A 288358-nucleotide genomic window follows, 5' to 3' on the forward strand; every position below is an offset into this window, starting at 1 on the left:
CAGTGCGGTGCTCGCTGTGATTAAGCGATTAAGTGCAATATTGACTAGTGCGGTGCTCAGTGATTCAGTGCAATATTGTAGAGCGAAGTGTTCGCTTGGATTCAGTGCAATATTGGGTAGTGCGGTGCCCGGAGTGATTACGTGCAATATTGGCAAGTGCAGTGTTTGGTGCGATAAAGTGCAATATTGGCGTAGAACAGTGCTCGGTGTGTTAAGTGCTAACGTGTAAGCAGTGTGTTAAGTGCTAAGTGTTCCATCTGTGACAATGGCAGACAAAGCTACCATCGATGATCTGGACGATGTTCAGGCTTTTCTGAACAGAGTGGACTGTCTTGCCAGATTAAAATATCTGAGCAAACCAGAGCTTGTACTAGTGAGCGCCTACCTGGAGATCAAGATCCGTGCCAGTGATTCCCATGTGGAGATCTTGTCCAAGGTTCACCGGCACCTGAAGGCAGAAGAGAAACAGGAAGGCGAGACTCCTAGTACAAGGGAAGGTGAGGAGATAGCTTCCACGGAAAAGGAAGATAAGGGCAGCGACGTTGATAGTGATGCAGGTGAGCTTAATATCAGCTTCCTAACAGTCAAAATGCGTGCCCTAGAGATCAATCGTGAAATAGAATGGAAGAAATTAGAAATGGAACGAGAGAGACAAGATAAAGAAATGGAGATGAAAGAAAAAGAATTGGCGATAAGGCGTTTAGAATTAGAAAGAGAAGAAAGAAGAGAAGAACGAGAAAGAGAGAGAGAAGAACGAGAAAGAGAAGAGAAACGAGAGAGAGAAGAACGAGAAAGAGAGAGAGAAGAATGAGAAAGAGAAGAAAAAGAAAGACAGAGACAACATGAACTAGAGGTATTACGATTAGGTGCTGGACAGAGACAAACTGGAGCAAGCGGTTTCGATCCGGTAAGGAATATCAAGATGGTCCCCAAATTCAATGAGAGGGAAGTCTCGAAGTTCTTTGCAGCCTTCGAGAAAGTTGCTGCCTCTTTGGAGTGGCCAAGGGAGAATTGGGCCATCATGATACAGTCTTGACTGGGAAGGCCCAAATCGCCTACTCTACGTTATCCCTTGACGACTCCGGCGATTACGATATGGTGAAGAAAGTGGTGCTCATGGCGTACCAATTGGTATCTGAGGCATATAGGCAAAAGTTCAGAAACCTGAAGAAGACCTCAGAGCACACTTTCACAGAGTTCGCCACCATCAAGGAGCGACTTTTTCAGGAATGGTGTGCCTCTCGGAAGGTGGAGACCAAGGAAGACCTCGAGCAGCTGATTCTGCTCGAGGACTTCAAGGATTGTTTGTCTGGAGACCTCAAGACGTACTTAGAGGAACAGCAGGTAGAGACCTTGAGTGCAGCAGCCACCATGGCTGAAGAGTACATCCTAACTCATAGGCCGTCTGCTAAGTACGTCCCAAGGAATTACCAGCGCCGGTTCGACAGACCTCATGATGAAGAAGAAAGACCCGTCCCACAAAGTGCTAAGAAGACGCCCCCAAGTAGCCCCCGAAGAACAAGTCCTAGCAGTCCGAAACACCGGAGCCCGAGGAGGAATATGGTGTGCTGGACTTGTGGGCAGAAAGGGCATATAGCTGCTAGGTGCCGAGGCAGAAGAGGTGGCAGCGCACGTAGGGAGGTGATGATGATGAGCTGTGTTACACCACCAGCAGGAAACCAGTCTACGACGACGCAGGAAGGATCAAGTTTGTTGGCCCCTCACACTTCAACCGGGTATGTAACGAGTGATCATACTGGTAGATCAATTGTAGTGCTCAGAGATAGTGGAGCAGCCCAGTCCCTGATCATGAAGAGCTCGTTACCCGAGGGAGTAAGTGTGGATGGGCGACAAAAGGTTGTCCTGGTTGGGTTTCCTAGGACGCAGTATATCGCCCCCTTAGTGTCAGTACATCTCGACTCGCCTTATTTCAGCGGCACATGTGCGTTGGCAGTAGTCGATACCCTCCCTGTGGCTGGGATTGACGTGGTACTAGCCAACGACTTGGTGACAGATTGGAGCATCAATCTTCCCAAGGTTGTGGACGAGTCTACCAGAACAGCAAGGTCGGAGGTGACAACAGGCAATGGTAATGTCCAGGTAAAGACAGACCCGGATTGGAGTGTGTTTAATCCTTCCTCTCACCCGCAGATCGACGATATTCTAGCAGAGACTTCTAATTCTTCTCTCGACGAGGAACATGAGGTTAAGAAGGCAGAGGTACCTGAGCAAGAAGAGAGGCCTTGTGTGCAGGCACCCACGGATACCAACGAGTCTGGAGCGAAGGCGGATGTGTACTTGCGGTATGGCAAGGTACAGCGTGTATTGAACCAGCCAGAGATTCCCCAGACATCAGAGGTATGTGAGGTGTGTTCAAAAGGTATAGTGCCCTCTTCGGTCCAAGCCAGGCTAGTGGAAGTTGCCGGCTATGGACATGACAGGCTCGGGAAACTTATCCCTTGGCTTACCAAATGTTTCCTATCGGTATTTTGTTTGATTCTCCTATGTATTCTATGTGTTCTCAGTAAGGATCAGTGGACGACCCGGAGGATGGTGGCTCCCGTGAACATCGTGAAGAGGTCCCAGGGATTGGAGATTTGTACTGCAAGTGTTGCAGTTGAAGAAGGGACCTGGAAGGTAATGGTAGATACAGGAGGTACGACAGATGATAATATGAGTGACTGTTTCCGACAGGTTGACACCCCCCGCGTGATTGCTGAGCCTCAATACAGCGTTATACGGAACGTTGGTCGACCTGACGGGGGCAGAGCGAATGCCATCTTCGGTGAGCAAGCAGCCCTGTTGGAACTAGGTGTGGGCCTAGTAGAGGAGTGTATAGTAAGTACTGACTTGCCCATTGTCGCTATCACTCTGAATTGTCAGTCCCCTGTATTCCAGGTTCCTGTCTCCCTGAAGGACCATCGGACCGGTACCAGAAATGCCGTCTGTGATCAGCCATCATCGGTGCCATGACACAGGGAAGTGTCGAGTCGCCCCGCATCGTGTCTACACAGATTCTTACTCGAGGGAGGTGAGATGATGCCCCTGCTTGACATCGCAGTGGAGACGTGGAAGACGTGGAAGATTACGCCAGGCAGGACATCGCCTTCAATCTTCGAGTTCCCGTTGTGCCGGAATTGTCCAGTAGTACAGTTCTGTGGACGAGACAGCCTCATCACTCCAGTTCATAATGCATGTGAGTCCATTTGGAGCAGTGTCGCCGTACTAATTTTGTTTGTGTTTCTTTTTATAGAACCCCAAACCAAATTCCTTTTGGTGGGGAGGTGTTACGAACCCGGATCCAGCGTCCGAGCACGGAGTAGTAAACGACCGTGCCATCTCTGGGTCGGATCCCGAAACCCCCCCTCCAAACGCCGACGACACCTGGTGAGGATGCCGTGTATCAGCTACGAGGGCCAGTTTCCAGTCCCGTTCAGCACTCTACACCGCCGCCACTGACCTCTGGTGAGGTGGTGCTCCGACGACAGCGCCATCTATGGACTGGATACGTCAGGTGTTTGTGCCAGAGCCCGTAAGTAAGGTGTTTTAGTGTGTCCCAGTCATTGATGACGTGTCTGTTTACAGAGTCGACCTGGGACCGCTGTGTTGAAGGTTGAGTCAGTCTACCCGAGGCAGCCAGTCTCCATACCTTGAACGTTGCTGCAGCTGTTGTGAAGTCGTCCCCCCCGGAAGAACACTGTGGTGTGTTAGCCTGCCAGTGGAGTGGCAGTAAGAGGATTTACCCGGGACCGACTGTTGGAGACGATCATCCACTGGGGTATTGAGGACAGGAGGGTGATTTGTGATATCACACGAGACTCCTGTCTAGGGTGTACCCCTTATATCGTTCGTGGAGTGGCCGTACCAGCCTTGGTGGCTCAGTACCTGCCAGCAGACCAGCTGGACGTGTGGTTGACGGCCTCCACGACGGTGCCCCCAGTGGACCTGTGTTTTGGCTGACCTGTGGCCAGGGTAGGCTCAACTTCTTTGGATATTTCGTTGTGTGGCCACGAAGAAGCACCAAGGACTCGGCACCGAGAGTTGTGGCACCAGAGTCTTCAGCAGAAGACTATATTGTGTATAATCCCCTTGTATAGTGTTAATACCCCTCCCCCTGTGCACCTTTTGATTTTATATATTTAATTGGTGATGGTGACAAGTATAATCTTAAGTTCTTAGCTTTCTTTCCCTACTCCCTTTTAAGTTACTTGCGTCACGGATCTCATCCCTTGATAGCCAATACTGGCTTGGGAACGGATACATATATCTTCCTCTAACAACATCAGAGTAAGGACCCCGTTGCGTCCCGAGAGGGCCGTAACACCCGCCTCAATTCTTCACAAGGATTTACAGTGTTTTGTCGAATATTTGGCCATTTGAGCATAAAAGTTGTTATTATATATCTCGCAATGGGTCCCAAGAAAGCCAGTGGTAAGGTTCAACCTAAGAAAATAGTTGAGTAGAGGCAGTAGAGGATGTCCCTTCCTCATTAAGAAAATGTGTGAAGTATGGGAAGAACTGCTAAGTTTTGTTGAAAAAACTTAACCAGAAAAGCTGTAGCAGGCCGTTGCATTGACCTTTTAAATAACAATGTGATGTCTTACTACAGTCAAGTGTTAAAATGTAGGGAAAAAGAAGTGTCTTTAGACAGATTCTTTGTAAGACAAGCAAGCAGTGAGCCACAAGCAGGTCCTAGTGGTATGCAGGCAAAGCATGCCAGAGAGTGCACACCAGAGAAGTCCTTACTGCCTAATGTTATAATGGAAGGGGGCTCCCCTTCCAAACAGTTACACCTCTCCTTCTCCCCCTCCTCACCATCTTCCATACACCAACAGTAGTCATCAGCATGGGTAAGTAATAACTTGAACATACTTTTGTAGTGAAGATTTATATGAATTAGGTGTAAAATTTAGTTTGAAGTGAGGTTTTTGGGTAGTCAGGAACGGATTAAAGTCTTAAACCGAGGTACCCCTGAACAATTTCGACTGTTTGTTAACATATCCATACTCAGGGAAAAGTTTTTGACATTTAAAAAAGAAATCCAGAGAATTTATTTCCTATGCACGGGGGGGGGGGGGGTTAGGCGGTAGTGCCGTATTCGGAAGCCGAGCAGCCCAGTGGTTAAGATGTTTCTAAAATGAGACATGGCATTGTCATTCAACAGGTTTATAACACGGTTTGTCAGGGTGATAATTTTCATGAAAATGTTTGCCATTTTGCACACATTCCTTTTATTAGAGAACTAGATTTAGGAATACCAAACTCTGTATCAAGAGCAGACACACTGGCACCACTTTCATATTCAGCTACGAGTTCTTTCTTCATCTGTATCATGATGAAAAATATAACTTTTTTTTTTTTTTTTTTGCTTGGCCCTTATCACTAACCCTCATAGGTGACATGATGACTTATTTACACTAAGAATATCAAACATATCCAAAATATCCCAGAGAAAAGTGTAGTGGGTTGTGTAGTGAACAACAGCTATGGTGAAACTGAAGCATCAGGGATGCATGTTTACTTCTGAATGCTGTGCAAACGAATGAATACCGAACATGAACACTGTGTCTGAATACTGTAACGTGTGAATTGGAAGCAATGCAAATATTGAGGTTCCTCTGTACAAGGAAATTATGTAAATATTATATAATTTGTATTGATAAATACAGTACAGTACTGTAATATTACTTTTTGTTGCAAATACATCTAGCTTAACCAAATATTCTTTTCCACAGGATAACAAGCCAGAGGAATGTTCAGTGTGTTTTAACGATCATGACGACAATCAGCTACGGCCTCGCACACTGCCGTGCGGCCACACATTCTGCTCCCAGTGTATTGACAATGCTATCAAGAATGGTCAGCTGACCTGCCCCAGCTGCCGTGCCGAGCATGCTGCCACAGCTGCTACTCTGTTCCCAATTAATTATGGTATGGAAGCCCTTATCAGAAAACTAAAAGGTATCGAGGTTGCACCAGGGGAAACAGTACCAGCAAAACCCATTAAAACTCCTGCGAGAGGAATCAGCAAGAAGTTACGTTCCCTGGTGCAGGAGCAGAAGAGCATCATCAGCAGCCTCATTACTAGCTGTGAAGAGGTACTGTCCCAGCTGGGGGAGTACCGGGGACAGCTGGGGGACTGGAAGACTCAGCACCTCCAGCTCCAGGACAGACTCTATGCCCTGGTAGAGCAGAACAAGTCAGCAATGAAGCTCTTGGAACTGGAGGATACCAGTGTGGTGGATATGACAACACAAGGAGAGAAAGGGAAGACTCAGCTGCAGGCCATGTTGGGGAGCCTCGATACAGTCAACACCCTACTGGTGGTTGACACAACCATAGGCACAGCTGATGAGTGCAGCATGAAGATAGAAGATTGGCTCCAGAAGTGCCAGGAACTCTTCCCAAATGTCAAGACTGTCCACACCTCAGTGAAGGTACACTGCTGAAGGTCACATTGTTCTCACCCAACTGAGTGTAGTATTGCCTCTATATAAACACTTGATATGGAGACACATCAAGATGAGAGTTGACTTTATATATAGGAAACTTTCTGAGGGAAACCTCGTTGGTTCCCTGGAGCCATCCAGGCTGATATGGATATATTAGCTTTCTTGAATCAGTCAATGTGCATGGAGTTCTTACCTACCGGGGACCACGTGCCAGAACCTGGCCCCCTTAGAGTGGCACGAGGAGCAATGGCCTATAGAAACCCCCATGTGGATGGGAGGATTCTGTCATTGACCAGGTTGGGCACTCAGAAATGTAGGCGCCCCAAAACAAAGCCCTATTCTGGTGAAAATATTGCTATTAAAAGCCGAACGAGTGGACAAACAAAAATTTTCGTGCTCCCCAAACAAAAATTAGCAAATGAGCATGACGTCATCACATTGCCACGCCACCGTCTGCCCAACCCCCCCTCCCCAGGAGGGGGAAGGGGGAGTCCCAAACCCTCACGCCGGCAATCCACCCTTCAGTTCTTGGCTGATGTGATAATGGCGAGGTCTTGTGTCTCTGGCTCCTGAATTTCTCAGTTTCTGTGCCTTGTGGCATGGTCTGTCTCTACGGGTGGTGTGCTAGCCGGGAGTAATATTCTTCAGTACTTGGGCTGCATGCGCCCAGGGTCGCCTTCCCTAGGTGCTCTGTAAGTACAGTACTGCCCTTGGGGCTTGGGCCCACCTTCCACATATCACCTTGGGATCTACCTCCACTGTGTCTTTTACTGCTTGGTACTTGGCTGCCCTTGGAGTCAACTGGGGTTTTTGTTTCCCTTGTTTGCCTCTGGGTAAGAGGTAGTTTTCGTCACTGGTAGCGCAGGGTACTGCACAGCTAGTTATCACCTATTATAGGGGCCGGCTCTGCTCCGCCTGGGTACGTTGTCCTCTTGCAGGGTTTTTCTTTTGTTTTTGTTTTCCTGTCTGGTGGGGTGGGTCTGCCTTTGGTTGGTTGCCCCTATCTATATTTAGGAGATTATATATATATATATATATATATATGCAATTGACGATCACAAAACACTGATCATTTATGCGGAAAATCCACAGAGAAATATGAAATGAGGTGAACGTTTCGGCTTTGTTAAAGCCTTTGTCAACACCAGACTGACTAAGGAGAAGGTAGAAGGGGGAGGATATATAGGCCGACACCTGACCAACCCATCCCTAGGGTTGGTCAGGTGTAATATTACACCTGACCAACCCTAGGGATGGGTTGGTCAGGTGTCGGCCTATATATCCTCCCCCTTCTCCCTTCTCCTTAGTCAGTCTGGTGTTGACAAAGGCTTTAACAAAGCCGAAACGTTTACCTCATTTCATATTTCTCTGTGGATTTTCCGCATATATATATATATATATATATATATATATATATATATATATATATATATATATATATATATATACAGGCACCTCGACTTACGATTGCCCCTACTTACGATAATTTTGAGTTACGATGTAAATTTGATGGAAAAATGCGACTCAACATCCAATGGTGTCGTCGACTTCCGATATTTGTTGGTACACGCGGGTCGACCGAGTGCGTGGTTCCTGGTCACGCAGTCCGACCTGCCTCAGTTTACTACAGCTGCCCGCTTAGTGACAATCGCGCCTATACGAAATTCCGCGTTTGTGGTGAGTTTTTGCATTTTGAACATTAAAGTAATTATTATATATCATGCCATGAGTCCCAGGAAAGTCAGTGGTAAGGCTCAACATATGAAAACCCATGTAAGGATGACCATAGAGTAGAAACAAGAGTACTGAATGTCTCTTCCTCAACAATTAAGAAAATGTGTGCAGCATGGGAAGAATTGCAAACCTTTGCTGAAACGACTCGCCCAAATCAAGCTGCAGTAGGCCGTTGCCTTAACCTATTCAATGACACTGATGCATCATTACAGACAAATGTTAAAACGAAGGGAAAAACAAATGTCTCTTGACAAATTTGTAGTGAGACAAACAAGCACTGAACCACAACCAGGTCCTAGTGGTATGCAGGCAAAACGTCCCAGGGAGAGCACACCAGAAAGGTCCTCACTGCCTGATGTGATAATGGAAGGGGACTCCCCTTCCAAACAGTAACAACTCTCCTCCTGCCCCCTCATCACCATCTTCTATACGCCATCAAAAGCCCTCCATAAAGGTAAGATCAACTTAGGTACTGTATTGTAGTTAGAAAAAAAATTGTATTCAGTATAAAATGTATTTGTATGTTAATTTACGATCCATCTCTGGGAACGGATTAACATCGTAAGTAGAGGCCCCATTGTGTGTGTGTGTGTGTGTATATATATATATATATATATATATATATATATATATATATATATATATATATATATATATATATATATATTAGTATATTTTGGTAGCAGTCTTTCCTGTAGACATATTTTATTAAATATGACCGAAAAAGTAAGATTAATAATTCTAACACGAATTTTCTCAATCTTTCGTACATTATGCTTCACTGTTGGAGGTAAATCAAAAATCACTTCTCCAAAATTCATTTTTATTTCTAGTCTGACGCGACACGGGCGCGTTTCGTAAAACTTATTACATTTTCAAAGACTTCACAAATACACAACTGATTAGAACTTGCGTTTCCCTGATTTTATATCTACATTTGAGTGAGGTGGGAAGGGTGATGTGGCATTACATTTGAGTAAGGTGGGAAGGATGATGTGGCATTAGAGGATATTAATAGGGTATTAAAAGTATCAACACAAGACAGAACACGAAACAATGGATATTGAATAGAAGTGTTTGTAGAAAGCCTATTGGTCCATATTTCTTGATGCTTCTATATTGGAGCGGAGTCTTGAGGTGGGTAGAATATAGTTGTGCAATAATTGGCTGTTGATTGCTGGTGTTGACTTCTTGATGTGTAGTGCCTCGCAAACGTCTAGCCGCCTGCTATCGCTGTATCTATCGATGATTTCTGTGTTGTTTACTAGGATTTCTCTGGCGATGGTTTGGTTATGGGAAGAGATTATATGTTCCTTAATGGAGCCCTGTTGTTTATGCATCGTTAAACGCCTAGAAAGAGATGTTGTTGTCTTGCCTATATACTGGGTTTTTTGGAGCTTACAGTCCCCAAGTGGGCATTTGAAGGCATAGACGACGTTAGTCTCTTTTAAAGCGTTCTGTTTCGTGTCTGGAGAGTTTCTCATGAGTAGGCTGGCCGTTTTTCTGGTTTTATAGTAAATCGTCAGTTGTATCCTCTGATTTTTGTCTGTAGGGATAACGTTTCTATTAACAATATCTTTCAGGACCCTTTCCTCTGTTTTATGAGCTGTGGAAAAGAAGTTCCTGTAAAATAGTCTAATAGGGGGTATAGGTGTTGTGTTAGTTGTCTCTTCGGAGGTTGCATGGCTTTTCACTTTCCTTCTTATGATGTCTTCGATGAAACCATTGGAGAAGCCGTTATTGACTAGAACCTGCCTTACCCTACAGAGTTCTTCGTCGACTTGCTTCCATTCTGAGCTGTGGCTGAGAGCACGGTCGACGTATGCGTTAACAACACTCCTCTTGTACCTGTCAGGGCAGTCGCTGTTGGCATTTAGGCACATTCCTATGTTTGTTTCCTTTGTGTAGACTGCAGTGTGGAAACCTCCGCCCTTTTCCATGACTGTTACATCTAGAAAAGGCAGCTTCCCATCCTTTTCCGTCTCGTAAGTGAAACGCAGCACGGAACTCTGCTCAAATGCCTCCTTCAGCTCCTGCAGATGTCTGACATCAGGTACCTGTGTAAAAATGTCGTCAACATACCTGCAGTATATGGCCGGTTTCAAGTTCATGTCGACTAAGACTTTTTGCTCGATGGTACCCATGTAGAAGTTTGCAAACAGGACACCTAGGGGAGAACCCATAGCGACCCCATCTACTTGCTTATACATGTGCCCATCCGGGCTCAAGAAGGGTGCCTCTTTAGTACAAGCTTGGAGTAGTTTCCTCAGAATACTTTCTGGCATGTCAAGAGGAGTACAGGCTGGATCACGATACACTCTGTCGGCTATCATTCCGATTGTCTCGTCCACAGGTACGTTGGTAAACAGCGATTCTACGTCCAACGAGGCTCTTATCCCTGTGGCCCGTGCGCCCCGCAGTAAGTCCACAAATTCCTTTGGAGACTTCAGGCTGAAGGCGCAAGGAACATAAGGAGTCAGCAGGCCGTTGAGTCGCTTCGCCAATCTGTACGTGGGTGTGGGTATCTGGCTAATGATTGGCCGAAGTGGGTTTCCAGGCTTGTGCGTCTTGACATTTCCATACGCATATCCAGGTTTATATTCCCCAATGATCTTTGGCAGGTGGAGTCCGGATTTCTTGGCGTTCACAGTTTCGATCAGTTTGTTGACCTTTGCTTTTAATTCGGCTGTAGTGTCCTTCGTTACCCTTTGGAACTTAGTTTGGTCAGAGAGTATGATGTTCATTTTCGCCAGATATTCGTCTTTTTTAAGAATGACATATATTGGCGACTTGTCACCTCTCCTGACAACTATCTCCTTGTTCTCACGAAGGCTTTTAGCTGCCGCTCTAAGCTCGGGGGACAGTATGGTGCTTCTGTAGTTGCCTCGATTCTTTCCTCCTTCTGCAATAAGTTCTGCTTGTAAGGTATCTTTGGTAGTGACCTTCTTTTGTGTCTCGAGGTCGAATATGTCGTCCAACAGAATTTCCAACTCCACTTTCCGGGCCATTTCACTCGGTCTGGACATAACATGACAGTTTATGCCCAGATTTAGGAGAGTGACTTGGTCCTCAGTGAGGTTAATTCCTGCAAGGTTCAGGAAGCCATCTCTTGGTCGTGGAATTGCCATAGGTCCTCCATATAATGTTGTTAGTTTCTTGATAATCCTTGTTTCAGTGCTGAGGTGATGTTGGTCTGTGAGGATGTCGAGGTGTTGTTCAATGCGGGTACGGATACTATGGTCGATGTTGCTATTTCTCCACTCGTTTGTAGCATGAAGTAGTTGCGTTTTTTTGTCTTTGATTTCATTCTCTGCCTTGTATATCTGATCACGAATCAGATCCTGGCGATATTTTATCGTGAAGGCTTGATTCCTTGCTGCTTGCTGCGATTCCTTGCTGCTTGCTTGCTGCTTGCTGCTTGATTCCTTGCTGCGAAGGACACTACAGCCGAATTAAAAGCAAAGGTCAACAAACTGATCGAAACTATGAACGCCAAGAAATCCGGACTCCACCTGCCAAAGATCATTGGGGAATATAAACCTGGATATGCGTATGGAAATGTCAAGACGCACAAGCCTGGAAACCCACTTCGGCCAATCATTAGCCAGATACCCACACCCACGTACAGATTGGCGAAGCGACTCAACGGCCTGCTGACTCCTTATGTTCCTTGCGCCTTCAGCCTGAAGTCTCCAAAGGAATTTGTGGACTTACTGCGGGGCGCACGGGCCACAGGGATAAGAGCCTCGTTGGACGTAGAATCGCTGTTTACCAACGTACCTGTGGACGAGACAATCGGAATGATAGCCGACAGAGTGTATCGTGATCCAGCCTGTACTCCTCTTGACATGCCAGAAAGTATTCTGAGGAAACTACTCCAAGCTTGTACTAAAGAGGCACCCTTCTTGAGCCCGGATGGGCACATGTATAAGCAAGTAGATGGGGTCGCTATGGGTTCTCCCCTAGGTGTCCTGTTTGCAAACTTCTACATGGGTACCATCGAGCAAAAAGTCTTAGTCGACATGAACTTGAAACCGGCCATATACTGCAGGTATGTTGACGACATTTTTACACAGGTACCTGATGTCAGACATCTGCAGGAGCTGAAGGAGGCATTTGAGCAGAGTTCCGTGCTGCGTTTCACTTACGAGACGGAAAAGGATGGGAAGCTGCCTTTTCTAGATGTAACAGTCATGGAAAAGGGCGGAGGTTTCCACACTGCAGTCTACACAAAGGAAACAAACATAGGAATGTGCCTAAATGCCAACAGCGACTGCCCTGACAGGTACAAGAGGAGTGTTGTTAACGCATACGTCGACCGTGCTCTCAGCCACAGCTCAGAATGGAAGCAAGTCGACGAAGAACTCTGTAGGGTAAGGCAGGTTCTAGTCAATAACGGCTTCTCCAATGGTTTCATCGAAGACATCATAAGAAGGAAAGTGAAAAGCCATGCAACCTCCGAAGAGACAACTAACACAACACCTATACCCCCTATTAGACTATTTTACAGGAACTTCTTTTCCACAGCTCATAAAACAGAGGAAAGGGTCCTGAAAGATATTGTTAATAGAAACGTTATCCCTACAGACAAAAATCAGAGGATACAACTGACGATTTACTATAAAACCAGAAAAACGGCCAGCCTACTCATGAGAAACTCTCCAGACACGAAACAGAACGCTTTAAAAGAGACTAACGTCGTCTATGCCTTCAAATGCCCACTTGGGGACTGTAAGCTCCAAAAAACCCAGTATATAGGCAAGACAACAACATCTCTTTCTAGGCGTTTAACGATGCATAAACAACAGGGCTCCATTAAGGAACATATAATCTCTTCCCATAACCAAACCATCGCCAGAGAAATCCTAGTAAACAACACAGAAATCATCGATAGATACAGCGATAGCAGGCGGCTAGACGTTTGCGAGGCACTACACATCAAGAAGTCAACACCAGCAATCAACAGCCAATTATTGCACAACTATATTCTACCCACCTCAAGACTCCGCTCCAATATAGAAGCATCAAGAAATATGGACCAATAGGCTTTCTACAAACACTTCTATTCAATATCCATTGTTTCGTGTTCTGTCTTGTGTTGATACTTTTAATACCCTATTAATATCCTCTAATGCCACATCATCCTTCCCACCTTACTCAAATGTAATGCCACATCACCCTTCCCACCTCACTCAAATGTAGATATAAAATCAGGGAAACGCAAGTTCTAATCAGTTGTGTATTTGTGAAGTCTTTGAAAATGTAATAAGTTTTACGAAACGCGCCCGTGTCGCGTCAGACTAGAAATAAAAATGAATTTTGGAGAAGTGATTTTTTATTTACCTCCAACAGTGAAGCATAATGTACGAAAGATTGAGAAAATTCGTGTTAGAATTATTAATCTTACTTTTTCGGTCATATTTAATAAAATATATATATATATATATATATATATATATATATATATATATTGTGACGATAATCTCTTTCAAGAGAGATTGAGCCTGCGCTTCCCTCCAAAGTACGTCCCATCATCAAATAATATAGAAGATATATCCAACAAGTATCTCCAAAACGTTTTGCCCAAAGAGCAAAACGTATCCAGCACACCTGCTCGCCCCCGCCACCGTTAACCGGCAAACTGCTTGTCCATCGCCTGCCGGTCGCTGACCCTCCGCTGATCCTCCATCACCACCCTCCGCCACTAGTTGATATCTGGGCTACAGCGACCCAGAGAAGGCAGAATATCCTAGTGCTCCTTGCAGTTGACACGTCTCATTGGTAGACTAAGCCTTGGCTTACGTGTACTAAGGGAGGTGGCAGCTCGAAGCCAATATTCCGGCACTAATATTTACTTTGCTATTATTCACTTGTCTTAACGTAACTTTTCATTTGCCAGTGATTATTCTTATTATTTTGTTTGTTGACTTGTCTGTTACATATTTATGCTCAATTTTATTCATGTCTTGCTTTTCTAACGTAATTAAAATTTCATTGTTAAATTTACTTGTGTTTTGTGTGTCTTCCCATTACCTTACCACAGACGAAAGTTCCAGCTTTCCTCTTTTTTTTCCTTTATGTGACGAGGCCATACCCCTAGCTTTTGAAACAGCCGAACACCAACGCTTTACCGTCACAATATAACAATATATATATATATATATATATATATATATATATATATATATATATATATATATATATATATATATATTATTAAATATGACCGAAAAAGTAAGATTAATAATTCTAACACGAATTTTCTCAATCTTTCGTACATTACGCTTGACTGTTGGAGGTAAATCAAAAATCAATTCTCCAAAATTCATTTTTATTTCTAGTCTGACGCGACACGGGCGCGTTTCGTAAAACTTATTACATTTTCAAAATGTAATAAGAATATCTATATTCTACCCACCTCAAGACTCCGCTCCAATATAGAAGCATCAAGAAATATGGACCAATAGGCTTTCTACAAACACTTCTATTCAATACCCATTGTTTGTGTTCTGTCTTGTGTTGATACTTTTAATACCCTATTAATATCCCCTCTTGTTCTGTCTTGTGTTAATGCCACATCACCCCTCCGACCTCACTCAAATGTAGATATAAAATCGGAGATACGTAAGTTCTAATCAGTTGTGTATTTGTGAACTAAAGTCTTTGAAAATGTAATAAGTTTTACGAAACGCGCCCGTGTCGCGTCAGACTAGAAATAAAAATGAATTTTGGAGAATTGATTTTTGATTTACCTCCAACAGTGAAGCGTAATGTACGAAAGATTGAGAAAATTCGTGTTAGAATTATTAATCTTACTTTTTCGGTCATATTTAATAATATATGTCTACAGGAAAGACTGCTACCAAAATATACTAATATATATATATATATATATATATATATATATATATATATATATATATATATATATATATATATATATATATATACAACATACTATATTGAAGATACGTCCACCAGTATCGCCAAACGTTTTGCCCAGGAAGCAAAGCGTACCTTGCACCACCAGACACACCGGCTACCGCCCGCCGTCAAACCAGCAAACTACTCATTCACCGCCTGCCTGTTCCTGATTGGCTGGTGTGTCGCCGCACCTGCACTCACGCCACTACCTGAGTCAACCAGCAGCACGCCGTACTCCTCAGAATATCTCTGTGCTCCTTGGAGTTGACATCTCTCTATAGTAGACAAAGCTCTGGCTGTCGTGTACTAAGGGAGGTGGCAGCTTGAAGCCAGTATTCTCAGCACCTGATTTGATTTATATTACTATCACTATTACCTGCACTTTATTGTCTTAGAGTAAATTTTTACTGCCATTAATTATTCATGTTGTTTTGTTTGTTGAATTGTTTTGAATTTTACGTAAGCCAAGAGATTGTCTTTATTCATATCATGTTTTCTAGAGTAATTAAAATTTAATTGTTTATACTTTGTGTTTTGTGTGTCTTCCCATTACCTTACCACAGACAAAAGGGCAAACGATCTTCTTTTTTTTTTGTTATGTGACGAGGCCCTGCCCCCAGCTATTGAAACAGCCGAACACCAACGCTTTACCGTCACAATATATATATATATATATATATATATATATATATATATATATATATATATATATATATATATATATATATATATACAGTGGTACCTCGGAATGCGATTGTCCCTGTATGCGAGATTTTCGGAAGGCGAGGTGTATTTACTCCAAAAATTTGTCTCGGAAGGCGATGGTTACTTCGGGAGTCGAGTTTGAACGCGAGTTTGTTGATACGCGTACAGCCGACCTAGCGCGTGGTCGTTCGGCGATCGTCGCCCCTCTGCCCCGCTGCCCCTCAGTTCACCATTGTCTCGCGCGCAGTGACTACCCCCACATCAATTCTTGTCGTGAATTTTCAGTGTTTTGTTGGATTTTTGGTGATTTGTCTATACAATTTGTTATTATATATCTCACCATGAGTCCCAAGAAAGCCAGTGGTAAGGATAAAGGCCAGAAAGCTCATGTGAGGATGACAATAGAGGAGAAACAAGAGATCATTCGAAAGCATGAGAACGGTACACGTGTTGTTGATCTTTGTAGGCAGTACAACAAAGCCACATCAACAATATGCACTATACTTAAGAAGAAAAATAAGATTATGAGTGCTAATGTGGCAAAAGGAGTAAGAACATTAACGACACAAAGACCACAAATACTTGAAGAAGTGGAAAAGTTGTTATTAATTTGGATACAAGACAAGGAGTTGAGGGGTGATAGTGTTTCGGAGGCCATTATTTCTGAGAAAGCCAGGGTGTTGCACGAAGACCTTCTAAAGAAGACCCCTGCAACGAGTGATGCAGATAAGAAAGAGTTTAAGGCAAGCAGGGGCTGGTTTGAAAAATTTAGAAAGAGAAGTGGTATCCATAGTGTTACAAGGCATGGGGAGGCAGCCAGCTCAGACAAACCAGCCGCTGGACGATTTATTGACGAATTTAAAGAGTTTGCAGAGGCTGAGGGATACCTACCGCAACAAGTGTTTAATTGTGACGAAACAGGACTGTTTTGGAAAAGAATGCCTAAGAGGACATACATTACCAAGGAAGAAAAATCCTTGCCTGGACACAAGCCTATGAAAGATAGGTTTACGCTTGTGCTGTGTTCAAATGCGAGTGGCGATTTAAAAATTAAACCCTTGCTAGTGTATCATTCTGAAAATCCAAGGGTTTTCAAACAGTATAATGTGCAGAAAACCCGTTTGTCTGTGATGTGGAAGTCTAATAAAAAAGCATGGGTGACTAGGCTTGTTTTTTCGGAGTGGGTGAATGAAGTGCTGTGCCCTGCCATAGAAAAATATCTGCAGGAGAAACAATTGCCACTCAGAGCCGTGCTTCTCCTTGACAATGCTCCTGCTCATCCTCCAGGCTTGGAAGATGATTTGATGCCTCAATACAATAAATTCCTCAGTTAAATTCCTTCCTCCTAACACCACTCCTCTAATTCAGCCTATGGACCAGAAAATCATAGCGAATTTTAAGAAACTGTATGAAAGGGCACTTTTCCGGAAATGTTTTGAAGTGACTGAAGCCACAAACCTCACCCTCAAAGAGTTCTGGAGAGAGCATTTTAACATTTTTAGTGCTTTAAAACTCGTTGACAAAGCCTGGCAAGAAGTGACTCAAAGAACCCTGATCTCTGGCTGGAGAAAATTGTGGCCTGAAGGTGTGAGAGAACTAGACTTTGAGGGGTTTGAGCCTATAAATGATGCGCCTATTGTTGAGGAAATTGTTAGTCTAGGCCAGAAAATGGGCTTGGAATTGGATGGTGATGATGTGGAGGAGTTGGTGGAAGAACACAACGAAGAACTGACCACCGAAGAACTCCTAGCCCTTCAACAGGAACAGCAAGCCAACACAGCAGCGAATGATTCTGCAGTGGAGGAGGAGGTGGTGGCAACAGCACCAGCGAATGTCCCTTCTGCAGTAATTAAGAAGGTGTGTCAGATGTGGGAAGAGATTCAAACAACTATTGAACACACTCACCCAGACAAAGCTGTAGTAGGCCGTTGTCTTAATCTTTTCAATGACAATGTGATGCCTTACTACAGAGAGAGCTTGCGAAGAAGGGAAAAGCAAGCTTCCATGGACAAATATTTCGTGAAGAAATCGAGCAGTGAGCCTCAACCAGGACCTAGTGGCACTCAGGTTAAACGTCCCAGGGAGAGCACACCAGAAAGGTCCTCACTGCCTGATGTGATTATGGAAGGGGACTCCCCTTCCAAACAGTAACTCCTCTCCTCCTCCCCCCTCCTCACCATCTTCCATACGCCTACAGCACTCGACAGTAAGGTAAGTAATAACTGGAACATAGTTTTGTAGGTTTATTTAGATGAATTAGGTAAATTAGGTATAAAAATTTAGTTTGATGTGGGGTTTTTGGGGTAGTCAGGAACGGATTAATTCATTTCCCTTTATTTCTTATGGGGAAATTAACTTCGGAATGCGAGTTTTCGGAAGGCGAGGCGTCTCCAGGAACGGATTAAACTCGCATTCTGAGGTATGCCTGTATATATATATATATATATATATATATATATATTAAATATGACCGAAAAAGTAAGATTAATAATTCTAACACGAATTTTCTCAATCTTTCGTACATTTCTTTTCACTGTTGGAGGTAAATAAAAAATCAATTCTCCAAAATTCATTTTTATTTCTAGTCTGACGCGACACGAGCGCGTTTCGTAAAACTTATTACATTTTCAAAGACTTTAGTTTACAAATACACAACTGAATAGAACTTACGCATCTCCGACTTTGTTTATATCTACATTTGAGAGAGGTGGATGGGGTGAGGTGGCATTAATAGGGTATTAATTTCATCAACACAAGACAGAACACGAAACAATGGGTATTGAATAGAAGTGATTGTAGAAAGCCTATTGGTCCATATTTCTTGATGCTTCTATATTGGAGCGGAGTCTTGAGGTGGGTAGAATATAGTTGTGCATTAATTGGCTGTTGATTGCTGGTGTTGACTTCTTGATGTGTTGTGCCTCGCAAACGTCAAGCCGCCTGCTATCGCTGTATCTATCGATGATTTCTGTGTTGTTTACTAGGATTTCTCTGGCGATGGTTTGGTTGTGGGAAGAGATTATATGTTCCTTAATGGAGCCCTGTTGCTTATGCATCATTAAACGCCTAGAAAGAGATGTTGTTGTCTTGCCTATATACTGGGTTTTTTGGAGCTTACAGTCCCCAAGAGGGCATTTGAAGGCATAGACGACGTTAGTCTCTTTTAACCCTTAAACTGCGCATGGCGTATATATACGCCATGAGTAACATGTCCCACCGTGCGCATGGCGTATATATACGCCAAAGGGTGCCAGGCACGATTCAAACGTCCCGCAGTGTAAAGGGGTCACCCATACCGTAGCCAGGGGCGATTGTAAACAGACGCCATTTTGAAAAAAAATCCAGAGCAGGCCTCCTTTGTTTCACAGGCCTTAGTGGCCAGACACCATGGCGAGCGCATCACGACCCAGCGTGCGACCTCGCCCAGCGCTCCGCGCCGCGCAGTCCTTGACCGAAGACGAAATTGCAGATGAATTGTTCAAGGACGTTGATGAGTCTGATATTGACGACTCAGATATAGATGAAGATTATACCCAGCCAGAAGAAATCGAAACAACGGATAGTGAGGGGGAACATGTGGGTGCCACGAGGGTGAGGATGCCTCTCGTGGCTGCTACTCAACACCACTCAACACCACCCCGCGCCCAAGCACGTCGTTCATTTATACCACTGCACGTTTATGATACGATTGACGAGTCTGAAACAAGTGAATCTTTCTCAGGCTTTAGTGATGAAGAGTTGGAGAATAGTGTTACCCCCAGTGCCAGTACAAGTTTCGCCGCATCAGCTGCCCGCCCAGCCAAGCGCCGCCGCATGGGACAATATGGCGACAATGAGGAACAAATTCCCTCATGTTCCACATCTTTTTCCTCATCTACCGTTCCTGCCCCTACTGTTACAATGCGTGCTTCAGCTCCTGGTCCCCGGATTCCTCGCCGTGGTGCAGTTAATGGCTCTCGGAAGGCAGCAGGTTTGTGTGTGTGGAGTGATGGGGAAGATTTTGTTCCACAAATTCCCGACTTTGATAACAGAGATGTGGGAATTACTGATCTTTTCCCTGATACTGGTGACGAAATGTGTGAAATGGACTTCTTTACTGCATATTTCGATGAGCCGCTAATGAAACACATTGTTCACGAAACGAACAGACTTGCGGATGATCTCATCGAAGGTGAGGAAGTTTCAGAATTTTCGCGACTACAGCGTTGGAAAGAGACAACTGTTGATGAGATGTATGTGTTTTTCGCAATTTGCATGTTGATGAAACATTGTGTGAAACACGTAATTTCAGATTATTGGAGCAAAGACAACTCTGTTCCAACACCATTGTTCGGGAAATATATGTCCCGAGACAGATTTCTGTTGATCCTACGGTGCATTCATTTTGCAAATAATGCAGACGAGAGACAGGGTGATAGGCTTTGGAGGGTGAGGCACGTGCTAAATGACCTGATTGGAAAGTTCCGAGATTACTACGTACCAGCTCAGAAGCTGGTTATTGATGAATCCCTGGTGCTTTTCAAAGGACGTGCTGCCTTCAAGCAGTATATTCCCTCAAAACGTCACCGATTTGGACTGAAATTCTTTGTGCTCTGTGACTGTGAATCAGGAATGGTGTTACACATGATACTTTATTCAGCCACAAATATAGATATCCCTGCTAATGACGAACATGGCTTCTCAGGTAGTGTGGTGAAGTCACTGCTTGCACCATATCTGAACAAGGGCCACATATTGTACACAGATAACTATTATACCAGTCCCTTGCTAACGAAATTCTTGCTGGATAATAAGACTGGAGTGTGTGGAACAGTAAAGCCAAAACGAAAGGAAATGCCTGTGTTTGATACTGCTATGCAAGTAGGTGACTGCGAGGTAAGAAAAAGTGGTGCAATGCTTTCAGTGCGGTGGAAAGACAGACGTGAAGTGAACGTGTTGACCACCATTCACCCTGGTACAATGGTAGACAGTGGCAAGGTGAACAGAACAACAAAGCAAATAATATACAAGCCAGATTGTGTGATGGACTACAACATCAACATGCGTTTAGTTGATAAATGTGACATGATGGTGGGTGCTGTAGAGTGTGTACGTAAAACAGTGAAGTGGACAAAGAAAATGATTTTTCACCTTATTGATGTAACAATGCTGAACAGTTACAATGTTTCTTGTGAAGACAGGTAGAAAACCATATTTCCGTTCGTTCAGTTTCCAAGTTGTGAAACAGTTGCTAGGTAAATTTGGCAAGGACACACCTGGTATACAAAGACCCATTTGAGACCCAGTACTGAACCATGCTCCTGCACCCAGGCTCGCTTACAGGGAGGCCTTTCTGATACATCAAATCAAGAAATTACCACCAACTGGAGCTCGTGCAGCAGGCCAGCGTCGGTGTGTTGTGTGTTCCAGTACCAAATTGAGGCCACAGAAACGCAAATTGGTGTTGACATGGTGCGAAGCGTGTGCCGTCCCTCTGTGCCATATCGACTGTTTCGCACAGTATCACAGTCTCCTGGAGTACTAAATGTGTAATTCTTTGGTAAATAAATGTACATATCAAGTTTATTTTTGTGTTTATATTGAAAAAAACCCAAATACATTGAATATTTCCTGTAAATTATACCATTTTGGTGGGAATACTTGTGACACTAATATGTGAGCGCTTAGTGAGTTTATACCATTTTTATTATAATACAACGTCTATTGCTAATAATTGGAACAATACTAGCGAAAAAAATTGGAGTAAAATGACCCAAGAATACTGTAAATAATTCCGCGAAAATAAATTCGCGGCAACTCGGGCCGTGCGAGCGGCCGTGAGTGACAGCTGGCTGACGCAGCACCCTTGAGCGCTCACAATCTGTGACGTCATCGGCCAACTTCTCGGCTCAATTGTGTCATTGGTATGTATAATAGAATTTTTTTATTATTTTTCCCGTGCTCAGGAGACTCAAATTAACATGTTTAGAAGACGAAAAAAAATATTTGAATTTTTTTTTTTCTTGTGCACAGGGGTGTAAATGCCCATATGACCCCTGAGCAGTGTAAGGGTTAAAGCGTTCTGTTTTGTGTCTGGAGAGTTTCTCATGAGTAGGCTGGCCGTTTTTCTGGTTTTATAGTAAATCGTCAGTTGTATCCTCTGATTTTTGTCTGTAGGGATAACGTTTCTATTAACAATATCTTTCAGGACCCTTTCCTCCGTTTTATGAGCTGTGGAAAAGAAGTTCCTGTAAAATAGTCTAATAGGGGGTATAGGTGTTGTGTTAGTTGTCTCTTCAGAGGTTGCATGGCGTTTCACTTTCCTTCTTATGATGTCTTCGACGAAACCATTGGAGAAGCCGTTGTTGACTAGGACCTGCCTTACCCTACAGAGTTCTTCGTCGACTTGCTTCCATTCTGAGCTGTGGCTGAGAGCACGGTCGACATATGCGTTAACAACACTCCTCTTGTACCTGTCTGGGCAGTCGCTGTTGGCATTTAGGCACATTCCTATGTTCGTTTCCTTAGTGTAGACTGCAGTGTGGAAACCTCCGCTCTTTTCCATGACTGTTACATCTAGAAAGGGCAGCTTCCCATCCTTTTCCATCTCGTAAGTGAAACGCAGCACGGAACTCTGCTCAAATGCATCCTTCAGCTCCTGCAGATGTCTGACATCAGGTACCTGTGTACAAATGTCGTCAACATACCTGCAGTATATGGCCGATTTCAAGTTCATGTCGACTAAGACTTTTTGCTCGATGGTACCCATGTAGAAGTTTGCAAACAGGACACCTAGGGGAGAACCCATGGCGACCCCATCTACTTGCTTATACATGTGCCCATCCGGGCTCAAGAAGGGTGCCTCTTTAGTACAAGCTTGGAGTAGTTTCCTCAGAATATTTTCTGGTATGTCAAGAGGAGTACAGGCTGGATTACAACCGAATTAAAAGCAAAGGTCAACAAACTGATCGAAACTGTGAACGCCAAGAAATCCGGACTCCACCTGCCAAAGATCATTGGGGAATATAAACCTGGATATGCGTATGGAAATGTCAAGACACACAAGCCTGAAAACCCACTTCGGCCAATCATTAGCGAGATACCCACACCCTCGTACAGACTGGCGAAGCGACTCAACGGCCTGCTGACTCCTTATGTTCCTTGCGCCTTCAGCCTGAAGTCTCCAAAAGGAATTTGTTGACTTACTGCGGGGCACACGGGCCACAGGGATAAGAGCCTCGTTGGACGTAGAATCGCTGTTTACCAACGTACCTGTGGACGAGACAATCGGGATGATAGCCAACAGTGTATCGTGATCCAGCCTGTACTCCTCTTGACATACCAGAAAATATTCTGAGGAAACTACTCCAAGCTTGTACTAAAGAGGCACCCTTCTTGAGCCCGGATGGGCACATGTATAAGCAAGTAGATGGGGTCGCCATGGGTTCTCCCCTAGGTGTCCTGTTTGCAAACTTCTACATGGGTACCATCGAGCAAAAAGTCTTAGTCGACATAAACTTGAAATCGGCCATATACTGCAGGTATGTTGACGACATTTTTACACAGGTACCTGATGTCAGACATCTGCAGGAGCTGAAGGAGGCATTTGAGCAGAGTTCCGTGCTGCGTTTCACTTACGAGATGGAAAAGGATGGGAAGCTGCCCTTTCTAGATGTAACAGTCATGGAAAAGAGCGGAGGTTTCCACACTGCAGTCTACACTAAGGAAACGAACATAGGAATGTGCCTAAATGCCAACAGCGACTGCCCAGACAGGTACAAGAGGAGTGTTGTTAACGCATATGTCGACTGTGCTCTCAGCCACAGCTCAGAATGGAAGCAAGTCGACGAAGAACTCTGTAGGGTAAGGCAGGTCCTAGTCAACAACGGCTTCTCCAATGGTTTCGTCGAAGACATCATAAGAAGGAAAGTGAAACGCCATGCAACCTCTGAAGAGACAACTAACACAACACCTATACCCCCTATTAGACTATTTTACAGGAACTTGTTTTCCACAGCTCATAAAACGAAGGAAAGGGTCCTGAAAGATATTGTTAATAGAAACGTTATCCCTACAGCCTACAGACAAAAATCAGAGGATACAACTGACGATTTACTATAAAACCAGAAAAACGGCCAGCCTACTCATGAGAAACTCTCCAGACACAAAACAGAACGCTTTAAAAGAGACTAACGTCGTCTATGCCTTCAAATGCCCTCTTGGGGACTGTAAGCTCCAAAAAACCCAGTATATAGGCAAGACAACAACATCTCTTTCTAGGCGTTTAACGATGCATAAGCAACAGGGCTCCATTAAGGAACATATAATCTCTTCCCACAACCAAACCATCGCCAGAGAAATCCTAGTAAACAACACAGAAATCATCGATAGATACAGCGATAGCAGGCGGCTTGACGTTTGCGAGGCACTACACATCAAGAAGTCAACACCAGCAATCAACAGCCAATTAATGCACAACTATATTCTACCCACCTCAAGACTCCGCTCCAATATAGAAGCATCAAGAAATATGGACCAATAGGCTTTCTACAATCACTTCTATTCAATACCCATTGTTTCGTGTTCTGTCTTGTGTTGATGAAATTAATACCCTATTAATGCCACCTCTTGTTCTGTCTTGTGTTGATGAAATTAATACCCTATTAATGCCACCTCACCCCATCCACCTCTCTCAAATGTAGATATAAACAAAGTCGGAGATGCGTAAGTTCTATTCAGTTGTGTATTTGTAAACTAAAGTCTTTGAAAATGTAATAAGTTTTACGAAACGCGCTCGTGTCGCATCAGACTAGAAATAAAAATGAATTTTGGAGAATTGATTTTTGATTTACCTCCAACAGTGAAATGTACGAAAGATTGAGAAAATTCGTGTTAGAATTATTAATCTTACTTTTTCGGTCATATTTAATAATATATGTCTACAGGAAAGACTGCTACCAAAATATACTAATATATATATATATATATATATATATATATATATATATATATATATATATATAATGTCGTACCTAGTAGCCAGAACGCACTTCTCAGCCTATTATGCATGGCCCGATTTGCCTAATAAGCCAAGTTTTCATGAATTAATTCTTTTTCGACTACCTAACCTACCTAACCTAACCTAACCTAACTTTTTCGGCTACCTAACCTAACCTATAAAGATACGTTAGGTTAGGTTAGGTAGGGTTGGTTAGGTTCTGTCATATATCTACGTTAATTTTAACTCCAATAAAAAAAAATTGACCTCATTCATAATGAAATGGGTAGCTTTATCATTTCATAAGAAAAAAAATTGAGAAAATATATTAATTCAGGAAAACTTGGCTTATTAGGCAAATCGGGCCTTGCATAGTAGGCTGAGAAGTGCGTTCTGGCTACTAGGTATGACATATATATATATATATATATATATATATATATATATATATATATATATTGTGACAATAATCTCCTTCAAGAGATTGAGCCTGCTCTTCCCTTCATAATTACGTCGTCACAATTATATAAAAGACTATGGAAGAAATGTCCAACAACGACAACAACACCAGCAAGGCTTGCCAGGGTGAGCAGAAACGTATGCAGCCAGCCACCTGTTCGAACTCCAACCACCAAACTACCCGTTGATCGCTACGGCTCCGCTGATTGGTCGCCGGTCTGGCTGCACCTGCCTCGCCCCCCCCAATACTACCTGATGTCTGGGGTCGCCCCAACATCAGTCCTCAGAATGTTCAGTGCTTTCGTAGCCAGCACTCCTCCCAGCTAGACGTTAGCGTGTACTGAGAGAGGTGGTGGCTTTAAGCCAATATTCCAGCACCTCCCACTTACCTTTGTGTTGCACTTCTTGTTATTTTGCCTTAACGTAACTTTTCATTTTGTCATTTAAGTATTCTTATTATTTTGATTGATTGATTTTATTATACATATTTGTTTGTGCATTATTTTCATGTTTTGATTTATTTAACGTAATTAAAATTTCATTGTTAAAGTTTACTTGTGTTTTGTGTGTCTTCTCCTTACGTTACCACAGACGAAGTTCCAGTTTTTTCTATTTTTTTTTATAACTATGTGACGAGGCCATACCCCTAGCCTTAAACAGCCGAACACCAACGCGTTACCGTCACAAGTTATATGGGTTCGGTTATATGTGACGGTAACGCGTTGGTGTTCGGCTGTTTAAGGCTAGGGGTATGGCCTCGTCACATAGTTATAAAAAAAATAGAAAAAACTGGAACTTCGTCTGTGGTAAGGTAAGGAGAAGACACACAAAACACAAGTAAACTTTAACAATGAAATTTTAATTACGTTAAATAAATCAAAACATGAAAATAATGCACAAACAAATTCTTATAATAAAATCAATCAAAATAATAAGAATAATTAGATGACAAAATGAAAAGTTACGTTAAGGCAAAATAACAAGTGCAATACAAAAGTAAGTGGGAGGTGCTGGAATATTGGCTTAAAGCCACCACCTCTCTCAGTACACGCTAACGTCTAGCTGGGAGGAGTGCTGGCTACGAAAGCACTGAACATTCTGAGGACTGATGTTGGGGCGACCCCAGACATCAGGTAGTATGGGGGGCGAGTGCAGGTGCAGCCAGACCGGCGACCAATCAGCGGAGTCGTAGCGATCAACGGGTAGTTTGGTGGTTGGAGTTCGAACAGGTGGCTGGCTGCATACGTTTTGCTCACCCTGGCAAGCCTTGCTGGTGTTGTTGTCGTTGTTGGACATTTCTTCCACAGTCTTTTTATATAATTGTGACGACGTAATTATGAAGGGAAGAGCAGGCTCAATCTCTTGAAGGAGATTATCGTCACAACTCTCCCCCGAAGCCTGCGGTTCTGGAAGAAGTACGTCGTTATGTGGTGGAGTATTAGATGGAGTTGCTTCTACTTCATAAACTCTGGAGAGATCATGGGCTAAGATGTTGTCAGACTCTTGGTATAGCGTGTCTCCAGGTTGAATTTCTGCAGTTAGCAAGCCCATAGTAGAAGACGTTGAGATGAGAAGTGGGCGTGCTGCAGGAGGTGTAGGGTGGTGTGGTCCGTATTGATGGTGGACCGAGCACTTTTCAGGTGTGGAGTGAAGTGCTGAAGCTTCAGGATGAGGAAGAGTAGCTCCTTGCCAATTGTTCCGTCGTTCCTTGTAGCAGTAGTCGCTGACAGGTGTATTCTTCTTGCCTCGTTGCTGCATCACGACACCACCATCGTCGGTACCATTGGCGTCGACATGGAGGATGTAGGGCTTATCTGACGAGGTGAGAGTGGAATTAGAAGAGGGCATAGGAGCACGAGTATTATCCTGAAAGCATTTGGGAAGATCATTAAGGATTTTGGAATTAGAAAGCGCCGACTCCTTGTCAGTGCTTTCGGGAGAAGAAGCCGGGATGGTCTCACTGTGGATGTAGGGTTCTGTGAAGGTAGAACAATTAATCAAGACAGTGGGAGGAGTACCATTATATTGCTTCAGGAGGTTGACGTGGCACAGCTGGGTCTTCCGCCGCCTATCTGGAGTCTCTATGACGTATGTGTTGTTGCTTCTGCACTCTTTGACGCAGTAGGGTCCTGAAAATCTGTTTTGTAAAGGTGAACCTGGGATAGGGAAATAGGCAAGGACGAAGTCTCCCGGCTTGAATTTTCTTACTTTGCTGGTCTGGTCGTAATGAGTCTTCATTCTCACCTGGGCTTTCAATAGATTATCATGGGCAAAGCGGTGGACTCTCTCTAGAATGTGTTGAAGGTTTTGAAGAAACTGGGGCACATTCTGATGCTCACTGAAGGTGGCATCTCTGAGAGAGTCTTTGAAAGCCTTAAGGGGAGTACGGCACTTACGGCCGTAGAGCATCTCATAAGGAGATACTCCTAGGGACTCATTGGGGAGACTTCTGAAAATACACATTATTAGGTCAATCTGCTTATCCCAATCCTTTGTGGTTTCACTACAAAACTTTTTCAAGAGTGCTTTGATGGTCTGATGACTACGTTCAAGAGAACCCTGTGAAGCAGGATGATAGGGGCTGGACAATACCTGTTTGATGTTGAACTCCTCCAGTGTCCTTTTGAAGAGATCACTGGTGAAGTTGGTGCCACAGTCACTTTGAATCTCCCTGGGAAATCCGTATTGAGTGAAGATCTTCAATAGATGTTTGATAACCGTAGCAGCCGTGATGTTCTTCACTGGAACTGCTATGGGAAATCTGGTGGTAGGTCACAGGATGGTTAGGATGTAGGCGTTACCTGAACTGGTCCGAGGTAAAGGACCAACACAGTCTATTATGAGTCTGTGGAAAGGTTCCGCAGGCACCTGTATGGGAATCAGTGGTGCTCTGGGAATGGAGACGTTCGGTTTGCCTGCCATCTGACATGTATGACACTGTTTTACGTACTGTTTGACGCTATTTACCATACCTGGCCAGTAGTAGTCTTGACGAATCCCATGGTAAGTCTTGTTGAAGCCGTAGTGGGAGAATGCTCCGTGGGCCAGGTGTAGAATAGTGGGCCGCAGGCTGGTGGGAATCACAAGTTGTTCGATGTTGGCCCAATCGTCCTCCTCCTTCAGTTTACTGGGTCTATATCGGCGGTAGAGCAAGTCGTTCTCTAGGAAGAACCCAGGAATACTGTCGGGTTGAGTCTCAGCCTGGAAAAACAATGGTGTTAAAGTAAGATCTTCCCTCTGCAACTTACGGAACTCCAACTTGGTCAGATGCGGGGGTAGTTTCTGAGGGTCTTGAGGGACAGCGGTAGCAGTAGAGTCAGCTGGCTGTGGACGTGCGGCTTGTGCACGGGTGGTCACGAGAACCGGAGGAGAAACTTCATCACTCTCTTGAACCTCTGCTGGAACATACTCAAGAATAGGATTTATTGGCACAGAGTTACACACCTGGGGTTTGTCCATGACGATCAGGTTGGTCGGTTGCAGGTCTTCTGCCAAGTCGTTGCCTAGGAGAAGTTGCACTCCAGGCATGGGAAAAGGCTTTTCCCTGACGGCGACTTGGACTTCCCCGTTCACGTAGGGACAATTCAGGTGGACTCTGGCGAGAGGGTATGGAGTGGTAGCAGTGAGGTCAGTGATGAAGACTGTTTCCCCGGTGTAGACTATGTTGGGCACAGCCGACTTCAAGATGATCAATTGTAGAGCCGCTGTGTCCCTCAAGATCTTCAATTTGAAACGTCCCTCCGGATTTGAACCGTTGGCAGAGACAGTTCCAGTATACAGGTGGTTACTGAAAAGAGAAAGATCATTAACATCAACACCAACATTCATCACAGGCTTACCGGACTTAGGAGGAGTTGGTTTGGGTCGTTGTTGGTCAGTGGTTCCCTTGTATTGAGACTTACCACACTTGTCTATGGTATGTCCATAGAGTCTACAATACTTGCAGTACAGTTGTGAACCAGCTTGATCGGGGCTCACCTTCTCGTAACTGTACCACGACTTCTTACTGGAGGATGGTTCAGGTGTCAGCCGGTGGATGAGGCTGTAAGTGTCAGCCGACTTAGCACACTTCAGGTAGTCGGTTTCTTCTTTATCTGCTAAGTAGAGGCGGACAGGAGGCGGCACACGTCTCAAGAATTCTTCAACAAGCATCAGGTTGACGAGTTCTGTAAAAGTAGAGACATGTGCTGCTTCCAGCCATTTCATGAAATACCTCCGTTTCGTGTTAGCAAACTCGAGGAAGGTAGTGGTACTTGCCTTCAGGTGGTCACGGAATTTCCTTCTATAACTTTCAGTAGAGAGGAGGTAGGCGTCCAACACTGCTTGTTTCAGAGTGTAGTAGTCATTCTCAGACGCCAAAGTACTGAGTGTGACTGCAGCTCTACCTGTAAGATGGACTCTGAGAAGTGTGGCCCATTGGTCGACAGGCCAACTGAGTTGATTAGCAAGGGTTTCAAAGGTGGTAAAGAACACATCAACTTCTGCTTCTACAAAGGATGGCATTAACTTACTTGCATGTGATATATTAAAACTGACGGGAAGATTGGCAGTAGCTTGTTGGCGTTGAGTGAAGTGTGAAGTTTCCAAGGCGATTTCACGTTGACGACACTCTAAAGCCAGAGTCGCTTGTTGTTTGTCATGTTCGCGTTGCATCTCCAACTCGCGTCGTTTGGTTTCAAGCTGTACTCGTTCCCGCTCCTGGAGTGTTTCAAGCTGTACTCGTTCCCGCTCCTGGAGTAGTGCAACCTCACGTTCCTGGAGGGCGAGTCCACGTTCATGTTCTTCTCTCCTCAAAGCAGCTTCGCGTTCTTGTTCTTCCCTCCGTATGGCAGCTGTTCGTTCTTCAATCTTGGCCAGCTCTAGTTTGAGTTTCAGCGTTGCCAAATCAGTTTTATCTGTAATATAGTAAGTTTCAGAGTCTATCTTACCTTGCTCTAAATAGTAATCCAGCAACAGGTTGTGTAGGTCATTTTTGTTGGCTTGGTAGGGAACTTCTAGTTGATACTCATGTGCAAGAGTTTGTAATTCAGTCCTCTTGGCACGACTTAAAGTCCCTATTTCACCTGCTGGATTTGCACGGAAAGTTTGGAGACGAAACATGGTGAAATTAGCAAATAAAGGTACACGAATGTTCAATAATGAAATGTCAGAAACAGGACAACGTGGCAACTGGCACCTATCCTGTGTGATCTTTAACAATTAACGTTAAGTGAAAGATATTAAATGATTAAATTAAATCAAGGGCGCAGGAAATCTTGTACCCGGTACTCATGTAAGAGAATAAGGGCAAGAAAATCCTACTAACAAATGAAACAAAGTTTCGAAAACAAATGAAACAGTTAAATGCTTCAAAAGTAAAATTGGTAGTCCAAGGATGTAGGCATACCTTGCCAAGTCTCTAAAGGACATAAAGCAAGTTTTTCCTACTGAATTTAATATGATACTTACAGAATTAGCGAACTTTTGTGCTCTGAAAAAATAAGCTAATTCCCTACCGTTGTATGTATCATCATCTCTGACTGACGTGTAGGGGTGCGAGGTGTCAACTTGTGACGAGAACTGCTGCTGAGGTCCCAATTCAGCAACTAAAGTTCGAGCTAGAGGAACTATGGCCCTCTTTGTCCTCCTACAGTCAGATTGCAGAAGATTGGGTACTCTTGACCCGGGGCAGACCACAGTACCAGGGTACCAATATGATGATCTGTCAGAATGAGAAATATTCAAGGGACATAGATGGTAAATACGAGTAATAACAAGGAGGGAGAGATGACCAATTAAGAGTATGACTGCGGCCTACAGTCACCACGTAATCCAAAGTTGTCTCACCTTCACTATATGTTACTCTCGTAATGCACAATACACCGCACCTTATAAAAAATGAAATTGAATGAAAAATAGTAAAGCTACGTTAACAAAGTTAAATACGCTTACCATAAATTACCACTTGGCACCAGTACCTGAGTGAAGCTCCTAGGACAGGCCCCCATATAACTTGTGACGGTAACGCGTTGGTGTTCGGCTGTTTAAGGCTAGGGGTATGGCCTCGTCACATAGTTATAAAAAAAATAGAAAAAACTGGAACTTCGTCTGTGGTAAGGTAAGGAGAAGACACACAAAACACAAGTAAACTTTAACAATGAAATTTTAATTACGTTAAATAAATCAAAACATGAAAATAATGCACAAACAAATTCTTATAATAAAATCAATCAAAATAATAAGAATAATTAGATGACAAAATGAAAAGTTACGTTAAGGCAAAATAACAAGTGCAATACAAAAGTAAGTGGGAGGTGCTGGAATATTGGCTTAAAGCCACCACCTCTCTCAGTACACGCTAACGTCTAGCTGGGAGGAGTGCTGGCTACGAAAGCACTGAACATTCTGAGGACTGATGTTGGGGCGACCCCAGACATCAGGTAGTATGGGGGGCGAGTGCAGGTGCAGCCAGACCGGCGACCAATCAGCGGAGTCGTAGCGATCAACGGGTAGTTTGGTGGTTGGAGTTCGAACAGGTGGCTGGCTGCATACGTTTTGCTCACCCTGGCAAGCCTTGCTGGTGTTGTTGTCGTTGTTGGACATTTCTTCCATAGTCTTTTTATATAATTGTGACGACGTAATTATGAAGGGAAGAGCAGGCTCAATCTCTTGAAGGAGATTATCGTCGATCGTGTGACGGTAACGCGTTGGTGTTCGGCTGTCTAAGGCTAGGGGTATGGCCTCGTCACATAGTTATAAAAAAAAAAATAGAAAAACTGGAACTTCGTCTGTGGTAAGGTAAGGAGAAGACACACAAAACACAAGTAAACTTTAACAATGAAATTTTAATTACGTTAAATAAATCAAAACATGAAAATAATGCACAAACAAATTCTTATAATAAAATCAATCAATCAAAATAATAAGAATACTTAAATGACACAATGAAAAGTTACGTTAAGGCAAAATAACAAGAAGTGCAACAAAAGTTAAGTGGGAGGTGCTGGAATATTGGCTTAAAGCCACCACCTCTCTCAGTACACGCTAGAGTCTAGCTGGGAGGAGTGCTGGCTACGAAAGCACTGAACATTCTGAGGACTGATGTTGGGGCGACCCCAGACATCAGGTAGTATGGGGGGCGAGTGCAGGTGCAGCCAGACCGGCGACCAATCAGCGCAGCCGGCAGCGATCAACATGTAGTTTGGTGATTTGGGTCCGAACAGGTGGCTGGCTGCATACGTTTTTGCTCACCCTGGCAAGCCTTGCTGGTGTTGTTGTCATTGTTGGACATTTCTTCCATAGTCTTTTTATATAATTGTGAAGACGTAATTATGGAGGGAAGAGCAGGCTCAATCTCTTGAAGGAGATTATCGTCACAACTCTCCCCCGAAGCCTGCGGTTCTGGAAGAAGTACGTCGTTATGTGGTGGAGTATTAGATGGAGTTGCTTCTACTTCATAAACTCTGGAGAGGGCATCGGCTATGGTGTTGTCAGAACCCTTGATATAGCGGATCTCCAGGTTGAAGTCTTGTAAATACAGAGCCCATCGTAGAAGACGCTGGTTGGTGAATTGGGCTTGATGTAGGAAGCGGAGAGGGTTGTGGTCTGAGAAGATGGTGGTAGACCTGGCGCCTTGTAGGTACGGAGCGAAGTGTTGGAGGTTCAGGACGATGGATAGTAGCTCCTTTTCAATAGTGCTGTAGTTCCTCTGGTGTGGTTTCAGTTTGTAGCTGTAGTAGCTGACAGGTAGAACCTCCTCGCCTCGTTGTTGCATCAGGACACCACCAACGCCGGTACCACTGGCGTCGACATGAAGGACGAAAGGCTTGGTGATATCTGGAGAGGCGAGAATGGGGTTAGAACAGAGGAGGAATTTGAGTTGTTCGAAAGCAACGGTTTGCTGCATGGTCCAATTATACCGTTGCTTGGGACTGGTTAATAGAATTAGAGGTGTGGCGACTGTACTGAAATTCCTCACAAACCTACGGTAGTAAGAGGCAAGACCAAGGAAGCGCAGGAGCTGCTTCCTGGTGGTAGGCTGTGGATACTGTAGGATGGCTTGAGTGTGTGAGTCTAACGGAGCTATGCTGCCACTCCCAATAACATGACCCAGATAACGCACTTTACCTTTCGCGAAAGTGGACTTGCCCAGGTTGATGGTGAGGCCGGCTGTCAGGAGCTTGGAGAACAGACGTCGCAGCTGGAGCAGATGTGCACTCCAGGAGTTGGAGGCTACGACGATATCGTCCAGGTAGGCGTATGTGTTATCCAAGCCCTGGATGACACGGTTGACAGCTCTTTGAAAGGTGGCCGGGGCATTACATAGTCCGAAAGGAAGGCGTTCATATCTGAAAAGTCCAAAAGGAGTGATGAAGGCAGATATCTCTTTAGCGCGCTCCGTTAGACACACTTGATAGTACCCCTTAAGCAAGTCCACTTGGGACAAGTACTGGGCACTACCAATGGCATCAAGGATGTCATCTATCCTTGGCAAGGGGTAAGCATCCTTGACAGTGACAGAGTTCAGTTTACGATAGTCAGTGCACAACCGCACCTTACCTTGGGGTTTGGGCACCAAGATACAGGGTGAGGCCCAGGGGGACTCACAAGGTGTAGCCAGTCCATGATCCAAGAGGTATTGCACCTCAGCACGCATGACTTCCTTCTTGCTCGGGCTGATTCGGTAGAAGGGTTGACGAATCGGCCGGGTGTCGGGGAGCAGTTGGATGTCGTGCTGGGTAACATTACACTCTTGGGGATCATCTCTGAACAACTCTTTATGTTCTCTGAAGATCTTGACGAGAGGTGCACTATGATTATCCTGAAAGTATTTGGGAAGATCATTAAGGATTTCGGAATTAGAAAGCGCGGACTCCTTGTCAGTGCTTTCGGGAGGAGAAGCTGGGAAGGTCTCACTGTGGATGTAGGGTTCTGTGAATGTGGAATAATTAGTCAAGACAGTGGGAGGAGTACCATTATATTGCTTCAGGAGGTTGACGTGGCACAGCTGGGTCTTCCGCCGCCTATCTGGAGTCTCTATCACATAATTATTATTATTCCTGCACTCTTTGACGCAGTAGGGTCCTGAAAATCTGTTTTGTAAAGGTGAACCTGGGATAGGGAAATAAGCAAGGACGAAGTCTCCCGGCTTGAATTTTCTTACTTTGCTGGTCTGGTCGTAATGAGTCTTCATTCTCACCTGGGCTTTCAATAGATTAGCATGGGCAAAGCGGTGGACTCTCTCTAGAATGTGTTGAAGGTTTTGAAGAAACTGGGGCACATTCTGATGCTCACTGAAGGTGGCATCTCTGAGAGAGTCTTTGAAAGCCTTAAGGGGAGTACGGCACTTACGGCCGTAGAGCATCTCATAAGGAGATACTCCTAGGGACTCATTGGGGAGACTTCTGAAAATACACATTATTAGGTCAATCTGCTTATCCCAATCCTTTGAGGTTTCACTACAAAACTTTTTCAAGAGTGCTTTGATGGTCTGATGACTACGTTCAAGAGAACCCTGTGAAGCAGGATGATAGGGGCTGGACAATACCTGTTTGATGTTGAACTCCTCCAGTGTCCTTTTGAAGAGATCACTGGTGAAGTTGGTGCCACAGTCACTTTGAATCTCCCTGGGAAATCCGTATTGAGTGAAGATCTTCAATAGATGTTTGATAACCGTAGCAGCCGTGATGTTCTTCACTGGAACTGCTATGGGAAATCTGGTGGTAGGACACAGGATGGTTAGGATGTAGGCGTTACCTGAACTGGTCCGAGGTAAAGGACCAACACAGTCTATTATGAGTCTGTGGAAAGGTTCCGCAGGCACCTGTATGGGAATCAGTGGTGCTCTGGGAATGGAGACGTTCGGTTTGCCTGCCATCTGACATGTATGACACTGTTTTACGTACTGTTTGACGTTGTTTACCATACCTGGCCAGTAGTAGTCTTGACGAATCCCATGGTAAGTCTTGTTGAAGCCGTAGTGGGAGAATGCTCCGTGGGCCAGGTGTAGAATAGTGGGCCGCAGGCTGGTGGGAATCACAAGTTGTTCGATGTTGGCCCAATCGTCCTCCTCCTTCAGTTTACTGGGTCTATATCTGCGGTAGAGCAAGTCGTTCTCTAGGAAGAACCCAGGAATACTGTCGGGTTGAGTCTCAGCCTGGAAAAACAATGGTGTTAAAGTAAGATCTTCCCTCTGCAACTTACGGAACTCCAACTTGGTCAGATGCGGGGGTAGTTTCTGAGGGTCTTGAGGGACAGCGGTAGCAGTAGAGTCAGCTGGCTGTGGACGTGCGGCTTGTGCACGGGTGGTCACGAGAACCGGAGGAGAAACTTCATCACTCTCTTGAACCTCTGCTGGAACATACTCAAGAATAGGGTTTCTGGGCACAGAGTTACACACCTGGGGTTTGTCCATGACGATCAGGTTGGTCGGTTGCAGGTCTTCTGCCAAGTCGTTGCCTAGGAGAAGTTGCACTCCAGGCATGGGAAAAGGCTTTTCCCTGACGGCGACTTGGACTTCCCCGTTCACGTAGGGACAATCCAGGTGGACTCTGGCGAGAGGGTATGGAGTGGTAGCAGTGAGGTCAGTGATGAAGACTGTTTCCCCGGTGTAGACTATGTTGGGCACAGCCGACTTCAAGATGATCGATTGTAGAGCCGCTGTGTCCCTCAAGATCTTCAATTTGAAACGTCCCTCCGGATTTGAACCGTTGGCAGAGACAGTTCCAGTATACAGGTGGTTACTGAAAAGAGAAAGATCATTAACATCAACACCAACATTCATCACAGGCTTACCGGACTTAGGAGGAGTTGGTTTGGGTCGTTGTTGGTCAGTGGTTCCCTTGTATTGAGACTTACCACACTTGTCTATGGTATGTCCATAGAGTCTACAATACTTGCAGTACAGTTGTGAACCAGCTTGATCGGGGCTCACCTTCTCGTAACTGTACCACGACTTCTTACTGGAGGATGGTTCAGGTGTCAGCCGGTGGATGAGGCTGTAAGTGTCAGCCGACTTAGCACACTTCAGGTAGTCGGTTTCTTCTTTATCTGCTAAGTAGAGGCGGACAGGAGGCGGCACACGTCTCAAGAATTCTTCAACAAGCATCAGGTTGACGAGTTCTGTAAAAGTAGAGACATGTGCTGCTTCCAGCCATTTCATGAAATACCTCCGTTTCGTGTTGGCAAACTCGAGGAAGGTAGTGGTACTTGCCTTCAGGTGGTCACGGAATTTCCTTCTATAACTTTCAGTAGAGAGGAGGTAGGCGTCCAACACTGCTTGTTTCAGAGTGTAGTAGTCATTCTCAGACGCCAAAGTACTGAGTGTGACTGCAGCTCTACCTGTAAGATGGACTCTGAGAAGTGTGGCCCATTGGTCGACAGGCCAACTGAGTTGATTAGCAAGGGTTTCAAAGGTGGTAAAGAACACATCAACTTCTGCTTCTACAAAGGATGGCATTAACTTACTTGCATGTGATATATTAAAACTGACGGGAAGATTGGCAGTAGCTTGCTGGCGTTGAGCGAGGTGTGAAGTTTCCAACGTGTATTCCCGTTGACGACACTCAAGAGCCAGAGTCGCTTGTTGCTTGTCATGTTCGCGTTGTATTTCCAACTCGCGTCGTTTGGTTTCAAGCTGTACTCGTTCCCGCTCCTGGAGTAGTGCAACCTCACGTTCCTGGAGGGCGAGTCCACGTTCGTGTTCTTCTCTCCTCAAGGCAGCTTCACGTTCTCTGAGGGTGATTTCTCGTTCTTGTTCCTCTCTCCTCAAAGCAGCTGCTTCCCTTTGCTGCTCACGTTCAATCTTGGCCAGCTCTAGTTTGAGTTTCAGCGTTGCCAAATCAGTTTTATCTGCAATATAGTAAGTTTCATGAGTTTCAGAGTCTATCTTACCTTGCTCTAAATAGTAATCCAGCAACAGGTTGTGTAGGTCATTTTTGTTGGCTTGGTAGGGAACTTCTAGTTGATACTCATGTGCAAGAGTTTGTAGTTCAGTCCTCTTGGCACGACTTAAAGTCCCTATTTCACCTGCTGGATTTGCACGGAAAGTTTGGAGACGAAACATGGTGAAATTAGCAAATAAAGGTACACGAATGTTCAATAATGAAATGTCAGAAACAGGACAACGTGGCAACTGGTACCTATCCTGTGTGATCTTTAACAATTAACGTTAAGTGAAAGATATTAAATGATTAAATTAAATCAAGGGCGCAGGAAATCTTGTACCCGGTACTCATGTAAGAGAATAAGGGCAAGAAAATCCTACTAACAAATGAAACAAAGTTTCGAAAACAAATGAAACAGTTAAATGCTTCAAAAGTAAAATTGGTAGTCCAAGGATGTAGGCATACCTTGCCAAGTCTCTAAAGGACATAAAGCAAGTTTTTCCCACTGAATTTAATATGATACTTACAGAATTAGCGAACTTTTGTGCTCTGAAAAAATAAGCTAATTCCCTACCGTTGTATGTATCATCATCTCTGACTGACGTGTAGGGGTGCGAGGTGTCAACTGGTGACGAGAACTGCTGCTGAGGTCCCAATTCAGCAACTAAAGTTCGAGCTAGAGGAACTATGGCCCTCTTTGTCCTCCTACAGTCAGATTGCAGAAGATTGGGTACTCTTGACCCGGGGCAGACCACAGTACCAGGGTACCAATATGATGATCTGTCAGAATGAGAAATATTCAAGGGACATAGATGGTAAATACGAGTAATAACAAGGAGGGAGAGATGACCAATTAAGAGTATGACTGCGGCCTACAGTCACCACGTAATCCAAAGTTGTCTCACCTTCACTATATGTTACTCTCGTAATGCACAATATACCGCACCTTATAAAAAATGAAATTGAATGAAAAATAGTAAAGCTACGTTAACAAAGTTAAATACGCTTACCATAAATTACCACTTGGCACCAGTACCTGAGTGAAGCTCCTAGGACAGGCCCCCATATAACTTGTGACGGTAATGCGTTGGTGTTCGGCTGTCTAAGGCTAGGGGTATGGCCTCGTCACATAGTTATAAAAAAAAATAGAAAAACTGGAACTTCGTCTGTGGTAAGGTAAGGAGAAGACACACAAAACACAAGTAAACTTTAACAATGAAATTTTAATTACGTTAAATAAATCAAAACATGAAAATAATGCACAAACAAATTCTTATAATAAAATCAATCAATCAAAATAATAAGAATACTTAAATGACACAATGAAAAGTTACGTTAAGGCAAAATAACAAGAAGTGCAACAAAAGTTAAGTGGGAGGTGCTGGAATATTGGCTTAAAGCCACCACCTCTCTCAGTACACGCTAGAGTCTAGCTGGGAGGAGTGCTGGCTACGAAAGCACTGAACATTCTGAGGACTGATGTTGGGGCGACCCCAGACATCAGGTAGTATGGGGGGCGAGTGCAGGTGCAGCCAGACCGGCGACCAATCAGCGCAGCCGGCAGCGATCAACATGTAGTTTGGTGATTTGGGTCCGAACAGGTGGCTGGCTGCATACGTTTTTGCTCACCCTGGCAAGCCTTGCTGGTGTTGTTGTCGTTGTTGGACATTTCTTCCATAGTCTTTTTATATAATTGTGAAGACGTAATTATGGAGGGAAGAGCAGGCTCAATCTCTTGAAGGAGATTATCGTCACACGATCGTCACACGATTATCGTCTTGTGACGATAATCTCCTTCAAGAGATTGAGCCTGCTCTTCCCTCCATAATTACGTCTTCACAATTATATAAAAAGACTATGGAAGAAATGTCCAACAACGACAACAACACCAGCAAGGCTTGCCAGGGTGAGCAGAAACGTATGCAGCCAGCCACCTGTTCGAACTCCAACCACCAAACTACCCGTTGATCGCTACGGCTCCGCTGATTGGTCGCCGGTCTGGCTGCACCTGCCTCGCCCCCCCCAATACTACCTGATGTCTGGGGTCGCCCCAACATCAGTCCTCAGAATGTTCAGTGCTTTCGTAGCCAGCACTCCTCCCAGCTAGACTCTAGAGTGTACTGAGAGAGGTGGTGGCTTTAAGCCAATATTCCAGCACCTCCCACTTAACTTTTGTATTGCACTTCTTGTTATTTTGCCTTAACGTAACTTTTCATTGTGTCATTTAAGTATTCTTATTATTTTGATTGATTTTATTATAAGAATTTGTTTGTGCATTATTTTCATGTTTTGATTTATTTAACGTCATTAAAATTTCATTGTTAAAGTTTTACTTGTGTTTTGTGTGTCTTCTCCTTACCTTACCACAGACGAAGTTCCAGTTTTTCTATTTTTTTTTATAACTATGTGACGAGGCCATACCCCTAGCCTTAGACAGCCGAACACCAACGCGTTACCGTCACAAGTTATATGGGGGCCTGTCCTAGGAGCTTCTCTCAGGTACTGGTGCCAAGTGGTAATTTATGGTAAGCGTATTTAACTCTGTTAACGTAGCTTTACTATTTTTCATTCAATTTCATTTTTATAAGGTGCGGTGTATTGTGCATTACGAGAGTAACATATAGTGAAGGTGAGACAACTTTGGATTACGTGGTGACTGTAGGCCGCAGTCATACTCTTAATTGGTCATCTCTCCCTCCTTGTTATTACTCATGTTTACCATCTATGTCCCTTGAATATTTCTCATTCTGACAGATCATCATATTGGTACCCTGGTACTGTGGTCTGCCCCGGGTCAAGAGTACCCAATCTTCTGCAATCTGACTGTAGGAGGACAAAGAGGGCCATAGTTCCTCTAGCTCGAACTTTAGTTGCTGAATTGGGACCTCAGCAGCAGTTCTCGTCACAAGTTGACACCTCGCACCCCTACACGTCAGTCAGAGATGATGATACATACAACGGTAGGGAATTAGCTTATTTTTTCAGAGCACAAAAGTTCGCTAATTCTGTAAGTATCATATTAAATTCAGTAGGAAAAACTTGCTTTATGTCCTATAGAGACTTGGCAAGGTATGCCTACATCCTTGGACTACCAATTTTACTTTTGAAGCATTTAACTGTTTCATTTGTTTTCGAAACTCTGTTTCATTTGTTAGTAGGATTTTCTTGCCCTTATTCTCTTACATGAGTACCGGGTACAAGATTTCCTGCGCCCTTGATTTAATTTAATCATTTAATATCTTTCACTTAACGTTAATTGTTAAAGATCACATAGGATAGGTACCAGTTGCCACGTTGTCCTGTTTCTGACATTTCATTATTGAACATTCGTGTACCTTTATTTGCTAATTTCACCATGTTTCGTCTCCAAACTTTCCGTGCAAATCCAGCAGGTGAAATAGGGACTTTAAGTCGTGCCAAGAGGACTGAACTACAAACTCTTGCACATGAGTATCAACTAGAAGTTCCCTACCAAGCCAACAAAAATGACCTACACAACCTGTTGCTGGATTACTATTTAGAGCAAGGTAAGATAGACTCTGAAACTCATGAAACTTACTATATTGCTGATAAAACTGATTTGGCAACGCTGAAACTCAAACTAGAGCTGGCCAAGATTGAACGTGAGCAGCAAAGGGAAGCCCGTGAACAGCAAAGGGAAGCAGCTGACATACGAAGGGAAGAGATCGCCCTCAAGGAACGTGAGTTGGCAATGCTCCGTGAACGTGAACGAGTACAGCTTGAAACACTCCAGGAGCGGGAACGCTTACAGCTTGAAACCAAACAACGCGAGTTGGAAATACAACGCGAACATGACAAGCAACAAGCGACTCTGGCTCTTGAGTGTCGTCAACGGGAATACACGTTGGAAACTTCACACCTCGCTCAACGCCAGCAAGCTACTGCCAATCTTCCCGTCAGTTTTAATATATCACATGCAAGTAAGTTAATGCCATCCTTTGTAGAAGCAGAAGTTGATGTGTTTTTCACCACCTTTGAAACCCTTGCTAATCAACTCAGTTGGCCTGTCGACCAATGGGCCACACTTCTCAGAGTCCATCTTACAGGTAGAGCTGCAGTCACACTCAGTACTTTGGCGTCTGAGAATGACTACCACACTCTGAAACAAGCAGTGTTAGACGCCTACCTCCTCTCTACTGAAAGTTATAGAAGGAAATTCCGTGACCACCTGAAGGCAAGTACCACTACCTTCCTCGAGTTTGCTAACACGAAACGGAGGTATTTCATGAAATGGCTGGAAGCAGCACATGTCTCTACTTTTACAGAACTCGTCAACCTGATGCTTGTTGAAGAATTCTTGAGACGTGTGCCGCCTCCTGTCCGCCTCTACTTAGCAGATAAAGAAGAAACCGACTACCTGAAGTGTGCTAAGTCGGCTGACACTTACAGCCTCATCCACCGGCTGACACCTGAACCATCCTCCAGTAAGAAGACGTGGTACAGTTACGAGAAGGTGAGCCCCGATCAAGCTGGTTCACAACTGTACTGCAAGTATTGTAGACTCTATGGACATACCATAGACAAGTGTGGTAAGTCTCAATACAAGGGAACCACTGACCAACAACGACCCAAACCAACTCCTCCTAAGTCCGGTAAGCCTGTGATGAATGTTGGTGTTGATGTTAATGATCTTTCTCTTTTCAGTAACCACCTGTATACTGGAACTGTCTCTGCCAACGGTTCAAATCCGGAGGGACGTTTCAAATTGAAGATCTTGAGGGACACAGCGGCTCTACAATCGATCATCTTGAAGTCGGCTGTGCCCAACATAGTCTACACCGGGGAAACAGTCTTCATCACTGACCTCACTGCTACCACTCCATACCCTCTCGCCAGAGTCCACCTGGATTGTCCCTACGTGAACGGGGAAGTCCAAGTCGCCGTCAGGGAAAAGCCTTTTCCCATGCCTGGAGTGCAACTTCTCCTAGGCAACGACTTGGCAGAAGACCTGCAACCGACCAACCTGATCGTCATGGACAAACCCCAGGTGTGTAACTCTGTGCCAATAAATCCTATTCTTGAGTATGTTCCAGCAGAGGTTCAAGAGAGTGATGAAGTTTCTCCTCCGGTTCTCGTGACCACCCGTGCACAAGCCGCACGTCCACAGCCAGCTGACTCTATTGCTACCGCTGTCCCTCAAGACCCTCAGAAACTACCCCCGCATCTGACCAAGTTGGAGTTCCGTAAGTTGCAGAGGGAAGATCTTACTTTAACACCATTGTTTTTCCAGGCTGAGACTCAATCCGACAGTATTCCTGGGTTCTTCCTAGAGAACGACTTGCTCTACCGCAGATATAGACCCAGTAAACTGAAGGAGGAGGACGATTGGGCCAACACCGAACAACTTGTGATTCCCACCAGCCTGCGGCCCACTATTCTACACCTGGCCCACGGAGCATTCTCCCACTACGGCTTCAACAAGACTTACCATGGGATTCGTCAAGACTACTACTGGCCAGGTATGGTAAACAACGTCAAACAGTACGTAAAACAGTGTCATACATGTCAGATGGCAGGCAAACCGAACGTCTCCATTCCCAGAGCACCACTGATTCCCATACAGGTGCCTGCGGAACCTTTCCACAGACTCATAATAGACTGTGTTGGTCCTTTACCTCGGACCAGTTCAGGTAACGCCTACATCCTAACCATCCTGTGTCCTACCACCAGATTTCCCATAGCAGTTCCAGTGAAGAACATCACGGCTGCTACGGTTATCAAACATCTATTGAAGATCTTCACTCAATACGGATTTCCCAGGGAGATTCAAAGTGACTGTGGCACCAACTTCACCAGTGATCTCTTCAAAAGGACACTGGAGGAGTTGGTGCCACAGTCACTTTGAATCTCCCTGGGAAATCCGTATTGAGTGAAGATCTTCAATAGATGTTTGATAACCGTAGCAGCCGTGATGTTCTTCACTGGAACTGCTATGGGAAATCTGGTGGTAGGACACAGGATGGTTAGGATGTAGGCGTTACCTGAACTGGTCCGAGGTAAAGGACCAACACAGTCTATTATGAGTCTGTGGAAAGGTTCCGCAGGCACCTGTATGGGAATCAGTGGTGCTCTGGGAATGGAGACGTTCGGTTTGCCTGCCATCTGACATGTATGACACTGTTTTACGTACTGTTTGACGTTGTTTACCATACCTGGCCAGTAGTAGTCTTGACGAATCCCATGGTAAGTCTTGTTGAAGCCGTAGTGGGAGAATGCTCCGTGGGCCAGGTGTAGAATAGTGGGCCGCAGGCTGGTGGGAATCACAAGTTGTTCGGTGTTGGCCCAATCGTCCTCCTCCTTCAGTTTACTGGGTCTATATCTGCGGTAGAGCAAGTCGTTCTCTAGGAAGAACCCAGGAATACTGTCGGATTGAGTCTCAGCCTGGAAAAACAATGGTGTTAAAGTAAGATCTTCCCTCTGCAACTTACGGAACTCCAACTTGGTCAGATGCGGGGGTAGTTTCTGAGGGTCTTGAGGGACAGCGGTAGCAATAGAGTCAGCTGGCTGTGGACGTGCGGCTTGTGCACGGGTGGTCACGAGAACCGGAGGAGAAACTTCATCACTCTCTTGAACCGATACTTGAAAATGATACCGATGAAAATTCGTGTTAGAATTATTAATCTTACTTTTTCGGTCATATTTAATAATATATGTCTACAGGAAAGACTGCTACCAAAATATACTAATATATATATATATATATATATATATATATATATATATATATATATATATATATATATATATATATATATATATATATATATATATATATAACGTCGTACCTAGTAGCCAGAACGCACTTCTCAGCCTATTATGCATGGCCCGATTTGCCTAATAAGCCAAGTTTTCATGAATTAATTCTTTTTCGACTACCTAACCTACCTAACCTAACCTAACCTAACTTTTTCGGCTACCTAACCTAACCTAACCTATAAAGATACGTTAGGTTAGGTTAGGTAGGGTTGGTTAGGTTCTGTCATATATCTACGTTAATTTTAACTCCAATAAAAAAAAATTGACCTCATTCATAATGAAATGGGTAGCTTTATCATTTCATAAGAAAAAAAATTGAGAAAATATATTAATTCAGGAAAACTTGGCTTATTAGGCAAATCGGGCCTTGCATAGTAGGCTGAGAAGTGCGTTCTGGCTACTAGGTACGACATATATATATATATATATATATATATATATATATATATATATATATATATATATATATATATATATATATATATATATACACACACACACATACAAACATATCGGTGTTCTTTGTGGTATCCTGTGCTAGGCCCCTTGTGAGTGTATACGTCCCGGGGGTTCAGCTTTTAGAAGTTTGTTTGGTAGTTTTGGGCGCAGGGATGCAGTACCCTGCCTGGGCTTCCCTTTGCTTTTTATCAAGGCTAAGGGTCCTGGGAAACTCCGCCAGGTCTCCGAGGTTCAATGGATGCGAGCCCTTGAGTCCCCTCTCACTTTGTGAGGTTGATAGTTGCTCTGTCCCCAATCTCAAGGTGACAATCACCAGTTGTGCCTCCACCATGCTGCGTGTAGAGTTGGTGATTTCTCTGACCCGGAGTCATGTGACGTTTGTTGTTTGTATGTTTTCCAGTTCACCCATGCTACTAATTATGATATGAGGGTGCAGGCAGCAGCTGCATTGCATGCTAGGTTTAGGTTGCTGCAATGCGATAGGTTAGTTGCTCCCCCGGATGCCCCGAGAGTGGCCCGTTTTGGTTTTAGTGACCCAGACTTGTGGGTGAGAGTCACTTCGACTTTGGTTCCGTCCGCCCCTCCTTGTCCTTCCCAGTTTTCACCTATAACAGTGGCTGGCTCTCTTTCCTCTGGGTACGATGTCCTCTTGCAAGGTTTTTCTTTTCTTTTTCTTTTTGCCTGGTGGGGGGGGGGTCTGCCTTGGTGTGCCTCCTTTATATTAGGGTTGTTTTTGTTTGGTGTTACCCCCTGCTTCGCCCTCGTGAGTGGACACGTCCCGGGGGCTCAGCATTAGCAGTGCTGACTGGTAGCTTGGGCGCTAGTTAGCAGTACCCTGCCTGGGATTACCCTTAGCAGACTCAGTCTAGGGGCCCTGGGGAAACCCCGCTGGGGCACTCGGGGTCCAATGGATGAGACCCCTGAGTCCGCACGCACTTTGTAAGAGTTTGAGGTTTACTCTGTCCCCTTGTCTCAGGGCGACGCTCATTGTTTTTGCCTCCATCGTGTTGCCTGTTGGGTCGGTGACACATTTGACCCTGAGTCCTGTGAGCTTTGTTGCTTGTTTGTGACTCAGTTCACCCAATCTGATGATGACATTATTTGGGTGCAAGTGGCTCGCGCTACAGGATAGGTTAAGGTTGTTGCAAGGTGCTAGGTTGGTTGCTTCCCCGGATACCCCGAGGCTGTCCCATTTTGCTTATAGGGACCCGGACTTGGGGGTGTTGGTCACATCGGCCTTGGATCAGTCCACGCCCCCTCGTTCTTCCCCTGCTGTGGTTCATTTGCCCCCCCCCCCCCTCATGCTTCTGGTTCCTAAGCGTCTGGGGGCTTCGGGGTTGTGGCAGGGTTTAGAGGTTTCTGAGACTCAGGCTGTTTCGTGGGTTGCCCCTTCTTGGGTGGTTACGGAGGCATTCGAGTCTGTTCCTCCAGCCATAGCTCCAGGGTCTGACCAGTGGGCTCGCTCTCTTCCTGCTATTTCAGCCTCCCCAAGTTTTTCTTGTGAGGCCGAGGCTTTGGAGGACGACTCGCCCCAAGGGCCTGACGTGGAGGAGGTTCCCGGGGGTTGGGGAGGAGCTGATTTGGGGGCCATGGGCCCCGCCTTGGTTTTATGACCCGCCGAGCGGAGTTTACTGGTACAAAAAGTGGTGTTTTCCTTCCCCTCCTTCCTCTGCATACGAGTTGGGATTAGGGTTCAGCTCCTCCCGGGGTTTGGTTCCGTGTCCCTGCGGATCCTTCAGTTCTGTCCTTTCAGAGGTTTTTGACTTCCCGCACCTCGCCTACTGAGGTGCGGGCAGCCATTTTGGCTTACCTCCTGCGCGACCCAGAATATGCCTCTATAAAGGATCCGTCTTCCTTCAGGACTGGTTCTTCACCTCCATACTAAGTTCGTTATGAGGTTCCGGGTTCGTCTTGGCTTGTGGACTGCCCTTTGTTCTCGCTGGATGCTTGGGACTCGTGTTGTGCCCGCAGGCTTGAGTGGCACGAGGCATTGACTGTGGTCCAGGTTTACCTGAGGGGGGGCAATTTTGAGCATCTTAATGAGTGCCTTTTCGCTCCTGCCCTTCTGCAATGTTGGTGCGGTTTAGCTTCATTTGCCGGTTCCTTCCATTCGGCTGCGTTTGTGGCTGAGGACTTGCACGCACGTGGATTGTTGGCTTTGGTCCTTCATTTCTTTTCCCCCTCCTGGAGCTGTCTTCGGATTGGCTTTGCGGAGGATGTAGAGGCGCTTGGGGCCTTTCCTGGTCTGGTGCCTTGGTCTCGGTTGCTCATGCGTCGTCTGCACTTTTGAAGCTGTTTGCACCAATCCTGCGGGATGCGCTGTCACGATTTTTCGCATCTCGCCTGTCAACAGGTGGTGCTCGCTTCCTCCTTGGAATCCGCTTGGGCCCTGGCTCTTAGATTGTTTTCACCCTTGTGTCCTTTGCTGTTTGTGGCCTCTGCAGTCGAGTAGTATAGGCTGGTGGCTTCTTCCAGTTGCTGCCCGATGTCTGATTTGTTGGTTCTCCAGGGTTCTCATATTGGCTCTTCCCAGAGGGGTCATGCCAGGGCTCGCGGTTCCGCTCGTTGGGGTGGGCCACAGTTGCCGGTTTCGGAGCTGGTGCCGCCTTCGGTCCTGGCTGCACTTGGTCGGCGTGGTGCTCGCTCAGCAGGTAGGTCAGGTTCTCGTAAGGGGCATCAGCTCTTTCGCAGTTCACCCCATTGATGGGGCGATGGGGGGGAGGCTTGCTCTGTTTGCTCATGCCTGGTCTCAGATTCGTATGATTTTCGGGTTGTTTCTCACGGCCTGTGGAAGCATTGGGTGGCCCCTCCTTCTTCGGGGGATTGGGGCTGGCAGGGCAGGCCTCTTCTCCTGCGCTCTGTCAGGTTGTCTTGGAGTGGGTGCACTTGGTCGTGGTCGAAACGATCACGTCTCTCAGATGGGTTTCCCGACTGTTTCCAGTTCAGAAACTGGACTGTGTGAAACTGTGGTTCATTCTGGACTTGTACCTTCTCAATCCCTGGGTTTCTTGTCCCTCGTTTCAGATGACCACTCTGTCCCAGGTCCGGCTTCTGTTGGAGTCAGGCGCTTGGATGGTGTCCCTGGACCTCAATGATGCGTATTTGCACATCCCAATTTATCTGGGGTTCTGGGACTGGCTCGGTTTTGTTGTGGGGGGCCAGAGTTACCGCTTTTGTTGTGCAACGTTCGGGTTGACCTGGCACCTCGTGTGTTCACACGCCTTACCTGGGTCATGGTGGCCCGTCTGCATCTGTTAGGTGTTCGGGTTCTGGCCTACCTTGGTGACTGGCTGGTTTGGGCTCCATGTCAGTCCGTGTGTCAGCTCGCCAGGGATTTATTTATTTCCGAGCTCGCCTGGTTCTGGTTCCAGGTGAATTGGAGGAAGTCCCATTTGGTTCCCTCTCAGGTTTGGTCTTGGCTGGGTCTTGTGTGGGGACGCTCTGACTGCTTCCTTCTCTTCCTCTGGCGGATCTGCTTCATCTGCGTTCTAGCCTTTGTCTGTTCCTGAGGGGGGCTCGGGTCACACGGCGGTTACTCGAGGGTTTGTGCGGGGAAGCCTGAACTTTGCCGTGATAGTTTACCCACCAGGACGGGTTTGGCTTCGTTGGCTCTTCTGGTTCCTTCGGGAGCGTCTCTTCCGCCTCTCTTGCGACCACTCAGTTCTGCCTCCTGAGGCTTTGCATCGGTTGCTGTGTTGCCAGCTTCCTCTAAGGGTTTTTCGGGGTACAGTGCCTTGGCTTTTCCCGAGCCCTCACTCGATGTGTTCACAGACATATCATCTCCTGGCTGGGGCTTTGTGACCTGTGCTCACCAAGCTGGCCAAGAATGATGGGGTCTGTCCTTCTGTCGGGCTCACAGCATGGTGCGGGAGTTCGCGGCTGTGTGGATGTCACTTCGGGTCGCTTGTGGGTCGACGATCCGGCTCCATTTGGACTGTTTCCCGGTGGTTCATTGCCTGAACTGCGAGAATTCGATGCGGTCCTTGGCTCTTTGGGGCTGGTCACTTTGGGTGACTCATCTGCTGAGTTCTCAGGGTTTGGCTCTCCTGGCAGTTCACGTTTGGGGGGTCCAATGTCATGGCGGACGGCCTGTCCCGCTTTTTTCCCCTTTCAACGGAGTGGACAGTCGACACAGAGTCATTCAGTTGGCTCTGCCTCCGGTGGTGGACCTCTTCGCGTTGGCGTGGCGCCCTTCCTCGACTGCGAGCCGTCGGCGTTGATGCTTTTCAGCAGGACTGGGCAAGGTGGGGTTACCTGAACCTTTCCCCCCCCCCCCCCGGTTCATCTGTTGCTCCAGGTCCTGGCTCGCTGGGAATCTTACCAGGGTTGAGTTGTCCTGGCTCCTTGGTGGCCTGCCCAGCCTTGGTTTCAGGTGCTGCTTGCTCAGTGTTTGAACCCGAGGATCTTCCTGCAGCTCTGCCTCTTTCAGCAGATTGATCCAACCCGTTATAAAGTTAGTTCGTTCTTCTCCTCGAGTCTTCGCTTCTGGATTTTCTGACTCAAGTCTATCAAAACTTGTATGATGTGCAGGTGGCTTTGTTGTTGGTCTCCCACCTGCGTGCTTCGACTAGGCGGCAGTATGAAGTTTCCTGGCGGTCATTTCGGTTTTTCCTCTCACTGCGTAGGTGTACTTCGGTCTCTGATAGGGTTGTTTTGTCCATCCTTTCGTTGTTGTTTCCAGGATTGTCATCTTGTGCCAAATACTGTCCCCTCATATTGTGCGGCAGTGACGGAGTCGCTCCAACTTGCGTTTGGTATTGATGTTACATCTGCTCCGTTCCGCAAGCTGTCTCGTATGTTGTTTCACCACTGGACTGCTCATGCGCCACCTGAGCCGTCCTGGTCTTTGGAACGGGTGCTCTCTTTTCTCTCTTCTCCTCAGTTTGTTGTGGCCCCTTAAGTTCAGGACTGTTTTTCTAAGGCTCTTATCCTGTAGGCATTGGCCTCTGGGAGGTCGGGTTGGGGAGCTTCATGCTCTCCTCCAGCGCAGGGGTTTCTGCTCTTTTGGTCCTGGTAGTAGGTTTGTTCTGTTGCAGTCGTCTCTTTTTCTGGCGAAGAATGAGTCTGCTGCTTTCCAAAGGGGTCCTTGGGTTGTTGATGCTTGGATGGTCAGGCCGGGGCTGCATCATGTGTTGTGTCTGGTTGCGGCTCTCTACCGTTATTTGCGTGCCAAGGCTGTGGTGGCTGGGGATGTGCTTAGGGTTGACCCAGTTTCCCTTCTTTCCTGTTCCCGGGCTCGGGGCTCCCAGGTCGTCCGCAGGGTTAAGTCTAGCCAGCTTGCAGTCTATCCTCGTGCCCACGACATTCGTAAGTTTGCTGCACTGGCTGCCGTCTTTGGTAACATGTCTTGGGTTGATATTCGGACATAAGGTTGTTTGTGGTCGGACAGGGTTCTGGCTGCTCGCTACCTGGTCAAAGTCCCTGGATCTAGTAGGGCCTGTGCTGCTTTGGGTTGGCGGTTGCAGCCAGTTATCTCAAGTTTCGAATTGAGGAGTGAGGACTGACCGCCGCCCGGGTAAGTCCCTGTTTTTCCTTGTCTTTGGGTAGTTAGCTCCAGGGAGCCGACGGGGCGCCCCACAGAAAACCAGCGTTGAATGTAATGAATACTGGAGTGAACGATATGGAGGAAAATGTAGAATAGAAAAAGTGAAGAACAGAGGTGCCATAGGCACAATCAGAGAATACTATAAACATCAGAGGTCCGCGGTTGTTCAACGTCCTACCACCGAACATCAGAAATATTGCCGGAACAACGGTGGACATCTTCAAGAGAAAACTAGATTGTTTTCTTCGAGGAGTGCCGGACCAACCGGGCTGTGATGGGTATGTGGGCCTGCGGGCCGCTCCAAGCAACAGCCTAGTGGACCAAACTCACAAGTCAAGCCTGGCCTCGGGCCAGGCTTGGGGAGTAGAAGAACTCCCAGAATCCCATCAAGCAGGTATCACCATTTTCTGGGCGAGTCCCAGAGGCTCCCCGGTATCCCTCCCTCCAGTCGGCGGTGTTTTTCGCGAGTTTTGAAATCCAACCTAAGAACTGCAGGTTGGATCGCCGGCGTGAGGGTCTGGGGCTCTCCCTTCCCCCTCCCGGGGAGGGATTACATAGACAGTGGCGCGACAACGTGATGACGTTATGCTCGTTTGCTAATTTTCGTTTGGGGAGTTCTGTCCACTCGTTCAGCTTTTGGTAGCAATATTTTCACCAGAATAAGGGTTTGTTTTAGGGTGCCTACCTTTCTGGGTGCCAGACCCGGTCAATGGCAGACATGGAATGCTCCCACCCACACAGGGGTTTCATTAGGCCAGTGCTCCTCACGCCTGTCTGAGGGGGGCCAGGTTCTTGCTCGTGGTCCCCGATAGGCAAGAACTCCATGCACATTGACTGATGCCAGAAAGCTAATATATCCATATCAGCCTGGATATCTGCGGGAGCCTCCGGGACTCACCCAGAAAATGACGTTTCATTACGTTCAGCGCTGGGTTTTTGCTCTAATACCTGAAACATTGTTATTAATAAAGTCAACTGTCATCTTGGTGTTTCTCTACACTGTGGTCAGTGTTCACTACACCCATGTCAACTGTCATCTTAGTGACAGACTGACTACAGGTGTAGTTTCAGTTTCCTGGTGCTTCATTATAGTCCAGTTACTTTACTCAGAGCCTGATGCTTCATTATAGTCCAGTTACTTTACTCAGAGCCTGATGCTTCATTATAGTCCAGTTACTTTACTCAGAGCCTGATGCTTCATTATAGTCCAGTTACTTTACTCAGAGCCTGATGCTTCATTATAGTCCAGTTACTTTACTCAGAGCCTGATGCTTCATTATAGTCCAGTTACTTTACTCAGAGCCTGATGCTTCATTATAGTCCAGTTACTTTACTCAGAGCCCAATGCTTCATTATAGTCCAGTTACTTTACTCAGAGCCTGATGCTTCATTATAGTCCAGTTACTTTACTCAGAGCCTGATGCTTCATTATAGTCCAGTTACTTTACTCAGAGCCTGATGCAACATTATAGTCCAGTTACTTTACTCAGAGCCTGATGCAACATTATAGTCCAGTTACTTCACTCAGAGCCTGATGCTTCTTTATAGTCCAGTTACTTTACTCAGAGCCTGATGCTTCATTATAGTCCAGTTACTTTACTCACAGCCTGATGCTTCATTATAGTCCAGTTACTTTACTCAGAGCCTGATGCAACATTATAGTCCAGTTACTTTACTCAGAGCCTGATGCAACATTATAGTCCAGTTGCTTCACTCAGAGCCTGATGCTTCATTATAGTCCAGTTACTTTAGTCAGAGCCTGATGCTTCATTATAGTTCAGGTTCCACCATTAATGTTTGTGTTGGTAATGACAGGTGCAGGAGACCATCAGGGAGGCCCTGGAGATGATGACCACAGAGACAGGTGCCACAGCTGACCCTGTACACCTGGGAGACTCAGCCTCCACCATTAATGTTTGTGTTGGTAATGACAGGTGCAGGAGACCATCAGGGAGGCCCTGGAGATGTTGACCACAGAGACAGGTGCCACAGCTGACCCCGTACACCTGGGAGACTCAGCCTCCGCCATTAATGTTTGTGTTGGTAATGACAGGTGCAGGAGACCATCAGGGAGGCCCTGGAGATGACGACCACAGAGACAGGTGCCGCAGCTGACCCCGTACACCTGGGAGACTCAGCCTCCACCATTAATGTTTGTGTTGGTAATGACAGGTGCAGGAGACCATCAGGGCGGCCCTGGAGATGACGACCACAGAGACAGGTGCCGCAGCTGACCCCGTACACCTGGGAGACTCAGCCTCCACCATTAATGTTTGTGTTGGTAATGACAGGTGCAGGAGACCATCAGGGAGGCCCTGGAGATGATGACCACAGAGACAGGTGCCACAGCTGACCCCGTACACCTGGGAGACTCAGCCTCCAGCATCATGAATAAAGTTCAGGAAATCACTGGAGAGATCCCCCAGAAGCAATTAACAGTAAGTTTTTTATTTTCTCTCATAGGTCATATCACAAGATATTGAGTTGGGTTTTGAGGAGAGGAAGCCTGTTCCTAGGTTTATCGAGATTCCCCAAGTTCTACTACTGACTTTCCTTAACATACAATCTAAAATAGTTGTCTAACTCCTGGATAAATATATTCTGGTAAGTGAACCGACATCAGATGAAAGGAAACATGGGAACCATTTCTGTCTTGCGTGATGATTAAGCCTGTGATCCTCCATTGAACCCGGGATCCTGGCCCCCCCCCCCCCTCACAGAGGCGCAGCGAGTGGGTGACACTCCACCAACCTACCGGGAAAGCATCCAGGAGGACAGTGAAAATAAACAGACCACTGCTGGCTTCGAAGAGACTGATGCCTTGAAACTGCCAACAAACTTCTAAACAATGCCAGCAACCACCTGCCAGTAGAGGGAGACTGGAGCTACTGGCCCAGCACCAACCCCCTGCCAGTAGAGGGGGCTGGAGCTACAGGTTCAGCACAAACCCCCTGCCAGTTGAGGGGGCTGGAGCTACAGGTCCAGCACTAACCCCCTGCCAGTAGAGGGGGGCTGCAGCTACAGGTCCAGCACCAACCCCCTGCCAGTAAAGGTGGGCTAGAGCTACAGGTGCAGCACCATCCCCCTGCTAGTAGAGGGGGCTGGAGCTACAGGTCCAGCACCAACCCCCTGCCTGTAGAGGGGGCTGGAACTACAGGTCCAGCACCAATCCCCTGCCAGTAGAGGGGGGCTGGAGCTATAGGTCCAACACCAACCCCCCTGCCAGTAGAGGGGGCCTGGAGCTACAGGTCCAGCACCAACCCCCTGCCTGTAGAGGGGGCTGGAACTACAGGTCCAGCACCAACCCCCTGCCAGTAGAGGGGGGCTGGAGCTACAGGTCCAGAACCAACCCCTTGCCAGTCGAGAGGTGCTGGGGCTACAGTTCCAGCGCCTACCTCCTGCCAGGAGAAGGGGCCTGAATCTACAGGTTCAGCACCAACCCCTCCTGCCAGTAGAGGAGGGGCTGGAGCTACATGTCCAGCAGCAACCCCCTGCCAGTAGAGGGGGGGTTCGAGCTACAGGTTCAGCACCATCCCCCTGCCTGTAGAGGGGGGCTGGAGCTACAGGTCCAGCACCAATACCCTGCCATTAGAGGTGGGGGGGGGTGGCTGGAGCTACAGGTCCAGCACCAACTCCCTGCCTGTAGAGGGGGGCTGGAGCTACAGGTCCAGCACCAACTCCCTGCCTGTAGAGGGGGGCGGGAGCTACAGGTCCAGCACCAATACCCTGCCATTAGAGGTGGGGGGGGGGGGTGGCTGGAGCTACAGGTCCAGCACCATCCCTCTGCCAGTAGAGGGGGGCTGGAGCTACAGGTCCAGCACCAATCCCCTGCCAGCAGACGGGGGGGAGGGGGGGGGGGGGTTGAAGCCACAGGTTCAGCACCAACCCCCTGCCAGTAGAGGGGGGCTGGAGCTATAGGTCCAGCACCAACCCCCTTGCCAGTAGTGGGGCGCTGGAGCTACAGGTCCAGCACCAACCCCCTGCCTGTAGAGGGGGGCTGGAGCTACAGGTCCAGCACCAATACCCTGCCATTAGAGGTGGGGGGGGGTGGCTGGAGCTACAGGTCCAGCACCATCCCTCTGCCAGTAGAGGGGGGCTGAAGCTACAGGTCCAGCACCAATCCCCTGCCAGTAGAGGGGGGGGGGGCTGGAGCTACAGGTCCAGCACCAAACCCCTGTCATTAGATGGGGGCTGGAGCTACATGTCCAGCACCAATTCCCCTGCCAGTAGAGGTAGGCTGGAGCTACAGGTCCAGCACCAACCCCCCTGCCAGGAAAAGGGGCCTGGAGCTATAGGTCCAGCACCAATTCCCCTGCCAGTAGAGGTAGGCTGGAGCTACAGGTCCAGCACCAACCCCCCTGCCAGGAAAAGGGGGCTGGAGCTACAGGTCCAGCACCAACCCCCTTCTAGTAGAGAGGGGCGGGAGCTTCAGGTCCAGCACCAACCCTCAGCCAGGAGAAGGGGGCTAGAGCTACAGGTCCAGCACTAACCCCCTGTCAGTAGAGGTGGGCTGGAGCCACAGGTCCAGAAGCAACCCCCTGCCAGTAGAGGGAGGGGCTAGAGCTACAGGTCCAGCACTAACCCCCTGTCAGTAGAGGGGGGCTGGAGGTACAGGTCCAGAAGCAACCCCCTGCCAGTAGAGGGGGGCTGGAGCTACAGGTCCAGCTCTAATCCCCCTGCCAGTAGAGGGGGGGGGGCTGGAGCAACAGGTCCAACACCAACCCCCTGCCAGTAGAGGGGGGGGCTGGAGCTACAGGTTCAGGACCAAACCCCTGTCAGTAGAGGGGGGCTGGAACTACAGGTCTAGAACCAACCCTCTTGCCAGTAGAGGGGGGGGGCTGGAGCTACAGGTCCAGTACCAACTCCTTGCCAGTAGAGGGGGGTTGGAGCTACAGGTCCAGCACGAACTCCTGGCCACTAGAGGGTGGCTGGAGCTACAGGTCCAGCACCAACCCCCTGCCAGTAGAGTGGGGCTGGAGCTACAGGTGCAGCACCAACCCCCTGCCAGTAGAGGGGGGCTGGAGCTACAGGTGCAGCACCAACCCCCTGCCAGTAGAGTGGGGCTGGAGCTACAGGTCCAGCACCAACCCCCTGCCAGTAGAGGGGGGCTGGAGCTACAGGTTCAGCACCAACCCCCTGACAGTAGAGGGGGGCTGGAGCTACAGGTCCAGCACCAACCCTCTTGCCAGTAGAGGGGGGGGTGGGCTGGAGCTACAGGTCCAGTACCAACTCCTTGCCAGTAGAGGGTGGCTGGAGCTACAGGTCCAGCACCATCATCCCTGCCAGTAGAGGGGGGCTGGAGCTACAGGTCCAGCACCATCCCCCTGCCAGTAGAGGGGGGCTGGAACTACAGGTCGAGCAAAAGCCTCTGCCAGTAGAGGCGGGCTGGAGCTACAGGTCCATCAACACTCCCTGCCAGTAGAGGGGGGCTGGAGCTTCAAGTCCAGCACCAACCCCCTGCCAGTTGAGGGGGGCTTGAGCTACAGGTCTAGTACCATCCCCTTGCCAGTAGAGGGGGGCTGGAGCTACAGGTCCAGGACCAACCCCCCCTGCCAGTAGAGGGGGCCTGGAGCTACAGGTCCAGCACCAACCCCCTGCCAGTAGAGGGGGGATGGAGCTACAGGTCCAGGACCAACCCCCTGCCAGTAGTTTGGGGCTGGAGCTACAGGTCCAGAACCAGCCCCCTGCCAGTAGAGGGGGGCTGGAGCTACAGGTCCAGCACCAACCCCCTGCCAGTAGAGGGGGGCTTGAGCTTCAGGTCCAGCACCAATCCAACGTTGCCAGTAGAGGGGGGGCTGGAGCTACAGGTCCAGTACCAACTCCTTGCCAGTAGAGGGGGGCTGGAGCTACAGGTCCAGGACCAACCCCCCTTCCAGTAGAGGGGGGCTTGAGCTTCAGGTCCAGCACCAATCCCACGTTGCCAGTAGAGGGGGGGCTGGAGCTACAGGTCCAGTACCAACTCCTTGCCAGTAGAGGGGGGCTGGAGCTACAGGTCCAGCACCAACCCCCTGCCAGTAGAGCTGGGCTAGAGCTACAGGTCCAGAATCAACCCCCTGCCAGTAGAGGGGGGCTTGAGCTTCAGGTCCGGCACCAAGTCCCTGCCAGTAGAAGGGGGCTGGAGCTACAGGTCCAGGAGCAATCCCCCTTCCAGTAGAAAGGGGCTGGAGCTACAAGTCCAGCACCAACTCCCTGCCAGTAGAGAGGGAACTGGAGCTACAGGTCCAGCACCATCCCCCCTGCCAGTAGAGAGGGGCGGGCTGGAGCTACAGGTCCAGCACCAACCCCCTTCCAGTAGAGGGGGTCTGGAGCTACAGGTCCAGCACCAACCCCCTTCCAGTAGAGGGGGGCTGGAGCTACAGGTCCAGCACTAACCCCCTGCCAGTAGAAGGTGGGCTGGAGATACAGGTCCAGTACCAACCCCCTGCCAGTAGAGGGGGCTGGAGCTACAGGTCCAGCACCATTTTCCCTGCCAGTAGAGAGGGAGCTGGAGCTACAGGTCCAGCACCAACGCCGTGCCAGTAGAGGGGACTGGAGCTACAGGTCCAGCACCAATCCCTTCTGCCTGTTGAGGGGGGCTGAAGCTACAGGTCCAGTACTATCCCCTTGCCAGTAGAGGGGGACTGGAGCTACAGGTTCAGCACCATTTTCCCTGCCAGTAGAAAGGGGGCTGGAGCTACAGGTCCATCAACAACCCCCTGCCAGTAGAGGGGGGGGATGTTGGAGCTACAGGTTCAGCACCAACACCCCCTGCCAGTAGAGGGGGGGGGGGATGTTGGAGCTACAGGTTCAGCACCAACCCCCCCTGCCAGTAGAGGGGGGCTGGAGCTACAGGTCCAGCACCAACCCCCTGCCAGTAGAGGGGGGCTGGAGCTACAGGTCCAGCACCAACCCCACGTTGCCAGTAGAGGGGGGCTGGAACTACAGGTCCAGAACCAATCCTCTTGCCAGTAGAGGGGGGGGGGGCTGGAGCTACAGGTCCAGTACCAACTCCTTGCTAGTAGAGGGTGGCTGGAGCTACAGGTCCAGCACCATCCGCCCTGCCAGTAGAGAAGGAATGGAGCTACAAGTCCAGCACCAACCCCCCTGCCAGTAGAGGGGGGCTGGAGCTACAAGTCCAGCTCCAGCCTCCCTGCCAGTAGAGGGGGGCTGGAACTACAGGTCCAGCAAAAACCTCTGCCAGTAGAGGGGGGCTGGAGCTGCAGGTCCATCAGCACCCCCTGTCAGGAGAGGCTGGCTGGAGCTACAGGTCCAGCACCAACCCCCTGCCAGTAGAGGGGGGCTGGAGCTACAGGTCCAGCACCAACCCCCCTGCCAGTAGAGAGGGGCGGGCTGGAGCTACAGGTCCGGCACGAACCCCCTTCCAGTAGAGGGGGGCTGGAGCTACAGGTCCAGCACCAACCCCCTGCCAGTAGAGGGGGGCTGGAGCTACAGGTCCAGCACCAACCCCCCTGCCAGTAGAGAGGGGCGGGCTGGAGCTACAGGTCCGGCACGAACCCCCTTCCAGTAGAGGGGGGCTGCAGCTACAGGTCCAGCACCAATCCCACGTTGCCAGTAGAGGGGAGCTGGAACTACAGGTCCAGAACCAATCCTCTTGCCAGTAGAGGGGGGGGGGGGGTGGAGCTACAGGTCCAGTACCAACTCCTTGCCAGTAGAGGGGGGCTGGAGCTACAGGCCCATCAGCACCCCCTGTCAGGAGAGGCTGGCTGGAGCTACAGGTCCAGCACCAACCCCCTGCCAGTAGAGGGGGGCTGGAGCTACAGGTCGAGAACCAACCCCCCTGCCAGTAGAGAGGGGCGGGCTGGAGCTACAGGTCCGGCACGAACCCCCTTCCAGTAGAGGGGGGCTGGAGCTACAGGTCCAGCACCAACCCCCTGCCAGTAGAGGGGGGCTGCAGCTACAGGTCCAGCACCAATCCCACGTTGCCAGTAGAGGGGAGCTGGAACTACAGGTCCAGAACCAATCCTCTTGCCAGTAGAGGGGGGGCTGGAGCTACAGGTCCAGTACCAACTCCTTGCCAGTAGAGGGGGGGGCTGGAGCTACAGGTCCAGCACCAACCCCCTACCAGTAGAGCGGGGCTGTAGTTACAGGTCCAGAATCAACCCCCTGCCAGTAGAGGGCGGCTTGAGCTTCAGGTCCAACACCAAGCCCCTGCCAGTAGATGGGGGCTAGAGCTACAGATCCAGGAGCAATCCCACTTCCAGTAGAAAGGGGCTGGAGCTACAAGTCCAGCACCAACTCCCTGCCAGTAGAGGGGGGCTGGAGCTACAGGTCCAGCACCATTTTCCCTGCCAGTAGAGAGGGAGCTGGAGCTACAGGTCCAGCACCAACGCCGTGCCAGTAGAGGGGGCTGGAGCTACAGGTCCAGCACCAATCCCCTCTGCCTGTTGAGGGGGGCTGAAGCTACAGGTCCAGTACTATCCCCTTGACAGTAGAGGGGGGCTGGAGCTACAGGTCCAGCACCATTTTCCCTGCCAGTAGAGAGGGGGCTGGAGCTACAGGTCCATCAACACCCCCCTACCAGTAAAGGGGGGGGGGGGTTGGAGCTACAGGTTCAGCACCAACCCCCCCTGCCAGTAGAGGGGGGCTGGAGCTACAGGTCCAGCACCAACCCCCTGCCAGTAGAGGGGGGCTGGAGCTACAGGTCCAGCACCAACCCACTGCCAGTAGAGGGGGGCTGGAGCTACAGGTCCAGAACCAATCCTCTTGCCAGTAGAGGGGGGGCTAGAGCTACAGGTCCAGTACCAACTCCTTGCCAGTATAGGGCGGCTGGAGCTACAGGTCCAGTACCAACTCCTTGCCAGTAGAGGGTGGCTGGAGCTACAGGTCCAGCACCATCCGCCCTGCCAGTAGAGGGGGACTGGAGCTACAGGTCCATCAACACACCCCTGCCAGTAGAGAAGGAATGGAGCTACAAGTCCAGCACCATCCGCCCTGCCAGTAGAGGGGGGCTGGAGCTACAGGTTCACCATGAACCCCCCTGCCAGTAGAAGGGGGGCTGGAGCTACAGGTCCAGCACCAATCCCCACTGCCAGTTGAGGGGGGCTTGAGCTACAGGTCTAGTACCATCCCCTTGCCAGAAGAGGGGGGCTGGAGCTACAGGTCCAGCACCAATCCCCCCTGCTAGTTGAGGGGGGCTTGAGCTACAGGTCTAGTACCATCCCCTTGCCAGTAGAGGGGGGCTGGAGCTACAGGTCCAGCACCATCCCCCTTGCCAGTAGATTGGGGCTTGAGCTACAGGTCCATCTCGACCCCCCCTGCCAGTAGAGGGGGACTGGAGCTTCAGGTCCAGCATCAACCCCGTACCAGTAGAGGGGGACTGGAGCTACAGGTCCAGCACCAACCCCCTGACAGTAGAGGGGGCCTAGAAATACAGGTCCAGCACCAACCCCATGCCAGTAGAGGGGGGCTGGAGCTACATGTCCAGGACCAACCCCCCTTCCAGTAGAAAGGAGCTGGAGCTACAGGTCCAGCACCAAGCCCCTGCCAGTAGAAGGGGGCTGGAGCTACAGGTCCAGGAGCAATCCCTCTTCTAGTAGAAAGGGGCTGGAGCTACAAGTCCAGCACCAACTCCCTGCCAGTAGAGAGGGAGCTGGAGCTACAGGTCCGGCACGAACCCCCTTCCAGTAGAGGGGGGTTGGAGCTACAGGTCCAGCACCAACCCCCTGCCAGTAGGGGTGGCTGGAGCTATAAGTCCAGCACCAACTCCCTGCCAGTAGCGAGGGAGCTGGAGCTACAGGTCCGGCACGAACCCCCTTCCAGTAGAGGGGGGCTGCAGCTACAGGTCCAGCACCAATCCCACGTTGCCAGTAGAGGGGAGCTGGAACTACAGGTCTAGAACCAATCCTCTTGCCAGTAGAGGGGGGGGGGGGTGGAGCTACAGGTCCAGTACCAACTCTTTGCCAGTAGAGGGGGGCTGGAGCTACAGGTCCATCAGCACCCCCTGTCAGGAGAGGCTGGCTGGAGCTACAGGTCCAGCACCAACCCCCTGCCAGTAGAGGGGGGCTGGAGCTACAGGTCGAGAACCAACCCCCTGCCAGTAGAGGGGGGCTGGAGCTTCAGGTGCAGCACCAACCGCCTGCCAGTAGAGGGGGGCTGCAGCTACAGGTCCAGCACCAATCCCACGTTGCCAGTAGAGGGGAGCTGGAACTACAGGTCCAGAACCAATCCTCTTGCCAGTAGAGGGGGGGCTGGAGCTACAGGTCCAGTACCAACTCCTTGCCCTTGCCAGTAGAGGGGGGGGGGGGGGCTGGAGCTACAGGTCCAGCACCAACTCCTGGCCACTAGAGGGTGGCTAGAGCTACAGGTCGAGCACCATCCCCCCCTGCCAGTAGAGGGGGGCTGGAACTACAGGTCCAGCAAAAACCTCTGCCAGTAGAAGGGGGCTGGAGCTACAGGTCCAGCACCAACCCCCTGCTAGTAGAGGGGGGGGGGGCTGGAGCTATATTCGTTTGCCTTGTTCGGGTAGAATGTAGACACAGTAGTCGCTTCTGTATATATTTATTGAGTGAGGCAAACAGGTATATAACTATTCAGCCGAGGTCCTTCTACTCTGAGTCTGTGAGGAGTACTGAGGCTGCTGGGAGCATGGCTTGATGCTCCTCTGTCTGGCATGACGTCAGAGGCCTACTTGCCTGTGATTGGTTACATTTCAACTGACATAGAATTTGAGTATATCAGGTGTTATACTCAAATAACCAAGGGGGGCTGGAGCTACAGGTCCAGGACCAACCCCCCTTCCAGTAGAAAGGAGCTGGAGCTACAGGTCCAGCACCAACCCCCTACCAGTAGAGCGGGGCTGTAGTTACAGGTCCAGAATCAACCCCCTGCCAGTAGAGGGCGGCTTGAGCTTCAGGTCCAACACCAAGCCCCTGCCAGTAGATGGGGGCTAGAGCTACAGATCCAGGAGCAATCCCACTTCCAGTAGAAAGGGGCTGGAGCTACAAGTCCAGCACCAACTCCCTGCCAGTAGAGAGGGAACTGGAGCTACATTTCCAGCACCAACCCCCCTGCCAGTAGAGAGGGGGGGGGCTGGAGCTACAGGTCCAGCACCAACCCCCTTCCAGTAGAGGGGGTCTGGAGCTACAGGTCCAACACCATCCCCCCCCCTGCCAGTAGAAGGGGGCTGGAGCTACAGGTCCAGCACTAACCCCCTGCCAGTAGAGGGGGGCTGGAGCTACAGGTCCAGCACCATTTTCCCTGCCAGTAGAGAGGGAGCTGGAGCTACAGGTCCAGCACCAACGCCGTGCCAGTAGAGGGGGCTGGAGCTACAGGTCCAGCACCAATCCCCTCTGCCTGTTGAGGGGGGCTGAAGCTACAGGTCCAGTACTATCCCCTTGACAGTAGAGGGGGGCTGGAGCTACAGGTCCAGCACCATTTTCCCTGCCAGTAGAGAGGGGGCTGGAGCTACAGGTCCATCAACACCCCCCTACCAGTAAAGGGGGGGGGTTGGAGCTACAGGTTCAGCACCAACCCCCCCTGCCAATAGAGGGGGGCTGGAGCTACAGGTCCAGCACCAACCCCCTGCCAGTAGAGGGGGGCTGGAGCTACAGGTCCATCACCAACCCACTGCCAGTAGAGGGGGGCTGGAGCTACAGGTCCAGAACCAATCCTCTTGCCAGTAGAGGGGGGGCTAGAGCTACAGGTCCAGTACCAACTCCTTGCCAGTATAGGGCGGCTGGAGCTACAGGTCCAGTACCAACTCCTTGCCAGTAGAGGGTGGCTGGAGCTACAGGTCCAGCACCATCCGCCCTGCCAGTAGAGGGGGACTGGAGCTACAGGTCCATCAACCCACCCCTGCCAGTAGAGAAGGAATGGAGCTACAAGTCCAGCACCATCCGCCCTGCCAGTAGAGGGGGGCTGGAGCTACAGGTTCACCATCAACCCCCCTGCCAGTAGAAGGGGGGCTGGAGCTACAGGTCCAGCACCAATCCCCACTGCCAGTTGAGGGGGGCTTGAGCTACAGGTCTAGTACCATCCCCTTGCCAGAAGAGGGGGGCTGGAGCTACAGGTCCAGCACCAATCCCCCCTGCCAGTTGAGGGGGGCTTGAGCTACAGGTCTAGTACCATCCCCTTGCCAGTAGAGGGGGGCTGGAGCTACAGGTCCAGCACCATCCCCCTTGCCAGTAGATTGGGGCTTGAGCTACAGGTCCATCTCGACCCCCCCTGCCAGTAGAGGGGGACTGGAGCTACAGGTCCAGCATCAACCCCGTACCAGTAGAGGGGGACTGGAGCTACAGGTCCAGCACCAACCCCCTGACAGTAGAGGGGGGCTGGAGCTACATGTCCAGGACCAACCCCCCTTCCAGTAGAAAGGAGCTGGAGCTACAGGTCCAGCACCAACCCCCTGCCAGTAGAGGGGGGCTGGAGCTACAGGTCCAGAATCAACCCCCTGCCAGTAGAGGGCGGCTTGAGCTTCAGGTCCAGCACCAAGCCCCTGCCAGTAGAAGGGGGCTGGAGCTACAGGTCCAGGAGCAATCCCTCTTCTAGTAGAAAGGGGCTGGAGCTACAAGTCCAGCACCAACTCCCTGCCAGTAGAGAGGGAGCTGGAGCTATAGGTCCGGCACGAACCCCCTTCCAGTAGAGGGGAGGGGCTGGAGCTACAGGTTCACCACCAACCCCTTGCCAGTAGAGGGGCGCTGGAGCTACAGGTCCAGCAACCCCTCCGGAGCCGGTCAGCCGAGTGGTCAGCACGCTGGACTGATCCTGGGTTCGATCCCAGGCGCCGGCGAGAAACAATGTGCAGAGTTTCTTTCCCCCTATGCCCCTGTTACCTAGCAGTAAAATAGGTACCTGGGTGTTAGTCAGCTGTCATGGGCTGCTTCCTGGGGGTGGAGGCCTGGTCGAGGACCGGGCCGCTGGGACACTAAAAAAAAGACCCAAAATCATCTCCAGATAACCTCAAGATAACCCCCTCCTGCCAGTAGAAGGGGGGGCTGGAGCTACAGGTCCAGCACCAACCCCCTGCCAGTAGAGGGAGGCTGGACGTACAGGTCTAGTACCATCCCCTTGCCAGTAGATTGGGGCTTGAGTTACAGGTCCATCTCGACCCCCCCCCCCTGCCAGTTGAGGGCGGGCTGGAGCTACAGGTCCAGCATCAACCCCGTACCAGTAGAGGGGGACTGGAGCTACAAGTCCAGCACCAACCCCCTGCCAGTAGAGGGGGCCTAGAAATACAGGTCCAGCTCCAACCCCTCTTCCAGTAGAAAGGGGCTGGAGCTACAAGTCCAGCACCAACCCCCCTTCCAGTAGAGGGGGCCTGGAGCTACAGGTCCAGCACCAACCCCCTTCCAGTAGAGGGGGCCTGGAGCTACAGGTCCAGCACCAACCCCCTGCCAGTAGAGGGGGGCTGGAGCTACAGGTCCAGGACCAACGCCCCTTCCAGTAGAAAGGAGCTGGAGCTACAGGTCCAGCACCAACCCCGTGCCAGTAGAGCGGGGCTGGAGTTATGGGTCCAGAATCAACCCCCTGCCAGTAGAGGGCGGCTTGAGCTTCAGGTCCATCACCAAGCCCCTGCCAGTAAAAGGGGGCTAGAGCTACAGATCCAGGAGCAATCCCCCTTCCAGTACAATGGGGCTGGAGCTACAGGTCCAGCACCAACCCCCTGCCAGTAGAGGTGGGATGGAGCTACATTGAAATTGAAATTGAAATTGAAATAAGTTTATTGAGGTAAAATACACACAAAGGGATGAGGTAGCTCAAGCTATTCTCACCCCGTTCAGTACAACGTGTTAATATATACATATACACACATCACAAATAAACATATTACCAAACATTCTGAGAGGTAAAAATATACATTTCCTCCCTCACAAGGAGTATGGTATCAGACGTACACACAAATACTTTTATGACCTAGGTATACTGTATAGACAATTTGCAAGACAATGGAGCTACAGGTCCAGTACTAACCCCCTGCCAGTAGAGTGGGGCTGGAGCTACTGGTCCAGCACCAACCCCCTGCCAGTAGAAAGGGGCTGGAGCTACAGGTCCAGTACCAACCCCCTGCCAGTAGAGGGGGGCTGGAGCTACAGGTCCATGACCAACCCCCATTCCAGTAGAGAGGGGCTGGAGCTACAGGTCCAGCACCAACCCCCTGCCAGTAGAGGGGGGCAGGAGCTACAGGTCCAGCACCAACCCCCTGCCAGTAGAGGGGGGCTGGAGCTTCAGGTTCAGCACCAACACCCTGCCAGTAGAGGGGGCCTGGAGCTACAGGTCCAGCACCAACCCCCTTCCAGTAGAGGGGGGGATGGAGCTACAGGTCCAGCACCAACCCCCTGCCAGTCGACGTGGGCTGGAGCTACAGGTCCAGCACCAATCCCCTGCCAGTAGAGGGGGGCTGGAGCAACAGGTCCAGCACTAACCCCCTGCTAGTAGAGGGGGGCTGTAGCTACAGGTCCAGCACCAACCCCCTGCCAGTAGAGGGGGGCTGGAGCTTCAGGTCCAGCACCAACCCCCCTGCCAGTAGAGGGGGAGCTGGAGCTACATGTCCAGGACCAACCCCCCCTTCCAGTAGAAAGGAGCTGGAGCTACAGGTCCAGCACCAACCCCCTGCCAGTAGAGGGGGGCTGGAGCTACAGGTCCAGAATCAACCCCCTGCCAGTAGAGGGGGGCTGGAGCAACAGGTCCAGCACCAACCCCCCTGCCAGTAGAGGGGGGGCTGGAGCTACATGTCCAGGACCAACTCCCCTTCCAGTAGAAAGGAGCTGGAGCTACAGGTCCAGCACCAACCCCCTGCCAGTAGAGGGGGGCTGGAGCTACAGGTCCGGCACGAACCCCCTTCCAGTAGAGGGGAGGGGCTGGAGCTACAGGTCCAGCACCAACCCCCTGGCAGTAGGGTGGGGCTGGAGCTACAGGTCCAGCACCAACTCCCTGCCAGTAGAGGGGGGCTTCAGCTACAGGTTCACCACCAACCCCTTGCCAGTAGAGGGGCGCTGGAGCTAGAGGTCCAGCACCATCCTCCCTGCCAGTAGAGAGGGGGCTGGAGCTACAGGTCCAGCACCAACCCCCTGCCAGTAGAGGGGGTCTGGAGCTACAGGTCCAGCACCTACCCCCCTGTCAGTAGAGGGGGGCTGGATCTACATGTCCAGCATAATGGGGCTGACACTAACCACAGGTGATAATGGGACTGACACTGACCACAGGTGATAATGGGGCTGACACTGTCCACAGGTGATAATGGGGCTGACACTGTCCACAGGTGATAATGGGGGTGACACTGACCACAGGTGATAATGGGGGTGACACTGACTACAGGTGATAATGGGACTGACACTGACCACAGGTGATAATGGGGCTGACACTGTCCACAGGTGATAATGGGGCTGACACTGTCCACAGGTGATAATGGGGCTGACACTGACCACAGGTGATAATGGGGCTGACACTGACCACAGGTGATAATGGGGCTGACACTGTCCACAGGTGATAATGGGGCTGACTCTGACCACAGGTGATAATGGGGCTGACACTGACCACAGGTGATAATGGGGCTGACACTGACCACAGGTGATAATGGGGCTGACACTGACCACAGGTGATAATGGGGCTGACACTGACCACATGTGATAATGAGGCTGACACTGACCACAGGTGATAATGGGGCTGACACTGACCACAGGTGATAATGGGGCTGACACTGTCCACAGGTGATAATGGGGCTGACACTGTCCACAGGTGATAATGGGGCTGACACTGACCACAGGTGATAATGGGGCTGACACTGACCACAGGTGATAATGGGGCTGACACTGTCCACAGGTGATAATGGGGCTGACTCTGACCACAGGTGATAATGGGGCTGACACTGACCACAGGTGATAATGGGGCTGACACTGACCACAGGTGATAATGGGGCTGACACTGACCACAGGTGATAATGGGGCTGACACTGACCACAGGTGATAATGAGGCTGACACTGACCACAGGTGATAATGGGGCTGACACTGACCACAGGTGATAATGGGGCTGACACTGTCCACAGGTTGAGGACCTCCGCAGGATGAGGGAGCCCGTCAAGAGGCTGGTGGAGGCTGGCCGGGTGTTGGCCGTCCAGGAAGACCAAGATGGCCGCCGCTCCGCCAGGATAACTCTACAAGACGGACAGCTGTACCTCCACCCACTCCTGCGTCAGCCCACGCCCGCCCACGCCCACGCCCACACCCTCCAGGTTACTTTATTACACCCACTTTTCTTACTGACATTACTGAGTTATGGTAACTAATATGATAACATTTTGTTATACAGTTATCAGTATGATTTATTTCATTTCCTGCAGGAGAGTGAGGTTGTGGGCGTGCTGGAGCCCTCCTGCACCCTGGCGTTCCTTGACCTCGGGTGGGCGGGGTCAACAAGAGGGCGGGTCACCATCCGGCTGACCCCTGACACTCCGCTGGCCAGACAGTTTGTGTTGTTGTGTACGGGCCAGCGGGGCCACACCTACCGCAACACTAAACTGTTGTGGGTGGAGTGCAAGGGTGAGCCAGGGGAGTGTGTGGCGGGCGGAGACTACGAGAGTAATGATGGTAAGGGAGGAGCCCCACTGCTGCCTGACCTCCAGGGGCAGTACCGGGAGTCAGGCCGGGCAGGAGCTGTGTGGGCCTTGTGGGGGCCGGGGGGTCCCTGGTGTGCCCAGTTCGGCATCGTCACCAGGGACCTCCCGGATGGTGTCCAGTGGCCAGATGTCTTCGGTGATGTGGTGAGCGGCCTGGATGTGGTGAGGGCAGCAGTCAACCACAGTGACATTACGGAGGTGACTGTGGTGGACTGTGGTGTTGTGCTGCCACTCTAGTTAACTGTACCACCACCATCACTACTGTGGTGTTGTGCTGCCACTCTAGTTCACTGTACCACCACTACTGTGGTGTTGTGCTGCCACTCTAGTTCACTGTACCACCACTACTGTGGTGTTGTGCTGCCACTCTAGTTCACTGTACCATCACCATCACTACTGTGGTGTTGTGCTGCCACTCTAGTTCACTGTACCATCACCATCACTACTGTGGTAGTGTGCTGCCACTCTAGTTCACTGTACCATCACTGCTGTGGTGTTGTGCTGCCACTCTAGTTCACTGTACCACCACTACTGTGGTGTTGTGCTGCCACTCTAGTTCACTGTACCATCACCATCACTACTGTGGTGTTGTGCTGCCACTCTAGTTCACTGTACCATCACCATCACTACTGTGGTGTTGTGCTGCCACTCTAGTTCACTGTACCACCACCATCACTACTGTGGTGTTGTGCTGCCACTCTAGTTCACTGTACCATCACTACTGTGGTGTTGTGCTGCCACTCTAGTTCACTGTACCATCACTACTGTGGTGTTGTGCTGCCACTCTAGTTCACTGTACCACCACTACTGTGGTGTTGTGCTGCCACTCTAGTTCACTGTACCATCACCATCACTACTGTGGTGTTGTGCTGCCACTCTAGTTCACTGTACCATCACCATCACTACTGTGGTGTTGTGCTGCCACTCTAGTTCACTGTACCACCACCATCACTACTGTGGTGTTGTGCTGCCACTCTAGTTCACTGTACCATCACCATCACTACTGTGGTGTTGTGCTGCCACTCTAGTTCACTGTACCACCACCATCACTACTGTGGTGTTGTGCTGCCACTCTAGTTCACTGTACCACCACCATCACTACTGTGGTGTTGTGCTGCCACTCTAGTTCACTGTACCACCACCATCACTACTGTGGTGTTGTGCTGCCACTCTAGTTCACTGTACCATCACTACTGTGGTGTTGTGCTGCCACTATAGTTCACTGTACCATCACTACTGTGGTGTTGTGCTGCCACTCTAGTTCACTGTACCATCACTACTGTGGTGTTGTGCTGCCACTCTAGTTCACTGTACCATCACTACTGTGGTGTTGTGCTGCCACTCTAGTTCACTGTACCATCACTACTGTGGTGTTGTGCTGCCACTCGAGTTCACTGTACCACCATCACTACTGTGGTGTTGTGCTGCCACTCTAGTTCACTGTACCACCACCGTCACTACTGTGGTGTTGTGCTGCCACTCTAGTTCACTGTACCACCACCATCACTACTGTGGTGTTGTGCTGCCACTCTAGTTCACTGTACCACCACCATCACTACTGTGGTGTTGTGCTGCCACTCTAGTTCACTGTACCTCCACTATTGTGGTGTTGTGCTGCCACTCTAGTTCACTGTACCACCACTATCACTACTGTGGTGGTGTGCTGCCACTCTAGTTCACTGTACCTCCACTATTGTGGTGTTGTGCTGCCACCCTAGTTCACTGTACCACCACTATCACTACTGTGGTGTTGTGCTGCCACTCTAGTTCACTGTACCACCACCATCACTACTGTGGTGTTGTGCTGCCACTCTAGTTCACTGTACCACCACCATCACTACTGTGGTGTTGTGCTGCCACTCTAGTTCACTGTACCACCACTATTGTGGTGTTGTGCTGCCACTCTAGTTCACTGTACCACTACCATCACCATCACTTCAGCATCACCATGGACTGCGTGTTTTGATGATAATGTAACTTAAGGACAGACCTTTATCACTATACCTGGTTGATACCTGGTTGATGGGGTTCTGGGAGTTCTTCTACTCCCCAAGCCCGGCCCGAGGCCAGGCTTGACTTGTGAGAGTTTGGTCCACCAGGCTGTTGCTTGGAGCGGCCCGCAGGCCCACATACCCACCACAGCCCGGTTGGTCCGGCACTCCTTGGGGGAATAAATCTAGTTTCCTCTTGAAGATGTCCACGGTTGTTCCGGCAATATTTCTTATGCTTGCTGGGAGGACGTTGAACAACCGCGGACCTCTGATGTTTATACAGTGTTCTCTGATTGTGCCTATGGCACCTCTGCTCTTCACTGGTTCTATTCTACATTTTCTTCCATATCGTTTACTCCAGTACGTTGTTATTTTACTGTGTAGATTTGGTACTTGGCCCTCCAGTATCTTCCAGGTGTATATTATTTGATATCTCTCTCGTCTTCTTTCTAGTGAGTACATTTGGAGGGCTTTGAGACGATCCCAATAATTTAGGTGCTTTATTGCATCTATGCGTGCCACATAGATGCATATATCATCATATATCATCATAATACCATCACTATATCATCATAACTTCACTATCTTTGGTATTTAACACTTTGGTATTTATACTTTGGTATTTATACTTTGGTATCATATACTTGACAATGACGGCTGTATCACCATCAATGCTATATCTTCTCAGTACTGTAACCTCCTTACATTCACTGTTATATCACTATCATTGCTACAATACCACTACCGCACCATCACTACTATATCACTACCACTACTATACTACCATCACTTCACTATCACTGCTATTTCACTATCACTCAGGTGTGTTGTGATATTACCATACTGGACCATGGTGTGTTGTGATATTACCATACTGGTCCATGGTGTGTTGTGATATTACCATACTGGACCATGGTGTGTTGTGATATTACCATACTGGACCATGGTGTGTTGTGATATTACCATACTGGACCATGGTGTGTTGTGATATTACCATACTGGACCATGGTGTGTTGTGATATTACCATACTGGTCCATGGTGTGTTGTGATATTACCATTCTGGACCACGGTGTGTTGTGATATTACCATACTGGACCATGGTGTGTTGTGATATTACCATACTGGTCCATGGTGTGTTGTGATATTACCATACTGGACCACGGTGTGTTGTGATATTACCATACTGGACCACGGTGTGTTGTGATATTACCGTACTGGTCCATGGTGTGTTGTGATATTACCATACTGGTCCATGGTGTGTTGTGATATTACCATATGGGTGTGAGGTGGTGTTATGACCACACATACACCAGTATGATCATACTGTAGCTGGTGTATGATGTGCTCAAACTGTATAGTGATATCTTGGCTGATTAGCCTAGTATCACAAATATTAATTGATGTAGTTATTCTGTTTTCGACAACACACTAGTATTTAATGTGTATTGCCAATGTATTCCACATATATCTATTTATATTATATATCTGTATTATATGTCCTTGCCATGTATTTGTGGATATATATTAGAAATCTAGTGAATAGCAGTAGCCTAATGTCATGTAGCTTGAAAAACATCCGTATATGCTTATATTATAGATTGCTACATAATGCTGTATAGGAAATATTATGTAAACTATGATGGAAAATGTATAAATTTAGGTCTCGGATGTATTACTGTCATGTATACTGTGTAATTTCCCTTTCATTATTGTTCATTACATTGTTCTCTAACATTAAATTATATTTTGGCACTGTGAGATGTATACCACATAGACATGGTTTTGATACACATGTATATATATATATATATATATACTCTATATTGTATTCATGTATACTTATGTATAATGGCTGGCTGGCAGACGTCTTGAAATCCTCCCTTAACCCCTCCTCCCCTCTCCCGCCAGTGTTACCATGTCTTTCTTTGTTCACATATTTTTATATCATAGTATAATCTTTAATGTACTGAATTATTGATATGTATTATTATATAAAGTTGTGTATTATAGTCTTTATTTTGTTGATATATGAATTAGAAGTTCTTGATCGAGATATGTCTGTATATGAGCTTGAGATATTTGAAAGAGAGGAGTCAGCTGACTCATAGAGGTGGATACAGTGTCGCTCCCGGCCAGCATGGCTCTGGGCGGTCACTCTTTGATTTTCTCAGTCGAGCGCATGTGTTGCCGCTACGGTCCGGGTTTTGTGACCTTATTTGTGTCATTTGACTGCTGGGATGTTTGTCATGTTGCAGTAATGTATACCATGGATCAATTCTACCATTGTGCATCCTTTATACCAGGTGATAGGTGCTGTTATATGTCTTAGTGAGGTGGGTACCTGAGGATCTTAAGTGATGCCATTGTGCTGTATATGATATTGATTCCTCATACCTCATTTGTTAAAGGTTGTGACACCACCACCACCACCCTGTATTGGTATTAGCAGCATAATAGGCGCTAGTGTCCCACTGCGCCACGATAGAGCCTGGCGTCAGCTAGTGCTGATTGTATGCAGTTTTGAGACCTGTTGATGATCATGCCCAGCTTTGAGAAGCTGGATAAATCATTGAGTGTGAGTTTATAGATTGTATTCATTTTTTTGGTATGTTAATGCCCAGTAAACTGGATTATTTTTTGTTAGCCTTTCACTCCCCTAGACACTTATTGATATTTGGCCAGGCTATGTTTTACATTGATGCTGTAGGTTACTCCCTCTTAACACACACACACACATATATATATATATATATATATATTGTGACGATAATCTCCTTCAAGAGATTGAGCCTGCTCTTCCCTCCATAATTACGTCTTCACAATTATATAAAAAGACTATGGAAGAAAAGTCCAACAACGACAACAACACCAGCAAGGCTTGCCAGGGTGAGCAGAAACGTATGCAGCCAGCCACCTGTTCGAACTCCAACCACCAAACTACCCGTTGATCGCTACGGCTCCGCTGATTGGTCGCCGGTCTGGCTGCACCTGCCTCGCCCCCCCCAATACTACCTGATGTCTGGGGTCGCCCCAACATCAGTCCTCAGAATGTTCAGTGCTTTCGTAGCCAGCACTCCTCCCAGCTAGACTCTAGAGTGTACTGAGAGAGGTGGTGGCTTTAAGCCAATATTCCAGCACCTCCCACTTAACTTTTGTTGCACTTCTTGTTATTTTGCCTTAACGTAACTTTTCATTGTGTCATTTAAGTATTCTTATTATTTGATTGATTGATTTTATTATAAGAATTTGTTTGTGCATTATTTTCATGTTTTGATTTATTTAACGTAATTAAAATTTCATTGTTAAAGTTTACTTGTGTTTTGTGTGTCTTCTCCTTACCTTACCACAGACGAAGTTCCAGTTTTTCTATTTTTTTTTATAACTATGTGACGAGGCCATACCCCTAGCCTTAAACAGCCGAACACCAACGCGTTACCGTCACAAGTTATATGGGGGCCTGTCCTAGGAGCTTCACTCAGGTACTGGTGCCAAGTGGTAATTTATGGTAAGCGTATTTAACTTTGTTAACGTAGCTTTACTATTTTTCATTCAATTTCATTTTTTATAAGGTGCGGTGTATTGTGCATTACGAGAGTAACATATAGTGAAGGTGAGACAACTTTGGATTACGTGGTGACTGTAGGCCTCAGTCATACTCTTAATTGGTCATCTCTCCCTCCATGTTATTACTCGTATTTACCATCTATGTCCCTTGAATATTTCTCATTCTGACAGATCATCATATTGGTACCCTGGTACTGTGGTCTGCCCCGGGTCAAGAGTACCCAATCTTCTGCAATCTGACTGTAGGAGGACAAAGAGGGCCATAGTTCCTCTAGCTCGAACTTTAGTTGCTGAATTGGGACCTCAGCAGCAGTTCTCGTCACCAGTTGACACCTCGCACCCCTACACGTCAGTCAGAGATGATGATACATACAACGGTAGGGAATTAGCTTATTTTTTCAGAGCACAAAAGTTCGCTAATTCTGTAAGTATCATATTAAATTCAGTGGGAAAAACTTGCTTTATGTCCTATAGAGACTTGGCAAGGTATGCCTACATCCTTGGACTACCAATTTTACTTTTGAAGCATTTAACTGTTTCATTTGTTTTCGAAACTTTGTTTCATTTGTTAGTAGGATTTTCTTGCCCTTATTCTCTTACATGAGTACCGGGTACAAGATTTCCTGCGCCCTTGATTTAATTTAATCATTTAATATCTTTCACTTAACGTTAATTGTTAAAGATCACACAGGATAGGTGCCAGTTGCCACGTTGTCCTGTTTCTGACATTTCATTATTGAACATTCGTGTACCTTTATTTGCTAATTTCACCATGTTTCGTCTCCAAGCTTTCCGTGCAAATCCAGCAGGTGAAATAGGGACTTTAAGTCGTGCCAAGAGGACTGAACTACAAACTCTTGCACATGAGTATCAACTAGAAGTTCCCTACCAAGCCAACAAAAATGACCTATACAACCTGTTGCTGGATTACTATTTAGAGCAAGGTAAGATAGACTCTGAAACTCATGAAACTTACTATATTGCAGATAAAACTGATTTGGCAACGCTGAAACTCAAACTAGAGCTGGCCAAGATTGAACGTGAGCAGCAAAGGGAAGCCCTCGAACAACAAGAACGAGCTGCTGCCATACGAAGAGAAGAACAAGAACGCGAAGCTGCTTTGAGGAGGGAAGAACAAGAACGAGAAATCACCCTCAGAGAACGTGAAGCTGCCTTGAGGAGAGACGAACAAGAACGTGAGGTTGCACTACTCCAGGAGCGGGAACGAGTACAGCTTGAAACCAAACGACGCGAGTTGGAGATGCAACGCGAACATGACAAGCAACAAGCGACTCTGGCTCTAGAGTGTCGTCAACGCGAAATCTCCTTGGAAACTTCACACTTCACTCAACGCCAGCAAGCTACTGCCAATCTTCCCGTCAGTTTTAATATATCACATGCAAGTAAGTTAATGCCATCCTTTGTAGAAGCAGAAGTTGATGTTTTTTTCACCACCTTTGAAACCCTTGCTAATCAACTCAGTTGGCCTGTCAACCAATGGGCCACACTTCTCAGAGTCCATCTTACAGGTAGAGCTGCAGTCACACTCAGTACTTTGGCGTCTGAGAATGACTACTACACTCTGAAACAAGCAGTGTTAGACGCCTACCTACTTTCCACCGAAAGTTATAGAAGGAAATTCCGTGACCACCTGAAGGCAAGTACCACTACCTTCCTTGAGTTTGCTAACACGAAACGGAGGTATTTCATGAAATGGCTGGAAGCAGCACATGTCTCTACTTTTACAGAACTCGTCAACCTGATGCTTGTTGAAGAATTCTTGAGACGTGTGCCGCCTCCTGTCCGCCTCTACTTAGCAGATAAAGAAGAAACCGACTACCTGAAGTGTGCTAAGTCGGCTGACACTTACAGCCTCATCCACCGGCTGACACCTGAACCATCCTCCAGTAAGAAGTCGTGGTACAGTTACGAGAAGGTGAGCCCCGATCAAGCTGGTTCACAATTGTACTGCAAGTATTGTAGACTCTATGGACATACCATAGACAAGTGTGGTAAGTCTCAATACAAGGGAACCACTGACCAACAACGACCCAAACCAACTCCTCCTAAGTCCGGTAAGCCTGTGATGAATGTTGGTGTTGATGTTAATGATCTTTCTCTTTTCAGTAACCACCTGTATACTGGAACTGTCTCTGCCAACGGTTCAAATCCGGAGGGACGTTTCAAATTGAAGATCTTGAGGGACACAGCGGCTCTACAATCGATCATCTTGAAGTCGGCTGTGCCCAACATAGTCTACACCGGGGAAACAGTCTTCATCACTGACCTCACTGCTACCACTCCATACCCTCTCGCCAGAGTCCACCTGGATTGTCCCTACGTGAACGGGGAAGTCCAAGTCGCCGTCAGGGAAAAGCCTTTTCCCATGCCTGGAGTGCAACTTCTCCTAGGCAACGACTTGGCAGAAGACCTGCAACCGACCAACCTGATCGTCATGGACAAACCCCAGGTGTGTAACTCTGTGCCAATAAATCCTATTCTTGAGTATGTTCCAGCAGAGGTTCAAGAGAGTGATGAAGTTTCTCCTCCGGTTCTCGTGACCACCCGTGCACAAGCCGCACGTCCACAGCCAGCTGACTCTACTGCTACCGCTGTCCCTCAAGACCCTCAGAAACTACCCCCGCATCTGACCAAGTTGGAGTTCCGTAAGTTGCAGAGGGAAGATCTTACTTTAACACCATTGTTTTTCCAGGCTGAGACTCAACCCGACAGTATTCCTGGGTTCTTCCTAGAGAACGACTTGCTCTACCGCAGATATAGACCCAGTAAACTGAAGGAGGAGGACGATTGGGCCAACATCGAACAACTAGTGATTCCCACCAGCCTGCGGCCCACTATTCTACACCTGGCCCACGGAGCATTCTCCCACTACGGCTTCAACAAGACTTACCATGGGATTCGCCAAGACTACTACTGGCCAGGTATGGTAAATAACGTCAAACAGTACGTAAAACAGTGTCATACATGTCAGATGGCAGGCAAACCGAACATCTCCATTCCCAGAGCACCACTGATTCCCATACAGGTGCCTGCGGAACCTTTCCACAGACTCATAATAGACTGTGTTGGTCCTTTACCTCGGACCAGTTCAGGTAACGCCTACATCCTAACCATCCTGTGTCCTACCACCAGATTTCCCATAGCAGTTCCAGTGAAGAACATCACGGCTGCTACGGTTATCAAACATCTATTGAAGATCTTCACTCAATACGGATTTCCCAGGGAGATTCAAAGTGACTGTGGCACCAACTTCACCAGTGATCTCTTCAAAAGGACACTGGAGGAGTTCAACATCAAACAGGTATTGTCCAGCCCCTATCATCCTGCTTCACAGGGTTCTCTTGAACGTAGTCATCAGACCATCAAAGCACTCTTGAAAAAGTTTTGTAGTGAAACCACAAAGGATTGGGATAAACAGATTGACCTAATAATGTGTATTTTCAGAAGTCTCCCCAATGAGTCCCTAGGAGTATCTCCTTATGAGATGCTCTACGGCCGTAAGTGCCGTACTCCCCTTAAGGCTTTCAAAGACTCTCTCAGAGATGCCACCTTCAGTGAGCATCAGAATGTGCCCCAGTTTCTTCAAAACCTTCAACACATTCTAGAGAGAGTCCACCGCTTTGCCCATGATAATCTATTGAAAGCCCAGGTGAGAATGAAGACTCATTACGACCAGACCAGCAAAGTAAGAAAATTCAAGCCGGGAGACTTCGTCCTTGCCTATTTCCCTATCCCAGGTTCACCTTTACAAAACAAATTTTCAGGACCCTACTGCGTCAAAGAGTGCAGAAACAACAACACATACGTCATAGAGACTCCAGATAGGCGGCGGAAGACCCAGCTGTGCCACGTCAACCTCCTGAAGCAATATAATGGTACTCCTCCCACTGTCTTGACTAACTATTCCACATTCACAGAACCCTACATCCACAGTGAGACCTTCCCAGCTTCTCCTCCCGAAAGCACTGACAAGGAGTCAGCGCTTTCTAATTCCGAAATCCTTAATGATCTTCCCAAATACTTTCAGGATAATCATAGTGCACCTCTCGTCAAGATCTTCAGAGAACATCAAGAGTTGTTCAGAGATGATCCCCAAGAGTGTAATGTTACCCAGCACGACATCCAACTGCTCCCCGACACCCGGCCGATTCGTCAACCCTTCTACCGAATCAGCCCGAGCAAGAAGGAAGTCATGCGTGCTGAGGTGCAGTACCTCTTGGACCATGGACTGGCTACACCTTGTGAGTCCCCCTGGGCCTCACCTTGTATCTTGGTGCCCAAACCCCAAGGTAAGGTGCGGTTGTGCACTGACTATCGAAAACTGAACTCTGTCACTGTCAAGGATGCTTACCCCTTGCCAAGGATAGATGACATCCTTGATGCCATTGGTAGTGCCCAGTACTTGTCCCAAGTGGACTTGCTTAAGGGGTACTATCAAGTGTGTCTAACGGAGCGCGCTAAAGAGATATCTGCCTTCATCACTCCTTTTGGACTTTTCAGATATGAACGCCTTCCTTTCGGACTATGTAATGCCCCGGCCACCTTTCAAAGAGCTGTCAACCGTGTCATCCAGGGCTTGGATAACACATACGCCTACCTGGACGATATCGTCGTAGCCTCCAACTCCTGGAGTGAACATCTGCTCCAGCTGCGACGTCTGTTCTCCAAGCTCCTGACAGCCGGCCTCACCATCAACCTGGGCAAGTCCACTTTCGCGAAAGGTAAAGTGCGTTATCTGGGTCATGTTATTGGGAGTGGCAGCATAGCTCCGTTAGACTCACACACTCAAGCCATCCTACAGTATCCACAGCCTACCACCAGGAAGCAGCTCCTGCGCTTCCTTGGTCTTGCCTCTTACTACCGTAGGTTTGTGAGGAATTTCAGTACAGTCGCCACACCTCTAATTCTATTAACCAGTCCCAAGCAACGGTATAATTGGACCATGCAGCAAACCGTTGCTTTCGAACAACTCAAATTCCTCCTCTGTTCTAACCCCATTCTCGCCTCTCCAGATATCACCAAGCCTTTCGTCCTTCATGTCGACGCCAGTGGTACCGGCGTTGGTGGTGTCCTGATGCAACAACGAGGCGAGGAGGTTCTACCTGTCAGCTACTACAGCTACAAACTGAAACCACACCAGAAGAACTACAGCACTATTGAAAAGGAGCTACTATCCATCGTCCTGAACCTCCAACACTTCGCTCCGTACCTACAAGGCGCCAGGTCTACCACCATCTTCTCAGACCACAACCCTCTCCGCTTCCTACATCAAGCCCAATTCACCAACCAGCGTCTTCTACGATGGGCTCTGTATTTACAAGACTTCAACCTGGAGATCCGCTATATCAAGGGTTCTGACAACACCATAGCCGATGCCCTCTCCAGAGTTTATGAAGTAGAAGCGACTCCATCCATTACTCCACCACATAACGACGTACTTCTTCCAGAACCGCAGGCTTCGGGGGAGAGTTGTGACGATAATCTCCTTCAAGAGATTGAGCCTGCTCTTCCCTCCATAATTACGTCTTCACAATTATATAAAAAGACTATGGAAGAAAAGTCCAACAACGACAACAACACCAGCAAGGCTTGCCAGGGTGAGCAGAAACGTATGCAGCCAGCCACCTGTTCGAACTCCAACCACCAAACTACCCGTTGATCGCTACGGCTCCGCTGATTGGTCGCCGGTCTGGCTGCACCTGCCTCGCCCCCCCCAATACTACCTGATGTCTGGGGTCGCCCCAACATCAGTCCTCAGAATGTTCAGTGCTTTCGTAGCCAGCACTCCTCCCAGCTAGACTCTAGAGTGTACTGAGAGAGGTGGTGGCTTTAAGCCAATATTCCAGCACCTCCCACTTAACTTTTGTTGCACTTCTTGTTATTTTGCCTTAACGTAACTTTTCATTGTGTCATTTAAGTATTCTTATTATTTGATTGATTGATTTTATTATAAGAATTTGTTTGTGCATTATTTTCATGTTTTGATTTATTTAACGTAATTAAAATTTCATTGTTAAAGTTTACTTGTGTTTTGTGTGTCTTCTCCTTACCTTACCACAGACGAAGTTCCAGTTTTTCTATTTTTTTTTATAACTATGTGACGAGGCCATACCCCTAGCCTTAAACAGCCGAACACCAACGCGTTACCGTCACAATATATATATATATATATATATATATATATATATATATATATATATATATATATATATATGTCGTACCTAGTAGCCAGAACGCACTTCTCAGCCTAATATGCAAGGCCCGATTTGCCTAATAAGCCAAGTTTTCATGAATTAATGATTTTTCGACTACCTAACCTAACTTTTTCGGCTACCTAACCTAACCTAACCTATAAAGATAGGTTAGGTTAGGTTAGGTAGGGTTGGTTAGGTTCGGTCATATATCTTCGTTAATTTAAACTCCAATAAAATAAAATTGACCTCATACATAATGAAATGGGTAGATTTATCATTTCATAAGAAAAAAATTAGAGAAAATATATTATTTCAGGAAAACTTGGCTTATTAGGCAAATCGGGCCTTGCATATTAGGCTGAGAAGTGCGTTCTGGCTACTAGGTACGACATATATATAAATATATATATATATATATATATATATATATATATATATATATATATATATATATATATATATATATATATATATATATATATGTCGTACCTAGTAGCCAGAACGCACTTCTCTGCCTACTATGCAAGGCCCGATTTGCCCAATAAGCCAAGTTTTCATGAAATAATTATTTTACGACTACCTAACCTACCTAACCTAACCAAACTTTTTTGGCTACCTAACCTAACCTATAAAGAGAGGTTAGGTTAGGTTAGGTAGGGTTGGTTAGGTTCGGTCATATATCTAAGTTAATTTTAACTCCAATTAAAAAAAATTGACCTCATACGTAATGAAATGGGTAGCTTTATCATTTCATAAGAAAAAAATTTGGGAAAATATCATAATTCAGGAAAACTTGGCTTATTAGGCAAATCAGGCCTTGCATAGTAGGCTGGGAAGTGCGTTTTGGCTACTAGGTACGACATATATATAAATATATATATATATATATATATATATATATATATATATATATATATATATATATACATATATATATATATGTGTGTATATCACGAAAATAAACACGTGATTAATAATGTGACAATGTCAGACCACGGAGGAAAATGAAACAGGAATTTCCTTAAGTACTTTCGTATATTAAATACATCTTCAGAAGGAATAAAAATTAATTTAATAATGGCATTAGTATGCAGCTAATTTGAAAATATCCATGTTCTTTCTGTCAACACCTTCCTTCTGAAGATGTATTTAATATACGAAAGTACTTAAGGGAATTCCTGTTTCATTTTCCTCCGTGGTCTGACATTGTCATATATATATATATATATATATATATATATATATATATATATATATATATATATATATATATATATATATATATATATATATAACTTTTTAGACACTCAACCCACCAGGAGACTCGAACACTGGCCAACAAGGTGGCAGTTGCATGCTGTATCCACTACGCTATACTTCAAAGCCATAAGAGAGGTAGGAATTCTGGGGTATTTAACCAACCAGAACTCCAATCCTCTCCCAGGCGATGAGATAGATCTATCTCATCGCCTGGGAGAGGATTGGAGTTCTGGTTGGTTAAATACCCCAGAATTCCTACCTCTCTTATGGCTTTGAAGTATAGCGTAGTGGATACAGCATGCAACTGCCACCTTGTTGGCCAGTGTTCGAGTCTCCTGGTGGGTTGAGTGTCTAAAAAGTTATAAACTTCAGCTACTGGAATAGGGTAGTCTGTGCATTATATATATATATATATATATATATATATATATATATATATATATATATATATATATATATATATATATATATATATATATTAGTATATTTTGGTAGCAGTCTTTCCTGTAGACATATATTATTAAATATGACCGAAAAAGTAAGATTAATAATTCTAACACGAATTTTCTCAATCTTTCGTACATTACGCTTCACTGTTGGAGGTAAATCAAAAATCACTTCTCCAAAATTCATTTTTATTTCTAGTCTGACGCGACACGGGCGCGTTTCGTAAAACTTATTACATTTTCAAAGACTTCACAAATACACAACTGATTAGAACTTGCGTTTCCCTGATTTTATATCTACATTTGAGTGAGGTTGGAAGGGTGATGTGGCATTAACACAAGACAGAACACTAGGGGATATTAATAGGGTATTAAAAGTATCAACACAAGACAGAACAGAAACAATGGGTATTGAATAGAAGTGTTTGTAGAAAGCCTATTGGTCCATATTGATGCTTCTATATTGGAGCGGAGTCTTGAGGTGGGTAGAATATAGTTGTGCAATAATTGGCTGTTGATTGCTGGTGTTGACTTCTTGATGTGTAGTGCCTCGCAAACGTCAAGCCGCCTGCTATCGCTGTATCTATCGATGATTTCTGTGTTGTTTACTAGGATTTCTCTGGCGATGGTTTGGTTATGGGAAGAGATTATATGTTCCTTAATGGAGCCCTGTTGCTTATGCATCGTTAAACGCCTAGAAAGAGATGTTGTTGTCTTGCCTATATACTGGGTTTTTTGGAGCTTACAGTCCCCAAGTGGGCATTTGAAGGCATAGACGACGTTAGTCTCTTTTAAAGCGTTCTGTTTTGTGTCTGGAGAGTTTCTCATGAGTAGGCTGGCCGTTTTTCTGGTTTTATAGTAAATCGTCAGTTGTATCCTCTGATTTTTGTCTGTAGGGATAACGTTTCTATTAACAATATCTTTCAGGACCCTTTCCTCCGTTTTATGAGCTGTGGAAAAGAAGTTCCTGTAAAATAGTCTAATAGGGGGTATAGGTGTTGTGTTAGTTGTCTCTTCGGAGGTTGCATGGCTTTTCACTTTCCTTCTTATGATGTCTTCGATGAAACCATTGGAGAAGCCGTTATTGACTAGGACCTGCCTTACCCTACAGAGTTCTTCGTCGACTTCGTTAGTATCCGTACCCGCATTGAACAACACCTCGACATCCTCACAGACCAACATCACCTCAGCACTGAAACAAGGATTATCAAGAAACTAACAACATTATATGGAGGACCTATGGCAATTCCACGACCAAGAGATGGCTTCCTGAACCTTGCAGGAATTAACCTCACTGAGGACCAAGTCACTCTCCTAAATCTGGGCATAAACTGTCATGTTATGTCCAGACCGAGTGAAATGGCCCGGAAAGTAGAGTTGGAAATTCTGTTGGACGACATATTCGACCTCGAGACACAAAAGAAGGTCACTACCAAAGATACCTTACAAGCAGAACTTATTGCAGAAGGAGGAAAGAATCGAGGCAACTACAGAAGCACCATACTGTCCCCCGAGCTTAAAGCGGCAGCTAAAAGCCTTCGTGAGAACAAGGAGATAGTTGTCAGGAGAGGTGACAAGTCGCCAATATATGTCATTCTTAAAAAAGACGAATATCTGGCGAAAATGAACATCATACTCTCTGACCAAACTAAGTTCCAAAGGGTAACGAAGGACACTACAGCCGAATTAAAAGCAAAGGTCAACAAACTGATCGAAACTGTGAACGCCAAGAAATCCGGACTCCACCTGCCAAAGATCATTGGGGAATATAAACCTGGATATGCGTATGGAAATGTCAAGACGCACAAGCCTGGAAACCCACTTCGGCCAATCATTAGCCAGATACCCACACCCACGTACAGACTGGCGAAGCGACTCAACGGCCTGCTGACTCCTTATGTTCCTTGCGCCTTCAGCCTGAAGTCTCCAAAGGAATTTGTGGACTTACTGCGGGGCGCACGGGCCACAGGGATAAGAGCCTCGTTGGACGTAGAATCGCTGTTTACCAACGTACCTGTGGACGAGACAATCGGAATGATAGCCGACAGAGTGTATCGTGATCCAGCCTGTACTCCTCTTGACATGCCAGAAAGTATTCTGAGGAAACTACTCCAAGCTTGTACTAAAGAGGCACCCTTCTTGAGCCCGGATGGGCACATGTATAAGCAAGTAGATGGGGTCGCCATGGGTTCTCCCCTAGGTGTCCTGTTTGCAAACTTCTACATGGGTACCATCGAGCAAAAAGTCTTAGTCGACATGAACTTGAAACCGGCCATATACTGCAGGTATGTTGACGACATTTTTACACAGGTACCTGATGTCAGACATCTGCAGGAGCTGAAGGAGGCATTTGAGCAGAGTTCTGTGCTGCGTTTCACTTACGAGACGGAAAAGGATGGGAAGCTGCCTTTTCTAGATGTAACAGTCATGGAAAAGGGCGGAGGTTTCCACACTGCAGTCTACACAAAGGAAACAAACATAGGAATGTGCCTAAATGCCAACAGCGACTGCCCTGACAGGTACAAGAGGAGTGTTGTTAACGCATACGTCGACCGTGCTCTCAGCCACAGCTCAGAATGGAAGCAAGTCGACGAAGAACTCTGTAGGGTAAGGCAGGTCCTAGTCAATAACGGCTTCTCCAATGGTTTCATCGAAGACATCATAAGAAGGAAAGTGAAAAGCCATGCAACCTCCGAAGAGACAACTAACACAACACCTATACCCCCTATTAGACTATTTTACAGGAACTTCTTTTCCACAGCTCATAAAACGGAGGAAAGGGTCCTGAAAGATATTGTTAATAGAAACGTTATCCCTACAGACAAAAATCAGAGGATACAACTGACGATTTACTATAAAACCAGAAAAACGGCCAGCCTACTCATGAGAAACTCTCCAGACACAAAACAGAACGCTTTAAAAGAGACTAACGTCGTCTATGCCTTCAAATGCCCACTTGGGGACTGTAAGCTCCAAAAAACCCAGTATATAGGCAAGACAACAACATCTCTTTTTAGGCGTTTAACGATGCATAAGCAACAGGGCTCCATTAAGGAACATATAATCTCTTCCCATAGCCAAACCATCGCCAGAGAAATCCTAGTAAACAACACAGAAATCATCGATAGATACAGCGATAGCAGGCGGCTTGACGTTTGCGAGGCACTACACATCAAGAAGTCAACACCAGCAATCAACAGCCAATTATTGCACAACTATATTCTACCCACCTCAAGACTCCACTCCAATATAGAAGCATCAAGAAATATGGACCAATAGGCTTTCTACAAACACTTCTATTCAATACCCATTGTTTCTGTTCTGTCTTGTGTTGATACTTTTAATACCCTATTAATATCCCCTAGTGTTCTGTCTTGTGTTAATGCCACATCACCCTTCCCACCTCACTCAAATGTAGATATAAAATCAGGGAAACGCAAGTTCTAATCAGTTGTGTATTTGTGAAGTCTTTGAAAATGTAATAAGTTTTACGAAACGCGCCCGTGTCGCGTCAGACTAGAAATAAAAATGAATTTTGGAGAAGTGATTTTTGATTTACCTCCAACAGTGAAGCGTAATGTACGAAAGATTGAGAAAATTCGTGTTAGAATTATTAATCTTACTTTTTCGGTCATATTTAATAATATATATATATATATATATATATATATATATATATATATATATATATATATATATATATATATATATATATTGGGAGTTCATAACACAATATCATAACAGGTGGGGATTATTTCTTAGATCTTTCTCACCCAACTTGGGAGTGTCAACAAGAATCACTGCTGTCGTTGCTGAGCAGCAATATGAGCCCAGAGGTCCACTTTGGATAGTGGTTGTCCCTGTGAGGCTTTGGGCACCCCCAGCTCCACTGGTTCCTCCCCTCAACTGTGAAGGAAAGAAAGCTCTGCTTCTGGCACTTCACTGATGCCAGTAACACCCAGAGAGTCACCTGGTGAGGCCTCACATCAACCATACGTCCACCAACCATACCAGAGTGAAGAAATGCAATTTATTTATTTATATAATAGTAGGTACATTGGGTTTATAAGAATACATGGCAATGATGTTTTTACATTCTTGTAAAGCCTTGTAAATTAGAACAAAAAGCAACTCAAGAGAAAAAGAACACTCCAGAATATTTCTTCAAGTATGTGAAATCGTAATAAAAATCTCCTCCAGTATTGGACCTATTATTATAAACAAAGGTTCATGCACAGAGGACTACAAAGAAATTAGCGTAAGCCTAAAAAATCAGTACGAGGGCATGTTTAGCAATCCTCACCAATACTAATTTGATTCACATCACACTAACAAACCTGTGTGTTTGGTAGCCCAATGCACACGCCTCAGACAATCAGGCCACAACATGGAAAAGGATTGCAACCTGGAGTTCTGCTGAACACACGAGGGTTTCCTGAGGCTTCCACTGAAGCCTGACCAGGATTTTCACACAATCCCCCCCCCCCCCCCCCCCCGCATACACTTGTCACTGTCATCTAGGAATGTTCTATCTCTGATGCTCCTCTTTTAATACACAGAGTAATGACACTAACATGTGATTACCCCCCATGCACTCTGTCAGAGTGTATGGGGGGGGGGGATTGTGTGAAAATCCTTGTCCAGCTTCAGTAGAAGCCTCAGGAAACCCTCGTGTGTTCAAAAAAACTCCAGATTGTAGTCCTTTTCCATGTCGTGGCCTGATTATCTGGGGTGTGTACGTGGGAATACCCACCACATAGGTTCGAATCCTCATCACGGCTCCTAAGGATTTTCTCACTAATTTGATTATTCCCATCCTGATTTGTATCTATATGTATTCGAGATAGAGTGACGGGCTTTAATTACTCTTGGTTCACTTCCACACCTGCAGAGGTATGAAATAAACTCCTAAGTCAAAAAATAGAACATTTAATACAAATAAATGACGATGGCAAATATTGATATTACCTGAGGCTGGACCCACAACCCCTCAGTGTACTCTTCTTGAACTCTCCTCAACACTCCCGTTACACCATGTTACAAACATGTTGTTAATTATCTTATATCACACGTGACTGTCTCCTCTGTAACTGAGGTGAACCTTTGGCCAAAACTGTACATACAACTAATGTGCTCAATATCTTATCATATCTCAATACACCACATATCTGTAACTCAATACACCACATATCTGTAACTCAATACACCACATATCTGTAACTCAATACACCACATATCTGTAACTCAATACACCACATAGCCTTCACCTCCTGGACTAAACTGTACATACAACTAATGTCCCCATGGGCTCAATAAATTCACCACATAACCTTGACTTCCTGGGCAAAAATAGTTACCAATAAATCAACATATGGTCAAACACTCCACATAATGTACAACAATAAATGGGTACACTAACTTGCACATATATGTCTAATATTGGTAAGTCCCTTGACGAGTGTTCATCAATAACATTCCCTGAGGTAATTAAGATCAGCCATTCTCGACACCAAGACAAAAGAATATTACATGCATGGAAAGGTATGAGCAGTTGGTCATAGGAGACACTGCTAACGACCCGTTGTTGAGTGCCTTAAACACTCCACTGGGATGTTGGGGCAATGTTTACACTGATGCATCTGGCAGCGTGGCGCCTCCCTTGCTGGCTGAGACCCAGTAACAGTCTGGGCTTCACACTCTCCTCCAAATATATCAACCCTACCTCTTGTTTACACACTGCTTTTGTAACTGTGTGCACCTGTGTACTGCTGTGTAACTATGTGCACCTGTGTACTGTTATGTAACTATGTGCACCTGTGTACTGCTGTGTAACTATGTGCACCTGTGTACTGCTGTGTAACTATGTGCACCTGTGTACTGCTGTGGGAGTGGACGGGGGTAGAGGGAAAGACCTGGCTTAAAAAAGGTGAAACATATAGGAGTCAATATCTTCACTAGTTTATAATCACATCTCCACCATTCTAGTTCTCTTCACACAATGGGACTTTCCACCTGCAGAGTTCAGTACGGTCATCCCGTGCAATTGGTGTTTGCCAGAGATGAATTTATAATAATCTGACCCAATTAACACTCCTATATCTTTGATACGGTCAGATTTGTTTTATGAGTCAGCTAATTTGACTCGCTGCTGTTTTAAATGTTTAATTGTGATCCCTAGACCTGGTACATGTAGGTCAGATGGGATTGTGTCCACGACTATAGAGAATACAGGTCTGAGGTAAAGCACCCAAGGGAATGTAGGGTTTGACTACGTTGTAGGGTTTAGGTCCACTGTTGGATAAAACCCCAAGTATATTCAGGGTGACCTGCATCAATGGTTTGAATTCCATTTGTTCTGCCGCCCTCTGTGTGACAAAGGTTTTCTGGGAACCATCATAAAACAGCCTAAGACTAGTAGTTTCCTTTTCCCCTGAGGCAGAGTTAACATGGCTGTTGGTAGGGTTGCAGCAGTGTTGGTTTGGGTCAGCATAGCCCCTGTACTGCCTTCCACTTGACAGTCGTTGTCTACTGCAGTAGTTTTGGGTTTAACGCCGGTGACGATGGAGTTGGTCTCCTACCGTCACTCCTTCACATTCCAGCCCGTTGTTGACGTGAGGAGGCTTGGTGGGCTGCTGTCAGAGTGTGATGCTCCATGGGACAGCATTTCCTCTGTCCTTTAGTAGCCTTATGCTTCTAAATGACATACCCCATTGTCCTTTCGTGAGAGGGGCTTAGTGGGCAGCAGTCAGGGTGTGATACTCCATGGGACAGTCCCCTGCCGTCTTCACTAATCATGCTGGATGCTATTTCCTCTTCCTTATGTTTCGTTTAGCCTTCCCGTCTTCTTTTTTCTAATTGTCATTTCCCGCCGATCTTTTGCATGGCTTCATTATACTTTCAAACATCTTCTGTTTTGACGCCCGGATGTTTGGGGAGGCACACTTTCACCCGTAGAACTGTGGTACCCGACGTTGCGAGGGAGGGGACGCTTTTATTGTCAATCCTCGCCTTCGTTGCTGAACCCGATTTCGACGGACTGACGATTCTTAAGGTGATGATTGCGGGGAGTATACTCATGATGCTCCCCTGGGATGGGGGGGGGGCATCTTGCCGGGTGTTCTATCTTCTATAATAATAATATAATAATAATAATTTTTATTTAGGCAAAGGTACATACATAAAGAGATTTTACAAAGTTTGTTGGCTTTATAGATAGAGCTAGTACATACAATGCCTAAAGCCACTATTACGCAAAGCGTTTCGGGCAGGAAAAAACACTACTGACTAAAGCTTAAAACTAATGGGTAAAAAGAAAAAAATGCGTTGAGTACAAATAAAAATAGAGGTAAAAGAGGGGGGGAACATTGTTGAAAAAAACAGCACAATTACAATTATAAATTATTACAGAAAATTACATTAAAACAGCGTTGATTTGTAAAACAAAAAAAAAAACAAAAAACATACATGGGTTGACAATAGAAGGGTAAGGTAGGTTACATGGAATTTATTAGGTATAGCTTCGTTTTTAACTTAAACTGGTTGAGAGAGGTACTGTCTTTAACATGGTTGGGAAGGTCATTCCACATCCTGGGCCCCTTGATTTGTAGAGCATTTCTGGTTTGATTAAGTCGTACTCTAGGAATATCAAAACTGTATTTATTTCTGGTGTGGTGCTCATGGGTTCTGTTACAACCTTCTATGAAGCTTTTGAGATCAGGATTGGCATTACAATTTAGCGTTTTGTATATGTATAATACACATGAGTGAATGTGCAGTGACTTAATGTCTAACATATTCAGAGATTTGAGTAGGGGTACCGAGTGATGTCTGGGGCCAGAGTTGGATATTGTCCTAATAGCAGCTTTGTGTTGAGTAATTAGAGGACGTAAGTGATTTTGGGTAGTAGAGCCCCAAGCACAAATACCATAGTTGAGATATGGATAGATAAGGGAGTAATAGAGAGTCACCAGGGCAGGGCGTGGTACATAATATCTGATCTTAGAAAGAATGCCCACAGTTTTTGAAACTTTTTTTGATATGTTTAGAATGTGTCCCTGGAAATTCAGCTTGTGGTCAATGAGAATGCCAAGGAATTTGCCATCTAATTTGTTACAAATTTGGGTATTGTTTATTTTGAGATTTATTTGATTAGAGGATTTATTGCCAAACAGAATATAGAAAGTTTTGTCAATGTTAAGGGTGAGTTTGTTGGCAGTTAGCCACAGATGGACTTTATTTAGCTCAGTATTTACTGTGGCATTTAGAGCAAGGGGATCAGGACTGGAGTAAATGAAGGTTGTGTCGTCAGCAAATAGGATTGGTTTGAGGTGTTGGGAGGCATTTGGAAGGTCATTAATGTAGATGAGAAAGAGGAGAGGGCCAAGTATGCTGCCCTGGGGAACACCAATGTTGATGGGTAGGGTGGGCGAAATTGTATTATTCACAGAAACACATTGGAGCCTGTCAGTAAGGTAGGATTTGAGGTATTGTAGGGAGTGTCCTCTGACACCATAATGATGTAATTTAAGAAGAAGGTTTTGGTGGTTGACAGTATCGAAAGCTTTACGCAGGTCCACAAATAACCCAACAGGGAACTCATTTTTATCAAGAGCTGTATGAATCGAGTTAAGCATACTAATAAGTGCATCGTTAGTGCTTTTTTTGGGCCTGAAGCCATATTGGCAAGGGCTAAGTATATTGAGTTTGGCTAGATATGAGTAAAGCTGCTTATAGATTAGTTTTTCAAAAATTTTTGACAAGTTTGGCAGGATTGATATAGGTCTGTAGTTGTTAACATCTGTGAGATCACCACATTTGTGGACAGGCGTTACTCTCGCTTTTTTTAGAATATCTGGAAAGGTTTTGAGTTCAAGTGACTTGTTGAAGAGCAAAGCAATAGCAGGGGCTAAAGATCTGGAGGCTTTTTTGTAGATTAAAGTTGGTATCTCCTCAAGGGCACCAGACTTGGTTTTAAGGGAAAGGATTATCTCATTGACGTCAATGGAATTAATAGGCTTTAGGTACAGAGACTGGGGATAGTTCCCTGTAAGATAGTCCTTAATGTCAGTACTGGAAGATGGAATATCATTAGCAAGGGATGAACCAATGGAAGAGAAGAACCTATTGAACTCAATAGCAGAATCAGAGGCTGAAAGCTGACCATCGTTATTAGACAGGAGAGTCGGTTTGCTATTTAAAGACTTTTTTGATCCCAATATTTGTGAAATTGTTCTCCATGTTTGTTTAATGTTGCTCTTTATTTGGGTAAATTTATCTTCGTAGTATTTAGTTTTGGCTCGTCAAATTATCTTTGATAGCAATAATGAGTAATTCTTTGAGAATTCTTTGGAGACAATCCCTAACCTATACTTTTTCTCAAGGTCATGTTTTTTATTAATAGATTTAAGTATTCCCTTTGTAAGCCAAGGATTGTTAAGCCTTTTGGTTGTGACTTGTTTTGTAAGCATAGGACAGTGGGTATTATAAAGGCTAAGAGTTATTTGAAGAAAAGATTGAACTGCTAGGTTGATGTCCTCTATGTTACCTAACTCGGACTCCCAGTTGACATTATCAGTAGCAGTTATAAAATTGTCTATAGCAGTTTCATTGTGTAGTCTAAAACGTATCTCTCTTGACTCAAGAGGTGGTTTGCTAATGTTAGTTAAGAGAAATGTGGGGTAATGGTCTGTAGTGCTATCGGTGATTATACCTGAAGTAAGCGGAGAGGTTATATTTGTCCAGATGTGATCAAGAATCGTGGCAGTGCTATCAGTGATTCTAGTAGGTCTAGTGATTAAGGGTATGAGGAAGCAGGAATTCATACAGTTGAGGAAGCTAACAGCAGTAGGGTGTTCTGGCTCGCAGAGGTCAATATTAAAGTCCCCTGCAATAATTAGGTGGTTTTTGTTCAGTCTGTTATCAAGTATTAGATTTCTAAGGTTTGAGTTGAATTCGGACACATCAGTGTTAGGAATTCTATAAACTGCACCCACAGACAGGATAGACTCGGCACCCTTGACTCTGAAGCTGGCGAAGATATACTCCCCATAGCAGTCTCTAGTTCTAATTTCTTTTAAGCATGTTAGTTCTTGGTGGTAGTATTTATTTATTTATTTATTTATTTATTTATGCATATACAAGAATGTACATAAGGAATGTGAGGATACAATTATGGTAATTACAGTCTTGTAAAGCCACTAGCACGCGCAGCGTTTCGGGCAGGTCCTTAATCTAAGAAAATTTTAAGGAGGTAAATACTTGCAAAATTTATAGACAAAAAAATGATAACAGATTACATGGAATGAAAAAAAAAAAAAGATGAGAGAAAATTATAGGTACAGTATATTAAAGCACATAGGTAGCTATGATTGATTGCAATGACAGCTTAAAATGGTAGTTGACAACAAATTGGTAGGCACAATACAGCAGAAACAATATAAGATTGATTGCAATGACAGCTTGAATGGTAGTTGACAAAAATTGGTAGTCACAATACAGCATATGGCTAGCACATAAAAGAAGACAGCAATGAACACAATGATAAGGTTGTTTGATATTACATAAAAATTAGGAGATTGGGTACCACTAGGTACAGAGCAAATTTAAAGCTCAGTGTAGGAAACTAAATAGATGAAGTTAGGTACTTTTTGGTTTTGCTTTTAAATAAGGCAAAAGTTTTACAGTTTTTCAATTCACTAGGGAGTGAGTTCCATAGACTAGGTCCCTTAATTTGCATAGAGTGTTTACACAGATTAAGTTTGACCCTGGGGATATCAAAGAGATATTTATTTCTGGTGTGGTGATAATGGGTCCTATTACATCTGTCCAGGGAGAGTTTCAGATCATGGTTTGCATTTAAGAACAGGGTTTTGTAAATGTAGTTGACACAAGAGAATGTGTGGAGGGAGTTAATATTTAGCAAGTTTAGAGATTTAAACAAGGGAGCTGAGTGTTTTCTGAAAGCAGAGTTAGTTATTATTCTGATAGCAGATTTTTGCTGTGTGATGATGGGCTTAAGGTGGTTTGCAGTGGTAGACCCCCATGCACAGATACCATAATTAAGATAGGGGTAGATTAGTGCATAATATAGTGAGAGGAGAGCAGAGTTAGGAACATAATATCTGATTTTGGAGAGTATACCAACTGTCTTAGAGACTTTCTTAGTTATGTGTTGAATGTGGGTGCTGAAGTTGAGTCTCTTGTCTAGGAATAGGCCAAGAAACTTGCCATCATTTTTATTACTGATGTTAATGTTGTCTATCTGTAGCTGAATTGCATTTGATGATTTGCTTCCAAATAAGATGTAGTAAGTCTTTTCGATGTTTAATGTTAGTTTGTTCGTTGACATCCATAAGTGGACTTTTTTTAATTCATTATTCACAACATTATTTAGTGTATGTGGGTTGAGGTTTGAGTAGATAAGGGTAGTATCGTCAGCAAACAATATAGGTTTGAGAATATTAGAGACATTAGGCAGATCGTTTATATATATAAGAAATAGAAGAGGTCCTAAGATGCTGCCCTGTGGCACTCCAACGGTAATTGGTAGAGTGGAAGAAGTTGTATCATTGATGGTTATATATTGGTGTCTGTCACTAAGATAGGATCGGATGTAGTCAAGGGCAAGGCCTCGGATTCCATAATGCTGGAGTTTAAATAAGAGGTAGTTGTGATTAACAGTATCAAAGGCTTTTCTTAGGTCAATGAAGAGTCCAATCGGAAACTCATTTTTGTCAAGGGCTGAGTAGATAATGTCAAGGAGACTAATGATTGCATCATTGGTACTCTTTTGGGACCGGAAGCCAAACTGGCAGGGGCTGAGTATGTCGAATTTTACGAGGTAGGAATAGAGCTGTTTGTAAATAATTTTTTCAAATATTTTTGATAGAATGGGTAGATTTGATATTGGTCTATAATTGTTTATGTCCGCCGGATTGCCTCCTTTATGGACTGGCGTTACTCTTGCTTTTTTGAGGATATCAGGGAAGGTGTGACACTCTATAGATTTGTTGAACAGTAGTGCTATGGGTGGGGCAAGGGCATGGGAGGCTCTCTTGTACACAATGGACGGAATTTCACTGGTGTTCCCTGCCTTGGTTTTTAGAGAGTGTATGATGGACACAACATCTGCCGGGCTGATTGGTGAAAGGAGAAGAGAGTTTGGATAGCTGCCTGAGAGATATGTGTTAATATGTGTCTGAGTCTGTGGGATAAAGAGCAGAAAGAGCAGAAAGCAGAAAGCAGAGCAGAGCAGAGCAGAAAGTAAAGAGCAGTGCCACCACCTCTCTGAAGTTGACGACAGTTGTGGATTGCTGAGTAGTTAGGCATGTTAAAGAGTTGAGTAGTATCATCTTTCAACCATGTTTCAGTAAGTATAATAAAAGAGAAATTGTTGTCAATAGCTTCAATCAAGGCACTAACATCATCGAAGTGTTTGCCTAGGGATCTAACGTTCAAATTGATTACAGAGATATTGTGACTATGAGTTAATACATTGTTTACATCATGTGCTGCAAAATATCTGCAATTTAGATCATTAAAGTGATTATTGTCATAGATAGTGGATAAGAGGTTAAGTTCCGGGTCTATACTTGACTGCATAAAAAAAAGCTGATTGCCGGAAAAACAAGAGAAACAAAAAGAAATAAATGTACACAATACTGTACCAAACAAACACAAAAGGGGCTTACAGGGGTACAATGGAGTATGGCTAGGCTAGGAAACCTAGGTAATGAATGAGATTAAAGAAAAAAACATATAAACATGGACTATACAAAACACAAGATATAGATATACAAAACAAAAATATAAACAAGACTAAGCAATACCAAAAAAATTGAGCAAAAATGAAAAATGAGGTAGATTGCTTACAGGTACTCTCAGGTACAATGTAAGTAACAATAGACAGAAAATATATATCAATATAGAAAAGAATGTCACAATACAATAAGATAACAATTACATGAACAGATGAAAAACAAATCTGCTGTAAAATAGGAAGTAATTATAGCAAAACACAATATACAAGTTTGGCGGAGAGAACAAAAAATCAGTAGAGACTGTCAAGATGAATATAAAAAAAAATTTGACAAATGATAATTGTAAAGTAAAATAATCTTAAAGATAATAAATTTTATTAAGCTTAGTTTTAACTTATAATTAGTATGAACTTAATTAAAAGAACAAAAATGAGATCAATAATTGATTTAAAAAAAATGACATAGATCAATACAAATAAATTTAAAATATAAATGGAATAGGGTAAGATTAGATTTAAGAGTAAAATTTTACAATGAAACTGAGGTAGATGCTTGCATAAGTGCATGGAGACTTGATGGATTATTTAGGAAATTATAGGAATAGGAGAACATCAGGTAAATGGTAAGGCAGAGACAGCACCTTAGACAAAGTTAGATTAAGTTAGGTTAGGCTCAGGCACTGAAAGAGTTAATTTAAGTACTGGCATTGGTCGGGTTCAGGTTTTCAGATATACCACAATCACTTAGGAAGGCCAGGAGTTGTTGGTCACATTTTATTTCATACCTTTTTCCTGTAGCTTCTTTCTTCGCAAAAATCGTACCATTCCTAGTGTAGCACTGCTTGATAAGACCAGGGTGATCCCTGGTCCCAGGGATCCCAGATCCAGGGATCCCAGATCTGGGATCTGGGATCCCAGATCCCAGGGTGACCAGGGTTCTAATTGTGGCTCCATGGTGGGTATGGGGTTTACGAATTTACGAATTATTACGAATTTTAATTCGTAAATTAAATTATTACCTGCTCATTCCTATGCCACTGAATGATCCACTTATAACTTCCCCAGGCTCGTGGGGTGGGCGACCAAGCCCCCGAGGCGGACTGTATTGGAAGATTGGGCTCCTTAGCCCCCGCTACATTGGGCTCAGACCATGCTACTCCTTTGACTCCATCGACTAACCCCCTCTGGTCCCCTCCCACCTCTGTGGTAGGGTTGAGCTCCAGGGTTGAGCACCTAATCACCATTATTTTGGAGGAAGACTAAAATAATCTTTTCTGATCAGGGGGAGAAAGATACTGGCAGTATAGGGCTTTAAAGTTTATTGAAGATTAAATTCTGCAGAACATGTAAATATATATAAAGTAAGAATTAACAGTAACAATTCCAAGTCCGAGGACTAGATTAAACTTAAAAGGTACACCCGTAGTAATTATGAGACCTTAGCCTATAGTGACATGGAAACTAATTCTGCAGAAACCTAAAGCGTAACTGGTACTAGAATTAAGGCCGAGTGCAAATGTGTAGTAATTATACAACACTAGGATATAACAGGCAGGACACAAAGAATAACTAATAAGTGAGAGACCACATAACACATAATGTACCCGACCAAGAGGCCGTATAAAGACCTAATGAATAAGGAGAAGGGGGGTGACTACAAGTAGGGCTTACTAGCACCTAGACTGGGCAAAGTATTAGCTGCGGACAGCGGGACACTTGGGGACCGGCGCTGCACCCCCCTTCCCATATGCAGTGGGGAGACAAGGGGGACAACTGTGCAAAGCATGACGGGGGTACAAAGACAGCCGCTTGCAAAGGGGAGGAGGGTGGGCTTTGCGAGGGCAGCGGCGAGGGCAGGCGGAGTGAGGGCAGAGCCCCTCTGTGCCCCCGTATTTATACGGTCCCAAACTGCCCGCGCAACGCCGCGGGACGCGCTGCGCAAATGTTTCTTTCTCCCCCATCAGAAACATCCCCGTTTTGCGAAGCAGTGGCCATTTTCTGATCAGGGGGAGAAAGATACTGGCAGTATGGGGCTTTAAAGTTTATTGAAGATTAAATTCTGCAGAACATGTAAATATATATAAAGTAAGAATTAACAGTAACAATTCCAAGTCCGAGGACTAGATTTAACTTAAAAGGTACACCCGTAATAATCTTTCCTGCCTCTACTCTACACAGACGCCGTCTTGTAGAATCGGCTCTTATACACAATGTACCCAACATGAACTTTGTTGCTGTGGACTCTTCCCTTTCACAGTATTTTCTGATCAGGGGGAGAAAGATACTGGCAGTATGGGGCTTTAAATTTATTGAAGATTAAATTCTGCAGAACATGTAAATATATAAAGTTTCAAATATATAAAGTAAGTAAATATATAAAGTTTATATTAAACACGGTTTATATTATAGACATATAAACAAAGTTTATATTATATTAAACTTAATATTGAACATGTAAATATATAAAGTTTCAAATATATAAAGTAAGTAAATATATAAAGTTTATATTAAAATATATAAAGTAAATATATAAAGTAAGAATTAACAGTAACAATTCCAAGTCCGAGGACTAGATTTAACTTAAAAGGTACACCCGTAGTAAGTATGAGACCTTAGCCTATAGTGACATGGAAACTAATTCTGCAGAAACCTAAAGGTTAACTGGTACTAGAGTGCAAATGTGTAGTAATTATATAACACTAGGATATAACAGGCAGGACACAAAGAATAACTAATAAGTGAGAGACCACATAACACATAATGTACCCGACCAAGAGGCCGTAAAGACCTAATGAATAAGGAGAAGGGGGGTGACTACAAGTAGGGCTTAGTAGTGAATAAGGAGACAGATTGAGGTAAAAAAAATTTCAGAAACGGTTGGGCACTTCCATGCCGACTTGACCCTGTCGGGCCAGATCGTCCATCCCTCTTGTTTTAGGTGGTTAGGTTAGGGCACAGTCAGCGCGCTCCTGGCTGGCTGGCGGTGGTGGGGTGGTGGTCCCCCCTGGGGTCCCTGGGGGACCACCACCCATGGTATACCTGAGGAACTGGTGCCCTATCCTAACCTGTTTTCTTGCACGATTTGTCTCGAGCTTTTAAGATGAGTCTAGGGCCTCAAGAAGGGGGTCTCTACTTATGAGAGGTACCGAGGATGAATGTTCAATATTTGGAAACCAAAAAATACACTGGTGAAAGGCATATAAACGTTATTGGAGTATTTTAATGGCATGAGCAAAAATGCACGATTTGTCCCGGGGGTGTTACGAGAGTACTACGGTATCAATTTGGGGGCCCTTACTTTTGAATGGATCAGAGGGTGAATGTTCAATAGATTCAAACCAAGAAACGCAGTTGAAAGCGAATATAGAAGTTTTTGGAGTACTTTAATGAGGCTATGACTGAATAGTATAGGGAGCCCTTGGGCACAGCTCCATTTTCTGTAATGGTCAGAGGTGGATAACCCCAGTGGGGGTCAAGCATACAAGGGGGGGGGGGTCAAGATTCCTTACAAAGACCATTTTGGATATATAGGTGTAGTAAGCCTTATCTTGAATTTGCATGATACTGTGGGGTACATTGACATGAAGGGCGAGTCATAGAACAGGATCTGCATGTGAGATGGGTCATATAGGGGTTTTAAAGAAGTTAAGATAGCTTTAAAGAGTCCTGTGTGCTTGATAGTGGGGAAATGTTCAGTCAATAATTCTCGTGTTTTGAATCTGAATGAGGGGTCCTAGTTTGCGTTCTAGTCGTAAAATGAGTTCCTTAGTATATTTGCTTTGGAAAATGAGCTTTCAGTACTCTATATAATTTGAAATGAGGTCAAGAAAGACATGTTTATGTGCGGGAAGAGTCAGGTTGGAAACTGTTTATTTCAGTCATCCCCCCTCGGCATTGCTCCGTTTTCTGTAGCTAAAGTAAAGATTCCATTTTCTGTGGTATTCAGTTGAATACTGGTGAAAAAGGCATACTTGCATTTGTATGGTTCTAACCTGTTTATAGATATATTTTTCGGGCCTCAAATTAGATTTTAATATGAAAAATAGCATCAAATGTATGTCTATCTTCTGTAATAAACGTTACAAGCATTAACAATACCTGTGATATTTCATAGCATACGAAAAGAAGTTTAAATAGTGGGGCCTCAGCCATATTGTGTTGGGGTTTGACACTTCTAACATTAGTTTCACACTCGTAAATATACTATAAAGGAAAGTAGTTGAGTGGTTTAAGCAATTTAATACGTACTGGAAATCTGTTTATATTCTTTATTAAATTTCATTTTTTAACATCATAATAGTTTTCAGCTATTGTGGTGGGGGCCCAATAACTTCATATAGCGCATCAACTTATGTCAGTGCCGTGGTATATCAAGCGCAAAGGTTTTCAGAAAATGTTACACCTCCACCTTTCAAAAAAGTGAAAAGATGAATTCATTTTGGCATTACTGTCATTACTTTGGAAGTTTTTTAATTATAGCACATGCTTAAACAAACTCGCTCGCAAAAACAAACTCATTTTTTTTTTGGTTTAACTTACACAAATAAACCCAGGGCTTTCACATTCGCGCAAAATACTTAGTCCCCCCTAAACTTAAAACAGTTGCACAATCTTACTTAAACACATTGCTAAACTCTTATACACAAACAAAAACTTAATTTTTAACTTACACAAATAAACCCAGGGCTTTCACATTCGCGCAAAAATACTTAGTCCCCCCTAAACTTAAAACAGTTGCACAATCTTACTTAAACACATTGCTAAACTCTTATACACAAACAAAAACTGAATTTTTAACTTACACAAATAAACCCAGGGCTTTCACATTCGCGCAAAATACTTAGTCCCCCCTAAACTTAAAACAGTTGCACAATCTTACTTAAACACATTGCTAAACTCTTATACACAAACAAAAACTCAATTTTTAACTTACACAAATAAACACGGGCTTTGCACATTCACACAAAAAAAATGCTTAGTCCCCCCTAGACTTGAACACTCACAATCTTACGGTGCTTTAATTTCCAAAGCCTTCCAAACCTGCACTGGGTCCTGCCCAGCTGACTGCGGCTGGATGGGAAATTACAATTGAGCCAAAAACAGTTGGTCAGGGCGAGATACGGCCTCATTTTTAGAGACATTTACTATAGCAAAAGCTTGAACATCGAGAACTGAATGCGGGCCTACACGAGAGTTGTTCTTGGCACTCAAATGTTTAGAGATTAAAATAATTCTGATTAAATAAAAGATTCTGCCCGAAACGCTGCGCGTGCTAGTGGCTTTACAAGACTGTAATTACCATATTTGTATCCTCACATTCCTTATGTACATTCTTGTATATGCATAAATAAATAAAATAAAAATACATAGAATCTGCTAGAGCCCACCCAAGTCGCTCACGCGGGCAATAGACATGTGTTTCGCCCAAGTGTATGTATTTAAAACAAAAATACGTCAGATAGAAAGATTTTCGCATTGCCATTATATTTACCTTATAAAGCCGCTTTATAAAAATGATATGCCACTGCGTATTATGATTGTTTTATAATAAATATTGCATAAATACTTACACGATTTCATAAACAAAAAATTATTTTAATGAGCCATGTTAGGAAGGCATCATTCTTTACAATAAATAAAAACTTTTAAACTAACTAAAAAGATAGTTCAAAATATATGTTATTGTTTAAGATTTTCATTCTGTATCAAAAAGTTTGCCAATGTTTTCAAAATTCTGGCCTACAAATTTTTTTTTTAAGGTTTTCCGAGGGAGTAAATATTGCTTCCTCTCTTTCTTCCACGTGTTTCCTCATTTGGACCGGATGCAGAGTTTTCCTCATTTGGACCGGATGCAGAGTAACCTTCGTGCAAGTCCTGACTCATTTCCCCAACGTCCAAACTATTGGACATTGCAATATTTCACTAAATAATGCGGTATTTTAGTTGCCCCCTCTAATTATAGAGATTTTAATCTCTAAACATTTGAGTGTCAAGAACAACTCTCGTGCAGGCCCGCGTTCAGTCCCCGACGTTCAAGCTTTTTTCTATAGTAAATGTCTCTAAAATGAGGCCGTATCTCGTCCTGACCAACTGTTTTTGGCTCAATTGTAACCCATCCAGCAGCAGTCTGCTGGATAGAAGGGCAGTGGGCCTGATAAAAATAAAAAAAAAATAAACATAAATTGTTAGACTAGCTCTTTACATATGCTAGTTGTTTAATTTATTAACTGCTACTAATGCGATGATGATGCAAGAGGAGCCAGTACACATCTATGGATCAACCAATAAAAGCAGCAGACTTCTAGATGTTACTACTGCTCGGCTTAGCCCCCCCCCATAGCAAGATGGGAATAGGGGGGGGGGGCTGCATTAATAAAATGAATTAAAACTAACATTCAATTATATATTCTCAAACTTATGCAAAAAAAAACTTTACAATCACATTTGCAAAACTTGCACAAATTAATTTTGGCAATTTCGTTTACCCATTATTTGTTTGTTTTTCTTGCTTGAGCCAAAAAATGAATTGTTGGGCTCATTACCAGAGTCCATTTCCCACCGTGGTAACCCTTCCCACTACCCGCCCCACATGATGGGATTCATAATAAATGAACTAAACTAGCATTCAATTATATTCTCAACAAACTTATGCAACCCCCATACAATTACATTAGCAAGCTAACACAAATTCATTGAGCAAGTTTAACTATTCGCATACTTTGCGTCATTATATAATGGAATACGAAAAGGAAATTCGCAGAATTCAGAGATAACACCATCAATGGAGTCCAAGAAATACGCTTGTACTTCATTCATAATGATGCGCTGCCAGGAATCTTAGCAAAGTAACCAAAATATTTGCTTACTGTATGTATGTGCAGGATGCACATGACTCTCCGGTTAGGCGGTTGTGGAGTGAGACCAGCAACTGCAGACTTCCCATAGTCGTAAAAATGCCTTGCATAGAGACCGTTGCAAGCCTCTTGTTGAATCACTTAGGGTGCATATATGTGTGTGTGTGTGTACTCACCTAGTTGTGTTTGCGGGGGTTGAGCTCTGGCTCTTTGGTCCCGCCTCTCAACCGTCAATCAACAGGTGTACAGATTCATGAGCCTATCGGGCTCTGTCATATCTACACTTGAAACTGTGTATGGAGTCAGCCTCCACCACATCACTTCCTAATGCATTCCATTTGTCAACCACTCTGACACTAAAAAAGTTCTTTCTAATATCTCTGTGGCTCATTTGGGCACTCAGTTTCCACCTGTGTCCCCTTGTGCGTGTTCCCCTTGTGTTAAATAGACTGTCTTTATCTACCCTATCAATCCCCTTCAGAATCTTGAATGTGGTGATCATGTCCCCCCTAACTCTTCTGTCTTCCAGCGAAGTGAGGTTTAATTCCCGTAGTTTCTCCTCGTAGCTCATACCTCTCAGCTCGGGTACTAGTCTGGTGGCAAACCTTTGAACCTTTTCCAGTTTAGTCTTATCCTTGACTAGATATGGACTCCATGCTGGGGCTGCATACTCCAGGATTGGCCTGACATATGTGGTATACAAAGTTCTGAATGATTCTTTACACAAGTTTCTGAATGCCGTTCGTATGTTGGCCAGCCTGTGTGTGTGTGTGTGTGTGTGTGTGTGTGTGTGTGTGTGTGTGTGTGTGTGTGTGTGTGTGTGTGTGTGTGTGTGTGTGTGTGTGTGTGTGTGTGTCTGTGTGTGTGTGTGTGTGTGTGTGTGTGTGTGTGTGTGTGTGTATGTAACGAGCTTTCAAGAGATTGTCACTTACATAGCTAAACAATATGTAGGGTTCAGTTTCCAAATCAATTATGCGGCTCTCGAACCCTTTTCCCCCGCTACATGCGGGAGATCCCTTTTATTTTCAGCTAAAATATGCATTATATTCAGGGGGGTTCGCCGTGTCATAGCACAACCAAAAGCCCAATATACTCCCCTAAACTTTCCCTATACGTCAACTTTTCCGTTGTACGTCAGGCTGCGAGCAGCCGCGTCCAACAGCCTGGTTGATCAGTCCGGCAACCAGGAGGCCTGGTCGACGACCGGGCCGCGGGGACGCTAAGCCCCGGAAGCACCTCAAGGTAACCTCAAGGTATCCCATCTAAATTAAAAAAAAAATGCATTTCCAATACCCAATACCCAATATATATATATATATATATATATATATATATATATATATATATATATATATATATATATATATGTCGTACCTAGTAGCCAGAACTCACTTCTCAGCCTACTATGCATGGCCCGATTTGCCTAATAAGCCTAGTTTTCATGAATTAATGTTTTTTCGTCAACCTAACCTACCTAACCTAACCTAACCTAACGTTTTCGGCTACCTAACCTAACCTAACCTATAAAGATCGGTTAGGTTAGGTTAGGTAGGGTTGGTTAGGTTCGGTCATATATCTACGTTAATTTTAACTCCAATAAAAAAAAATTAACCTCATACATAATGAAATGGGTAGCTTTATCATTTCATGAGAAAAAAATTAGAGAAAATATATTAATTCAGTAAAACTTGGCTTATTAGGCAAATCGGGCCGCGCATAGTAGGCTGAGAAGTGAGTTCTGGCTACTAGGTACGACATATATATATATATATATATATATATATATATATATATATATGTCGTACCTAGTAGCCAGAACTCACTTCTCAGCCTACTATTCAAGGCCCGATTTGCCTAATAAGCCAAGTTTTCCTGAATTAATATTTTTACTATAATTTTTTTCTTATGAAATGATAAAGCTTCCCTTTTCACTATGTATGAGGTCAATTTATTTTTATTGGAGTTAAAATTAACGTAGATATATGACCGAACCTAACCAACCCTACCTAACCTAACCTAACCTATATTTATAGGTAAGGTTAGGTTAGGTAGCCAAAAAAAGCTAGGTTAGGTTAGGTTAGGTAGGTTAGGTAGACGAAAAAACATTAATTCATGAAAACTTGGCTTATTAGGCAAATCGGGCCTTGAATAGTAGGCTGAGAAGTGCGTTCTGGCTATTAGGTACGACATATATATATATATATATATATATATATATATATATATATATATATATATATATATATATATATACTGTCCCTCCCCCTCCCCCACCCACTCAACCCCCCACCCCACCCCCCAGGAATAGGCCTGATTTGTTCAAGCCAAAGCCCAATTCACCCGAGTTTTCTCTATCTCATCTAAAAATAACGTTCATTTCCAATGCCCATTATCCAGCCACCACATATTCCCCATTCCCAAGACCATTTCATAGTGTTAGTGCTGTGGCCATCTACCTAATTTCATCCCAATTAATGACAATTCCCCATTAAATATTGGCAAAAATATGCCAAATCATATCACAGCCAAAGCCCATTTCACCCAAGTTTTACCTATCCCATATAAATTTAATGTGCATTTTCAATATCTAATATCCAGGTGCCCTATGTCACGCCCTATTCCCAAGACCATTTCATAGCGCAGTGTCCATCCAGCTGTTTCCAAATATCCAGATGTGTTTATATATCTTCAATCCTACGAAACCAGACCTAACCTAACACACAGCTAAGGCCAAATTTATCCCAATTTAATCCAATTTCCACCTAATTTGATCCAATTTATTCAAATTTAATCCAATTCCCGCCAAATTTACCCGAGTTTACCATTTCATAGCACAACCAAAGCCCCAATTTGACCAAGTTTTACCTATCCCAATTAAATTTAATGTGAATCTTCAATATCAGGTCGCCCCCCAATGTCACAGCCAATTCCCAAAGACCATTTCATAGTAATAGTGCAGTGTTCATCCAGCCATTTCCATGTTCCAGATGTGTTTATATATCATCAAACCTACCAAAAGCAGACCTAACCCAATACGGCTAAGGCCAAATTTAACCAAATTTTCCCCAATTTAAGATAATTTCCACCTAATTTGCCACAATTTTATCCAATTTCCACCAAATTTTACCATAGTTCACCTTATCATAGCACAGCCAAAGCCCCAGTTTGTCCAAGTTTCACTCATTCCATATAACTTTTATGTGTATTTCCAGTATCCAATATCCAGTGGTCGATGTCATACTTCATTCCCAGAGATCATTTCATAGTGATAGTGTAGGGTCTGACGAGCCACTTCCAATATACAGATGCGTTTATATACATCAATCCTACCTAAAAACCAGACCCAACCCTAACATGGCTAAGACCAAATTTAACCAAATGTATCACAATTTAAGACAATTTCTACCTAATTTGCCCCAATTTATCCAAATTTAAGACATTTTCTACCAAATTTACCCGATTTTACGTATTATAGCAAGGTCAATGCCCAATTTTCCCCCCAAGTTTCGCCTATTCCATACACTGCAAATTTAAGGCGCATTTTCAATATGCAGTCCAATAATCTCGACTGTTTTCTTTTTTTATTTGTTAGTTATGGATCTTTGTTAAATATTGTATTTTATATTCTTAGAAAAGTATTTGTTTGGATATTAACCCAACCACCCGGTACCCTAACCTGCGTGGATCTTTGCCGAATATTCCTGTCAATGTTGTTTATGGACTCAACAACCCTGAAGCTAACCTGCCTTGACCTGACGTTAATTGTTGCACCTTCTTTTTTTGGGGGGAAAGTGATGTTTTGCATCAACCCAACCGCCCTTGCCCATACCTCTGATACCAAAAATCTTGGTTCCATATATGGTATCTTATTCTTGGGACACAGCCAATCCATCCCAACCTAACCTCTATTAATTATGGGTTTAATGACCATTTTTCTCTACATCAGTTCAAACACAACCCAACCTCATATAAATGGATCTGAACTCCATTTGTACACATGTTCTTAGGAAACATGATAAAATTCGCCATATCTCTATCATTAAATAATAAAATTTTTCCTTAACCTGGCCTATAATCCCCCCCACCCCAATTGGGACAAATTTGTGTTAGATTTGGGTTATATTAAGCTAATGTGAAAATATATTCCTACTTTAATTCTTTAATATCCAAAATTTGCCAGAATTTCGAGGGGGGGGGGATTATAGGCCAGGTTAAGGAAAAATTTTATTATTTAATGATAGAGATATGGCGAATTTTATCATGTTTCCTAAGAACATGTGTACAAATGGAGTTCAGATCCATTTATATGAGGTTGGGTTGTGTTTGAACTGATGTAGAGAAAAATGGTCATTAAACCCATAGTTAATAGAGGTTAGGTTGGGATGGATTGGCTGTGTCCCAAGAATAAGATACCTATATGGAACCAAGATTTTTGGTATCAGAAGTATGGGCAAGGGCGGTTGGGTTGATGCAAAACATCACTTTCCCCCAAAAAAAAGAAGGTGCAACAATTAACGTCAGGTCAAGGCAGGTTAGCTTCAGGGTTGTTGAGTCCATAAACAACATTGACAGGAATATTCGGCAAAGATCCACGCAGGTTAGGGTACCGGGTGGTTGGGTTAATATCCAAACAAATACTTTTCTAAGAATATAAAATACAATATTTAACAAAGATCCATAACTAACAAATAAAAAAAGAAAACAGTCGAGATTATTGGACTGCATATTGAAAATGCGCCTTAAATTTGCAGTGTATGGAATAGGCGAAACTTGGGGGGGAAATTGGGCATTGACCTTGCTATAATACGTAAAATCGGGTAAATTTGGTAGAAAATGTCTTAAATTTGGATAAATTGGGGCAAATTAGGTAGAAATTGTCTTAAATTGTGATACATTTGGTTAAATTTGGTCTTAGCCATGTTAGGGTTGGGTCTGGTTTTTAGGTAGGATTGATGTATATAAACGCATCTGTATATTGGAAGTGGCTCGTCAGACCCTACACTATCACTATGAAATGATCTCTGGGAATGAAGTATGACATCGACCACTGGATATTGGATACTGGAAATACACATAAAAGTTATATGGAATGAGTGAAACTTGGATAAACTGGGGCTTTGGCTGTGCTATGATAAGGTGAACTATGGTAAAATTTGGTGGAAATTGGATAAAATTGTGGCAAATTAGGTGGAAATTATCTTAAATTGGGGAAAATTTGGTTAAATTTGGCCTTAGCCGTATTGGGTTAGGTCTGCTTTTGGTAGGTTTGATGATATATAAACACATCTGGAACATGGAAATGGCTGGATGAACACTGCACTATTACTATGAAATGGTCTTTGGGAATTGGCTGTGACATTGGGGGGCGACCTGATATTGAAGATTCACATTAAATTTAATTGGGATAGGTGAAACTTGGTCAAATTGGGGCTTTGGTTGTGCTATGAAATGGTAAACTCGGGTAAATTTGGCGGGAATTGGATTAAATTTGAATAAATTGGATCAAATTAGGCAGAAATTGGATTAAATTGGGATAAATTTGGCCTTAGCTGTGTGTTAGGTTAGGTCTGGTTTCGTAGGATTGAAGATATATAAACACATCTGGATATTTGGAAACAGCTGGATGGACACTGCGCTATGAAATGGTCTTGGGAATAGGGCGTGACATAGGGCACCTGGATATTAGATATTGAAAATGCACATTAAATTTATATGGGATAGGTAAAACTTGGGTGAAATGGGCTTTGGCTGTGATATGATTTGGCATATTTTTGCCAATATTTAATGGGGAATTGTCATTAATTGGGATGAAATTAGGTAGATGGCCACAGCACTAACACTATGAAATGGTCTTGGGAATGGGGAATATGTGGTGGCTGGATAATGGGCATTGGAAATGAACGTTATTTTTAGATGAGATAGAGAAAACTCGGGTGAATTGGGCTTTGGCTTGAACAAATCAGGCCTATTCCTGGGGGGTGGGGTGGGGGGTTGAGTGGGTGGGGGAGGGGGAGGGACAGTATATATATATATATATATATATATATATATATATATATATATATATATATATATATATATATATATATATATATATATATATATATATATATATATATATATATATATATATATATATATATTGGGTATTGGGTATTGGAAATGCATTTTTTTTTAATTTAGATGGGATACCTTGAGGTTACCTTGAGGTGCTTCCGGGGCTTAGCGTCCCCGCGGCCCGGTCGTCGACCAGGCCTCCTGGTTGCCGGACTGATCAACCAGGCTGTTGGACGCGGCTGCTCGCAGCCTGACGTACAACGGAAAAGTTGACGTATAGGGAAAGTTTAGGGGAGTATATTGGGCTTTTGGTTGTGCTATGACACGGCGAACCCCCCTGAATATAATGCATATTTTAGCTGAAAATAAAAGGGATCTCCCGCATGTAGCGGGGGAAAAGGGTTCGAGAGCCGCATAATTGATTTGGAAACTGAACCCTACATATTGTTTAGCTATGTAAGTGACAATCTCTTGAAAGCTTGTTACATACACACACACACACACACACACACACACACACACACACACACACACACACACACACACACACACACACACACACAGGCTGGCCAACATACGAACGGCATTCAGAAACTTGTGTAAAGAATCATTCAGAACTTTGTATACCACATATGTCAGGCCAATCCTGGAGTATGCAGCCCCAGCATGGAGTCCATATCTAGTCAAGGATAAGACTAAACTGGAAAAGGTTCAAAGGTTTGCCACCAGACTAGTACCCGAGCTGAGAGGTATGAGCTACGAGGAGAGACTACGGGAATTAAACCTCACTTCGCTGGAAGACAGAAGAGTTAGGGGGGACATGATCACCACATTCAAGATTCTGAAGGGGATTGATAGGGTAGATAAAGACAGTCTATTTAACACAAGGGGAACACGCACAAGGGGACACAGGTGGAAACTGAGTGCCCAAATGAGCCACAGAGATATTAGAAAGAACTTTTTTAGTGTCAGAGTGGTTGACAAATGGAATGCATTAGGAAGTGATGTGGTGGAGGCTGACTCCATACACAGTTTCAAGTGTAGATATGACAGAGCCCGATAGGCTCATGAATCTGTACACCTGTTGATTGACGGTTGAGAGGCGGGACCAAAGAGCCAGAGCTCAACCCCCGCAAACACAACTAGGTGAGTACAACTAGGTGAGTACACACACACACACATATATGCACCCTAAGTGATTCAACAAGAGGCTTGCAACGGTCTCTATGCAAGGCATTTTTACGACTATGGGAAGTCTGCAGTTGCTGGTCTCACTCCACAACCGCCTAACCGGAGAGTCATGTGCATCCTGCACATACATTCAGTAAGCAAATATTTTGGTTACTTTGCTACTTTACTACTTAATTCCTGGCAGCGCATCATTATGAATGAAGTACAAGCGTATTTCTTGGACTCCATTGATGGTGTTATCTCTGAATTCTGCGAATTTCCTTTTCATATTCCATTATATAATGACGCAAAGTATGCGAATAGTTAAACTTGCTCAATGAATTTGTGTTAGCTTGCTAATGTAATTGTATGGGGGTTGCATAAGTTTGTTGAGAATATAATTGAATGCTAGTTTAGTTCATTTATTATGAATCCCATCATGTGGGGCGGGTAGTGGGAAGGGTTACCACGGTGGGAAATGGACTCTGGTAATGAACCCAACAATTCATTTTTGGCTCAAGCAAGAAAAACAAACAAATAATGGGTAAACGAAATTGCCAAAATTAATTTGTGCAAGTTTTGCAAATGTGATTGTAAAGTTTTTTTTTGCATAAGCTTGAGAATATATAATTGAATGTTAGTTTTAATTCATTTTATTAATGCAGCCCCCCCCCCCTATTCCCATCTTGCCACGGGGGGGGGGGGGGCTAAGCCGAGCAGTAGTAACATCTAGAAGTCTGCTGCTTTTATTGGTTGATCTATAGATGTGTACTGGCTCCTCTTGCATCATCATCGCATTAGTAGCAGTTAATAAATTAAACAACTAGCATATGTAAAGAGCTAGTCTAACAATTTATGTTTATTTTTTTTTTATTTTTATCAGGCCCACTGCCCTTCTATCCAGCAGACTGCTGCTGGATGGGTTACAATTGAGCCAAAAACAGTTGGTCAGGACGAGATACGGCCTCATTTTAGAGACATTTACTATAGAAAAAAGCTTGAACGTCGGGGACTGAACGCGGGCCTGCACGAGAGTTGTTCTTGACACTCAAATGTTTAGAGATTAAAATCTCTATAATTAGAGGGGGCAACTGAAATACCGCATTATTTAGTGAAATATTGCAATGTCCAACAGTTTGGACGTTGGGGAAATGAGTCAGGATTTGCACAAAGGTTACTCTGCATCTGGTCAAATCTTAAACAATAACATATATTTTGAAGAATAAATCTTCCTCTATGAGATATATCTTTTTAGTTAGTTTAAAAGTTTTCATTTATTGTAAAGATGATGCCTTCCTAACATGGCTCATTAAAATAATTTTTTGTTTATGAAATCGTGTAAGTATTTATGCAATATTTATTATAAAACAATCATAATACGCAGTGGCATATCATTTTTATAAAGAGGCTTTATAAGGTAAATATAATGGCAATGCGAAAATCTTTCTATCTGACGTATTTTTGTTTTAAATACATACACTTGGGCGAAACACATGTCTATTGCCCGCGTGAGCGACTTGGGGTGGGCTCTAGCAGATTCTATGTATTTTTATTTTATTTATTTATGCATATACAAGAATGTACATAAGGAATGTGAGGATACAAATATGGTAATTACAGTCTTGTAAAGCCACTAGCACGCGCAGCGTTTCGGGCAGAATCTTTTATTTAATCAGAATTATTTTAATCTCTAAACATTTGAGTGCCAAGAACAACTCTCGTGTAGGCCCGCATTCAGTTCTCGATGTTCAAGCTTTTGCTATAGTAAATGTCTCTAAAAATGAGGCCGTATCTCGCCCTGACCAACTGTTTTTGGCTCAATTGTAATTTCCCATCCAGCCGCAGTCAGCTGGGCAGGACCCAGTGCAGGTTTGGAAGGCTTTGGAAATTAAAGCACCGTAAGATTGTGAGTGTTCAAGTCTAGGGGGGACTAAGCATTTTTTTTGTGTGAATGTGCAAAGCCCGTGTTTATTTGTGTAAGTTAAAAATTGAGTTTTTGTTTGTGTATAAGAGTTTAGCAATGTGTTTAAGTAAGATTGTGCAACTGTTTTAAGTTTAGGGGGGACTAAGTATTTTGCGCGAATGTGAAAGCCCTGGGTTTATTTGTGTAAGTTAAAAATTCAGTTTTTGTTTGTGTATAAGAGTTTAGCAATGTGTTTAAGTAAGATTGTGCAACTGTTTTAAGTTTAGGGGGGACTAAGTATTTTTGCGCGAATGTGAAAGCCCTGGGTTTATTTGTGTAAGTTAAAAATTAAGTTTTTGTTTGTGTATAAGAGTTTAGCAATGTGTTTAAGTAAGATTGTGCAACTGTTTTAAGTTTAGGGGGGACTAAGTATTTTGCGCGAATGTGAAAGCCCTGGGTTTATTTGTGTAAGTTAAACCAAAAAAAAATGAGTTTGTTTTTGCGAGCGAGTTTGTTTAAGCATGTGCTATAATTAAAAAACTTCCAAAGTAATGACAGTAATGCCAAAATGAATTCATCTTTTCACTTTTTTGAAAGGTGGAGGTGTAACATTTTCTGAAAACCTTTGCGCTTGATATACCACGGCACTGACATAAGTCGATGCGCTATATGAAGTTATTGGGCCCCCACCACAATAGCTGAAAACTATTATGATGTTAAAAAATGAAATTTAATAAAGAATATGGACAGATTTCCAGTAGGTATTAAATTGCTTAAATCACTCAACTACTTTCCTTTATAGTGTATTTACGAGTGTGAAATTAATGTTAGAAGTGTCAAACCCCAACACAATATGGCTGAGGCCCCACTATTTAAACTTCTTTTCGTATGCTATGAAATATCAAAGGTATTGTTAATGCTTGTAACGTTTATTACAAAAGATAGATATACATTTGATGCTATTTTTCATATTAAAATCTAATTTGAGGCCCGAAAAATATATCTATAAACAGGTTAGAACCATACAAATGCAAGTATGCCTTTTTCACCAGTATTCAACTGAATACCACAGAAAATGGAATCTTTACTTTAGCTACAGAAAACGGAGCAATGCCGAGGGGGGATGACTGAAATAAACAGTTTCCAACCTGACTCTTCCTGCACATAAACATGTATTTCTTGACCTCATTTCAAATTATATAGAGTACTGAAAGCTCATTTTCCAAAGCAAATATACTAAGGAACTCATTTTACGACTAGAACGCAAACTAGGACCCCTCATTCAGATTCAAAACACGAGAATTATTGACTGAACATTTCCCCACTATCAAGTACACAGGACTCTTTAAAGCTATCTTAACTTCTTTAAAACCCCTATATGACCCATCTCACATGCAGATCCTGTTCTATGACTCGCCCTTCATGTCAATGTACCCCACAGTATCATGCAAATTCAAGATAAGGCTTACTACACCTATATATCCAAAATGGTCTTTGTAAGGAATCTTGACCCCCCCCTTGTATGCTTGACCCCCACTGGGGTTATCCACCTCTGACCATTACAGAAAATGGAGCTGTGCCCAAGGGCTCCCTATACTATTCAGTCATAGCCTCATTAAAGTACTCCAAAAACTTCTATATTCGCTTTCAACTGCGTTTCTTGGTTTGAATCTATTGAACATTCACCCTCTGATCCATTCAAAAGTAAGGGCCCCCAAATTGATACCGTAGTACTCTCGTAACACCCCCGGGACAAATCGTGCATTTTTGCTCATGCCATTAAAATACTCCAATAACGTTTATATGCCTTTCACCAGTGTATTTTTTGGTTTCCAACTATTGAACATTCATCCTCGGTACCTCTCATAAGTAGAGACCCCCTCCTTGAGGCCCTAGACTCATCTTAAAAGCTCGAGACAAATCGTGCAAGAAAACAGGTTAGGATAGGGCACCAGTTCCTCAGGTATACCATGGGTGGTGGTCCCCCAGGGACCCCAGGGGGGACCACCACCCCACCACCGCCAGCCAGCCAGGAGCGCGCTGACTGTGCCCTAACCTAACCACCTAAAACAAGAGGGATGGACGATCTGGCCCGACAGGGTCAAGTCGGCATGGAAGTGCCCAACCGTTTCTGAAATTTTTTTACCTCAATCTGTCTCCTTATTCACTACTGGGCTTACTAGCACCTAGACTGGGCAAAGTATTAGCTGCGGACAGCGGGACACTTGGGGACCGGCGCTGCACCCCCCTTCCCACATGCAGTGGGGAGACAAGGGGGACAACTGTGCAAAGCATGACGGGGGTACAAAGACAGCCGCTTGCAAAGGGGAGGAGGGTGGGCTTTGCGAGGGCAGCGGCGAGGGCAGGCGGAGTGAGGGCAGAGCCCCTCTGTGCCCCCGTATTTATACGGTCCCAAACTGCCCGCGCAACGCGCTGCACAAATGTTTCTTTCTCCCCCATCAGAAACATCCCCGTTTTGCGAAGCAGTGGCCATTTTCTGATCAGGGGGAGAAAGATACTGGCAGTATGGGGCTTTAAAGTTTATTGAAGATTAAATTCTGCAGAACATGTAAATATATATAAAGTAAGAATTAACAGTAACAATTCCAAGTCCGAGGACTAGATTTAACTTAAAAGGTACACCCATAATAATCTTTCCTGCCTCTACTCTACACAGACGCCGTCTTGTAGAATCGGCTCTTATACACAATGTACCCAACATGAACTTTGTTGCTGTGGACTCTTCCCTTTCACAGTATTTTCTGATCAGGGGGAGAAAGATACTGGCAGTATGGGGCTTTAAATTTATTGAAGATTAAATTCTGCAGAACATGTAAATATATAAAGTTTCAAATATATAAAGTAAGTAAATATATAAAGTTTATATTAAACACGGTTTATATTATAGACATATAAACAAAGTTTATATTATATTAAACTTAATATTGAACATGTAAATATATAAAGTTTCAAATATATAAAGTAAGTAAATATATAAAGTTTATATTAAAATATATAAAGTAAATATATAAAGTAAGAATTAACAGTAACAATTCCAAGTCCGAGGACTAGATTTAACTTAAAAGGTACATCCGTAGTAAGTATGAGACCTTAGCCTATAGTGACATGGAAACTAATTCTGCAGAAACCTAAAGGTTAACTGGTACTAGAGTGCAAATGTGTAGTAATTATATAACACTAGGATATAACAGGCAGGACACAAAGAATAACTAATAAGTGAGAGACCACATAACACATAATGTACCCGACCAAGAGGCCGTAAAGACCTAATGAATAAGGAGAAGGGGGGTGACTACAAGTAGGGCTTACTAGCACCTAGACTGGGCAAAGTATTAGCTGCGGACAGCGGGACACTTGGGGACCGGCGCTGCACCCCCACCGCAGGCCAGCGGCCGGACCCCCCCCCCCCGAAGGGCGAGTGCCAGCTGGCCGCGTGAGGCACTCAAAGTGGCAGAGCAACAACGTCCCGACTGACGTAGGATGTGAGAGCACTACTCTTCCACCTGCCGACTGCCATTATTTCTGATGTGGCGAGCCCGTCCCGAGACGGCTGGGTGCGGGGCGTAGTCATCCGGAGGAAAGCCTAGCGCCGAGAGGCAGCGCGTAGGATCCTGGAGAAATCTCGCCTGGTGACAGGAGCGCTTGTAGGATCCGAAGAGTGTTGATTCCTGACCATGTAAGCGATACCTGGTCCAGTCGGAGCGTGCGTCGATTTTTTGTCGCGTAGATCACCTCCCCCGGGCTGAAAGATATAATGCAGTAAGGGTGGGCAGAAGCGGCATGCAGTGTTATAGCGACAGGCAAGAGCACAGACGAGAGGGAAACCCTAGCTGAATCAATACGGAGACGAAAAACGGGGGGAGGGAGCCCGGCAGCAGGAATTAAGATATAATAATAATAATAATTTTTATTTAGGCAAAGGTACATACATAAAGAGATTTTACAAAGTTTGTTGGCTTTATAGATAGAGCTAGTACATACAATGCCTAAAGCCACTATTACGCAAAGCGTTTCGGGCGTTTCGGCAATTAAGAGATTCCTTAATTAACAATCCTGGATGAATAAAGAGTTTTCCGAATAATTATACTGTAGCAATGACGGGGGGCTAACAATTCTAAGAATCTTCCAGCAAACGGAAGGGGGAAGTACCTTTGCTAAGAGCAAAGGTGGGGGAAAGCCAGCAGGAGAACAGCAAGGAAGCACAAAGCAACTATAACAGGGTAAAACGAAACACTATAAATCTTGAATATAAACAATACATATACCAAGAACGGGTATATACAACAAAGCAATATATACATAAACAATAAAATGGGATAAGAACCAATTCTTAAAGCCAAATCTATAACATGCTTGTGTCCTAAGCGGATGTAAAATGTGAGCGGGGAACATTACCCTTGGTCTCCATCCCATCTCTGCCTCCAGACGGGTGATAGGGCTGGATAGAAGCCAAGGAGTCTGCCTTAAGTGGCCGCTGAGTGTAGTCTTGTGTTGTCAATGAGCGTCTACAAGCCGCAGCTAGTACGCCGTGAACTTCGGCTACATCTTTTAGAACAGGAGCAAAGTGAAATCGACGGCAGGGAACTGGCATCCAGTAACTGTAATAAGGATAATATTAAGAATACAATGTCGTAAATAATCGTACAATGAAGAATACAATGTAATAACGTAAATAACCGATGACGGCAAGTGCCGCAGAATGGAAGAAATTAAGAAAGCAACGCCAAACCATAATAACAATTTATATTTTTAATAAAATAATACTGGAATGACAGTAACGATACGGAATAATATTAATACTACCATATAGCCCAGCAAATAAGGGAAGATAATAGTATTAACGTAGGCCCTGGGCGGCTGCATCCCGGCGCCGCTGCGTGCGTTGCAATGGTGATAAGAGGAATATCCGGCTCGCGTTCTCTTCCTCGCCGCAGTAGGGTAAGGAGGGGGGGGGGGTTCCGGCTTGTCGTGGCTGCGAAAAAAGGGAACAGAAGAAGCCGACGTTGTGCGCCAAGCGGGCAGAGTGCAGGGGAAGGAATAGCGGTTGGAGGTAAGGGCCCCTAACCTAATGATAGATGAGGTTAAATTAAATAGAATACTATTATGTAGTAGGAAACAACAATGGCGAAGGAACAAGAAGAGTGAAATAGCCCAGAAGGCCGGATGGCCAAAGAACGTTAGCGACCGTATGGGCAACAGCATGCTGGCTGCTGCTGGCCAACAACATGCTGGCCGACATCATGCAAACTGACTGGCTTGAGCTTGCCGAAAGGAAGGCCGAATGGCCAGTTTTTGCATGACACCGTGTGCGAGGCCATGCTAAACTTCTCGGTAGCATTCCAAATGTATCTTAATGTACTGTCGATACGATGAAGAATGGGTGGTCAAATATAATGCACAATATTTAGAACATAGAATGAGGGAAACGAGTGTAATAGGACGAAATAACCGGAGGAAAAAATGTGGGGGGGGGGGGATCCCACCCGAATGCACTGCAACTAGCGTACCCTAGCTGAAATTAACTTACAGAGTGTTACGACCCTGGGTTCTCCAGTGGAAACCAGAGGTCAAAATTGAGCTATTAAACTTTCTGGTAGTACAGTTGTGCATCTCGAATAGCAATTGTTTGTATCTTCCCTGCCAGACGTAAGACTATTATTGTTTCTCAAAGAGCATTTAAAGACTGAGCTGGGGGTTGATTATTAAATAATAACATAGGCACCAACTTTGCTTACTAATACTTTCTAATCATTCATACAGTAACAATACGTTGCATAGGGGAAGATCTTTAATGTGCTTAGCTGCACGATCAATTAGGCTCCTTCCGGCACCACGACATGAGGGAGGCCAGGTGGTCGCGAGGAGCTCTCTCTTCTCTGGCTGGTGTCGTGCGGATAAGACCTACTCTGTGGCTGCACCCCTACTCTTCTCCCTTCTCCTCTTACTTATTTCCCTTACCTGAAGTTCCTGTATCCTTAAGTTAAGTACGGGGCATTATTAAGTGAACCTACTCTGGTAGTAAATATTGGTGAGACCTGGGGTTAGTATTTACCAGTGTTTTGTTTACCCCTAAGTGTTGTGTTTTGTATTAGGGTACCACATGGTCTCACTACCCTAAGCTGCATCCAGCTTCAGTGCTTATCCAGTAGTACTTTACCCTAGCTTGTTATTAGTGTAACCTTGTATCCTGCCTATGTGGACCAAGGCTTTTAACGTAAGATAGTGTGGTAAAGTTATTATTATTATTGTTATTGGTGTGAGTGTAATTGGGGGGTTGTTAAGGGGTTAATAAATAAGTACATGAATTACAAAGTATCTCTTCTTCCAGTGTGGGAGCGCATTGATCAACCCTTAGACTAACATATATGGTCTTGTAGCAAGTTATTACTACTGTGGATAGTTTATTTTGGGGGCCGGGCCTTTTAGCTCTCCCATATTTGATACTCTTGTCTTCTAACTACCCTTACCCCTTAATATTACCAGTACCCCATAGAAGCCCCACACTGTTAATTATAACAAGTGGGGGCCTGTCCGGGAGGAACATTATAAGTGTAAAAAATTAGATTCTTGAGTGCCAAAATTAAAATTTTTTGTTTTCCGCAGAACGGTTGTGTGCTAGCCTAGGGTCCAGCTCATCTAGCAAAGGACATTCTTGCACTGACTGGACACCCAGCTGGATCCCTTCACGATTAAGGTTAGTGTGGCCTTGTGTTAGGGGCCGTGCAAATTTTTGTTTTTTTCCAATTTTTATTTTTTAATTTTTTCTTTGGCTGGGAGCTAAAATTATTAGTGATGTCTTCTGAAATGCAGAAACTGGCAAGGGAGCCTTCAGTGGTAGAGATAAAGAAACTTAAAAAGTCTAATTTAGTATTGTTAGGCCAGGAATTTGGCCTAGAATTAAATGTCGCAGATAAAAAGTGGACTTTGGTGAATGAAATATTACAACATTGTATTGATGAAGAACTATTGGCAAGTGATACACCTTTATGCCAGCCTAGCCAAGCAGAAAGTGCAACTCATAGGGAAAGTGAATTAGCTTTAGAGTTAGCAAAAATAAAATTAGAGGAGCAAAGACTCAAAACCGAGGAGGCTAGAATTAGAGTGAATGCCACTGGACCTCCACCTGCCGGGGATTCAAACCCCAGGCATTATGAGAAAAAGCATAACTTGCCTGAATTTTCCGAGTCAGACCCTGAAAGGTTTTTCAACCATTTTCAGAGATTGGCCATGTCCATGAACTGGCCAAAGGAAGAGTGGGTGAAAATCCTACAGGGAAGACTTAGGGGTAAAGCACAAGATATTTTTATAAACATGCCTGACGACGAGTGTTTCGAATATGATAAAGTCAGGGAATGTATTTTGCGGGCATATGAAATTACTCCTGAAGCTCACCGCCAAGTTTATCGTTACCTTAGGCCTACTCACAACCAACCGCTCACTGAATTTGTGAATGATCAAATTCGATTGTTTGATAGATGGATTCGCTCGGCGAAAGCCGAAACATACGAGGCTCTCAGGAACTTAATTTTAATGGAGCATTTTATAGATATTATGCCAGAGAATGTTTCACAGTACATTAAAGGAAGGATAGAGTTAAATTCTAAAATAGGGGATTTGGCCAAGTTGGCAGAAAACTACCAATTGGCGGGCAAAAGGCCCAATAAAAATAATTATACCCCACAGAGTAGCAAAACTTATACCCACAGCCAGTCCAGACCAGCTCATTCTAACCCTTTACCTAATGCACCTTCTGTTTCAGACATAACTAACCCTGTTAAAGTGTCTAGCCCAACGGCACCTAAAGATGAACCGAAGGGTAATTCTGTTAGTAATGTCTCTTCTCCCCGACGTTTTTGTGGTCACTGTAATCGTTCAAACCACAATATTAGCCGTTGTTGGCAACTGTACCCTGAAAAAAGACCCAATGCTCTAGTTGTGACACAGGGCTTGAGGCTTTCAGAAGGGTTAGGGAGTAAGACCTCCAACCCACAGTGGTTGGACTTGCTTACCCCATTCTTATCGAAAGGGAGACTACTTTTGTCTGAGGGTTCTTCCTGGAAGGACGTGGTGATCTTCCGAGACACCGGTGCCATCCAGACTTTAATTTTAGAGAGTGCGTTGCAAGGTGCCAACACTCTCGACACTGGAGAGGTGGTACTGGTCGAGGGTGTCACTAGTGATACTCGAGCAGTACCCCTCCATAAGGTTACCCTGGAATCTGATTTCCACAAGGGTGTTTGTACAGTCGGAGTCACTTCATACCTACCTTTCCCTAATGTTGATGTAATAGTTGGTAACGATTTAGCAGGGGATAAGGTAGGGGACTCCAGACTGCCTATTATGTTGCCTACCCCTAAGGTTTGCCTGGATCCACCCGCCGCAGAGGATAATGTTGTGTACCCTGCGTGCGCGGTGACCAGGTCTATGGGACTTAAATGTAAGGGCAGCCCTGTGCTTGCCAAGGTGGTAAATCCCGAGGTCACGAGGAGCTTTCCGAGTGGTGAAAACCAAGTGGACCTCGCGGACACATTCATGGCCCGACTCGATGACGTGGCCGAGGACATTGTGGAGAGCCTGCCACCGCCATCTACAGAGAGTAGTGGGGAGGTGGAGGAGGACACTGTTGAGCCTCGGCCAATGGCATCTGATCAAGGCCTAGATGCCTCCTTGAGTGAGTTACAGAAAGCTGACCCCACTCTTGCAGATTGTCATGAGACAGCTGTCTCTATGGAGGAAATTGTAGACGCAGCAACTGGGTACTACTACAATGATCGGATTTTGATGAGAAAATGGAGACCACAGAGTGCTCCCTTGTCAAATGAGTGGGAGGTAGTCCACCAGGTTATGTTGCCGACCTGCTATAGAGAAAGAGTTTTGGCAGCTGCTCATGATGATCCTATGGGGGGACATCAAGGTATTAATATTACGTATCACAAAATTTTAAAGTATTTTTTCTGGCCCAAGCTGAAAAGCGATGTGGCAAAATTTTGTAATGCGTGTGTTGTTTGTCAACTGGTTGGGAAACCAAACCAGACTCCACCTAAAGCTCCTCTAAGGCCTATTGTCGTGCCAGAGGAACCATTTTCTCATGTGGTAATGGACTGTGTTGGACCATTACCTAGAACTAAGTCTGGTAATATTTACCTAATCACGATGATGTGTATCACTACTCGTTACCCAGAGGCTTTTGCTGTAAGGAACATCCGAGCAAAAACTGTTGTTGCTCGTATGTTGCAATTTTTTTCCACTTTTGGACTGCCTCGGGTCGTGCAAACTGACAATGGTACTAATTTTAAGTCTGATGTTTTCGAGCAATTTTGTAAGGAACATGGAATAACTCATAAGGTTTCCAGCCCATACCATCCACAGAGTCAGGGGGTAATTGAACGTTTCCATCTAACTCTGAAGCAGATGTTGAAGACATCGTGCGAGAGTTCCCACACCTTCTGGGATGAGAATTTACCGTATGTTTTGTTTGCGGCTAGAGAGGGATTACAAAGTTCACTGGGCTGTTCTCCTTTTGAGTTAGTCTTTGGCCATAAAGTTCGTGGACCCTTGCAAATGTTACAGGAGAATCTGTTAGGGAACGTAACGCTAACCGAAGGTTCGGCTTTCTTTGCGCAACACCACCAGAGACTCAAGGACTGCAAGGCGGCTGCATTTAAGTATATTGGCAAGGCCCAAGAAAAGATGAAAGAACGTAACGATGCTAAATCTAAGTTACGGGTATTTCAGCCTGGCGACCCTGTCCTGGTATTAAAGCCTCGACTAGGGAACACTATGTTGCACAAGTACGAAGGCCCCTACATTGTGACAGAAAAGACTGGGGACCTCACGTACAAAGTGAGGCACTCTGACAAACGTAACCAGGTAATGCTCATACATGTAAATCGACTGAAGAAGTTCCAGGGCCCCTGGCCCATTGCACTAACCAATGTTTCCATTTCCAGTGAGAGAGGGGATGATTGTTCTGGGGACCCAACTAATCTCATTTTCAATAATTCTAGTTCTGTGAATGCTGTGGAGGAACTGTCCCATTTGCAGATGGCCCAACGTGAAGAGGTGCAGTCGTTGGTTGATGAATTCTCCAGTCTGTTCGGGGAGGTCCCGACCCAGACTGATGCCATTTGCCATGATGTCGAGTTGACGGACTACACTCCCATTCGCCTTCAACCCTATCGGATGAGTCCAGAAAAGAAGGCCATCGTACGGAAGGAGGTCGACTTCTTGCTCCAGCACGGCCTCATCCGGCCGAGCCAGGGCTCTTGGTGCTCGCCCTGCCTTTTGGTCCCCAAACCAGACGGCTCCTGGCGATTATGCACCGACTATCGGCAGCTCAACAAGGTGACCATTGTGGATGCCTATCCGCTGCCCCTCCTCGAGGACTGCATCGACGAGTTGGGAAATGCCAAGTACGTTTCGAAATTCGACCTCTCGAGGGGGTATTATCAAATCCCACTCACTGAACGTGCTAACCAGCTAACGGCGTTTGTGACACCCGAGGGTGTTTTTGAGTATCAAGTGTTACCGTTCGGCTTGCGTAATGCCCCTGCCACGTTCCAGAGACTCATGAACTCTCTACTCGCTAAGGTGCCAAATTGTCGGGCGTATTTAGATGATATCGTGCTGTTTGACAGTAATTGGGCTGACCACTTAGCTAGGTTACGCCAGTTGTTTGCCATCTTGAAAAGGGCAAATCTTACCTTAAATGCTAAAAAGTGTCATTTTGGCCAAGGCACAGTGACGTACCTCGGTTATGAAGTGGGCCAAGGAAAAGTGTTATCTCGGCAAGATAAAATCAATGCCATTCTGGAGTATCCAGTACTAAAGTCTAAAAAGGACGTTCAAAGATTTATTGGTATGTGTGCGTACTATCGACGTTTTTGTCAGAACTTTTCCAGTGTTGCCACTCCTCTCACAGACTTGTTGCGGAAAGCCGTTAAATTTAAGTGGTCATCAGACTGTGCAGAGGCATTTAAAAATTTGAAATTGATCTTAGCTTCCGCCCCAGTGCTTGCTAGTCCAAGGTTCGACCGACCGTTTAAAATTCATGTTGACGCGTCTGACTCGGGTGCTGGTGCAGTGTTGTTGCAAACTGGGGATGATCAGGTGGAACACCCAGTATATTATTACTCTGTGAAATTCGACAAGGCGCAACGCAATTATTCAGTGGTAGAAAAAGAGGCGTTGGCGCTAGTGTTAACATGTAAAAAGTTCGAAGTTTACCTCACAGGTAATATAGTGGAAGTGTACACGGACCATAACCCACTAGTCTTCCTGACTCAGATGAAGGGTAAGAATAAACGCATCCTCAGGTGGGCGTTGTACCTACAGGACTTCAATCTTTCCATTACCCACCTACCGGGCAGACTCAACGTGATAGCCGACGCTCTGTCCCGGTTGCCTGAATAACATTCATCTGAGCCACAGAAAGCCATTTACCAACTGTCATGCTTTAGTTATTTTTTATGGTTCTCCTGTGACATTAAATATTCCGTGTCCAATTTCTTTACTTCCCTGTTCTTTTATTTTTTGTGTTTTTTTTTCTTTCAGAGAACTCCTTTGTATTTTTTTTTTTTTTTGCAGAGAGAGAAATTGTTTTTGATTGATTTTTTGTTTTGTCATATGTTTTTCTTTTTATTCTCTGTATACTCTTACAAAAAATATGACTACTATTCTAGTAGTCACATTTTTTTTTCTCTGAAGGGGGGAGGAGTGTTACGACCCTGGGTTCTCCAGTGGAAACCAGAGGTCAAAATTGAGCTATTAAACTTTCTGGTAGTACAGTTGTGCATCTCGAATAGCAATTGTTTGTATCTTCCCTGCCAGACGTAAGACTATTATTGTTTCTCAAAGAGCATTTAAAGACTGAGCTGGGGGTTGATTATTAAATAATAACATAGGCACCAACTTTGATTACTAATACTTTCTAATCATTCATAAAGTAACAATACGTTGCATAGGGGAAGATCTTTAATGTGCTTAGCTGCACGATCAATTAGGCTCCTTCCGGCACCACGACATGAGGGAGGCCAGGTGGTCGCGAGGAGCTCTCTCTTCTCTGGCTGGTGTCGTGCGGATAAGACCTACTCTGTGGCTGCACCCCTACTCTTCTCCCTTCTCCTCTTACTTATTTCCCTTACCTGAAGTTCCTGTATCCTTAAGTTAAGTACGGGGCATTATTAAGTGAACCTACTCTGGTAGTAAATATTGGTGAGACCTGGGGTTAGTATTTACCAGTGTTTTGTTTACCCCTAAGTGTTGTGTTTTGTATTAGGGTACCACATGGTCTCACTACCCTAAGCTGCATCCAGCTTCAGTGCTTATCCAGTAGTACTTTACCCTAGCTTGTTATTAGTGTAACCTTGTATCCTGCCTATGTGGACCAAGGCTTTTAACGTAAGATAGTGTGGTAAAGTTATTATTATTATTGTTATTGGTGTGAGTGTAATTGGGGGGTTGTTAAGGGGTTAATAAATAAGTACATGAATTACAGAGTATCTCTTCTTCCAGTGTGGGAGCGCATTGATCAACCCTTAGACTAACATATATGGTCTTGTAGCAAGTTATTACTACTGTGGATAGTTTATTTTGGGGGCCGGGCCTTTTAGCTCTCCCATATTTGATACTCTTGTCTTCTAACTACCCTTACCCCTTAATATTACCAGTACCCAATAGAAGCCCCACACTGTTAATTATAACACAGGCACAGAGGCAAAGCAATAGATTAATACAAATTCTAATTGAAAGTCCCTTAATATAACCAACTGAACGTGAAACTTAAGCAAAGTGTAAATTGCGGGAAAAATTTGCCGTAATAAATACAAATCAAATTGCGAGTCCAACAATTAACAAATTTAACAGATAAGCAGACGTAGGAGGAACCAAGGGGACGTTTCCCATAGGCGAGCCCGCACGGCTGGGGGGGGGGGCGGAAATGACAGCGGGCCGAAAGAGAAGATAACGTCGGCGAGGCGCGCTGGACGGCACACAACCCGGTCTGAGAAAGGACATAGGCCCAAAAGCGAGAGGCGATAACGTAGAATGGGATGGAAGAATGCGGAAGTAAGAGGGCGAGACCGAGTAAACAGGGAACCAGAGGGGGGGGGGGGGCAACCGATAAGCCGCGGCTCGCGCACCGCTGGCCATACCTAAACATACCTAGACAGGAAGGGAGAAGCATAAAAGTAACCCAGCAAAAGAGACAAGCAGCTGTCAAAGCATAGCCTGCAGGAGGCGAATGACTGGGGAAGGCTGACGAACAGGCCCCAATAACTTAAAACAAGAGCAAGAGGCCCGTAACACAGCAACGAGCCCGACGTGACTGAATTTACCCAAACCATAAAGGCAAAGCTCAGTAAACACCAGAAGGAGACCAAGAAAATATCTAAGCAACAGAAAGAAAGTTAACCAACCCAATGAAAAAAACCCAGAGAAGGGGGGGGGGGGGAAAGTAGCCTGAATAAACAAGCAAGAAGCAAGAGGCCCGCAACACCGATAGCAAGGCAAGCAGCAGACCTTACGGACGTAGTAGCAACAAGCGTAGTTGAACGACAGAGGAACCGGGGGAAGAACATAACTAACAGCGAGAGCTAGGCGTAAACGAGAATAAATGAAAGGAACCCAACAACTGCAGGGCCAGAAGCATAAAGCTAGAGGCGAGTGCCCACAACTGCACCTCGCACATCCTGGCTGCCTTGAAAAACAACGGCGAAGGAAAGGGGACTACTGACTGTAGACACTGCCAAGGAAATAAACAAAAGATGGCGGAAACAAAATAACGTAAGGCAAATATAACATTTCGCCCTATAGTAAAAATTGTTTATAACAAACATAAAGGATGCACGACACAAATGTAACCAAATAAGTAACAGGGATTAAATAGTGGTAGGCTAAATGGAACATTTCGCCCTAGAATAAATAAAACAATTTTTACATTAAGAAAACGGAGAAGCATAACATAAATATAACTATATAAGTAACGCGAATAAACTGCAAGAGCTAAGCATAAACTACTGTAACTACCGATGAAACTAGGCAAAAGTGCAGGGCCAGGAAACGGGAAGCTAAAAGGGGGCCGCGAATACTGCAAATAGCCCAGCCTGGCTGACTTTACTTAATAATTTACTTAGTAACTCTGCAAATAGCACATCCTGGCTGACTCTACTTAATAATTTACTTAGTAACTCTGCAAATAGCACATCCTGGCTGACTTTACTTAATAATTTACTTAGTAACTCTGCAAATAGCACATCCTGGCTGACTTTACTTAATAATTTACTTAGGAACTCTGCAAATAACACATCCTGGCTGACTTTACTTAATAATTTACTTAGTAACTCTGCAAATAGCACATCCTGGCTGACTTTACTTAATAATTTACTTAGTAACTCTGCAAATAGCACATCCTGGCTGACTTTACTTAATGACCTAAGGCAAGGAAAAGGTGAGCAAACATACTGAACACAGCAACGCAAAATTAAACATGCGACATGAGCAAAGCATCAACTGTCGGAGTAAATTAAGGTAGGCTGTTTGGGAAAAAGAATCCGTGGTAATCTGAAAGCAGGAGGCATGTTAGTGCTGAAATGTAGAACGTAATTAAGAGTAAGGGCAAGGCATGTCGCGAGATGTCTGCAAGTACAAAATAAGAAACCTTCCATATAAAGTGTGTGAAAAATCTTAATTTACATTGTCTTAGGAAGGCAAAGAACGGGATATCATTAAATATACGACGTTCCCGACGACGCTTCGACGCCGCCATCTGCTGGAGTGTACCGTGCCCCAGGCAACGTGGGGGCCACCCCCCTGTCCAGGGCACCTGAATAGGGGCAAGGCATGGCACGTGATATCTGCAAGTACAAAATAAGGGGATACAATCGGCGTGCATATATAACCATTTTTACATTAAGAGAATGGAGGTGATGCAAACATAAATATAACCAAATAAGTAACGTGAATAAACTGCAAGAGCCAAGCGTAAATACTGTAACCACTGAGGAAACTAGGCCCAAAAAGCAGGGCCAGGGAACGTAAAGCCAAATAAGGGCCCGCGGATACTGCAAATAGCACCTCCTGGCTGACTTTACTTAATAAATTACTTATCACTCTGCAAATAGGACATCCTGGCTGACTTTACTTAATGACGTAAGACAAGGAAAAGTGAACAAATGGTATCCGTGATGACCTGAAAGCAGAGGCATGTCAGTGCTGAAATGTAGAACATAATTAGGAATAAGGGCAAGGCATGTCGCGAGATGTCTACAAGTACAAAATAAGAAACCTTCCATATAAAGTGTGTGAAAATCTTAATTTACATTGTCTTAGAAAGGCAAAGAATGGGATATCATTAAATATACGACGTTCCCGACGACGCTCCGACGCCGCCATCTGCTGGAGGATACCGTGCCCCAGGCAACATGGGGGCCACCCCCCTGTCCAAGGCACGGCCCCTGGAACTGGACGCCGAGGACTTAACGGGCACCTAGGGCGACGAGACATCCTGGATTGCCGGCGGCAACGCCGAACCCAGGGCCTGTGTTGCGTACCGGTAGACGTAAACCTGCAGACGTCGTCGAGCTGATCTCGGGTCCTTGCTCCAACGCCGGCGTCTCCCTCCGACGATGAAGAACAACAGACGACACCAGGCGGACGGGCAGGCGGACGAACGCTGAACTTACAACGTAGGAGGAATCCCTGCTACAACAGACGGGCAGGGCGCTTAAGACAAACGCAGCAGGCTACACCGTCCAGGCGGGAGCGCCTGGGAACTAACCTGCCGGGCAACACCGGCCAGACGGAGGACATGGAGTAACGGTCCTGGCTACCCCCCAGGCAAGCAGGACACGTGCCTGAGGGCCTGGACGGCGGAAAGCTTGAAACAACACACCGGGCTACACCGGCCAGACGTACGTCTGGGGACAACATGCCGGACTTACACCGGGCAGACGGACGTCTTTGGACCTCTTTTTCGGCGACAACTCCGGGGAAGACGTACCTGGGGACTCCGGGACTCCAAAGGGTCCTGGGGACCTAACACCCCGGGCAACACGGCCGGGCGAGACGTCCGAGGGCGACGTGCCTAGCGGAGAACACACCACACACGGCAAGGACCCCGTGACCTACCAACCACGCGCTGCCACACGGCATGCTCAGGGCCTAGCCAAAGGGAGGGGGGGGGCCGCACACAGGCGCGCCCGAACGGGCGCAAGGCAGCCTGAGCCCCGACGAGGGGAAGCCGTGGCGCAAAGCCACGTGGATTAGCACCCAAATAAGGGAACAGGAAGGGCAGAACACAGCCCAACCGCGCGCTCCACGGAACGCCGTGCCACGTGGCAGCACGACCAGGCGTGTGCCCCGTAGCAGGCCCGGGCGGAGGGCCGGAACCTGGCCACGAGTCGTCGCCAGGGGCGACGCTTGTCCGCTCAGGGAGACCCGACCCTTGGGGACATCCCAGGGAAGCCGGCAGACCGGCAACAGGGAACACCCGAGGGAAAAACAGGAAAGACGCAGAAGCACGCCCTGCCGGCCAGGCACGTGACGACCCGGCAAGGCATGCATGGGCCCCAAGGCGGGGCCCGCCATAGGGCCGCCCAAGCCTGGCCACGTGTCGCCGCCGCCGAGAACATGCGCCCCGGGCGTAGGACCGAACCTGGCCGCAATCCGTCGCCGACGGCGACACATGTCCTCGGACAAGGCGAAACCTGGCCCCCTGGGACACCCAGGGAACCCGGCGGGCCGGCGACAGGGAGCCCCGAAGGAAAGGCGGGAAGGACGCCGAAGCACGCCCAGACGACCAGGCAGGTGGTCGAAGGCGGCGAGGGATGGGCCCCAAGGCAGAGCACAAAGGGCGTAGGGCCCACCACGCCTGGCCACATGGCGACGCCGGCAAGGGCACGCCTGGCCGCCGACGGGGCCCCGGGCAGGGCGCGCGCCTGGGCACGCCGCGCTGCGGGGCCCCTTGGACACGTACGGGCACGGCTGGACGGGGCCCCACATGAGAGGAGACCGAACGCAGGCCACTAGGGACGCGGCCCGGGGCACGCCGACCTTAAGCCAGCCACGCGACCTGCACGGCACGGGGGCGCCCGACACAGGCCCAAGGAGGACGCCCCAGCTCTCCGGGAACTAACAGCAGAGAGCCCAAAGGACTAACTAAGGCGGCACACACGTACCGCGAGGGGATGGCGCTTGGCACACGCCGCACTGGGGAGGACCTGACTAGAATTGAACAGAAAACCTCACCTTGGGGTTAAAAGTGTTGGGCAGGAGGGCCCTGCCGGAACAGTCTGGGGTGTCGAGGGCCCCAGGATGTCCGTGAGAGAGAGGTCAGGTACCGAGGCAGCTGGCGTGTTGTCCATCTCGTGCGAAGTCGGGCGGCCTAGGAGTGGTTGCGAGGGCAGCGGCAGGGCAGGCGGAGTGAGGGCAGAGCCCCTCTGTGCCCCCGTATTTATAGGCGCCCCAGACTGCCCGCGCAACGCCGCGGGACGCACTGCGCAAATGTTTCTTTCTCCCCCATCAGAAACATCCCCGCTTGCGATCAAGCAGTGGCCATTTCGGGCCAACCTTGCCCAAAACGCTTGGCGTAATAGTGGCTTTAGACATTGTATGTACAAGCTCTATCTATAAATCCAACAACATGTTTGTATCTGACCTTGTATGTTTGTACTTTACCTGAATAAACATTTGATTTGATTTGACAAAACTTTTGCTGGTTTATCCAAATTCACTAAAACCAAATTCTACTATCCAATTGTCCATTACATCAATATATGTACGATGGAGGATGGATGTGTTGCTTATAAGCACTGCTATTAATATATCATAAGCTCCTACATAGATTACACACAGAAATCACAATAGCGTGATGCATCAAATGAACAAATCCACAAGGGCCGTGACGAGGGTTCAAACCTACGTCCGAGAGGATCCCAGATGCTGCCTTAATCGACTGAGCTACGACATGGTAAAAGAATTGCAACCACAAGTTCTACTGACCTTACTTGGATCCTGCAGCCTCTCCAAGACACAAACCAGGATTTTACACAATTCCCCCCATGCACCCGAGCTCTGTCAATAAGCCGTTCTACCTCTTCGCCCTTACTTCATTACAAAATGAAGTAAGCTTGGATCATTACTGCTTGGATCCCCGAAGGTCCAAGTGATTGGGCACCGTTTTTCCACTCCATACTTTTGATTCTTGCAGGGTCGGCGTTCGATCCCCGATGGTGCAAGTGGTTGAGCACCGTTCCTTCACTCCGTCCTCACATCCCAGCCCATCCTAATGTCCCTTCCAAGTATTATATATTCATACTGGCCTGGCGCTTTCACCTCATCCTTTCCTTACCTTACCTTACATCCTCTTCTCATAAAGATTAATTTTCCTTCCCGACTTTCTCCTTCACACGCCTCAGTTGTCAGTTGATGATGTATGATGAATTGGATGAATGTATGACTGTTGAGTTCTTCATTAAGCAGGAAGAGTCGTGGCCAGACTGGGAGGTCGGACCCGGTGTTCACGCGGTCACCAGTTGGACCCGGTGTTCACGCGGTCACCAGTTGGACCCGGTGTTCACGCGGTCACCAGTTGGACCCGGTGTTCACGCGGTCACCAGTTGGACCCGGTGTTCACGCGGTCACCAGTTGGACCCGGTGTTCACGCGGTCACCAGTTGGACCCGGTGTTCACGCGGTCACCAGTTGGACCCGGTGTTCACGCGGTCACCAGTTGGACCCGGTGTTCACGCGGTCACCAGTTGGACTCGGTGTTCACGCGGTCACCAGTTGGACCCGGTGTTCACGCGGTCACCAGTTGGACCCGGTGTTCAGGCTGTCACCAGTTGGACCCGGTGTTCACGCGGTCACCAGTTGGACCCGGTGTTCACGCAGTCACCAGTTGGACCCGGTGTTCACGCGGTCACCAGTTGGACCCGGTGTTCACGCGGTCACCAGTTGGACCCGGTGTTCACGCGGTCACCAGTTGGACCCGGTGTTCACGCGGTCACCAGTTGGACCCGGTGTTCACGCGGTCACCAGTTGGACCCGGTGTTCACGCGGTCACCAGTTGGACTCGGTGTTCACGCGGTCACCAGTTGGACCCGGTGTTCACGCGGTCACCAGTTGGACCCGGTGTTCAGGCTGTCACCAGTTGGACCCGGTGTTCACGCGGTCACCAGTTGGACCCGGTGTTCACGCAGTCACCAGTTGGACCCGGTGTTCACGCGGTCACCAGTTGGACCCGGTGTTCACGCGGTCACCAGTTGGACCCGGTGTTCACGCGGTCACCAGTTGGACCCGGTGTTCACGCGGTCACCAGTTGGACCCGGTGTTCACGCGGTCACCAGTTGGACCCCTCAGTTGCTGAAACTTTTTCATCTATTACCCAAAAAATACTTTAGTTAGAATTATTGAGTCCTGTTTTTCATCTTTTTAATCCCTTTAATATTTATTCACTTTTTATAGATCTATTCCAGCACATTTTGCATATCTATTTATCACATTTACATTAGTTCTTTAATCATCATGTATTTATTAATCCATTAATATTTTTAATACTTAATCACATATATTTATACAATTAATCATCTTTAATAACTATTCATTTGAATATAATTTATTTTTTCCCCGTTTCATTAGTTTATTTAATGGTTTTATTTATCTGTTTGTAACTTAGTTACTTTTCCATCACCTTTTATATAACTTTTCAATCTAATACAATTTATAATTTACATATTAGCAATGAACAATTAATATGGTGCAAGAATACAACGTTTAACGCTTTATGGGAAAACGAGTTGAGTGTTGCATCACATTGCTAACGTCTTATGAGTGTTGCAACACAGCAATAACATGTTGTGAGTGATGCAGCGATGCAACACAGGAATAACGTGTTGTGAGTGTTGCAACACAGCAGCAACGTGTTGTGAGTGTTGCAACACAGCAACAACGTAGTGTGAGTGTTGCAACACAGCAGCAACGTGTTGTGAGTGTTGCAACACAGCAGCAACGTGTTGTGAGTGTTGCAACACAGCAGCAACGTGTTGTGAGTGTTGCAACACAGCAACAACGTGTTGTGAGTGTTGCAACACAGCAGCAACGTGTTGTGAGTGTTGCAACACAGCAACAACATAGTGTGAGTGTTGCAACACAGCAACAACGTGTTGTGATTGTTGCAACACAGCAACAACGTGTTGTGAGTGTTGCAACACAGCAGCAATGTGTTGTGAGTGTTGCAACACAGCAACAACGTAGTGTGAGTGTTGCAACACAGCGCAACGTGTTGTGAGTGTTGCAACACAGCAACAACGTGTTGTGAGTGTTGCAACACAGCAGCAACGTGTTGTGAGTGTTGCAACACAGCAACAACGTGTTGTGAGTGTTGCAACACAGCAGCAACGTGTTGTGAGTGTTGCAACACAGCAACAACGTGTTGTGAGTGTTGCAACAGAGCAACAACGTGTTGTGAGTGTTGCAACACAGCAACAACGTGTTGTGAGTGTTGCAACACAGCAACAACGTGTTGTGAGTGTTGCAACACAGCAACAACGTAGTGTGAGTGTTGCAACACAGCAACAACGTAGTGTGAGTGTTGCAACACAGCAACAACGTAGTGTGAGTGTTGCAACACAGCAACAACGTAGTGTGAGTGTTGCAACACAGCAACAACGTAGTGTGAGTGATGCAACACAGCAACAACGTAGTGTGAGTGTTGCAACACAGCAACAACGTAGTGTGAGTGTTGCAACACAGCAGCAACGTAGTGTGAGTGTTGCAACACAGCAAAAACGTAGTGTGAGTGTTGCAACACAGCAACAACGTAGTGTGAGTGTTGCAACACAGCAACAACGTGTTGTGAGTGTTGCAACACAGCAACAACGTGTTGTGAGTGTTGCAACACAGCAACAACGTAGTGTGAGTGTTGCAACACAGCAACAACGTGTTGTGAGTGTTGCAACACAGCAACAACGTAGTGTGAGTGTTGCAACACAGCAACAACGTAGTGTGAGTGTTGCAACACAGCAGCAACGTAGTGTGAGTGTTGCAACACAGCAACAACATAGTGTGAGTGTTGCAACACAGCAACAACGTGTTGTGAGTGTTGCAACACAGCAACAACGTGTTGTGAGTGTTGCAACACAGCAACAACGTAGTGTGAGTGTTGCAACACAGCAACAACGTGTTGTGAGTGTTGTAACACAGCAACAACGTGTTGTGAGTGTTGCAACACAGCAACAACGTAGTGTGAGTGTTGCAACACAGCAACAACGTAGTGTGAGTGTTGCAACACAGCAACAACGTAGTCTGAGTGTTGCAACACAGCAACAACGTAGTGTGAGTGTTGCAACACAGCAACAACGTAGTGTGAGTGTTGCAACACAGCAGCAACGTGTTGTGAGTGTTGCAACACAGCAGCAACGTGTTGTGAGTGTTGCAACACAGCAACGACGTAGTGTGAGTGTTGCAACACAGCAGCAACGTGTTGTGAGTGTTGCAACACAGCAGCAACGTGTTGTGAGTGTTGCAACACAGCAACGACGTAGTGTGAGTGTTGTAACACAGCAACAACGTGTTGTGAGTGTTACAACACAGCAGCAACGTGTTGTGAGTGTTGCAACACAGCAACAACGTGTTGTGAGTGTTGCAACACAGCAACAACGTGTTGTGAGCCTTGCAACACAGCAACAACGTGTTGTGAGTGTTGCAACACAGCAACAACGTGTTGTGAGTGTTGCAACACAGCAACAACGTGTTGTGAGTGTTGCAACACAGCAACAACGTGTTGTGAGTGTTGCAACACAGCAACAACGTAGTGTGAGTGTTGCAACACAGCAGCAACGTGTTGTGAGTGTTGCAACACAGCAACAACGTAGTGTGAGTGTTGCAACACAGCAACAACGTAGTGTGAGTGTTGCAACACAGCAACAACGTAGTGTGAGTGTTGCAACACAACAACAACGTGTTGTGAGTGTTGCAACACAGCAACAACGTAGTGTGAGTGTTGCAACACAGCAACAACGTGTTGTGAGTGTTGCAACACAGCAACAACGTAGTGTGAGTGTTGCAACACAGCAACAACGTAGTGTGAGTGTTGCAACACAGCAGCAACGTAGTGTGAGTGTTGCAACACAGCAACAACATAGTGTGAGTGTTGCAACACAGCAACAACGTGTTGTGAGTGTTGCAACACAGCAACAACGTGTTGTGAGTGTTGCAACACAGCAACAACGTAGTGTGAGTGTTGCAACACTGCAACAACGTAGTGTGAGTGTTGCAACACAGCAACAACGTAGTGTGAGTGTTGCAACACAGCAGCAACGTAGTGTGAGTGTTGCAACACAGCAACAACGTGTTGTGAGTGTTGCAACACAGCAACAACGTGTTGTGAGTGTTGCAACACAGCAACAACGTTGTGTGAGTGTTGCAACACAACAACAACATAGTGTGAGTGTTGCAACACAGCAACAACGTAGTGTGAGTGTTGCAACACAGCAACAACGTAGTGTGAGTGTTGCAACACAGCAACAACGTAGTGTGAGTGTTGCAACACAACAACAACGTAGTGTGAGTGTTGCAACACAGCAACAACGTGTTGTGAGTGTTGCAACACAGCAACAACGTGTTGTGAGTGTTGCAACACAGCAACAACGTAGTGTGAGTGTTGCAACACAGCAGCAACGTAGTGTGAGTGTTGCAACACAGCAACAACGTGTTGGTAGTGTTGCAACACAACAACAACGTGTTGTGAGTGTTGCAACACAGCAACAACGTAGTGTGAGTGTTGCAACACAGCAACAACGTAGTGTGAGTGACGCAACACAGCAACAACGTAGTGTGAGTGTTGCAACACAGCAACAACGTGTTGTGAGTGTTGCAACACAGCAACAACGTAGTGTGAGTGTTGCAACACAGCAACAACGTAGTGTGAGTGTTGCAACACAGCAACAACGTAGTGTGAGTGTTGCAACACAACAACAACGTAGTGTGAGTGTTGCAACACAGCAACAACGTGTTGTAAGTGTTGCAACACATCAACAACGTGTTGTGAGTGTTGCAACACAGCAACAACGTAGTGTGAGTGTTGCAACACAGCAACAACGTGTTGTGAGTGTTGCAACACAGCAACAACGTGTTGTGAGTGTTGCAACACAGCAGCAACGTAGTGTGAGTGTTGCAACACAGCAACAACGTAGTGTGAGTGTTGCAACACAGTAACAACGTAGTGTGAGTGTTGCAACACAGCAACAACGTAGTGTGAGTGACGCAACACAGCAACAACGTAGTGTGAGTGACGCAATACAGCAACAACGTAGTGTGAGTGACGCAACACAGTAACAACGTAGTGTGAGTGACGCAACACAGTAACAACGTAGTGTGAGTGTTGCAACACAGTAACAACGTAGTGTGAGTGTTGCAACACAGCAACAACGTAGTGTGAGTGACGCAACACAGCAACAACGTAGTGTGAGTGACGCAACACAGCAACAACGTAGTGTGAGTGACGCAACACAGTAACAACGTAGTGTGAGTGACGCAACACAGTAACAACGTAGTGTGAGTGTTGCAACACAGTAACAACGTAGTGTGAGTGTTGCAACACAGCAACAACGTAGTGTGAGTGTTGCAACACAGCAACAACGTAGTGTGAGTGACGCAACACAGCAACAACGTAGTGTGAGTGACGCAACACAGCAACAACGTAGTGTGAGTGACGCAACACAGTAACAACGTAGTGTGAGTGACGCAACACAGCAACAACGTAGTGTGAGTGTTGCAACTCAGAAATGACATACTGTGAATATGTCAAGAAAATACCATATTGCGATTGTTATAACGCAGAACAATGTGTTGTGAGTACTGCAACATACTAATAACATGTTATAGGTGTTATAGGTATATGTGCAACGTTACAACACAGGAATAACGTCTTGTGAGTGTTTCACCAGTCAGGAATACCTTATTGCAACCACAGAATTTCCATAATATCAGTGAGTGTTCCAACATGTTTTTTCTGTGTTACAACACTCACAACACCTGTGGGAGTATGTCTCCCAAGATTCTCCTACAGCTGACTGGAATGGCTCATTGCAGTGCACAGTGCACTGATCTTGTGCACAAGGTCCTATCTCTGTTAACCCTGGATAGTGACCTGGCATGCTGGGTATCTCCAGAATGCCCACTTAACCAGGAACACTTTCATAATACGGAGGCCGCCGTATGTCCAGGCAGGAAGTAGATACAGGGAGTTAAGCATACTGGCCACCAAGGGTCAGCGAGTACATTGGCCGGTGCCCGCGTGAGAGACAGTAGAGGGGACATGCCAACGAGGCGACCGTCTGACCTCTGGGGTCAACCAGCGTGATGGTGAATAACAGCTATGGCGTGTTCGTGACGTGTTCATGACGTCACCTCTCCTACTGCTCATCGAACGAGCTAATATGATTGGTTCCCGCCCATTTGCTGCAATGCTATTGGTCAAATTGTAATCCCCGTGTGTGTGCCAAACAAGATGCTCTGAGCTTCAGGCAAAACCATTCACGTGAGGGAGACCAAACCCAGAGGACGGGTTCTGTTCTGTCTACCGGCCACTAGACTGAACACCGTCTATTCCTCACCGTCAAGTTAACTCAGCGTCTTGGCGATATACCACACACTCGCTCAGAATCACGAGTGTGAATATATTGTTCAGAAGCCTAAAGTGACAAATTACCAGAGTGAAACAGACTGGTATCAGGTAACCCCTGGTGACAAAGATCGTTGTGAGTGACTTAGAGTGAACTAAGGCAGTGTCGCCGCCTAAGTAACCTGTGTGTGACTTTACCACAAGTGTACCTGCATGGTACCACAGCCGCCGCCAGCCGCCACTCTGTCCCGAGCGTGTACCTCAGTACCTCGAGGCACCCGCCGCCGCCCTCACTACTACATGACGTCACCACCTTACTCATCGCCAGTGCCAGTGTGTGTGCGTGTGTCTGTCTGTTAAGCATACAGCCCGCCCTGCTGCAAGTACCCTCCGTGTCTACGAGCGAAACCAGTTGTCAGGCCACCTACGAGTGCTTGTATAAATGTGCCTGAGTGAGTGAGTGAGTAAGGAAAGGTACCTTATCTGCAAGTACAAAATCTTGTCATTGTTTTATTGTGTCTGTGTTGATCTGAGGGATCAACCACAGTTCTCACCTTCTCATACCTGTCACACCTTATAGGTGAATCGACGGTGTATTCGTGTTATCTGTGTGGTATCACAACATTACACTCGTCTGTGAATGTGAGCTTCACACACACCACACATTTAGTTATTGTGTGATAATATTATTGTGCATGTTATTGCCTGTCCCATTGACAGTGTATTTGTTGATTTATTGCATATCATCATTACCGAGTATCCGGTTGGAACTCTTGTGATCCCTTTGTATACCGGCAGTTAGGTTGCCGTGTTAATGATTGACTGTCAACTGTGTTAAGTTAGGTGTTTCTCCACGAGTGGATACGAGTCGTTTAGCCAGACGTCAAGAGTCTCGCTAATACAACCATAGCTTTGCTGACGCCAATCTAAAGTAAATCAAGCACCCTGTGTATTAGTGGTTAAGTTAGTAAATAAACTACTGTTAAGCTTTATGCGGTGTTTCCATTGAACCACTTTTGAATACTGCCAATATTACTCAAGCCTTCAGCTCTAAGTGTCTTCAACACCGAGTTGCCTATAATCACTAAACTATAAATGTGATGAGGACCCTAGGAGTCCCTTAAAGTGTTAAAGCATTGAGGAGATTCCAACGATCAACGTGGAGCAGGACCAGGTGAGGCTAGTCTGAGAAGAGACCCTCAAGGACTCTAACTAGACCTTGCTCCCAGGCCCTGTACGGTTGCTCTCGTATTTTCTATTCTGCTAATTCCGACAGTTTCGTGAAGCGTCTGTCACATGTACATTGGCGACGTACGCATTGCAGTCGTGAAAGCAAAAAAGAAAACCCCCACAACACCTCATTTCTGTGTTGCAACACTCACAAAACACCATTCATATATGTTGCAAAACTCACAACATGTGCATATGCATTCGTGTATGCTAAATAAAAGAAAGATCTTAACCTAATGTATTCGTCATATATACTGATGTATACCTGTCTTCTCTAATCTTTCAACTGGGGTTCCTACCTTGCGATCATTACTAAAACAAACATGAACATTTCAAAATCAGCTTAAGGTATCAGTAATACTTAAGTAATAAACAAGGTGAACGACTGATTATTAGAGTGAGAACAACTAAATGAGCACATGAAGGTACTCACCTATTTGTGCTTGCGGTAGTGTACAGGTGCCTGAGCCTATTGGGCTCTATCATATCTACACTTGAAACTGTGTATGGAGTTTGCCTCCACCAAATTACTTCCTAATGCATTCCAGTTGTCAACCACTCTGACACTAAATAATCACTACAAACGACCGTGGTATGATATGTGATCACGTCTAGGTGAGCACATCTAGGTGAGCACATCTAGGTGAGCACATCTAGGTGAGCACATCTAGGTGAGCACATCTAGGGGATCATCTATGCCTATAAACAGTAAGTTTATAGGCATAGTTGATGTGCTCACCTAGATGTGCTCACCTAGATGTGCTCACCTAGATGTGCTCCCCTAGAGGTGTTCACCTAGATGTGCTCACCTAGATGTGCTCACCTAGATGTGCTCACCTTGATGTGCTCACCTGGATGTGCTCACCTAGATGTGCTTACCTGGATGTGCTCACCTAGATGTGCTCCCCCTAGATGTGCTCACCTAGATGTGTTCCCCCTAGATGTGCTCCCCCTAGATGTGCTCACCTGGATGTGCTCACCTTGATGTGCTAACCTAGATGTGCTCACCTAGATGTGCTCACCTAGATGTGCTCACCTAGATGTGCTCACCTAGATGTGCTCACCTAGATGTGCTCACCTGGATGTGCTCACCTAGATGTGTTCACCTAGATGTGCTCCCCCTAAATGTGCTCACCAAGATGTGCTCACCTTGATGTGCTCACCTAGATGTGCTCACCTAGATGTGCTCACCTAGATGTGTTCACCTAGATGTGCTCACCTTGATGTGCTCATCTGGATGTGCTCACCTAGATGTGCTCACCTAGATGTGCTCACCTGGATGTGCTCACCTAGATGTGCTCACCTGGATGTGCTCACCTAGATGTGCTCACCTAGATGTGCTCACCTAGATGTGCTCACCTAGATGTGCTCACCTAGATGTGTTCACCTAGATGTGCTCACCTAGATGTGCTCACCTAGATGTGCTCACCTGGATGTGCTCACCTAGATGTGCTCACCTAGATGTGTTCACCTTGATGTGCTCACCTAGATGTGTTCACCTTGATGTGCTCACCTAGATGTGCTCACCTAGATGTGCTCACCTAGATGTGTTCACCTAGATGTGCTCACCTAGATGTGCTCACCTAGATGTGCTCACCTGGATGTGCTCACCTAGATGTGCTCACCTAGATGTGTTCACCTTGATGTGCTCACCTAGATGTGTTCACCTTGATGTGCTCACCTAGATGTGCTCACCTAGATGTGCTCACCTAGATGTGTTCACCTTGATGTGCTCACCTAGATGTGTTCACCTTGATGTGCTCACCTAGATGTGCTCACCTAGATGTTCCTACCTGTATGTGCTCACCTAGATGTGCTCACCTTTATGTGCTCACCTAGATGTACTCACCTAGATGTGCTCACCTAGATGTTCCTACCTGTATGTGCTCACCTAGATGTGTTCACCTTTATGTGCTCACCTAGATGTGCTCACCAGTAAGACACATGGTGGTGATGTACCATGGGAGAGTGTGCCTGTAAGACACATGGTGGTGATGTACCATGGGAGAGTGTGCTTGTAAGACACATGGTGGTGATGTACCATGGGAGAGAGAGCCTGTAAGACACATGGTGGTGATGTACCATGGGAGAGTGTGCTTGTAAGACACATGGTGGTGATGTACCATGGGAGAGTGTGCCTGTAAGACACATGGTGGTGATGTACCATGGGAGAGTGTGCCTGTAAGACACATGGTGGTGATGTACCATGGGAGAGTTTGCCTGTAAGACACATGGTGGTGATGTACCATGGGAGAGTGTGCCTGTAAGACACATGGTGGTGATGTACCATGGGAGAGTGTGCCTGTAAGACACATGGTGGTGATGTACCATGGGAGAGTGTGCTTGTAAGACACATGGTGGTGATGTACCATGGGAGAGAGAGCCTGTAAGACACATGGTGGTGATGTACCATGGGAGAGTGTGCCTGTAAGACACATGGTGGTGATGTACCATGGGAGAGTGTGCCTGTAAGACACATGGTGGTGATGTACCATGGGAGAGTGTGCTTGTAAGACACATGGTGGTGATGTACCATGGGAGAGTGTGCCTGTAAGACACATGGTGGTGATGTACCATGGGAGAGTTTGCCTGTAAGACACATGGTGGTGATGTACCATGGGAGAGTGTGCCTGTAAGACACATGGTGGTGATGTACCATGGGAGAGTGTGCCTGTAAGACACATGGTGGTGATGTATCATGGGAGAGTGTACCTGTAAGACACATGGTGGTGATGTACCATGGGAGAGTGTGCCTGTAAGACACATGGTGGTGATGTACCATGGGAGAGTGTGCCTGTAAGACACATGGTGGTGATGTACCATGGGAGAGTGTGCTTGTAAGACACATGGTGGTGATGTACCATGGGAGAGAGAGCCTGTAAGACACATGGTGGTGATGTACCATGGGAGAGTGTGCTTGTAAGACACTTGGTGGTGATGTACCATGGGAGAGTGTGCCTGTAAGACACATGGTGGTGATGTACCATGGGAGAGTGTGCCTGTAAGACACGTGGTGGTGATGTACCATGGGAGAGTTTGCCTGTAAGACACATGGTGGTGATGTACCATGGGAGAGTGTGCCTGTAAGACACATGGTGGTGATGTACCATGGGAGAGTGTGCCTGTAAGACACATGGTGGTGATGTACCATGGGAGAGTGTGCTTGTAAGACACATGGTGGTGATGTACCATGGGAGAGAGAGCCTGTAAGACACATGGTGGTGATGTACCATGGGAGAGTGTGCCTGTAAGACACATGGTGGTGATGTACCATGGGAGAGTGTGCCTGTAAGACACATGGTGGTGATGTACCATGGGAGAGTGTGCTTGTAAGACACATGGTGGTGATATACCATGGGAGAGTGTGCCTGTAAGACACATGGTGGTGATGTACCATGAGAGAGTTTGCCTGTAAGACACATGGTGGTGATGTACCATGGGAGAGTGTGCCTGTAAGACACATGGTGGTGATGTACCATGGGAGAGTGTGCCTGTAAGACACATGGTGGTGATGTATCATGGGAGAGTGTACCTGTAAGACACATGGTGGTGATGTACCATGGGAGAGTGTGCCTGTAAGACACATGGTGGTGATGTACCATGGGAGAGTGTGCCTGTAAGATACATGGTGGTGATGTACCATGGGAGAGTGTGCCTGTAAGACACATGGTGGTGATGTACCATGGGAGAGTGTGCTTGTAAGACACATGGTGGTGATATACCATGGGAGAGTTTGCCTGTAAGACACATGGTGGTGATGTACCATGGGAGAGAGAGCCTGTAAGACACATGGTGGTGATGTACCATGGGAGAGTGTGCCTGTAAGACACGTGGTGGTGATGTACCATGGGAGAGAGTGCCTGTAAGACACATGGTGGTGATGTACCATGGGAGAGTGTGCCTGTAAGACACATGGTGGTGATGTACCATGGGAGAGTGTGCCTGTAAGACACATGGTGGTGATGTACCATGGGAGAGTGTGCCTGTAAGACACATGGTGGTGATGTACCATGGGAGAGAGAGCCTGTAAGACACATGGTGGTGATGTACCATGGGAGAGTGTGCCTGTAAGACACATGGTGGTGATGTACCATGAGAGAGAGTGCCTGTAAGACACATGGTGGTGATGTACCATGGGAGAGTGTGCCTGTAAGACACATGGTGGTGATATACCATGGGAGAGTGTACCTGTAAGACACATGGTGGTGATGTACCATGGGAGAGAGTGCCTGTAAGACACATGGTGGTGATGTACCCTGGGAGAGAGTGCCTGTAAGACACATGGTGGTGATGTACCATGGGAGAGTATGCCTGTAAGACACATGGTGGTGATGTACCATGGGAGAGTGTGCCTGTAAGACACATGGTGGTGATGTACCATGGGAGAGTGTGCCTGTAAGACACATGGTGGTGATGTACCATGGGAGAGAGTGCCTGTAAGACACATGGTGGTGATGTACCATGGGAGAGAGTGCCTGTAAGACACATGGTGGTGATGTACCATGGGAGAGTGTGCCTGTAAGACACATGGTGGTGATGTACCATGGGAGAGAGTGCCTGTAAGACACATGGTGGTGATGTACCATGGGAGAGTGTGCCTGTAAGACACATGGTGGTGATGTACCATGGGAGAGTGTGCCTGTAAGACACATGGTGGTGATGTACCATGGGAGAGTGTGCCTGTAAGACACATGGTGGTGATGTACCATGGGAGAGTGTGCCTGTAAGACACATAGTGGTGATGTACCATGGGAGAGTGTGCCTGTAAGACACATGGTGGTGATGTACCATGGGAGAGTGTGCCTGTAAGACACATGGTGGTGATGTACCATGGGAGAGAGTGCCAGTAAGACACATGGTGGTGATGTACCATGGGAGAGTGTGCCTGTAAGACACATAGTGGTGATGTACCATGGGTGAGAGTGCCAGTAAGACACATGGTGGTGATGTACCATGGGAGAGTGTGCCTGTAAGACACATAGTGGTGATGTACCATGGGAGAGTGTGCCTGTAAGACACATGGTGGTGATGTACCATGGGAGAGTGTGCCTGTAAGACACATGGTGGTGATGTACCATGGGAGAGAGTGCCAGTAAGACACATGGTGGTGATGTACCATGGGAGAGTGTGCCTGTAAGACACATAGTGGTGATGTACCATGGGTGAGAGTGCCAGTAAGACACATGGTGGTGATGTACCATGGGAGAGTGTGCCTGTAAGACACATAGTGGTGATGTACCATGGGAGAGTGTGCCTGTAAGACACATGGTGGTGATGTACCATGGGAGAGTGTGCCTGTAAGACACATGGTGGTGATGTACCATGGGAGAGAGTGCCAGTAAGACACATGGTGGTGATGTACCATGGGAGAGTGTGCCTGTAAGACACATAGTGGTGATGTACCATGGGTGAGAGTGCCAGTAAGACACATGGTGGTGATGTACCATGGGAGAGTGTGCCTGTAAGACACATAGACATTCACCCATAACGCTATGCGTGCTATTGACTGTACAAGAATGTAAGAACCCTTGTATACAAAAATAATAAATAAAGTACAGTAATATATCATAATATATTACTGTATTATATCATAATTATGTAAAATATAATAATTCCTATTGTTTAGCTTTCTAAGTTTTCTCAACCATTACAGGGTTACTGTGTGCAGGTGTTTCACATTAGGGCCATTACAGGGGTTACTGTGTGCAGGTGTTTAACATTAGGGCCATTACAGGGGTTACTGTGTGCAGGTGTTTAACATTAGGGCCATTACAGGGGTTACAGTGTGCAGGTGTTTAACATTAGGGCCATTACAGGGGTTACAGTGTGCAGGTGTTTAACATTAGGGCCATTACAGGGGTTACTGTGTGCAGGTGTTTAACATTAGGGCCATTACAGGGGTTACAGTGTGCAGGTGTTTAACATTAGGGCCATTACAGGGGTTACAGTGTGCAGGTGTTTAACATTAGGGCCATTGCAGGGGTTACAGTGTGCAGGTGCTTAACATTAGGGCCATTACAGGGGTTACAGTGTGCAGGTGTTTAACATTAGGGCCATTACAGGGGTTACAGTGTGCAGGTGTTTAACATTAGGGCCATTACAGGGGTTACAGTGTGCAGGTGTTTAACATTAGGGTCATTACATGGGTTACAGTGTGCAGGTGTTTAACATTAAGGGGGGGGGGCAGGGTCCAGGCAGATTTCACATACATCTGTAATTAGGCCAGTTTCAGTCTCATCTGTCCTGCACCTCGCAGTGTTCTACAATGTTAAAGATTTTTCTTTTAAACCATTTCATATATTATTGGGCCCCGGAGACATCATCTATAACTTTTGTTACTCCTCTGCATGAACCTTTTTTTCTAATTTCACCCAAAAAATCATAAAAAATTTTCCTTGAAATATTATCGGCTACTTTTGATCTCACAATATTATCTTTCTCTTTCTTAATCCTCTTTCTTGATGATATTGAGCCCTGGTGCCACACCTGAGCTGGGGCCACCAACCATCTCTGGGGCCCCCTGCATCTTTACGTGGGTAATGCCAGAAGGTCTGGCCCCCCCCCCCTGCATCCTTCTATAAATTATGCCAAAAGGAATGGGACTCCCCCTGCTTCTTTCCGCAGATTATGCCAAAAGGTTTAGGGCCCTGCTGCATCTTTCCGTAGGTCGTGCCAAATGGTCTGGGAGCACCCTGCAACTTTCCATAGGGTTTTCCAAAAGGTCTGGGACACCCTGCATCTCTCTGTAGGTTATGCCAAAAGGTAGATCTATTTTGAAATTTCCTAACATGATTATTCCAACCAGGCATAATACTTCTTTTATTGGTTATAAGATAAATACTCTCTTCCCCTGCCCTATCTAGCACTAAATGACAGATGTGAAAAAGTCCTTGAGATTGTTCTGATGCAAATTGCACTGGATAATATTGCAAGCAATTGCATCACTTGTTATTTGAGTATTGGTTAAGCAGGCATTTAAACTTATCCAGGTCAGCAAGAGTGGCCTTCCTACGTTTAGGTGTGTTCTAGGGAGGTTTATGTTATCTTTGGCAGCAGCAACTTGTGAGTGAGGTATATTGGAGGTGGCCATGGCAGGATGATACCAGGACAGGTTGTCATCACTGACAGCCTTATACTTAAAGGTGTGACCAGTTATATCATCAATAAGAAAATGATCAATATGAGACCTTCCATTCCTATCTCATGACATAAAGCTATAGTAATAGTAAATAAATCATTAATAGCAGGATTATGTAAATTTTCAGCATCCATGAATTCATTAAACAAATTTAAGTATACATCTTAGCGGGTAAAATCAGTGTTAAAAATCACCTACCACCCATGAGTTCAGCATTATGATACAAATTAGTCAATTGATATATTTCTGATTATACATTTCCATACTCATCTGCACAGTTGATATTGCTTGTGGAAACCATGCATATACACACACACATAATCAAATACTGCTGAGCACCTTTCAGGCCCCTGAGCAAAGGGGCCTGACATCTGAGTGGACAGCACATCGGATTCGTAGACCTGAGGTTCCGGGTTCGATCCTTGGTGGAGACGGAAACAAATGGGCAGAGTTTCTTTCATCCTGATGAGTCTGTTCACCTAGCAGTAAATATATACCTGAGAGATAGACAGCTGCTACAGGCTGCTTCCTTGGGATTGTGTAACAAAAAGGAGGCCTGGTCGAGGACTGGGCCGTGGGGGATGATAAGCCCCGAAATCATCTCCAGATAACTATAGGACACAAGTATAGCAGGAGTGAGCCCTGATACAATATTGACAACCTCAACTTTACATTGCATATTGTTATGCCCAGGATAGCAGCAGCACCATAGGGTCTTCCAGGACCTGACCAGTCAATAGACATGTCAATACTGGCAGTGGAAAAAGAACTATCAATAAATTTGAAGTGGTTTTGATATTCATAAGATGTAAGCCAGTGTTCTTGCAAAACAAGAATATTTTGCACATACCAAAATGCTTTTAACGTTCATATATTCAGGGTTTGTTATTTCTCTAATTACCTTAATACCGGGAATTATAACTTTACAAATACTGAAGCATTGTCATGGGGGTAAATAAACCATATTACGTGAAGATCATTTATGTGCTAATTAAAACAACACTTATAGTAAGAGGACAGTAAATTGGAATGTTGAGACAATTGTCAAGTAATAATACTATAATAATTAACAGGTTTTAAGAGCCATCTATTGCACATTATTCTATCTATAAATAATCTGAACTAATAAAAGAGCCTAAATAAATAATAATTAAACATCATTCACATCCATCAAGACAAGAAATTAAACGACCAATCAAAACCATATAGGTTACTCCTACACCTCATAATACAGGCCAATAATGATCATAAATATACTTATCAATTAAACAATATTCAAACTAAGGACTTTACATCAATTTTTTTAAATCACTAATTTAAAAGCAGACATTCTTTTATATTAATAAATTGTCAGATTAAGGCAACTGTAAACAAATGAAATAAATACAGTATTAGTATTTAAGCCTTCGATGAAATACTCCGCATTATAATACAAATTCTGGAGTCACTCATATATATGCAAAGTTTTGGTTTATAAAATACCAGATTTAAGATAATACAAATATCAGAATCAGGCTAATATTATTGCCAGATTCATATACAGTACTGTATATATATATATATATATATATATATATATATATATATATATATATATATATATATATATATATATATATAATTGCTTGCTACTTATATATATAGAATTGCTAGATTCATATATACATATATCGAATTGCTAGATCCATATAAATATAAAACTGCCCGATTCAAGATAATGTAATTAACATATTTATGCTATATATATATATATATATATATATATATATATATATATATATATATATATATATATATATATATATATATACAGGTATATGAGTTTTATAATTGCCAGTCTTAGGATAATATAACTGCCAGATTCAGGTTAATATAATTGACAGTCAGGCTTTGATACTGTGAGCCATACCTACCTTTTACTTAAACTTAATCATTACAGAATCTGAGGCCTTCCTGATAACTATATTCTATCATATCTTAATGATAGACACCAATATGTAGCCATTAATGACATAACCCCCCCCCCACATCTCTACTGTAACCGTAGGAGTGCCACAGGGCAGCATCTTAGAACCTCTCCTATTGCTTATATACATCATTGATTTACCAAATGTCTCTAACATCCTTAAACCAATACTATTTGCTGGCGATACTACCCTCATCTATTCAAACTCCAATGCATCACACAATAAGTAATATTGTAAACAACAAATTGAAACAAACTGGATGTGGTTGGATGTCAACCAACAAACCAAATATAGAGAAGACCTATTACATTGTATTTGGAAGTAAATTATCAAATGAAATTCACCTTCAAATAGATAATGTCAACATTACCATTAAAAATGATGAAAAAGTTCCTTGGCCTATACATAAACAAGAGACTAAATTTGAACACTCACATACAGTACACAGGCAAAGTCTCAAACTGTTGGTATATTCTCAAAAATCACATATTATATTCCCCACTCTTCTATCCTTTCACTATACTATTCCCTAAGTTATTCTTGTTTAACATAATGATAATGCTAAAGATGATAATGTTTTTTTGAGAAACGTACATAGAAAATGGGTTACAAGCACAATGTTGGATTTCTAGATAAAGCAAGAATATACTATGCCTAAAGCCACTAATATGCACAGTGTTTCAGACATGCTGTGGATAAACACTTAAAATTAATTGCTAAAAATAATTGAGATGAAAAGCAAAAGTTGAACAAAAGTAGAAAAAAATAAAAAGAATGACAATAATTACATGTTGAACGGAACAGCAAAACTACAACAGAACAGCCGATGGTAATTTTAACTAAATAAACATGGTAACTTTTTTTGTTTACTTGGCATATAGCAGTATTACAAGTTCAGTCATTATTCATTATTGTTTAATAATAGCAAGACATAGGTTGACAATCAGTAGGTAAGGTAGGTTACATGGCATTTATTAGGTAGTACTTAGTTTCTCTCTTAAACTGGTTGAGAGACGGACAGTCTTTGATGTTATTGGGAAGAACATTTTACATTTTGGGACTCTTGATTTGTGGAATATTTCCACTTTGGCTAAGTCGCACTCTTGGAATATCAAATAATTATTTGTTTCTAGTGTGGATTTCAAAGATTCTGCTACAGCCCCCTACCATGTATTTAAGAACAGGTTTAGCATTGCAATTCAGTGTTTCATATTATATTATTATATATATATATATATATATATATATATATATATATATATATATATATATATATATATATATTATATATATATATATATATATGCGAACAAGCCTGAATGGTCCCCAGGACAATATGCAACTGAAAACTCACACCCCAGAAGTGACTCGAACCCATACTCCCAGATGCCACGCAACTGGTATGTACAAGACGCCTTAATCCACTTGACCATCACGACCGGACATAATGAGGTGATAGCCGAGGCTATTTGAACCACCCCACCGCCGGCACTCGGATAGTAATCTTGGGCATAGCATTTTAACAAATCACCTCATTCTTTGGGGCACACGTGAGGAACACAAATGCGAAACGCATTTGTGTTCCTCACGTGTGCCCCAAAGAATGAGGTGATTTGTTAAAATGCTATGCCCAAGATTACTATCCGAGTGCCGGCGGTGGGGTGGTTCAAATAGCCTCGGCTATCACCTCATTATGTCCGGTCGTGATGGTCAAGTGGATTAAGGCGTCTTGTACATACCAGTTGCGTGGCATCTGGGAGTATGGGTTCGAGTCACTTCTGGGGTGTGAGTTTTCAGTTTTTATATATATATATATATATATATAGTGCACTTGATAGGGTGTGAAGTGACTTAGACTAAATATCTAAAATATTCAATGATTTAAATTTAAGAAAGGGGGGGGGGGGCAGAATGCTGTCTGTGGCTTCAGTTTGTTATTGTTCTAATTGATGATTTGTCTTGAGTAATTAGAGATCATAGATAACTTAGGGAGAACCCCAGGCAATGATACCAAAATTGTGATAAGGACAGACGAGAGGCCAGTAAAGCTTAACCAAGGTAGAGGGTGACGTACATAATATCTGATTTAGAAAAGAATGCCAGGTGATTTTAAAATATTTTTTCCCTATAATTTGTATGTGACACTGGAAATTCAGCTTTTTATCAATGAGAACATCATGGAATTTACCATCTACTTTATTACCAATCTGGATATTGCCAATTCTTAGGATTGGAGAAAATGAGGGTTGTGTAAACAGCCAATAAAACTGAGAGGTATTGAGAGGTATTCGGAATGTCATTAACCCTCAAACCGCTAGGGGCCCAAATGGAATTCACACCCACAGGCGCAACAAAAAAAAAATTCCAAAAAATTCTTTTGTCTTATAGTGTTCATTTTTGTTCCCTGATCACGGAAAAAATAACAAAAAAATCGTAGGTGGCATATTTTAGCCGCAATAGGGTAGGTAGGAAAGTGTGGCAAAAAAGGGGCGTTGGCAGAGCCTTCGCCAGACGAGGTCTACTCCGCCCGAGCTGTCAGACGGCAGTTGCCACAAATATATTATTACCTAATTATTTCAATGTCTCTGATTTTTTCTTAGTTTTTTTGCAGTAATATTATTCCATACAGTGAATTGTGGTATATTTATATTATAAAATGTGTGAACCATCGCTGTACTCAAAATTAGGGTATGCATATTAGTGATTCAATTATTATGTTCATAAAACAATAAACAAATAGTTTTGCTGTTGTTACACTATATACACAGGTTATATATAAGTATTTGCATGTTTTGTACACCATAACGAACTACTAAGCTGGTCTTGTGAGTCAAAAAGCAACGAGGAGTGACCGCCAAACACCAGCGAGCCACTCACTGCCACTCCCTCCCTCAACACCACCTCACTCACCTCCTACAATACTCTTTCTGTATTTATTCACTATACACAGACGTTATATATACGTATTTACATGTTTTGTTCACCATAACTGTACATCTAAGCTTGTATGGTGAGTAAAGGCCACAAAGACGTAGCTACTCATACAGTCAGCTGATCGGCATCCGCCCTCAAGGCCAGACGCACTAATATTTGTCCTTCAACAATATTGTTTGTGGTGTTATTACGCTATATACACATATTATATATAAGTATCTACCTGTTTTATTCACCATACCTGAACAAATAAGCTGGTATGGTGCCCAAAGACCATAGTGGCCATCAGTAAACACCATGCCAAGACGTGCAGACGACGCTCTTCCCTCACCAAAATGGCGGCTCCCAACCTACTCCTCTCGCTGTTATCACACTCTATACACACGTTATATATAAGTATCTACATTTGTGTTCACCATATCGAACCACTAAGCTGGTATGGTGAGTGCAGTCAATAAATGGTGGCCACACACAGTCAGAAGACGACGCCACAACCCTCCCTCGCACAGCCTTACTCCTCCCTCCATGGAGCACAGTGCTAAATATCACCACAATCCTGGTATTATCAGAATCCGGGTCAGTTTTATCACAGTCAGGGGGCTTCAGTAATACTATCACTGCTAAATAATAGCAGTATCATATATATTATGGTACTGGTATTTGAAGGCGATGCTGTGGTCACAAGCTGAACAGCGGTGCTGTGAGCTCGTGTTGCGTTCGCCAGCCTTGGTGGCTTGCTCAATACTGACGCTGTAACACCCAAGAATGTTGGCCTGGATTTTTTTTCTAGGTGGCATCTGGCAACTATCGGTCATGGCTGTACTATAGCTGCCCCTATCCCAGGCGGGGAGTTTAAATTATAGCGCAAGACACGAAATCATATATAAATGATGTGCGCGGTTTTGGTTTGGTCACTGATATCATTTTTATATGATATGCGCGGTTTGAGGGTTAATGTACCAAATGCAATGCACCAAAAAGTACCTAACTTCATCTTCTTAGTTTCCTACACTGAGCTTTAAATTTGCTCTGTACCTAGTGTTACCCAATCTCCTAATTTTTATGTAATATCAAACAACCTTATCATTGTGTTCATTGCTGTCTTCTTCTATGTGCTAGCCATATGCTGTATTGTGACTACCAATTTCTGTCAACTACCATTCAAGCTGTCATTGCAACCAATCTTATATTGCTTCTGCTGTATTGTGCCTACCAATTTTTTGTCAACTACCATTCAAGCTGTCATTGCAATCAATCTCAGCTACCTATGTGCTTTAATATACTGTACCTACAATTTTCTCTCATCTTTTTTTCATTTCATGTAATCTGTTATCATTTTTTTGTCTATAATTTTTGCAAGTATTTACCTCCTTAAAATTTTCTTAGATTAAGGACCTGCCCGAAACGCTGCGCGTGCTAGTGGCTTTACAAGACTGTAATTACCATATTTATATCCTCACATTCCTTATGTACATTCTTGTATATGCATAAATAAATAAATAAATAAATGTAGATGAGAAAGAGTACGCAAGTAATTATCAAAAGAGGGCACCAAGCCCGGAAGGCTACGAAGCACCATCAACTGTGTGGGATATAAAAAAATGGTAAATATCACTAAGGATGCCAATTCGAAAACAAAAGTGCATAAGGCAGACAATATCAAAGGTATCTGATTCTTCAAGGATTCTATCGAGGAACAAGTGACCACGAGGGACAGTCAGGAAACAAGACACACACGCCTCCTGGAAGTCAGGACATTCAACAAGGATATGCACGACAGTAAGAGGGACAATGCAGTTTGGAAAATAAAGAGCAGGGCGGCGCTCCATTAAGTGCATATGAATTAAACATTTATGGCTAATACGTAATCTCATCAGAGCCATTTCTCACCACCAATTATGGTGATGGGAGGAGGGCCATGGGGACACACTACCTTCATGAGTATGCAGTTTGTCACGAGTAACAGAAGACCAACAATCCTGCCAATGGGTAAGGATGGAGGAATGAATAACTGGGTAGAAGTCAGAATAAGGAACACCTTTAAGGGAGATGGGGCAAGTGCAGATAGCCTCCTTAGTGACAGAGTCCGCACGCTCATTTAAGGACACACAAATATGGCTGGGAAACCGGCAAAATTCCACTGTCTTAAATCTATTGGAGATAAGAAACAGCCAATGTTGAATTTCGACTACAACCGCATGAACTGGATTAAAGGGCTCCAGAGCCATGAGGGCACTGTGAGAGTCAACTACAACAATAAAGGAAAATTTACAGCACAAAAGCTGTTGACAAAGAGCATACAAAATAGCACAAAGTTCTGCTGTGGAGATGCTAGTCTCTGGATGCAGGCGACACATAGGTGTGGTCAGGAAAAACAACAGAGTAGGCTACACCATCTGCAGACTTTGACCCCATCTGTGAAGATGGAAATGGAGCGGAAGTGTGAAGAAAAGTGTGCAAGGAAAAGTACGACATAAGCGAGAGTGAGGAGGGTGTTGTAGGGACTGTGCAATGTAGCAAAGACAGTAGCGATCATGGCGATCCTGTAGATACAGTATGCCTGTTTCAACATACCGGCTTAGGGTAAGAGTCAAACGCAAGGCACCAGAGCTGAGGTATAACCCATTATGGTACAGAGCATCAAGACAGCATAGAGTAGAAGGAGAGGCAGACGAGTAAGCAAGACAACCATACTTGAGTTTAGACAGCACGAAGGTGGAGCGTGCTCGTATCAGCTCCCCAGGAAGTATAACTTACCTTAAGTAAATTAAGGACCTTAGAGCATCCAACTCAGAGGTTAGAGATATGGAGAGACCAAAACAAACGAGTTTCAAAGATTAACTCCATAAGTTTAGCAAAATCTTTGCACAAAAGGGGATTACCATAAAGCGACAAAGGGGGATGAAAAACGACCTACTTCTGAGTAAAAGTCATCGCAAAAGTTTTAGTTGTAGAGAACTTGATGCCATGATTGGTGTCCCAGGATGACACGGCATCAATCGCAAGATGAAGTCGCCGTTGAAGGAAAGGCAAGTCATCACCTTGACAGCAATGGGTAAGATTGTCAACATAGAGAGCTGATGAGATTCCAGAGGGAAGGGAGTAAAGAAGACCACTGAGGGCAACCAGGAAAATTAGTAAGTGCTCAGAACACTACTGTGAGGTACACCTTCATATTGCCGTAAAGAGGCAGAATGGTACAAACCATCACTAAAGGAACAATTAGAGCGGAAGCTTCGTAGGAAGAGGAAGAGATTACCATGAATGGAGTTGGGACAAAATATGGTATCTCCAGGTGGTGTCATATGCCTTTTCCAGGTCAAAAAAAGGACAGCAACAACAGAGGTGTTTGCAGTAAAAGCAGTACATATATAGACCATGTTCACCAAGACATCAGTCATGACACTTGTAAAAGCCAAATTGAGAAGGCAAGTGGTGGCGATAGTGTTCTAAGAACAACATCATAATGACATTGAACATACGTTCAAAGAGTTTGCAGACGCAACTCGTGAGGGCAATGGGGCAGATGTCCTTAGCAGCTATCCCTAGAGACCCTGGTTTTTGAATAGGAAAAACCACCACCTGAAGCCAGTTCTCAGGGACAAATGATGACTGCCAGATAAGGTTAAACAGATTCAGTATATACTGAAACCATGCATTGAGAGAGGTGACATTCATTAGGAGATGTTTCGCTTTCTGAGCCCGCTGCCATAGAACCGCAGAGAGTCAGGGCAGACTGGTGTTCGGAGAGAGAGATCATTATAGAGAAGCTGGAGATGCATGCGAAAATCTATAGGACAAGATTCATGAAGGTGCTTACGAATAAGGAAAGATGGAGGAAGACTAGAACTGGAGCCACCAGTCGAAAAAGGGGAATACAGTTCGGTGGCGACTGACACAGGATCCGCCACAATAGAATCATGGAAGTGAAGGACTGGTGAGACAAATGGAACAAACTTACCCGCAATGTTACGGATTTTCTTCCAGATCTGGGGCAGAGGAATATCAGACGTAATGGTGGAGACAAAAGATTTCCAACTCTCAAGTTTAACCGTACGGACCGCAGTCACCTTATAAAACAAAAGAAAACAGCCGTCTGTCTGCATCTGTCTTTCTTCCAGGCTGCACTCTTACAGAGGACAGTCGAAACACCCAGCATTCCACCTGGGAACGCACTTCCGCATGCCCCTGGAGGTAGAGCAAGGAATAGAGTGGAGGGCAGCATCTAATATGGTGTGATGAAAAAGGAGTAGGGCTCGACGGTGAGGCAGATAGGAGAGGTCAGAAAGAGTAGCATGTAGAGTGAATAGATTCCAGTCAGCCTTGGCAAACTGCCACCTAGGGAAGGAGAGAGAAGGGTGAAAAGAGAAAAAGGTGACAAGGATGGGGAAATGGTCACTGTTATGGAGGTCACGAAGAACCCACCACGTGAAATCTAAATAAAGAGAAGACGAAAAAGAGGGAGGTGGTGATGAAGAAGAGGAACTACAGGAGGGGTAAAAGTCAAAGCATGACAAGAGGCGAGAGGAAGGATGTTGCAAGGACCGCACAAGATATCAAAGACAGTGGCGATCACGGTGATCCTGGAAAGATAGGAAGGCAGTATCAACATATAAGTTGAGGGTGGGAGTCAAACGAAAGGCACCAGAGCTGAGGTGCAACCCAGTACGGTGCAAAGCATCACGACGACGAAGAGTAGGAGACGAGTAAGCAGGGCAACCATAATCGAGTTTAGACAGGACGAGAGACGAATGTAAAGAGAGGAGTGTGCGGCTATCAGCTCCCCAAGAAGTATGGGACAAAACCTTAAGGATGGTAAGGGTCTTGGAGCATTCAACTCGGAGGTAAGAGATATGAGGCGACCAAGACAAACGAGTGTCAAAGATTAACCCCAAAAGCTTAGTGGACTCCCTGAACACAAGGGGATGACCATAAAGCAAAAGAGGGACAAAGAATGACATGCTTCTGAGTAAAAGTCATAGCACAAGTCTTAGACATAGAGAACTTGAAGCCATGATCAGTTGCCCAAGATGACATGGCATCAATCACAAGTTGAAGCCACCGTTGAAGGAGAGGCAAATCATCATCCCGACAGCAAAGGGTAAGATCGTCGACATAGAGAGCGGAGAAGACGCCAGAAGGGAGGAAAAAAGTTCATTGAGGGCAACTAGAAAAAGAGTAGTGCTCAGAACACTACCTTGGGGTACACCCTCATATTGCCTAAAAGGGGCAGAGAGAATGGCACTAAGCCTAACTCGAAAGAAATGAGAGATAAAGCTTTGGAGGAAGAGAGGGAGATTACCACGAAGGCAAGATGAATGAAGTTGTGACAGAATATGATATCTCCAGGTGGTGTCGTAAGCCTTTTCCAGGTCAAAGAAGACGGCAACAACAGAGGTCTTCGCAGCAACAGCAATACAAATATAGACCTCCAAGTTTGCCAGGACATCTGTTGTGCTGCGGCACTTGTGAAAACCAAATTAAGAAGGGGAGAGGTGGTGAGTATTCTAAAAACCACATCAGACAAACATTAACCATACGTTCAAAAGAGTTTGCAGATAACTCATGAGGGCAATAGGGTGGAAGTCCTTAGGGAATGTTCCGAGAGACCCTGGAAACATAACAGGGAGGACGGGTAGGACAACAGCATCGAGCCAGTCCTCAGGTACTGAAGACGACTCTCAGACCCGATTATACAGACTCGGTAAATACCGAGACATGCACAGAGGGAGAGGGCGAAGCATCTCATAATGAATGCCATCGGAACCCACTGCCATAGAACCACAGAGGGACCGGGCAGACTTAAGTTCAGAGAGAGTTTATCAGTCTCCGTGGTGTAGTGGTAAGACACTCGCCTGGCGTTCCGCGAGCGCTATGTCATGGGTTCGTATCCTGGCCGGGGAGGATTTACTGGGCGCAATTCCTTAACTGTAGCCTCTGTTTAACGCAACAGTAAAATGTGTACTTGGATGAAAAAACGATTCTTCGCGGCAGGGGATCGTATTCCAGGGACCTGCCCGAAACGCTACGCGTACTAGTGGCTGTACAAGAATGTAACAACTCTTGTATATATCTCAAAAAAAAAAAAAAAAAAAAAAAAAAAAAAAAAAAAAAGAGAGAGAAGGGATCGTTATAAGGAATGCTGAGATGAGTGCAGAAATCTAAAGGACGAGATTCAAGAACAGACTTACAAAGAAGGAAAGATTGAGGAAGATGAGAACCAGAGCTAACAGACGAAAAGTGGAAACCCAGTTTGGTCACAACGGGTCCACCACAAGAGTATCACGGAGGTGGAGGACCGGCGAGACATCAGAAGCAAACTTACCCACTATCTTGCGGATACCCCTCCAGATCTGCAGCAGAGTATTTTCGGACGTAATGGTGGTAACATAAGACCTCCAACACTCACGTTTACCTGTACAGATGGTCCTACGGACCACTGAACTCGCCTTCCGAAACAAAAGACAAGAATCAGCCATCTGCCGGTGGTGGTGTCTCTTCCGGGCTGCACACTTATAGCAGACAGCCCAAGCACAGTCCACATTCCACCAGGGAACGCACTTCCATGTTTCCTGAGAGGTAGAGCGAGGAATAGAGTGGAGGACAGCATTGAAGACGGTGTCATGAAAAAGGAGGAGGGCGTGAGGGAGAAGCAAAATGGAGAGGTCGGAGAGAGTAGCACAGAGGGTAAATTGATGCCAGTCAGCCTCAGCAAACTGCCACCTAGCGAAGGAGAGGGGAGGGTGAAAAGAAAAAAGGTAACAAGGATGGGGAAATGGTCACTGCCATGGAAGTCATCAAGAACCCGAAATGTGAAATTCAAGTAAAGAGACGACGAGCAAAGAAAAAAATCAAGACAGGAAAGGGTGCAGTCCAAGAGTCCAAATGAGTGGGCTCATCAGAATTCAGAAGAGACAGGGAAGAAGAGAGGATGAACGGTTCGAGAAGGCGACCCCGGCTGTTTGTCAGAACATCACCCCAGAGGGTATGTCGACAACTGAAATCACCCAGCAGGAGCACAGACTCTGGCAAGGAGTCTACTAGGTATTTAAGATCGGGAAGAGAAAGCGGCACATTTGGGGGGAGATAAATGGAACAAACTGTGTACCATTTACGCACAAAGACTTGGGCAACAGAACATTGGAGAGGTGATGGAAAAAGTAAGAGGATGAAGGGAACATCAGAACGAATCAAAAGCAGAAAAGTTATTGGCCCCAGCAAAATCTGAAGGGGGGGGGGGCAGGGGGAGAGAGAGGAATAATCACGGAAGCGACCAGGAAGAGCACCAAGCATCGGCTCCTGGAGACGGACACAAAGGAGTGAAAACTGTGAAATCAAAAGTTGGAATTCATGGAAATTGGCGTAATATCCATGAATATTCCATTGAAGAATAGACATCGACAAAAAGAGAAAGGACAGGAACAGAGAACAATGAAAAAACAAAGGTTAAAAAGGAACACAGCATGTCAAAGAAGCGCAGGATCAGGATCAGGGTCAGCGAAGTCAGGGTTAGGGAGCATGGGTAAACTGAGTAAGGATGGAGGGAAGGGAGTGGGAGGACAGACCACAGGCAGATGAGCAGGGTCCAGAGGAGGAGACAACTGAGAGGGACTGTCAAGGACAGCATGAAAGGCAGAAACCGGGAAGCACACCTCAGCAAGGGCAGGAACTGAGAGGGTAGCAGGGGCCAAAGAAACCTCCATAGCAGGAACAGGGGGCTCGACCACCGAAATGGGAGAGGTGGAGCGATAGAGTCAGAGGTAGGGGGGCGAGGATGAAAGTGAAGCTTTCTTACCAGCCAGGGAGGAGGAAGGAGATAAGCCAGGCTTTTGCTTCTGATTCAGAGAGACAGGTGTTCCAGCAGCAACGTACTGGGCAACAGGCTCAAACGTCTCAACAGAAGAAGAACGAGAGCAAACAACACGATGATCGCTAGGAGAAGGATGGATATCAGCCCACTCAGAGAGGCAGCATGGAGAGCTAAGAGATGGAAGAGAAGGATGGGAAGGAGGATCAAAGGGAGTTGAGAAAGAAGACACAGGAGACATGACAGACTGGGTAGAAAGAAGGGGAATCCCAGACAGAGAACCAGGAGGGGGATCCTTCGGGTCAGAATGTAAAGGAACAGGGGAGCAGGCGATGGGCGTATCTGGGTCTAAGGCCTGGAAACTGTTGTGAGACTGAGGAAGGTGGGAAGGACGAGGAGAGGAAGAGTGCAACACGTGAGCGTAAGAAACCCCAGCGAAAGGGGAAGGAGGGGGATGGTGAACTTGGCGCCTCGCCTCAGGAAAAGACAAACGTTCCCAGTGCTTCAAGTTGAGGACAGCTGCCTCATGTTTGTAATGGATACACGTGCGAGAGAAGGTAGGGTGGGGATCATCGCAATTGAGGCAGCGAGCCTGGGGAGAAGTGCACTCCGACTTAAAGTGACCTTCGTTCCCACACATAGGACAGAGAAAGAATACTGGAGCATTTGAGGGCACCATGTCCGAACTTCCAGCATTGATTACAAAGCTGAGAAGAGGGTATGTACTCCTGAATGGAGCATCTGGCACCAGCAAGAATAACAGAGGGCGGAAGTGTCTAACCATCAAAGGTAATTTTCACAAGCCGAAGCGACAGACGGCGACGGCCACGAGGGGGTCGTGAACGTGTAAACCTGGAGAACAGAATGGTCTTGGGCCTCGAGGACATGTTTAATATCCTCGTGGCAGTCCTTGAGGTTCCTAATACCGGTTGTAACGTGGGAGGAGGAGAACAGTTCCAAAACTGGCACTTAACTGAGCATTCTTGGAGACCCCAACAGGGGGTCACCTCAATGTAGGACAAAGTCGCCAAGTGGACAGCTGCATCCCTAGAAGAAGCCGCAACAACATGCGTACCGAGATGGGTGGGGTTAAAAGTAACAGAGGCATCTACTGAACCAACAAGGTCCCTATGGAGGGAGAAACTGTCAGGAGTAGAATCTAAATGATGGAGGTCAAAGTACTTAGTCCACGTAGCAAGATCAAACAAGGCATGGTACGAATTGGTATGGGAAGGAAGCATGCGAGAGCAGCCATGGCGGGGACGGTGGTGAGAACCCCCTAGAGAGAGAGGGGGGGTCATAGGATGCAGTAGTCACAATGAGAGATGGAGTCATACTAGGGGACAAGGTAGTCACCACAGGGGGCTTGGGGCTCGACCCAACCACAGAAGAGGAAGGGGAGCGGGGGAGTAGTCCAGTCTGGGCCCAATGTAGCGGGAGCTACAGAGCCCAGTCTTCCAGCACAGTCCGACTCGGGGGCCTGGTCACCCACCCCCCATGAGCCTGGGAAAGAGAAGTCGTTTCATTTTCCATGCAGCAGTCTTTCTAAAAGTTTGGGGCCTGGATCCAAGGGATACCACCTACCAGGGCAGCCAGGGAGGCTGAGCGCGGGCCAGTGCAGGAAGGGTGCATCGTCCCCAGCGGTGCCCCCCCCCCCTTCATTTTTAACAAGGAGTCCTACTGCATAGTTCATTCTCCCACACTGATGCAAAGACTCCACTCCCCCTATTGCCCCAGCCTGGACACCCAGCCATCCACTCAGGGCTAACCCTCCAGCGGGCGGTTCGATGGCTTACAAAGCCCCTACCTGGGGGCAAAGGCAACCCTCACTAGTCCCAGGGTGGTGTACGTGAGCCCCTCACCATGACAAGGCGACACCACAGAGGGAAGAGGCGAGAAGAGCAGAAATACTCCTGAATAGAGCATCTGGCACCAAGAGTTACAGAAGACGGAAGGAACCTATCAAAAGTAATTTTCATTACACAAAGAGACTGGCCATGACAACCACGAGGGAGGGCGAGTAACATATTAATATGGAGGATAGAATGGCCTTGGGCCTCAAGGATATGTTTATTATGGTAGTCTTTAAGTTCCTTATCACCAGTCGCTACATGATATGGAAGAATAACTGTGCCAATCCTGGCATTTATTTAATCAGGCATTTTTTAATATTCGAACCGGTGTCTCCCCAATGCAGGACAACGAAGCTAAGTGGACAGCTGCTTCCCGAGAAGGAGCTGCAACAACACGTGTACCAGTATGGGTGGGGTTAAAAGTGACAAAGGTATCCACCAAATCAACTAGAGTAAGAGTAATTAGGTCAAGTGGAGGAGTAGGTCTGTATATTAAAGAGGAGCTGGCATACACAGAGCTCCTGAACTTGACCAATGAGGTGGTAGAGGTACTTGGAATCATGGTAGAGAATATAGATCTAATTATTATTCTAATATACAAACCGCCAGATGCAACAGTTGAGGAATTCACTGAGCAGATCCACAAAATAGAAAATAGCCTTGATAACCTAGCAAACCCAGTACCAGATTTTATCTTCCTTGGAGACTTCAATCTACCCAGTTTACAATGGAGAATAGTAAACAATAATACTATAGCATTAAATCAACATTTTCAAAATAATGAATCACAGGTCAAAGAACTACTGAGATTCTGTGACAAATTCTCTCCCAGTCAGCAGATTACAGAACCGACTAGGAATGAGAACACACTAGACCTCATATTCACCAACAATGATGATAGCTAATCAGAGACATTACTGTCTCGGACACTACGTACTCGGACCACAAGCTCATTGAAGTGCAAACTAACATTAATAACGGTAGTAGGGCCAAGAGAAACAACAAGCGAGAAGGGCTATTCAATAAATTAAATTTTAATAATAAAAGGATAGACTCGGAGAAAATAAACAAGGAACTTACAACATTCAATGGGAAAATGTCTAAGTAATAAAAATCCTACACAAGGTCCAACGTTTAAAGAGAACGCAGACGACATTACAGAAGAAGAAATAATTTAACAGAAATGCTGAAGCAGACACGACTTTCCATACAAAGAAGGAATAATTTAAACAGGGAGATTGAAGAAATCGAACAGAGACTGAAGCATTCATATCAGATTGAAGAACGGCAACTAAAACAGAAAGCAATTCAAGAAATAAAGAAAAACACAAAATATTTCTTCACATATGCTAAATCAAAAGCAAAAACCACTGCCAGTATTGGACCTATTCATACTAGTGAAGGTTCATACACTGAGGATGACAAAGAAATTAGTGAAATCCTTAAAAGCAATATGAGGACATGTTTAGCACCCCGATACACAGCATGAAAGTGGAAGATCCGGACACCTTCTTTATGTGTGATATACAAACCCCTGTAAATATAACTGATATCAACACGAGCGTGGCAGGTTTTGAAAGAGAAATTGACAATATGCCCATGCACTCAGCCTTGGGTTCAGACTCATGGAATTCAATATTTATAATGAAATTCAAAGTGCCAGTAGCACAGGCATTCAGTATAGTGTGGAGGAAGAGCTTGGACACTGGGGAGATACCAGATGTGCTTAAAGCAGCAGACATAGCCCCTCCACATAAGGGAGGTAGCAAAGCATTGGCAAAGAATTATAGACCAGTTGCATTAACGTCCCACATAATAAAAGTACTGTATTTGAGAGTGACCAGGAGTCAGGTCACTAGTTTCATGGAGAACAATGACATCCACAATCCAGGCCAACATGGATTTAGAGCAGGAAGATCATGCCTCTCACAGCTACTTGACCATTACGACAAAATCACTGAGGCATTAAAAGAAAAACAGAGTTCAGATGTGGTATACACGGATTTTGCAAAGGCATTCGATAAATGTGACCATGAAGTGATAGCACACAAAATGAGGTCACTGGAAATAACTGGTAAAGTAGGACACTGGATACTCAGTTTTCTGTCGAACAGACCAGAGAGAGTAACAGTCAACCATATAAAATCGAGTCCAAGCGCAGTTAAAAGCTGCAGTACCTCAAGGTACAGTCCTTGCACCATGGCTTTTCCTTATTCTCATATCAGATATAGACTCAAATACAAGGCTCAGCTTCGTATCATCCTTTGCAGATGACACAAAAATCAGCATGAAAATTACCTCTGGTGAAGATATTGAAAAACTACAAGCAGATATTAATAAAGTTTTCGACTTGGCAACAGAAAATAACGTGATGTTTAACAGCGATAAATTCCAGGTACTCGGATACGGCAAAAGTGAGAACCTTAAACATAATACAAGGTACAAAATACAATCAAATTTGCCCATAGTAGGAAAGAAACATGTAAAGGATTTGGGAATAATGATGTCTGATGACCTAAATTTTAGGGAGCATAACCAAGCAAATATTGAGGCAGACAGGAAAATGATAGGATGGATTACGAGAACTTTCAAATCCAGGGATCCCATCACAATGGTTGTACTCTTGAAATCACTTGTGCTGTCCCATCTTGAGTACTGCTCAGTACTCACTTCCCCATTTAGAGCAGGAGAGATTGCTGAAATAGAGGAGTACAGAAAAAATTTACGGGATACATAAACGAGATAAAGCATCTAAATTATTGGGATCGCCTCAAAGCTCTCCGAATGTACTCGCTAGAAAGACGATGGGAGAAATATCTAATAATATACAAGTGGGAAAATACTGAAGGGCCAGGTCCCAAATCTGCACAGTAAAATAACAACATACTGGAGTGAACAATATGGTAGAAAATGCCGAGTACTGTACAACCACTGAAGAGCAGGGGTGCCATAGGCACAATTAGAGAGAACTATATGAACATCAGAGGTCCATGGTTGTTCAACATCCTCCCAGCGAGCATAAGAAATATTGCCGGAACAACCGTAGACATATTCAAGAGGAAACTAGATAGTTTCCTCCAACGAGTGCCGGACCAACCGGGCTGCGGTGGGTATGTGGGCCTGCGGGCTGCTGCAAGCAACAGCCTAGTGGACCAAACTCTCACAAGTCAAGCCTGGCCTCGGGCCGGGCTTGGGGAGTAGAACTCCCAGAACCCCATCAACCAGGTATCAACTAGGTGTTTATGGATGAATAAATCATCAGGACGAGTAGAATTAACATGACCGAGATTAAAATACTTAGTCCATGTAGCAGGACCAAACAAAGCTTGGAAGGTATTAGAACCGGAAGAAATTGTGCGAGTGTGACTGTGGAGAGGACGACACCGAGCACCCCCAGTAAGAGGGGGGGTAAAAGGCGCAGTTGTTACAATGAGAGATGAAGCCACTCCATGTGATGAGGTGGTCATCACTGGGGGCTTGGGGCTCAACCCTGCCACAGAGGTAGAAGGGGAGCAGAGAGAGGTAGTCGGGACCTGGTATACCAAGCTCTCACAAGTCAAGCCTGGCCTCGGGGACTAGAAGGACTCCCAAAACGCCATCAAGCGGGTATCAAGCAGGGAAAATCCGGAGCTCCTTGGTCTGGGACCAAAGTAGCAGCGGGCTACAGAGCCCGGCTTTCTATCACAGTCCAACTCGGGGGCCTGGTCTCCCACCCCACATCTGAGAAGTTAAAAATAAGGGTCAGATATCAGCATGTAAATGAACAGATAAACATTTCATCAACAAACAAGCCCCCATACCCACCATGGCGACACAATTAGAGGATAGGACACCTGATAAGACGTGGGCCCCCCCCCCAGGGGTATATCGTGGATATATGCCCTGCAATCACCACTTTAAGAACCATCAGTCTGTCAAGGTTGGGCTCAGCAACGAAGGAAAAGAGTGACAATAAAAGTGTCCCTTTGCTCAACAATTTCGGGTACCACAGTTTTACGGGCGAGAGACTGTGCCTCACCTAACACCCAGTGTCAAAACAGAAGATGACATCTAAACGAATGATCAAGAACAGCAAAAAGTCGCTGGGAAATAGCAATTAAAAAGAAGAATTGGGAAGGAAAATTAAACTCAGTAGGAAAAAGCATTCAGCACAATTAGTGAAGAAGGCAGCAGGAGCATAAGGCTTCAAAAGGACAGAGGACACTGTCCCATGGAGCATCACACTCTAGCATCTGCCAACCAAGCCCCCTCACGATGGCAACGGGCTGGAAAGGGAGGGAGAGATGAAAAAGATGAGAGGGTGAAGAATACTGCTCGGTGAGACACTAGTGTTAATGGGTAGAGTGGGAAAATTGGAATCATTCACAGAGATATACTGGAGCCTGTCACTGAGGTAAGATTGTAGGTACTGGAGGGAGTGACCTCTTACTCCGTAATGTTGCCATTTAAGAAAGTTAATGTGTTTACAGTGTCAAAACATCTTATGTAGGTCAACAAATAAATGAATAAGGTACTCATTTTTTCCAAGAGCTGCATAAATTAAATTAATCATACTAACTGGGCATGATTGGTCCTTTTTTGGTCCTGAAGCCATTATGGCAAAAACTAAGTATAAATAGGAGTAAGGCTGCATGTAAATTAACTCTTTAAAATATTTTAGACAAAATCGGCAGAATTGATATTGGTCTATAATTGTTGACTTCAGTGAGATTGCTGCTTTTATGGACTAAGGTTACTCTTGCTTTTTTTCTCAAAATATCAGGAAAGGTTTAGAGTTCAAATAATTTGTTGTAGAGCAATGCAATGGCTGGAGCTAAAAATCTAGAGGCTTTTTTGTAAATTAGGGTTGGTATCTCAACATACAGTATCTATGCATGAGGTTCATTCATCCACTACAAACTACCTCAAGCCCATCATCACCCAACAAAAATCTGCTATCAGAACAATAAAACTGTCTTCAAACAACACAAAACCTCTCTGTTTAAATCCCTGAACATGCTACATATACACTCGCTCTACACATTCTCTTGTGCTATTTACAAGCACAAAACTTGTTCCTAAATGCTAACCCTGATCTGAAACTCTCCATTGATAGACGTAATAGAACCCACAAGCACCACAACATATATATCACTTTGATATAATTTTTTTATATTAATTGACAGTCAGGATAATATAATTGCCAATCAGACTAATATAACTTTGAATCAGGCTTTTTCACCCACAGGGTTATTGATCAATGGAACTGCCGACCCACCAAACCCATAACTGCCAAAACTGTGCTGAATTTCAAAATACACCTGGAAAAAATCATGAAGACAAACTGGGAGAGGGAAGGGAACCGTCAACAAGCCGACAACTTCCTGTTCTCATCGAGGCCACTCGGGTTAGTGGCCCTCAGGTAAATCGGGTAAAATATTATTCCCAGACAATTACAGCATAACTGATAAAGTAAGGCTAGAGTAATAAATTTCTGGTAAATTTAGAGTGATAAATTTCTAGAGTAATATAAATTTAAATTTCATATTAACTTGACTGACAGCTATAAATGCCAGTCAGCCTTCAATATGCTCTTCGGTGAAATACTTATAATCAAGAATAGAACTCATAAATAGGCCTAAACAAAAAATAAAAAATGGACATCAGTTTGCATATGAATCTCCTGAGAAGATTCCTCGATTAATATACATTTCCTTACCAATCAAATGGTCTCACCTTAAGTATGTCTCAGACTGTCTTCTTCACCAACTACAATGCTAAATAATATTACAACAAAAATGTCCATAACTTAGCTACAGAGTATATTACATTTTAAATAAATTTCCACAGGAAGCAAAAAAAGGAAGCACATTATTTACATAAATATGAAGAAAAACATTTAAAGCTTTGTTTTACCTTTGCTAAATTAAAGAGATATTTCTATACTTAGAAGCAATTTTGAGTTTTCCTAGCGATAGCTTCTCCAGTTCTTGCTTGGTCATCTAACTTTCATAAAAGAACAATATAATAAAATATCTTCATATCTTTACCTTTTCATTGTGAAGTGTATTTCTGAAACAAAATGTAATTACCTCTGAAGAACATCCAACTGACATTGTGATAGCACACTGTTAGATTAAAGGTAAGATAATATACCATTATGTGCCTCATTATCCTTCAACATTCTTTTAATTATCTTTCACACTCAAAGTGTTTAGCCTATTATCTGCATGTATCATCTTATGCCTCTTCATACTTCCGCGCTGCCTGAATCTCTTCCCACACTCTGGACATGCATGAGGTTTATCACCTGAATGCACTAACATGTGCTCTATTATAGTTCCACGTCTTTTAAATTTTTTGCCACACTCGGCACATTGAAAAGGTCTCTCATCCGCATGCACCATCCTGTGAGTCTTCATACTTCCACGCCGACTGAATCTCTTCCCGCACTCTGGACATTCATAAGGTTTGTCACTTGAATGCACTAACATGTAAGTCTTCATATGTCCAAGATGACTGAATCTCTTTCCACACTCTGGACATTCATGAGGTTTGTCACCTGAATGCACCAACATGTGCTCTATTATAGTTCCACGTTCTCTAAATTTTTTGCCACACTCGGCACATTGAAAAGGTCTCTGATCCGCATGCACCATCCTGTGCCTCTTCATATTTCCACGCCAACTGAATCTCTTCCCGCACTCTGGACATTCATAAGGTTTGTCACCTGAATGCACTAACATGTGCTCTATTATAGTTCCACGTTCTCTAAATTTTTTGCCACACTCGGCACATTGAAAAGGTCTCTCATTCGCATGTATCATCCTGTGTCTCTTCATATGTCCAAGCAGACTGAATCTCTTCCCACACTCTGGACACTCGTGAGGTTTGTCACCTGAATGCAATAACATGTGTGTCTTCATATTTCCACGCCAACTGAATCTCTTCCCACACTCTGGACATTCATAAGGTTTGTCACCTGAATGCACTAACATGTGCTCTATTATAGTTCCACGTTCTCTAAATTTTTTGCCACACTCGGCACATTGAAAAGGTCTCTCATCCGCATGTATCATCCTGTGTCTCTTCATATGTCCAAGCAGACTGAATCTCTTCCCACACTCTGGACACTCGTGAGGTTTGTCACCTGAATGCACCAACATATGAGTCTTCATACCTCCCAGCTGACTGAATCTCTTCCCACACTCTGGACACTCGTGAAGTTTGTCACCTGAATGCACTAACATGTGACGCTTCACATCTCTATTACGGGTGAATACCTTCGGACACTGTGGACACTGGTGAGTCTTCATCTTCTTTATGACAGGTGCAGTTTGTGTGAAGGTTTTCTCCCCCGGATATTGGGAGAAGCGTCAAGGCTTGAGTGTTGTTTCTTAGAGTTAGACTTGATGTGAGCACTTGGCGGTCAATGGTGGTGCTTCTTCTTTATGATAGATACATTTTGTGTCAAGATTTTCCCTTATTGCTCGTGCTGGACCTCACCGGCGGGCGCTACTAAATTGGCGGCGGTTGTTTACCCTCTCATCACCTAAGCGTTCCAATGTTTTGGTCTGGTTCCACATATCATTTTTCCAACCTCTTATTTTTGTTTATATCTAGTCATTTGAAATTAACACTTGTATTTATTCTCATGTTTTTGAATCAAAGAATGTACTTGGAATTGTTTCTTTAAACATAAGGACACACGATTATACTTTTTGAAGGAAACAGCTCTCCCACAGGGATGCAAGATACTACTTACATTGACAACACTAATTTTTTTGCCATTTCGGAAACCAGTTTTGGACGTTTCGCTTATGTGTACGTGTTCAATATTAAATCGACTATATAATGCTATTAATAATTAAATTATTATAAATTAAATAATTAAATTATTTATTATAAATATATACTTTTGGTCTCACATCACTCATCACAAAAATACATCACTCGGTACCCCTACTCAAATCTCTGAATATGTTAGACATTAAGTCACTGCACATTCTCTCATGTGTATTATACATATATAAAACGCTAAACTGTAATGCCAATCCTGACCTCAAAAGCTTCATAGAAGGTTGTAACAGAACCCATGAGCACCACACCAGAAATAAATACAGTTTTGATATTCCTAGAGTACGACTTAATCAAACAATACAATACAATACAATACAATACAATTTTATTTAGGTAAGGTACATACATACAATAAATATTTACAAGGATTGTTTGACTTATAGGTAGAGCTAGTACATACAATGCCTAAAGCCACTATTACGCAAAGCGTTTCGGGCATGATAAACTTAAATGACAAGCTTAATACTAATTGAGCATAATGAGTAGAATGAAAACAAGAAATGAAAACATAGATGAAAAAGCAGCACAAATACAATTATGTCGACAAACAGCGCTCTTTAAAGAAAAAAACAGACATTGGTTGACAATAGAAGGGTAAGGTAGGTTACAGGGAATTTATTAGGTATAGCTTCGCTTTTAACTTAAACTGGTTGAGAGAGGTACAGTCTTTAACATGGTTGGGAAGGTCATTCCACATTCTGGGCCCCTTGATTTGTAGAGCATTTCTAGTTTGATTTAGTCGTACTCTAGGAATATCAAAACTGTATTTATTTCTGGTGTGATGCTCATGGGTTCTGATACAACCTTCTATGAAGCTTTTGAGATCAGGATTGGTATTATAGTTTAGCGTTTTATATATGTATAATACACATGAGAGAATGTGCAGTGACTTAATGTCTAACATATTCAGAGATTTAAGTAGGGGTACCGAGTGATGTCTGGGGCCAGAATTGGATATTGTCCTAATAGCAGCTTTGTGTTGAGTAATTAGAGGACGTAAGTGATTTTGGGTAGTAGAGCCCCAAGCACAAATACCATAGTTGAGATATGGATAGATAAGGGAGTAATAGAGAGTCACCAGGGCAGGGCGTGGTACATAATATCTGATCTTAGAAAGAATGCCCACAGTTTTTGAAACTTTTTTTGATATGTTTAGAATGTGTCCCTGGAAATTAAGCTTGTGGTCAATGAGAATGCCAAGGCATTTGCCATCTAATTTGTTACAAATTTGCAAACTAGAAATGCTCTACAAATCAAGGGACCCAGATTGTGGAATGACCTTCCCAACCATGTTAAAGACTGTACCTCTCTCAACCAGTTTAAGACAAAAACGAAGCTATACCTAATAAATTCCCTGTAACCTACCTTACCCCTCTATTGTCAACCAATGTCTGTTTTTTTTAAAGAGCGCTGTTTGTCGACAGAATTGTATTTGTGCTGCTTTTTCAGCTATGTTTTCATTTCATGTTTTCATTTTACTCTTTATGCTCAATTAGTATAAAGCTTTAGTCATTTAAGTTTTTCATGCCCGAAACGTTTTGCGTAATAGTGGCTTTAGGCATTGTATGTACTAGCTCTACCTATAAGTCCACCAATCTTTGTAAAAATATCTTGTATGTATGTACCTTACCTAAATAAACATTTATTTATTTATTTATTTTATTTACTTAAAAAATGTATTATGTATGTTGTATTAAAAATTAAAAATACGGATGTACACTATTTCACTCTGAGATATTTGCATAATACGAATTATAATCTGAAAATATATACATATAACAATGTATAATCATGAATGAAAAATCAAACAGGAAATTACTTAAGCACTTACGTGATAATCAATTCAATTTCTTTCTTTATTATGCACCCCATACCCATCTCGTGTGCGGTGGGGTAAAGGATTACACAGACACATAATCGGTTCAGGAACTGAACTCTCTAGTTCGTTTAGCTTAGCAAATAACAATGTTTGACGCTAGTTACAAAATTATTGGGTTTGCTTTTAATTAGTTAAATTAATTCAAAATTATTGGATTTGCTCTGGATTAGTTACAAATTTTGGATTTGCCCGAAACGCATTGCGTAATAGTGGCTTTAGGCATTGTATGTACTAGCTCTATCTATATATCAATCCATTAATGTAACATCACTTGTATGTATGTATGTACCTTACCTGAATAAACATTTATTTATATTTATTTATTATCAATGTTGCATACACATGTACACACCCTCATATATACATGTACATATATATATATATATATTGTTGGGGTTTCACCTCTCTATTATTCTCTACCCTTACTCTGGGGTGAGCAATAGTTACGCTCAAGGTAACTCACCGTAGCCCTGCGGGTCTTCCCTCGATCCTCACGGCGCCACTGCACGCCAGGAGAGTCTCCCAGTCAATCTTAACGGCCTCTTATTAAGAAAGAGTGAGAACACGACTCGATCACATCGACTGTCGTGTGCCCTCCCCAACAATAGGGCTCTACGGTTAATCACAAGGTCGCCAATTGGTGTTTAAGGTGGCCAATAACACCATCAGTGGACTGGTGTATTCAGTGGTAGCCTTGGCAAGGTCATACTCAAAGATCAGGAATCAGGCAGGTACTTGTTGTTATCACTCTATGCTTACAGGTTTAGTATAGCCACAAGATCAATGGAGGGGATGATAAAAACACAAAGAGAGTTTTGTATTTTACTTAAAATGTATGAAAGATGTCACAAGGCCACACAATAATTGATAAATCAACTGATCCTGACTCGGCCGGTAATTCCCACGGATATTATGCGACCGCTAGAGGGCAACACTCTCCCCTCCTCATCAAGTGTCAAGAACAGCTGATCGCAATGGTCACTCCGCGCGAAATTTGCTTGTTTGCTAGATTCACGCGCGCAGTTTCTTTAAATTCTCCAATACTACTAGAAACTTGCACACTCTATATTGGCACAAATAAACCGAATTACTTAGTTACACTGTACTCAGGCTCAAACAGTCTTTTCTACAATCAATTCTACAATGATTCACTGTAATGGTCTTACACTGTTATTTATCCAACAATATATAATGAAATATTAACACGGGAGTTTTCAGTACTTTCTCTCGTGGGCGATAACGCAATGATTCACTGTACTCACAAATGATTATTCACTGAATGAACATAGACATATATATGGTATATAAATCAATCATCAATACATGGAAAATAAATAGTTTCTGGGCACATAGCCTAATCTCCAAATACCGGCATAATATTATATATAATTTACCACTATATGTTCATATCAAAATCTATAGAAAGATATACACAACACAGTAAATTTATCACTGGTTCCTGGTGCCTGTACACACCAATAATCAACATGAATATTACAAGTACTCTTGATAGTACTGTCTAGCACACTGGTGCTTTATCGTGACATGGGTGAGACTTGCTCACGACATATAAAATCTTCAGGCTTGATAATATAGCCAAATAATATAGCTAACTAAAGGGGAATGGGGAGGGAACTAGAACCACCTACTTCACCCTATCCTCCGATGAGAGTCGAGATGTAGCTCCTGGTCCTCGTGTCGGGAACGCCCCCACACTACACGTCGTCGTGTCCTACCAGAGCCTCTCGTCGTCCCACCGTTTAGCGCGTCGTCTCCGTGCCTCCTCACTGCAGGTCCGTCCTCCTCCTTGACTTCTTGAAGGTTGGAGTCGGTCTCCTGGCCGTCGTCTTCTCCCAGCAACGGCTGTCGCCTACGTCTCAGCTACAGTCGTTCGGTTTCCCCAAATAGTCCTCTCTTCCTCAGCTACCCAGTGGCTCTGTCAGCCACTACGCTGTCACGAACTGGTGAATTGCCACAGACGTCAACATACGTCACTGCACGGCTTCACTGCTACTGGCACAGTACCTGACTGGAGCACTTGTTGCTCAAATAACCGTCAATTCCCTCTTCTGGTTCAACACATGAACTAGGGAAGACTTCTCAGAGTACTGGCGGACTTCAGGTGACGCGTAAATCCACGGTAGTGGGAAACAGCTGTCCGACAGACAGGACCACTCGTCGCACGTCCGACCTCTATGACGTGTCGTGTCTGACTGCTGGCGCCAGCCCGGCGCGCTGGCCGGACCCCCTTCCTTCGTGACGTCACTTTCGCTACGGGAAGTTTTCATTGGCTCCCGGTGCCACACTGCTGTCGGTGACCAATCCGGTGCCACTGACGTCACACGGTTTTGGCGGGAGATCAGGGAAGCCAGCGCCATCTTGGCTCCCTAAAGGGCCTAAACCACAGGCCAAAATATCACTATTTCACAAATTTCTCGGCTCTCCGAGAACACTTCACTCTCTCCCATATATCAAATTGTAGCCTGCAACGTAGAGAACGCTTGGGAAAAGTAGACATGACTCTTACTGCAGGCGTGGGAGAATTATAAGGGGGGGAACTCCGTCACAATATATATATATATATATATATATATATATATATATATATATATATATATATATATATATATATATATATATATATATATATATATATATATATATATATATATATATATATATATATATATATATATACGTATACACATACACATACATATCTAATCACCTACACAAATACACACATCAATAATCTTTGTGTCACAAGTGACATTACAAAAGGCTCACAACAGTCACTATACAAGGCACTTTACATCTATGGTGAGTCACACAGTTACTAGTCTTGCTCCACACCCACCCAACTGGGCGGCAGCTTTACAGTCATGTGCTCCACACCCACCCAACTGGGCGGCAGCTTTACAGTCATGTGCTCCACACCCACCCAACTGGGCGGCAGCTTTACAGTCATGTGCTCCACACCCACCCAACTGGGCGGCAGCTTTACAGTCATGTGCTCCACACCCACCCAACTGGGCGGCAGCTTTACAGTCATGTGCTCCACACCCACCCAACTGGGCGGCAGTTTTACAGTCATGTGCATGCATTACCTACAGGAAGCAAATTTTGGATACTTCGCTAAAATTTCGGGCAGCACATCATTATGAATGAAGTACTTACACATTTCTTGGACACTATTAATGGTGTTATCTGTAAATTCCGCAATAATTTTTTCACATTCCATTATATAATGACGCGAAGTATGCGAATAGTTCTGCTGATAGAGTTTACATTTAGTCAAATCTACATCAGCAGATGTTACAAACTCCCAGAGGTACTTGTAGCCGAGCCTAAGCCTAGCAGTGGTAACATCTAGAAGTCTGCTAACATTATTGGATGACCCATAGACGTGCGGTTCTTCATGCATAATAGAATGATGATAGATGGAGTAACTGGTGTGAATTTCACTTTGCCTCAAGTCTCCGAAATTTAGTTGATGTTCCTGGGATATTGCTGCCCTCAGGCTGCTCAAAGGCAGTCCAAGTTGGTAATCAATTCCCTCTTTACGAGCAAAAGTCTTGGCCAACTCATCGGTTCTATCATGCATTCGGAGACCAATAATCAACACGTCATAATATACTTTGGCTGATATGTTCATCAATATGGAGGTGCTTAAGTTTTTTCCTTTCATAATTTTCCTTCGTGGTTATACATTGTCTTCAACTCTACATTGTCATACTATTCATTACGTGTTAATTTTTTCATGAAGCCTGTGAGGTGCGGATAAAAGATAAACTTATAGCCAGTTTTTTTTGTTTACTCTTTGTAATTCTTCATATAGAATATCGTAGAATTATATAGAATAGGGTAGCAGCACAATGCTGCGTATACCTAAGCTTATCAATGAAAAAAAAGGATTTATATACACACACACACAAATATATATATATATATATATATATATATATATATATATATATATATATATATATATATATATATATATATATGCGAACAAGCCTGAATGGTCCCCAGGACAATATGCAACTGAATATATATATATATATATATATATATATATATATATATATATATATATATATATATATATATATATATATATATATATATATATATATATATATGTCGTACCTAGTAGCCAGAACACACTTGTCAGCCTACTATGCAAGGCCCGATTTGGCTAATAGGCCAAGTTTTCATGAATTATTTGTTTTTCGACTACTTAACCTGCCTAACCTAACCTAACTTTTCTGGTACCTAACCTAACCTAACCTATAAAGATAGGTTAGGTTAGGTTAGGTAGGGTTGGTTAGGTTCGGTCATATATCTACGTTAATTTTAACTCCAATAAAAAAAAATTACCTCATACATAATGAAAAGGGTAGCTTTATCATTTCATAAGAAAAAAATTAGAGAAAATACATTAATTCAGGAAAACTTGGCTTATTAGGCAAATCGGGCCTTGCATAGTAGGCTGAAAAGTGCGCTCTGGCTACTAGGTACGACATATATATATATATATATATATATATATATATATATATATATATGTCGTACCTAGTAGCCAGAACTCACTTCTCAGCCTACTATGCAAGGCCAAATTTGCCTAGTAAGCCAAGTTTTCATGAATTAATTGTTTTTCGACTACCTAACCTACCTAACCTAACCTAACCTAACTTTTTCGGCTACCTAACCTAACCTATAAAGATAGGTTAGATTAGGTTAGGTAGGGTTGGTTAGGTTCGGTCATATATCTACGTTAATTTTAACTCCAATAAAAAAGAATTGACCTCATACATAATGAAATGGGTAGCTTTATCATTTCATAAGAAAAATATTAGAGAAAATATATTAATTCATGAAAACTTGGCTTATTAGGCAAATCGGGCCTTGCATAGTAGGCTGAGAAGTACGTTCTGGCTACTAGGTACGACATATATATATTTACACACATACCAAAATAGGGGTGGTAGGAGAAGAAAATATCGAAGTGTTCAGTGAGGATCCACAAGGTCTTCATGCCCGAAACGCTTTGCGTAATAGTGGCTTTAGGCATTGTATGTACTAGCTATACCTATAAGTTAAACAATCCTTGTAAATATTTATTGTATGTATGTACCTTACCTAAATAAAATTGTATTGTATAAAATTGTATTGTATTGTATTGTATTGTCTTCTCTGAGTACTCTTTATTTTCTTCTCCGAGGCTATGGGTTCCTACACTTGCACCAGAGGTGGTACCCCTTCTATATATATATATATATATATATATATATATATATATATATATATATATATATATATATATATATATATATATATATATATATAGTTCTTAGTGATATATATATATATATATATATATATATATATATATATATATATATCACTAAGAACTATATATATATATATATATATATATATATATATATATATATATATATATATATATATATATATATATATATATATATATATATAGATGTGCTCACCAAGATGTGTTCACCTAGATGTGCTCACCTAGATGTGCTCACCTAGATGTGCTCACCTAGATGTGTTCACCTAGATGAGCTCACCAAGATGTGTTCACCTAGATGTGTTCACCAAGATGTGTTCACCTAGATGTGTTCACCTAGATGTGTTCACCTAGATGTGCTCACCTAGATGAGCTCACCAAGATGTGTTCACCTAGATGTGTTCACCTAGATGAGCTCACCAAGATGTGCTCACCTAGATGTGTTCACCTAGATGTGCTCACCTAGATGTGCTCACCTAGATTTTAAAATATAAAATATGATTAAATAGATGACAAACATTATTGAACTAACTCTAAAGTATTTTGTAGCCAATATATGGGAAAAAGGAAGACTAAACCAAGAGTTCGAACTCTTGGCAGTTAACACCCCGGTGTTAACACCCTGAACACCCCGGTGTTAACACCCTGAACACCCCGGTGTTAACACCCTGAACACCCCGGTGTTAACATCCAGAACACCCCGGTGTTAACACCCTGAACACCCCGGTGTTAACACCGTGAACACCCCGGTGTTAACATCCAGAACACCCTGGTGTTAACACCCTGAACACCCCGGTGTTAACACCCTGAACACCCCGGTGTTAACATCCAGAACACCCCGGTGTTAACACCCTGAACACCCCGGTGTTAACACCCTGAACACCCCGGTGTTAACACCCTGAACATCCAGGTGTTAACACCCTGAACACCCCGGTGTTAACACCCTGAACACCCCGGTGTTAACACCCTGAACACCCCGGTGTTAACACCCTGAACACCCTGGTGTTAACACCCTGAACACCCCGGTGTTAACACCCTGAACACCCTGGTGTTAACACCCTGAACATCCAGGTGTTAACACCGTGAACACCCCGGTGTTAACACCCTGAACACCCCGGTGTTAACACCCTGAACACCCCGGTGTTAACACCGTGAACACCCCGGTGTTAACACCGTGAACACCCCGGTGTTAACACCCTGAACACCGGGGTCGGACAGCGTGAACACCGGGTCCAACTGGTGACCGCGTGAACACCGGGTCCAACTGGTGACCGCGTGAACACCGGGTCCAACTGGTGACCGCGTGAACACCGGGTCCAACTGGTGACCGCGTGAACACCGGGTCCAACTGGTGACCGCGTGAACACCGGGTCCAACTGGTGACCGCGTGAACACCGGGTCCAACTGGTGACCGCGTGAACACCGGGTCCAACTGGTGACCGCGTGAACACCGGGTCCAACTGGTGACCGCGTGAACACCGGGTCCAACTGGTGACCGCGTGAACACCGGGTCCAACTGGTGACCGCGTGAACACCGGGTCCAACTGGTGACCGCGTGAACACCGGGTCCAACTGGTGACCGCGTGAACACCGGGTCCGACCTCCCAGTCTGGCCACGACTCTTCCTGCTTAATGAAGAACTCAACAGTCATACATTCATCCACTTCATCATACATCATCAACTGACAACTGAGGCGTGAGAAGACAAAATCAGGAAGGAAAAGTCTCTGAGGAAGCGAGGTAAGGTAAGGTAATTATGAGGTGAAAGTACTAGGCCAGAATGATTATACAGCACTTGGAAGGGATATTAAGATCATCTGGGATATATAAGGACGAAGTGAAGGAATGGAAAGCTAACACTGGGACCATCGGGGATCGAACACAAACGTATTTTATAAGCAACACAGATCTAATAAATTTCAGCAAACTGAAGTGAACACAGTTGTTCTCACCAGTTCTTTAAGGTTTATCAGTTAGTTATTGAACTTAGTTAATGAATCAATATTAAAGTTATGTTTATCAGTTAGTTATTGAACTACGCCTGGAACCCGTAGGTGCGGGACTCTGAAGTCCTCCTCCTTGGGCTCTAGCAGCCCCAGGCTCTGCTTCAGGAGGCTGGGGTCGTTCTTGCCCTTGCTGGGGTGGTTCTTCTCCGGCCCCGACCACGGCGGTCTCCGGGTTATGAGTCCCTTCACCAGCTTCCAGGTCACCTCCGGAGCTCACAGTTCCTGCGACGGCGCTGGAACCAATCGTATTGGCGTTTGCCTTTCCATTGGAGACTTTCGGCGCCGTGGAGAGGGGGGGGGGGGGGGGACCTGCTGCATGGTTGACAGCTTCTCCCCAGTATCAACCTACCCTGGCTTTGTGCCCTGGAGAGGCCACTCCAGACCGACAACCAGAGCACAACTCCATAGTCTCCTGAGACTGATGAATGTCTGCTACTACTACGACTAGAAGATATAGGTAATAATATATATGTAATAGTATTAGTTAACACAAAACTATATATTGGAGGAACTCTACAACCTGTAATAAGAAGTCTTGTACTTTGAATGTAACCAATGTTGTAACCCTTTTTGTGTAATGACATTTTAAATAAAATAAAATTACAAAAAAGGGGGATGGTATGAGAAGACAATATGTAAGTGTACGCGGGTGCCCCACAAGGCTTCCCCGGATGCTGCATGTCGTCTTCTTCGAGGTCGAGAGTCCCTACAAACACAACCAAAGATGGTACCCCCTATATATTTATATAACCTATATCTATAAAATAGAATGTTTATCCGAGGATGGTGACCAGACACTTGGTGGGACTAGCCTCGCCCAGCTTTCCAAGATGAGTCATGTTGGGTAGGGGAGCGTCATAGCCTAGTCGGTGTCCGCCGAATTGTAATACTTTAAGAAATATCGCCATTTATATTAATAGCAAACCTAAGACAACCGTGCAGTAATATCATATATGTAGGAGAAATCCACAAGGGCCGTGACGAGAGGATCCTAGACGCTGCCTTAATCGACTGAGCTACGACATGGTAAAAGACTTGCAACCACAAGTTCTTCTGACCTTACTTGGATCCTGCAGCCTCTCCGAGACACAAACCAGGATTGTACACAATTCCCCCCATGCACCCGAGCTCTGTCAATAAGCCGTTCTACCTCTTTGCCTTTACTTCATTTTGTAATGAAGTAAATGTTTATTCAGGTAAAGTACATACATACAAGGTGAGATACAAACATGTTGTTGGATTTATAGATAGAGCTTGTACATACAATGTTTAAAGTCACTATTACGCAAAGCGTTTCGGGCAAGGTTGGCCCGAACCTTTGTATTTGTTTCTCATAAAACTTAACTTAACTTACTATCCAAGGTCTAATACATGCTGAGGCCAGATATAGTACATATATATGTTATACTAGGCCTAGGAATATATATGTTTGGTTTTAGCTATATTTTTTCCGGACTATAAGGTGAATAGTACCAAATTCTACTATGTAATTGTCTATTACGTCAATATTTCATTTATATGTACGATGTTTTACATAGTTACAAAATGTACAGGAGGATGGATTGCATTCATTAGAGATAAAAACATTTCTTTTGGTTTGTCATGGCAGGAAAAAATTAGACTGTAGCAGAGCGTAGTTTCGATCTACGGACCTCTAGTTGGATTATGGGTCCAGCACGCATCCACTGCGCCACTCTGCTCCACAATACATAGTTATATGACTCTCAATATTAATAATTAGTATAATGTAGTATTAGCAAATTACAAAATGGTATAAGTTTTATGATTTAAGAAATATTGTCAATATACTTTGTTATTAATTTTAGCTCTTTGAAGAGAAGGGAAGGGAACTATCAGGGAGAAAGCGCCAAGCCATTACAACTATATAGCACTGGGAAGGAGTCAGGATAAGGATTTGGGATGGGACGGGGGGAAGGAATGGTGCCCAACCACTTGGACGGTCGGGATTGAACGCCGACCTGCAAGAAGCGAGACCGTCACTCTACCGTCCGACCCAAGTGGTTGGACACTTTGAGTTTATTTCAATGGATTATGAAAACAAATATTTAAAAAGTCAAATGTTTCCGCCCGGGATCGAACCTGGGACCTTGCGCGTGTGAGGCGCACGTGATAACCACTACACTACGGAAACCTAAAGTATAGTGACCTGTTATTATATGGACCAAATCCGGTTAATTGCTACCGAAGATGCACAGTTTTTCTTCAGCGATATAATATGATAAAAACACATTGCTTGAGTAACTATATAAATTATAAAAGGTTTAATAACGAAAATAGAGAGAAAATCCTGTTTTATGTGTGTACGGGGTGTGTGACGTCACGATAACATGAGAGGTTTAGTTTAGTTTAGATCATTTATTATGCACCCCATACCCATCTTGTGGGCGGTAGTGGAAGGGGTTACAGAGGCACATAATGGGCTCAGGGACTGAACCCCACAATTCACTTAGCTAAGCAAGCGTCAATCTTGATAAGCTAGTTACAAAATTCAGTATAAGTCGTCACATCATAAACGGGTTAGTGATTGACCACAAGTACAGTTTCTAAATTAAGCAACTGACATATGTGGAGAGCTAGTGTCACAATTTCCTGCCCGAAACGCTTTGCGTAATAGTGGTTTTAGGCATTGTATGTACTAGCTCCATCTATAAATCGATCAAATTATGTAAAATTTCTTGAATGTATGTACCTTACCTGAATAAACATTTTATTATTTTATTTAATTGATATGTTTGTCCTGCACAACGCCCCCACCCCCTCCAGTGGGCAGCGGTGGATAGCTTAGTCACTTAGTTACTACCTACAGTTAGCAAACTGGGGATATTTGGCAAAAATTTCTGGTAGCAGATCATTTTGAATTAAATATTTACACATCTCTGGAATATTTGTTATAGGAAGCAGGAGGAAGTGTTATAAGGGCTTCAGAGAGTGGGAGGAAGCAGTAGGAAGTATTTTTAAGGCTTCAGAGAGCGGGATGAAATAGGAGGAAGATTTTTAGAGATTCGGAGAGCGGAAGGAATTGTTATTAGGGCTTCAGAGAGCGGGAGCGAGTGGCAGGAAGCAGGAGAAATAATTTGTAAGGTATGTGCTTCATGAGGAAACAGGAGGTGGTGCTATTAGGGTTTCAGAGAGCAGGAGGGAATATTTTTAAGGCTTCAGAGAGCGGGAGGAAGTGGGAGGTAGCAGAAGGAAGTATTAATAGGGTTTCAGAGAGCGGGAGCGAGCAGGAGGAAGTATTTTTATGGGTTCAGAGAGTGGTAGGAAGTGTTACTAGAGCTTCAGAGAGCGGGAGGAAGCAGGAGGAAGTGATTTTAGGGCTTTCGATGGCGGGAGCGAGCGGTAAGAAGCGGGAGGAAATATTTGTAAGGTTTTAGAGAGCGTAGCCTCCGTAACACAGTTGGTTAACGTACAAATGTTTCTCGCTGTAGGGCTCTCCACATGTCAGTTGCTTAGTTTAGAAACTGTACTTGTTGGCGGTCTCGAGCCCATTGTTGATGTGATGATGTGCATTGAATTTTGTAACTCTCTCAGCAAGATTAACTTGCTCAGGTAAATGAATTGTGGGGATCAGTCCCTGAGCCCGTTATGTGCCTCTGTAACTCTTCCCACTACCGCCCACAGGACGGGTATGGGGTGCATATTAAATGAACTATACTATAATCTAGGGTTATCCCATGGAATTGTCTAACTAGCGAAGTCGTTAAATACCAAGATATTACCTCAGTTCAAAATCCAAAGAGAAAACATTTCTCATGAACCATGGGGGGGGGGGGGATCTTTGACAAGCCGATGGCTTCCACTATCCGTCGAGGACACTAGAGACAGGTAAATTCAGGTACAAATCTCCCACGTTCGTTATTGTACCTTTATTTTTTAACATATAGCTAGCTCGACCTGTAATTTGTAATTACTTATATTGAAGGGGGTAGCAAGACACTGCTATGTACCTACATTTGTAATGAAAAAACATTATTAATACATTAAATCAACTTCGTAGCAGAGCGTAGTTACGATCTACGGACCTCTGGGTTATGGGCCCAGCACGCTTCCACTGCGCCACTCTGCTGCTGGTGTTATTTGGATGATACATTTTATACATCTTTTATAATATTATAATTGGTAATATTTTCTTCATAAATAAAAGTATCAGTGTTTCTGCGCAGTAACGCACCAGTACGTACTGATCTTGCGCATGGGGTGCGCACATCATGGCTACTGTGCACAGCCAGCTGCGTATGACATACATCATAGCATGGGTATGTGATCACTGCTGCACACGATGGGTATGGGTTCACTACCACTCATGAACAGGACATGTATTGGAGGCACTAACGCTCACAGGATAGGTATACATGGGGTCTACAGGATAAGTATGGGATCCACTCAGCCCTGGAGGCTGATCTGTCGTGTTTGTTGAGGTCTATAGCAACTCTTCTTGCATGTAAACATTCCAAGCATAAGAATTATATTTAGTGTCTGGACCCAGATTCATCAGTCAGTTACGCAAGTACTTACGAACATGTTATCTCAATCTTTGGCGACTTTACACATATTAAACAGTTGATGAGCTCCGAAGGACTGGGAGGCTGTTTATAATTATATATTATTTTCTAAATTGTTGTGTTATGCCGCCAAAACTCGGTATGTAGATGTTCAACCCGTCCTCCTAATAGAACGGCGCCTTTTGACGAATACTCTTCCCAAGACCAACAATTGTTGTACTAGAAAATGGTAGCGGCTCGTGAAACTGCAGCCCATCCTCTTGTGTTGGTAGTACTTATTTATTTATTTATTTATTTATTTATTTATTTATTTATATATATACAAGAAAGTACATTGGGTTTATGAGAATACATTGGATAGTACAGTATTTACATTCTTGTAAAGCCACTAGTACGCGCAGCGTTTCGGGCAGGTCCTTAATCTAGCAGATAATTTTAAGTAGATAATTTCTATCAGAATTGATAAATGAGAAAGATACATTACAAGAGAAAAATGAGATGAGAGAGCTTAGTAAGTATATTAAAGCACATTGTTATATTAAAGCCCAGCAAACATTTTCATGTTTTTAAAACATCCTAAAAACGACATTTCATTGTTTTCAGCACGTTTATAATTACGTTTAGAAAATGTTTTTTGAGAACTTTTATATACGACCTTAGAACGTAAATAATTAACATTTCTAAAAACTTTTTTATGATCTTTTAATTACCTACATTAAAACGTTTAGGGTAAATTAGGGTATAATAATTTTGTAATTCATATCTGAAATAGAAAGGGAGAGAAAGAAAGAAGACATATCTGAGAAAGAAATGGACATCCTATATATGTATGTGTAAATTACAAATAAATAGGGTACAAAAAGAGAATTAAAATATTATATTTATTTAATTAAGAATGAGTAATACAACAAAATATATGTAATAGCTCGAAATATATAGACTATATCTATAACAGAATATAAAAGTAAAAATTTAAAAATCTATAAAAATCTATATATGCAATATGTGAACACAATAGATTTTGTGATCAAGCAGCCTGTGATTCATGTCATGCTGAGATCAGTCTGACGTTATAAGCAGTTATTGTTACTTGAAACTAAAACAAGTAAAATTTTCCGAGTATACATATAACACTATAGTTTTTCTATGACTAATAATAAAAATCTATTAATCAAAAGTTTAGGACTAATTATTTAAAAATAAAAATCTACAAGTGAATGTAAACACAGTCAAGTATAATATTCATGTAGAAAGAGAAAGAAAAAGAGAGAGAAGGAAAGAAAGAGAAAGAAAGAAAGGGAGAAAGAGAAAGAAAAGAAAAAACAGTCATGTATAATATTCATATTAGCACTATGCAATATAACTTAGATTAAGTAAAAAATCTCAGACATTTTTAAATCAAATGAAATATGAGAGCCAGAGAGAGAGACCCAGAGCCAGAGAGAGAGCGCCACAGAGCCAGAGAGAGAGAGTGTGTGAGCCAGAGAGAGAGAGAGCCAGAGAGAGAGAGAGAGAGCCAGAGAGAGAGAGAGCCAGAGAGAGAGAGAGAGCCAGAGAGTGAGAGAGAGAGAGCCAGAGAGAGAGAGAGAGAGAGAGAGAGAGAGAGCCAGAGAGAGAGAGAGAGAGCCAGAGAGAGAGAGCCAGAGAGAGAGAGAGCCAGAGAGAGAGAGAGCCAGAGAGAGCGAGAGCCAGAGAGAAAGAGAGCCAGAGAGAGCGAAAGAGCCAGAGAGAGCGAGAGAGCCAGAGAGAGAGAGAGAGAGAGAGAGAGAGAGAGAGAGAGAGAGAGAGAGAGAGACAGAGCCAGAGAGAGAGAGCGAGAGAGCCAGAGAGAGAGAGAGAGCCAGAGAGAGCGAGAGAGCCAGAGAGAGAGAGAGAGAGAGAGAGAGAGAGAGAGAGAGAGAGAGAGAGAGAGAGAGAGAGAGAGAGAGAGAGAGAGAGAGAGAGAGAGAGAGAGAGAGAGAGAGAGAGAGAGAGAGAGAGACAGAGCCAGAGAGAAAGAGAGAGCCAGAGAGAGAGAGAGAGAGAGCCAGAGCCAGAGAGAGAGAGAGAGCCAGAGCCAGAGTGAGAGAGAGCTAGAGCCAGAGAGAGAGAGAGAGCCAGAGAGAGAAAGAGAGAGAGAGAGAGCCAGAGAGAGAGAGAGAGAGCCAGAGAGAGAGAGAGAGAGCCAGAGAGAGAGAGAGAGCGCCAGAGAGAGAGAGAGAGCCAGAGAGAGAGAGAGAGCCAGAGAGAGAGAGAGAGAGAGAGCCAGAGAGAGAGAGAGCAAGAGAGCCAGAGAGAGAGAGCGAGAGAGAGCGAGAGAGAGCGAGAGAGAGAGAGAGAGAGAGAGAGAGAGAGAGAGAGAGAGAGAGAGAGAGAGAGAGAGAGAGAGAGAGAGAGAGAGAGAGAGAGAGAGAGAGAGAGAGAGAGAGAGAGAGAGAGAGAGAGAGAGAGAGAGAGAGAGAGAGAGAGAGAGAGAGAGAGAGAGAGAGCCAGAGAGAGAGAGAGAGCAAGAGAGCCAGAGAGAGAGAGAGAAAGAGAGAGACAGACAGACAGAGACAGAAAGACACACACACAACAAAAGAGGAGACAGAACAAAATTAAGGCAAGGAGAGAGAAGACAGAACAGAAACAACAGAGAGAGGAGAGAAATGAGAAATCATTGAAGAGAAGGGGAAGAGAAACACAAGATAAGAAAAAGATACAAGAAAAATATACAAGATAAAAATGACATAAATGAATACCACAAATATAAAAAGTAAAGGAAGAGAGAAGCTAGAAGAGACAGGAAACGAGAGGTGTTAGAAGAGAGGAGGAAAGGAGAGATTAAAAGACAAGAAAAACAGGAGAGAAACGTAAAAGAAATAAAAAAAGGGACATTTGTGAGGAGAGAAAATAAAGAGACCAGAGAAGACCATATATCAAGAGTGTGAGGATAAAGACTTATATATTTTCTTAGTAGACATCCTCTGGCTCTTGTTGCCCCTCTTGTATACGAATTGTACTTGCAAGTTTTCCCTGAAAAGATATTAACAAAATTAATATTTAATTATTTATTTATATAAATTACACATACACAAACTTTATATATGTATATATATATATATATATATATATATATATATATATATATATATATATATATATATATATAGAGACCAGAGACCAATTATATATATATATATATATATATATATATATATATATATAATTTCGTAAACCTCACCCTGTAAACATTCATGTTTCTACATGTTAAACAAGCTACGAGGATGAGGGAAGGGGATGTTCCCTCCATGCTGGATATTATATTTACCAGGAAAGAGAAAGATATATTTATCATTCAGTACCTCCCTCCTTTGGTACCTCCCTTTTCCTCCTTTCAGTACCTCCCTCCTTTAACCCAAGTGACATGGTCACTTGGGTAAAAGTGACCATGTCTTTTTGGGAATAAAGTATGCAATGCATTATAATCTGGAAGAAAATGAGCTTGAAGCAGTTGAAAAACCTGACTTGTGGAGAGGTCATTATGGGGAACTCAGATATTTCCTTAAGGAATTTGACAAACACTTGCTGTTAGGACATGAAGTAAATGAGATGTATGTCAAGTTTTGTGAAATATATGATAATGGCACAACAAAATTTATACTAAAGCAGAGATGCAGAACTAGGAAAAGGGGAAAAATTGCCCAAACATACAAGCAATACAAAGATGCGAGAAACAACAATAGCAGTAAGGAGAGGGGCAGAAAGACTGACTTTCGGTCATATTCAACAACATAAATATACATACACACACACACATTATTGGAAAAAATTGGAATTGGAATATTGGAAAAAATAATTAAAACTAAATGGGTAGAACACCTGGAGAGAAATTATATTATTTCAGACAGACAGTATGGTTTTCGATTTGGAAGATCCTGTGTATCGAATTTACTCAGTTTCTATGATCGAGCAACAGATATATTACAGGAAAGAGATGGTTGGGTTGACTGCATCTATCTGGACCTAAAAAAGGCATTCGACAGTTCCACATAGAGAGGTTGTTCTGGAAACTGGAAAATATTGGAGGGGTGACAGGTAAGCTTCTAATATGGATGAAAAATTTTCTGACATAGAAAAATGAGGGCAGTAATCAGAGGCAATGTATCGGACTGGAGAAATGTCACAAGTGGAGTACCACAGGGCTCAGTTCTTGCACCAGTGATGTTTATTGTCTACATAAATGATCTACCAGTTGGTATACAGAATTACATGAACATGTTTGCTGATGATGCTAAGATAATAGGAAGGATAAGAAATTTAAATGATTGTCATGCCCTTCAAGAAAACCTGGATAAAATAAGTATATGGAGCACCACTTGGCAAATGGAATTTAATGTTAATAAATGCCATGTTATGGAATGTGGAACAGGAGAACATAGACCCCACACAACCTATACATTATGTGAGAAATCTTTAAAGAATTTTGATAAAGAAAGAGATCTAGGGGTGGTTCTAGACTATCACCTGAGGACCACATAAAGAATATTGTGCGAGGAGCCTATGCTACGCTTTCTAACTTTAGAATTGCGTTTAAATACATGGATGGTGATATACTAAAGAAATTGTTCATGACTTTTGTTACGCCAAAGCTAGAATATGCAGCTGTTGTGTGGTGCCCAACAACAGAAGTTGGCCCATATCTTAAGCAGCACATAAACAAACTGGAAAAGGTGCAAAGACATGCTACTAAGTGGCTCCCAGAACTGAAGGGCAAGAGCTACGAGGAGACGTTAGAGGCATTAAATATGCCAAAACTAAAAGACAGAAGAAAGAGGTGATATGATCACTACATACAAAATAGTAACAGGAATTGATAAAATCGACAGGGAAGATTTCCTGAGACCTGGAACTTCAAGAACAGGAGGTCATAGATTGAAACTAGCTTAACACAGATGCTAAAGAAATATAAGAAAATTCACTTTCGCAAATAGTGGTAGACAGGTGGAACAAGTTAGGTGAGAAGGTGGTGGAGGCCAAAACTGTCAGTAGTTTCAAAGCGTTATATGACAAAGAGTGCTGGGAAGACGGGACACCACGAGCGTAGCTCTCATCCTGTAACTACACTTAGGTAATTACACACACACACATATATATATATATATATATATATATATATATATATATATATATATATATATATATATATATATATATATATATATATATATATATATATATATATATGTCTCCTGGTGGGAAAGTGTTCTAAAGTTGTATACTTAACTCTCGTGTTTAGGAGAGTTGTGCCTTAAGCAGAGACACTGTGTCTTCCCATATTAACAGGGACTTGATGAAATTAACGTCTAAATGACCCCTCACTTGCTCTGGTGCTCTTGGGAGGTGTTGATCTTTGGGGTATTTAAATACTCCGAAATTACCATCTCTTTTAAGGGTCTGAGCGGTGGTGCAGAGGGTTAAGGCGTACCTGTTATGCCAGTTGCTGGAAGGCTTCTGTGCTGGCTAGGGTTCGAGTCTCCTGGTGGGAAAGTGTTCTAAAGTTGTATACTTAACTCTCGTGTTTAGGAGAGTTGTGCCTTAAGCAGAGACACTGTGTCTTCCCATATTAACAGGGACTTGATGAAATTAACGTCTAAATGACCCCTCACTTGCTCTGGTGCTCTTGGGAGGTGTTGATCTTTGGGGTATTTAAATACCCCGAAATTACCATCTCTTTTAAGGGTCTGAGCGGTGGTGCAGAGGGTTAAGGCGTACCTGTTATGCCAGTTGCTGGAAGGCTTCTGTGCTGGCTAGGCTTCGAGTCTCCTGGTGGGAAAGTGTTCTAAAGTTGTATATATATATATATATATATATATATATATATATATATATATATATATATATATATATATATATATATATATATATATATATATATGTCGTACCTAGTAGCCAGAACGCATTTTTCAGCCTACTATGCAAGGCCCGATTTGCCTAATAAGCCAAGTTTTCATGAATTAATATATTTTCTCTATTTTTTTTCTTATGAAATGATAAAGCTATCCATTTCATTATGTATGAGGTCAATTCTTTTTTTATTGGAGTTAAAATTAATAGAGATATATGACCGAACCTAACCTATCTTTATAGGTTAGGTTAGGTAGCTGAAAATGTTAGGTTAGGTAGTCGAAAAAACATTAATTCATGAAAACGTGGCTTATTAGGCAAATAGGGCCTTGCATAGTAGACTGAGATGTGCGTTCTGGCTACTAGGTACGACACATTATATATATATATTTATATATATATATATATATATATATATATATATATATATATATCGGACAATTAGTAAAAAAAAAAAAAAAAAAAATTAAATTATTTTACCTTGTACCTAGATCCACCAGGCCTGTTTGGTGCATGTTTCAGTACTTCAGAAATCTGGAAGGTCACATCCTCCTCCTCAACTTGTGGATGTGCGTTGATAGATGATTCTGTAAAATTAAGTTATATATATAATAATAAATTCAGTATAACAATAATATTCTGTAAAATTAAAAGTAATTTATACATCAATCAGATAAAACTCTCCAGAGATGGTGATACACAACATATAAAGGACAAGTTTCAGAACAAAATATGCATTTAGGAATAAGGTTTTGTACATGTAGGTAGCACATGAGAAAATAAGTGGAAGGTGATCAAGTTTATATTAACATGTTAATGGCTTTGTTAAGGCTTTGCATGAATGAAAAAATATTAATAATATAATATCACCTACCAATTAATTGTACATCATTTATAAGTCAATTATTTGCATTATTATTATTCAATACTAATGATATAAAAATGCATTTTGTAATCTACTATTTATGCAAGTATTAAGCACAGGATCATGAAATAAACTGCAAAATACTGTAATGGATAAACCAATTAAGTTTACATTTTCCTATAGCTAAGTCAGTCAGTTCTATTAGCAGCAGAGAACAATTATGCCCAACCGTTATTAAATGAAACAATCTTAAGAGCAAGTGATAGAAATATAATCATTTATGCTTGGGAAAATATTATGGAATGGTTCCAAATATGAAAAATATTAAGTTTTTTGGTTAAAATTTTTTAACTTAAAATTTAAATTTTTAAGTGAATTTTAAACTTTAAAAAATTTATTTAATTTTTTGGTTACTTACTTAAAATAACATTATATAGTTCTTGTTTTTGTAGAAATACGAATTTCTTCTTTTGCCCTTCCAGACTGTATAGTGACCACAGGCCGTTTGTTCATATCTTCATTATTCTTCAAACCATGGTTGCACAATCAGACCCACGTACACTGGTTAAAAGCATCACCTAAAAGCAACAACAAAAATGTAGTACACTGACGAATTTTGAATATATATATATATATATATATATATATATATATATATATATATATATATATATATATATATATATACATATATATATATATATGTATATATATATATATATATATATATATATATATATATGTATATATATATATATATATATATATATATATATATATATATATATATACATATATATATATATATATATATATATATATATATATATATATATATATATATATATATATATATGTATATATATATATATGTATGCCATATACATATATATGCTATGTTGTATGCTACAACTTGGCTGATAATAAAGCCATTCACAACTGCAGGCCTAATAAAAAAAGGAGGTGGCATAGCAATATCTTACTAAGATACCTTCATCTGCAATAGTCTCATTAGTAATAGAGACGACTATTGTGAATATACCTTTGCCAAGTTCTCCAGTAAATCCCTTAAATCCTCCTTGACTATAAGTGCCATCTATAGATTTCCCAATACCAACATAGCTTCATTCTCAGATAACGTAAGGAATCTTATCATAAATAACAATCTCAACAAAAATCAAACCAACTTAGTGGTTTGTAATGGTGAACAAAACATGCAGATACTTATATATAACCTGTGAATAGAGTGTAATAACACCAAAACTATTTGTTTATTGTTTTATGACCATAATAATTGAATCACTAATATGATTCACTAATATATAATCCTAATAATAATCACTAATATATAATCCATTGAGCATGCTGCATCTCTTTCAGTCTCTTTGCAATTTGAACAAGAGGGTTTTTAATTGATCGAACCATATTCTTAAAGTAAAGTAAATGAGATGTATTCCATATTTTGCAAAATATACGATGAAGGCACACAAACATTCATACCAAAACTGAAGGGCAGGATTTATGAGGAGACATTAGAGGCATTAAATATTCCAAACTAGAAGACAGAAGGAAAAGAGGAGATATGATCACTACGTACAAAACAGTAACAGGAATTGATAAACTTGATAGGGAAGATTTCCCGAGACCTGGAATTTCAAGAACAAGAGGTTATAGATTTAAACGAACTAAACAAAGATGCCCAAGAAATGTAAGACAATTCACTTTTGCAAACAGAATGGTAAATGGTTGGAACAAGTTAGGTGAGAAGGTGGTGGAGGCCAAAACCGTCAAAAGTTTCAAAGCATTATATGACAAAGAGTGCTGGGAAAATGGGACACCACGAGTGTAGCTCTCCATCCATCTGATTGATAACCCAAATGAATTTTTCATGGATATGATACCAACATCAAATCATAAATCAGATGTGATCCTATCCCCACTGGATTTTGAAGAAGCCATAGACAGTATGCCTATGCACTCTGCACCAGGCCCTGACTCTTGGAACTCTATATTCATCAAGAACTGTAAAAAACGTTATCGCAGGCCCTTCACATTCTTTGGAGACAAAGCCAAGATACTGGCATTATCCCTGACATACTAAAAACAGCAGAGATAGCACCGCCCCATAAAGGAGGAAATAAGGCAGAGGCAAAAAACTACAGACCGATAGCACTAACATCGCACATCATAAAAATCTTTGAGAGAATGCTAAGAAGTAAGATCACAAAATACATGGAATCACAGCATCTCCATAACCCCAGACAACATGGTTTCAGAACAGGGCGCTCTTGCCTATCACAGTTGCTGGACCACTCTGACATGGCACTAGATGCCATGGAAGACAAACAAAACGCTTTGACAAAAAAAAGCCTTTGACAAATGTGACCATTGTGTTATTGCACATAAAATGCGTTCAAAAGGAATTACCGGAAAAATAGGCAGATGGATATACAACTTCCTGACTAATAGAACCCAATGTGTAGTAGTCAACAAAATAAAATCTGGACCATCAACCGTAAAGAGCTCAGTCCCCAAGGGTACTGTGCTTGCTCCAATACTTTTTCTCATCCTCATATCGGACATAGACAAGGACACAACCTATAGTACTTGATCATCATTTGCAGATGACACTAGAATCTTCACGAGAGTAGGCAACATAGAGGACACGGCAAACCTCCAATCAGATGTAAATCAGGTCTTTCTATGGGCTACAGAAAATAACATGGTGATTAACGAACATAAGTTTCAGCTCATGCGCTACGGAAAAAATAAAAAATATAAAAACGGAAACCACTTACAAAACTCAGTCAAATCATAACATTGAACGGAAAAGCAACGTAAAGGATTTGGGTGTACTGATGTCAGAAGGCCTTACATTTAAAGAACACAATTAAGTAGCCGTCACAACTGCAAGAAAAATGACAGGATAGATAACAAGAACTTTTCACACTAGAGATGCTATACCGATGATGATAGTTTTCAAGACGCTAGTGCTCTCTAGACATTTTTAGACATCTAGACATCTCTCTCTCTAGACAGAATACTGCTGCATAATGAAAGCCCCTTTCAAAGCTGGAGAAATTACTGACCTATACTTATGCATTTATCTTCGGTTTAACACAACAGGCACCAGACACACGCTAGGCATCATACACACTAGGATAAAACAAACATTAGGTCAGAAGTCAGAAAAGAATTCAAAGAAGTTGGTAGTACTTATTTATTTATTTATTTATTTATTTATTTATTTATTTATATATATACAAGAAAGTACATTGGGTTTGTGAGAATACATTGGATAGTACAGTATTTACATTCTTGTAAAGCCACTAGTACGCGCAGCGTTTCGGGCAGGTCCTTAATCTAGCAGATAATTTTAAGTAGATAATTTCTATCAGAATTGATAAATGATAAAGATACATTGCAAGAGAAAAATGAGATGAGAGAGCTTAGTAAGTATATTAAAGCACATTGTTATATTAAAGCTAGCTCTGATTGATTACATTGACAGCTTGATTGGTAATTTAAACAAGATTAATAGACACCATACAGCAGATTGACAGCACATATAAGACAGCAATGATCACAATGGTAAAGATGTTCAGATTGGGTACATAAAGATTGGGAGACTGGGTAGCAATAGATACAGATAAACAAGATTTATAAACACCATACAGCAGAATGGCAGCACATATAAGAAGACAGCAATGATCATAATGGTAAAGATGTTCAAAATGGGAACATAAAGGATGGGAGATTGGGTAGCAATTGATACAGTGCAATTTTAAGGCAAAAGGTGAAAAACTATGAAGATGAAATTAGGTACTTTTTAGTATTGATTTTGAATGATGTAAAAGTTGGACAGCTTTTCAATTCAGTAGGGAGTGAGTTCCATAAACTGGGTCCCTTTATTTGCATAGAGTGTTTACACAGATTAAGTTTAACTCTGGGGATATCAAAGAGATATTTATTTCTGGTGTGGTGATAATGGGTCCTATTACATCTGTCCAGGAAGAGTTTCAGAGCAGGATTTGCATTTAAGAACAGGGTTTTGTAAATGTAGTTGACACAAGAGAATTTATGGAGTGAGATTATGTTTAGCATGTTTAGGGAGTTAAACAAGGGGGCTGAGTGTTGTCTGAAAGCAGAGTTTGATATTATTCTGATAGCAGATTTTTGCTGAGTGATGATGGACTTGAGGTGGTTTGCAGTGGTTGAACCCCATGCACAGATACCATAGTTGAGATAGGGATAGATTATGCATAATATAGAGAGATGAGAGCAGAGTTAGGTACATAATATCTGATTTTGGAGAGTATACCAACTGTTTTAGAGACTTTCTTAGTTATGTGTTGTATGTGGGTACTGAAGTTGAGTCTCTTGTCTAGGAATATGCCAAGAAACTTTCCATCATTTTTATTGCTAATGTTTACATTGTCAATCTGAAGCTGAAGTTACTTATAGTAACGATGAGGACCAAAGTATCGACGTACAACGCAATTAGAAAGTAGAAATTTGTACTATTGAATTTAGACAAACCGGAAAAGGTTTTGTATTTATGTTGCAAAGACAACCTTAACTAACTGAACCTTCCTAGTCCTAATACACGCAATCTGAGGCCTAATATCGTACATATGTGTGCTATACTAGACCTAGGAATATATATTTTTTTTAGCTTTATTTTTTCAGACTATAAAGTGATTAGTGCTATATACTTCACTTCCGACTATAAACAGTCTATAATTAAGACTATAATTAAGACTTCAGACTATAAAGTGATCAGTAAGTTCTATTATGTAATGACTTAGTACGTCAACGTTTGTACTATGGAGCATATACAACAACTACTGTGTAAACAGGAGGATGGGTCGCGACGTTGACATACTGTGCCGTTCTCTGTTGTGTTAGGATAAGGTCACTTACGCGCGAGAGTTTGTTGACGTTGGCAGACTTGAGGAGGACGGGCTGGATCACGGGGCCAAGTGTGACATCGCTGTCAAGTGTGTTATGTCGGTCTTGTCTGAGGTCAACCCCTAGAGTTGGCCTAAATAATCGCCCCCGGGTGGGCTCGAACCACCAACCTTTCGGTTAACAGCCGAACGCGCTAACCAATTGTGCCACGGAGGCTCGAGGAACGGTCTAAAGAAATTTACTATTACAAATGTCCAAATTTACTATTTACAAATTTACTACGAAACGTACTAATAAAAAAAGGAGTTGGCACAGCAATATATTACAAAGATACCTTCATCTGCAATAGTGTCATTAGTGATAGAGACGACTATTGTGAATATACCTTTGCCAAGTTCTCCAGTAAATCCCTTAAATCCTCCCTGATAATCGGTGCTATCTATAGATTTCCTAATACCAACATAGCTTTATTCTCTGACAACGTAAGGAATCTTATCATAAATAACAATCTCAACAAAAATCACATCATTCTGGGAGGTGATTTCAATATTGACATGGGTCTTCAAAACAACCCTCAAGTTGACTATTTCCGTAACAGCATGCACTCCTGTATGCTAATCCCCACAATCACCAAGCCCACCCGAGTCACTCAAACATCTGCCACTACCCTGGATCACCTATGGACTAATATAACAGCTCCCCTTACATCTGGGGTAATTTATGACAGAACAACTGACCACTATCCTACTTTCCTCATAGCAAACATTGACACATCACCACCAGAAACCAAAAAACTTTCATTCAGGCTACATAGTGAATCAGCTTTAGGCAATCTCTCTAATGCACTTCACAATATTAACTGGGAATCTGAATTTAATAATTCACAGGATATAAACTCATCAACTAACCTCTTTCTCTCCCAAACTCTAAGCCTCTACAACACTCACTGTCCCCTCCTTACCAAACAAGTAACTGATAAAAGAAAAAATAACCCGTGGCTCACAAGTGGCATAATTAAATCAATCAACAAAAAACATGAATACGAAAAGAAATTTAGGAGTGGCCTAGTTTCAATGGAAGTAGTTAAAAGGTACTCATCAGTGCTTACCAGTATCATAAGAAAAGCTAAACTTTCATATTATGAGACTAGATTCAAAGAAGCAAAAGGCAACATGAAAAGCACATGGAATACCATCTCTAACATCCTGGGAACTAAACAACACTCCCACAACCAGATAACACTCTCTAAGGATGGCCTTACACCATCATCTGACTTAGAAATGGCGAATGAATTTAATAGCTTCTTTTCATCGATTGGTGCTAACCTTGCAAGTAAAATCCCACAGACTCAGACACATATCAACACATATCTCTCAGGCAGCTATCCAAACTCTCTTCTCCTCTCACCAGTCAGCCCGTAAGATGTTGTGTCCATCATACACTCACTAAAAACCAAAGCTGGGAACATCAGTGAAATCCCATCCATTGTATACAAGAGCGCCTTCCATGCCCTTGCACCACCTATAGCTCTGCTGTTCAACAAATCCCTTGAGTGTCATACCTTCCCTGACATCCTTAAAAAAGCAAGAGTAACGCCAGTTCATAAAGGAGGTAATCCGTCAGATATAAACAACTACAGACCAATATCGAACCTACCCATACTATCAAAAATATTTGAAAAAATTATCTACAAACAGCTCTACTCCTATCTCGTAAAATTCGACATTCTTAGCCCCTGTCAGTTTGGCTTCCGCTCTCAAAAGAGTACCAACGATGCAATTATTAGTCTCCTTGATATAATTTACTCAGCCCTTGACAAAAATGAGTTTCCAATTGGACTCTTCATTGACCTGAGAAAGGCCTTTGATACTGTTAATCACGATAACCTCTTATGTAAACTCCATCATTATGGAATCCGAGGCCATGCACTGGACTATATCCAATCCTATCTTAGTGATAGACACCAATGTGTAGCCATCAATAATATAATCTCTCCCATTCTACCAATAACCGTTGGAGTGCCACAGGGCAGCATCTTGGGACCCCCACTATTTCTTATATACATTAATGATCTGCCTAATGTCTCTAACATTCTGAAACCTATTTTGTTTGCTGATGATACTACCCTCATCTACTCCAACCCCAACCCACATACACTAAATGATGTTGTTAATAATGAACTAAAAAAAGTCCACTTATGGATGTCAACCAACAAACTAACACTTAACATAGAAAAGACCTACTACATCCTATTTGGTAGCAAATCTACAAATGCAATTCAGCTTCAGATTGACAATGTAAACATTAGCAATAAAAATGATGGAAAGTTTCTTGGCATATTCCTAGACAAGAGGCTCAAATTCAGTACCCACATACAACACATAACTAAGAAAGTCTCTAAAACAGTTGGTATACTCTCCAAAATCAGATATTATGTTCCTAACTCTGCTCTCATCTCTCTATATTTTGCACTAATCTATCCCTATCTCAACTATGGTATCTGTGCATGGGGTTCAACCACTGCAAACCACCTCAAGTCCATCATCACCCAGCAAAAATCTGCTATCAGAATAATATCAAATTCTGCTTTCAGACAACACACAGCCCCCTTGTTTAACTCCCTAAACATGCTAAACATAATCTCACTCCACAAATTCTCTTGTGTCAACTACATTTACAAAACCCTGTTCTTAAATGCAAATCCTTGTCTGAAACTCTTCCTGGACAGATGTAATAGGACCCATTATCACCACACCAGAAATAAATATCTCTTTGATATCCTCAGAGTTAAACTTAATCTGTGTAAACACTCTATGCAAATAAAGGGACCCAGTTTATGGAACTCACTCCCTACTGAATTGAAAAGCTGTTCAACTTTTACATCATTCAAAATCAATACTAAAAAATACCTAATTTCATCTTCATAGTTTTTCACTTTTTGCCTTAAAATTGCACTGTATCAATTGCTACCCAATCTCCCAACCTTTATGTTCCCATTTTGAACATCTTTACCATTGTGATCATTGCTGTTTTCTTATATGTGCTGCCAATCTGTTGTATGGTGTTTATAAATCTTGTTTATCTGTATCTTTTGCTACCCAGTCTCCCAATCTTTATGTACCCATTCTGAACATCTTTACCATTGTGATCATTGCTGTCTTATATGTGCTGTCAATCTGCTGTATGGTGTCTATTAATCTTGTTTAAATTACTAATCAAGCTGTCAATGTAATCAATCAGAGCTTTAAGATAACAATGTGCTTTAATATACTTACTTATCTCTCTCATCTCATTTTTCTCTTGTAATGTATCTTTACCATTTATCAATTCTGATTGAAATTACCTACTTAAAATTATCTGCTAGATTAAGGACCTGCCCGAAACGCTGCGCATACTAGTGGCTTTACAAGAATGTAATTACTGTACTATCCAATGTATTCTCACAAACCCAATGTACCTTCTTGTATATATATAAATAAATAAATAAATAAATAAATAAAAACAAGTGGCTGGCCTGACCGGGAGGAACATTTTAATTGTAAAAAATTAGATTTTTGAGTGCCAAAACTAAAAATTCTTGTTTTCCGCAGAACGGTTGTGTGTTAGCCTAGGGTCCAGCTCATCTAGCAAAGGATATATCTTGCACTGACTGGACACCCAGCTGGATCCCTTCACGGTTGAGGTAAGTGTGGTTTTGTGTTAGGGGCCGTGCAATTTTTTTTTTTCCACTTTTAACTTTTTAATTTTTCCTTTTGCTAGGAGCTAAATTAATTAGTGATGAAGGCTAAAATGCAGGAACTGGTAAAGGACCCTTCTGTGGTAGAGATTAAGACGCTCACCAAATCTAATTTAGTATTGTTAGGGCCTTGGGTTAAACGACATTGATAAAAAGTGGACCTTGGTGAATAAAATTTTACAGCATTGTATAGACCAAGAACTATTGCCAAGTGATACAATTTTATGCCAGCCCAGTCCAGCTGAAAGTGTAGCTAGTAGAAATATAGAGTTAGAATTACAACTAGCCCAGATAAGACTGGAAGAGCAAAAGGCTAGAGTAGCAGAGCAAAAGGCTAAATTGTTAGAACAAAATCCTAAAGTAGAAGAGCAAAGGCTCAAAAATGAGGGGGCAAGAATTAGAGCAGATACCGCTGTACCACCACCTGCCGGGGACTCAAACCCCAGGCATTCTGATAAAAAGCATAACTTGCCTGAATTTTCAGAGTCAGACCCTGAAAGATTTTTCAACCATTTTCAGAGACTGGCCATGTCCATAAACTGGTTAGAGGAAGAGTGGGTGAAAATCTTGCATGGGCAGCTTAGGGGTAAGCCCCAAGATATTTTTATAAACATGCCTGATGACGAGTGTTTTAAATATAGTAAAGTCAGGGAACGGATTTTGAGGGCTTATGAAATTACGCCTGAAGCTCATCGCCAAGCTTATCGCAACCATAGGCCCACTCACAACCAACCTCTCACTGAATTTGCTAATGACCAAATTAGATTGTTTGAAAAATGGATTCGCTCGGCTAAAGCCGAAACATACGAGGCACTTAAAAATTTAGTTTTAGTGGAGAATTTTTTAGATAATATGCCAGAGAATGTTGCATGTTACATTAGAGGAAGGACAGAGGTAGATTCTAATATAATGGATTTGGCCAAGATGGCAGAAAACTACCAGTTGGCGGGCAAAAGGCCCAATAAAAATAATTATATCCCACAGAGTAACAAAACTTATACCCACAGCCAGTCCAGACCAGCCCATTCTAACCCTATAACTAATGCACCTTCTGTTTCAGGCATAACTAACCCTGTTAAAGTATCTAGCCCCACGGCACCTAAGGGTGAACCAAAGGGCAATCCTGTTAGTAATGTCTCTTCTCCCAGACGTGTCTGTTGTCACTGTAAACGTGCAAACCACCCTACTAGCCGTTGTTGGCAACTGTACCCAGAAATAGACCCAATGCTCTTGTTATGACACAGGGCTTGAGGCTTTCTGAAGGGTTAGGGAGTAAGACCTCCAACCCATAGTGGTTGGACCTGCTTACCCCATTCTTATCGAAAGGGAGACTACTTTTGTCTGAGGGTTCTTCCTGGAAGGACATGGTGATTTTCTGAGACACCGGTGCCATCCAGACTTTAATTTTAGAGAGTGCATTGCAAAGTGCCAACACTCTCGACACTGGAGAGGTGGTACTGGTCGAGGGTGTCACTAGTGATACTCGAGCAGTACCCCTCCATAAGGTTACCCTGGAATCTGATTTCCACAAGGGTGTTTGTACAGTCGGAGTCACTTCATACCTACCTTTCCCTAATGTTGATGTAATATTGGCTAATGATTTGGCAGGGGATAAGGTAGGGGACTCCAGACTGCCTATTATGTTGCCTACCCCAAAGGTTTTCCCTGGACCTACCCGCCACAGAGGATAATGTTGTGTACCCTGCATGCGTGGTGACCAGGTCTATGGGACTTAAATGTAATTACCTAAGTGTAATTACCTAAGTGTAGTTACAGGATGAGAGCTACGCTCGTGGTGTCCCGTCTTCACAGCACTCTTTGTCATATAACGCTTTGAAACTACTGACGGTCTTGGCCTCCACCACCTTCTCCCCTAACTTGTTTTAACCGTCTACCACTCTGTTTGCGAAAGTGAATTTTCTTATATTTCTTCGGCATCTGTGTTTAGCTAGTTTATATCTATGACCTCTTGTTCTTAACGTTCCAGGTCTCAGGAAATCTTCCCTATCGATTTTATCAATTCCTGTTACTATTTTGTATGTAGTGATCATATCACCTCTTTTTCTTCTGTCTTCTAGTTTTGGCATATTTAATGCCTCTAACCTCTCCTCGCAGCTCTTGCCCTTCAGTTCTGGGAGCCACTTAGTAGCATGTCTTTGCACCTTTACCAGTTTGTTGATGTGCTTCTTAAGATATGGGCACCACACAACTGCTGCATATTCTAGCTTTGGCCTAACAAAAGTCGTGAACAATTTCTTTAGTATATCGCCATCCATGTATTTAAAAGCAATTCTGAAGTTAGAAAGCGTGGCATAGGCTCCTCGCACAATATTCTTTATGTGGTCCTCAGGTGATAGTTTTCTATCTAGAACCACCCCTAGATCTCTTTCTTTATCAGAATTCTTTAAAGATTTCTCACATAATATATATGTTGTGTGGGGTTTATGTTCTCCTATTCCACATTCCATAACATGGCATTTATTAACATTAAATTCCGTTTGCCAAGTGGCGCTCCATGTTCTTATTTTGTCCAGGTCTTCTTGAAGGGCATGACAATTAATCATCTAAGTTTCTTATCCTTCCTATTATCTTAGCATCATCAGCAAACATGTTCATGTAATTCTGTATACCAACTGGTAAATCATTTATGTAGACAATAAACATCACTGGTGCAAGAACTGAACCCTGTGGTACTCCACTTGTGACATTTCTCCAGTCCGATACATTGCCTCTGATCACAGCCCTCATTTTTCTATCAGTTAGAAAATTTTTCATCCATGTTAGAAGCGTACCTGTCACTCCTCCAATATTTTCCAGTTTCCAGAACAACCTTTTATGTGGAACTCTGTCGAAAACCTTTTTTAGGTCCAGATAGATGCAGTCAACCCAACCATCTCTTTCCTGTAATATCTCTGTTGCTCGATCATAGAAACTGAGTAAATTCGATACACAGGATCTTTCAGATCGAAAACCATACTGTCTGTCTGATATTATATCATTTCTCTCCAGGTGTTCTACCCATTTAATTTTAATTATTTTTTCCAATATTTTGACTATTACACTTGTCAATGATACCGGTCTATAATTAAGGGGGTCTTCCCTGCTTCCACTTTTGTAGATTGGAACTATGTTAGCCTTTTTCCACACATCAGCTACAACTCCTGTATACAGGGATGCCTGAAAAATCAGTTCACACCAGCACATCACACCAGAAATAAATACAGTTTTGATATTCCTAGAGTACGACTTAATCAAACTAGAAATGCTCTACAAATCAAGGGGCCCAGAATGTGGAATGACCTTCCAACCATGTTAAAGACTGTACCTCTCTCAGCCAGTTTAAGTTAAAAGCGAAGCTATACCTAATAAATTCCCTGTAACCTACCTTACCCTTCTATTGTCAACCAATGTCTGTTTTTTTCTTTAAAGAGCGCTGTTTTTCGACATAATTGTATTTGTGCTGCTTTTTCATCTATGTTTTCATTTCTTGTTTTCATTCTACTCATTATGCTCAATTAGTATTAAGCTTGTCATTTAAGTTTATCATGCCCGAAACGCTTTGCGTAATAGTGGCTTTAGGCATTGTATGTACTAGCTATACCTATAAGTTAAACAATCCTTGTAAATATTTATTGTATGTATGTACCTTACCTAAATAAAATTGTATTGTATTGTAGTTGAAGAGGAATGCTGAGCTCAGGTGCACATTCTCTCAAAACCCATGGTGAAACTCCTTCTGGACCAACTGCTTTGTTCTTATTTAGCTCCTTGAGCATTTTTTCCACTTCGTCTCTAGACACCTCTATGTGCTCTATGTTGTTCTCTGGAATTCTTATTGTATCTGGTTCCCTGAAGATTTCATTTTGTACAAACACACTTTGGAACTTTTCGTTTAATGTTTCACACATTTCCTTTTCATTTTCTGTGAATCTATTTCCCATTTTCAACCTCTGAATATTATCCTTTACCTGCAATTTGTTGTTTATGAATTTATAGAACAGACCTGGTTCTGTTTTACATTTGTCTGCAATCCCTTTTTCAAAATTTCTTTCTGCCTCTCTCCTCACTGCCGTGTAGTTGTTTCTCGCATCATTGTATCGCTGGTATGTTTGGGGGTTCGGCCTCTTCCTGTATTGATTCCATTTTTGTGTCTTTTGGTCTCTGGCCCTCTCGCACTTTCTGTTGAACCAATCCTGTTTCCTAGTTCTGCTTCTCTGTTTTGGTATAAATATTTTTGTACCTTTATCATATATTTCACAAAACCTGACATACATCTCATTCACTTCCTTGCCTAGCAACATGTCTGTCCAATTATACTCACTAAAAATTTTTCTAAGGTTGCCATAATGTCCTCTCCTAAAGTCAGGTTTTTCATTTGCATCGACCGTCATATTTTCTTCCAGATTATAACGCATTGCATACTTTATTCCCAAAAAGACATGGTCACTTTTACCCAAGGGAGGAAGGTATTGAATGTCAAATATTTCTTCCTCCTTCCTGGTAAATATCAAATCTAGCATGGAGGGGACGTCCCCTTTCCTCATCCTCGTAGCTTGTTTAACATGTTGATACAAGAATGTTTTCATTAGAATGTAAGGGGAGCCCTGTGCTTGCCAAGGTGGTAAATCCCGAGGACACGAGGAACTTTCCGAGTGGTGAAAGCCAAGTGGACCTTGCGAACACATTCATGGCCCGACTCGATGACGTGGTCGAGGACACTGCGGATAGCCTACCATCGCCTCCTACCGAGAGTAGTGAGGAGGTGGAGGAGAACACTGTTGAGCCTCGGGCAATGGCATCTGACCAAGGCCTGGATGCCTCCTTGAGCAAGTTACAGAAAGCTGACCCCAGTCTTGCAGAATGTCATGAAGTAGCCCTCTCTAAGGAGGAACTAGTTGATGCAGCAACTGGGTACTACTACAATGATCAGATTTTGATGAGAAAATGGAGACCACAGAGTGCTCCTTTGTCAAATGAGTGAGAGGTAGTCCATCAGGTTATGTTGCCAACCAGCTATAGAGAGAGAGTTTTGACAGCTGCTCATGATGATATTATGTGGGGACATCTAGATATTAATATTATTTATCACAAAATTTTCAATTTTTTTTGGCCCAAGCTGAAAAGCAATGTGGCAAAATTTTGTAACTCGTGTATTCCTTGTCAGCTTGTTGGGAAACCTAACCAGACACCACCTAAAGCTCCTCTACAGCCTATTGTCATGCCAGAGGAACCATTTTCTCATGTGGTAATGGACTGTGTTGGTCCATTACCTAGAACTAAGTCTGGTAATATTTACCTAATCACGATTATGTGTATTACGACCCGTTACCCAGAGGCTTTTGCTGTAAGGAACATCCGAGCAAAGACTGTTGTTGCTCGTATGTTGCAATTTTTTTCTACTTTTGGACTGCCTCGGGTCGTGCAAACTGACAATGGTACTAATTTTAAGTCTGATATTTAAAAATTTTTAGTCTGATTTTAACAATTCTGTAAGGACCATGGAATAACTCGTAAGGTTTCCGGCCCATACCATCCACAGAGTCAGGGGTAATTGAGCGGTTCCATCTAACTCTGAAGCAGATGTTGAAGACATCGTGCGAGAGTTCCCACAAATTCTGGGATGAGAACTTGCCTTATGTTTTGTTTGCTGCTCGAGAGGGGTTACAAAGTTCACTGGATTGTTCTCCTTTTGAGTTAGACTTTGACCATAAAGTTCGTGGACCCTTGCAAATGTTACAGGAGAATCTGTTAGGGAACGTAACGTCGACCGAAGGTTCGGCTTTCTTTACGCAACACCACCAGAGACTCAAGGACTGCAAGGCGGCGGCACTAAAGTATCTCGGGAAGGCCCAAGAAAATATGAGAACAATAAGATGCTAAGGCTAAGTTGCGAGTATTTCAGCCTGGTGACCCTGTCCTGGTATTAAAGCCTCTACTAGGGAACACTATGTCCCACAAGTAATGTGAGACATAGTGTTCTGTCAGCCTATATTGTGACAGAAAAGGCTGGGGACCTCACGTACAAAGTGAGGCACCCTGACAAGCGTAACCAGGTGATGCTCGTACACTTGAACCTGCTGAAGAAGTTCCAGGGCCCCGGACCCATCGCACTTACCAATGTTTCCTTTTCCAGTGAGGGAGGGGATGATTGTTCTGGGGACCCAACTAATCTCATTCTCAATAATTCTAATTCTGTGAATGCTGTGGAGGAGGGACTGTCCCATTTGCAGATGACCCAATGTGAAGAGGTGCAGTCGTTGCTTGATGAATTCTCCAGTCTGTTCGGGGAGGTCCCGACCCAGACTGATGCCATCTACCATGTTGTCAAGTTGACGGACTACACCTCCATTCGCCTTCAACCCTACCGGATGAGTCTAGAAAAGAAGGCCATAGTACGGAAAGAGGTCGACTTCCTGTTCCAGCACCGCCTCATCCGGCCGAGCCAGGGCTCTTGGTGCTTGCCCTGCCTTATGGTTCCCAAACCAGACGGCTTCTGGCGATTATGCACCAACAATTGGCAGCTCAACAAGGTGACCATTGTGGATGCCTATCCGCTGCCCCTCTTCGAAGACTGCATCGACGAGATCGGAAATGCCATGTACGTCTCGAAATTTGACCTCTCAAGGGGTTATTATCAGATCCCGCTCACTGAACGTGCCAAACAACTAACTGCGCTCATAACACCCGATGGTGTCTTTGAGTATCAAGTGTTACCGTTCGGCTTGCGTAATGCCCCTGCAACGTTCCAGAGGCTAGTGAACTCACTGCTCGCTATTGTGCCAAATTGTCGGGCGTATTTAGATGACATTAAGCTTTTTGATAGTAAATGGACTGACCACATAGCTAGGTTACGCCAGTTGTTCACAGTTTTGAAAAATGCAAATCTAATCTTAAATGCAAAAAAATGTCATTTTGGCCAAGGCACAGTGACGTACCTCGGTTATGAAGTGGGGCAAGGAAAAGTGTTACCTCGGCAAGATAAGATCAGTGCCATCTTGGAGTATCCCGTGCTTCAGTCTAAAAAGGACATTCAACGATTTATCGGTATGTGTGCGTACTATCAACGCTTTTGTTAGAACTTTTCCAGTGTTACCACTCCTCTCACAGACTTGTTGCAGAAGGCCATTAAATTTAAGTGGTCAACAGACTGTGCAGAGGCGTTTAAAAATTTGAAATTGATCTTAGCTTCCGCCCCAGTGCTCACTAGTCAAAGGATCGACCGATCGTTTAATATTCATGTTGACGCATCTGACTCGGGTGCTGGTGCAGTGTTGTTGCAAACTGGGGATGATCAAGTGGACCACCCAGTATACTATTACTCTGTGAAATTTGACAAGGCGCAACACAATTATTCAGTGGTAGAAAAAGAGGCGTTGGCGCTGGTGTTAACATGTAAAAAGTTTGAAGTATACCTCACAGGTAATATAGTGGAAGTGTACACGGACCATAACCCACTAGTATTCTTAAACCAGATGAAGGCGAAAAATAAACACATCCTCAGGTGGGCATTGTACCCTCAGGACTTCAATCTTTCCATTATCCACCTACCGGGCTGGCTCAACGTGATAGCCGACGCTCTGTCCCGGTTGCCTGAGTAACATTCATCTGAGCCACAGGAAGCCATATACCAGCTGTCATCCTTAGTTATTTTTTTTTAGGTTCTCCTGTGACATTACATATTCCGTGTCAAATTCATTACTTCCCCGTTATTTTTTTTTTGTATGTTCTTTTTCTTTCAGAAAATTTGTGTGCTTTTTCTTTCAGAAAATTTGTGTGTTTTTTCTTTCAGAAAATTTATTTCTGTGTGCTTTTTCTTCCAGAAAATTCCTTTGTGTGTGTTAATTCTTTCAGAAAATTTATTTCTCTGTGCTTATTCTTTCAGAGAATTCCTTTGTGCTTTTTCTTGCAGAGTAATTTTGGTTTTTGATTGATTTTCTTTTATGTCATAGATTTTCCTTTTTATTCTCTGTATACTCTTACAAAAAAATATGACTACTATTCTAGTAGCCACATTTTTTTTCTCTGAAGGGGGGGAGGAGTGTTATGACCCTGGGTTCCTCAGTGGAATCCAGAGGTCAAATTGAGCTCTAAATAGTTTACGTTACATTATTCCGTGCGCTTGTTGATGTGCGTTCCTATTTTCCTTGCCAGGCGTAAGATAAATCTTGTTCGCACAGAGCATTCAGATTCTTGAGCTTGTTGTGGATTAAGTATAACAGTGAAGTAATTATTAACTATCATTAGAATGAGTAAAGTAAACAGTATTGTATGTCGGTGAAGATTTATAATGTGTAGAAGCTGCACGATCATTTAGGCTCTTCCCGGCAACCACAACAACAACTCGGGAGCTCGGCGACTGGTCGCTGGCTCCTTTTTCTCTGTTCAGACGGTGTGGGTCAACACCTTCCTGTGGTGGCTCTGTCTTGATTCTCCTCCTCCTTCTCCCTTTCCCTTACCTTAAGTTCCTGTTAAACAAAGTTAAGTACCTTTATGTGTAGCCGTGCTAACTGCTAGGCTTGGCAGAATTGTGTAGTTATTGTGTAGTATAATCCAGTGTTTTGGGTATCCCTAAGTGTTGTGTTGTGATAGGATCCCACGTGGTACTCACTACCCCAAGCTGCCTCAAGTTTTCAAGTTTTTCACTAGTAGACTTTACCCTAGCTTGTCCTAATTGTAAAACCTTGTATCCTGCCTAAGTGGACCAAGGCATTTAAAGTAAAATAGTGTGGTAAAGTAATTATTGTTATTGTTATTTAACTCTTAAATGGTGCATAGCTATATACCATTTGACACCCACAGGCGCATAAAAAAAAAAAAAATTCTTCCTAACCTGTTAAGTCGTGTTCCCTGATCACAGGGAAAAAAAACAAATTGCACTTACCGGCGATGTAATTGAGCCGACAAGATGGATGATGACGTCACAGTTTGCATGTTCGCTCATGCACGGTGCGTCGGGCGCAGTCTTCAAGCAGCCAGAGTTGCCACGAATTTATTTTTGCGTCATTATTTACAGTGTCTACGTGTGTATTCTTTTCAATATTAGTCACTAGTTGTGTTGCACATAATGTTACTACACAGTTATTGTCAATATATGTTGCATACATCGAGTATACACATACGCACACAAACGTTTTCCATTACGGCATTATATTATGTACAGTAATCACAATGTTCATTATTTTATATGTACACACTAGCACACACTATGTACAGGTTTTTGCACTATTATTGCACATTTAGAAATCTTGGAGTGAGTGGTAGTTGTTGAAGCAGTCGACAACACACAATGGAACTGCACACCTTTCTCACCATGTTTGCACCATTTTACGTTTCTGTTCTCTTCGTTTAGTTGTTTTACAAACTATGCAATCACGTTAGCCTATTGCACGCTTTCCACTTGGTAGCAAATTCTTTAGTCTGTGTTGCTGAAAGGCATCTATGTGAGCGAGCCTGGGTGTTACATCATGCTGCAACACTGGGTTCATGATTGGTCTTCGTATGCCAGGGACTTCTTGACCAAACTTTGCTAATAACTGTGTTGCAAGTGTAAAAGCAAATGAACGGAAAATAGGTTTATGTCCAGTTTTCACCAGATACAAATTATAGCAGGTCAACATGCTCATGTCAACAAAATGGAAAAACACTTTTTCTGATCAGGGGAAGGAAGACACCAACACATGGGGGCGTAAATTTATTAGACATGATAAATAATTCTGCAGAAGTAAAACAGGCTTCTAAGTAGGTCTTAACAAATGTATAACATAGCCGTGGCTAACTCAAAGTACACGAAACATCTTAAATTGTACACCCGTAGTAAAAACGTAATCTTATAGCCTAGTAACAAACTCTGCAGAAACCTAATGTCCTAATGTCTAGAATTAGCAGTGAGGCGAATGTAACAAATCTAATTCTAAGTATAACAGGACACCAAAGTGAACAACATAACATAGGGAAACCCTAGCTGGAGAATAATCAGGCGGCAGAAAATACATAGTGACTGGGGAAGCCTGATATGTATTTGGAGAAGAAAATAACCCCAGGCCAGAGGCCGAGCCGCCAAGGAAGAAGGAATTACCTGACATAGGGGCAACCCGTTCTCACACAAGACAGCACATATATGACTTAATGCTTAAAGTCAATATGTTGAATATGAATTAGTAAATATGTGATATATTCCCAGTTACTTTTTTTTACCAAGGCCCAAACTCTTCCTCACGTACCAATTTACGTGTCACAGTACCCGTCCATCAACATAGATAGCAGAATATTCGTGATTGGAATTCAATTATAATGAAAATTGTAGTTTTCAGGTCCCACATGGGTTGTGAAATTTACCTACTATTGTCCATGCTCTTAGAATATTACAGATCAGCTACTTCCTATTGAAGGCTCGTAGTTTTGTTTTGAGAAATATTAGTTGTTCTTAGTAAATTATAATAAGCACTAAAAAATTTTACATAGAATAACAGTCCTTCACCAATCAATATTATATACCATAGTTTGTGCTTTACAAATCTTTAAAGGATGTTTTGTAGGAACGCTAACAGAAAACGATGTTACATTTGAATGTCTATGGGGTAAACTACTGCAAACAGGACGGTATTGTGTCTACTATACCAACTATAGCTAGGATGGGTATATTGTCACCTACCGCCTGTTAGGTGGGAAAGGGGTCCAATACCACCCACAGGGTGGGTATGAGGGTCACATCCACCCACAGGATGAGTATGGGGATCACATCCACCCACAGGAAGGGTATGGGGTCCAATACCACCCACAGGATGAGTATGGCGTCCACTACAACCCACAGGATGGGTATGGGGCTCCAACCACCCATAGAATGGGTATGGGGCTCCAACCACAAATAAAATGGGTATAGGGTCCAATAACACGCGCGTCGAGCTCGAAAACCGCAGCATTCATCTCAGAACCATGCCTATTTCACACAGATTCCTTAATAAACGTAAGAGTTTTATATGTCAAAAGAAAGATAGAAATATAAGCTTCATTCTAAATACCTTACCATGGGCATATTTAAATTTAAAGCGAAGATACGTGTACTGTTATAATAGCCGAGCTTTAACCCCGGAAACTGTTTGATCGACCGAGCAACTCTCTCTCAGAACAATGTTTATTTCACGTGAATTCGTTAATAAACATATATGTTTTATATGTCTCAAGAAAGGCAGACATATAAGCTTCACTTTAAACACTTTACCATAGACATATTTAAAGTTCCAATGAAGATACATGTATTTTAAAAATTACGGAGCTCCCACCCCGTACAGACTGAACGACAGAGCAACTCTCTCTCAGATCAATGTTTATTTCACGTAAATTCGTTAATAAACACAAATGTTTTATATGTCTTAAGCAAGATAGAAATAAGAGCTTCATTTTAAATACATTACAATAGACATATTTATAGCTCAAGTGAAGATACGTATGTTTTTATAGTAGCGCTCAGTAGCTTGTCGGGCATGGAGTGCAGACGCCTACACACTTGCAGATATATTGTATAATTAACAAAGATACGCTAATAAAGCCTTAAATCTTATATGCCTCCAGAAAGACCGAGATATGAACATTATTATGATTGCACCAAATGAAATATATCATGTTCGAGAACAAAGATATATCAATTTTAAATTAAGTTTCGACTCTTGCTCGGGCGAGAGAGATGGGGCGACTCTCGCCCCATCTATTGGAGATTCTGTCCACTAAAGACCCAAAGCTACTCAAACCCTCCTAGCATTATTTAAGTAATGAAGTAATATGGTATATTTACTATAATGTGGGTGCTGAATGCAGAACATGAGAAAACATATATTTACTCCAAACTAATATAATTTCATTATGAAATAAGTAGCATCAAAGGAAGTCGACGGTCCAAGCGTCAATGTTGTGGAGCGACTTATCCAAGATATATCGTTATTTGGAAAGTGTTTGTTGGCATATCCAGTTGTCGCCCTTCTCTGCACAAATTATCACAAATTTAAATTATAATGTTAACAAGTAGAATACGTATTTTTAATAAAATCTAACATAACTAGCCAGAAACATTTAACATTTATTAAAAAAAAATATGTTTGGAAGTTAAATCGACTTCATAGGACAATAGTTTTGTTATATATACTCGTTATTCGTTGACATGCGTTCGCTACTTAAACTACCATGTACTGTACTTATGTAAAATCTCCCATGTCTCTTCGCTCATCTCACCGAACCCTACAGGCTCTGTGATATATTGTTTAATTAATTGAGATTCACAAATAAAGCTTATAATTGTTTATGTTATCAAAAAGGCAGAGCTTATTTTAGTTCATTTATTATGCACCCCATACCCATCCTATGAGCGATAGTGGAGTGTTACAGAGGCACATAATGGGCTCAGGGACTGAGCCCCACAATTCATATAGCCAAGGAAGTTATAATCTTGATAAGCTAGTTACAAAAGTCAATGCACATTGTCACATCAACAATGGGCTCGAGACCGACCACAAGTACAGTTTATAATTTAAGCAACTGACATATATGGAGGGCTAGTGTCACAATTGATATGTTTATCCTACACATAACCCCCTCTCCCCCATCCAATGGGCAGCGGTGGATAGGTTACAATCAAGTCGTTTTTGGCGTTTTATTCAGAGATTAGATGTTATTGGGTGCGGAAAGATATTCATATTTTAAAGAAGGCTTCTTGGCTGATGCTCTCCATTGATGGAAAATATACAACCTTTGAAAATCAATGTTAGTTTGATCTAGATATTGTAATTAATGCAGTTACCTGATGTTATTCTTCACCTATATCTTTTTCTGGTTAATCCCTATTTACATTATGCAGTTCAGGTTTCGTCGCCAGACTATAGTTTTTAGTTTAGTTAATTTATCACATAATAGGTTCAGGGACTGAACACACAATTTATTTATCTAAGCAAGTTACAATCTTGAGGAGCTAGCCACAAAATTCATAACACATCGTCACATCAACAACATGTGTTCGAGATCGACCACAAGTACAGTTTCTAAATTAAGCAAATGCCATATGTGGAGAGCTAGTGTCACAATTGATATGTTTGTCCTGCACATTTCCACAGTGGTTTGCTTGGGTTCTTTTAATTATCTTAGATATCATTGAAGAGAACCTCCTAGGTACTATACTGTATATATGCTGGTAAGAAGTATAATAATCCTGAGAAATCGTGTAAATTATGTTGTACGAGTGCATCCAGTTAAGTAACATAGTTCATTTGTGTGCGCGTGCTTGAAGAGGAAATGTTATCCCCCCTCCCCCACCCCCATTGTAAATATTTGTGGGTTTCAGACCATACGACCACGGCTTACCCTCGCCGCGGTCGAGGGTAAGAACACCGGATGTATACCCAGTATTACAAGTAAACATTAGCAATAACAATTATGGAAAACTCCTTCACCTATACATAAAGAGACTGAACTTCAGCACCCACATACAACACATAAAGGGATGCTCTGAGAGAGAGAGAGAGGGAGAGTAAAAATATCCACTGAGGTCTGATTAAGTCCTTTTGGGGACCTTAATCATTAGGACGTCCAATGATTAACGCAAAGTGAAGCGTATTCAGATGGTATATTGACAACATTCAGCATATCTCATAATGACCTAGTAGTACTTGGTGCACAAATACCTTTTCCAAAGGAATCGCAAAACATAATTAAACACAACTGTACCGTACAGTGTTATATATTTATTTCAGTTTGAACAATTTTTAACATTAACATTCCAACATTCATTTTAGCAAGTTCTCTCAGAATGACGTGTGGGTTAGCAATGTCAAAGGCTGACTTAAGATCTAGGAAAGTGGTATATGACCTATCAGTATGCAGGGTGAGGAATGTGGTAATACAGTGATGTACACTCTTTCCATGCATAAAGCCATATATCTGGGGAGACAACATATTAATAATTTTGTAAAGGAGACGGTTGAGAACCATCCTTTCAAGACACTTATAGAGACAACTAGTGAGGGAGATTGGGCGAAAAGCACTCGGCTGGTGAGGTTTAGGAATGGGAATAATATCACTGTTGGTCCATGACTTAGGAAGCTCCCCAGTTACATAGCTCATATTATACAATTGAAGAAAGGTATTCCTTGGAACTAGCAGAAGCATATGCAGTATGCCGTCAGTAACTCCATCCTCCCCGGGTGATGTAGCTTTGCCTTTATGTAGAGCAGAATCTAGTTTGTATTCAGTAAAAGCATGTCACAGTCATCCTCTTGATGACGCATGAAGTCAAGGAACCTTGCCCTATCAGTATATCTATCATTTAATTCATTCTGTGAGGGTAGAGGAAGACTGTCAAAGCTGGAAGTCGTGGCCCAAGCACCAACAAGCTCATTTGCTCTGTGCAGAGGATTAGGGTACGAGATCTCTGCAGCATTTTTCCCTTTGATCTTGTTGATATCCTTCCATGCCCGACTTAGTGGCGTGTGAGAATTGAGACCACGGACAAAAGTTTCCCAGTCTGTCTGCCTCAGCTCCACCATACGTTCCCTGGCCTTAGCCAGAGCCGCTTGAAAGAGCCGAAGCATTTCAGCAGTGCGGGTCCTTCTACAAGCTAGTCCAATTCTTCTGGCAGTGCGTTTTAGTGTCTGTGTTATAAGTAATGATGTGTAGGCTTCTATGGGGGACTTGGTACTATTAAGGGGTAAGGGTAGTTAGAAGACAGAGTATCAAATATGGGAGAGCTAAAAGGCCCGGCCCCCAAAATAAACTATCCACAGTAGTAATAACTTGCTACTAGACCATATATGTTAGTCTAAGGGTTGATCAATGCGCTCCCACACAGGAAGAAGGGATACTCTATAATTCATGTACTTATTTATTAACCCCTTAACAACCCCCCATATACACTCACACCAATAACAATAATAATAATAACTTTACCACACTATCTTACGTTAAAAGCCTTGGTCCACGTAGGCAGGATACAAGGTTTACACTAAGAACAAGCTAGGGTAAAGTACTACTGGATAAGCACTGAAGCTGGATGCAGCTTAGGGTAGGGAAACCACGTGGGACCCTAATACAAAACACAACACTTAGGGGTACCCAAAACACTGGCAAATACTACCCCCAGGTCTCACCAATCGTTACTACCAGAGTAGGTACACTTAATAATGCCCCGTACTTAACTTAAGGGTACAGGAACTTCAGGTAAGGGAAATAAGTAAGAGGAGAAGGGAGAAGAGTAGGGGTGCAGCCACAGAGTAGGTCTCGTCCGCACGAACGCCAGCCAGAGAAGAACCTCCTAGCGACCAGCTAGGCCTCCCATGTCGTGGTGCCGGAAGGAGCCTAATTGATCGTGCAGCTAAGCACATTAAAGATCTTCCCCTATGCAACGTATTGTTACTTTACAAATGATTAGAAAGTATTAGTAAGCAAAGTTGGTGCCTATGTTATTATTTAATAATCAACCCCCAGCTCAGTCTTTAAATGCTCTTTGAGAAACAATAATAGTCTTACGTCTGGCAGGGAAGATACAAACAATTGCCGCTAGTGATGCACTCAACTGTACTACCAGAAAGTTTAATAGCTCAATTTTGACCTCTGGTTTCCACTGGAGAACCCAGGGTCGTAACAGTCTGCAATTTAGAATCATTATAATAAACATAAGTGCTATGACCAGTGTAATTTGGGTTACGTGGCCTGGACGATGGATCAAGTGATTCTATAAACTGTTCGATAGTACCTGTGAGCTCATTGTTAAAATCTTCAACTGATGAAGGCTCAGATGAACTGCACCAATCTGACACATGAGCAACAAGATTGTCTCGTTGATCGATGGGCACAACCAGCCTCTTCCGCTTGAACACTCCACCAGGGAGAATAGAGCTTCCAATGCTTACAGTGGCTAATATGGCCAGATGATCAGACGCCATAACTGGCACTATTGACGAGGCGCACACGGTGTGGGAGACGTTGAAACCGAGACATAGATCAAGAATACCTCCGTAGATATGCGTCGGTTCCTCACCATTGGAAAATAATTCACGGGGTATTTGCTCTTGGGCGAGTGATTGCGTGGGTCGTGCCCAGGAAGCATTCGGCCGTGCGCTCGACATGGTGGCTGATGGGTAACTGAGGCCTCCCACGCGATAGCAGCTTGAGCTGGATTTTTTTTCAAAATGGCGGCTGTTTAATATTGCCCCTGGGTAGCATATGGGAACCCCGTATACCCCGCGGGACTTTCAAATCACCCCGCGGGACTTTCAAATCGTGCGCGGTAGTCCAAAGCATCATATGATGCGATGCGCAATTTACTGCAAGTCGGGCAAAGCATCATTTGATGCGATGCGCAATTTACTGCAAGTCGGGCAAAGCATCATACGATGCGATGTGCAATTTAAGGGTTAAAGTAACTTGGTATTTGTTTCTTGTAATCATTTATTGGAATTAATTAATAGTATAATTGTTTATATAAGCATCTACCTCATTATCATAGTAAAATCTTCCACATGAGTATACTCTTACCCTGTTTATTTTTACAATTAGATTTATATTAGAGTAAATTTCTAGATTTACTTAGATTTATATGTCTTTTTCTTCTTGGAATTATCTATTTGAACTCCCTTTTTTTCTTAGGTTCATACTAATTATAAGATTTTAATTAACCATTACTAAGCTAATTATCTTTAAGATCATTTTACTTTATGATTATTATTTTTCTTATTATTTTTTATTTTACATTTATATTGTCAGTCTCTACTGATTTTTTGTTTTTTCTTTTATCTAACTTCTGTGTCCTTCCTGGCTATCTATTGGATGTTTATTTTACTTCTAATTTGTTGCTGTTTTATGTGTATTTGCTTCTTTTCTTGGGTTTTGCTATATCGTGTATCTTGTATCGTGATCCCTCTGCATCTCTATGCACACTGATATTGATCCTTGTGGTGTTTGTGTGTAGCTGAGGAAGTCTTGATTGTAGGGTTGATATAAAGTCATTGCTTGGTTACTGACTTTAATGCTTATAAACAATTACATGACTAGTATGCTTCCAAACTGGTAGCGTCCTGTACGCTTCTGTTTACCTTCCCTACTGGCGTCTGAGCCGCAGCACATAGAAAACGGATGGTACCGTTTTCTGTGAACATGACATCCCTCCTTTTCTTTAAAAAGAATGAATACAGGATGTCTACCATGCTTGTAGCACGTAAGTAAGTTATTAACATATCAAGAGATATTGCATACATTTAACATTAATTAAGCACACAAAGAATTTAAACAACTTAATCTTTACCACAAAAGATTTCAATGTTAAAAAATACATATGCAATGTTAAACAAAAATAAAATAAACTGTAATACAAAGTTACAAAATATTGAATGAGAGATCTGCATTATTCAAACAATATTAAATTTAGTTTAGCATAATAAGTAAATACTTTGCATTACATGGAAACACAATTAATCATCAAATCGTGTAAGGCGTTTAACATGACGTTTAGGACGAGAGTCTTTAAATACAAGAATATCCCTCGATGAATTGTTTATCGAGTTATAACTCATTTTTTCTTTTTCTTTTGCACGACTTTTCACTTCATCATTTTCTACACTAGTTGGAATCACTTTGAAATAAGCCATATTGCGTGTTATACTATGATCTCTATTACTCGCTGTTAACATAGTTCCTTTTACACTAATCACTTTATATGGTTTTGTATCATACGGCATATCTAGCTTTCCCACTTTTTTCTTTTTAACTAGAACAGTATCTCCAACCTTTATGAATTGTTCCTTTGCACGTTGATCATGAGCAATTTTCATTTTGCCCTTGGCTAGGGCATCCTTCTGAGCGAGACATTTATCCGTTATCTCGGCTGGCATGACAGGTAGTGCGATCCTCATAGGACGTCCAAATAAAAGTTCGCCAGGCAACTTGCCCAGTGTTCCATGCGGTGTTGCACGGTAGTTCCTGAGAAAAGTATACATAGCTTGTTTCCAGGATCGTCCTTCGACATGAGCACACCGCACCGCTTTCATGAGAGGTTGCATGAATCTCTCGACTTCTCCATTTGCTTGAGGATGTAGTGGCATCACACGGCGGTATTTGAATCCGATATGCTCAGCAAATTTGATGAAATCTTGTCCATTGAATGGTGGTCAATTGTCCGTCTTGACAACTTCATGAATGCCAAAGTTTGAAAAGATCTTGTCGAGCTTCGGGATGGCAGCCTTCGCAGATGTGGAAGTGATGATTTCTACTTCTGGATAACGTGAGTGATCATCAATGACTACCATCAACTACTCTCCAGTTGGTAGCGGTCCGCAGAAATCCATCGATACTTCCATCCATGGTGCAGCAGGTAGTAGTGAAGGTTGTAGAGGTGTTGGTCTTGAAGTATCCACTGCAGCTTGGCAAGGGACACAGGCATCATGCATGTCCTTTGCTTGACGATCAATGCCAGGAAACCACACCTTTTCTCGTAGCAGCTGTTTGGTCCTAACAAGACCTTGGTGTCCTTGATGTGCAAGCTTCAGAGCACGTTGCTGGAGAACAGCTGGAATCACGATACGAGTACCTCGCAGCACGGTGTCGCGTTGTTGCGTAACACTTAATTCTGTCTGGATGCGTTCAAGTGCTTTGAATGCATCTTGGTCAACTCCTGAGGGTGGGATGCGTGGAATCTTTTTCTTAGTCAATGCATCCACTGTTGCTTGCAGAGTTGGGTCCTCTAGGGTTGCAGTACGGATTTCATCAAGAGTGAGAGCCCTAGGGACTGCATCACAGGTTACAGAGTGTACATATTCCTCGGCAACTTGCTGATGCTTGGTGATGGTGAAACTGTTGGCAGGATGTCGACTGATGTAATCAGCGGGATTGCCTGTACCCGGCTTGTATTTCACCGTAAAGTTGTATGGTTGCAGACGAAGAGCCCATCTCTCAATGCGAGCTGGTGGTTTGGACTTTGGATTATTGAAGATGGTCTCCAACGGTTTGTGGTCAGTGACTATTGTGGTGAAGGGTGCACCAAGCAGATACACATTGAAGTGTTCACAGCCCCATACAAGAGCAAGAGCTTCCTTCTCTGTCTGACTGTATCGTTGCTCAACATCTACATCTGTGAGAAAACGGCTGGCGTAAGCAATTACTATTCTGGAATCTGGTTGACCAGGTTTGTGTTGGGCTAAAACAGCACCTAAACCAACAGGACTAGCATCCACCGTTAACTCAGTGTCCATTGATGGATCAAAGTATGCAGCAGTCGCATTCTCTACTAGTCCATCTTTCACAGCATCAAATGCATTTTGCTCGATATCGCTCCAGTACCATGATGCATTTTTCTTCAGGAGCTCACGTAGAGGCTTTGTAATGGTAGCAAAATCTGGAATGAAGCGAGAACAGTAGTTTGCCATTCCCAGAAAACTATGTACTTCAGTGGACGTTGAAGGAGGTGCAGCATTCTTGATATCTGCAAATTTCTTAGGATCTGGAGACAGACCTTTGTCACTGAGAACATGTCCAAAGATTTCAATTTTATGTTGATTGAACTCACACTTTGCTCGGTTTAACGTCAGATTCTTTTCTCGTAAGCATTGCAATGTTGCACGAAGAGCTTTGTCGTGTTCAGCTTGGGTACGGCCATAAACAATGATGTCATCAGACATGTTGTCAGCATTAGGTATATCTTGCAATACCTGGCTGATGATGTGCTGGAATACCTCGGCAGCACTGTTGATACCAAAACTCAGGCGCTTGTACCTATACAGACCTCGATGTGTCGTAAACGTTGTGATGAAGCGACTCTCCTCATCAAGTTCAAGCTGATGATAGCCCTTGTTTAAATCTAACTTGCTGAATACAGTTGCACCATTCAAGCGGTAAATCATATCATCTACAATGGGTGTAGGATGGCGTTCACGCATTATTGCCTTGTTGGGAACACGCATGTCCACACAAATGCGTATCTCATCTGGATTCTTCGGCTTTGGTGGAGTGACAATTGGGCTTACCCGTGGTGTTGGGCCTGTTACTGGTTCAATGATATCTAGTTCCATCAGCCTATCCAGTTCGGCATCGACTTTCTTGCGAGTATGGAATGGTTGTCGGCGATGTGGTTGGGCAACTGGAATTACATCTGGGTCGATATGCAGATGTACTTTGCTATCAGTATAACAACCTATGGATTTAAATCGATCAGAAAATTCAGCAACAATACCATCAACATTGTTTGCAGATTCCACTGCTACAGCATTAGAAAGCTGAAGTAGCCCCAATTTAGTTGAAGTCTTGTAACTGAGTAAAGACTCCTTTGCATTCCTAACAACATGGAATGTAGTAATGAGCATTGCATTCTTTGACTTAATCTCTGCAGTGAAAGTTCCAATCACTGGCAAGGCTACCTTTGAAGCATAGGAAGTGGCTTTGCCATTATAGTTTTCAAGCTTTGGGAACTGTTTTTTAAATTTTTCATAGTGGCACTCAGCAATGGTGTCAATGTTTGATCCAGTGTCAATGAGAACTTTGAGACAAATACCAGCAATGTATACTATAGTCTCTGGGTTGTTTGGAAGATCATTCCATTCTGTGATTGATTGTACTCCATAAATGTAATCACATTCACTGTTATCTGAGACTGGTTGTAATGAAATGTTGTCTAGTACATTATTAACATTCTGGATATGAGGTGCAATATTGTGTTTACCACCTCGACCCCTATGACCTGATCCTCGAAAAGTGCTTTTATTCACTGACTGTGGTTTCTTTAGTGCAGAACGACACATAGCGCCAAAATGACCCAGTTTTCCACACTCATAGCACTTCTCATCTTGAGCAGGACAAACATTACCTTGGTGTGGGTAGTCTCCTCCACAATTGTAACATTTATTGTTGACACCCTCTGATGTGAATCGTTGTGACTGCTTGAGTCTTGTTCCATGACTCCAGTTGTGATGTGGTTCTCGGCTCAATTTGCTGTTAGGTTTGCCATGATATCTTCTTTGATCACGGTGTCCTCCCTGAACCTTACATACCTCATGACTGTTAGTAACAGTGGCAGAACCGTTGTTGGCACTGCACACCATGACATGAGCATCACGTGCAGCATCTTCCAGTCGACGAGCAATATCCAGTATCTTGGTAAGAGAACTGTCATCATCAACAAGTTCTAGAGCTCTTCGACGAAGACGTGTAGATGTGCATGTTTCAATTATTTGCTGTTTGATTTCTTTGTCAACATCAGCAAACTCACAATGGGCTGCTAAGCCCTGCAGACGTGTGTGGTATTGATCAACGGTTTCATAAGAGAGTTGTCTGGCTCTCCTGAAATGCATAATTTTCATGGCAGTATTTTGTCTTGGTTTGAAATGCTCTGTTAGTTTGACTTTGGCAGTGTCATAATCTTTGGCACCACCAGTGTCTTTCAGTGTATCAAAGATGTCACAAACTCTATCACCTGCATAATGAAGTAGAAAGGCACGCTTTCTTTCAGCACTTTTGATGCCAGAAACTATCAACAAATTTTCAAACCTTTTAAGCCATTTGGTCCACCTCTGTGACAGGTTTGTCTGGTCACAGTCAGGATCAAATGCAGGAAACTGAGGTATATTTGCCATTTTTACTGAATAAATGTAACTTATCACTTAAATGTTCCTCAGAATATTAAACACTTACTGCACTGTATATGTTAGTCAAGAATTCACTGTAATTACTTTAATTTTGCAAAGCACACAAGCATTTTAATGCAAAAGTTCACAACAGTGCACAATATAGCAGCAACTGACTTCTTACTCACCTAATTGTACTCACCTAATTGTGCTTGCGGGGGTTGAGCTTTGGCTCTTTGGTCCCGCCTCTCAACTGTCAATCAACCGGTGTACAGATTCCTGAGCCTACTGGGCTCTATCATATCTACATTTGAAACTGTGTATGGAGTCAGCCTCCACCACATCACTTCCTAGTGCATTCCATTTATTAACTACTCTGACACTGAAAAAATTCTTTCTAACGTCTCTGTGGCTCATCTGGGTACTAAGTTTCCACCTGTGTCCCCTTGTTCGTGTCCCACCCGTGCTGAAGAGTTTGTCTTTGTCCACCCTGTCAATTCCCCTGAGAATTTTGTAGGTGGTTATCATGTTTCCCCTTACTCTTCTGTTTTCCAGGGATGTGAGGTTCAGGGGCCGGATTCAGGAAGGTACTTACGAAGGTTTTTCCTCTTAGCTAAGAGCGTTTTCCGTCTTAGCGCCTTCGTGGCGGCTACGTCCGTATTCAATTAACTACCCTAAGTGGAAAAATCTTCGTAAGTTCATTCCGGGATTTAAGTGTGGTTTCGACCACTCGTAGCTTTACGTAAACTGGATATAAGTCATTTTTTCTCTACTACATAACACTGGGATCGATTTATGATATTGGAACATGACCAAAATATTATAGCTGGTGAATCTAGTGAAGAGGAATCCTTCGTGTTAGTTATTGATATTGGAACATGACCAAAATATTATAGCTGGTGAATCTAGTGAAGAGGAATCCTTCGTGTTAGTTATATATGCATTCTCTGCTTGAAACTTGAAGTAAATATGTGTTTGATGATAGTAGAATTAGTTTTATAATAGCAAGATATTATACCAGTAGTTATTAAGTAAATAAACACTGGTGAACATGAAATATGAGAGAAGGTGATGAGCCCTGCCTGATGGGATCATTTACTATCACCAAATGCCCCTGTTCACCTAGTAGTAAGGGTGTACCTTAGCTATACATACCCATTTCTAATTTATTTAGTTTGGTTTTATTTTGAAATTAAATCTGGGTGAGACATAAAATAAAAATATGCTGCACAAATGATGTTAGGTAAGGAAAAGGGTAAAAATGTCAAAAACTTTATTCATTGAATACTTAAAGCTATAATTATGACTATATAGACTACTAAAAAAGAGAGAGGGAAGTAGGGGTCCAAGACCTCTTCCTGTTATACAATTTGGGTGTGGAACAAGTAATTATCAAAAGAAGGCACCATGCCGGGAAGGCTATGTAGCAGTAAGGCAGTGAGGTGAGGCAGCTACTTATTTGAGAAATGCTTATTTTATTTACCTTATAAGCTGAGGCAACTTATTTTATTTGAGGAATACTCAGCTGATTCCTCTACATTTAGCATGGAACAAATTTGTGTCCAAGACCTCTTCCTGTTACTCAAATTGGCTGTGTGTAACCAAACTAGAAGTGCTCTACAAATCAAGGGACCCAGAATGTGGAATGACCTCCCGAATCATGTCAAAGGCTGTACCTCTCTCAACCAGTTTAAGAGTTAAACCAAGTACTGCCTAATTAACTCCATGTAACCTAACTTACCTCCTAAATGTCAACCCATGTCTTGCTATTTTTTAAACAACGCTGTTCACCAACATGTGCAACTGCTGATTTATGCTATGTTAACCCCCTTTTTGTATTTTTTATTCCTTCTTTCAACACAATTTATACCTAATCTCGATTGCTATTAAGTTTTAGTCTGTGTTTTTTTCCCCCCACACCTTGCCCGAAATGCTATGAGTATTAGTGGCTTTAGGTATTGTATGTACTAGCTCTGCCTATAAATCCAACATTATGTTTGTAAATCAACTGTATGTACTTTTCCTGAATAAAATGTATTTATTATTTATTTTTTAATCAGTAAGTATTAAAAGAAGGCACCAAGCTGGGAAGGCTATGTAGCACCATTGTGTGTAACAATAAACCAATTTTTTTTTAACAAATAATGCACCTGTATGGGAAAACAAATCCTGTCAGCTGTAAAAATATTGATGCAGTTATTTAAATGAAAAATATAATGAAAGAAATATTACTGGTTTATTTTTATCCTATCTTTTTGTACTGTACAGTATATCCAAGGAAGTGAAAAATTAAGACATAATGCACAATTTAATGAATGATTAGCATGGATTAGCAGTTCAAAAGAAATATGACTTGTATTACATATCAACATGAGATCTTAATGATCCATGGTCAACATGATTTAATAAGGATAATACAGTACTGTATTTGTAATAATACAAACTATAATTTAAAATCTTTATTACTGATTTTTTTTATTAAGAAGATTAGGTATACACAGCAATGTGCTGCTACCCTATTCTATATGGAATATTACACAGTGTAGATAAAAAACTAGCTATAAGTTTATCTAATACTCCCATCTCACAGGATGGTTAGACATACTGTACATGGAATCAATTTAGAAAATACCAGCCTCAATACAAAAAACAAATCAACTCTGACTAAACAACTCTAAGCAATTTTCACAAGAGGTAAGCACTGAATCATGGAAACATTATATTATAATGTTTTTATAATAAAATAAGCATCATTTTCTTTGCAGTCTCCGTGGTGTAGTGGTAAGACACTCGCCTGGCGTTCCGCGAGCGCTATGTCATGGGTTCGTATCCTGGCCGGGGAGGATTTACTGGGCGCAATTCCTTAACTGTAGCCTCTGTTTAACGCAACAGTAAAATGTGTACTTGGATGAAAAAACGATTCTTCGCGGCAGGGGATCGTATTCCAGGGACCATAGGATTAAGGACTTGCCCGAAACGCTACGCGTACTAGTGGCTGTACAAGAATGTAACAACTCTTGTATATATCTCAAAAAAAAAAAAAAAAAAAAAAAAATAATTACTCTTACCAGTTTCTACAAAACTCCTCTCAAACAATGTATTTTTAAACATGTTTAGGTATACACAGCAATGTGCTGCTTCCCTATTCTGTATAAAGGACCACACAGTGTAGATCAAAAACCAGCTACAAGCTCACCCAACATCCTCACCTCACAGGATGGCCAGTCATACATGGAATTAGAAGAGAACAAAATACTTAATGCTGATCTATTAGCCTCCACTGGCAAAACCTGGGTGCAGCACAAGAATATCTTCCAATATTCCTGAGTGTATGAAGTAATTACAGAGCTCAAAGTACCTCATACCATTTGGTATGAAGTCACTGATAACAGGACAATCACAGATATAGTGTTGGAGAGTATGTTCTCTCAAGTAGGACTGAAAACAGATGTTTTTTTTTCCACCAAGAGGGCTATAAACCCATGGAACCGCCTACCCACTGAAGCCGTAAATGCCAAATTCCAGCTAAAAAATAACATTAATTCAATTGGCGGGCCCTTTAACAAGCCGCCGGCTTTCTGTCCTCTTCGAGGTCACTAGATAGTTAGTGGCCAGTGGGTAAATTCAGTAAATATATACAATAATTGTCAGCGCATCTTCCGAGCAACAAGGACAGCTACACAGTATCTCTTAGAATTACGTAGGTAAACAACAAATGTAACATATTTGTTTACTACAATGTCGGTGCTGGCTGTAGAAGTTGAAAAAACATTGTTTTACTTCGAAATATACTAATTTTATAAGAAAATTCGACGTAAATAGGAGGCAGTAGAGCTCCTATAAGCCAGCGCTAAATCTTCAATATGAAGAATGTTGGTGCTCTCTGATTGGCCAAACGAAACACAGTAGTGACCTCTATCGGCACGCAGGTGAACCAACAATTTTCTTCCTAAGTATACCTTATTGAATCGCACCTAAGCATCTTCTTAGGGCGCACTTAGGAACCTTCGTAGCAAACCCACTTACGAAGAAATACACAGAGCTTCCTTAATCTAGGTCCAGCTCCTTTAGCCTTTCCTCGTAGCTCAATCCTCTCAGTTCCGGGACGAGCCTGGTGGCATACCGCTGAATCTTCTCTAACTTTGTCTTGTGTTTAACTAGGTATGGACTCCAGGCTGGAGCTGCATACTCCAGGATTGGTCTTACATAAGTGGTATACAGGGTTCTGAAAGATTCCTTACACAAGTTTCTGAAGGCAGTTCTTATGTTGGCCAATCTAGCATATGCCGCTGATGATATTCTTTTGATGTGGGCCTCTGGGGACAGGTTCGGTGTGATATCAACCCCCAGATCCTTCTCTCTATTTGACTCTTGCAGGATTTCCCCTCCCAGATGATACCTTGTGTTCAGCCTCCTGCTCCCTTCGCCTAATTTCATCACCTTACACTTTCCCGAGTTGAACTTTAGCAGCCATTTTCTTGACCATTACTCCAGTTTATCCAGGTCATCCTGTAGTCTCTGTCTATCTTCATCCGTCTTGATTCTTCTCATAATTTTTGCATCATCAGCAAACATCGAGAGGAATGAATCTATACCCTCTGGAAGATCGTTCACATATATTAGAAACAGGATGGGTCCAAGTACTGAGCCCTGTGGGACTCCGCTGGTGACATCTCGCCACTCTGATGTCTCCCCCCTCACCGTTACTCGTTGTTTCCTGTTGCTTAAGTACTCCCTTATCCACTGGAGCACCTTCCCTTTTACTCCTGCCTATTGCTCCAACTTTTTTAACAGCCTTTTATGGGGTACTGTGTCAAAGGCTTTTTGGCAATCCAGGAAAATGCAGTCGGCCCACCCTTCTCTTTCCTGCCTAATTTTCGTTGCCTGGTCATAAAATTCTATTAAACCTGTGAGGCACGATTTACCATCTCTGAACCCATGTTGGTGGTGCGTTACAAAGTTATTTCCCTCCAGATGCTCTACGAGCCTTTTCCTCACAATCTTCTCCATCACCTTGCATGGTATATAAGTTAAGGAAACTGGCCTGTAATTCAGTGCCTCTTGCCTGTCACCCTTTTTGTATATTGGGACCACGTTAGCTGTCTTCCAACTTTCTGGTAAGTCTCCTGTTTCCAGTGACCTGTTATACACCATAGAGAGTGGCACACTTAGTGCTTCTGCACCTTCCTTTAGTATCCATGGTGAGATACTATCAGGCCCAACAGCCTTTGTCACATCCAGCTCCAGCAGACACCTTTTGACCTCATCACTGGTGAGGTCAAATTCCTCCAAGGTTGCTTGGTTTGCCGCCTCCTCAATTAGTGCAGGGGCTTCTTGTTCTATTGTGAAGACCTCCTGGAATATCTTGTTAAGTTCTTCACACACCTCCTTGTCATTCTCTGTGTATCTGTTCTCCCCTTTCCGCAGCTTCATCACTTGTTCCTTCACTGCTGTTTTCCTCCTGATGTGGCTGTGGAGCAGCTTTGGTTGGGTCTTGGCTTTACTCGCAATGTCATTTTCAAACTGTCTCTCTGCTTCCCTCCTCACTCTGATGTACTTATTTCTGGCCCTCTGGTATCTCTCCCTGCTCTCTGGTGTTCTGTTATTTCTGTAGTTTCTCCATGTTCTTTTACTCAGTTGTTTCGCTACCTTACATTCCTGGTTGAACCATGGGTTTTTCTGTTTTTTTCGTTTTTCTCCTTTTGGACGGGGATAAACCTGTCTGCAGCTTCCTGGCACTTCTGGGTGACAAAATCCATCATGACCTGCACATTCTTGTCTCTAAGTTCTGTTTCCCATGGTATTCCCCTGAGGAAGTTCCTCATCTCGTCATATTTTCCTCTTCGGTAATTCAGTCTTTTCCCCTCCACTCCCATCCTTGGATAGGTTATCTCTACCTCCACCAAGTACTCAAAGGTCAGTACACTGTGGTCACTCATTCCTATGGGGGCTTCAACTTTGACTTCCCTTATTTCTGACTCATTCAGGGTGAATATTAAGTCGAGTCTAGCTGGTTCATCATTGCCTCTCACTCTTGTGGGTTCCTTGACATGCTGGCTCAGAAAGTTCCTTGTTGCCACTTCCAAGAGTTTAGCTCGCCACGTATCTGCACCACCAGGGAGCCGGTCGGCCGAGCGGACAGCACGCTGGACTTGTGATCCTGTGGTCCTGAGTTCGATCCCAGGCGCCGGCGAGAAACAATGGGCAGAGTTTCTTTCACCCTATGCCCCCGTTACCTAGTAGTAAAATAGGTACCTGGGTGTTAGTCAGCTGTCACGGGCTGCTTCCTGGGGGTGGAGGCCTGGTCGAGGACCGGGCCGCGGGGACACTAAAATGCCCCGAAATCATCTCAAGATAACCTCAAGATAACCATGTGGGTCCCCATTCTCCCAGTCTATCTTTCCATGGTAAAAATCACCCATGATTAAGAGTCTTGAGCCATTCCTGCAGGCAACTGAAGCTGCTCTCTCTATTATATTAATGGTTGCCATGTTGTTCCTATCAAACTCCTGTCTAGGTCTTCTGTCATTTAGGGGAGGGTTGTAAATGACTGCCACTATTATCTTAGGTCCACCCATTGTTATAGTTCCTGTTATGTAATCTCTGAATCCGTCACAGCCCGGAATTTCCATCTCATCAAAACTCCAGTCCTTCCTTATCAGCAGGGCCACTCCTCCACCTCCTCTCCCTTCCCTCTCTTTCCTTACTATATAGTAGTCCTTTGGAAACACAGCATCTGTTATGACTCCTGACAATTTTGTTTCCATTAGTCCTATTACATCAGGATGTAATTACTATTACATCATCTTACCTAGCCCTTGTGTACATGTGTTGCTCCTACTCACAGCAGCACAGCAGTTGGCACAGCAGTTGGTACAGCAGTCAGTTCAGCGTGAAGAATTTTGTAGCACGAAGCGTCGCTTCGTAACCAAAACATCAGATTTTGTACACATCAAAGCGTCGTTTCGTACACGGCGTCGGCAGATTCCTTAGAACACAGCTTCTTCAGTCAGCACATAGCTTGGGGTAGCACATAGCATTGGTTAGCACATAGCATTGGTTAGCACATAGCATCGTTTAGCACAAAGCATTGGTTAGCACACAGCATTGGGTATGGTGCTCACAGCACGACTTCTCCTTCCTCCTCTGGGCGAGACAGCATGCTCCTTCCTTGTTTGAAGTTGAACAAAATACCTGCGCTCCCAGTTCATCCTCGTCGTCAATGTGGTGTTTGTGTGTTACTGAGGAAATCTTGATTGTAAGGTTGATGTAAAGTCATTGCTTAGTTACTGACTTTAATACGTATATAAACAATTACATGACTAGTAGCTACCAAGCTGGGCGGGCGCCCTGTACGCTCTTGTTTACCTTCTCTCTGGCGTCTGCTCCGCCGCACATAGAAAACGGATGGTACCATTTTCTGTGAACATGACAGTATCATATCCATGAAAAATTCATTTGGGTTATCAATCTTTAGTGCGTTTAATGGCTCACTGAAAACAGAGTCGTACTGCTTCCTCAGTAGCTCGCTCATTTCTTTGTTGTCATCGGTGAAAGTTCCATCTCCCTTTTGCAGGGGCCCGATACTAGATGTGGTTTTTCATCTTGATTTTGCATAGGAGAAAAAATATTTCGGATTTCTCTCTATTTCACTGATGGCCTTTTGCTCTCTTTGCCTCTCCTGGGTTTTGTATGATTCTTGTAGCTTGAGTTCAATTGTTTCTATTTCTCTACCTAACCTTCTTCGCCGTTCTTGAGATAAGGTGCGACTCTCAAGTTGTTCCGCAATTCGTTTTCTTCGCCTATATAGGGAACGACGTTCCCGTTCCAATCTGCATCTCTTTCTCTTTTTTCTTAGGGGTATGCGGTTTGAACATATTTCTAGTGCTACTGAGCTTATTTTTTCCAGGCACTGGTTCAGGTTTGCATTTTCTAGCTGTTCTTCCCAGTTTATTTCTGTGAAGTCCTGGTTTATTTGCTCCCAGTTTATCTGTTTATTATTGAAGTTGAATTTGCTGAAATCTCCTCCACCGGGAATCTGGACTGGTTTTGAAGATCTACTCCCCATGGTTGTCATAACTTCAATTAAGTTGTGATCTGAGTAACAGGTATTTGTAATCATTATGTTCCTGATCAATTCATCATTATTAGTGAAAATGAGGTCCAGCGTGTTCTCCTTCCTAGTTGGTTCTACTATTTGCTGGTTTAAGGCAAACCTGTCGCACATCCGTAGCAGGTCATTTGCATGTGCCTGTTCATTTAGGCTACTTCCTGGTATTCTTTCTGATATTACTGTATTAGCCAGGTGCTTCCATTTCAGGTGCTGTAGGTTAAAGTCCCCAAGCAGGATGATGTTCAGAGCTGGATTAGTGAGGTTTTCCAAGCAGTGTTTTATTTTCATTAGTTGGTCTTTAAACTGCTGAGGGTTTGCCTCCGGTGACTTATATACAAGGACAATAACTACATTTAGAATCTCAATTTTGATTATCAGCACTTCCACCATATCATTTGAGGTGTTTAGCAGCTCAGTACAGATGAGTGTGTCTTTGATGTAGAGGTTGACCCCACCCTGAAGCCGGTGTTTCCTATCACATCTGAAAAGATTGTACTCTGAGATCCATATTTCACCATCATGATAGTCCTTTGTGTGGGTTTCTGTTAGGGCTGCAAACACTGCATTTGCCTCATGAAGGAGACCATCAATAAAGTGAACTTTGTTGGATTTGCGTGTTTTTATACCCTGGATGTTGGCAAATATAAATGATGTTATCGTGTTAGCGGAAGTGCTGAATGCCTTACTTGGTGTTAATATCTGAGGCTCTGGTAAGGAGGCCACTGTGTTTGCATCCAGGGTGTGTTGTTTTGGAAGTGATTCGTCCAGTTTTGGAAGTAGGACGGGTGTTGTGTGGTGTAGCACCTGTGTGCTTGTTGATAGTTTGTATTCCAGTCTTGTGGGTATCTCCGTTCCCCTCTGTAATCCTGTAGTGGTTCCATCTGACTGTTCCTCTCTCTCTTATATTTACTACTCTGTTTCTGCCTTCCTCTAAAAAATTTCAAGTAGTGTCATATTGATCTTCCCGACTATAACACTGTGTACCTCTCACGTGGAATTCCGGACACTGAAGATTGTAGCATTTTTTGTTCCTAATTGAAAATTGACATAATTTAGGGTGGAAGTATCTACACCCTGTTCCAAAACGGCATGTACCCCTCTCCAACATGTTCCTGCATTTTCGAGGATGCAGAAAATGGCATTTTGCTCCTAATTTTCCATATTTGCATGTTCCTTTAGCGTAGAATTTGCAAATATGTTCCGGTTTTGCATTTTTCAAGGTATTTATATCTGTGTCTGTCTTGTCTACCTCTTTATTGGAACAATCTCCGTTTTTCGTCCCAATTCCTTCATTAATGCACTCTGTCTCACTGTTGCTCTCATCGTTTATATTACCTGGCTCTGCAATATTGCTGTTATTTTGTACCACAATACCCTCTCCCTCCACACTACTGCTGCGGTTCTCTAAACTATCTGTTCCTGAGTTTTGGTCGTTATCCAATGTTGTCTTTTCCCAGTCCGCATATATCAATGGTAGCTTTTCTGTGAATGATAATCTCTGTGACTCGGGAATGTTTTTCATCAGATTAGTTATGTTCTCTAACATTAATCTGTCATCTTTGCAAACCCATCACATCTTCCACAAACCCATTGCAAACCCATCACATCAAACCCAACACAAACATCTGAATATGTTAGATATTAAGTCACTGCACATTCTCTCATGTGTATTATACATATATAAAACGCTAAACTATAATGCCAATCCTGATCTTAAAAGCTTCATAGAAGGTTGTAACAGAACCCATGAGCACCACACCAGAAATAAATACAGTTTTGATATTCCTAGAGTACGACTTAATCAAACTAGAAATGCTCTGCAAATCAAGGGGCCCAGAATGTGGAATGTCCTTCCCAACCATGTTAAAGACTGTACCTCTCTCAACCAGTTTAAGATAAAAACTAAACACTACCTAATAAATTCCCTGTAACCTACCTCACTCCTCTATTGTCAACCCATGTCTTATTTTCTTTTTTTTTAATCAACACTGTTTGTCAACCTATTGTATTTGTGCTGCTTTTTCAGTCATGTTCCCCCTTTTTTTTTATCTTTATTTGTATTTGTTCTCAACACTTTTTATTCTTTATGCTCAATTAGTATTAAGTTCTAGATATTAATGTTTTTCTTGCCCGAAACGCATTGCGTAATAGTGGCTTTAGGCATTGTATGTACTAGCTCTATCTATATATCAATCCATTAATGTAACATCACTTGTATGTATATACCTTACCTGAATAAACATCTATCTATCTATCTATCTATCTATCTATCTATCTATCTATCTATCTACCCAGTAAATTCCTTGCCTTTCTGTGCATCCTGGAGATACTTCTGTACAGCCCAGGTGAAATCTTTTGTTACGGATGCAACACGTTACGCCTACGTTACGTTTTCCCAGTACTCCCGAACACTCGCCACACCTCTCCATTGTCTGATGTATTGTGTTGTATTTGTGGTTCACTGTATGGATCACTTGTTGATGTCAGTCCTTTTAACTCTTTATAAAATTATATGTATATATTTATATATTTAATATTTATAATATTATATGTATACCGTATATTTGTAATATTATGTATGTTATTTTGTTCAAACTTTATGGCAGGTACTTAGCGTAGGGTAGCGAAGCTGGTCCGCGGTCGGTACAGGTGACCTCTTGTTGTCCCAGGTTGATGTCACCAGTTTCCAGTTACTCGATTTATAACCACTGATGCCGTCTCTTGCCACTATTCTATATTTCTAGTATTCTATGCACGATTTTCCTACACTTCCAACTTATATGTTGTTGTGATACCCGTTCCACTTCACTGTTCCCCGAATCACTGTTCACTATTTTTTCCTCATACACGCATGTACACAAAGCCTCGTGCACTGGCTCACACGTACGTGGTCTCCCGTTTATTCTCTATTTAACACAAAGTTCTATTGCTAATGACTGTTTTCAATTTTCCAGCGGGTCACTATGCACTTTGTTATGTCTGTAATCAGTAATCCATGGCAGTAGTCCTACGAAATCCTGGTTAATGTCACGATTTTAACGGAGCGCGCACGATATGTCTTCCCCCTCCCTAGACTGAACTAAACCCCAAGCTCAGTCTTTAAATGCTCTGTGAGAAACAAGAATCGTCTTACGTCTGGCAGGGAAGATACAAACACATACACATCGTCATGCGTCCTACTATACTATAAGGAAGTTTAATTAGCTCAATTTTGACCTCTGGTTTCCACTGAGGAACCCAGGGTCGTAACACTCCTCCCCCCTTCAGAGAAAAAAAAATGTGACTACTAGGATAGTAGTCATATTTTTTTTTTGTAAGAGTATACAGAGAAAAAGGAAAATTTATGACATAAAAAAAGTCAATCAAAACAAAAATTTCTCTGCAAGAAAAGTACAAAGGAATTCTCTGAAAAAAAACATACACACAAAAAAATAAGGAAGTAAATAAATTGGACACAGAATATTTAATGTCACAGGAGAACCTAAAAAAAAAATAACTAAAGCATGACAATTGGTAAATGGTTTCCTGTGGCCCAGATGAATGTTATTCAGGCAACTGGGACAGAGCGTCGGCTATCACGTTGAGCTGGCCCGGTAGGTGGGTAATAGACAGATTGAAGTCCTGTAGGTACAATACCCATATGAGGATGCATTTATTCTTCCCCTTCATCTGAGTCAGGAAGACTAGTGGGTTATGGTCCGTGTACACTTCCACTATATTACCTGTGAGGTAAACTTCGAACTTTTTACATGTTAACACTAGCGCCAACGCCTCTTTTTCTATCACTGAATAATTGCGTTGCACCTTGTCAAATTTCACAGAGTAATAATATACTGGGTGTTCCACTTGATCATCCCCAATTTGCAACAACACTGCACTAGCACCCGAGTCAGACGCGTCAACATGAATTTTAAACGGTCAGTCGAACCTTGGACTAGCAAGCACTGGGGCGGAAGCTAAGATCAATTTCAAATTTTTAAATGCCTCTGCACAGTCTGATGACCACTTAAATTTAACTGGAAAAGTTCTGACAAAAGCATCGATAGTACGCACACATACCGATAAATCGTTGAATGTCCTTTTTAGACTGAAGCACGGGACACTCCAGAATGGCACTGATTTTATCTTGCCGAGGTAACACTTTTCCTTGGCCCACTTCAAAACCGAGGTACGTCACTGTGCCTTGGCCAAAATGACACTTTTTTGCATTTAAGGTAAGATTTGCCTTTTTCAAAATTGCGAACAACTGGCGTAACCTAGCTATGTGGTCAGCTCAATTACTGTCAAAGAGCACGATATCATCTAAATACGCCCGACAATTTGGCACATTAGCGAGCAAAGAGTTCATGAGTCTCTGGAACGTGGCAGGGGCATTACGCAAGCCGAACGGTAACACTTGATACTCAAAAACACCCTCGGTTGTCACGAACGCAGTTAGTTGTTTAGCACGTTCAGTGAGTGGGATTTGATAGTACCCCCTTGAGAGATCGAATTTCGAGACATACATGGCGTTCCCGATTTCGTCGATGCAGTCCTCGAGACGGGGCAACAGATAGGCATCCACAATGGTCACCTTGTTGAGCTGCCGGTAGTCGGTGCATAATCGCCAGGAGCCGTCTGGTTTGGGGACCAAAAGGCAGGGCGAGCACCAAGCGCCCTGGCTCGGCCGGTTGAGGCCGTGCTGGAGCAAGAAGTCGACCTCCTTCCGTACGATGGCTTTCTTTTCTGAACTCATCCGATAGGGTTGAAGGCGAATGGGGGGTGTAGTCCGTCAACTTGACATCATGGCAAATGGCATCAGTCTGGGTCGGGACCTCCCCGAACAGACTGGAGAATTCATCAACCAACGACTGCACCTCTTCACGTTGGGCCATCTGCAAATGGGACAGTCCCTCCTGCACAGTATTCACAGAACTAGAATGATTGAGAATGAGATTAGTTGGGTCCCCAGAACAATCATCCCCTCCCTCACTGGAAATGGAAACATTGGTTAGTTCAATGGGCCTGGGGCCCTGGAACTTTTTCAGCCAATTTACGTGTACGAGCATTACCTGGTTACGCTTGTCAGAGTGCCTCACTTTGTACGAGAGGTCTCCAGTCTTTTCTGTTACAATGTAGGGGCCTTCGTACTTGTGGGACATAGTGTTCCCTAGTCCAGGCTTTAATACCAGGACAGGGTCGCCAGGCTGAAATACCCGCCACTTAGCCGTAGCATCGTTTCGTTCTTTCATCTTTTCTTGGGCCTTCCCAAAATACTTTCGTGCCGCCGCCTTGCAGTCCTTGAGTCTCTGGTGGTGTTGCGCAAAGAAAGCTGAACCTTCGGTTAACGTTACGTTCCCTAACAGATTCTCCTGTAACATTTGCAAGGGTCCACGAACTTTATGGCCAAAGACTAACTCAAAAGGAGAACAACCCAGTGAACTTTGTAATCCCTCTCTAGCCGCAAACAAAACATATGGTAAATTCTCATCCCAGAAGGTGTGGGAACTCTCGCATGATGTCTTCAACATCTGCTTCAGAGTTAGATGGAAACGTTCAATTACCCCCGGACTCTGTGGATGGTATGGGCTGGAAACCTTATGAGTTATTCCATGGTCCTTACAAAATTGTTCAAAAATATCAGACTTAAAGTTAGTACCATTGTCAGTTTGCATGACCCGAGGCAGTCCAAAAGTGGAAAAAAATTGCAACATATGAGCAACAACAGTCTTTGCTCGGATGTTCCTTACAGCAAAAGCCTCTGGGCAATGGGTCGTGATACACATCATCATGATTAGGTAAATATTACCAGACTTAGTTTTGGGTAATGGACCAACACAGTCCATTACCACATGAGAAAATGGTTCCTCCGGCATGACAATAGGCCTTAGAGGAGCTTTAGGTGGAGTCTGGTTTGGTTTCCCAACAAGTTGGCACACAATACATGCATTACAAAATTTTGCCACATCGCTTTTCAGCTTGGGCCAGAAAAAATACTTTAAGATTTTGTGATACATAATATTAATACCTTGATGTCCCCCCATAGGATCATCATGAGCAGCGGCCAAAACTCTTTCTCTATAGCAGGTTGGCAACATAACCTGGTGGACTACCTGCCACTCATTTGACAAGGGAGCACTCTGTGGTCTCCATTTTCTCATCAAAATCAGATCATTGTAGTAGTACCCAGTTGCTGCGTCTACAATTTCCTCCATAGAGACGGTTGCCTCATGACAATCTGCAAGACTGGGGTCAGCTTTCTGTAACTCACTCAAGGAGGCGTCCAGACCTTGGTCAGATGCTATTGGCCGAGGCTCAACAGTGTTCTCCTCCACCTCCCCACTACTCTCGGTAGGTGGCGGTGGCAGGCTCTCCACAATGTCCTCAGCCACGTCATCGAGTCGGGCTATAAATGTGTCCGCAAGGTCCACTTGGCTTTCACCACTCGGAAAGTTCCTTGTGTCCTCGGGATTTACCGCCTTGACAAGCACAAGGCTGCCCTTACGTTAAAGTCCCATAGGCCTGGTCACCACGCACGCAGGGTACACAACATTATCCTCTGCGGCTGGTGGATCCAGGCAAACCTTAGGGGTAGGCAACATAATAGGCAGTCTGGAGTCCCCTACCTTATCCCCTGCTAAATCATTACCAACTATTACATCAACATTAGGGAAAGGTAGGTACGAAGTGACTCCGACTGTACAAACACCCTTGTGGAAATCAGATTCCAGGGTAACCTTATGGAGGGGTACTGCTCGAGTGTCACTAGTGACACCCTCGACCAGTACCACCTCTCCAGTGTCGAGAGTGTTGGCACCTTGCAAAGCACTCTCTAAAATTAAAGTCTGGATGGCACCGGTGTCTCGGAAGATCACCACGGCCTTCCAGGAAGAACCCTCAGACAAAAGTAGTCTCCCTTTCGATAAGAATGGGGTAAAATCTTGAGTTGATTTCGGGGCTTTAGTGTCCCCGCGGCCCGGTCCTTGACCAGGCCTCCACCCTCAGGAAGTAGCCCGTGACAGCTGACTAAGACTGAGACCTGAGGGTACCTGAGATTTACTGCTAGGTAACAGGGGCATTCAGGGTGAAAGAAACTTTGCCCATTTGTTTCTGCCTCGTGCGGGAATCGAACCCGCGTCACAGAATTACGAGTCCTGCGCGCTATCCACCAGGCTACAAGGCCCCTCATAGGTAAGCAAGTAAAGGGGTAAGCAAGTCCAACTATGTGGGTTGGAGGTCTTACTCCCTAACCCTTCCGAAGGCCTCAAGCCCTGTGTCACAACTAGAGCATTGGGTCTTTTTTCCGGGTAAAGTTGCCAACAACGGCTAATAACGTGGTTTGGACGTTTACAGTGACCACAGATACGTCGGGGAGAAGAGACATTACTAACAGAATTACCCTTCGGTTCACTCTTAGGTGTCGTGGGGTTAGACAATTTAACAAGGTTACTTATGTCTGAAACAGAAGGTGCAGTAGTTAAAGGGTTAGAATGAGCTGGTCTGGACTGGCTGTGGGTATAAGTTTTGCTACTCTGTGGGGCATAATTATTTTTATTGGGCCTTTTGCCCGCCAACTGGTAGTTTTCTGCCATCTTGGCCAAATCCCCTATTTTAGAATCTACCTCTGTCCTACTTCTAATGTAATGTGCTACATTGTCTGGCATATTATCTATAAATTGTTCTACTAAGACTAAATTCCTGAGTGCCTCGTATGTTTCGGCTTTAGCCGAGCGAATCCATTTTTTAAACAATCTAATTTGATCATTAGCAAATTCAGTAAGCGGGTGGTTGTGAGTAGGCCTAAGGTTGCGATAAGCTTGGCGGTCTGCTTCCGGAGTAATTTCATATGCCCTTAAAATTCGCTCCCTGACTTTATCATATTCAAAACACTCGTCGTCAGGCATGTTTATAAAAATATCTTGTGCTTTACCCCTAAGCCGCCCCTGCAAGATAGAGTACGACTTAATCAAACTAGAAATGCTCTACAAATCAAGGGACCCAGATTGTGGCATGACCTTCCCAACCATGTTAAAGACTGTACTTCTCTCAACCAGTTTAAGATAAAAACGAAGCTACAGTATTCCTAATAAATTCCCTGTAACCTACCTTACCCCTCTAATGTCATCCAATGTCTGTTTTTTTTAAAGAGCGCTGTTTGTCGACAGAATTGTATTTGTGCTGCTTTTTCAGCTATGTTTTCATTTTACTCTTTATGCTCAATTAGTATTAAGCTTTAGTCATTCAAGTTTTTTATGCCCGAAACGCTTTGCGTAATAGTGGCTTTAGGCATTGTATGTACTAGCCCTAACTATAAATCCATCACTCTTTGTAAAATCTCTTTTATGTATGTACCTTACCTAAATAAACATTTTTATTTTTTATTTTTTTGATTTTTTATTCACCGCTGCCCACTGGATGGGGGGTGGTGTGCAGGACGAACATATCAATTGTGACACAAGCTCTCCACACGTCAGTTGCTTAATTTAGAAACTGTACTTGTGGTCGATCTCGAACCCATTGTTGATGTGACGACTTATACTGAATTTTGTAACTAGCTCATCAAGATTATAACTTGCTTATTTTATTTTATTTTTATTTTATTTTATTTATATATATACAAGAAGGTACATTGGGTATGTGAGAATACATTGGATAGTACAGTATTTACATTCTTGTAAAGCCACTAGTACGCACAGCGTTTCGGGCAGGTCCTTAATCTAGCAGATAATTTTAAGTAGGTAATTTCAATCAGAATTGATAAATGGTAAAGATACATTACAAGAGAAAAATTAGATGAGAGAGATAAGTAGGTATATTAAAGCATATTGTTATATTAAAGCTCTGATTGATTACATTGACAGCTTGATTAGTAATTTAAACAAGGGTTAATAGACACCATACAGCAGATTGACAGCACATATAATAATAATAATAATAATAATAATAATTTTTATTTAGGCAAAGGTACATACATAAAGAGATTTTACAAAGTTTGTTGGCTTTATAGATAGAGCTAGTACATACAATGCCTAAAGCCACTATTACGCAAAGCGTTTCGGGCAGGAAAAAACACTACTGACTAAAGCTTAAAACTAATGGGTAAAAAGAAAAAAATGCGTTGAGTACAAATAAAAATAGAGGTAAAAGAGGGGGGGAACATTGTTGAAAAAACAGCACAAATACAATTATAAATTATTACAGAAAATTACATTAAAACAGCGTTGATTTGTAAAACAAAAAAAAAACAAAAAACATACATGGGTTGACAATAGAAGGGTAAGGTAGGTTACATGGAATTTATTATTTATAGCTTCGTTTTTAACTTAAACTGGTTGAGAGAGGTACTGTCTTTAACATGGTTGGGAAGGTCATTCCACATCCTGGGCCCCTTGATTTGTAGAGCATTTCTGGTTTGATTAAGTCGTACTCTAGGAATATCAAAACTGTATTTATTTCTGGTGTGGTGCTCATGGGTTCTGTTACAACCTTCTATGAAGCTTTTGAGATCAGGATTGGCATTACAATTTAGCGTTTTGTATATGTATAATACACATGAGTGAATGTGCAGTGACTTAATGTCTAACATATTCAGAGATTTGAGTAGGGGTACCGAGTGATGTCTGGGGCCAGAGTTGGATATTGTCCTAATAGCAGCTTTGTGTTGAGTAATTAGAGGACGTAAGTGATTTTGGGTAGTAGAGCCCCAAGCACAAATACCATAGTTGAGATATGGATAGATAAGGGAGTAATAGAGAGTCACCAGGGCAGGGCGTGGTACATAATATCTGATCTTAGAAAGAATGCCCACAGTTTTTGAAACTTTTTTTGATATGTTTAGAATGTGTCCCTGGAAATTCAGCTTGTGGTCAATGAGAATGCCAAGGAATTTGCCATCTAATTTGTTACAAATTTGGGTATTGTTTATTTTGAGATTTATTTGATTAGAGGATTTATTGCCAAACAGAATATAGAAAGTTTTGTCAATGTTAAGGGTGAGTTTGTTGGCAGTTAGCCACAGATGGACTTTATTTAGCTCAGTATTTACTGTGGCATTTAGAGCAAGGGGATCAGGACTGGAGTAAATGAAGGTTGTGTCGTCAGCAAATAGGATTGGTTTGAGGTGTTGGGAGGCATTTGGAAGGTCATTAATGTAGATGAGAAAGAGGAGAGGGCCAAGTATGCTGCCCTGGGGAACACCAATGTTGATGGGTAGGGTGGGCGAAATTGTATTATTCACAGAAACACATTGGAGTATCGAAAGCTTTACGCAGGTCCACAAATAACCCAACAGGGAACTCATTTTTATCAAGAGCTGTATGAATCGAGTTAAGCATACTAATAAGTGCATCGTTAGTGCTTTTTTTGGGCCTGAAGCCATATTGGCAAGGGCTAAGTATATTGAGTTTGGCTAGATATGAGTAAAGCTGCTTATAGATTAGTTTTTCAAAAATTTTTGACAAGTTTGGCAGGATTGATATAGGTCTGTAGTTGTTAACATCTGTGAGATCACTACATTTGTGGACAGGCGTTACTCTCGCTTTTTTTTAGAATATCTGGAAAGGTTTGGAGTTCAAGTGACTTGTTGAAGAGCAAAGCAATAGCAGGGGCTAAAGATCTGGAGGCTTTTTTGTAGATTAAAGTTGGTATCTCCTCAAGGGCACCAGACTTGGTTTTAAGGGAAAGGATTATCTCATTGACGTCAATGGAATTAATAGGCTTTAGGTACAGAGACTGGGGATAGTTCCCTGTAAGATAGTCCTTAATGTCAGTACTGGAAGATGGAATATCATTAGCAAGGGATGAACCAATGGAAGAGAAGAACCTATTGAACTCAATAGCAGAATCAGAGGCTGAAAGCTGACCATCGTTATTAGACAGGAGAGTCGGTTTGCTATTTAAAGACTTTTTTGATCCCAATATTTGTGAAATTGTTCTCCATGTTTGTTTAATGTTGCTCTTTATTTGGGTAAATTTATCTTCGTAGTATTTAGTTTTGGCTCGTCTAATTATCTTAGATAGCAATAATGAGTAATTCTTTGAGAATTCTTTGGAGACAATCCCTAACCTATACTTTTTCTCAAGGTCATGTTTTTTATTAATAGATTTAAGTATTCCCTTTGTAAGCCAAGGATTGTTAAGCCTTTTGGTTGTGACTTGTTTTGTAAGCATAGGACAGTGGGTATTATAAAGGCTAAGAGTTATTTGAAGAAAAGATTGAACTGCTAGGTTGATGTCCTCTATGTTACCTAACTCGGACTCCCAGTTGACATTATCAGTAGCAGTTATAAAATTGTCTATAGCAGTTTCATTGTGTAGTCTAAAACGTATCTCTCTTGACTCAAGAGGTGGTTTGCTAATGTTAGTTAAGAGAAATGTGGGGTAATGGTCTGTAGTGCTATCGGTGATTATACCTGAAGTAAGCGGAGAGGTTATATTTGTCCAGATGTGATCAAGAGTCGTGGCAGTGCTATCAGTGATTCTAGTAGGTCTAGTGATTAAGGGTATGAGGAAGCAGGAATTCATACAGTTGAGGAAGCTAACAGCAGTAGGGTGTTCTGGCTCGCAGAGGTCAATATTAAAGTCCCCTGCAATAATTAGGTGGTTTTTGTTCAGTCTGTTATCAAGTATTAGATTTCTAAGGTTTGAGTTGAATTCGGACACATCAGTGTTAGGAATTCTATAAACTGCACCCACAGACAGGATAGACTCGGCACCCTTGACTCTGAAGCTGGCGAAGATATACTCCCCATAGCAGTCTCTAGTTCTAATTTCTTTTAAGCATGTTAGTTCTTGGTGGTAGTAAAGAGCAGTGCCACCACCTCTCTGAAGTTGACGACAGTTGTGGATTGCTGAGTAGTTAGGCATGTTAAAGAGTTGAGTAGTATCATCTTTCAACCATGTTTCAGTAAGTATAATAAAAGAGAAATTGTTGTCAATAGCTTCAATCAAGGCACTAACATCATCGAAGTGTTTGCCTAGGGATCTAACGTTCAAATTGATTACAGAGATATTGTGACTATGAGTTAATACATTGTTTACATCATGTGCTGCAAAATATCTGCAATTTAGATCATTAAAGTGATTATTGTCATAGATAGTGGATAAGAGGTTAAGTTCTGGGTCTATACTTGACTGCATAAAAAAAAGCTGATTGCCGGAAAAACAAGAGAAACAAAAAGAAATAAATGTACACAATACTGTACCAAACAAACACAAAAGGGGCTTACAGGGGTACAATGGAGTATGGCTAGGCTAGGAAACCTAGGTAATGAATGAGATTAAAGAAAAAAACATATAAACATGGACTATACAAAACACAAGATATAGATATACAAAACAAAAATATAAACAAGACTAAGCAATACCAAAAAAATTGAGCAAAAATGAAAAATGAGGTAGATTGCTTACAGGTACTCTCAGGTACAATGTAAGTAACAATAGACAGAAAATATATATCAATATAGAAAAGAATGTCACAATACAATAAGATAACAATTACATGAACAGATGAAAAACAAATCTGCTGTAAAATAGGAAGTAATTATAGCAAAACACAATATACAAGTTTGGCGGAGAGAACAAAAAATCAGTAGAGACTGTCAAGATGAATATATAAAAAAATTTGACAAATGATAATTGTAAAGTAAAATAATCTTAAAGATAATAAATTTTATTAAGCTTAGTTTTAACTTATAATTAGTATGAACTTAATTAAAAGAACAAAAATGAGATCAATAATTGATTTAAAAAAAATGACATAGATCAATACAAATAAATTTAAAATATAAATGGAATAGGGTAAGATTAGATTTAAGAGTAAAATTTTACAATGAAACTGAGGTAGATGCTTGCATAAGTGCATGGAGACTTGATGGATTATTTAGGAAATTATAGGAATGAGAGAACATCAGGTAAATGGTAAGGCAGAGACAGCACCTTAGACAAAGTTAGATTAAGTTAGGTTAGGCTCAGGCACTGAAAGAGTTAATTTAAGTACTGGCATTGGTCGGGTTCAGGTTTTCAGATATACCACAATCACTTAGGAAGGCCAGGAGTTGTTGGTCACATTTTATTTCATACCTTTTTCCTGTAGCTTCTTTCTTCGCAAAAATCGTACCATTCCTAGTGTAGCACTGCTTGATAAGACCAGGGTTTTGTTTGCGAACTTGGCGCAGCCTGTAGAGGAGGGATCCACGCTGCTTAGTAAGACACTCATTTATATAGAGGTTGGTTTTTTGCTTAGCAGCTGTTTGCATGAGGTCAAACTTCGCAGAGGGATTTGCAAGTTTGATGAGCATTCTTCTACAGTTACGGGGATTGTTTTTATCTATCCTAATAGCCGATTTGATTTGAACATTGAGACTGATCTTTGAATTAATTAGGGTGTTGGCTATGTTACAGCAATCCTCACCTTGTTGTTCAACAGGTAGATCAGTAGAGCTAATTATCAGGGAGTCATGAAGTTGTTGTTGCTCTTGGTCATCTTCGGAAGCCGCCTGGTGAGCCTGAAGGAGATTGATCTGTTTTTCCAGCTTTTTAAGGAGGTCACTTTGAGCTGAGAGGGTTTCTTCGGCCTGAATCTTACGTATTTGATCCATTGCACCATTTGCAACAGTTTGTATGTTGAGAATTTCTTGGTTGTTGTTCGTCGACGATTCAAGGAGGCGGTCTATGGTATGTTGTTGTCGGGTGACTGTGTCTTGGAGGGCCAAAATAGCTTCTGATTGCATTTTCACAAGGTTGTGCAGTTTCTGGAGCCATGGATTACTTCGGAGAGGTTTGAAGTTTAGACAGGGAGCCATAGATTGAGTGAATTCTAAAGCTAGAGATCCGAGGTGAGTTGAAGGGGGGGAGTGAGGAGGGGGAGCAGATGCTGTGTTTACAAACATCGGCGAGGGTTGCGGCGTTGCCAGTGTTTCATTCAGAGCTCTAGGAGTAATGGAACCAGTGCGGGAGGCACCCCTACCTTGCTTGTTGTTATGTTTGGGCATGTTTTCGACGAATAGATTCTTGGTAGCGTTTCTAATGGTAGATACTTGGTGAATTATAGTAGGGATGACTAGCGTATTGGGAACACTTGGCAGAAGGGTCGTAGAAAGGCAGGCGAAAATTGGTTAATTTTGGTTGATTTCTGTTGAGGTTCACTGTGAGTTATGTCATATTAAGTCTCCATGCACTTAACTCGTGCTAGGCAGCAGTTAGGCCATGCAACGTTGAGTGGAGACGAAATTAAACACGAAATTTCAGCAGCTGTGACGGAGCCGGTACCACCGCCAGCGTTTCCCGCCAATGTCTCATATAATATAAGACAGCAATGATCACAATGGTAAAGATGTTCAGATTGGGTACATAAAGATTGGGAGACTGGGTAGCAAAAGATACAGATAAACAAGATTTATAAACACCATACAACAGATTGGCAGCACATATAAGAAAACAGCAATGATCACAATGGTAAAGATGTTCAAATTGGGAACAAAAAGGTTGGGAGATTGGGTAGCAATTGATACAGTGCAATTTTAAGGCAAAAAGTGAAAAACTATGAAGATGAAATTAGGTACTTTTTAGTATTGATTTTGAATGATGTAAAAGTTGGACAGCTTTTCAATTCAGTAGGGAGTGAGTTCCATAAACTAGGTCCCTTTATTTGCATAGAGTGTTTACACAGATTAAGTTTAACTCTGGGGATATCAAAGAGATATTTATTTCTGGTGTGGTGATAATGGGTCCTATTACATCTGTCCAAGAAGAGTTTCAGACAAGGATTTGCATTTAAGAACAGGGTTTTGTAAATGTAGTTGACACAAGAGAATTTGTGGAGTGAGATTATGTTTAGCATGTTTAGGAAGTTAAACAAGGGGGCTGTGTGTTGTCTGAAAGCAGAATTTGATATTATTCTGATAGCAGATTTTTGCTGGGTGATGATGGACTTGAGGTGGTTTGCAGTGGTTGAACCCCATGCACAGATACCATAGTTGAGATAGGGATAGATTAGTGCATAATATAGAGAGATGAGAGCAGAGTTAGGAACATAATATCTGATTTTGGAGAGTATACCAACTGTTTTAGAGACTTTCTTAGTTATGTGTTGTATGTGGGTACTGAAGTTGAGTCTCTTGTCTTGGAATATGCCAAGAAACTTTCCATCATTTTTATTGCTAATGTTTACATTGTCAATCTGAAGTTGAATTGCATTTGTAGATTTGCTTCCGAATAGGATGTAGTAGATCTTTTCTATGTTAAGTGTTAGTTTGTTGGTTGACATCCATAAGTGGACTTTATTTAGTTCATTATTAACAACACCATTTAGTGTATGTGGGTTGGGGTTGGAGTAGATGAGGGTAGTATCATCAGCAAACAAAATAGGTTTCAGAATGTTAGAGACATTAGGCAGATCATTAATGTATATAAGAAAAAGAAGAGGTCCCAAGATGCTGCCCTGTGGCACTCCAACAGTTATTGGTAGAATGGGAGAGATTATATTATTGATGGCTACACATTGGTGTCTATCACTAAGATAGGATTGGATATAGTCCAGTGCATGGCCTCGGATTCCATAATGATGGAGTTTACTTAAGAGGTAATCGTGATTAACAGTATCAAAGGCCTTTCTCAGGTCAATGAAGAGTCCAATTGGAAACTCATTTTTGTCAAGAGCTGAGTAAATTATATCAAGGAGACTAATAATTGCATCGTTGGTACTCTTTTGAGAGCGGAAGCCAAACTGACAGGGGCTAAGAATGTCGAATTTTACGAGATAGGAGTAGAGCTGTTTATAGATAATTTTTTTAAATATTTTTGATAGTATGGGTAGGTTCGATATTGGTCTATAGTTGTTTATGTCTGACGGATTACCTCCTTTATGAACTGGCGTTACTCTTGCTTTTTTAAGGATATCAGGGAAGGTATGACACTCAAGGGATTTGTTGAACAGCAGAGCTATAGGTGGCGCAAGGGCATGGGAGGCATGGAGGATACACAAGTTTGGTGGAGAGAACAAAAAAATCAGTAGAGACTGTCAAGATGAATATATATATATAAAAAAAAAATTGACAAATGATAATTGTAAAGTAAAATAATCTTAAAGATAATAAATTTTAATTAGCTTAGTTTTAACCTATAATTAGAATGAACTTAATTAAAAGAACAAAATGAGATCAATAATTGATTTCAATAAATGACATAGATCAATACAATTAAATTTACAATTTAAATGGAATAGGGTAAGATTAGATTTAAGAGTAAAATTTTACAATGAAACTGAGGTAGATGCTTGCATAAGTGCATGGAGACTTGATGGATTATTTAGGAAATTATATGAATGAGAGAACATTAGGTAAATGGTAAGGGAGAGACAGCACCTTAGACAAAGTTAGATTAAGTTAGGTTAGGCTCAGGCACTCAAAGAGTTATTTTAAGTACTGGCATTGGTCGGGTTCAGGTTTTCAGATATACCACAATCACTAAAGAAGGCCAGTAGTTGTTGGTCACATTTTATTTCATATCTTTTTCCTGTACTTTCCTTCTTCGCAAAAATCGTTCCATTCCTAGTGTAGCACTGCTTGATAACACCAGGGTTTTGTTTGCGAATTTGACGCAGCCTGTAGAGGAGGGATCCACACTGCTTTGTAAGACACTCATTTATATAAAGGTTGGTTTTATACTTAGCAGCTGATTGTATGAGATCAAACTTCACAGAGGGATTTGCAAGTTTGATGAGCATTCTCCTGCTGCTACGGGGACTGTTTTTATCGATCCTGATAGCTGATTTGATTTCAACATTGACTCTGATCTTTGAATTAATTAGGGTGTGGGCTATGTTACAACAATTCTCACCTTGTTGTTCATCAGGTAGATCAATAGAGCTAATTATCAGGGAGTCATGAAGTTGTTGTAGCTCTTGGTCATCTTCGGAAGCCGCTTGGTGAATCTGAAGGAGATTGATCTGTTTTTCCAGCTTTTGAAGGAGGTCACTTTGAGCTGAGAGGGTTTCCTTGGCCTGAATCTTATGTATTTGATCCATTGCATCATTTGCAACAGTTTGTAAGTTGAGAATTTCGTGGTTGTTGTTCGTCGACGATTCAAGGAGGCGGTCTATGGTTTGTTGTTGTCGGGTGACTGTGATTTGGAGGGCCGAAATAGCTTCAGATTGCATTTGCACAAGGTTGTGCAGTTTCTGAAGCCATGGGTTACTTCTGAGAGGTTTGAAGTTTAGACAGGGAGCCATAGATTGAATGAATTCTACAGCTAGAGATTCGAGGTGAGTTGAAGGGGGGGAGAGAGGAGGGGGAGCGGATGCTGTGTTTACCAACATCGGCGAGGGTTGCAGCGTTGCCAGTGTTCCATTCAGATCTCTAGGAGTAATGGATCCAGAGCGAGAGGCACCCCTACCTTGCTTGTTGTTATGTTTGGGCATGTTTTCAGCGATAGATTCTTGGTAGTGTTTCTAAAGGTAGATACTTGATGAATTATAGTAGGGATGGGCGTATGGGGAACGCTTGGCAGGAGGGTCGTAGATAGGCAGGCGAAAATTGGTTAATTTTGGTTGATTACTGTTGAGGTTCACTGTGAGTTATGGCATATTAAGTCTCCATGCACTTAACTCGCGCTGGGCAGCAGTTAGGCCATGCAACGTTGAGTGGAGACGAAATTAACACGAATTTTCAGCAGCAGTGTCGGAGCCGGTGCCACCCGCCAGCGATTTTTTTTCCCCATTTTGCTTAGCTAAATGAATTGTGGGGTTCAGTCCCTGAGCCCATTATGTGCCTCTTTAACCCTTTCCACTACTGCCCACAGGATGGGTATGGGGTGCATAATAAATGAACTAAACTAACTGCTTGATAACAGGATAAATCTCCACCTTCAACCATTTGTCATATTTACTCCTGTAGTTTTATATAAGTTTTGTACACAGCTGCATCTGCAGTGTTACTGTCATCCATAGAATTTTAGTTTAGCTTGTTTATTATTCACCCCCCATGCCCCCATAATTAACTCCATGTAACTTAGCTTACCCCTAAATGTCAACCCATGTCTTACTATTTTTAAAAAATAGTAATATAATAGTAAAATAATAGTAGTTTGTTGACCAACTTGTATATTGGCTATTTTCTACCATGTTTGCCTCTTTTTTTATCTTTTTTTTTTTTTTTTTAACGCAATTTATACTTTAAGCTCATTTACTATTAATATACACTCTCCCTGTGTCCACCAACATTTTACAACCGAAACCAACCTCCACAGGAGGTAAGGTTCGTAACACCCCTCCTAAGCCATGGAGAAAAAAAAGGAAATTCTTAAAGGAATTTCCCTTTTTTTTCACATAAAATTAACACCTCAAACAGATTTCATAGTAATTGTAAAGAAACAGTAAATGATATATAATAAACACTAGATACACAATAATATATACATCTCTGAGCAATAGTACAACCGTAAGTCACCCCAGGTTTTGGCAATCTAGAAAGTGCATCTGCTACTACATTTAATTTTCCTGGAATATGTTTGATGACCAGATTGTACTCTTGCAGCAATAAAGACCACCTTAATATTCTCTGGTTGGAACTCTTCGTGCTAGCAATAAATGTTAAGGGGTTGTGGTCAGTAAACACTTCAACAGTATTGGCTGATAAATAAATGTCAAATTTTTTAACAGCTAGTAATAATGATAAAGCCTCCTTCTCCACTGTGGAGTAATTCTGTTGACATTTAGTAAATTTTTTAGAACAGTAATGTATTGGATGATTAATACCCTCATCATCTTCTTGCATTAGCACAGAACCAGCACCCCAGTCCGAAGCATCTATATATAGTTTGAATGGCTTAGAGTAGTCAGGAGTAGCTAACACTGGACCAGATGACAACATTCTTTTTAGTTTAGTAAATGCATCCTGACATTCCTGAGACCATCTAAACTTTACATTTTTACATAGCAAGTTTGTCAAAGGAGCTGCAATTGCTGCAAAATTTTTGCAAAACTTCCTATAATAAGCACACATTCCTAGATATCTTTGTACCTCCTCCTTGCTAGTCAACACTGGATACTCTAATATATCATTTACTTTATTTTTGAGTGGTAACACCTTCCCATTTCCCACTTCATATCCTAAGTAAGAAATACTAGCTTTAGCAAAAGTACATTTATGTAAGTTTACAGTTAAATTAGCCTCCTTTAAGCATTTTAATAGTTTAGCCAAACCTTTCATATGGGCCTCCCAATTATTGTGAAAAATTACAATATCATCCAAGTAAGCTCTACATTGTGGTATGTCTTTTAACACTAAGTTCATAAGACGCTGGAAAGTTGCTGGGGCATTTTTCAGCCCAAAAGGCATTACAGTGAATTCATACAACCCATCTGCAGTTATAAATGCACTCATCTCCCGAGCTCTTGGTGTTAAAGGAATTTGCCAGTACCCTTTTGACTAATCTAGTTTGGTTACAAACTTGGCTTTACCAACACTGTCAATACAATCATCTAATCTAGGCATTGGAAAGTTATCATCAACAGTCATTACATTTAGCTTACGGTAGTCAATGACCAACCTGTGAGTTCCATCCTTCTTTGGAACCAAAATACAAGGACTACTTCAACTGCTGCTGCTAGGTCTCACCAATCCATGTTGAAGCATGTAGTCGACTTCTTTCCGGATGAGATTTAACTTGGTAGGGTTGACTCTATATGGGTGTGACTTGACTGGTTGGTTGTCGGTCACCTCGATGTCGTGGTGAATAACTGTAGTCTGGGTGGGAATATCGCCAAAGATGTCTGTATGAGAAGTCAGCAACTGCTCCAAGTCCTGCTTCTGCTCTGATGACAAATGTTCCACCATTTTCTGGACATTAGCCAACCACTCTCCATTGCTAAAATAAGGTACATGAGCATTAGGTACACTATTAAAATCACATTCCCCATTATTCTCATCTACATAGGCCACACTAAGCACCTGGTTGGTATTGGTAGTTCCCTTCTGTGTTAGTTTCATCCTATTCACATGCACTACTATTTCCTTTCTCTTGAGATCAGGTGTTTGGATTACATAATTGGTGGGACTGAGTTTATCACTGTATAGGGACCTTGGAACCTATGCAACAATGCTGGTCCCTGTCGTGCCATTAGTACCACCACTTTATCACCTGCCTCAAAATGTCATTGCTTTGTCTTTTTATCGTACTGTGCCTTCATTTTTCCTTGAGCTTCTTTAAGATGAATTAAGGCTTTAGCCCTGTTTTTATTTAACTTATCTGGTAAGTTATGAATATAGTTTACCTGCACAACACTCTTTGGATTTCCAACCAACTTATCTCTTAACATGGTTAGTGGACTTCTCACCTCATGGCCAAAAACTAATGAGTTGGGTGAACACCCCAGGGACTCCTGAAAAGTATCCCTCAGTGCCATGAGCATCAGTGGAAGACCATCATCCCAGTCTCTGCCAGTTTCCATGAAACTGGTTCTCAGCATTTGTTTAAGGGTTTGGTGCATCCTTTCCAAAGCACCTTGGCTCTCCGGATGGTAAGTAGTGGATGTCTTATGGAGGATGCCAAACTCCCCACAAAACTGCTGAAAACGTTTGGAAGTGAAATTTGCCCCATTATCTGTCTGTATTACTTTTGGTAAACCAAAAATAGTACAAAATCTCATTATGTGCCTAACTACCAATTTCGTTGTAGCATTTCTCACAGGGAATGCCTCTGGAAAGCGTGTAGTCTGACACATCATGATGATGATATACATATTACCACTCCTGGTGCTAGGCAATGGGCCTACTACATCAACAATAATATGGGTAAAAGGTTCCTCGGCTACCACAATTGGCTGTAAAGGAGCTTTTGGTATTACCTGGTTTGGTTTGCCAGATTTTATACATACTGGACATTCATTACAATACTGGATGACATCTTTCTTTAATCCAGGCCAGGTAAAGTACTTGCTTATTTTATTATGTGTTTTTGCAATACCCTGATGACCGCCTATTGGTGAATCATGGGCTACACTTAGCACTTTTTCTCTATAACCCCTCGGTAGGACTACTTGATTAACTACCTCCCAAGTGTGTGACACAGGTGAGCTCCTAGGTCTCCACTTCCGCATCAACACCTCTTTAGTGTAGTAATAAGTCATAGCCTCCGATTCTGCTTCTAGTTCAGTTACTGCCTTATTATGCAAGTCAGTCAACGTAGGATCAGTTCTTTGCTGATGAATAAAATTTGATTTTGATCTCAAGTCTGAAGAGCCAGAAGTGGTAACTGGACTACACTCTCCCCTACCCCTTTTTCTAGGTGGTTTGGTGGATTGATTATTGCCGCCGAAGGCGGCTAGTTTATTGTGCACCCCATACTCATCCTGTGAGCGGTAGCACAAAAGCATTACAGAGGGCACAAAAGGTCTTTATCAGACCTCATCTTAGATTATTACATAAACAATTTCTTCAATCCTTCACACCTTATAGATACAATGTCAGTTAGTTACAGAGAAAGTGGTTTGGTGGAGGTGCTCCCCATCCTGTTCCCAGCTGCTTCTTCCAACTTGGCCATAAAAGTGTCGCAAAGATCCACTTCACTATTTGATTTGTTAACCTCTAATTTTGTCTCCTGACTTACATTATTGGGAGTTTGTGATATTTGAGACACTGATTTTGACTGGGTCACGGCACATGCTGGGTACATTACCTTGTCCTCAGGATCTGCCCATGCCCTAATCACCTCTGGCTTAGTTAGCATTATTGGGTGGTCATCTCTTTTAACTCGATTACCAGCAAGATCATTCCCCACAATTAGATCAATGCCAGCAACTGGTAATTTAGGACTAACACCTACTAAACTTTTGCCTTTAATAAAATCACAGTCTAGGTTTACTACTCTCAAGTGTACAGTCTGGAAATCTCCTGTGATTCCCTGTATAATCATTACCTCCCCAGTCTCTGTAGACTGTATATATTGTAACACACTCTCTAATAATAAAGATTGGGATGCTCCTGTATCCCTCAAAATTTTAACATCATGCCACAAACCATTTGCACACTGTAATTTCCCATTTGATATAAACTCTCCAAAATGATTTATAGCAAGTGCTTTTTTCCCCATTATTTTTGTTACACCTTTGGTTTTCCTCCCATCACACATTGTGAGTGCCATAGGCCTCTTTTCTGGGTGGAGAAACCAACAACTCTTAACAACATGACCCTTCCTATGGCAGTAGGAACACTGTTTCAACTCTGGGTGAGGCTTATTACTAGTGTGATCCTCTTTGGGTTTCACATTACTCTCTTTACCACCTTGCACCTTTGAAAAAGTGTTTCCTTGACCTGCTGTTGGGTACATGTGGGACCCAAATCTGACTGAGGAGTTTACTGCTCGACCAGATCCTTGTCTATTTGATTGAATTTTATTTTTAAAAGTTACTTTATGCATCAACTCATATTCATCTGCTAATTTAGCCAACTCATAGATATCTCTGGGTAATTTCTCTGCCAAATACAAAGCCACATTAGAAGGTATGCAAGATAAAAATTCTTCTACTAGGAGTAAATTTTTAAGAGAGTCCAGATCCCTAATTTTTTCTGCATCTAACCATTTATTAAACATGTGATATTTCTCTTGTGCAAATTCTACCAAGGTTTGACTTGGGTCTCGTCTCAGTTGTCTAAACTTCTGCCTTTAAGCCTCAGGAACAAGTTGATAAGCAGTAAGGATGGCTGCTTTTACCTTGTCATAGTCAAAACTGTTACTCAAAGGCATAGCTGCAAATATCTTCTGTGCCTTTCCCACCAACTGACCTTGAAGAAGAGATACCCATTGTGTTTCAGGCCACTCCATACTCTGTGCCAACTTTTCAAAATGTATGAAGAATTGGTCTGGGTCAGACTCACAGAATAGAGGAAACTTGACATTTTTGTTAATCTTTAACTGCCCAGGTGTTCCTAAATCGTCAACACCGGTATTTTCTGATCTAATTCCCAAATCTGCTAGCCTAATCTGTAACTCTATCTTTTTCTGAGCTAGCTCCACTTCTAACCTCTTCATAGCTAGTTCTTGAGCTTGCTCTGCCTCTATCCTCTTCTGAGCTTGCTCTGCCTCTAGCCTCTTCTGAGCTTGCTCTGCCTCTAACTGCAACTTCTTTAGTTCCAATTCTGCCTGCCACTGCATCTGAGTCTCTACCTTTCCTGTAGTTACAACATTTGCACCACTGGTGGACGGGGACTGCTCTAATATTTCCTGTGGGAGAATTTGCTCATCTACCCAGTGTATCATTATTTCTCTTAGCAGTTCCATCTTCACCATTCCCATGTGCAATAATAGTCCATAGTGCTTGCCAACAGCCACTAGGATAGACTTTTCTGGGGGGAGCCCCGTCGGCTCCCCGGAGCTTTACCGGCTGATATGCTAATGTCAGACTTTGGCATTAGTCATGTGTATGGAGTTCTAGGGCCTACCGGGGACCACGGCCAGAACCGGGCCCCCTCAGAGAGGCAAGGGGAGCAATGGCCTATAGAAACCCCCGTGTGGTTGGAAGCAGTCTATGTCTGCCATCGACCGGGTCAAGCATCCAGAAAGGTAAGCATTCCAAAACAATCCCCTATTCTGGTGAAAATTGCTACCTAAAGCCGAACTAGTGGATAGAACTCTTCAACAGAAAACAAGGAAACTAGTATGACGTCATACGTCACCGCGCCGCTGTCTGCGCAGCTCCCCCCTCCCCGGGAGGGGGAAGGGGGAGCCCCAGACCTCCCACGCCGGCTATCCACCCATCAGTTCTTCGGCTGATGCTATAGGCAACGGTTATGTGTTCCGGCTCCAGTGGTTATTTCAGCACTGTACCTAGAGTGTGGTGTCTGTTTTCTAGGTCGTGCGTGAGCCGGGAGTGATTCTTCAGTACTCGGGCTGCATGCGCCTAGGGTTCCCTTCCCTAGGTGCCCTGTAAGTACTGCCCTTGGGGCTTGGGGCCACCTTCCACAAGTTCCTTGGGTCCTGCCCCTGCTTGGCCATTTACTGCTTGGTTTTCGGCCGCTCTTTGTGTGCTCGGGTGTTCTGTCACCCTTGTTCGCCTTAGAGTAAGGGGCAGTTTTTGCACTGGTGGGGCGCAGGGTACTGTGCAGCTTGTCTTTACCAATCATAGCGGCAGGCTCTGTTCCGCTTGGGTACGCTGTCCTCTTGTGGGGTTTTCTTTTTCTTTTTGTTTATCTACCTGGTGGGGGGGGGGGGGGTCTGCCTTCGTTCTTGCCCCTTGTGTCCCTTGTGTTCTGAGTATTTTCTGGTGGTACCCTCTGCTAGGTTCCTGTGAGTATACACGTCCCGGGGGTTCAGCTCTTAGAAAGTTGTTTGGTAGCTTTGGGTGCCGGTTAGCAGTACCCTGCCTGGGATTACCTGAGCGCGAGTCCTCTTATAGTAAACGCTCGGGACCCTGGGAAACCCCTGGGGGCGCGCGGGTCCGATGGATGTGACCCCAGAGTCCCCCCCTTCGCTTCCAGCGAGTTTGAGGGTTGCTCTCACCTTTTGTCTCTGGGTGACTCTCTGTTTTGCCTTCGTCTGCTGCCTGTGGGGTCGGTGACACCTTCGACCCGGAGTCCTGCGAGTTTGGTTGCTCGTTGGGGCTCGGTTACCCAGTTGTGCTGACAAAGCGGGTGCGGGCAGTAGGGGCGTTGCACTTGAGCCTTGGTGGTGGGAACGTTCTCGTGGTTTTCCTCCCCGGGAGCCCCGGGGCTGCCCCGTTGTAGTTCGTTTTGGGACTTGGGGGTGTTGGTTGCTTCGGTTCCATCCACGCCCCCTTGTCTTTCCCCTGGTTCACCCTTCCTGCCTGCATCCGGTTCCTTACCGTCTGTAGGTTCGGGGCGGGGTTTTTGATGGTGTTGAGACTCGAGCAGTCTCGGGGAATTCCCCTTCCGGGGTAGTGACGGGGGCATTTGAGCCTGTTCCTCCAGCCGTGTTGTATGAGTCTGCCAGTGGGCTCCCTTCCTTAATGTTTTCACGGCTGCCCCGGTTTTCTGGTACGGCCGGGGCTTTGGGGGAACGGCTCGGCCCCGGGGCCTGTCGTGTAGGTTCCCGGGGCTGGGGAGGGGCTGACTTGGGGGGCCTTGGCCCCGTTGGACCCCGTGGGGTTTTTTTATCCACCTCTAGGCGGGGCTTGTGGTTACGCGGAGTGGGGTCTTTCCTCCCCACTCGCCGTACGTGATGTTGGGCGTCGGCCCCTCCCCGGGCTCAGTTCCTTGGCCTTTGAGTCGGTTGGTTCCGTCCTGTGGGTGGATGTTTCCTCCCACCCCTTTTTGGGACGGTGTTTTCGTCATGTTTCCCCGTTCGATGGGGTTCTGCGTGACTTCTGATCTCGGGTGCGCCTGCGCCTTCGTGTGCCTTTGGGACTAGTGTTGGCTTCTGTGTTCTCGAGGGTACGGGAAGGTTTTTCGCTACTTCCTGCATTATTGGAACGTCTGTCGGCTCCTTGTCCTTGTCGCCCTGTTGGGCTACTTGTCGCCCTGTTGGGCTACTTGTCACCCTGTTGGGCTACTTGTCGCCCTGTTGGGCTACTTGTCGCCCTGTTGGGCTACTTGTCGCCCTGTTGGGCTCCTTGTCGCCCGGTTGGGCTCCTTGTCGCCCGGTTGGGCTGCTTGTCGCCCAGTTGGGCTGCTTGTCACTCGGTTGGGCTGCTTGTCGCCGGTTGGGCTGCTTGTCGCCCGGTTGGGCTGCTTGTCGCCGGGTTGGGCTGCTTGTCACCGGGTTGGGCTGCTTGTCGCCCGGTTGGGCTGCTTGTCGCCCGGTTGGGTTCCTTTTTGGGCTCTTTGCTTCTTTGGCCGGTTTTCTTGTTCCTGCTTCCTCTTTTGGCTACTTTTCTTGTGCAGTAGTCCTGGCTGGCGCCTTCCCGCAGAGAGGGTGTGCGGTTCGGCCAGCGTGTTATGCGCATGCGCCGTGGAGTTTGTTTTGGTCTGGGCAGTTTCAGTGCTGGTGTTTTGCGCCCTTTTTGCTACAGTGCTTCGCCTCTCGTTCTTCTCCCTGGCTGCGGTATGTGCCCCTTCGCGCCGGGGGTGTCCTGGTTCCCAGTTGTGGGGGAGGACACCGCGGTTTTCCCTGTCATGGGTGTGGACCACCTCCTTCGCCTCTCCCTGCTCTCCTGCGGGTCCGGCAGGGTCCGGCTCTGGCATCTTCACCTGGCGGTGCTCCCAGGTTCTTCTGGGCACGGTTGAGTCGTCCAGTTCGTGCCACCGTTTCCCAGGTGAGTTTCTGCGGTCTGGCGTCTTTTGGCCGGGCGCTGGATGCGGAGTGGTTTATATACCTGTCTTTATTTAGGTATACTGTATTTTGTACGACTGAGACCGTTCGCACACCAGTGACTGTCCCTTTTTCAACCCTTCCTGTCCCCCTCATGTGCATGTCCAACCCATGCTGGAGTCATTCAGGGGACCCTCCTTTTTAATGTTGTGAGGTGTGGGGGTTGTAGGGTTGGTTCTGTACTCACCTGGTAAGGCTCCTGGCTGTGCTTGCAGGATTTGAGCTCTGGCTCTTGAGTCCCGCCTATCTGGTAGAACTTGCGGGATAGTACCAGTGGAGTGCAGCGGTGCTATTGGCACACTTGGGGAACACTGTATTACCATCAGAGATCTGTGCTTGTTACACGACCTACTTGCGAGCATAAGCCTTCTTGCTGGTTCGTCCGTGGACTTCCAGGGCGCACTAGCCTGTTTTCGTATGGCAGTTCCGGCCCGTCCTGGTTGTTGGGGTATGTGGGCCGGTGGACTGCTCCTAGCAGCTGCCTGGTGGGCCACCCTCTGGCCGGTCTAGCCTGGCCTTGGGCCGGGCTTGAGGTGTAGCAGAGCTCCCAGTACCTCATCCAGCAGGTATCGAGCGGGGTTTCTCCGCTGTCGGTCGCCTGGTGCAGGTTTCTGGGCCGGCGGGGTTTTGTCATGTCTCCGTTGGTCCTGTCTGGGATCTGCCTGCTCCGTTCTCTGCCTTTGCAGATGGGAGTTGCTATTTACATGTTGCAGTGATGCCTGTTGCTGCTGCTGCACGTGTGCATTGGTACCGTGTTTCACGGTGGCGTGTCCTTGTTCCTGTGTCCGGTTGTGGAGTGGCACTTTGCTGCCGTTTTGTGCCTGGGGATTGCGTGGGGGTTTTTCTGTGTTTTCTGTGTTTTTCTGTTTGTCCACCCCTGGTTGTCATCCCGGGGTTTTTGTGCTTCTGCTCTTTCTTCCTGCCTCCTCTGCAGCAGAGGGTGTTCTGCGTGTGTTCTTAGGCATTTGTCAGCCTGTGTCCTGTGATGTGCTTCCTTGTCTCGGTCTATTGCAGTTGTTCGTACCCCTTGGTTTGGGTACTGTTCTGGCGGCGACTCTTCCGCCTTCTTTGGTTTCCTAGCTTTCCCTGCCGATTTTTTTTTTTTTTTGGGGGGGGGGGTCTTGCGATTTCTCGCGTCGACCCGTCGTTTCTGAACTCCTGGCGGGCTTGCATGCTTTGGGGAGTTTTTCTGTTCGGCAGACGTTCCATCTCCTTGTGCGCCTGGGTTTCGGTGGTCGCGCCCGAGATCTTCCCGCGGCTCCGCCTTTTCCTGGGCTCGGAGGGGCCTTGTCAGGGCTGCTTATGTTCTGCCTCGCGGTCTCGCCTCCGGTTGGTGGTCGGGTGGCTTCGTGGTAGGTGTCCCACCTGTGTGCTTCTCTTGGCGGCAGTATGGGGTATTTTGGCGGTCCTTCCTTTTCCTGTCCCTTCTTAGGTGGTTACTCTTGTTAGCTTGGTTTACTCTCGGCTTGGTTTTCTGGTGGGGGTTGGGAGCCGTCGTCTTGCCACATACTGTCGCCTCTTTTCGTGCGGCGCGGGCGGAGCCGCTTCAGCTTGCTTTCGGTCTTGGTGTTGCTTCTGCACCGTTAGTCAGCTGTCTTGTGCGTCGTTTCACCTCCGGCCTGTTCGTGCGCCGCTTGCACCATCCTGGTCTCTGGTCAGCGTGCTCTGTCTTCTCCTCGGTTGGTAGTGCCCCTTCGGTTCCGGTGTGTTTTTTCGTCGGCTCTTTCCTTTTGGCCTTTGCCTCTGGGGGTCGAGTCGCTGGGTTTTCTTGCTCCTTTGGTTTTAGCGTTTTGGTTGTTCGGTGGCAGCAGTCTCCATCTTTTCTGGCGGGGGTGGGGCTGCTGCGTTCTGGAGGGGTCCAAGGTTTTGTTGGTGCTTCGTTGGTCGGGCCGGGGGTGTGTCGTTTTTGTGTTTAGTGGCGGCCCTCCGCTGTTATTTGCGTGCCACTGCGTTTGGATCCGGAGCGCGTTTTGCGTTGATCCGGTTCTGTTCTTCCCGGTTCGCGGGTGATAGTGTCCCGGGTGGTCAGCCGTGTTCTTGCGGCTAAGCTGCCTGTGTTCTTCCCTCATGCCTGTGGCGTTCGTGGCTTCGCTGCTCTCGCTGCCGTCTGGGCGACGTAGCCTTGCGGTCTTTTGGGCATGGATTTTGGTGTTCGTGCAGGGGCCTTGCTGCTCGTTGTTCTCGTGTTGTTCCCGGGACTTTTCGGGGCTGTGGCACCTTGGGTTGGCGTTTGCTGCCGGTTGTCTCGCCTCCTTGGGGGGTGAATGTTGTCCGCCTCCCGGTTCTGTCCCTTTGACCTTCCTCTGTGGGTAGTTAGCTCCAGGGAGCCGACGAGGTTCCCCCCAGAAAACCAGCATTGAATGTAATGAAACGCCATTTTCTGGGTGAGACCCGGAGGCTCCCCGGCAACCATCCCTCCCTCCGGTCGGCGGTTTTTCGCATGTTTTGACATCCAGCCTCAGAACTGATGGGTGGATAGCCGGCGTGGGAGGTCTGGGCTCCCCCTTCCCCCTCCCGGGGATGGGGGAGCTGCGCAGACAGCGGCGCGGTGACGTATGACGTCATACTAGTTTCCTTGTTTTCTGTTGAAGAGTTCTATCCACTTATTCGGCTTAGGTAGCAATTTTCACCAGAATAGGGGTTTGTTTTGGAATGCTTACCTTTCTGGATGCTTGACCCGGTCGATGGCAGACATAGAATGCTTCCAACCACACGGGGGTTTCTATAGGCCATTGCTCCCCTTGCCTCTCTGAGGGGGCCAGGTTCTGGCCGTGGTCCCCGGTAGGCCCTAGAACTCCATACACATGACTGATGCCAAAGTCTGACATTAGCATATCAGCCGGTAAAGCTCCGGGGAGCCTCCGGGTCTCACCCAGAAAATGGCGTTTCATTACATTCAACGCTGGTTTTTTGCCGCTTTCAAACCCTCAACACTAGGATTGTCGACAATTTTTTGTGCTACCAAATCCATTTTTTAGTGTGCTAAGATACAGCAGACTCCAACACAATTTATAATTTTGCACCCACCTTTCTCTTTTTAGGCTGAGAATTTGTTTTGAAAACTGATAAGGACAGTGCTTAGTTTACTTGACTACCCTGTCAACTGGTAAATTTTTTGCACTCGAGAACACGCACAAAAATTCTTAAAACACTTTTCATAAAGATTAATAAAATGTACATAAATGAGTTATGAAGTACATATTCATATTATACCAATATTAAAAATATTCTAAATTTCTACACAAGTTAAAGTAAAAAAAAAAAAAAGCTACACAATTTTTATATCAGGTTACATCTACAGGCTATCCACTTTTATTAGGCTTTCGATCAGGCTGCTCAATATGTAAGGTGCTCTCGGACAGGCTACTCAGTTCTATCACGGGGGGGGGGGGGGTGTTACTGATGTTATCAGCTGTGATACGGTTTTTTTGTCATAGAGAGCTAGTGAGAATTTGGTGGTGGTGGTCCTTACAATGTTGTCTAGGGAGTACGAGAGGTAAGGGAAACATCCTAGTACACAAGTCACAAATTTATACGTACAAGTCATAGGATTACATTTAACAAGGCGTTTTCCTTATAACATAAGATCACTATGTATTATAACTCAAGTGGCTCTGACCACCCCACGGCTCACTGTCCCATTCCTGGTGTCATGCGCCCAGCCACAAACCGCTATCATCCAACGACACATATATTTCTGGGGGGAGCCCCGTCGGCTCCCCAGAGCTTTACCGGCTGATATGCTAATGTCAGACTTTGGCATCAGTCATGTGTATGGAGTTCTAGGGCCTACCGGGGACCACGAGCCAGAACCTGGCCCCCTCAGAGAGGCAAGGGGAGCAATGGCCTATAGAAACCCCCGTGTGGTTGGAAGCATTCTATGTCTGCCATCGACCGGGTCAAGCATCCAGAAAGGTAAGCATTCCAAAACAAACCCCTATTCTGGTGAAAATTGCTACCTAAGCCGAACTAGTGGATAGAACTCTTCAACTGAAAACAAGGAAACTAGTATGACGTCATACGTCACCGCGCCGCTGTCTGCGCAGCTCCCCCCTCCCCGGGAGGGGGAAGGGGGAGCCCCAGACCTCCCACGCCGGCTATCCACCCATCAGTTCTTCGGCTGATGCTATAGGCAATGGTTATGTGCTCCGGCTCCAGTGGTTGTTTCAGCACTGTACCTAGAGTGTGGTGTCTGTTTTCTAGGTGGTGCGTGAGCCGGGAGTGATTCTTCAGTACTCGGGGTGCATGCGCCTAGGGTTCCCTTCCCTAGGTGCCCTGTAAGTACTGCCCTTGGGGCTTGGGGCCACCTTCCACAAGTTCCTTGGGTCCTGCCCCTGCTTGGCCGTTTACTGCTTGGTTTTCGGCCGCTCTTTGTGTGCTCGGGTGTTCTGTCTCCCTTGTTTGCCTTAGAGTAAGGGGCAGTGTTTGCACTGGTGGGGTGCGGGGCACTGTGCAGCTTGTCTTTACCAATCATAGCGGCGGGCTCTGTTCCGCTTGGGTACGCTGTCCTCTTGCGGGGTTTTCTTTTTCTTTTTGTTTATCTACCTGGTGGGGGGGTCTGCCTTCGTTCTTGCCCCTTGTGTCCCTTGTGTTCTGAGTATTTTCTGGTGGTGCCCCCTGCTAGGTCCCCGTGAGTGTACACGTCCCGGGGGTTCAGCTCTTAGAAAGTTGTTTGGTAGCTTTGGGTGCCGGTTAGCAGTACCCTGCCTGGGATTACCTGAGCGCGAGTCCTCTTAAAGTAAACGCTCAGGACCCTGGGAAACCCCTGGGGGCGCGCGGGTCCGATGGATGTGACCCCAGAGTCCCCCCCTTCGCTTCCAGCGAGTTTGAGGGTTGCTCTCACCTTTTGTCTCTGGGTGACTCTCTGTTTTGCCTTCGTCTGCTGCCTGTGGGGTCGGTGACACCTTCGACCCGGAGTCCTGCGAGTTTGGTTGCTCGTTGTGGCTCGGTTACCCAGTTGTGCTAACAAAGCGGGTGCGGGCAGCAGGGGCGTTGCACTTGAGCCTTGGTGGTGGCAACGTTCTCGTGGTTTCCTCCCCGGGAGCCCCGGGGCTGCCCCGTTGTAGTTCGTTTTGGGACTTGGGGGTGTTGGTTGCTTCGGTTCCATCCACGCCCCCTTGTCTTTCCCCTGGTTCACCCTTCCTGCCTGCATCCGGTTCCTTACCGTCTGTAGGTTCGGGGCGGGGTTTTTGGTGGTGTTGAGACTCGGGCAGTCTCGGGGAATTCCCCTTCCGGGGTAGTGACGGGGGCATTTGGGCCTGTTCCTCCAACCGTGTTGTATGAGTCTGCCAGTGGGCTCCCTTCCTTAGTGTTTTCACGGCTGCCCCGGTTTTCTGGTACGGCCGGGGCTTTGGGGGAACGGCTTGGCCCCGGGGCCTGTTGTGTAGGTTCCCGGGGCTGGGGAGGGGCTGACTTGGGGGGGCCTTGGCCCCGTTAGACCCCGTGGGGGTTTTTATCCCCCTCTAGACGAGGCTTGTGGTTACGCGGAGTGGGGTCTTTCCTCCCCACTCGCCGTACGTGCTGTTGGACGTCGGCCCCTCCCCGGGCTCGGTTCCTTGGCCTTTGAGTCGGTTGGTTCCGTCCTGTGGGTGGATGTTTCCTCCCCCCCTTTTTGGGACGGTGTTTTTGTCATGTTTCCCCGTTCGATGGGGTTCTGCGTGACTTCTGATCTCGGGTGCGCCTGCGCCTTCGTGTGCCTTCGGGACTAGTGTTGGCTTCTGTGTTCTCGAGGGTACGGGAAGGTTTTTCGCTACTTCCTGCATTATTGGAACGTCTCCCAGCAAACACAAATCATCTACACAACGTTCGCCTATCTCTTCCCATAGGTGTGGGAATGATTTGCATTGAGAATGGTGCAGGAGAGCCTTTGAGAAACTTTTACTCAAAAAATCCAAACACAAAGGTTTAATTATAAATTGTTTTTCTACAATTATTTTCTTCCAAATGTAAAACAAGTAGTTTTTACATGTTTAAATATAAAATTTATGGTGTTTTTTTGTAAAATTCATTAATAAATTGTGAATGATATATATTGGCTGAGTGAAACCTTTAAAATCCATTTAGTTATAATATGAACAGAAAAAAGTAGTTTTCCAAATTTTCTAAAAATCGCTCTTTTTAACACAATTTATGCATTCCACTAAACACTAATATCATGTTTAAATATATAATTTATGTATTATTCCCTAAGATAATTTATATAAATTATAAAAGTTGCTGGAAAGTGGTGAGAAAGAATCTGAAAACGTTTTGTTGTCTTATATTGGCGTGTTCTTATTAACTAGAGTGAGTAAGAGTGAGCGAGAGTGGGTAAGAGTGAGTAAGAGTGACTGAAGGTGAGTGAGAGTGCCAGAGAGTGTGTAAGTGTGAGTAAGAGTGAGTATAAGTAAGAGTGACTGAGAGTGAGTAAGAGTGACAGAGTGAGTAAGAGTGAGAGTAAGGGTGACAGAATGAGTAAGAGTGAGAGTAAAGTGATTGAGAGTAAGGGTGAGTATGAGAGTAAGAGTGATTGAGAGTTAGAGTGAGAGTAAGAGTGATTGAGAGTTAGTGAGAGTAAGAGTGATTGAGAGTAAGAGTGATTGAGAGTAAGAGTGATTGAGAGTAAGAGTGATTGAGAGTAAGAGTGATTGGGAGTAAGAGTGATTGAGAGTAAGAGTGATTGGGAGTAAGAGTGATTGGGAGTAGGAGTTAGAGTGAGAGTAGGAGTAAGAATGAGAATAAGAGTGATTGAGAGTAAGAGTGAGTAAGAGTGATTGAGAGTAAGAGTGATTGAGAGTAAGAGTGATTGGGAGTAAGAGTGATTGGGAGTAAGAGTAAGAGTGAGAGTAAGAGTAAGAATGAGAATAAGAGTGATTGAGAGTAAGAGTGATTGGGAGTAAGAGTAAGAATAGGAATGAGAGTAGGAGTGATTGAGAGTAGGAGTGATTGGGAGTAGGAGTGATTGGGAGTAAGAGTGATTGAGAGTAAGAGTAATTGAGAGTAAGAGTATGAGAGTAAGAGTGAGAGAGTGAGTATGAATGGGTAAGGGTGACTGAGAGTGAGTAAGAGTGACAGAGTAAGAATGACAGAGTAAGAGTGATAGAGAGTAAGAGTGACAGAGAGTAAGAGTGACAGAGAGTAAGAGTGACAGAGTAAGAGTGACAGAGAGCAACCCGTTCTCGCAAATTTAATAAGTCAATATTGACTTATTAAATATGTGCATAGGTGACATACTTAACATAATTGATACCCTTAAAAAGATTCATAGAAAACACCGACCTTACCTAACCTTGTTAGCATCTTAAGATAAGCATCTTATAGCTTCGTAATTACAATTATTACCTAACCTATAATAGGTATAGGTTAAGTAATAATTGTAATTACGAAGCAATAAGATGCTTCTCTTAAAATACTAACAAGGTTAGGTAAGGTCGGTGTTTTCTATGAATCTTTTTAAGGGTATCTATTATGTTTAGTATATCACCTATGCACGTAGTTAATAAGTCAATATTGACTTTACGAATTTGCGAGAACGGGTTGCAGAGAGTAAGAGTGACAGAGTAAGTGTGACAGAGAGTAAGAGTGACAGAGAGTAAGAGTGACAGAGGAAGAGTGAGTATGAGCGTGAGTAATGATGACTGAGAGAAAGAGTGAGTAATAGTGCGTAAGAGTGATTGAGAGTTAGAGTGAGAGTAAGAGTGATTGAGAGTTAGTGAGAGTAAGAGTGATTGAGAGTAAGAGTGATTGAGAGTAAGAGTGATTGAGAGTAAGAGTGATTGGGAGTAAGAGTGATTGAGAGTAGGAGTGATTGGGAGTAAGAGTGATTGGGAGTAGGAGTAAGAATGAGAATAAGAGTGATTGAGAGTAAGAGTGAGTAAGAGTAAGAATGAGAGTAAGAGTGATTGAGAGTAAGAGTGATTGAGAGTAAGAGTGATTGAGAGTAAGAGTGATTGGGAGTAAGAGTGATTGGGAGTAAGAGTAAGAGTGAGAGTAAGAGTAAGAATGAGAATAAGAGTGATTGAGAGTAAGAGTGATTGGGAGTATGAGTAAGAGTAAGAATGAGAGTAGGAGTGATTGAGAGTAGGAGTGATTGGGAGTAGGAATGATTGGGAGTAAGAGTGATTGAGAGTAAGAGTAATTGAGAGTAAGAGTATGAGAGTAAGAGTGAGAGAGTGAGTAAGAATGACAGAGTAAGAGTGACAGAGAGTAAGAGTGACAGAGAGTAAGAGTGACAGAGAGTAAGAGTGACAGAGTAAGAGTGACAGAGTAAGAGTGACAGAGAGTAAGAGTGACAGAGAGTAAGAGTGACAGAGAGTAAGAGTGACAGAGTAAGAGTGAGTATGAGAGTGAGTAAGGATGACTGAGAGTAAGAGTGAGTAATAGTGCGTAAGAGTGATTGAGAGTAAGAGTGAGTAATAGTGTGTAAGAGTGATTGAGAGTAAGAGTGAGTAATAGTGCGTAAGAGTGATTGAGAGTGAGAGTGATTATGAGAGAGTTAAGAGTGTGAGGTGTCAGAGGGTAGCAGGCCAGGGAGGCAGGATGTGTGGTCACAGGCGAGGCCTAGGCCTCGTGATCTTTAATGTTGGTTTTTATATATATGTTGGATTTTTTGTCCTCTTTCAAATTATAATTATTTAGCAGGAATGTAATAAGATATTGCACAGTATTAATGTGACAATAATATATGCATTATTTCCTTGATAATCAAACTTGTTGTTCAAAGATAATATACAATCTTTGAAGGAAACATTTTGAGAGCGCGAGCTGGCAACACTGTTCTGGTGGGGAGAGAGACATGGTTAGTTGTGCTCAGACCTTCAGTGGTGAAGGGTGTGTCCCAGCTGGCCGCCACCCGCCGCCACCCGCCACCCACCACCAGCCGCCACCCGCCACCACCCACCACCCACCACCAGCCGCCACCTGCCACCACCCACCACCAGCCGCCACCACCAGCCGCCACCCGCCACCAGCCACCGCCACCCACCACCGCCACTCACCACCCGCCGCCACCACCCACCACCAGCCGCCACCCGCCACCAGCCACCGCCACCCACCACCGCCACCCGCCGCCACCACCCACCACCAGCCGCCACCCGCCACCAGCCACCGCCACCCACCACCGCCACCCGCCGCCACCACCCACCACCACCAGCCGCCGCCGCCACCACCACCCACCACCACCGCCGCCACCACCCATCACCGCCGCCGCCACCACCACCCACCACCACCGCTGCCACCACCCATCACCGCCGCCGCCGACACCACCGCCACCACCCACCACAGCCGCCACCACCACCCACCACCACCACCACCACCCACCACCGCTGCCACCACCAGCCGCCACAAGCCGCCACCGCCTGCCACCGCCCGCCACCAGCCGCCATCACCACCACCACCACCACCACCACCACCAGCCGCCATCACCGCCACCAGCCGCCACCAGCCGCCACCAGCTGCCACCACCACCAGCCGCCATCACCGCCACCAGCTGCCACCACCACCAGCCGAGTAGTGAATAAGGAGACAGATTGAGGTAAAAAAAAATCAGAAACGGTTGGGCACTTCCATGCCGACTTGACCCTGTCGGGCCAGATCGTCCATCCCTCTTGTTTTAGGTGGTTAGGTTAGGGCACAGTCAGCGCGCTCCTGGCTGGCTGGCGGGGGGTGGGGTGGTGGTCCCCCCTGGGGTCCCGGGGGGACCACCACCCATGGTGTACCTGAGGAACTGGTGCCCTATCCTAACCTGTTTTTTTTGCACGATTCGTCTCGAGCTTTTCAAATGAGTCTAGGGCCTCAAGAAGGGGGTCTCTACTTATGAGAGGTACCGAGGATGAATGTTCAATAGTTGGAAACCAAAAAATACACTGGTGAAAGGCGCATAAACGTTTTTGGAGTATTTTAATGGCATGAGCAAAATGCACGATTTGTCCCGGGGGTGTTACGAGAGTACTACGGTATCAATTTGGGGGCCCTTACTTTTGAATGGATCAGAGGGTGAATGTTCAATAGATTCAAACCAAGAAACACAGTTGAAAGCGAATATAGAAGTTTTTGGAGTACTTTAATGAGGCTATGACTAAATAGTATAGGGAGCCCTTGGGCACAGCTCCATTTTCTGTAATGGTCAGAGGTGGATAACCCCAGTGGGGGTCAAGCATACAAGGGGGGGTCAAGATTCCTTACAAAGACCAAGTTTGGATATATAGGTGTAGTAAGCATTATCTTGAATTTGCATGATACATTGACATGAAGGGCGAGTCATAGAACAGGATCTGCATGTGAGATGGGTCATATTGGGGTTTTAAAGAAGTTAAGATAGCTTTAAAGAGTCCTGTGTGCTTGATAGTGGGGAAATGTTCAGTCAATAATTCTCGTGTTTTGAATCTGAATGAGGGGTCCTAGTTTGCGTTCTAGTCGTAAAATGAGTTCCTTAGTATATTTGCTATGGAAAATGAGCTTTCAGTACTCTATATAATTTGAAATGAGGTCAAGAAAGACATGTTTATGTGCGAGAAGAGTCAGGTTGGAAACTGTTTATTCCAGTCATCCCCCCTCGGCATTGCTCCGTTTTCTGTAGCTAAAGTAAAGATTCCATTTTCTGTGGCATTCAGTTGAATACTGGTGAAAAAGGCATACTTGCATTTGTATGGTTCTAACCTGTTTATAGATTTTATAGATATATTTTTCGGGCCTCAAATTAGATTTTAATATGAAAAATAGCATCAAATGTATGTCTATCTTTTGTAATAAACGTTACAAGCATTAACAATACCTGTGATATTTCATAGAATACGAAAAGAAGTTTAAATAGTGGGGCCTCAGCCATATTGTGTTGGGTTTGACATCCAAACATTAATTTGACACTCGTAAATATACTATAAAGGAAAGTAGTTGAGTGGTTTATGTCAGTGCCGTGGTATATCAAGCGCAAAGGTTTTCAGAAAATGTTACACCTCCACCTTTCAAAAAGTGAAAAGATGAATTCATTTTGGCATTACTGTCATTACTTTGGAAGTTTTTTAATTATAGTACATGCTTAAACAAACTCATTTTTTTTTTTTTTAACTTACACAAATAAACCCAGGGCTTTCACATTCCAGCAAAATACTTAGTCCCCCCTAAACTTAAAACAGTTGCACAATCTTACTTAAACACATTGCTAAACTCTTATACACAAACAAAAACTCAATTTTTAACTTACACAAATAAACCCAGGGCTTTCACATTCGCGCAAAATACTTAGTCCCCCCTAAACTTAAAACAGTTGCACAATCTTACTTAAACACATTGCTAAACTCTTATACACAAACAAAAACTCAATTTTTAACTTACACAAATAAACCCAGGGCTTTCACATTCGCGCAAAATACTTAGTCCCCCCTAAACTTAAAACAGTTGCACAATCTTACTTAAACACATTGCTAAACTCTTATACACAAACAAAAACTCAATTTTTAACTTACACAAATAAACCCAGGGCTTTCACATTCGCGCAAAATACTTAGTCCCCCCTAAACTTAAAACAGTTGCACAATCTTACTTAAACACATTGCTAAACTCTTATACACAAACAAAAACTCAATTTTTAACTTACACAAATAAACCCAGGGCTTTCACATTCGCGCAAAATACTTAGTCCCCCCTAAACTTAAAACAGTTGCACAATCTTACTTAAACACATTGCTAAACTCTTATACACACAAACAAAAACTCAATTTTTAACTTACACAAATAAACCCAGGGCTTTCACATTCGCGCAAAATACTTAGTCCCCCCTAAACTTAAAACAGTTGCACAATCTTACTTAAACACATTGCTAAACTCTTATACACAAACAAAAACTCAATTTTTAACTTACACAAATAAACCCAGGGCTTTCACATTCGCGCAAAATACTTAGTCCCCCCTAAACTAAAAACAGTTGCACAATCTTACTTAAACACATTGTTAAACTCTTATACACAAACAAAAACTCAATTTTTAACTTACACAAATAAGCCCAGGGCTTTCACATTCGCGCAAAATACTTAGTCCCCCCTAAACTTAAAACAGTTGCACAATCTTACTTAAACACATTTGCTAAACTCTTATACACAAACAAAAACTAAATTTTTAACTTACACAAATAAACCCAGGGCTTTCACATTCGCGCAAAATACTTAGTCCCCCCTAAACTTAAAACAGTTGCACAATCTTAAACACATTGCTAAACTCTTATACACAAACAAAAACTCAATTTTTAACTTACACAAATAAACACGGGCTTTGCACATTCTGCACACAAATAAATGCACACTTTGCATTTATTTTTTGCACAAAAATAAAATTTTTCCTTAACCTAGCCTATAATCCCCCGCCCCCCCCAATTGGGACAAATTTGTGTTAGATTTGGGTTATATTAAGCTAATGTGAAAATATATTCCTACCTTAATTCTTTAATATCCATAATTTGCCAGAATTTCGAGGGGGGGGGGGGGGGATTATAGGCTAGGTTAAGGAAAAATTTTATTATTTAATGATAGAGAGATATGGCGAATCTTATCATGTTTCCTAAGAACATGTGTACAAATGGAGTTCAGATCCATTTATATGAGGTTGGGTTGTGTTTGAACTGATGTAGACAAAAATAGTCATTAAACCCATAGTTAATAGAGGTTAGGTTGGGATGGATTGGCTGTGTCCCAAGAATAAGATACCATATATGGAACCAAGATTTTTGGTATCAGAGGTATGGGTAAGGGCGGTTGGGTTGATGCAAAAACATCACTTTCCCCCCCAAAAAAAGAAGGTGCAACAATTAATGTCAGGTGAAGGCAGGTTAGCTTCAGGGTTGTTGAGTCCATAAACAACATTGACAGGAATATTCGGCAAAGATCCACGCAGGTTAGGGTACCGGGTGGTTGGGTTAATATCCAAACAAATACTTTTTCTAAGAATATAAAATACAATATTTAACAAAGATCCATAACTAACAAATAAAAAAAAAAGAAAACAGTCGAGATTATTGGACTGCATATTGAAAATGCGCCTTAAATTTGCAGTGTATGTAATAGGCGAAACTTGGGGGGGAAAATTGGGCATTGACCTTGCTATAATACGTAAAATCGGGTAAAATTTGGTAGAAAATGTCTTAAATTTGGATAAATTGGGGCAAATTAGGTAGAAATTGTCTTAAATTGTGATACATTTGGTTAAATTTGGTCTTAGCCATGTTAGGGTTGGGTCTGGTTTTTAGGTAGGATTGATGTATATAAACGCATCTGTATATTGGAAGTGGCTCGTCAGACCCTACACTATCACTATGAAATGGTCTCTGGGAATGAAGTATGACATCGGCCACTGGATATTGGATACTGGAAAAACACATAAAAGTTATATGGAATGGGTGAAACTTGGACAAACTGGGGCTTTGGCTGTGCTATGATAAGGTGAACTATGGTAAAATTTGGTGGAAATTGGATAAAATTGTGGCAAATTAGGTGGAAATTATCTTAAAATTGGGGAAAATTTGGTTAAATTTGGCCTTAGCCGTATTGGGTTAGGTCTGCTTTTGGTAGGTTTGATGATATATAAACACATCTGGAACATGGAAATGGCTGGATGAACACTGCACTATTACTATGAAATGGTCTTTGGGAATAGGCTGTGACATTGGGGGGCGACCTGATATTGAAGATTCACATTAAATTTAATTGGGATAGGTGAAACTTGGTCAAATTGGGGCTTTGGTTGTGCTATGAAATGGTAAACTCGGGTAAATTTGGCGGGAATTGGGTTAAATTTGAATAAATTGGATCAAATTAGGTGGAAATTGGATTAAATTGGGATAAATTTGGCCTTAGCTGTGTGTTAGGTTAGGTCTGGTTTCGTAGGATTGAAGATATATATAAACACGTCTGGATATTTGGAAACAGCTGGATGGACACTGCGCTATGAAATGGTCTTGGGAATAGGGCGTGACATAGGGCACCTGGATATTTGATATTGAAAATGTACATTAAATTTATATGGGATAGGTAAAACTTGGGTGAAATGGGCTTTGGCTGTGATATGATTTGGCATATTTTTGCCAATATTTAATGGGGAATTGTCATTAATTGGGATGAAATTAGGTAGATGGCCACAGCACTAACACTATGAAATGGTCTTGGGAATGGGGAATATGTGGTGGCTGGATAATGGGCATTGGAAATGAACGTTATTTTTAGATGAGATAGAGAAAACTCGGGTGAATTGGGCTTTGGCTTGAACAAATCAGGCCTATTCCTGGGGGGTGGGGTGGGGGGTTGAGTGGGTGGGGGAGGGGGAGGGACAGTATATATATATATATATATATATATATATATATATATATAATATTGGGTATTGGAAATGCATTTTTTTTAAATTTAGATGGGATACCTTGAGGTTACCTTGAGGTGCTTCCGGGGCTTAGCGTCCCCGCGGCCCGGTCGTCGACCAGGCCTCCTGGTTGCCGGACTGATCAACCAGGCTGTTGGACGCGGCTGCTCGCAGCCTGACGTACAACGGAAAAGTTGACGTATAGGGAAAGTTTAGGGGAGTATATTGGGCTTTTGGTTGTGCTATGACACGGTGAACCCCCCTGAATATAATGCATATTTTAGCTGAAAATAAAAGGGATCTCCCGCATGTAGCGGCGGAAAAGGGTTTGAGAGCCGCATAATTGATTTGGAAACTGAACCCTACATATTGTTTAGCTATGTAAGTGACAATCTCTTGAAAGCTCGTTACATACACACACACACACACACATATATGCACCCTAAGTGATTCAACAAGAGGCTTGCAACGGTCTCTATGCAAGGCATTTTTACGACTATGGGAAGTCTGCAGTTGCTGGTCTCACTCCACAACCGCCTAACCGGAGAGTCATGTGCATCCTGCACATACATACAGTAAGCAAATATTTTGGTTACTTTGCTAAGATTCCTGGCAGCGCATCATTATGAATGAAGTACAAGCGTATTTCTTGGACTCCATTGATGGTGTTATCTCTGAATTCTGCGAATTTCCTTTTCGTATTCCATTATATAATGACGCAAAGTATGCGAATAGTTAAACTTGCTCAATGAATTTGTGTTAGCTTGCTAATGTAATTGTATGGGGGTTGCATAAGTTTGTTGAGAATATAATTGAATGCTAGTTTAGTTGATTTATTATGAATCCCATCATGTGGGGCGGGTAGTGGGAAGGGTTACCACGGTGGGAAATGGACTCTGGTAATGAACCCAACAATTCATTTTTGGCTCGAGCAAGAAAAACAAACAAATAATGGGTAAACGAAATTGCCAAAATTAATTTGTGCAAGTTTTTGCAAATGTGATTGTAAAGTTTTTTTTGCATAAGTTTGAGAATATATAATTGAATGTTAGTTTTAATTCATTTTATTAATGCAACCCCCCCCCCTATTCCCATCTTGCCACGGGGGGGGGGGGGGCTAAGCCGAGCAGTAGTAACATCTAGAAGTCTGCTGCTTTTATTGGTTGATCCATAGATGTGTACTGGCTCCTCTTGCATCATCATCGCATTAGTAGCAGTCAATAAATTAAACAACTAGCATATGTAAAGAGCTAGTCTAACAATTTATGTTTATTTTTTTTTTTATTTTTATCAGGCCCACTGCCCTTCTATCCAGCAGACTGCTGCTGGATGGGTTACAATTGAGCCAAAAACAGTTGGTCAGGGCGAGATACGGCCTCATTTTAGAGACATTTACTATAGAAAAAAGCTTGAACGTCGGGGACTGAACGCGGGCTTGCACGAGAGTTGTTCTTGACACTCAAATGTTTAGAGATTAAAATCTCTATAATTAGAGGGGGCAACTGAAATACCGCATTATTTCGTGAAATTTTGCAATGTCCAATAGTTTGGACGTTGGGGAACTGAGTCAGGACTTGCACGTAGGTTGCATCCCGGTCCAAAAAAAATTTGTAGGCCAGAGTTTTGAAAACATTGGCAACCTTTTGATACAGAATGAAACTCTTAAACAATAACATATATCTTGAAGAATAAATCTTCCTCTATGAGATATATCTTTTTAGTTAGTTTAAAAGTTTGCATTTATTGTAATGATGATGCCTGCCTAACATGGCTCATTAAAATAATTTTTTGTTTATGAAATCGTGTAAGTATTTATGCAATATTTATATAAAACAATCATAATACGCAGTGGCATATAATTTTTATAAAGAGGCTTTATAAGGTAAATATAATAGCAATGCGAAAATCTTTCTATCTGACGTATTTTTATTTTAAATAAATACACTTGGGCGAAAAACATGTCTATTGCCCACGTGAGCGACTTGGGTGGACTCTTGCAGATTCTATGTATTTTAATCTCTAAACATTTGAGTGCCAAGAACAACTCTCGTGCAGGCCCGCATTCAGTTCTCGACGTTCAAGCTTTTACTATAGTAAATGTCTCTAAAAATGAGGCCGTATCTCGCCCTGACCAACTGTTTTTGGCTCAATTGTAACCCATCCAGCCGCAGTCTGCTGGGCAGGACCCAGTGCAGGTTTGGAAGGCTTTGGAAATTAAAGCACCTGTAAGATTGTGAGTGTTAAAGTCTAGCGGGGACTAAGCATTTTTTTGTGTGAATGTGCAAAGCCCGTGTTTATTTGTGTAAGTTAAAAATTGAGTTTTTGTTTGTGTATAAGAGTTTAGAAATGTGTTTAAGATTGTGCAACTGTTTTAAGTTTAGGGGGGACTAAGTATTTTGCGCGAATGTGAAAGCCCTGGGTTTATTTGTGTAAGTTAAAAATTTAGTTTTTGTTTGTGTATAAGAGTTTAGCAATGTGTTTAACACTTTGAGGTTTCACAGACTGATTATCTCGTCACTCATTTTTCTACTGAATGTGTTCCAACGACGCAATACTGAGTCACTCATTAAAATATTTTTTAAAAATTTAAATTTTATCAGATCAATCTGGTAGTGGTTTTAAAATAAGCGCCTTTAGATTGCACACTATTTGATACCAAAATCAAAGATATAACATGAAACTTGATGTCCAAACACTTGAAATATTATAAATAGGCCTATGGTCCGAATATTAAAATAATTGTAAAATTCTATTTATTGTCCTATTATCTTGGGACTAGTTTTAAAATGCGCGCCGTTTTATTGCGAACAATTTGATACCAAAATTAAAGATGTAACACAAATATTTATGTCAGAACACTGGAAAGATATAAATAAATTTGTGATGATGAGCGTCCAGAATTAAAATATTTTTAAAAATCCAGTTATTGCTCTATTATTCTGGGACTAGTTTTAAAATACTCGCCTTTTTATTGCGAATAATTTGATACCAAAACGAGCGACGTAGCACGAAATTTGATGTTATCAAATTGAACGAGTTGAACATTAGGTTGCAATGTACAAAATGGTGCTCGTTCACGGGTAACTTTAGGCTTTTCTGCGGGGAGGCACTCCAGCCTTTTGTACATTTTATTCATACACATCTGTAGGGAATTTAATTGCGAACACAATGATACCAAAACGAGCGACGTAGCACGAGAATTAAGGTAAAAAAATGAAACGAGAATGCACATGTTACTGATTTTGTGCGTTTTTGCCGACTTTACGCTTTGCTGTTGGGAGTCACGCTAGGCTTTTGGACATTATATTTATACACACCTGTAGAGAATTTAATTGCGAACACAATGATACCAAAACGAGCGACGTAGCGCGAGAATTAAGGTGAGAAAACTGGAACGAGTATACACATTTGGGTGTCACCGCGCGCTTACCCGCACGGAGGGGCTACCTACCCCCTGTCAACCGCGAGTTTCCACGGAGCGCGAGAGTGTTAAGTAAGATTGTGCAACTGTTTTAAGTTTAGGGGGGACTAAGTATTTTGCGCGAATGTGAAAGCCCTGGGTTTATTTGTGTAAGTTAAAAATTTAGTTTTTGTTTGTGTATAAGAGTTTAGCAATGTGTTTAACACTTTGAGGTTTCACAGACTGATTATCTCGTCACTCATTTTTCTACTGAATGTGTTCCAACGACGCAATACTGAGTCACTCATTAAAATATTTTTTAAAAATTTAAATTTTATCAGATCAATCTGGTAGTGGTTTTAAAATAAGCGCCTTTAGATTGCACACTATTTGATACCAAAATCAAAGATATAACATGAAACTTGATGTCCAAACACTTGAAATATTATAAATAGGCCTATGGTCCGAATATTAAAATAATTGTAAAATTCTATTTATTGTCCTATTATCTTGGGACTAGTTTTAAAATGCGCGCCGTTTTATTGCGAACAATTTGATACCAAAATTAAAGATGTAACACAAATATTTATGTCAGAACACTGGAAAGATATAAATAAATTTGTGATGATGAGCGTCCAGAATTAAAATATTTTTAAAAATCCAGTTATTGCTCTATTATTCTGGGACTAGTTTTAAAATACTCGCCTTTTTATTGCGAATAATTTGATACCAAAACGAGCGACGTAGCACGAAATTTGATGTTATCAAATTGAACGAGTTGAACATTAGGTTGCAATGTACAAAATGGTGCTCGTTCACGGGTAACTTTAGGCTTTTCTGCGGGGAGGCACTCCAGCCTTTTGTACATTTTATTCATACACATCTGTAGGGAATTTAATTGCGAACACAATGATACCAAAACGAGCGACGTAGCACGAGAATTAAGGTAAAAAAATGAAACGAGAATGCACATGTTACTGATTTTGTGCGTTTTTGCCGACTTTACGCTTTGCTGTTGGGAGTCACGCTAGGCTTTTGGACATTATATTTATACACACCTGTAGAGAATTTAATTGCGAACACAATGATACCAAAACGAGCGACGTAGCGCGAGAATTAAGGTGAGAAAACTGGAACGAGTATACACATTTGGGCGTCACCGCGCGCTTACCCGCACGGAGGGGCTACCTACCCCCTGTCAACCGCGAGTTTCCACGGAGCGCGAGAGTGTTAAGTAAGATTGTGCAACTGTTTTAAGTTTAGGGGGGACTAAGTATTTTGCGCGAATGTGAAAGCCCTGGGTTTATTTGTGTAAGTTAAAAATTTAGTTTTTGTTTGTGTATAAGAGTTTAGCAATGTGTTTAACACTTTGAGGTTTCACAGACTGATTATCTCGTCACTCATTTTTCTACTGAATGTGTTCCAACGACGCAATACTGAGTCACTCATTAAAATATTTTTTAAAAATTTAAATTTTATCAGATCAATCTGGTAGTGGTTTTAAAATAAGCGCCTTTAGATTGCACACTATTTGATACCAAAATCAAAGATATAACATGAAACTTGATGTCCAAACACTTGAAATATTATAAATAGGCCTATGGTCCGAATATTAAAATAATTGTAAAATTCTATTTATTGTCCTATTATCTTGGGACTAGTTTTAAAATGCGCGCCGTTTTATTGCGAACAATTTGATACCAAAATTAAAGATGTAACACAAATATTTATGTCAGAACACTGGAAAGATATAAATAAATTTGTGATGATGAGCGTCCAGAATTAAAATATTTGTTAAAAATCCAGTTATTGCTCTATTATTCTGGGACTAGTTTTAAAATACTCTCCTTTTTATTGCGAATAATTTGATACCAAAACGAGCGACGTAGCACGAAATTTGATGTTATCAAATTGAACGAGTTGAACATTAGGTTGCAATGTACAAAATGGTGCTCGTTCACGGGTAACTTTAGGCTTTTCTGCGGGGAGGCACTCCAGCCTTTTGTACATTTTATTCATACACATCTGTAGGGAATTTAATTGCGAACACAATGATACCAAAACGAGCGACGTAGCACGAGAATTAAGGTAAAAAAATGAAACGAGAATGCACATGTTACTGATTTTGTGCGTTTTTGCCGAATTACGCTTTGCTGTTGGGAGTCACGCTAGGCTTTTGGACATTATATTTATACACACCTGTAGAGAATTTAATTGCGAACACAATGATACCAAAACGAGCGACGTAGCGCGAGAATTAAGGTGAGAAAACTGGAACGAGTATACACATTTGGGTGTCAACGCGCGCTTACCCGCACGGAGGGGCTACCTACCCCCTGTCAACCGCGAGTTTCCACGGAGCGCGAGAGTGTTAAGTAAGATTGTGCAACTGTTTTAAGTTTAGGGGGGACTAAGTATTTTGCGCGAATGTGAAAGCCCTGGGTTTATTTGTGTAAGTTAAAAATTGAGTTTTTGTTTGTGTGTATAAGAGTTTAGCAATGTGTTTAAGTAAGATTGTGCAACTGTTTTAAGTTTAGGGGGGACTAAGTATTTTGCGCGAATGTGAAAGCCCTGGGTTTATTTGTGTAAGTTAAAAATTGAGTTTTTGTTTGTGTATAAGAGTTTAGCAATGTGTTTAAGTAAGATTGTGCAACTGTTTTAAGTTTAGGGAGGACTAAGTATTTTGCGCGAATGTGAAAGCCCTGGGTTTATTTGTGTAAGTTAAAAAAAAAAAAAATGAGTTTGTTTAAGCATGTACTATAATTAAAAAACTTCCAAAGTAATGACATTAATGCCAAAATGAATTCATCTTTTCACTTTTTGAAAGGTGGAGGTGTAACATTTTCTGAAAACCTTTGCGCTTGATATACCACGGCACTGACATAAACCACTCAACTACTTTCCTTTATAGTATATTTACGAGTGTCAAATTAATGTTTGGATGTCAAACCCAACACAATATGGCTGAGGCCCCACTATTTAAACTTCTTTTCGTATTCTATGAAATATCACAGGTATTGTTAATGCTTGTAACGTTTATTACAAAAGATAGACATACATTTGATGCTATTTTTTATATTAAAATCTAATTTGAGGCCCGAAAAATATATCTATAAAATCTATAAACAGGTTAGAACCATACAAATGCAAGTATGCCTTTTTCACCAGTATTCAACTGAATGCCACAGAAAATGGAATCTTTACTTTAGCTACAGAAAACGGAGCAATGCCGAGGGGGGATGACTGGAATAAACAGTTTCCAACCTGACTCTTCTCGCACATAAACATGTCTTTCTTGACCTCATTTCAAATTATATAGAGTACTGAAAGCTCATTTTCCATAGCAAATATACTAAGGAACTCATTTTACGACTAGAACGCAAACTAGGACCCCTCATTCAGATTCAAAACACGAGAATTATTGACTGAACATTTCCCCACTATCAAGCACACAGGACTCTTTAAAGCTATCTTAACTTCTTTAAAACCCCAATATGACCCATCTCACATGCAGATCCTGTTCTATGACTCGCCCTTCATGTCAATGTATCATGCAAATTCAAGATAATGCTTACTACACCTATATATCCAAACTTGGTCTTTGTAAGGAATCTTGACCCCCCTTGTATGCTTGACCCCCACTGGGGTTATCCACCTCTGACCATTACAGAAAATGGAGCTGTGCCCAAGGGCTCCCTATACTATTCAGTCATAGCCTCATTAAAGTACTCCAAAAACTTCTATATTCGCTTTCAACTGTGTTTCTTGGTTTGAATCTATTGAACATTCACCCTCTGATCCATTCAAAAGTAAGGGCCCCCAAATTGATACCGTAGTACTCTCGTAACACCCCCGGGACAAATCGTGCATTTTGCTCATGCCATTAAAATACTCCAAAAACGTTTATACGCCTTTCACCAGTGTATTTTTTGGTTTCCAACTATTGAACATTCATCCTCGGTACCTCTCATAAGTAGAGACCCCCTTCTTGAGGCCCTAGACTCATCTTAAAAGCTCGAGACGAATCGTGCAAAAAAACAGGTTAGGATAGGGCACCAGTTCCTCAGGTACACCATGGGTGGTGGTCCCCCCGGGACCCCAGGGGGGACCACCACCCCACCCCCCGCCAGCCAGCCAGGAGCGCGCTGACTGTGCCCTAACCTAACCACCTAAAACAAGAGGGATGGACGATCTGGCCCGACAGGGTCTAGTCGGCATGGAAGTGCCCAACCGTTTCTGAAATTTTTTTACCTCAATCTGTCTCCTTATTCACTACTCAGCCGCCATCACCGCCACCAGCTGCCACCACCACCAGCCGCCACCACCAGCCGCCACCACCGCCACCACCACCTGCCACCAGCCGCCACCACCGCCCGCTATCAGCCGTCACTGCCCATTGCCACAGTCGCCACCGCCAGCCGACACCAGCCCCCCCCCCCTACCGCCGATCGTCACCACCCATCACAGCCGCCGCCGCCCGCCACAGCCCGCCACCGCCCGCCACTGCCCGCCACCACCCACCACAGCCGCCACCACCCACCACCCGCCGCCACCACCCACCACCACCAGCCGCCGCCGCCACCCACCACCCGCCGCCACCACCCACCACCACCAGTCGCCGCCGCCACCACCACCCACCACCACCGCCGCCACCACCCACCACCACCAGCCGCCGCTGCCACCACCACCACCTACCACCACCGCCGCCACCACCACCCACCACCACCGCCGCCACCACGTACCCACCACCGCCAGCCGCCACCACTCATCACAGTCGCCGCCACCCGCCACCGCCCGCCACCACCGCCAGACACAGCCGCCAGTGTCCGCCACCGCCGCCACTGTCCGCCACCGCCGCCACTGTCCGCCACTGTCCGCCACCGCCACCACTGTCTGCCACCGCCACCACTGTCCGCCCGCCGCCACCACTGTCCGCCCGCCGCCACCACAGTCCGCCCGCCGCCACCACTGTCCGCCCGCCGCCACCACTGTCCGCCCGCCGCCTCCACTGTCCGCCCGCCGCCTCCACTGTCCGCCCGTTGCCACCACTGTCCGCCCGCCGCCGCCACTGTTCGCCCGCCGCCGCCACTGTCCGCCCGCCGCCGCCACTGTCCGCCCGCCGCCGCCACTGTCCGCCCGCCGCCGCCACTGTCCGCCCGCCGCCGCCACTGTCCTCCCGCCGCCACTGTCCACCACCGCCGCCAAAGCCGCCACGGTCCGCCCGCCGCCACTATCCGCCACTGTCCGCCCGCCGCCACTGTCCGCCACTGTCCGCCCGCCGCCACTGTCCGCCCGCCGCCACTATCCGCCACTGTCCGCCCGCCGCCACTGTCCGCCCGCCGCCACTATCCGCCACCGCCGCCACTGTCCGCCCGCCGCCGCCACTGTCCGCCCGCCGCCGCCACTGTCCGCCCGCCGCCGCCACTGTCCTCCCGCCGCCACTGTCCACCACCGCCGCCAAAGCCGCCACGGTCCGCCCGCCGCCACTATCCGCCACTGTCCGCCCGCCGCCACTGTCCACCACCGCCGCCAAAGCCGCCACGGTCCGCCCGCCGCCACTATCTGCCACTGTCCGCCCGCCGCCACTGTCCGCCCGCCGCCACTATCCGCCACCGCCACCACTGTCCGCCCGCCGCCACTGTCCGCCCGCCGCCACTATCCGCCACCGCCACCACTGTCCGCCCGCCGCCACTGTCCGCCCGCCGCCACTATCCGCCACCGCCGCCACTGTCCGCCCGCCGCCACTGTCCGCCCGCCGCCACTATCCGCCACCGCCGCCACTGTCCGCCCGACGCCACTGTCCGCCCGCCGCCACTATCCGCCACCGCCGCCACTGTCCGCCCGCCGCCACTGTCCGCCCGCCGCCACTATCCGCCACCGCCGCCACTGTCCGCCCGCCGCCACTGTCCGCCCGCCGCCACTATCCGCCACCGCCGCCACTGTCCGCCCGACGCCACTGTCCGCCCGCCGCCACTGTCCGCCACCGCCGCCACTGTCCGCCCGCCGCCACTGTCCGCCCGCTGCCACTATCCGCCGCCGCCACCACTGTCCGCCACCGCCACCACTGTCTGCCACCGCCACCACTGTCTGCCACCGCCACCACTGTCCGCCCGCCGCCACCACTGTCCGCCCGCCGCCACCACTGTCCGCCCGCCGCCACCACTGTCCGCCCGCCGCCGCCACTGTCCGCCCGCCGCCAAAGCCGCCACTGTCCGCCCGCCGCCGCCACTGTCCGCCCGCCTCCGCCACTGTCCGCCCGTCGCCGCCACTGTCCGCCCGCCGCCACTGTCCACCACCGCCGCCAAAGCCGCCACGGTCCGCCCGCCGCCACTATCCGCCACAGCCGCCACTATCCGCCACCGCCGCCACTGTCCGCCCGCCGCCACTGTCCGCCCGCCGCCACTATCCGCCACTGTCCGCCCGCCGCCACTGTCCGCCCGCCGCCACTATCCGCCACCGCCGCCACTGTCCGCCCGCCGCCGCCACTGTCCGCCCGCCGCCGCCACTGTCCGCCCGCCGCCGCCACTGTCCTCCCGCCGCCACTGTCCACCACCGCCACCAAAGCCGCCACGGTCCGCCCGCCGCCACTATCCGCCACTGTCCGCCCGCCGCCACTGTCCACCACCGCCGCCAAAGCCGCCACGGTCCGCCCGCCGCCACTATCCGCCACTGTCCGCCCGCCGCCACTGTCCTCCCGCCGCCACTATCCGCCACCGCCGCCACTGTCCGCCCGCCGCCACTGTCCGCCCGCCGCCACTATCCGCCACCGCCGCCACTGTCCACCCGCCGCCACTGTCCGCCCGCCGCCACTATCCGCCACCGCCGCCACTGTCCGCCCGACGCCACTGTCCGCCCGCCGCCACTATCCGCCACCGCCGCCACTGTCCGCCCGCCGCCACTGTCCGCCCGCTGCCACTATCCGCCGCCGCCACCACTGTCCGCCACCGCCACCACTGTCTGCCACCGCCACCACTGTCTGCCACCGCCACCACTGTCCGCCCGCCGCCACCACTGTCCGCCCGCCGCCACCACTGTCCGCCCGCCGCCACCACTGTCCGCCCGCCGCCACCACTGTCCGCCCGCCGCCGCCACTGTCCGCCCGCCGCCAAAGCCGCCACTGTCCGCCCGCCGCCGCCACTGTCCGCCCGCCTCCGCCACTGTCCGCCCGTCGCCGCCACTGTCCGCCCGCCGCCACTGTCCACCACCGCCGCCAAAGCCGCCACGGTCCGCCCGCCGCCACTATCCGCCACAGCCGCCACTATCCGCCACCGCCGCCACTGTCCGCCCGCCGCCACTGTCCGCCCGCCGCCACTATCCGCCACCGCCGCCACTGTCCGCCCGCCGCCACTATCCGACACCGCCGCCACTGTCCGCCCGCCGCCACTGTCCGCCCGCCGCCACTATCCGCCACCGCCGCCACTGTCCGCCACAGCCGCCACTCTCCGCCGTACAGCCTCCCCTCTCTCCGTTACTAAATAATTATAATTGTTAGTAAATAATAAAAGAAATATAAATTATTAGATTTTTTTTACCTCTAAATTGGTTTTAATATTTAAATTGAAAATAATAATATAATATGAAATATAATAAAAATAATATAATATAAAATATAATTTAATTTCAAGAAATTTAACTTTAAACACAAAGATGTGAAAAGGGTTCAGATTATAGGCTCAAACCTTTCATAAGAGATTCATATTGGTATATGAATGGATTATGAATGACTCATGTTAGGAGTGTAAAGTTGCCACAACATCTCAAATTAGTGTTAGATACATATGTCTTGGTTATAAGTTTTGGAAACCTATTTAAGTCCACACACAATATCGTATCTGATACGATAAAACAAACGTTTCCAATACTTTCAAATACTTTCCAGATATGTTGTGGCAACCTAAAATTGTTTGCTGGGCTGTCGGCTCCTCGTACTTGTCGCCCTGTTGGGCTACTTGTCGCCCTGTTGGGCTACTTGTCGCCCTGTTGGGCTACTTGTCGCCCTGTTGGGCTACTTGTCGCCCTGTTGGGCTACTTGTCGCCCGGTTGGGCTACTTGTCGCCCGGTTGGGCTACTTGTCGCCTTGTTGGGCTACTTGTCGCCCGGTTGGGTTCCTTTTTGGGCTCTTTGCTTCTTTGGCCGGTTTTATTGTTCCTGCTTCCTCTTTTGGCTCCTTTTCTCGTGCAGTAGTCCTGGCTGGCGCCTTCCCGCAGGGAGGGTGTGCGGTTCGGCCAGCGTGTTATGCGCATGCGCCGTGGAGTTTGTTTTGGTCTGGCCGGTGTTTCAGTGCTGGGGTTTTGCGCCCTTTTTTTGCTACAGTGCTTCGCCTCTCGTTCTTCTCCCTGGCTGCGGTATGTGCCCCTTCGCGCCGGGGGTGTCCTGGTTCCCAGTTGTGGGGAGGACACCGCGGTTTTCCCTGTGTCATGGGTGTGGACCGCCTCCTTCACCTCTCCCTGTTCTCCTGCGGGTCCGGCAGGGTCCGGCTCTGGCGTCTTCACCTGGCGGTGCTTCCAAGTTCTTCTGGGCACGGTTGAGTCGTGTCAAGTTCGTGCCACCATTCGCCAGGTGAGTTTCTGCGGTCTGGCGTCTTTTGGCTGGGCGCTGGATGCGGCGGTGTTTATATACCTGTCTTTATTTAGGTATATTTTTGTACGACTGAGACCGTTCGCACACCAGTGACTGTCCCTTTATCACCCCTTCCTGTCCCCCTCATGTGCATGTCCAAACCATGCTGGAGTCATTCAGGGGACCCTCCTTTTTTAATGTTGTGAGGTGTGGGGGTTGTAGGGTTGGTTCTGTACTCACCTGGTGAGGCTCCTGGCTGTGCTTGCAGGATTTGAGCTCTGGCTCTGGGGTCCCGCCTATCTGGTAGAACTTGCGGGATAGTACCAGTGGAGTGCAGTGGTGCTATTGGCACTTTTGGGGAACACTGTATTACCATCAGTGGTCTGTGCTTGTTACACGACCTACTTGCGAGCATAAGCCTTCTTGCTGGTTCGTCCGTGGACTTCCAGGGCGCACTGGCCTGTTTTCGTATGGCAGTTCCGACCTGTCCTGGTTGTGGGGGTATGTGGGCCGGTGGACTGCTCCTAGCAGCTGCCTGGTGGGCCATCCTCTGGCCGGTCTGGCCTGACCTTGGGCCGGGCTTCAGGTGTAAAAGAGCTCCCAGTACCTCATCCAGCAGGTATCGAGCGGGGTTTCTCCGCCGTCGGTCGCCTGGTGCAGGTTTCTGGGCCTGCAGGGTTTTGTCGTGTCTCCGTTGGCCCTGTCTGGGGTCTGCCTGCTCCGTTCTCTGCCTTTGCAGAGGGGAGTTGCTATTTACATGTTGCAGTGGTGCCTGTTGCTGCTGCTGCACGTGTGCATTGGTACCGTGTTTCACGGTGGCGTGTCCTTGTTCCTGTGTCCGGTTGTGGAGTGGCACTTTGCTGCCGTTTTGTGCCTGGGGATTGCGTGGGGTTTTTGTCCCTGCCTGATTGTCCACCCCTGGTTGTTCTCCTGGGGTTTTTTGTGCTTCTGCTCTTTCTTCCTGCCTCCTCTGCAGCAGGGATGTTCTGCGTGTGTTCTTAGGCGTTGGTCAGCCTGTGTCCTGTGATGTGCTTCTTTGTCTCGGTCTATTGCAGTTGTTCGTACCCCTTGGTTCGGGTCCTGTTCTGGCGGCGACCCTTCCGCCTTCTTTGGTTTTCCTAGCTTGCCCTGCCGGTTGTTGTTTTTTTTTTGGGGGGGGGGGGTTCTTGCGATATCTCGCGTCGGACCCGTCGTTTCTGAACTCCTGGCGGGCTTGCATGCTTTGGGGAGTTTTTCTGTTCGGCAGACGTTCCATCTCCTTGTGCCGCCTGGGTTTCGGTGGTCGCACCCGAGATCTTCTCGCGGCTCCGCCTTTTTCCTGGGCTCGGGGGGGCCTTGTCGGGGCTACTTATGTTCTGCCTCGTGGTCTCGCCTCCGGTTGGTGGTCGGGTGGCTTCGTGGTAGGTGTCCCACCTGCGTGCTTCTCTTGGCGGCAGTATGGGTATTTTGGCGGTCCTTCCTTTTCCTGTCCCTTCTTAGGTGGTTACTCTTGTTGGCTTGGTTTACTCTCGGCTTGGTTTTCTAGTGGGGGTTGGGGGCCGTCGTCTTGCCACATACTGTCGCCTCTTTTCGTGCGGCGCTGGCGGAGCCGCTTCAGCTTGCTTTCGGTCTTGGTGTTGCTTCTGCACCGTTAGTAAGCTGTCTTGTGCGTCGTTTCACCTCCGGCCTGTTCGTGCGCCGCTTGCACCATCCTGGTCTCTGGTCAGCATGCTCTGTCTTCTCCTCGGTTGGTAGTGCCCCTTCGGTTCCGGTGTGTTTTTTCGTCGGCTCTTTCCTTTGGGCCTTTGCCTCTGGGGGTCGGTTCGCTGAGTTTTCTTGCTCCTTCGGTTTTAGTGTTTTGGTTGTTTGATGGCAGCAGTCTCCATCTTTTCTGGCGCGGGGTGGGGCTGCTGCATTCTGGAGGGGTCCAGGGTTTGTTGGTGCTTCGTTGGTCGGGCCGGGGGTGTGTCGTTTTTGTGTTCAGTGGCGGACCTCCGTTGTTGTTTGCGTGCCACGGCGTTTGGGTCCGGAGAGCGTTTTGCATTGATCCGGTTCTGTTCTTCCCGGTTCGCGGGTGATGGTGTCCCGGGTGGTCAGCCGTGTTCTTGCGGCTAAGCTGCCTGTGTTCTTCCCTCAGGCCTGTGGCGTTCGTGGCTTCGCTGCTCTCGCTGCCGTCTGGGCGACGTGGCCTTGCAGTCTTTTGGGCATGGATTTTTGGTGTTCGTGCAGGGGCCTTGCTGCTCGTGGTTCTCGTGTTGTTCCCGGGATTTTCGGGGCTGTGGCACCTTGGGTTGGCATTTGCTGCCGGTTGTCTCGCCTCCTTGGGGGGTGCGTGGTGTCCGCCTCCCGGTTTTGTCCCTTTGATCTTCCTCTGTGGGTAGTTAGCTCCGGGGAGCCGACGGGGCTCCCCCCAGAAAACCAGCTTTGAATGTAATGAAACGGCATTTTCTGGGTGAGACCCGGAGGCTCCCCGGCAACCCTCCCTCCCTCCGGTCGGCGTTTTTCGCGTGTTTTGACATCCAGCCTCAGAACTGATGGGTGGATAGCCGGCGTGGGAGGTCTGGGGCTCCCCCTTCCCCCTCCCGGGGAGGGGGGAGCTGCGCAGACAGCGGCGCGGTGACGTATGACGTCATACTAGTTTCCTTGTTTTCAGTTGAAGAGTTCTATCCACTAGTTCGGCTTAGGTAGCAATTTTCACCAGAATAGGGGTTTGTTTTGGAATGCTTACCTTTCTGGATGCTTGACCTGGTCGATGGCAGACATAGAATGCTTCCAACCACACGGGGATTTTTATAGGCCATTGCTCCCCTTGCCTCTCTGAGGGGGCCAGGGGCCATATTCATGAAAGCACTTACGCAAGCACTTATGAACGTGTACATCTTTCCTCAATCTTTGACGGCTTTGGTTACATTTATAAAACAGTTTACAAGCATGAAAACTTGCCATTTAACTGTTGTTATTGTTATAAACAGCCTCCTGGTGCTTCGGAGCTCATTAACTGTTTAATAATTGGAAACAAAGGTGCCAAAGATTGAGAAAAAATGTACACGTTCGTAAGTGCTTGCGTAAGTGCTTTCGTGAATCTGGCACCAGGTTCTGGCCGTGGTCCCCGGTAGGCCCTAGAACTCTATACACATGACTGATTCCAAAGTCTGACATTAGCATATCAGTCTGGTAAAGCTCCGGGGAGCCTCCAGGTCTCACCCAGAAAATGGCGTTTCATTACATTCAACCTTGGGTTTTTTTACTCTGGCTCTTGTACGGGATGTTGGCGCGGTTCAGCTTCGTTTGCAGGTCCCCTCCTAGTCAGCAGTGCTTGTGGCTGAGAACTTGTGTGCCTGGGGGCTCATTGGCTTTGGTCCTGCATTTCTTTTCCCTCCTTGAGCTGTCTTCGGATTGGCTTTCGGAGGATGTAGAGGTGCTTGGGGGCCGTTCCTGGGTCTAGCACCATTGCTTTGGCTGTTCATGCATCGTCTGCACTTTTGAAGTTGTTTGCGCCTATCCTGCGGGATGCGCTGTTGCTGTTTTTTGCTGCTCACCTCGCATGTCAGCAGGTGGTGTTCACTTCCTCCTTGGAATCTGCTTGGTCCCTAGCTCTTAGATTGTCTTCTCCCTTTTGTCCTGTGTTGTTTGCTGCTTCTGCGTTCGAACAGTATATGCAGGCTGCTTCTTCCAGCTGCCGCCCAATGTCTGACCTGTTGGTTCTCCGGGGGGTCCCAGGTGGGTTCTTCCCGGATGGGTTGTGCCAGGGCCCATGGTTCCGTGCGTCAAGGTGGGCCACAGGTGCCAGTTTCTAGTTCCAAAACGGGACTGTGTGGACCTGTGGTTCATTCTGGACTTGTCCCGTCTGAACCCATTGGTTTTTTGCCCCTTCTTCCGGATGACCACTCTGTCCCAGGTCCGGCTTCTGTTGGAGCCAAGCGCTTGGATGGTGTCCCTGGACTTCACGGATGCATATTGACACGTCCAGATTCATCTGGGGTTCAGGAACTGGCTCGATTTTGTTGTAGGGCATCAGAGTTACCACTTTTGTTTTCTCCCGTTTGGGTTAGACCTGGAAATCTTGCGTGTTCACATGCCTTACCCGGGTCGTGGTGACCCGTCTGTGTCTGTTAGGTGTTTGGGCGTTGGCTTACCTCGACAACTGGCTGGTTTGGGCTCCCAGTTGGTCCGCGTGTCTGCTTGTGAGGGGTTTGGTGCTTTCCCAGCTAGCCGGGTTTGGGTTCGGGTTTCTGGTGAACTGGCGGAAGTCCCATCTGGTTCCCCTCCCAGATTCGGAAGGGAATCCAAATTCGGACCTGGCTGGGTCTTGTGTGGGACTCTTGGACTGCTTCCTTGTCTCTTCCTCCGGAGTCTCTCCTTCGGCTGCTTCGGTTCCACATGTGCTTGTTTCTAGGGGGGACCCCAGGTCACCTGGCGGTTCCTTGAGGGTCTGTGCGGGAGCCTGAACTTTGCGATGATGGTCTACTCACTGGGTTGGGGTTTGGCTTCATCAGCTGTTCTAGTTCCTTTGGGGACGTCCCTTCTCCTTCTTTCATGATCCCTGGGTTTGACCCCCGGGGGCCTTACATCAGCTGCTGAGTCACTGGTTCTTCTTCGTTTTTTGGGGGGTTCAGTGCTTTGGCGCCTACCCGATCCTTTGCTCGATGTGTTCACGGATGCGTCGTCTCTCGGCTGAAGCTTTGTGACCAGTACAAACCAGGCCGGCCAAGGGCAGTGGGGTTCGTCCTTCCTTCAGGCCCACAGCACGGTGCAGGACTTCGAGGCTGTGTGGTTTGCGCTTCGGAGGGTTCAGGTCACCCGCGGATCGATGATCCGGCTGCATTCGGACTGCCCCCTGGTGGTTCATTGTCTGAACCGAAGGGGGTTAACATAAGAACATAAGAACAAAGGTAACTGCAGAAGGCATATTGGCCCATACGAGGCAGCTCCTATTCTATAACCACCCAATCCCACTCATATACTTGTCCAACCCGCGCTTGAAACAATCGAGGGACACCACCTCCACCACGTTACGCGGCAATTGGTTCCACAAATCAACAACCCTGTTACTGAACCAGTATTTACCCAAATCTTTCCTAAATCTAAACTTATCCAATTTATACCCATTGTTACGTGTTCTGTCTTGTGTTGATATTTTTAATACCCTATTAATATCCCCCCTGTTATGTCCATTCATCCACTTGTAAACCTCTATCATGTCACCCCTAACTCTTCGCCTTTCCAGTGAATGCAACTTAAGCTTTGTTAATCTTTCTTCATATGAAAGATTTCTAATTTGGGGAATTAACTTAGTCATCCTACGTTGGACACGTTCAAGTGAATTTATATCCATTCTATAATACGGCGACCAAAACTGAACTGCATAATCTAAATGGGGCCTAACCAGAGCAAGATATAGCTTAAGAACCACACCAGGTGTCTTGTTACTAACGCTTCGATTAATAAATCCCAGTGTCCTATTCGCCTTATTACGAACATTCGTGCATTGATCCTTTTGTTTTAAATTCTTACTAATCATAACTCCCAGATCCCTTTCGCAATCCGACTTCGCAATCTCAACACCATCTAGCTCGTATCTTGTAACTCTATCATCATTACCTAGCCTCAGAACTTTACATTTATCAGCATTAAACTGCATTTGCCAATCATTTGACCATTTCAAAACCCTATCTAGATCAACTTGAAGTGATAGTGAGTCCTCCTCCGAATTAATTTCCCTACCGATTTTCGCATCATCGGCAAATTTGCAAATGTTGCTACTCAAACCTGAATCTAAATCATTTATATATATTATAAACAACAGAGGTCCCAGGACAGAGCCCTGAGGTACTCCACTAACAACATTATCCCACTCTGACTTAACCCCATTTATACTAACTCTCTGTTTCCTTTGGAATAGCCATGCCCTAATCCAAGTTAATATAGCACCCCCAATACCATGAGCTTCTATTTTTTTAATTAGTCTTTCATGTGGCACTGTATCAAAAGCTTTGCTAAAGTCAAGGTACACAACATCACAATCCTTACCACTATCAACTGCCTCAACTATGCTGGAATAAAAAGTTAGCAAATTTGTTAAATATGAACGGCCATTTGTAAAACCATGTTGCGACTCATTTATTAATTTATGTTTTTCAAGATGGAGACGAATTGTATTTGCAGTTATTGATTCAAGTAACTTTCCCACAATAGACGTTAGGCTAATTGGCCGATAGTTTGACGCAAGTGATCTATCTCTTTTCTTAAAAATTGGTACCACATTAGCTACCTTCCATGACTCTGGCACTCTGCCTGACTCTATTGATTTATTAAATATGGTAGACAGTGGCTCGGAAAGCTCCTCTTTGCATTCTTTAAGCACCCTGGCAAACACTGCATCCGGCCCTGGGGATTTGTTTGGTTTTAGTTTTTCTAATTGTTTAATTACATCCTCCCTGGTAACTGCTAAACTAGTTAACCTGTCCTCATCATCACCCACATAGACTTGTTCGGCTGAAGGCATATTGTTAAGTTCTTCTTTAGTAAATACAGATATAAAATATTTGTTAAAAATACTACTCATCTCCTTGTCATTATCCGTTATTTGACCTGTCTCAGATTTTAATGGACCTATCCTTTCCCTAGTCTTAGTTCGATATAACTGAAAAAACCCTTTAGGATTTGACTTTGCTTGCTCTGCTATGCGAACTTCATAGTTTCTTTTTGCTTTCCTAATCTCTTTTTTAACATTTCTAACCAGTTGTATGAATTCCTGTTCTAACCTGACTTCCCCATTCTTAATCCTTTTGTACCAAGCTCTCTTTTTACCTATAAGGTTCTTTAAATTATTTGTTATCCACTTTGGGTCATTAGTATTCGACCTATTCAATTTGTATGGTATACTACGTTCCTGTGCTTTGTTTAGAATATTCTTAAATAAGTTATATATTAAATCCACATCGAAATCCCCTTTTACGTCACCTATCGCTGGGCTCATGTCTCGCTCTAAGACCGGCCCACACCCCATACCCAAGAGTTTCCAATCTATTTGACCCAAAAAATTTCTTAGGGTATTAAAATCAGCTTTTCGAAAATCTGGCACTTTAACAGAATTTTCTCCTACAGGTCTATTCCATTCTATGCTAAATCTGATTACTTTGTGATCACTGTTCCCTAGCTCACTCCTTATTTCGATGTCATTAATTTGTGCTTCCCTGTTAGTTAACACTAAATCTAAAATATTATTTTCCTGCGTTGGTTCCTTAATGTGTTGCGTAAGAAAGCAATCGTCAATCAATTCTAGAAAATCTTCTGCTTCACTATTCCCTGTTTTGTTCACCAAGTTTATTCCACTAAAATTAAAGTCACCCATGACATAAATACTGTTAGATCTAGATGCCCTAGATATTTCATTCCATAGATGCTTTGCTTCCATTCTGTCTAAATTTGGTGGCCTATATATAACTCCTATTATAATATTATTTGTTTTTTCGTTTAATTCTATCCAAATAGTTTCTGTGTGTGGCTCAGTTTTAATTCCCTCTTTGAGACTACATTTCAAATTGTCCCTAACATATATGGCTACTCCCCCTCCTCGTCTAATATATCTATCTGTGTGAAATAGTTTAAATCCATTTATCTGATATTCAGCTAATAGTTCTCTATTTTCTACGTTCATCCACGTTTCGGTAAGTGCAATAATATCTATTTTTTCTGTGCAGACAAGAGCATTTAATTCATTAATTTTATTTCTTAGACTTCTACTGTTAGTGTAATATATCCTAAGTGAATTGTTATTTTGAGGCCCTTTTCTTTCCCTGATCATTTTGCCAATTCTTTTCTCCCACGAACACATACTTTTATTACCTCCTTCCTCCAAATCAATTCCCATACCACTATCTACTAACAGTTTAAACCCAAACAAACACCTCTAACCACTGGTTTCAACGAGTTCGCAACAGCAACAACCCCAGCCCTCAATAGATGCACCCCATCACGAGCATACATTTCATTTCTTCCATAGAAGCGTTCCCAGTTGTCTATGAAAGATATTGCATTTGATTTGCAATATCTTTCCAGCCGGCAATTGACACCAAGTGCCCTCGACATCCATTCATTTCCCACTCCCTTTCTTGGAAGAATGCCACATATGATCGGGATTCCTCCCTTGCTCCTAACTAATTCAATGGCTGTCCTAAATCTCTGTATTAGTTCCTCACTCCTAACTCGCCCAACATCATTACCCCCTGCACTAATACAAATAATGGGTTTGTTCCCATTTCCCGTCATAATATCATTCATGTTTTCAACAATATCACCAATTCCAGCTCCCGGATAACAAACCCTTAATCTGTTCCCCCTATCTCTGGCACAAAACGTTCTGTCTAAATACCTCACCTGGGAATCTCCCACAACCAAAATTCGCTTCGGTACCGCCTAACTTTCTGAGCAGCCTGAGGGGCCTGCGCTCCGCCGTTCCTCGCTGATTTCCTCGCTGCAGGCGCACTACAGCACTCGTCCTCCAACACGGCAAATGAATTTGGCGTCCTTAGGGCGTCTGTAGGCGGCCTTGTCAAGGTCTTCTTAAGACCCCTGTCTTTCACTACTCTCCACGATGAGGTCTCATCAACACTGGTCTCCTCCTTCGTTTCCTCTCGAAGTCTCAGCCGTCGTACTTCCTCCCGCAGGGAATCCATCTCTGCTCTCAGAGCTCCAACCAAACTCACCAAATCATTAACTAATCCTTCCATTATTGCAATAATAATGTTACTCCAGAGCTCCAGCTAACACAACCTCTCACTGTGACAGCACCTGACTGACTGAACCAAGTGAGTTCTATGTGGTTCTATGTGGTCCTTGGCTCTTTGGGGCTGGTCACTTTGGGTGACTCGCCTGCTGAGTTCTCGAGGTTTGGCTCTCCTGGCAGTTCACGTCCGGGGAGTGTCCAATGTCCTGGCGGACGGCCTGTCCCGTTTTGTTCCCCTGTTCACGGAATGGGCGGTCGATGCCGACTCATTTTCAGTTGGCTCTGCCAAATGTTCGGGCACCCAGAGGTGGACCTCTTCTGGTGTATGTGGCTCCCTTCCTCGACCACGAAGCTGTCGAGATCGATGTCTTTTGGCAGGACTGGTCGAAGTGGGCGTTCTTGTACCTCTTTCCCCCGGTTCAGCTGTTGCTCCAGGTCCTGGCTCGCTTGGAGACTTTAACAGGGGGCGAGTAGTCCTCTCGGCCCCGTGGTGGCCGGCCCAGCCATGGTTTCAGGCGCTGCTTGCCCGATGGCTGAACCCGAAGCTTTTCCCGCGGCTCTGACTCTTTCAGAAGACCAGTTCGGTCCATTTCGAGACTGGTTCGCTCTTCTCCTCGAATCTTCATGTTTGGTATTTTTGACTCAGGTTTATCACCATTTGTATGGTGATCATGGTGTCCCACCTGCGGGCTTCATCTCGGTGGCAGTATGAAGTTTCCTGTCGATCCTTCCGTTTCTTTTTGACTCTTCATCGTTATACTTCTCTTTTGGTTCGGGTGGTGTTGTCTTTTCTCTCGTGGTTGTTCCAGGACCTTCATCTTATGCTGAATACTGTCACCTTGTATCGTTTGGTGCTGACGGAGCTGCTTCAGCTTGCTTTCAGTATAGATGTTACTTTGCACCATTTCGCTAGCTGTCTCATGCGTTGTTTCACCTCCAGCCTGCTCATGTGCCGCCTGAGCCATCCTGGTCTTTGGACAGAGTGCTCTCCTATCTCTCTTCTCCTCAGTTCTCCTCCGGTGCAGGGGTTTCTGCTCTTTCGGGCGTGAAGATAGGTTTGTTCGTCTGCAGCTGTCTCCTTCTTTTCTGGTGAAGAATGAGACTGCTGCTTTCCGGAGGGGTCCTTGGGATGTTGATGCTTGATTGGTCAGGCCGGGGGTGCATCATGTGTTGTATCCGGTTACGGCCCTCCACCGTTATTTGCGCGCCATGGCTTCTGTGTCCGGGGACGTGCTTTGGGTTGATCCGGTTTCCCCTCTTGTTCGAGGGTACGAGTCTCTCAGGTCGTCTGCAGGGTTATTAAGTCTAGCCAGCCTGTAGTCTATCCCCATGCCCATGACGTTCGTAAGTTTGCTGCACTTGCTGCCGTCTTTGGTAACATGTCTTGGGCTGACATTAAGGTACGGGGTTTTTGGCAGTCGAACAGGGTCTTGGCTGCACGATACCTCGTTAATGTTCTCGGGTCTAGTCAGGCCTGTGTTGCTTTGGGTCAGAGGCTGCAACCTGCCTCGACTTCGAATTGGGATGTGGAGCACCGACCGCCTCCCGGGTAAGTCCCCTTCCTTACTTTAGTCTTTGGTGAAGTAGCTCTGGGGAGCCGTAGGGGCTTCCCCCAGAAAACCAGCATTGAATGTAATAATATGCCATTTTCTGGGCGAATCTCAGAGGCTCCCCGGCAACCGTCCCTCTCTCTGGTGGTTGGTTTTCGCGTATTTTGATATCCAGCTTCAGAACTGCGGTGTGGATCACCGGTGCGGGGGTCTGGGGCTCCTGCTGCCCCCTCCTGGGAAGGGGGGAGCTGCGCAGACATGCAGCGCGCGTGTGATGTCATGCTTGTATGTTTGTTTTCAATTGCGGGAGTTCTGTCCACTTGTTTCATTATTTTCGTTAGTTTCAACAGAATAGGTGTTTGTTTTGAGGCGATTACCTTTCTGGGTGCCAGTCCCGGTCAATGGCAGACATAGAATGCTCCAAAATCACATGTGCATTTCTATGGGCCATTGCTCCTTGTGCCTCTCTGAGGGGGCCAGGTTCTGGCTGTGGTCCCCGGTAGGCCCTAGAACTCCACCCACATCGACTGATGCCAAAAGTTAGGACTATCCATATCAGCCTGGATAGCTCCGGGGAGAATCAGGGACTCATCCAGAAAAGGGCGTTTCATTACATTCAACGCTGGTTTTACACTTCAGCTCCCAGTTGTCGTGCAAATTTCAATGACTGGTCGATTTTGATTCCAAGGTCCTTTTCTTTATCAATCTGCTACATTGTAATGTTGTTGAGTTGTGATGTGCATTGTTATGCCTCACATACCATGTCTTGCATTTTTCAATGTTAAGTAGGATTTGTCAGTCTTTCGTCGTTTTGCGAGTTCATGTAGATCTCTTAGTAAGGCTTCAATATCATTTTCACTTCCTACTTTATCCTGTCAAGAATTTCACCTTATTGTGGTGAGGGGGCTGACATATGACTCCCTGAGGCTGGTGTATGTTGCCTGAGATGCCTTTCCTACCCCCCACTCTGGGTATTGTACATGCGAAATGAAGCAAACATAAGGATACTGATTGGGTCAACTGACCACCCCTGCTGGAGAGGTTGAGAGATGGCCCTTAGAGGTTGTATCCAGGAGTGTTCTTAGAGGTGTGGCTAGAGTGAGAAAGAGGTCTTTGCACCAGGGTAGGAGAAAGTATGATGCAGTAGGGCTCCCCTGTTAATCCTTAAAGTTCACGATACGATAAATATATGATTTTGGTAAAAGTGGCTGAATAACACGTATCATATATATATGATTGAGAGTACTGCGTAAGATTTAAACGTCCCACTGGGTAATGGGGTCACCCATACCATTCAATGGAAAAATGTCACGGGTGATTGTAAACAGCCACCATCTTGGAGGGAAAAATCCAGTGTACGTTGCCATTGTGGGAAGCCATCAGTTATGATCAGGACATCATGGCGAGCACATCAACCCTGACTCACAACCGCTCCGCTCAGTCATTGATCGATGTAGAAATTCACACTGAATTATTTCCTGAGGTCGAGGAAAGTGATGTCGATGACTCCGACATTGATAAAGACTATACACAGGACTTAGATGAGACTGATACAGACAGTGGGAGTGACATTGTGCTTGCCTCGAGGATGAGGCCTACACCATTGTTTCTGGTGACTAACCCTCACTCCTCACTACTCCCACCAGACAGTTCATGTATGTGGGGATGTGCAGCATGATATTGTTTTGGGCGACCAGTATGTGGACGGTGATTCTTTTTTTTTGGTTTTAGTGATGTTGAATCAGAAAATAGTTTTGCCACTCCTGTGGCTAGAAGAAGTGGTGTGAGTTCTGTTACCACGTGAAGTTTAGCAGTGTCAGTGTCTCGCCCAGCCAAGCGCCGCCTCATGGCACCACTTGGAGACAATGAGGAATAAAGGCCTTCATATTCAAGTGATTTTCCCAGATCTTTAGTTCGTGCCCGTACTGTGCATAGACGAGCTTCAGCTCCTGGTCCATGGAGTACAAGGATTCCTGCCGTGGTGACGGTGCTGCATCTAGGAAGACAGCAGGTGTACTTGTGTGGAGTAAAGGTTAAGATTTTGCTCCACAAATCCTTGCATTTGACAATATAGATGTTGGGATTACAGATCTTTTCCCATTTACTGGTGAGGACATAAGTGAAATTAACTTTTACTGCATATTTTGATGAGCTCCCCATGGAACATATTGTTCAGGAAACGAACAAATATGTGGCTGAACTCATTGAAAGTGAGGATATATTACAATTTTCATGATTACAGCGTTGGAAAGATACTACTGTAGGTGAATTGTATGTTTTTCTTGCACTATGTATGTTGATGAAACATTGTGAAACACATCATCATCATAACAGATTATTGGAGCAAAGACTTGTGTGTTCCAACACCTCTTTTCGGGAAATATATGTCTCGAGACAGGTTTGTGTTACTCCTCAGGTGTCTTTATTTTGGAAGTAATGAAGACCAGACTGAGAATGATAGACTTTGGAAGGCACGTTCTGAATGAACTTATTGGAAAGTTTTGAGATTTCTACGTACCAGCTCAGAAGCTGGTGATTGATGAATTCCTTGTGCTTTTCAAAGGACATGTTGCCTTCAAAAAGTATATTCCCTCCAAACACCACAGATTTGGATTGAAATTCTTTATACTCTGTGACTGTGAAACAGAAATTGTGTTACACATTATTCTGTATTCTGCTACCAATGTAGACATTCCCGCTAATGACCAACATAATTTC

General features: G+C 44.1%; 4 protein-coding genes and 1 non-coding gene across 6 annotated transcripts in view; 3 read left to right on the plus strand and 2 right to left on the minus strand.

The window, feature by feature from the left end:
- The window catches only part of LOC138372000 (tripartite motif-containing protein 59-like), an 82933-nt gene extending 75698 nt beyond the window's left edge, over positions 1-7235 (plus strand). Inside the window, exon 3 of the mRNA XM_069337048.1 lies at positions 5736-7235. Coding sequence (XP_069193149.1) covers positions 5736-6449 — 714 coding nt within the window. The 3' untranslated portion in view covers positions 6450-7235. The remainder of the gene's footprint in view (positions 1-5735) is intronic.
- An 11967-nt stretch (positions 7236-19202) lies between these two features.
- Positions 19203-46236, plus strand: LOC138372110 (piggyBac transposable element-derived protein 4-like). The gene is made up of 3 exons (XM_069337399.1): positions 19203-19785; positions 20107-20327; positions 46105-46236. Exons 1-3 carry the CDS (start codon positions 19203-19205, stop codon positions 46234-46236), a joined length of 936 nt encoding a protein of 311 aa, XP_069193500.1.
- Positions 46237-51951: 5715 nt separating this feature from the next.
- Positions 51952-71076, plus strand: LOC138372001 (peptidyl-prolyl cis-trans isomerase-like). The gene is made up of 3 exons (XM_069337049.1): positions 51952-52334; positions 65877-66062; positions 66171-71076. The coding sequence occupies exons 1-3, from the start codon at positions 52218-52220 to the stop codon at positions 66681-66683; spliced, it is 816 nt and encodes a 271-aa protein (XP_069193150.1). The 5' UTR covers positions 51952-52217; the 3' UTR covers positions 66684-71076.
- Positions 71077-111934: 40858 nt separating this feature from the next.
- Positions 111935-237126, minus strand: LOC138372002 (uncharacterized). Of its 2 annotated transcripts, XR_011230612.1 has the most exons (4): positions 236258-237126; positions 235927-236022; positions 113081-113283; positions 111935-112427 (listed from the first exon to the last, which is right to left on the minus strand). XR_011230612.1 is itself a non-coding variant. In XM_069337050.1 (3 exons), the coding sequence occupies exons 1-3, from the start codon at positions 236835-236837 to the stop codon at positions 113234-113236; spliced, it is 726 nt and encodes a 241-aa protein (XP_069193151.1). In that variant the 5' UTR covers positions 236838-237126; the 3' UTR covers positions 113046-113233. The 2 variants fall into 2 exon arrangements, 1 of the variants encoding a protein (XP_069193151.1); XM_069337050.1 differs by lacking the exon at positions 111935-112427 and having other exon boundaries at positions 113046-113283.
- TRNAN-GUU (transfer RNA asparagine (anticodon GUU)) lies at positions 189577-189650 on the minus strand. The gene has a single exon. It is a non-coding gene; the product is annotated as a tRNA-Asn (tRNA).
- Positions 237127-288358: the final 51232 nt, after the last annotated feature.

This window comes from Procambarus clarkii, chromosome 37 (assembly GCF_040958095.1).
Source record: "Procambarus clarkii isolate CNS0578487 chromosome 37, FALCON_Pclarkii_2.0, whole genome shotgun sequence".
NCBI lineage: Eukaryota > Metazoa > Arthropoda > Malacostraca > Decapoda > Cambaridae > Procambarus > Procambarus clarkii.

Excerpts from the sequence above, each read along its gene's own strand:
- LOC138372110 (XM_069337399.1), top strand. The coding sequence starts at position 19,203 with ATGGCGAGCGCATCACGACCCAGCGTGCGACCTCGCCCAGCGCTCCGC. Across the intron at positions 19,786-20,106 it reads TGGCTCTCGGAAGGCAGCAG|ATTATTGGAGCAAAGACAAC; the intron begins GTTTGTGTGTGT and ends ACGTAATTTCAG. Across the intron at positions 20,328-46,104 it reads TGGTTATTGATGAATCCCTG|AGGTTTTTGACTTCCCGCAC; the intron begins GTGCTTTTCAAA and ends CTGTCCTTTCAG.
- LOC138372001 (XM_069337049.1), top strand. The coding sequence starts at position 52,218 with ATGATGACCACAGAGACAGGTGCCACAGCTGACCCCGTACACCTGGGA. Across the intron at positions 52,335-65,876 it reads TCCCCCAGAAGCAATTAACA|GTTGAGGACCTCCGCAGGAT; the intron begins GTAAGTTTTTTA and ends CACTGTCCACAG. Across the intron at positions 66,063-66,170 it reads CCCACGCCCACACCCTCCAG|GAGAGTGAGGTTGTGGGCGT; the intron begins GTTACTTTATTA and ends CATTTCCTGCAG.
- LOC138372002 (XM_069337050.1), bottom strand. The coding sequence starts at position 236,837 with ATGCCCAAACATAACAACAAGCAAGGTAGGGGTGCCTCCCGCACTGGT. Across the intron at positions 236,023-236,257 it reads TCTACCTGTTGAACAACAAG|GCTGCGCCAAGTTCGCAAAC; the intron begins GTGAGGATTGCT and ends CCTCCTCTACAG. Across the intron at positions 113,284-235,926 it reads AAAGAAGCTACAGGAAAAAG|TTACTGGATGCCAGTTCCCT; the intron begins GTATGAAATAAA and ends TCCTTATTACAG.